The sequence below is a fragment of the Halichoeres trimaculatus genome, unplaced genomic scaffold (assembly GCF_033239565.1).
Source record: "Halichoeres trimaculatus isolate MK-OKI-2021-1 unplaced genomic scaffold, fHalTri1.1 fHalTri1_scaffold_17, whole genome shotgun sequence".
NCBI classification, from domain to species: Eukaryota; Metazoa; Chordata; class Actinopteri; order Labriformes; family Labridae; genus Halichoeres; species Halichoeres trimaculatus.
The window spans coordinates 29,652,024-29,940,381 of record NW_027437195.1 but is presented as its reverse complement, the minus strand read 5'-3'; the positions used below and the strand labels follow the sequence as shown (position 1 = coordinate 29,940,381).

The window sequence follows — 288,358 nt, the reverse complement described above, 5'->3', positions numbered from 1 at the left end:
AGAAGCTGAGGTTCCTGGAGGACCCAGAGGCCTACCTGAGGCGCTCCGTCCTCATCAACAACCTGCTGAGGAAGATCCACCATGAGGAGGAGGAGCTAGAGGCTGAAGAGGAGGAGGAGGAGGAAGAGGAGGATGACATAGAAATGGAAGAAGAGGAAGAGGAGGAGGATGTCGTGGGAGAGCGGGGCCAGAGGCGGCTCCTGTACCCGGACCGGAAGAGGGTGAAGGTGCTGGTGATGGACTGCTGCTCTCCTGCGTTCAGCCTGGAGGAGCTGCAGCATTACCGACTGGTGCCGTGTTACCCGTCAGCTGGGTGCCTGTTCAGCCTGGGTACCTGCCCAGGCCTCCCCCCCAACCACCAGGTACTCCTGTACAACCTGGACGACAACGGGTGACTGTCCTGTCCTCCTGCATGTCCTCACAGCTGCAGAGTGAACATCGGCACTTGTTGCAGGCATGCGGACTCATCGCGTCCCCCTCAGGCTGGGGGACAGGTGTGGTAAGGGTCTGCTTTGCTCGTCGCTCGTATGTCACCACACTTTCACCTTGCTGAGACGCAGCGGTGGATTCAGACTCTTAAAAACCCTGATTTCCATCTGATCCAGGATCCACAGGGTCTCTAAAGTTGATGTCACTTGCAAACTTTGTGCAGCCTCACTGCCGTTTCTGAAAATGTTGAAGAGCGGGTGCAGGCAGGATTTTTTTGCTGTTGATGTTGTGTTTTTAACTCACTGGTTTTCTTTTGCTCACGTGAAGCGCGAGCACATTCAGGGATCTACAGACTGCAGGCTACTTTTGATGCAACTCAGCTTGCGTGGAGAATTGCCGCTGATAAGCTTCTGTTATCTTTTTATGCTACCGTGTGATTTATGAAATATTCTGTGTATTATTCCCTGGACTGTGTGAACTGTCGAGCTAGCTTAAGACCTTACATTCTCTGAGAGAGATCAACTGCCTGTTTGAAGACTGTTTCTGTGTATTTGACGTCCTGTTCTCATTTAACACACTGGTTAGTTCCATTTTGTGTACGTTTGCTGCCCTCTGCTGGGGAAAACATTCACCTTGTGTTAAAATTTGTTTTTACAGGTGAATGAAAACATGTTAAATCCCACATTTCACTTTTACAGGCTGCATTTAAAAAATCTGACACAATACTTTAATGCAATTGTGTGAAGATTTAGGCATTATTTATCAAACCTGTTAACAGCTATGAATCCTCATTTTTGAAAAAATACAACAAAATATGTTTTTAACCATTGATTTAATGTTTGTTTACTCCTACAATTCCACCTCGTAGTGGTTTATGGAAAGGGTGATCCGTCTTTCTTGTTTTCCCTTTTAAACTACTGAATGATATTTTGAATTTTGGTGATTTAAAAAGGGAAAAGATCCTCTTTTCATATTTCTTATTAAATATCTGATTTTCTTTTTTCCACAAAATAATTTATTAATTAGTTTCAGTGCTTTATACTTCAAAGAAATAAGCCTTAAAATATTTTTCTTTCTTTTTTTTTTTTTTAACTGTAACTGGCATTTTGTCACAGGAACAGCTTATTTATAAAACCAAGGGATCTTGTTTTTGTCAGGTTGATTAATGACTCATGCTTTTCTTTCCTGTGTCTCTGACTGTGTTTAGTGTCCACTCTCTGTTCAGGACTTTAGCGGGTTTGAAAATTTGCATCTTGATAACAGTCACTCTAATGTTAAACAACAACAACATGATACTGCAGGCAACTGTTAAAGAGAAGTTTGATATTTTAAAACAAGAATTTATATTTTGATGACGATGTTTAATCCATATTTAAGAAAAAAAAAAACTATTTTGAAAAAGGGCCATTCAACTTTTTTTCAGGTGATTGATTATCAATAAAGTATGTAAGGTGAAACTCTTTCTGTGTTTTGATGCAGTCTCTCTCTCACTCTGTCAGGATCGTGTCACAAAAACTGGCTTCAGAGTAAGCGCGGTCACGTTACGTGGTGACGTTTTGAGACAGTCCTCTGGGCGTGCGCGCCGGAACTACTGCTGCCTTCAAGTTCTTCGTTCTAACTCAAATTTTAGAGACTCATACCATGAGGGCCTCCAATTCTTTTTGTGCTCAATATTGATTTTGAAACAAGAGGTAGTGTAGACAAACAAAAGACATAATAATAATAAATAAATAATAAATGAATAAATAGTTCTGTAGTAACAATAAAAGCATAGCAGTTCAAATACTTTAATGTATCTACTTTTTATACATTTTTTAAAAAAGTTTTCTTAAAACTGAAATTTTTGAAAAATATACAGAAATTACCAACAGTATTATGTATTTTAATTAGTCCCACTGTTATCAAAGGGGTACTAGGTATTGACTAGTATCCCTTTCAAACAAATGAAAGCAAAGATGACGCAAAAGATTATTTTGAATGAAAAAGACATGATGTGTACCAACTTAGAGAAGCAAAGCTGCTATAAAATTGAGGTTGCAGATGATAAAACAACAACCCTCTTCTCGATCCTCAAGCCATTGTGCCATGTAAACAGATTATTAGATGTGGCGTACTGCGTTTTTGAAATATAATTTAATGTAAACATTGAATATGAACACACTGTCATGCAAAATAGAATAAGAAAGAAACCCTCATGACTCTGTAGATGCAAACATCAGATCAGATAAATACTTTGATATTCAAAAATTCAACTTTAGTGTTGAGGACATAACAAGACTTCATTACTTTTGTGGAATTTCTAAGTTTTTCCGTTTTATTAAGCATTAAAAAAAGTGACTTATTCATTTTTCACATTTGCTCCGTGAAGGCAAGATACTTTATAAAAAACATTAAATGTATCAAGCAATTTGATTTATCAACTTATTCAAAAAGATTATTTTTCTTAAAGAATTATCTGGTTGAAAATTCCCATAAAAATCTGCTTTTGATTTATTTTTCATTTTTTAACGTGTAAGTACATAACCAATGAGGAGAGTTGCGGAATTTCCCACAGCACCGGAAGGCACCATAGAAGGCGCGCTCCCCGGTCTGCTCAGCGGATCTGTCAGTTACAGAACGCTCAGGTAGCGGGACACTGAACGCATCTGGACACGGTCGAATTGGACCCGACCCGCTCGGTTTTTCTGGTGTCTTTTAACTGAAAACTGACTTTTAACCGTTTCTCATTGATACTTCTCGAGGTCAGAACTTGTTCGAGTTTAAAAACGGTTCGGGGTCCACTTCTCTGGAGCTCTCTGCCATGATGCCCGGGATGGCTAGCTATCGTTAGCTATTAAAGCTAGCCTTCACCATCCAGTGTTTGGGGCACGAAGCGGAGCCTGTGCGGAGTCTGTGTCCGTCCTGAGGTTGAGTAAATCGGATCAAACATGGAGAAAAGTAACCGTTATGTGGAGCTGTTCCGCTACCTCCAAGACCCACATCTTGTCGCTCGCTTTCAGCAGATTTGTGGGGTTCGTGGGACTTTTTCTAGAACCGTCGGCAACCGGACTCACTCGCACAGTAACGGGACGTGCCACCATCACATCCCCGCGGGGAGTGAGAGTGGAAGCGAGGCGGACATGGGAGCTGGAGAGGGGGAGAAAGTGGAAACGGCAGCAGGGGGTGTTCGGAGGAGGGTAATCCCCGGAGAGGAAAGTGAAAGCGCTCTCCAAAACGGGGCTGCGGTGTGTGCAGCCCCAGCCGGGGGAGAGACGGGAACTGTGGGGGGTAACGGCCCGGACTGTTCACAGGAGAGGGAACCCGAGAAGGGCACCAGAGGCTCGGGTAGCGGCACAGTGAAGCCCCTCCGCAAAAACTCTCTGACCGGCGATGCAGGGCAGGAGTTCCTGATAGAAAACCGGTTCTTGTACTATATGTTCACTTTCGGAACCGAGCTGGGCAACGAGCTCTTCTACATCACCTTCTTCCCCTTCGTTATGTGGAACATGGACGCCTTTGTGAGCAGGAGGCTGATCATGGTGTGGGTCTGGGTCATGTACCTGGGTCAGTGCACTAAGGATGTGATCGGCTGGTCCCGGCCTGCTTCACCTCCTGTGGTCAAAGTGGAGATGTTTTACAACTCAGAGTACAGCATGCCGTCCACACACGCCATGTCGGGCACTGCCATCCCCTTCTCCCTCTTCTTCCTGACCTACGGCCGCTGGGAGGTACAGTATACCCCACCATACCCCACTATATCCCACTATACCCATCCTTAACCCTATGATGCATAAAATGTGGAACTCTGTGTCAAGATTTTTGGAGTGATTTTATTCTTAAGGTATCAAAATAATGTTTTCAATTTCTTTTTTTCAAATACATGATTTGTTCAGAAAGTAACAGACACGTCTACTCCAGTAGACACCGTTCAGTATAAAACAGCAACTTAATGTAAAAAAAAAAAAAAAAAAAAAAAAATTAATAATATTGTTTATTAACATATTCTTTAAAAATTAATTAAAAATAATTTTATTTTATATTATTTTTTGGTAATTCCATAAAAAATGTTATGCACTGCAAAAAAAAAAATCAATATTTTCAGACATTTTTAACCATGCATATTTTAAATTTGATGAGCTTTTTCCCTAACATTCTGAAGAAATCAAGTCTTTAAAAACACTCACATTGCTTTTTTCATGGTTTTTAAGAGTACACAGACAGATACAGTTCCACCACAGAAACCATTGACGTTTTGTAGAAACTTATTTTTTAAAAAGTCCACTGCAGGGACCACAATGCACCAGAGGGTTAATGCTGTTAAAGTGTAAAAATCATCTGAGCGCAGCAGCAGCTGGAGAGAAGTTGTCATGAGCTGCTTCCTCTTTTTTTTGCATGAGAGAAATTGAGAAAGTTCCTCTTGTGATGCATTGCACCATGATACAGGTGACCTTTAACCAAAATTACAGCCAAAAGCAATTTAACGTCTATTTATCACTCAGATAACACCTTATCTGTGTGATGTCCATGTGTTGGATAACTTGAAGAGGAACACAACACACTAGAGCAGTGTTTTGAAGATCTGGGAGACTTGTTTCAGCTCCAGAGTAGGGCTGCAGCTATCGAATATTTTAGTATTCGAGTATTCTACTGAAAATCCCATCGATTAATCGAGTAATCGGATAAAATACATTTTTGTTGAGTTAAAGAGCAGTTATTTTTCAAATGAAAATTTTTCACTTTAAGAAATAGAATTTTCTGATACAGCATGTCAGTAAGAGCACTTGCTTTGGTAGCTCCAAAATCTGTAAACACACTTTGACACATTTTTTGTGCCTTGTACATCTCATCAAATGTTGCGGACCCAAATGGCTCCCGTTTCACAGAATGACCCATTAGTTTCCAAACTCCAGAAAAGAAGCTAGATTTGTTGCTAGTTGCTATTTGTATAAGAGGTAGCTTGAGGGGTCTGAAAACTCTCTTACTATGGCCTCAGCTCTATTTGAAATACCACTCTTTGATCTTTTTTAAATTAAACGATTCCTCGAGGCGGAGCAATTACTCGAGTATTTTCTGTAATCGAGTACCTCAAATCATTCGAGGAATCGTTTCAGCTCTACTCCAGAGTAACTGAAGACTAACGACAGCGTGACCACATGACTCAGAAGTATGAACCAGGCTTTAGACTTGGCTCTGACCCTACACTTTGCCACTGTCGTCCTCCAATTAAGCCTCTGTTACCACCTCTGAAGGACGAACAGAGGCACTCGGCTTCCTGTTCCACCTCTGTGTGCCACGTCTCCAACGTGTCATAGCTGGAGCGTGAGCGCCCCTCTTTAAAACAGATTTGTTTGAATGCTGTTTGTAGTCATTGCAAACCAAGCACCGAGGGACATTCCTCTTCTCTGTGAGCAAACGCAAACACGACGAGCGCCAACTCCTGATACAGGAGCAGCGAGACTTTGCCCCTTTGAAGTCAGGCCTCTGAAGCCGCGTCATTAACAATTAATGTGCGGTTGGCCGAGTGGATTCAGTGACAGCAGCCGTGGCAGCGGTACGGTGTGTGAGCACGTTTGTTTACTGCGTGTAGTGGAGGGAAATCAAGCTCACTGTGGACACAACAAGAGTAAAGAGGACAGCCAGCTGACACTGCAGCGAGCACGGAGGGAGATGTTTTTACTCTAAATACGGCGCTCGAAGCGGTGCATGTGCAGAATGATCTGTCACAAACCAGGGAACAAGTGTTTATCTTGCACATAGATTAAACAGCAAGGTTTCTGTGTTTATGTAAATGGTTTTATGATAAACCCTCAGATAAGGCTCATAAAGATGATACCCATGCACTCATCGACTCCATAGATAGATAACAAGCAGATAGAATGTACATCAGCCATAGTTAAACCATAACGTCACGTATCCCCTGACTGATGTGGGGATAACATGCATGCAGGAATTTGTTTTCACAGCCTCCGTCCTTCACCTCCTGCTATTCACTGTGGAGTAACAACACTCCATTGTGTCCCAGTCTGTAAAAACCAACAAGGAGGTCTGTGTAGTCTTTCTGTGCATCCATCCACGTAGTGAGGGCTGAGATCTACAAACTGCAGGAAGTCTATTTGATTTTCATACGTCTGACAGGCCGGTGGGAGGACGCCTCAGCTGGAGGAGGTTTTTGAATTCATGAGCTTCTTCATTCAGAGGCCTGCAGAGCTGGGTGCTGCTCCTTCAGCTGCTACACCTCTCATAATGCCTGGGTGATGTGTCGCACCCACTGCTTTGATGCTTTGAGTAGATCCAACATTGAATCCCTGCAGTTTGTGTCTGTGCTCTGCAGCTTGAATCACAGCAGAAGAAGGGACTGATTTACAGCACAGCACCTCCCTGCCTGATAAGAGAGCCGACCCCTGTCCTCGGAGTGTTGGACTCAAAGATAACACAGACTTATTGTCTGCAGCTCTCTGTCATATCACTAACAGTCCCTCTGTAATCACCAACCTGAGGTAGAAAGCACGCGGGCAGTGGAAAGTTTTACACACTGAGCTCTGAGTTTCCAGAGAAGCAGTTTATACCTTGGGCGGCACTTTGGACAAACAATCTCCGAGCGCTGTCTTCAATTAGAAAGTGCCGACTTGTTTATTTCTGAAAGTGTTCACACAGTCAGTGAATTTACACCAGGAGGAGGTCAAAGGTGTGCACAGGCGGACACTCCTGAAACTCAAAGTTTACGTTTGGATGAGACTTCAACCAAACATGTAACTAAACTAAGATGCAGACTAACTCATCATTCTTGGAACATTCTGCCTCATGAAGCTAGCACAGAGTGTCCTTAAACGGTTCATTTTTAGGCTTTGATGATTTTCCAGTAAGAGAGAATTATGCACAAGAGACATGAAACTTGCTCAAATTGTGGCATCTGCTCAGCGAATGCTCCTACAAACAGAAACATCATTGTGTTTAGTTTCCAAACTATTTTGGATTCAGTGTCTGAAACATCATAATTTGTTGTTTTGCATAGAGAAACAACAGTGGAGGAGGCTTCCAGAGTGCTGGAGGGGCTTACAGTGACAGTACCACAGCTCAAATAAACAAAATACTCCAGACAGAGACTGGAATACGTTTTTTTTAAAGAGACAGGTCAGAGATAAGTGAAGAATATTTCAGTTTTAAAGCTACTACAGTGCTATAGCTAAATAAAACGCCTCTTTAACTCTGTACGGCTGGAGTGACACCCTTTGTTTCGAGAAGTATTTTGGAAAAAAATACTAAATCTGGAAAGAATATGACTGACATGATTTAAATATTATGAATTTAAAAAAAGTTTTAGCAATTTAATTAGAGCTGGCACAATAGGCTTTTCTAACAATTCTAGTCTTTTATAATTCTTTGGGCTGCTGATTCAATTCAAATTAATTTTTTTGGATATTTAATTTGCTTTTTAACACCAGAACAAGTAAAAAAGTTAAATAATGATGTCTACAGACTGTATCTAAAGCAATATTTTCCCCCAAAATGAACATCTTATGTGTCATTTTTAGGATTTATTCAGCAAATCTGACATCACAACTTTTTTCGACCCAGCTTATAAAGAAAAACTAAAATTAATTAATTTAAATTTGAAAAAAAAAAAAAAAAATTGATTTAAAATCGATTAAAAATTGTAAAAAAAAAAAAAATCCATATATTACAATAAATGCCTCCTTAAAACTTAATCTCTGTTTTCTAGATCATCTGTCATCTGTGCCTGTTTATATCGGGGTAGTAGAGCTTTATTCTTTTCACCACAAAAACTGCTCCCTCTGGTGGCTGGCTGCAGTATAGGTTAAAAAATCTATCTCCCCAGTCATTCCAGATGGGCTGTGGTCAAACTTTAAACAATTAATACACCTGGTAGAAATGTTTCTCACGTCTGATTGTTGTGGTGATTTGAAGATATCATTTGGCTGTCTTGTATCCAAGTCCTCTTTTTTCTGAAAAGTTTTGTTTTTATTAGTCATACAAGGTTAAAAACGAGGCTTTACGTTACGTTAAAGGATGATTGACAGCTGACATTCTTGTGTTTTTTTGGGGATTGTAAAATATGTCGGGAGGTAGAGTCAAGAAGAGTCCGGTTGGGATGTCAGAAGTTTGTCCTGATTTTTTTTAATTGTAAAATTGGATCAATCTAAAGGTTTTACATTTGGTTGAAAATGTCCAAACAACCTGCAGAAACACTCCAGCTCATGACAGTCAGTGAAAGCAGGGCGTGTCCTCCACCGCTTGCTGTAGCTCCCCTTCAGAAAATCTGCTTCAGCTGACTCGTCTTAGCCCAGCTGGAGCGTTCAGGTCTGCATGAAGCAGAGTCAGACGCTCCTCCTCCGCTCGGACAATAACCAGAGACAGATGTTTCACTGAAAGGAAGAGAGGAGCGAAACCAGGGAGGAGAGGAGAGGAGAGGAGAGACAGAAAAGATTAAAGATGATCGATGAGAGGAGACTGGAGGGCAAGAGATGGTGGGAGTAGAGGAGAGAGAAAAGAGATTAACTCAGAAAAACAAGTGAAGAGGAAGGATGAAAGAGGAGGAAAAGGAGTCGAAGGCTGGAGGGGAGATAAGAGGAGAAAGAAGGAGCTGAAACAGAGAGATAAGAGTGAGGAGAGGAAGATGTAAAGGCTCTATGAGAAGCTATAAAAACAGGCCTGATGGTGTGATACCACGTCTCATTCTGCTCTCCAGCCGAGCCAGAACACAGACCACGACAGTAAACAGGCTTTGTGTCAGACTTCCTCCCTGCTGCTGGACGCTGACGTGGGAACCCAGCAAACATGAGGGAGTTGAGCGTTTCCGAGCTCCAGCCCTGATTTCACAGACTAATATTCACTGTACGGCTGCAGTCAAAGGGAGGGAAACCATGTTTGTTTACTCACAGAGCTGGAGAAAAGCAAAGCTGGAGTCCGACTTGGACAGATCCATAGATAAGAAAACACAAAGTGGACAATAACAGATTGTTTTCTGCAGCCAGTTTCTGTTAATCCTTCATCAATTTTCTGCAGCATTTACAGGATTTGGGATTTGCTGCTTGCACCACTTGGCACAGAGTTTTTGCAGACCTTGAAGTTGTAATTAACATCATCTTTGCGGTTATATTTGTGCACAGAGCAAAGACAGACTGAAGTTAGGGAAAAAAATCAGAATCATGATTAATTGAACCTTCTACCTACCTTTGCCCTTTACATGCATCTTAATAGTCCGATTTCTTTAAACTACATGTAAACGCACTGTGAAAAAAATCACTGTTGATACCTATGAATTATACTTTTTAGCATGTCATCACAAAAGTGACTCAAATACAACTTGTAACATTAATTATGGAGCACAGTCATATATGGGCAGAAAGAGAAAATAATAATCAAATAATAGATAATATGAATAATGATATTGACCCTGCTGTTTAGAGCTTTTTAAAGAAAAAGAAAAACTTTCACAGCAGGCAGAACGTGTTTTTTTGATTAAACAGAAAAAACTCAGAGCTGATTTCACGATAAGTGTCAAGTCAAGTTTTTTGCCAGTTTTTTTGTGTTCCGATTTTCCTGAGCTTAAATTTTTCTTTTGGGCTGTGTGGATTTAAAGTGGATGCACATTTTGGAGTAGTCAAGGTCATGGAGCGAGAAAGTGGCAGAGGAGATAGGCATCGGGTTGGGCATCTTTACCTCTCGCGTCTGTTTGGATTTTATGGAGGCTGAAGCCTCTTTGAAAGACGGGTTTCCTGATCCTGCCAGAACCTGATCTCTGGGAGGAAGTCCTGGATCATGCGGTCCTAATGTACGGGAGAGGCAGTCTCAGGCTGCGTTTACACGACGCCAAAAACAGTTAAATCCATAACATTTCATTGGGTTTCGGCCTTGCGTTTAGATGAGACCGCGTTGCGTTTTATCCAAAAAGGGAAACTTTTGAAAACGCTCTCCAGAGTGGACAGTTTTCAAACCACTCCTCCCTCCAGCCTCGTCTCAACACAGAGCAGAGCGTTTTAGGGTGAAACGCTGACGTCACTGCATGTGTACTCGTATTTTCAGGTGACGGTTGCGTTCGCAGCCACAACTTCCAGTTAAGCCATTCCGGTCCAGTTGGTGGCGGTAATGCACCTCAAGGTTGGATTGCCAACCGTCTCACACAATAAAACGACAGAAAAAGAAAGAACAACCACAACGATGATGGCTGATTTCCGAGTAGCATATATACACACATATATCCACATCGCCAACTCAAATCCAAATCGTTTTTACACCGTCCTCATGTAAACGAGGGCGGCTTTTGGAAACGTGAAGGAAGAATCTTTGCGGGAGTCTCCGTGTAAACGTGGCATCAGAGTCGTAGTGATCACTGATGTGCCCCAACGCATCAACTCTGTAGCTCTAAAGCAAGCTGTCGGCAACAACCTGTAACAACAGCATGACAACATGACACCTGATTAATTATGCACGCTGCCACCAACTGGACAGGAGGTCGACTGCAGGTTCTGTATGTGATTAATGAACGGCTGTGTGACAATGAAAGTGATGGACTGGGTCGCTCTCAGGTTTTCTAATCTGTCAAAATGACAGGCAACCTGCAGATTTTTTCGTCATTGTTAAAAAAAATTACGTCAAAGCTGGAGAATAATCGGTTAATGTGACCTCTGGTTGGGACAGCGTCACATGGCTACTTCTTTGTCTTCTTCTTTATTTTCTTTGATTATTTTTTGATTTATCACCCAGCCCCAACCGAAGTAACCTCTTCTTGGGTCTGTTGTTCCATCTTTTCTGTGAAGGGATGCAGATTTGAAACACTTTTTGAGATTTTAAAACTTATGTTCAGTCACTTGTGAACAAAACTTTGGCCAAATCTTCAAAACTTGTGCAACATTTGGGAACTTTTTTGGGACGTTGCCACATCATGGGATAAAAAGCCGCAGAGAGATTTCCCAGACCGGCAAAAGTGACACGTCAGACCAGCGACCTCCCTGCAGACTGAGCAGGTGTTTTCCACCGACTGATCGTGACCTGGCTGTGCTCCTGACTGACGCGTGGACGTGCTTAAAAATCAGTCATGGAGAAAACTTTAAATCTTCATCCCAGAGTGAGACCGTTCTTCGGCATTTGAAGCTGCAAATGTGTGAAGTTGTCGTTTCTTGATCCTAATCTGAGTTTCCATGCCGACCCTGGGAGTTTTGTGGTTTGTGTGTTTGCATGAAAAGCAGATTTTTTGTGTCAGGGTGCACAGAGCAAACCCTGCGCTGAGCCTAACAGTCAATAAGCAGTGTGCACAGAACCACAAGCCACACAAAAAACACACCAAGTCCATAAAACTCTGCACGAGGCGACCGCCGCGGCACCACAGCGGTCGCAGGCGCAAGGCCAGAGCGAGCGCCAAACACGGCCGTGAGACCCGCTGACAGCCTGACACAGACTCTGTCCGGACACGGATTAGGGAGCATGTTCACAGATAGTCGACTCAGCCTTCCTCCTCCTCCTTCTCCTCCTCCTCTCTCAGACATGAAGCCATCTTTCCTTAAACACAGCGTCACTGCAGTCTGCGCCTGACCCAGCTTCAAAGCTAATCCACCAACATAAAGACGCCTGTTTCTCAACCCAGACCTCCCTCTGCTCTGACCTCCTTTCCCTCAGAGTTATAATTGACGCTGTGAAGCAGAGCCCGCCGGCTGCAGGGACACCTGAAGGAGAGTCTCTCAGGAGAGGCTGCCACACTTTTCAACCAGCAGCACTTTGTGAACAGCTGTTCTGCTAAAAACTGACGAGGCAGGAATCAGTGTGAAGCTGGGACGTTTGGGTGCCAGGTCGTAAAGTCTGCAGAAAACCTCCAAACAGCTGCTGTGCATGTTTGAAACACGGGTTTTCTTTCCAGTTTCTTCTGATCCAAGCTCGATAATCTGAGTCACATGAGGGACGCTCAGCTCCAGGAGCGTCCGATAAGAGAGGAGCAGACTCTGGAGTACTTATGAGCTGTTATCATCCCTGGTACATCACAGCGACATACAGTATCATGGAGGCTTGATATAAACTGAACACTGAACTGTAGCGATGGATGCAAACCTCAGCACACACGGGATTATCATTGTAAACTTTGAGTCTGAACAATAAACAGGCAGGATGAGTTATATATGCTCCATGGTGCAGAGACTCATTAACAGGAAGAGCCGGACGTTACATAACGTGAAGCAAAGGGTGACAGAGTGCAGGGGGAAGGAAGCTCAGATCATAAAGAATTATAATAAAGAAAAACAGCTGCTGGGGCAAAAGTGAAGTATGAGAAATAAAAATAAACCAAGCTGCAGCTATAGAGTATTTTAGTATTCCAGTATTCTACTGGAAAACCCAACGATTAATCGGATAAAACTTTTTTTTTCCTTTCTTTCTTTTTCCCAATTTTTTACCCTTTTTTCTATTTTTCCTTTTTTCTTTTATTAAAAAAGGTGACAAAATAAAAAAAATACTGAGAAAGCAATTATTTTTTCAAATGAATTTTTTTTTAAAATAAAGATAAACAAGTGACTTTAGGTATATTTGAAATATATTTAATTATATTTAATTTATAATTTCAATATTGAAATAAGAAAATAATTCTCCAAAATTTGCTTGAAACTAGAATAATGTCTTAACACAAGTAACTTTTCTCTTGTTGCATTGGTAGATTTTTTTCTATTTGTTACGAGCATTTCAGAATGTAATTTTGTCTTTGAATAACTTGAAAAAAATAATAATTCGAAGCTCTTCTTCTGGCTTACAAAACATTTACAAGAATGGCTCCCGCCTGGAAAAAAGAAAAAATCCAAGCCGCAGCTATCGAATATGTTAGTATTTGAGTATTCTACTGGAAATTACATCCATTAATCGGGTAATTGGATAAAAAAAAAAATCTTTTTTCCCCCTTTTTTTTAAAAAGTGACAAAATTGAGAAAAATATTGTTAAGTTAAAGATAAATTATTTTTCAAATGAAATTTATTGAAAAAAGTGATAAGTGCTATTAGGTGATATATTTGAAATATATTTAAATATATTTGGATTAATAGAAAAATAAAAGACTGCTCTGAAATTTGCTTAAAATTAAAAAGTATTAATACAAGAAACTTCTCTCTTGTTTCATTGGCAGATTTTTAGTAACATGTTACAGCAATTCAGACCTCATTTATGTTTTTAAATAACTTGAAATAAAACATTTTCCTGGACTGGTCAGGCTCATATTAAGTATAAAAAGACATTTTTTACTGGAAAATAGGACAATTTTAGGTAAATCTGCAAATTTCTGTAAACTATTTAAGTTCTTTTTTATTATTTGCGAAATTTTAAAATGTTTACAATTTAAAAAAATTAGCAATTTTTTTTTAAATGACTATTTTTTTTTCACTTTTTTTAAATGTGCAAACATTTGCCAAAGTGAAAAAAATGAAATTTTGCAAACAAATTACCAGAATTTCATTTATTTGCAAAAAAAAGTAAAAGACAAAATAATAGTCATTTCAAAAAATTACTAAATTTTTAAAAAATGTTAAAATTTCAAAATTTTTGCCAAAAAAAAAACCTTTAATGGTTTACAGAAATTTGCAGAATTTCCCAAAATTCTGAAATTTGTTTAAAAAATTGCAAAATCTTCAAAATTTTGGATTTATTCTCTAAATTTGAAAAATGTCCAAAAAAGTTGAAATAAAAAAACAGCAAAAATCTCAAAAGAAGTTAAAAGCTGTTTTGCAAGAAGTGATGCATGTCTAGTTTAACTAAATGTTAACACATGATTTTATTTAGTGTCTGTGTTTTTAATCATCAATACCCTCTTTAAAAAAATAAAAATACTTTATTTCAGTAAAAAAAATAAGTTACAAAGAGCCCCATGAGGTTTCAGAGCCGCAGGTTGAAGACCCATGCTCTACATTATTAAAAATATAATCCTGATCTTAAGGCAGCACCTGCAGCCAAATTCTTGCTTGTGTTGTCCGTCGCTTTGGACAAAAGCGTCTGCTAAATGAAACTGTAGAAGTGTAGAATGAAAATGGTAGCATGAAAATTTAACAAACCTTTTTCTGGATTGTGTTATCCGTCATGTGTGCAGCTGCATTAGTATGTTTGTTAAAATCTGCCTCAGTTTCGTCTAAAACCTGCCGTCTCTTCCCTCCACAGTACCCGTTTCCTCTGGGCTTCAGCCTGGCTCTCTGCTGGTGTCTGCTGGTGTGTGTCAGCCGAATCTACATGGGAATGCACTCTGTCCTGGTAAGCACACACACACACACACTGAGACGGTGCCAGGTTTGCCACCTGCAGCACCGATACAGCGCTATTCTGTTATTTTAAACTGGATAGCTGATCCCTGAGAAACAGTATCCGACTAGTCGACACCCCAGCTCCAGAACAAGGATCATCTCAGCTTCTCAGAGTACGACACCGAAACCAAACACACACTGAGGACAACAAGTCATTGAAGTAAAAAATGTAAAATGTGTGACTTCCAGCTGCTTCTGTTTAATTTGTATGATGTGTTGAGCAGGCAGGGTGTGAAACAGGAAACTTCTCCACCCACTGATTTAAAGCAGGAGCTGGAATCTGATCTTGAGCCTCCAAACAATAGTTTTCCTGCGTAAGGAATCCAGAGAAAACAGCTCAAGCTAACAAACATGCGTCTGCTGCTCGTATAACCAGCGATGGCTTTTAAATTTATCTCTGCGTTTGCTTCAGTGTTTATGCTTCGTTTTCCTTTGTTATACTGAAGAATTGAGTTCATATGAAACAGATTTTCTGGATAAAGTGTTACTGAAGGGCCCACAGTGTCTCTGCAGCCCACAGCGTTTTATTTTACAGCTTCTTTCTGTAACACATGGCTAATCAGAAATATGCACAGTGTCCTCGGCGTGCTGAGGCCTGTGTCCTCGTGTTGCTAGGAAAACAAACAGCAGCAACACACCAGAGAACTGCTGAGACGTTATTACCACGGCCTGCAAACACATGCCTCTGCACCTTCAGTTGTCTTACTGAACCAGGGCTGTGCTCTTTGTGTATTCTAACGCCTCTCAGAGGGTGTGTTCAACACTGCTGCAGGAAACTGCTCCTCAACAGTCCTGGTTCAGACTCCTGTTTGAGTCTCTGGGTTTGGGACCCGAGGTTTTGAAACCTTTTTATTCATTTATTTGTTGTAGCAATCCCTGAATCTGGATGTAAATTGATCAGAACCATAAAGGATGCCACAAAAAATGCTCCCCCTGGTGGCTGGCTGCAGTGTTGGTCAAAAAATCTGTCTCCCCAGTCATTTCAGATGGGCTGTGGTCAAACTTTAAAAAATAAAAGCACCTGGTAGAAATGTTTCTCACCTCCATGTGCTGTGGTGATATGAAGATATTATTGGGCTGTGTTGTGTTCCAGTCCTTTTTTCCTCAGAAGTTTCTTTTTCATTAGTTATTAGCAGTACAAAAACAGGTTTTAAGCAAGCGGCAACCTCCGGTCTGGGAATATGAGACAATGCTGAAGTGCCAAAATCTGCTGTTTCTCGAGTGTTCGCTTGAGGCTGGCTCCTGAAGTACAGGAAGTCACAAACACACCAAGCAAAAAAAAGCTGTTTTCAAAGCAGAAATTTACCTATTTACAGCCTGGTTCAAAAAACATCTCCTGTCTGAGTCGCTAATTTTACTACCAGCATCCACTGTAGGGGGGTGAATTTTTTTCTTACCCGGCCGTTCAGAAGATCGTGAACTCGCCCAATCAGAGGCACAGCACAACAATGTGGCCGCTATAGCCGATCTGCTTCATTTTCCGTTTCAGAAACAGACGAGCGGAGCACCCAGTTCTAAAAACGAGGGCCTCAAACATCAAGGTCCAGAGGGATGGCCAATCAGAGGGAAGGGGTTTGTGGAGTGGGGACCTTAAAGAGGCAGCAGCACCAGACGGAGAGTTTAAAGACTGAAACAAAAGCACAATAGTCTCTCCTTAATTTGTATTTATGGTATCAGATTATAAGACTTAAGAAGTTGAATCAACTTTACTTGACAGATTATTTCTGCTCATTTTAACGTTAGATTTTCAACCACAGACGTTTATGTTGACTAGGGATGGGAAAAAAAAATTGTTATACCATATATTGGGATTTTTTGTTTGGCAATATCAAAATCAGGATTCCTTCTAAAAAAATCTCTTTTTTTTTTTTTTTTTAATTCAAACCCTTCATTTCAGTCTTTGTTTATAAACTGGATTGAAAAAAAGTTTCCACTTTTCTCCAGCAGAGGGCGAAATGTTTCTCTCCGACTCATGATGTGCATTTTATAGGAAATTATAGCTCTAATGTTGACTTTTCACATGGTCTGGTGTTGAAAAAGCAAACTAAAAATCCAAGAAAAAAATTAAATCTCGAAGAATCACAATTTTAATCGATTCGGCATTCCAAAAATCGTAAAAGAATCAAATCGTAAAAGAATAGCATATCGACCCGGCCCTAATGTTGACTTCTCTACCTCTGCATCGGTCACGTTAACCATCATTAAGTTAACTTCTCTCCCTGGGAAACTTATCTCACTGTTGATGCAGAGGAGTGTCTGTCACCATGGCAACGGGCTCTGTGGTCACAGCTGTGTCAGAGGGATTGATGGATGATGATGATGATGGTGTTACGCCGCCCTGGCCGACCTCCCAGACAAACTTTAGAAGGTTAAATCCACATCAGAGTCGTTCTCTGAGGGCTTTTCGTGGTCGTCGTGGTTAAAACCTTCGCCACAGGAACTGAATGACCACATCAGCACAGGCACCAGCTCTCCTGATGTAAGGTGCGGCAAACAAAACTCAGCCTCCTTCAGGTGCAACCAACCGTTCCCCTCAGCTCAACACCCCCAGAGCTGCTTCAGATGATTGGTTCATTTGAGCGGGTAATTAGATGTACAACAAACAGTGGGTTAATTACAGACCTGAGTCATCGTGGGGCGCTGGGAAACAACTCCAGACACGCCTCATCTGCCCTGGCACTTCACCAGATCCAAGCCAGTCCCAGCACCACGACTGGAAGAGGTGAAATCAGGCTTTGGAAGTCTCCAGTCTGTGAAATGAGCCTCAGAGGATGTTTGTTATTCTGGTTAATGTTTTAAACATGAGCGAGGAACTCCTCAGAGTCTCCTTCAGCTCATTTTTCGTGTTAAAACGATCTAAAAGTTACGGAAGCGTATTGCATTCACTTGAAGAAAAAAAAACAACTCAGGTTTTTCAGAGTAAATTATTCTTCGGTTTGTTTTTTGTGGAAATTATTTTTGTTTTCTGATTAATACTTTTTATTGGTTTGTTTTTTGTTATAATTATTTCTTTTTTTATGAGTAATTTTTTTTCTGTTTTAGATTACTTTTTTCCTGTTTTCAGAGTAATTTTTTTCCTTAAGTATCGAGCTTCTTAGAAATCCCGTGAGAACCTCCAACCTGCAGATGACTCCTTTGGATAGGTGGTAGCTCCTGTGTCCCGCACGGATCAGAGATCCTGTTCGGCACATATATGCCTTATCCTCAACTTTCTACCAGCTTTCCAATGTAGAAGCAACGCGTTTTTTTAATGCCACATCTTCTTCTATTCCTTAAGTATTACATTGAACAATAAGCTTATAAAAAATACAAGGATAAAGTTGAAAACATAACAAGGGTATCATACCCTGTGTGTGGCTAATACCTTACCTTTATTGACCCGGTACGGACCGGTAGAAAGTTAAGGATAAGGCATATATGTGCCGAACAGGATCTCTGATCTGTGCGGGACACAGGAGCCACCACACATCCACGAGAGTCGTCTGCAGGTTGGAGGTTCTCACGGGATTTCTAAGTCTCAATACTTCAGGAAAGAAATTACTTCTAAAAACAGGAAAAAAGTAATCTGAAAACAGAAAAACATTACTCATAAAAACTGAAATAATAACAAAAAACAAACCAATAAAAAAAAGTATTAATCAGAAAAAAAAATAATTACCACAAAAATTACTCATAAAAACAGAAATAATTATAATAAAAAACAAACCAATAATAAAGTATTAATCAGAAAAAAAAATAATTACCACAAAAAATTACTCATAAAAACAGAAATAATTATAATAAAAAACAAACCAATATTAAATTATAACAAAAAACAAATCAATAAAAAAATATAAATCAGAAAAAAAGAATTAATTACCACAAAAAAAATTACTCATAAAAACGGAAATAATTATAACAAAAAATTACTCATAAAAACAGAAATAATTATAACAAAAAATAAAACCAATGAAAAAATATTAATCAGAAAAAAAAAATTAATTACCACAAAAAACAACCCAAAGAATAAATTACTCTGAAAAACCTGAGTTGTTTTTTTTTCTTTAAGTGAATGCAATACACTTCCGTAAAAAGTTGACCATTTAACTCGTATCGTACTTTTTAACCACACTACCCCATTGTCTGCTGTTATTGCTGCAGAGATTGTTTCTGTCCTCATCAGAGGATGTGGCAGACTCCAAAAATAAATCACCCTTGGACGGCCTCTTTGTCTGTTTACAAACAGCAGGGGGCCGTTGAACCACCTGTTTCCTTCCTATGAGGAACTTTTACTGAGTTTTCCTCCACTCCAAAACCTCCATTTGCTTCCTCTACTCTCCTCTTCTCCTTGCATGTCTAAATATCGTCTGTAACCATGGTAACCATTACATTTCAGTCAGTTTAAGTCGACTTTCCACAAGTTAGGAGTGATGTCACTTTATCTGTCGGATTTGTGTCTGATCCTCCCCGAAACGTCCCCTTAGGTCAGCTGAGAGACTTCATGTTTTGACTCACTGCCTGACAGTTAATCCCCAACATTCAGCCTCTTTCAACGCTCCAGTGAAACTATGTCATACTTCAAAAAAAAGAGGGAAGTGTCCAAAACCAGAGATGTCTTTTTAAGTGGTGAGGAAATATCGCTGAAGAAAAAATCTGTCATTTTTGGGACAGTCAGAAAATCTCAGCTCGGCTCCACGAGGATGGATCTGTCAGTTCTGCTCAGCTTTAACTTTAATTGTTGGCTCGTTTTTCTCTTTTTATTTAAAGGATTTAGTCACTTTGTGTATATCAGCATGTGCATTTCCATTTTGAATATTGTTTTTTGTTTGTTTTAGAAATAAATGGAGATCAGATCTTCTTTTTAACTCTACTTTTCTCTGTACAAGTCAACTTTTTCCCAGATCCAGCTCCACAAGGTAAGGTATTTTTCAACATTTAAGGTAGAGCTACGTTTGAAACGTGACAACAAGCTAACTTTGTCAGTTTGTACCGTAGCTTAGCAGCTGCTATATCTCTCTCTCCTCACAGCCCGGTGCTCTGAGATGTGTCTGTAACGTGTAACCTTAGTGAATCCTGGTTCTGTCCTACCAGAGCTCATCTACCAACTCCAACCTCACCAAGCAGAGCTAACGTAACCTGGCTCTTCATTTTATTGATAGACTCTCAAGTTTGAACAGACCACTGCAGAATAACTGCTGACTGTGGGTTGGAGGCTACATTAGCACAAACAGATTAACCCATTTAGTCTTTGGCTTGTGCCTTAACTTTGTTTAAGCTTTTTGCAAGGGTTATAGCTTTTAGCTTTTTTTATCCTTTAGCTCATTATTTAGCCTTTAGCCTGTGTTTTAACCTGTGTTTAAGCTTTTTGCTCATGTTTTAGCTTTTTGCTTATGTTTTTGCTTTTTGCTCATGTTTTAGCTTTTTAATTTTTTTTAGCCTTTAGCCTGTGATTAAGCCTTTGGCCTTCAGGACATGTTTATGGCTTTTTCTCTTGTTTTAGCTTTGAGCTTGTTTTTTTGGCCTTAACCCGTGTTTTAGCCTTTAGCCTTCAGCTCGCGTTTTAGCATTTTGCTCTGGTTTTAGCTTTGAGCTTCTTTTTTAAGCCATTAGCTCATGTTTTAGCCCTTAACCCTTGTTTTAGCCTTTAACCTGTGTTTAGGCTTTTAGCTCATGTTTTGGCTCAAAGCTTGTTTTTTAGCCTTTAGCTTATGTTTTAGCCCTTAGCTCATGTTTCAGACGTTAACCTGTGTTTTAGCATTTTGCTAATGTTTCAGCTTTTAGCGTGTCTTTAAACCTTTGGCCTTTGGCACATGTTAGTATCCTTAAGTCTCTGTTTAAGCTTTTCGCTCTGGTTTTAGCTATTAACTTGTTTTTCAGCCTTAAGCTCATGTCTTAGCCGTTAACTTGTGTTTCAGCCTTTAGCCTGTGTTTTAGCCTTTAACCATTGTTTTAGCCTTTAACCTGTGTTTAGGCTTTTAGCTCATGTTTTAGCTTTTAGCTTGTTTTATAGCCTTAAGCCTGTGTTTTAGGCTTGACCTGTGTTTTAGTGTTTTGCTCATGTTTTAGCTTTTAGCTTGTTTTTTTTTAGCCTTTAGCTTATGTTTTAGCCCTTAGCTCATGTGTCAGCTTTCAGCTTGTCTTTTAACCTTTGGCCTTTAGCTCATGTGTTTTAGCCTTTAGTCTCTGTTTAAGCTTTTCGCTCTGGTTTTAGCTATTAGCTTGTTTTTTAGCCTTTAGCTTATGTCTTAGCTGTTAACCTGTGTTTAAGCCTTTAGCTTATGTTTTAGCCTTTTGCCTGTTTTGGCCTTAAGCTCATGTTTTTAGCCTTTAGCCTGTGTTTTAGTCCTTTGCTCATGCTTTAGCTTTTAGCCTGTAGCCAGTGTCTTAGCCTTTTGCTTGTTTGTTAGCCTTTAGCTCATGCTCTACCATTTTCCTGCTCTTCTGTCCTTTTTCTGTCTGACAGTTAGGGCTCCAGTGTCCACCATCACTTTACATTATATTTAACAAGTTGTCATAAAACAGATGCTCAATCAGTGATAAACAAATTTTATTTGCAGTGTTTGTGTTGATGTTGTTTATGCATTATTAATTAAAGTAGTTTGACACAGAAGAGTAAAAATCAGAGACAGTCTGGAGTTTGAATTTTCATTTTTTATCACTTCTAACAGCTGATTTCTTGAATTTTTTAGTTCTCATATCAGTTGAAGGAGAGATTTTACTTTAGGTGAGTGTAGCTCAACATACACAACCATTTTCTGTCTTTTTTTAAACAAATTCGTGGATTTGTTCAAGCAGTGATTCCAGGAGTACAACATGCTGTCTGAGCTGAGAGCAGAGGGAAGCTTGTAGGAGTTATCTCCTGGTGCAGACGCTTGTTTCCACCTGATAACAGCCTGCGGTCTGCTCTGCTTCAGTCACACCATGTGGGAACCGTTTCAGGGAGTGGAGCATGAACACATGCTGAGCCATTAGCGGTCTGGTCTGCTGTGCCGGGCCGGGCCGGGCCCGCCGGGTTCTTAATGTGCTCTGGAAATCATCACGCCCAATGAAACGACTTCCTCCTCCTTTGTTCTGCAGGAAGAGCTCCGAGATAAAAAGCTGTTTCTGCTACTGACGACGTTGTTGACAGTCGACAAACCTCTTAGCAGACTGCTCGCTTTGCACTTTTACACGGAGAACAGGCTGGTTTCTGATTGGACGGGATTCAGGTTTAACACGCAGAGTTATACGTTCGATCAGCAGTAACTCATTTATCTCTCAGATGAAGCTTTTACCAACTCAGTTTCCTCCCCCGCGCTCGTCACTCATCGTCTTGGGAACATTCAGGCTCAGTGTGCAGAGCTGCTTGTTTTTGTGTCAGTGGTGGAGAAAATTACAGACAGCTGAAAGCTTTTACACACTCTCTCTGTGATCATGTGTGTGTGTTGCTGAAAGAGAGAGGGCTGATAAGATAAATCACAGCGACTCTCACAGGTTATCTCCCGCTGCTGAGTCCACCGTAGAGGTCTGGACGGTGAAGCGTGTCCTTCCTGCCGACATGACGTCAGCTCTGAGGCTCTGCTGCTTCAGCAGAGTTAATAACTGACTGAGACACACACTCACACTCCGCTAAACGTGTGTTTAAACAGCCGGGTGGATATTTAAACTGTGACACAGTGGGCTGAGAGTTTGGCAGGTGAAGAGAAGCTGGAGAGAATTTACAGTAAGCCTCATCGATTGGAGTGGAGTAAATACTGTCCCAGAGGACGGGCTAATGAGGGGCGATTACACACACATACACACACATCATGAAACCCTGCAGAGACTTAAACACATCTGGGCTCTACACCAACTTTTCCTCTGATAGCACCTTTTTTGGAGGAGGGGTACAGCGTGAGCATATTTGCTGAATAATAATAATGATAATTAATAAATAAATTTAATCGCACTTTTTATCTCTAGAAATCTCAGAGTGCTACAGGAAAAAGTTTTAAAAATTGTCTTAATTTGCATACAGTAGATTCCTATGAAGTAAAGATGGACATTGACAAGTTTTGATATTTCATAAATATTTTACTGTGAATGTTGCGGATGCAACGATACACTCACCTTATGATTCCACACAGTTTCTGATACTTGGTTAACGATGCAATTTTCTCACGTTTTTTTTTAAGAAGAATGAGCTTTCAGAAAAAATATAATAACAAGGATTCTTTTAGTTATTTCTGCAACTGCAAAATGCAAACCATGTGAATGAAAAATATAAATCACACACACATAAATATATATATATATATATATATATATATATATATATATATATATATATATATATATATATATATATATATATATATATATATATTAAATATATATTTAAATGTATAAAAAACTTAAAATATTTATTTTCTTATTTTTTTACAAATTTAAGAGGATTTTCTTTTTAATTTTCTGAGGTAGAAAAAACAAAGTGTGCAAAACAAAGAATGTCCTTTTCTTAGAAATGCATGTGAAATAATATTTTATCTTTAATAACAATAAATAAATAAAAAAAGAGACTTTTTAAACAAATCTCACTTCAAAATAGCTAAAAAATAATAAAAATAATAAAATAGATTTTAAGGAAAAACAGCGCTCTGCTGTTCAAATAGGGCGTCACATTTGTATTGATTTATATCTGTCTCGTGATTAAAGATTGGTTCCTTTCACATTTGAAATGATGAGGAAGTGATCGCCAGTACCTGGCAATTTGTATCGGTACTCGACGGTACCAATTTTTGGTACTTTTATGTGTTTTTGTGGTAAAAATTGTTTGATAATAAAGTCTTACAGTTTCAGTTTAACATATTTGTTTCTCAGTATATATCGTTGCAATGTTGCGTTCATGTCCAGCATGGAAAATCACCTACTTTCCTCTAGGGATGCACCGATACCGATCCTGGTAGTGGGTATCGGTGCATTGGTGCCCCTCAAAGCTGGATCGGTATCGCTGGGAGAGGGGCCGATCCATAGTGCTGATCCAGGCAAACAGCTTCATGCCTTTTTTCACTGGCGCTCTTGGCCACTTGATTTAAAATCTTACCTTTGATTCACTTTTTTTGCTGCATTACCAGTCTACAGGGTATTAAAGTTTACATTTCAATAGAATTTCTGCTCCTTCTGAAGCATTTTTTTTTTTACCAAAATAGAGCTAAACATTTGAATATTCTGTTTGACTAAATATTTACTTCAGGTTTTCCATCCACTCATTTTTTGCCTTTTACCCAAAACATTACCAGTCTTATCCCAGAGTCGGGCATGTAGGTTATTCTTTATCGTATCGAATCTGTATCGGTGTGGACTGATACCCAAAGCCCAGGCATCGGTATCAGAATTGGAACCAGAAAAGTTGAATCGGTATCCCTACAGACCATGCCGTTACATATTGCACTCAGCTTGTTGCAACGCTATTTAATAAATGGCTTGAAATTGAGAATGTTTTGTTTGTTTAATGTTTTACGATGTTGCCGACTGCATCGGTATGGATTGGGTAACGGCACAATTGAATTTTGATAGATCGGATCGGAATGTAAAAAAGTGTATCGGCCCATCTCTACCCTGCACATCATTATAAAGAGCTGTTTCACAGGTTTCTCCTGCACAAAACACCTCTGTACAAATGCACATGTATCAGCAAAAATCTGAGCGATACCACTGTCTACCACAGGGGGCGCCAAAACCAACACAAGGAGAAAATCCTGACAGGAGCTTAGATTCCTGTTTGAGGTTAATGCAGTTCATAAAGAGTCAGGACGAGGGGTGGAGAACAGGATATTTTCTGTTTAACTGTTTTAAATCGTGATTTTTTGTTCAAATTTTATTTTATTTTTTTAAATTAAAGTCCTTTACTTTATTCTTTTTTTATAAGCTAAGTCGGAAAAAGGTTGAGATGCCAGATCCTCTGAATAAATCTTAAAGTCTGACTCACATGGGATTTGCATTTTTTTGGGGAAAACATGGCTCCTGATAAAGTCTGTAGACATCATCATTCAACTTTTTTACTTTGTTTGGAGTCAAAAAGCAAACTAAAAATCAGCAAAAATCAGAAATATTGAAGAATCTTAATTTAGATCAAATCTGCACGCCAGAGATGGTGAAAGAGTTGAACCAGGACCCGGGTCAGGACCTTGCTCCTCTCCTGCTCTGTGGCGTACGGCGCCCTGACTGATGACTGTGATACGGTAAATTCTGCTGCAGGAAGCCGAGCGTCAGTTCTCTGCTCCGGTCAGTAAACAAACGGCCGTGATAACCTTTTGTTTCAGTCCAGAGTTCATTGCCATTCTGAGATTTACTGATTTCCTGTTTCCTGTCAGCACCTCCTCGATCCATCAGCGAGAAAACACGTCAGTAGAAACGTGATCAGCTGACTCAGGTCTTATCAAACGGCTCTGCTGGAGCGTTATCTCAGTTTGATGTGACGTAAATCTCTCTGTTTTTATTTCTCCTCCAGGACGTCATCGCCGGCTTCCTCTACAGCCTCCTCATCCTCCTCGTCTTCCTCCCCGTGCTGGACACGATAGACGGCTTCAACCTGACGTGCCGCTACGCCCCGCTCATCATCATCTCCCTCCACCTGGGCCTGGGCCTCTTCTCCTTCACCCTGGACACCTGGAGCACCTCCAGGGGCGACACCGCCACCGTCCTGGGCGTGGGCGCCGGCGTGGCGCTGGCTTCACACGTCAACCACCTGCTGGGTCTGATGCCCGACCCCACGCCGGACCAGCTGCCCTTCACGCTGCCCGCTCTCAGCGCCGGGCTGGTGGCTGTGGCCGTGACGCGGCTCGTCCTGGGCGTGCTGGTTCTGGTGGCGACTCGCGCGCTGATGAAGGCGGTCACCATCCCGCTGGTGTGCCGGCTGTTCAGGGTGCCGTGCGACGACGTGAGGAAAGCGCGGCAGCACATGGAGGTGGAGCTGCCGTATCGCTACATCGTGTACGGCACCGTCGGCTTCAACGTGCTCTTCCTGGTCCCGCTGCTCTTCAGCTACGTGCAGCTCTCCTGATGCGACGCCGCGTCAGGATCTGGAGGTGGAACTTGGACTCTCATCAGGATCAGGATGGAGGGATCTGGTCCAGGAGCAGCTTCTGTGTCTGTCCCCTGAAGGAGGCGGCGTGTGCTAAACGTAGCCCTGACCGTTTCCTGCTCCACCTGTGGCGAGGATCTCTCTGTTTGCTCTCAGATCGTTTTTAAACCCCGTCAGACGGCTCGTTGTGATCTCAGGACTCACTCCTCCTCCACCAGCTTCACATCCAAGAGCAAAACTGTTTTTATCGATGCCTCGAGGACTGAAAACTCCGCTGATGAAGCTGTGTCTCAGTTTTATCTGCTAATTATCATCATTTCTCCTAAAAATCTCCAAAAAGTTTCACGGTTCTTCGTCTGAAAGCTTCCTGACCCCAGTGTTCGATCTTCCTCTCCTCACTTCTTAAAGCAATAAGATTTTTTATGATTCCTGTGTTTTTAAATCTCTGTCAGAGTCGATAAACGGTGAGAAAGAGTCGTCGTTCAGCCTGTGGAGTGGAAACCTGTGACTTTATAACCTGACCACTGGAAACAGACCAACAGGAGTCTGGAGCTGGATCATTTCTCCCCCTGAAGGGCTCTCTGCTCCCTGTCAGCTCTTCACCGTCTCCACATCTGTTTTTATCTTTTTTATTTCACTGTAAGCTGACTTCCTGTCAGAGATGATCTCGATGGCATGCGCCCACTTCCTGTGAGAGGACAGTCTCATCTCCTCGTGTCGGCGGGGAGGGGAGGAAGGAGATAACGCTGCTCTCTGGAGGGGAGGCGCGTGGCGGGACGGCGACGGTTTTAACAAAGTTTTGTAGCAATATTTTTCAACATTTTAAAAACCACTTCAGCTCAGATCTGAGCAATCGCTCATTTTCTGATATGAGTAGCAGCAGGAGGCGCAAGATGAAGGAGGATTTCTTATAATTTCTACATCAATACAGCAAGACAAGACAAGACAAACACGGCTACAAAAAATTTAATCTAGGAGTGAAAACTCAGCGTCTCATCTTCCTCGATTCAGTCTGGAAATGTTCAGAGTTTTCAGAGCTCGAGTTTTCTTTACATGAACTTTTAAACAGCGCTAAGTAAAACTTTTGACTTTCTTTTCATGACTTTTATCTCTTTTTATCCCTGATCTCAGCTCCTTTCTTCATAAAACATGTTCGTAAATCAGCGCTGCCTCCTCTTCTCAACTCCTCACTTTTTGTCTGTCCTCTCCTCTCGTCTCCTCTCCTCGCCTCCTCTCATCTCATCTCCTCTTGTCTCCTCTCATCTCTTCTTCTCCTCTCCTCTCCTCTCCTCTCCTCTCATCTCCTCTCGTCTCCTCACCTCTTGTCTCCTCTCATCTCCTCTTCTCCTCTCGTCTCCTCTAGTCTCCTCGTCTCGTCTCCTCTTGTCTCCTCTTGTCTTGTCTCCTCTTGTCTCCTCTCGTCTCCTCTCGTCTCGTCTCCTCTTGTCTCCTGTCCTCTCGTCTCGTCTCGTCTCATCTCGTCTCGTCTCGTCTCGTCTCGTCTCGTCTCCTCTTGTCTCGTCTTCTCTTGTCTCCTTTCCTCTCGTCTCGTCTCGTCTCGTCTCGTCTCGTCTTGTCTCGTCTCGTCTTGTCTCGTCTCGTCTCGTCTCCTCTCGTCTCGTCTCCTCTCGTCTCGTCTCCTCTCGTCTCGTCTCCTCTCGTCTCGTCTCCTCTTGTCTCCTCTCATCTCCTCTTGTCTTGTTCCTCCTGTCCTCGTTTCCTGTCCTCTCGTTTCCTGTCCTCTCGTCTCCTCTCGTCTCCTCTTGTCTCCTCTTTTCTCGTCTCGTCTCCCCTCCTCCCCTCTCCTCAACTCCTCACTTTTTGTCTGTCCTCCTCTCCTCTAGTCTCATTGTCTCCTCTCCTCCTCTCTTCTTCTCCTCAACTCGTCACTTTGTGTCTCTCCTCTCCTCTCCTCTCCTCTCCTCTCCTCTCCTCTCCTCTCCTCTCCTTCCTCTTCCTCTTCCTCTTCCTCTCCTCTCCTCTCCTCTCCTCTCCTCTCCTCTCCTCTCCTCTCCTCTCCTCTCCTCTCCTCTCCTCTCCTCTCCTCTCCTCTTCCTCTTCCTCTCCTCTCCTCTCCTCTCCTCTCCTCTCCTCTCCTCTCCTCTCCTCTCCTCTTCCTCTCCCCGTCTCCATCACACATTCCTGCAGCGGTTGCGGGTGAAGTGCCTTGCTCAGCGCTGCCCTCTGCTGGTGACCTTTCACCTTTTTTGGACCAACAAAGTTTAAGACGAGTGTTTTCTGGAGGAGGCTCAGCAGGACGCAGAGTGACGCTGACTTGTATTTTTTTTATGCGGTACTGTTCTCATTTGAATGCACTGTTCCCAGAATGCACTGCACCCAGACGAGAAGAAACTATCAAAACCACTGAACCACTGGTGATGGATCCTCGTCTCCTCTCCTCTCCGCGGCTCCTCTCACTTCCTGTGGCCTTGCGTCTGCACGAGCGTGTTTCTCTGCGTTGTTGTGATGTTTTTTGTCGTGGTCTGGACGTGGTTTCCTCTCTCTGCCACTGAAACAGGAAGTTTGTCCCTCGTGGATTCAGAAACGGTGTTTGATGAAAAGATGAAACCAAACGTCCTGGATCTGATGACAACCCTTTTATTTGAACTTCATGTGTGTGTGTGTGTGTGTATGTGTGTATGTGTGTGTGTGTATTACACTGAAAGGAGAGTTTAGATGGAGATAGGAGCTCAGATTTTTAAAGATTGATGTTTTATTACACTGAACTCCTCTCAGTCTCACTTTTTAGGTAGAATTTGCGTATTTGATCACACGCCCTTTTCTTTTAGACTTTTAATTTTGGGCTTTTTGATTTCTTTACCCAGGGGCAGCACAGAGGAGAGATATGTTTTAAAGAAAACCCCAGAGTTTTATTTTTATCACTTCTTTTTCTGAGTAACCCAAATGTTTTAGTAGCACCTTCGACCCCAGACGTCTTCCTCCCTCACTGAAGGATCAGGGACTTAATGAAACGTGTTATATCCAGTTTGAACCACGTGGAGGTATTTTCTGTAAAAACTGGATCTCAGAGGCTTTTATACTTAATGATCTTTATCTTTGACCAAATGTAAAGTGCAGTTTGTAGCTCGCTCAGCTGCTCCACGTCCCCTCAGTGCCTTCGTCGATCTTCAGGAAAGGACCTGAAGCTCCACGTGAAACCTGTGGTCTGCATTTTGTCCCCTTTGTTTGTTTGTTTGTTGCCTTTTGCACTTTGTTTTGTTGTTTCCTCGCAGAGAGGCGGACTGGAAAGTTGGTTATTTTTGTTTTAAGCTTCTAGCTCCAAACACTGCTGCTTGCTCATTACTGCCTTCACACACGCTCGCAGCATGTGGTCACTGTTTAATTTCCACCTTCCATCGCTCGCTCCAGATTCGCTCGCTGCTTGCATGAGAAAATGAGTAGATGAGTCAGAGTCGAGCATCGGTTCGTGTCTGTGTGTGGTTAAAGTTCCTGTTGGATTAGTTTCAATCTTCATTTCACTCAGCTTCACTTTGAAAATCTGTCGTTCAGGATTTAAACCCTCATGTTCAGAAACGACAGTCAGACCCGTTTGGGTCGTTCAGTCGTCCCCTGATGGGAGCCTCAGACCACGTTCGATGCAGTTTCTCAGTATTTTTGTGTCTTCATGCAGATTGTTTTTGTCTGATTTGATTCAAAATGAGGATTTTTTTCTGTAAGATTGTGTGAAATTAACTGAAATAAAAGTTAAGATGAAATGTTTCAGGTTTTTTTCCAAATATCTGCTGATGTAAAGAAAAAAACAACTTAAAGATTAGAAAAGTAAAAAATAGAGCTAATATATTGAAATATAATATTTCATCTTTCATAAAGAGGGAATTGATTATTAAAAACATTAATGCTAAATAAAACCATGTGTTAACATTTTGTGGAAAAAAATATGCACCACCTCTTGTATTAAGATTTCATATTTTCTTGAGAGTTTTGCAGATTTTTCTGAACTTTAAATTTTTTTTAAATTAATTTTAAATTTTTTTTTGAATTTTTTACAAATTTAGAAAAAAATTATGATTTCTTAAAAATTTTGCCAATTTTTGACATTTTTGCAAATTTCAAAATTGTTTGAATTTCTGCAATTTTTTTTTAAATAAATTAGATTCCATATTTTTGAAAAATTAAGCATTTTTTTTTGTTTGTATTTTTTTTAATTTAGAAAAAAAAATAAGACTTTTTTTTATTTGCATGTTTTTACATTTTTTTCCATGAAAAGTGCAAATTTTAAAAATTTAACAACTTTGAAAAAAATGTCAATTTATGAAATTTACAGTACAGTTTCTTTTTTTTTTAATTGCATTTTTTTTAAATAAAAAAACAAGGCATTACATGTTTAATTTTGTACACACAAAAAAATGTTTAATTTTTATATTTATTTTTTTAATTTTAGAAACTTTTTTTCGTCCCTATTGTGAAGATAAAGTAGATTTTGTGGCTCCTGAATGACTTTTTACCAGGTTGTATCGAATGTACTTGAGACAGACTAATATTTCCGGGCCGATGCTGATTATCAGTAGTCAAGGAAGCTGATCATCGATATCTGGGGTCGATATTCATTTGCTGTGAAAGTTGAAATATTGGCGTCAAAATTTGGGATAATACAAACTTCAACACTTAACTTTGTTTAAACCTTTTAGCATATGTTTATTTAACACCTCCCAGACTCAGCAGCTGTCTTATAAAGTTAAATGAAACCTTTAAAAAAATAGCTCCCTAAAGTTTTCTACAATAAGTCAAGTTTTCCTAAAAATGTCTCTGTGTGCCACCAATCAGATGGTGCTATGGGTGGGACGATGCTAGAGACAGAGCAGCAACTGCAGTCAGAGAGGTGCAGCTGCATTGGAGCCAAGAAAACAGAGTCTGAAATTTAATTTCTTATCGACCGCAGGATTAAAAAAAAGGCCAAAGCCAATCTGCTTCAAAATGATAAATATGGGTGTGTCAATAATCGGCCTGGCTGATAATTGGTCTATCCCCTCTACTTTATTTGCTGTAGGGAACTTCACAGTCACAGCAGCAATACAAGGAAGTATATATTTTACACTTTTAGGGAACATTGGGCCTAGCACTGGTTAGCATCAACATGCTACAGGCTGCTAACAGCTGAAATCTTGTATGGGGACAATGCAACCATGGTTACACACAGGATCTCCAGACACACGCAGTAAAAACACCACTGCAAATGCATCCAGCGGCCGACAAATGAAGCATAAAAAGTAACGACAGACTCCAAGTAACTAAAAAAACAACAAGCTGCCACTCAAGCAGCGCTTAGCAATGAAAATGAGGGTGTTATGCTCTTTTTGGTCTTCAATCTGTCCCTCTGGAGACCCCGTAGTATTTTAACGTGATTTACAGCTCAAAAATCTTTCCTTCTCACGTTGATGCTTTCTCTTTAAGGTCCCTTCTCTCTGATTGGTCAGCCATGTGGAGACCTTGGTGTTTGAGGCCCTCACTCCTGAATAACCTGTCAGTTTTACCTTATAAAGTTCTCTGTAGCATCTTGGGAGAAAGCGGCTCTCCAGTCGGGGTTTGAACCCTCAAACAGCCGTGCTAACCAGCAGATGTGGTTTGTCCTGAATCCAGACGTGGAGAGAATGATCTGGGTAGCTCTCCACGCTGGTTTGAGTTTCCTTTGAGGCCGATGGGAGAACTGACAGACCTCTGGACCATCTGTGACCAAATTGCAGCTGCAGCCAACCAGACGATTATCTCAGACGTCCACAGAAACACTGTGGAAAAACTCAGAGCGTCTTTTTTGGGCCAAACACAACCTGGTGAGCGTCCTCTCACGTGTGACGTTCTTTGTGGTTAATCGTGTTTGAATGAGACCGTGAGAGGTTTTTAAAGTCGTGGTCGTCTCTGTGTTTTCAGTCCGGCCCCTGCAGAGCGGCTCTTCGTGCAGATGCTGATGTGGTGTCACAGAATAAACGGTTTTCCACGTCACTCTGCCAGACACGCTGCAGCTGCAGGCCTTGACATGAAACACATTTCTCTTTGTGCTTTCCTCCTCCTCCTCCTTCTCCTCTTCTCCTCTTCTTCTTCTTCTTCTTCTTCTTCTTGCTTTTTTAGCTTATGTGGCGAGCCAGCAGGAGGGAACACACGTGGGACAGCGGTCAAGCTTCTGTCAATGTTTTATGACCATGAGTCACAACCACCTGCTGCTGAGGTCAAGGCAAACTTTTGTCCACCTGTTTGAGTTTTCAAACTTTAAGGATTAAAACACTCCTGCAATAACTGAATGTAAAATGTAAAAATCTACATCTTACTGGTCCGGTGTCATTTTTACATCAGAATGAACAACACAAAAAAGACTAAAATCTTCAAAATAAGAAGTAAAACACTCGTTTAAAGGTGCAGACTGTCTTTCTTAGCTTCAGATTGAGATGTGCTGCTCCTTTTTTTTCAGATTTCAGTAAAACCTTTTTTCGTGTCAGGATGTTCTCCTGCTCCAGCTGACAGGAACCACGGTCACTTTGTTTAATTTGTTTCTGTCACTGAGCTCTGCCACCTCAGATTTGGGTCAAATGAAAAGCTTCAATCCCAACAGTTTTTAATCCTCCAACAACTGAAAGCTGCTGCTGCCCCCTGCTGGAGGTCTGAGGACTCACAGTTTAAATGTTCTCATAGATTTTGATCCGTTACTCGTTCATTTATTTACTCTCCTGCTGACCTCTGAGAGCCACTCCACACCTCACACTGAAAAAAATGGAATCTGATCAGGTGTTTTTGTCTTATTTTCAGTAGAAAATGTCTTTTCAGATGTAATATAAGCCACATTCACCTGAGCAATTCAGAAAAACGTCTTATTTCAAGTTATTTAAAGACAAAATGAGGCCTGAATTGCTTGTTTAAGGCCCCTGTAACTCATCCACCTTCACGCCTGCTGCGTTGTTCATCACAGTTTCTCAGTTTGACTCGGGTAATGAAGACTCCACCTGGATTCTCCTCTAGTGCTTCAACTTGGACCTAACACCTTAAAAAGACACCATCCTCGTAGAAATGTTGTGTTTGGGGCATGAAGCTCAGTGTGTCTGGTAGATTTAAATCCAAACCAATCCAACTTTATTTGTCAAACATTTTAAAAACACACCCTGTTGATTACAATAAAAAAATAAAAATAAAATAAAATAAAATACATAGCATTTAATATGAGACAAATAACACTACATGTAAAATACAAAAGCAATGAAAAAAATAAATGTGAAAAAAATGAAAAGGCACAAAAAGAATAAATATGTAAATAAATAAATAAATGAATTAATTAGAAAAATTAATTAATTAATTAATTAGAAAAATAAATAAATAAATTGGAAAAATTAATTAATTAATTAATTAATTAGAAAAATAAATAAATAGATAAATTGGAAAAATAAATAAATTAATTAATTAATTTGAAAAATAAATAAATAAATAAATGGTTGAAGATTTGTAAAAAAAAAACCAAAAAAAAAACTTTATTAAGCTTTATTTAATTTTGAGTCTGGGACCTTGAGTCTGCACACTACACATTCATTTATCATCTTTTTGTTTGTAGACAATTCTATTTCTCCTAAACCTCACCACAGGTGCCCCAGTATATATTTCCCCTGCCTTTATTTATTGTTTTTATTGTCTGGTTGATTTTATTGGACTGTTTTCGCATCACTGCTGGATTTATTAGTTGGATTATCTTTATGGTGCAGTGTGTGGGTGAGGGTTTGATGGTACGTGACACCCACTGAAACAAATTTCAATCCACAGCCTCGACATGGCAACAAAGTTGAATCTTGAAACGAGTATGAAGTATATCAATCGATAAACTACTGACATAACCCTGTTCTTGCAGCTCAGAGCAGGATATTGGAGAATATAAACCCTGAAAGCACTTTGACCTAAGACAGTATCTGACCCTTGGACCAAAGGTTCGAGCCAGTGACTATAGGAGTCAGCAAAGAGCTGAAACAAGACAACAAATCATTTAGTACGGCTTTAAAAAGAAAGAGAGGCAACATTCTGTTGTTACGTAAAGAGGACAAACCTAATTTTTATATAAACACGGTGAAATGTGTGAATCTTAAACCAGAGTTTGTTATGAGCAGGTTCCTGAGGTCAGATATAAAGTGGGATTCTCAGGTCTAACAGTTTATGAGCTAAAACCATCAAATAGGAGACAAACTGCCACATGAGGGCGCTGTGAGTTTTCACTCATGGTGGATCTTTCTGTAGAGTGTAGCTAGGCTACTTTAGCATCTCCGGTTTGGCTTTTAATATCAAAATTTAGACTTGTTTGAAGAAACATCCTATTAATAAACGTTAAACTACGATAAAATCACAGACATTCGCTGGAGTAATGAGTTATAAAATGAAGCTTGAACATCTCCGAAATGAGCCGAACGGTTTAACTTTGAAACTACCTACAGTACGGGAGACGATGGAGGCCAAAAAAAAAGGCGACACCGATGTATTAGAGAAACAAGCTACTAGAAATATTAAAGTTAAATTAACTACGTCTCCGTTCTGACAATAAATCGATTTTTAAATCAACTTAACCTTTGAATAAACCGGAACAGTTTTTTTCGAGCCACAGCGGAACGTTCGAATGAAGCAACGTTCCTACTCGGCTGTAAATATTGTGACACAGAGCACTCTACATTCTCCATGCTTGTGTTCTGTTTTAAAAATCTACTCTACAAGTAGCATAGGACGTGAAATTAGCTTCTTTTTTTCGTGATAGTCACATTTTCAGTCAGATGATGACGTCATTAAAGTGTTCGGGGATGTTTTGTCCTGAACGGTCACAGATTTTTCCAGAATAACGGCGGATTTTTCCTTCATGTGTGGACATTTCTGACACTGGGTGAGTTAAAAATAGTATCAAACAATTTTATACACATTCAACATTTGTAACCGTGACTTACATTTTTATTATTATTATTATTTTAAATTTCATTAATTTATTTTTAAAATTAATTTGGCGCCAGTTTGTCTTTTTATATCTGAGATGAAGACATTTTTCTGGACCTGTCAGGTGAATATGGCTCCAGTGATACAGTCCAGTAATGCAATATTTACAAAAATAAGACATTAACACTTCCTTTTATTTCATTTTTCTTTGCAGTTTATAAGTTACTGGTTGCTTGTTAATATATATTTTTTTTATATAAATATAATTTCTCTTTATTGTAGAAAAACGAAAAGATAAATGCACTAAAATAAAATCCTAAAATGATAATCATTTAAAAGTAGACACATTTACAAAGTCACATCATTTACAAGTCAAAACAGAGCAGTCACAGGTTAACAATGTGCGACTTAGGATGTGTGATCATATTTTAAAATACTTTGTGGAGAGTTTGGCGCAGCAGATCTTGGACTCTTGGACTAAACTGATCATAGGCCTGGTTTGATGAGAGTCAGAGGGAATATCGGGATTTAACATCCTAATAAGAGCTTTGTATGCAAACAGATTCATGTGCAAATCATGAGGGGACCATCTATTACAGGAACAGGATGAAATGATAAGTGTTGTAGAGATCACCAGAAAAAAATCTAAGAATTAGAAACTGCATCGACTGATTTTGAGGCTGTAGCTGAAATATGTCTGAACAAAATCTAGCACAGATTAAAAAGTTGCCGAAACCAGAATCACTGTTAAAATTTACAAAGTTTGAGTTATGACTCTAAAAGTATCTCTAAGCACCCCTCGCTGTGTAAAACATTTTACTTCCTCTCAGCTGCAGCTTTAAGTGTGTTTTTATTTTTCCATGTCCAGGTTTGGTTTAACCCCCGCTGAGCTGTCATGGAGGGTTTGGAGGAGAAGCTCAAAGGTCTCTCCATCGCTCGGAGGTCACAGCCAGAGGAGCACACCTACCTCCTGGACGTGGCGCTGCAGCCCGCCGGCCTGCTCGCCGTCTCCTGCTCCAACCGCACCGTCCACCTCCACGACAAAGACACCCTGAGGCTGCTGGGAGAGTACCAGGGCCACAGCAGACCCCTCTGTGGGGTGGTTTTCTCCCATCACTCCTCTGACGTCCTGTACTCTGGCTCTGCTGATGGGACGGTCAGGGGGTGGGACGTCCGCCGCCCGGGGACGGCGGCGGTCCAGGTGTTTCAGAGTGACCCGGCTCACAGTTTCTGCAGCGTTGACCTGAGCTGCAGCGACGGGCTGCTGTGCGCCGGCACCGAGCAGGTGAACGACGAGGACAGCTTCCTGGTCTTCTGGGACGTCAGGAAACCCGGTTCTGGGCTCCTGGGGGTTTATTCTGAGTCGCACAGTGATGACATCACACAGGTTTGCTTCCATCCTCGGGACAAAGACCGCCTGGCGTCGGGCTCCACGGATGGCCTGGTGAATGTTTTCGACCTGAGCCGGGGGGCAGAGGAGGAGGCGCTGCTGGCCACCTGTAACAGCGACTCCTCCGCCGGCTCCGTGTGCTGGTCTGGACCGGACTACACCCAGCTGCTGTGTCTGAGCCACGACGAGGGCCTGCACCTCTGGGACCTGGGTCAGCTGGACACAGAGGAGCCGCTCACCATCTTCAGCTCCCCTGACGCCCGCGGCCTGGCTCTGCTCGCCAGGGGAGGAGGCGTGGATTACCTGGTGGGAGGGCGGTGGCTGGAGGAGGCGCAGAAGCTGCTGGTGGTCGGAGGAGAGAACAGCGGGGACCTCCACCTGATGGAGTGTGACGACGGGGGGCTGCGTCTGCTCAGGAGCCTGAAGGGCGGCCATGCCTCCACCGTGCGCTGCTTCCTGTGGGACGCAGCGGGGGAGGCTCTGGTTACAGGGGGGGAGGATGCTCAGCTCCTGCTGTGGAAACCAGGAGGAGAGGAGCTCACGTCGGGGAAGAAGGAGTCAATGAAGAGCCAATCAGCTCTGAAAGTCAAATCCAGGCCGCACAAAAAACACGGCTACCAGAGAGAGAGGAAGGCAGCGAGAGGTGACGGTGAAGAAACGTCCAAACACTGAAACATGAACACAGACTCCTCCAGGACTCTGAGATCCTCTGGGTTTCCTGACTTTGTCCTTTCTCTCCATTTTTCATGATGCTCTCAGTTCTGCCAAAACTTTCTTGCAGCATGTTTTATCACTTCATGTTTGACGCTATGATGCTCAGAGACTTTCAGTTGGAACATAAATCCCATAAAACCTGATCCACATCCACAAGAATCATTAATATTAAACATGTTTACATTTTTTTGATAAAATAGACCAACTGTCTCAACACACTTCAGGTTGTTTTGACGATTAGTTGGTTACAAGAATCCCTGAATCAGGTCAGGTCCTGATCACTGAAGGATGCAGATCAGACCCTAAATCTGCCATAAAATGCTCTTTTTAGGCTTGAGCTTTTTACTTCAGTAAAAGTGTGAAAATACTGGTTTCAAAACTACTTAAAGTATAAAAGTAAAGTAATACAAGGGGAAAAATACCACTGAGGACAAAAGCTTTGGGCGCGCTACAGGAGCTTAAAGTGCACACTATAAAGTTTTGTTTTCGTTAAAATGTTAATGTTGAAAAATTTGGAGCAGCTGTTGTCGACCTTTACTCAACACAAAGGTTAGATTAATTTAAACTGATCAGGGTTTGCCAAAATGTTTGATTATTTTATTTAGACACTATCACAGCACCCACAGTGTTCCCCCTGTGATTATTTTAGGGAGCGCTCTGCCACCTACTGGCAGCACCAGCGCCCCATCCATCCATTTTCTACCGCTTATCCGGGGTCGGGTCGCGGGGGCAGCAGCCTAAGCAGGGAAGCCTAGACTTCCCTCTCCCTAGCCACTTCGTCCAGCTCTTCTGGGGGGATCCCAGGCCAGCCGAGAGATGTAGTCTCTCCAGCGTGTCCTGGGTCTGCCCCGGGGTCTACTCCCGGTGGGACGTGCCCTGAACACCTCACCAGGGAGGCGTCCGGGAGGCATCCTCATCAGATGTCCGAGCCACCTCATCTGGCTCCTCTCTACGCAGAGGAGCAGCGGCTCTACTCCGAGCTCCTCCCGGATAGCCGAGCTTCTCACCCTATCTCTAAGGGAGAGCCCGGCCACCCTACAGAGGAAGCTCATTTCGGCCGCTTGTACCCGCGATCTTGTTCTTTGGGTCACTACCCAAAGCTCATGACCATAGGTGAGGGTGGGAACGAAGATCGACCGGTAAACAGAGAGCTTTGCCTTCCGGCTCAGCTCCCTCTTCACCACGACAGACCTGTGCAGAGTCTGCATTACTGCAGACGCTGCACCGATCCGCCTGCCGATCTCTCGCTCCATCCTTCCCTCACTCGTGAACAAGACCCCGAGATACTTAAACTCCTCCACTTGGGGCAGGATCTCATCCCCGACCCGGAGAGGGCACTCCACCCTCATGGACTTCACACTCGGCTGCGAACCGCTCCAGAGAGAGTTGAAGGTCCCGGCTTGATGAAGCCAACAGGACCACATCATCTGCAAAAAGCAGTGATCCAATCCTGAGGTCACCAAACCGGACCCCCTCGACACCCTGGCTGCGCCTAGAAATTCAGTCCATAAAAGTTATGAACAGAATCGGTGACAACCCGCGCCCCATGTAAGGCAAGTTAATTCATTTTCCACTTAGAGCCAGACCAAAGCGTGAGTAATTTTAGTTTTCTGTGGATGATTTTCTGAATAATTATTATCTTTTTTTCCATAACAGCCTTACATAACAGTACTTACAAGGTGCTGTTTCCTGTTATGTGCTGGCAGAGCGCGGCACTGGGTCTTCTTCATGCTCAATGAATGAATCTTTTCTTTTTCCAAGCTGAAATGAAAGTGGAGTAACGAGACTATTTTTAAAACGCAGGGAGTAAAAAGTGCAGATATTTGTCTGAAAATGTAAAGAGTAGAAGTAAAAAGTTGGCTAAAAATAACTACTCCAGTAAAGTATAAATACGTAAAATTCCTACTTAGTTACTTGTCACCTCTGGCCAGCACCGACCCATACTTATTGCTCCCTTTGAAAACACGACATCAAGTCTTTTTCTTTTCTTTTAAAGTTCTTTTTATTGAAAAAAAAAATCAATAATGCAATGGCATTTTTTTTTCTCCAACACTTGTCATCCGAAAAAAAAAACCCCAGCAATGAAGTTACAAATGGAAAGGAAGACACACAGTCACCCTCTCATTTACCCTCAACATCAAAAAAGTAGAAGGGGGTAAAACGTTGAAAAATAAGATAAGTAAGTTGATAAATAAAAATTAAAAAAAGGTTTTAAAACGGTCAAAGAGATGCATTTGAGAATAGTGACTACACTAGGGGGGATTAAACTCTTCAGTCAAACTTTTTAAACTTTGAAAGCTCACAGTGAGAAAGCTAACATGAGTGCAGTAGCATCCACACCTGGTATTAAAACCTGATCCTGTTATCTGGGTTTGATCCTGGCTATAGTTGGATCTTAATGTGCAGCTTTAGGAGGAGAAGCCCGTGAACAGGGTTGACAAAGGGATGTAAGGTAACGAGGTGACAGGGAGGAGATCACAGCTTCCTGCGGGTGCAAAGTGGAAACGTGGGATCCATGTTTCACTCTGTGTTTCAGTTCCAGGTTGTTCATCATGTCTCAGTGAGATGTGAGAGTGAAATAAAATCATGTGTAGTAGGTACGCTTAAAGCTGCTAGTGTGCAGACTAAGTCCCTTTAATTTTAGGATCAGCTGTTGATGAGTTTTTATCTGACACATGTAAACAGAGGAAACACTGGGAAACATTTTTTCTACGTAAGGATTAATTTCTTCGACATTCTGAAGGAGTATTTCTCTGATATTTCCCTTGTGAAATAAAGTTTTATTTATCTGTTTTGAGTTTTTTTCCAGTTTAAAATCTGGTGAACAGTTTTTGGTGCACCACATCCTGAAAAGACACAGGAGCCGTCCTGGCACAGCAGGATCTCTCTGAGAGCAGCTATCGCTCTCAAATGGCAAAGAGTGGAATTGCATGATTGGCAGTGAGTGTTTCTGTGATTCTGCACTGATTGAATCTGATTCATATTGTTGTGGAAAGTCTGTTAATACTTAATGTCGACTGATTTAGATTTATTGTATCAAATTTAAAAACTTTTAAAATGAGAGAAAACAGTAAAAACACTGGGTCCTTTGGTTATTACATGCAGGTGTCCTGAGAATTCACTATAGGGGGAAATTTTCTTCAGAGGACAAAACACTTTGAAAAACCTTTGCAGGAAAAATCAGGTACAAGTTGAAGTATCTCAAACTTCCCCAAAACAAAACACACTCATTAAACTTCATGTATTAAAAATGAATGGACCTGGGTCACCAGGATAAATGATATCATTTTGAACTGATATGTCAGAAAAATGCAGACGATAGTTTTGTCCCTCACTGTCAGCTTACGGCATGACTTAAGGTGTCTTTACTGTCTGGTTAATAGAAATATTAATGGGGTATTGCTTATTGTGTTTATTAAGATTTATTTGTTTATTATTATTTTATTTTGTTTTTTTTATTCTATTATTGTTTATGTATATATATACTTTTTCATATGTATATATAATTTTGCAATCTTGTATTACGCTACTCTGCTCTTTATGTCGTTATGAATCTGAGGATCCCCTCGAAAACAAGATAACTTATCTCAAGGGGTTATTCCTCGCAATAAAGAAGTGTTAAATAAGTGTAAATGCAGCTCAACATTAACATCCTCCTGTGCCGTATTTCAGATAAGACACTGGTCCTATCTCATCTTAACCTGCTACAAGTGGAAAACTTGGTAGCATTTAGCAAGTTAGAAGTTAAAGAGGCAACAACAAACTTTCCCTAACTCCTGCTAGATGGACCGACACAGAAAGAGGGGATGGAGCAGGACAAATAACAACACCAACAACAAGTAGTGAGATGGATATTCAAACTTAACGTATTAAATTATATCGTATCTCTGGTTGAAGTTTCTCAAAAGACATCTGATATAATGAGAAATTTTGGAGTGATGCTACATAAATAAAAACTACTCTCCATGAATGGAATAAATAAGGACTTAACTCACTTAAAGTTACAGTTTAAAAAAAAGCTGAAGGGCACATGTTGGCCACCCTTCACCCCCCCTGTTAGAACGCCCATGGCCGTGCTTTAGCATTAGCTCTACGCATGGCAGACCTATATGTTATAGTTATGTAACTCTTTCTAATCCCCGGGTTTGCAGAGATATCCTCTCCTCCTCCACGCTGCGTTTTCTCGGAGCTGGAGCCAGCACACAGACATTAAATTCACGGAGAAGCTGGCTCAGATCGACCGTCACGGTGCGGGTTAAAGTGTTGGAGCGAAGGGCTGGGCCTCGGACAGGTTTAGCCTCATTCCAGCACGCTGTGTGGTGGAGACTCCGCACACACACACACACACACTCTCTCACACACACACTCTCTCACACACACAGTAACACACGAACACACACATACGATCTCTTTCCTTGTCCCTTCTCCTCCACCTAACCAACGGATTCAGAGCCTCATTTCCCTCTTCTGTGATTGACAGTCACAGCCGTCCAATCACATCACAGGATGTTCCTGCCGCCAGCCAATCAGCGTCCTACGTAGATCTTAACACGTCAAGCACGCTGCGGTGCGTCTGTGTTATGTGTGCCATGGTCTCAGCCCAGCAGTGTTGACAATAGGGTGAAAAGAAACAGCCCCGAATCATAAACGAGCTAAGGAAATATCCTAAATCCAGGGGTCTGGGGAAGACAAGCTATTGAATCAGTAACAGGAATGTAATTGCGTTAACTTAATCGTTTTATACAGCCGTATTTTGTTATTAATGGGAGTTTGAGGATTATTCCGTTGGAAGGAAAAGGTACTCGTGGGTTTGGCTGTTTCAGGCCAAATTTTCCTGCTGTTCCGCCGCTGCTCTGGAAGGCTGTTTGCACCGAGCTGGAGGTAGCCTAACAGTTAGCCCGGTATATTTCCAAACATAGGATAACTCTTCGCCGCCGTCTCCGTTGCGAAGCGCAAAGGATCAAGGTAAAGTACTACAATTGGAGGCTCTAACAGCCACTCGGTCGGGCTCGGCTCGGGACTCGGGACGGTGTGTGAATCCCAACCCAGTCCGTCTGTCAGTCTTTGAGCGCTAGCTTACGGTAGCAGCATTAGCACTGCCCGTGTATTTACATCTGGGACGATGGGTGATCGCCCAAGCCCGCCCAGGTAACGTTATTTTATACGTTAAATCAGATTTGATCCACTCACTGCTTTTATAATCAGCTTCTGGTGTTTGATTTTGAATGAAAGCTCGCTGGTGGCGGCTAACGAGCTAAAGCTATATGTTCAACTTGAGCTAACCCGCGATAGCATTAGCACTGACGTTAGCCAGCGACTTAAAATACACTTTTCTGGTTAAAAACTTCACACTATTGGGAAAAATCTGGATTGTGTGCATGTTTGTATCATTTAAATGTTTTATGTATTCAGAAGAAACCTCTAACTTTCTGTGCTTTTGGAAAAAAATCACATCCTTTGTAATCGCTGTCGATGCTAGCTGGCTAACGTTAGTGAGGTTATCGCGCTGTCAAGTTTTGAATGTTCTGCTGCTGCCAGGCCCAACATGGACCAGCTAACGCCAGCTCTCCTCTACCAACTTGATTTTTGACCTTATGCAGTTGATGGTTGCTGCAGCTGATAACAGCCTACATGTACTGCTTAATTGCACTGTCAATGAATATAATCTTTATCATGTTGTTTGGCCTAGATGGTGGTTAATGAGTGACCTGTCCAAGGTAGAGCTGATGGCAGGAAAGCTTATCTGCTGTTACAGTAAATGCAGATGTTGTTAAAGGGTCCTAAAAATCTGGTCTAAGACGAGGTCAGCTTTTTTTTGTCCAGAAAAGACATTTATCAAATTTGTGGTGCCAATCTGATACGAAGTAATCAACTCTTACTCTTATTTTTTTATTATTATTTTTAAACTGAATGTGCTGCTGGTCTTTCATGTGTCTTGCTGTACGTATTTGCAGAGTGGTACAAGTCAGATTGAGAGATAGCATCATCAATAACATTTAATAGGTGGGAACAGTAAATCAGCTCTGGTATCAATAGGCCTGTCACAATAACAAATTTTGCTAGACGATAATGTTCCAAAATATTATTGCCGATAAATGATATTATAGTCAATATTATTTAGTTTTTTCCCCATTTTTTCATGATGTAATTATGATAAATTGGATAATAAAGTGAGTACACCATATCAAAAGCAAGCAAATTTAATTTCTTAAGAGTATTTAACTGTAATTAAAAGGTCAGGATCTTTTAAATAAAATAAATTAAACAAAAAATATAATACATTTAACAAACAAGAAAGAGAAAAAAAATACAATGAAAATGAAATGGACTCTCTTTTAGAAAAAAAATACATGTTAATGAAAATAATTAATACTAATCAAAAACAATAAAACATAGACCCTGTCTCTAAAGAAAAAACGAAACTCCCAAAATAAAAACCAACAATAAAAACTTTAGCCTAAATAAAAGGGAGTTTATACAGTTCCTGAATTGTTTGTAACATGTCCTTTTTCCCAGTCAGTCCGTACTGTCTGTCAAACATTTTTAACATTTCTGGCTTTAACTGTATTGGAGGGCTGCATTTCTTTGGCAATGTATCTGTCTTTGAGCGCCACCATTTGGCGCTTTTATTTCTATTGTCTTTGCAGACCAAAAGCCTCAGTAAGAGCGGATTGTCAAAGAACAAGGCTCCGCTGCACCTCCCCTTCTCCTTCTTCTTCTTCATCGCCACTATTTTCAAACAAATGCGACATATCAGCTGGTTGGTGTTCATGAGCTCACACTTTGTTCATTCTGATAAAAAACTAAATATTCCCACACTGGGACTGTGGCAGGCGGCTTAAGAACAGTATCTTTGGTGCCATCACTCATATTAACGTGTGTTTCCTCCTTACCCCTCAGGACGCTCGCTTCAGCTCTCTCCGTGTGTACGTGCGAGCAGCCCTTCTTCACCCCAAAGATCGCATTTTTGACAGATGCTCACTCCGCTATAAATCCGCTAAATCCGCTTTAGAACCTATGCACCCCGATGTTAGGAAAGATAGACGTAGTGAGCCATCTTCTCATTCAGCCTCTTTGGTCGAAAGAGAGGAAGAAAACAAACATGCATGCACGTGTCAGTTTATTGAGGCTGGCAAACTTACTGAGGATGTTTGTATTTATCGTTCGGTTAATTGATTTATTGATTATCGTGACAGGCCTAGGTATCAAGAACTAGTTTGAACTTCCGTTTGGTGCAAAATGTCTCAAGTTTGTGGGTTGATGAATTCATGTGAATTTCAGTCCCACTTTGTGTTTCCTTACTGCAATCTAAGTCCATTTTGCAGTCTTCAGAAGTTTGACTTATCTGCCAGGACTAATTTTATGTGTCTGCAGTATCAGGTCTGCAGCTCTGGAACCACGTGTTTGAGTCTTGTTATGACATTCAGGTTGAAGTTAACTGAAAGATAGATGCTAAAAGTGTTTTTTTTAGATCCAGTTCCCTAATCTTGGGATTGTAATCCCTGGCTGCACACCAGGACCACCACCGTTGTAATATTATGTCTTTGTGGTGCTGTGTGTCAGCAAAGTTGTGGGAAGAGATTCAACAGGAATATCAGCAAGTAGTTCAATGATGAAGCATGTAGTTCAGCGCAGGGTGAATCTGAAAAAAAGGTCATGTTAGTATTTTTTTGAGAGGCTACAGGTTGTAAGGCAGCTGCACAGTGTTTCCCATACGTGTGTCACATGAAGGAGGACCGTGATGAATGGCTGTGCTGATATTTTTCTCCACCTGTAGTGACTCTGTTTTGACAGGAGCGAGAGGTGAAATCAAGCTGATGTGTGAGGGATGAAAGGAGCAGACTGGAGGCACAGGGCTCACCTGGACGCTGCCCTGTCAGTCATGTAGGAATGACAGCAGCATGCCAGAAGCCAGGTGTGGCTTTATGCATTTAATGTGGTGGTATTTGCAAACCGTGTGTGTGTGTGTGAAAAACATGTTTTGGTTGTGTCAAACGGACTCATCTTCAGGGTTGCTGATCACTCAACATCCAAAGTCTCCTGTGTTTATGAAGACTGGTGTAGTAAACTTCCCCCCTCCTTCTTATCAGCAGTGTGTGTACGTGTGTTTAAAGCTGCTGAGTTCATTTGTTCCTGACTGTGTGAACAGTGCAATTATCCATGAATGAATCACACCAATTAGACGTGCTGTCAGGTTGCAGTGAGAAGTGGAGAAGGCAGACTTTCTGCAGGAGTGAATGGTAGCAGGATCAGAAATAGTGGAAGTGGGATCTTTACTCATTTGACTCCTCTGTTTAGGAGTAACTCTGGGAAATTTGTATGTAAAACAACCTGTCGTCTCTGCTTTGCATAAATAATGTGTTGCTACGACCGGCACGAGACCTGTTTGCCAAAGTTCCTGGAGGGCGTAGAGAGGAATGAGCTCTGACTTTGTGAATACTTGGATGTTGTCAAGTCTTTGATTTTCAGATGCTGCAAATATCAGGAGGAAGTTTTCATTTTCTTTACCAGAGAAGATCTGCTTCTTGTAACATCCACCTTTCTGTGCTTTGCACCTTGGGACTAAGATTTGCTCGGTTTGCACTTTTGTAGCACATGAAATATATTTTTCCTTTACTCCGTCTGTGGCCTGCAGAGCTGAGGAAGCTGATACGATTCAATTAACAAAAAACCTCCAGATTATAAAATCAAATAATGATAAAGTTCCTTTTTAAACATATTTTCCAAAACACTCCCTGGTGCCAGCTTATCAAAATGTCAATATTAACTGCAGTGACTTATTCCTGTAAAGAAGAAAAGCTTTTATATTACAGATTGTTGGTCTAGAGCAGGGGTCTGCATCCTTTACTTTCAAAAGAGCCGTTTTGCCTCAGCTCATCTGGATGAAAGTCATTCAGGAGCCGAAAAAACTACTTTATCTTCACATTAAGACAAAAAAAATGTATAATCAGGTGAATAATTATCTAAACTGGAAATTTAGTGTTTATAAATTTGTACATGTGATTTCTTAGTTTTTATTGATTTATTAATTTAATTTATTTAATTTATTTTTTAACAAATTTGCAAATTTAAGAAAAACAATTTGAAGTGTAATAGATTTGATAAATTTTGCAAAATTTGGAAATTGAGAAAAGATAAAAAAAATTGCAAAATAAAAAATGAATTTAAAAAATATCATAAATTTGCAAAAAAAAAAAAACCTAAATAATGCAATTTCAAAATTTTGCTTGATTTACAAAAATTGTAAAAACTTTTTAAAATTGCAAAAAGGGATTTATATAAAAAATTCAAAAATTTGCAAAATCTTTAAAAAAAAATGTGGAATTCTTTTTCTTAATTTGCAAAAATGTCAAAAATTGAAAAAAAAAAAAAAAAGCTTTGTTTCAAGAGGTGATGCATTTTCGTCCAAATTTTATATTATGATTTTACTTAATGTCTGTGTTGTTATCATTAAAGTATTCAAAGCCCTTTAGTTTAATAATATTTTTTTAAAGCTACAGGGAGCCACTGCAAAGGAGTCAAAGAGCAGTATGAGGCAGGTTGAAGACCCCTGGTCTAGAGAAAGAAAACATTTATAGCTGTTTAATTTATGAATTCAGATCATCATCACAACTTATTTATAAATCTTTACAAGTGACTCTGTCCGTCTCTTCGCTCTGGTTTCCCTTCTCTGTCCCAGATCTTTTGATAACATTCATCAGCAGCTCTTTTTATACAGACGCTCAGATAACACCACTCACGTTTTGTCGACTTTCTTTGGAAATAGTTTTATCACTAAAGGTGATCCAGGAGTGAATGATGCTGTGGATGACGTGGCAGGAGTCACCAACTCCACATAACTCAGTTGTCAGTTATCAAACACAGGAGCAGAGAGTGATGAGGGATTGGATAAGCCAGTGATCAGATAGTAATCTTATTGGGTTAAAAAAAAAAGAGAAAGAAAAGTGGTGGTCAACCATAATTGGGCGGCTGGAAACATGCTTTGGCGGCTTGCCCAGGTATTGTCTACGTGGGAAACCCGGTAATGTCTTTGGCCTTTTCGCTGTTGCACGAACAAAACATGACATTTTAAGAGATTGCTGCAGGTTCCTGAAACATGCAGAGGTATGTAACCGTTTGCTCAAACTTAGCAACCCGACTGATTAAATATATATCATTGAGTTTTTATTTTAAGTCTGTTAAGACAAGTGGTCAAAAACTGGGATGTTAAATGTGTCTTTTCACCAAGCGGTCCAGTTCAGTCCCTTTTGTTGGGGTGACAGACATACTGATCAGATCCCAGAAGGTGGAGCTAGAAACACTGCAGTCTGTTGATTGGTCTAAAGAATCATCACTTCCTGTGTGACAGCTTGATTGTTCTTTGTAGCCACATGCCAATCACAAGGAAGACGAATTGCTGCATGTCGTCCATCGTTGTTCTTTGTTGTCATAAGTGGGATATGCTATGTTGCGCTGCTATAGTGTCATGCTATTACGTGGCTGGTGGTTGGGTACGGTTGGTTGTGGAAATGCAAACTGATCCGACCCGTACCAAACTCTGTGATCCGTACTGGACCACTTTGTGGAAACAGGACGTTAGATTAGTATCAGATTGTAATTAGGGAAAACTTCGAAATCATGCGCGAACCTCCAACCTGCTGTTTTTCGTAGGTATCTCGATACTTCAGGAAAAAAATACTCTGAAAACAGAAAAAAAATTACTCATAAAAACAGAAATAATAATAAGAAAAAACAAACCAATAAAAAAAATATTAATCAGAAAAACAAAATTAATTACCACAAAAAATTACTCATAAGAACAGAAATCATTATAACAAAAAACAAACCAATAAAAAATATTAATCAGAAAAACAAAATTAGTTACCACAAAAAATTACTTAGAAAAACAGAAATAATTATAACAAAAAACAAACCAATAAAATGAATATTAATCAGAAAAACAAAATTAATTACCACAAAAAAATTACTTAGAAAAACAGATATAATTATAACAAAAATAAACCAATAAAAAAATATTGATCAGAAAAACAAAATGAATAACGACAAAAAATTACTTTTAAAAATAGAAGTAATTGTAACAAAAAACAAACCAATAAAAAAATATTAATCAGAAAAACAAAATTAATAACCCCAAAAAATTACTCATAAGAACAGAAATAATTATTACAAAAAACAAACCAATAAAAAATATTAATCAGAAAAACAAAATTAGTTACCACAAAAAATACTTAGAAAAACAGAAATAATTATAACAAAAATAAACCAATAAAAAAATATTAATCAGAAAAACAAAATGAATAACGACAAAAAATTACTTTTAAAAATAGAATTAATTGTAACAAAAAACAAACCAATAAAAAAATATTAATCAGAAAAACAAAATTAATTACCCCAAAAAATTACTCATAAGAACAGAAATAATTATTACAAAAAACAAACCAATAAAAAAGATATTTATCAGAAAAACAAAATTAATTACCACAAAAAATTTCTTTTAAAAACAGAAGTAATTGTAACAAAAAACAAATCAATAAAAAAATATTAATCAGAAAAACAAAATTAATTACCACAAAAAACAAACCGAAGAATAAATTACTCTGAAAAACCTGTGTGTTTTTTTTTTTCTTCAAGTGAATGCAATACTCTTCTGTAGATCCGGCCCGTACCAAACTGTACTGATCCGTACCGGACCACTTCGTGGAAACAAGGCTTTAGATTAGTATCAGACCTAATTCTTTATCTCAGATGAAAGGCAATGGCCAAAACATCACTTGTAGTAAAAAACTATTGTTTAATTTATATTTATTTAGACTTTAATAAACCAACAAGTCCGAGGTTTGGTCATGAGGTTAAAGAAGAACTCAGGAAATAGTCCAAATTCAGAGACTCAGACACAGGATCACAGAGTAAACAATGTCAGGATGGTTGTGTGTGGCTAACACTAGCAGAGCTAGCACCACCTGCAGGGAAACATCCACACACCTGTGCTTGTCACACGTGGATCTGGTTAAAACTTTATTCGTCAGTCTGATCGGACACAGCTACAAGCTGCCGTCTGTCATCTGTGCTGGTGAACATCTGGTTGGCAGGGCGTCGTATATCACACAGTTACAGCCCCAGCTTGTGGCGTGCAGCTCTGACACAACATGTGACATTTGAGGTCTGAGTTATAAAATATTTACAGACTCATAATTCACGTGCAGACTGTTGAGTGTCAGAAAGTTTCAGCATTTTGTTTGCGACTGTACGTTTCAGCAAAAGCATGATTTCTGTGTCTGAAAACTCAGCCTGAGGTGTTTGGGTTTGGAGTTAGCTGTTAGCTGTTAGCTGGACGTCATGTAAAGGAATCAGCTTAAGCTTCAGGAGCCAATAAGGGAAGTTGTTAATCCAAAAGTGTGTTCCTGTTTTGATAGCAAGCTGCATCACACTCTATATTAGTTGAGTTAGTGGAGTGAAGTGTTTACCTGCTCACTAAACCACCTGAGGTTGAGTCTCAGTGAGTAACTCAAAGAAGTCGTCCTCCATTGTCTGACTTTCACGGCTCGGAGCGAGTTTGAATTTTAACTCTGGACCACAGGCGAGATCCTTGAGCTCTCCTCCTGCCAGTCTCTCTTTTATCTCCTCTGTGTGTGTGTGTGTGTGTGTGTGTGTGTGTGTGTGTGTGTGTGTGTGTGTGTGTGTGTGTGTGTGTGTTCCTGTTGGTGCTTGTGTGTGCGTTTTGTTCTCTCACTCCAGCTCTTCTTGCTCTGCCTATTTGTTGACTTCCTGTCGAACAGCAGCTCCCTCCCTCCTCTTCCTCCCTTTCTGTTGCTCTCTGCGATACATCCCCCTCCTCCTCTGTCTGTGTGTGTGTGTGTGTGTGTGTCTCCTTCCTCCTTGTTCTTTAATCCCACCCTCCCCGCGCCTGTTCTGCTGTCATCTGCTCTCTTATGTAAGAGGCATGGGAGGGGAACGGCTTCGGTGCCTGGGTGCCATACGCCCGACCTGCCGCCGTAGTCTCGCTCTGCCCTGCGCGTTGTGCTGGCTCTGGACTGTTTCCTCGCCATTAGCCGGCTAGTCAGAGACGCAGAGATAGACAGCGAGGCACTGATGGTTGTACATGGGGATTCCAGTGCCCCTTTGCACAGGTAAGAGGAGCTCCTGTGACTCTGTGCGTGTGTTTTGTAGAGACTCTTTGCTAATCTTCTCGTAGCGTTCAGCAGGTGGCGAGGAGCATGAAAGCGTTGACGGCTCTCTGAATATTCATGCTTGCCGTAGGTGATGCTTCCTCCTCATCGCTTATTGAGACGTGCAACTTCACAGATGCATCCGAAAACGCAGCTCAGAGAGGCTCTTTGATCCGAGCTGTAATGAGCCGTTTGAGCAGAGACGTATGGCACTGCAGAGCGAAAGGGCGGACAGATACTCCTTATTCCATTAAGAAGCAGTTTCATCTTTATTTTTATGATGACAAATTGCAAATGCAGCAAAGTCTCGCCTGCAGACGGCTAAAAATTGGAAGGAAATTGGTCCTGAAATTCAAAATACTTGTTCTAAGAGGGAACAGCACGTCCTTAATCTCTGAATCGAACATTGAAACAGTTGCTGAGTGGTTTTGTGTCCTTCAGAAAACCAACAAATGTTTGGAGTTCTTTGCTGCACTCTCTATTTTTAGATCCTTGGTTTGCATAACACAAAAACTCCCCATATTCCTCTAACGCAAGGGTCTTCAACCTGTGGCTCTGGAGCCTCATGCGGCTCTGTGACTCCTTCGCAGTGGCTCCTTGTAGCTTTAAAAATATATTAAAATAAAGGGCTTTTAATATTTTAATGATAACGACACAGACATTAAGTAAAATCATAATTTAAAATTTGGACTAAAAATGCATCACCTCTTGAAACAAAGCTTAAATTTTTATGTAATTTTTTTTTTTTTTTGAATTTTTTTTATTTCAATTTTTGACATTTTTGCAAATTAAGAAAAAAAATTCCACATTTTTTCAAAGATTTTGCAAATTTTTGAATTTTTTATATAAATCCCTCTTTTTTTGCAATTTCAGAAAGTTTTTACAATTTTTGGAAATCAAGCAACATTTTCTAATTGCATTATTCAGGGTTTTTTTTTGCAAATCTATGACATTTTATCAATTTATATCAATCATATTTTCAATTCGTTTTTTATTTAGCAAATTTTTTATCTTTTTTGCAATTTCCCAATTTTGCAAAATTAATAAAATCTGTCACACTTCAAATTCCTTTTTTTTTCTTAAATTTGCAAATTTGTTAAAAAATAAAGTAAACAAATTAGATAAATTGTTAAAAAAAAAATGAAAAACTAAGAAATTACTTGTACAAATTTATAAACACAACCTTTGCAGTGGCTCCTTGTAGCTTAAAAATAATAATTATTGAAATAAAGACGTTTATTTTTTTCTCACCTCTTGTAAATAAAGTGTTCCAATTATTTTGAAAAATTTTGAAATTTTGAAAATTTTTTCAGTAACATTTTTTTCATTTTTTTCCTAATAGAAAAAAATGACACATTTTTTAAAGTTAAATTTTTGGAGGGAATTTTGCTTTTTTTTTTTTTTTTTTTTACATTTTTAAAATCCTTTTTTTTATTTTACAAATTTTGAAATATTAAGTTTTTGAAAAATTTTGCAGCTGCAATGAATTTAAGAAATTCTTGAAATTTATTAAATATTTATGATTTTTTCTTTTTCAAAATGTATTTAGAATGAAAAAAATAAGACATCACTTGTTCAAATTCATGAACACAAGCAACTTCTTATTTAGGTAATTATTCGCTAAATTTTTTGCTATGTTTAGAATTTTATACCTTTTTTTGTCTTTGTTGTGATGATAAATTTCATGGCTCCTAAATGTCTTAAATCCCGATGAGGGAAGACAAAATGGCTCTTATGAAAGTAAAGGTTGCAGACCTCTACTCTCACCTGTCCGTGACACCGGGTTTTGGGGGGTGAATGGCAGCTGCAGCTTCTGTCACCCCGCTCTGAGAATTTTGGATTCAGCCGTTCACAGGAAAACACGCTGATGGTCTTAGATGTGTTAAAGAGTGTGTGCACGTCAGAGCTGTTCCTGTGTAAGCCGTCAGCAGCAGATAATCTCAGAGTGAAGGTGATTTTCAGAGGCGCTGACCTGCTTTGTCTGGTCTTTGGGAGGCTCTGCTCTGCGGCTCGTTGGGAACAGGTGCTGGGACGCCAACGCTGAGACGCTGCTTTGTTTCTCGTTTGAATACAGTCAACCAGAGCGAGACATTTACATTTTCTGTCTGTGGATGTTGTTTGCAGCTTGTTCTGTTTTATTTTTACCACATTATATCAGTTTTTAACGCCTCCGGACTCTCAGATTGACGCCGAGTCACCTCCCAGACTGGCGGCTGGAGGTGTTAAGTCGAGCAGCCAATCAAACGTCAGATGCGTGCTCAGCTGGAGGTGTTTTCCCAGCCGGTGGATGATGCTGATGCCCAACAGAAGGCTTTCATGCAGATGGATCGTTAACAGCTGTTTGGTTATGAAAGCGAGGACAAAGAGCGGTGATGACACATGACTCCCTGTCATCTACATGTTACTGGGTTTGTTGTATGTGAATCTGTGGCTGCAGGCTGCAGCATCAAACAGTGCTCCTCTGGGCTTCGGTGGAGTCCGTTTGACTAAGGCTGCGTTCACACTGGTTGTTTGAATTACATTTTTTATTTTTCTTTTTTTACTTATCATTTTTCATGTTATTTTTTGGGCTTTTTTAAATTAGATAGCAGAGAGGATAGCTGATAGAGCAGGAAACGAAGCTAGAGTTGGAGGTGACATGCAGGAAAGAGGCTACAGACTGGATTTGAACCCGAGCTACATGTGCGAAGGCGAACCTCATGGAGCGTGACCTTAACCACTCCCAAATGACATTTTTAAATGAGGTCTGTCCACAGACTGGATGTACACAGTTCACGCTCCTCATCCTTTGGGTTTTTACAAAAAAGAAATGTGGACTGTACAGGAACATGGCGGCAGCAGGACGTCTTCTTAACAGTCTTATGTTAAAAACAGTGTGTGGTGGCAGCTAGCAAATTTGTGAGCATGTTTTAGTGAAAAGGACTTAAAAGCCCAGTTTCCACAAAGTGGTCTGGTACAGATCAGTACAATTTGGTACGGATTGGCTCGGTAAAGCCTGATCCTGTTTGTGTTAGCAAGATGCTGATAGCCACATCAGCTACGTAATAGCATGGCACTGTGTACCCCACAAGTAAATCCAACGAAGAAGAACGTTTTTTTCAGAAAGATTTAAACTAGGGCTGTCATTTTAACGCGTTAATTAGATGAATTAATTACACCGCAAATTAACGGGTTATAAAAATTAACGCAGATTAATCTGGGTCCCAAACCCGCGGGGCGTTCAAAGACGCACTTATTTTCAAATGTCTGGCATTTACAAACCGTTTGTGCTAGGGATGTCCCGATATTACATTTTCACTTCTGATACGATACCGATACTGCAGCATTGAGTATTGGCTGATACTGATTTTAATCCGATATGATATCAGCATTAAACATGCATACTTTTAATTCTTATTGTAGTATGTCAGTCATGTTAGAAAAGGCTCGATTAAGTGATATTATTAAAACAAAGAACAGTAGTCAGCAACAGTAGGTATGAGGAAAAACTGACCCATTTATTATAAACTGACCCATTTATTATTAACCAATAGGTAACAGAAACTGCTTGTATCAGAGATGTTAGATGCATTCAGATACGATACCGATACTTTTTTTATTTTGCTGATATTGGACCGATATCTGATATCAATATCGGACTGGGACACCTCTGGTTTGTCCTACTTGGAAAAAGTGGTTTTCTCGTCAGATTTTCAAATTTCCGACGGTCCTTGAATGTATCACACGTGACGTCAGCAACATGCATTTAAAAAAATAATAAGACAAGATAAAATAATAAAAAGTGGTCTGTACTTAAAATAAAAATAAAATAAAATAAATAAAGGCTCTGGAATAATATTAATAATAATAGTAATAATAATTATTTAACAAAACAAAAAATAAATTCTTAATTTGTTAGAAAAAAAAAATCAGAGCAGGAAAATTCTTCTTTCTTCAAGGTGGAAACCAAAAACGTGCAGGGATTCATTTTTATAACTTATATAAGAAAAGTAATTTCCAAAACCTAATGTTCAAATTTAGTAAATAATACAGTTTATTATTTGCATCCTAACAGTCCACAGTCGCCTCCAAAAAAAGTTGTCCCACATTTGAAAGTAGCCTCTCTTTGACTTAAAAATGTCCGATTCAGAGTGACTTCCGACGTTCACACTGTCAGAAAGGAAGCAGATACGGGTCACAAAATCAGATTCAGGTCATTTTTCACAGCAGTGTGAACACAGCTTTTGTCACCACAGTATATTTGATGAATAATGGTTTAAATTTGATTGTTTACGTGTTTTATTTTGCAGTATCAGAAATAGTTTGAGCTCTAAAGACAGTAGGCCAGAGACTGATTGATTTATCCTTGAATAATGTAAATGCCTAAAATGCCAATCCCTATCACTTCATGCAGCAGTAGATGCTCTTTTTCCTGGTCTGATGACAAACTGTGTTTACAGAGAGTGGGATTTGTCTGATTCAGTGTTTAAAAGCTGAAAGCGCCCGGTGTAGCCTTGGTAGCCTGACGTTACAGCAGCACAGCGTAATAAATGAGTCTGGGGTTGAGGGTCTGCGGTGTTTTTCTGACCTGATGTGTGAAAACAGGAGGATCAGTGAAGGCTCGTCGGTGTAGGGTTGCAGAGATCGGCCTCTGAACAGGTAAAAGACGACAGGAACATCCAGGAAGCAGTTATTCATCACAGTTACCGTCTGGAGTCGAGTTACATCAACAGCTCGACGATCTCCGTCCACAGATGGAAGCCATGCTGCTCCACAACTATTAATCACTTGGCAATCAAAGCACAGTGAACGAAACACGATGACGGACGATCATCTGTGCAGCCTCACGCATCTTTAGATGCTTTCACTGTCAGTTAGTGCAGGCCGTATCCTCAGGCTGCAGGAGGATCTGTGTGTGTGTGTGTGTTTTATTGAAGCCTGCATGTGTTTGGCAGCCTCCTCTCCTCTCCTCTCCTCTGGTCGCTGTAACGTTCGAGGTCTGTTGGACAGACTCTGACGGCCTGTGTGACTTTGACAGAGCATTAGGGAAGGAGCCAGCTCAGAGTACCGCCTGCAGCGCCTCATTCACGTCTTATTACGTAACTATTGATGCTGGAGTCCTCCTTCTTTTCTTCTGCGGCCTGCGTGTCATCCAGCTGAGTTGGTAAATTTATAAATATTTATCTCACACTGTGATCCACCTTTAATGCTCACCACAGAACGCCCTCAAGTGAAGGACATGTGCAGCACGCAGCTAGACGTCAAACACACTTAAAGCTTTTTTCATGATTCTTTTGGAGTACTGATTCAATTTGAATTGCAATTCCTCGATATTTCCCCTTTTTTTTGCAATTTTAGTTTTTTTTTTAATCACCAGACCAAGAGAAGAATTTAAATGATGATGACAAAGTCTACAGACTATATCAGGAGCCATATTCTCCCCAAAAAAGAGATATGGTGTGGTGTGGTACGGTATGGTACGGTACGGTACCATACCATACCGTACTGTGCCGTACTGTACCGTAACCTACCGTACTGTACCGTACCGTACCGTACCGTACTGTACCGAGTCAGATTTTAGGATTTATTCAGAGGATCTGACATCTCAACTTTTTTTCCAAACTAGCTTGTAAACAAAAGCTAAAAAAAAAAAAGGAATTGAAATAAAAATTGATTTTTTAACAACAAAAAAAAAATCACAATTTAAAATTGTAACACAAAAAATCCTGACAATTTTTTTCTCCCACCCCTAAAAATAAGGACGTGTATCATCAAATGCAAATTTAAAGCAATCAAAAATTCAAAGTGTACTAAAAAATTACCCACATTTAAGAACCGTACCGTACCGAGTCAGATTTTAGGATTTATTCAGAGGATCTGACATCTCAACTTTTTTTCCAAACTAGCTTGTAAACAAAAGCTAAAAAAAAAAAAGGAATTGAAATAAAAATTGATTTTTTAACAACAAAAAAAAAATCACAATTTAAAATTGTAACACAAAAAATCCTGACAATTTTTTTCTCCCACCCCTAAAAATAAGGACGTGTATCATCAAATGCAAATTTAAAGCAATCAAAAATTCAAAGTGTACTAAAAAATTACCCACATTTAAGAACCGTACCGTACCGAGTCAGATTTTAGGATTTATTCAGAGGATCTGACATCTCAACTTTTTTTTCCAAACTAGCTTATAAACAAAAGCTAAAAAAAAGACTGGAATTAAAATAAAAATTGTTTTTTTGATATTAAAAAAAATTCACAATTCAATATTGTTACGCAAAAAATCCTGATAATTTTTTTCTCCCACCCCTTAAAATAGGGACGCGTTCACTCAAAATGCAAATTTAAAGGAATCAGAAGTTCATATTGTACAAAAAAAATAACCAAAATTAAGGACAACTCTTGTCGTCATAAATTGCTTCAAAGGAATCAAAAAATGTTTAAATCCTAAAAAATTGACCATAAAATTAAGGGTACATGATTTTATTGTGTGCATCTTTGAGATTTATTTTGCTGGGTTTTTTTTATCTCATAATTTTAAAAGGAAATTTCACAACTTTTTTTTAGGAAATAATCATTTCCTAGTAAAACATGTTTTAAAAGGACAAAAGTTTTTTTTTGGATACACAAAAACACAAAAACCTCTGCTTCACTTTGTCTGGTGTTTTAAAGAGACAGACATGTGTTACAGCAGCTCTTTGTTCATTAAGGAATCAGACGCAGGTTTCCAAATCTGACACCAAAATAAAAACCTCAGACCTTCAGGTGTTCAAAGCTAAACAGCTGATTGTTAAAAACATCTGAAGAATGAGCCTCTAGTTGTGAGCCAGCGTGGACCTTTGATGTTTGGGTGTTTGTGGTCAGTGTTAGCATCAGATTCTTCTTTATGTTTGTCGAGGTGAGTTAAGTTTCTGTAAGAACATGCCGGTTTCTTTCAGAGGTGGAAGGAGCCTCTCAGCTCCTCGCACCGTCTGCCGTCTGAAAAAGAAACCTTTGCTTTATTTTTCCAAATGTTTCCTCCTGGGTGTGGTCCAGAGGAGTTTGCAGAGCAGAGTGTTTCTGCTGTGAGCGCCGAGCAGTTTGTTAGAAGTATTTCAGACGTAATCAGCAGCTAACACACCGCGGTGGACGTTTCCTCTGCTTCCTCTCCCTGAGACGCCTCACCGCCGCAGAACCTGCTCCATTGTTGTGGGCAGACGCTGGTGTTTTCAGCCTGTGTGTGTGTCTGTGTGTGAGAGCAGTGTGTCAGTGCACTGTACCAGGGCTCGGCTGAGGCCCATGCTGGGAAAATGAGGCAGTCTGCCACGGCTGCACAGGTCTGTGTGAGAAAAGAAAAGCTGCAGGAGCACGGACGTATCCAGAGCTGAGGAAACGTCAGAGGGCTTGACGTCTCTGTTTCTTTTTTATTTTTTGACATTTCAGTTTTGCTTCCATGAGCTGACTGCCATGTTGGTCTGCATGCTAATAGCTCAACGTCTGCCTCAGTGATTTAAGCTGAAAGAAACAGATCTTTGTGAACTCGAATGCTTTTGGAGCCCAAACCGTTCACTGCTGATAAATAAGACGGTGTGGATAGGCTTACGGCAAGTAGAGAAGGACATTTGAGCAAGAAGAATGTGTCCTCCAGCTGAGGAAACCTTTGGGTGGGGGTATACTCTTCCCTTTAGCCAGGCTAGCTTAAGTTAGCTATACCTGTTCTAATAGATTATATGATTTTTTTGCACATAAAAAAACATGGTCATGTTGGGACGTTGCAAAATTTCAAATCAGTCAAAACAGAAATTTGATGACTCAGCTGATTTGGGCTAACGCTAGCAGAGCTAGCACCACTAGCCTTCAGTCCTCTTTGCAGATTAATGTCAACATGTCAGGATTTTTACTAGAGATAGACCGATATTTTTTTAAGGGCTGATACTGATATTGATAATTTGTAGTCAAGGAGACCGATAACGTCAAAATTTTGAATATTTCAAACTACAACACTTAACTTTGTTTAAATGCCGCTGTATGTTTATTAAACAGCTCCCAGGCTCAGCAGCATGTCTAATAAAGTTAAATGAAAACTTAAAAAAAACAAATATGAAAAAAAATCGCACATTTTTAAATTGATTTATTATCGGCTGTTGGATTAAAAGAAAAAAAAACGATGCTGATATGTATCAAAATGCCGAATATTGGCCTGATAATTGGTCTATCCCTAGTTTTTATGCATTTCTTCAATAGCTATGTTTCATTTCAATTTCAGCTACAGCCCCAACTAGTGGTGGGAGGCTATACTACAATAATAACAATCTGAAAAATTAATTTAATCATTTAACTATTAGAAGTTTTGCATTAGTGTAATGTTTATGTCTGCTGATGCAATTACAGAGCATCTCATTCTTCCAACACTCCTTGCAAAAATCTGTGTCAGGGGTTTTTTAGAAAAACTTTCTGCAAAGATCTGAAAAGAAAAACCACTCAGAGCCTCTGAAAAAGTTTGAAAATGTTTCTTTTTGTCTTATTTATTCACATTGGACACTTTGGAGCTCCATGAATTCACAGTCTTTTGCTTTTTTGAGTTTTCTGTTGGAATCCTTTTAGAGAAATGAATCTGATGCTTACCTTTATTTATTTTAATCTGATAATGATGTGATTTCGTTCAAACAAATCAAGCATGTCTAAAGTTAAAACCAGCCTTCAGAGCTCCTGAAACTTTGTGTATCCTCCGCTTGATCCCTCTGTCCTCTGTGAACTGGGACTTCTCCAAACCCGTGTCTAATGTGATCGTGTTAACCGCTCTCCCCCCCTCGTGTGTTTCTCCCAGCAGGGCTATGTCCTCGGCAGCCACCACATCTCCATCTGTGGACAAAGTGGACGGATTTTCACGGAAGTCTGTCAGGAAGGCCAAGCAGAAGCGGTCGCAGAGCTCGTCCCAGTTCCGCTCTCAGGGCAAACCCATAGAGCTCACGCCCCTGCCGCTGCTCAAGGGTAAGAGGGGAGAGGGGTGTGTGTGTGTGTTAATGTGTGTGAAGGGGGTTAAACTACCTGATGCTGTCAAATTCAAAATGTAATGTTTTCTGTTATAAAACCTCACCTGCACCATGTGTTAGATACTGATACAGAAAGTCTCTGAAACAAAAGTCTGCAAACAGCCTCTCTCCTCTCGTGGTTATCGCAGAGTTCACTGAGGAGGAAATATTGCACGCATCAGATCAAAGAGCATCTGAAAGAGCAGCCGACAGCCGTGCTGTTGAATGACCTGTTTGCTCCAGCGCTGAGCGCAGGAATGCAAATGATGGAGGGCAGACAGAAGAGAGCTCCATGTACAATCACGTATTTGTCATGTGTTTGAGACATGCCATGAGATACACAGAGCGTGTTTTTAACTGCTGTACCCTCAGACAACCCCAGAGGAGACTTTAAACCCCTTTTATTTTGATTTATGACAGAAGATGGGCTCTTTTAGGGCTCAGTGGTGGACTATGGATGCACGATATACCGGTATCAATATCTGTATCAGCTGATACGTTACTGATATATTGTTTTCTATTATTATGTAAACACCAAAACTACCTTTTGACTGTTTTTGATCCAAAAACAGTCAAAAGATTTTTTTTTTGATCACGTTCCTCTCGGGCGCTCCATCCTTGGATCCTCTCCATGGTCGTTTTTTCTCAAGATTGTGCCGCTCTTTCTCTCTGAACTACCTCAACACATTTTTTTTTTTTTTTTTAACCAATATTGATATCGGTAAATACCGGTCATGACAGCAATATTAATATCGGTAGGGATGGATACCGACTTAGGTACTTATATAGGTACCGACTGAATTCTGTCCAAAGTACCAGGTACTGATTCACATGAAATCAAAAGGTACCATTGTCTAGGTATAAGGTACCTTTCACATTTGAAACGATACGGTACCGATGCCCAGTACCTGGAAATCTGTACCAGTACTCAACAGTACCAATTTTCGGTACTTTTTTGTGTTTATACGGTAAAAAATATCAATTTGTTCAATAATAAAATATATAATTTTTACAATTTAACAAATATATTCTTCTGTATATAACCTTCCAATGCTGTGTTCATGTCCAGCATGGAAAATCGCCTACTCTTCCACTCCCTCAGTCACAAGGATGTGTTTAGGCACCTAAACATGGTACCTTTTGATTTTACATGAATCGATACTCGGTACTTTTGACAGAATTCGGTCGGTGCCTTTAAAAGTACCTAATTTGGTACCCATCCCTATCTAGGTACCTAACTGCATGTGACTGTGAGGGTGTGGAAGAGTAGCCAATTTTCCATGCTGAACATGAACACAGCATTGGAAGGTTATTTAACGAACAATAAATATGTGTAGTTGAAAAAATATGTGTTTTATAACTAAAAAAAGATATTTAGTATCACATAAACACACACAAAAAAATGGAGTACTGGTACCGCGCATTGATACCATATCGTTTTAAATGTGGAAGGTACCCATCCCTAGATATTGGTATTGGCCAAAATGTTCATATCGGTGTTGTGGAGTTAAAATGTGGACTATGGAGAGCTTGTTTGTTGCACAATCCTGACATAGTGTCTGAAAAAAATCTCATATCCACTCGAGCCTGACTGATTAATCAGTCGGCCTGATTAATCGATTAATCGGTCGGGCCGATTAATCAGGCCGATTATGCCTATCACTGATTAATCGACATCGGCCAAGTTCCTTGTTTTAATGTAATAGTGTTCTGTCTCTGTCTTGAATCAAATGGGTATTATAATGATTTGTGATTATATACAGTATATATCCTGTGTATATCAATGAATTTATTATATATATTAGCCGTTATATCGAATATCGGTCGATATATTGGATATCAGCTTTTTTTTTGCCCCCAGTATCGCTATCAGCATCAGCCCCAAAAATTCCATATCGTTTGGGCTCTAGTATCCACCTTAACCTTGACCGTTCAGAGTCTGGATCGTCTCCGGAGCTTTCTCTCTTTATCCTCCAGCATAAAACAGTCAGGAAACGCTGCATTGTTGACAGCTGAGCGTCTAAAGTGAAGCCAGTTTATTCTCCTGCCTTGTTCAGAGTCTGGCTCTGTCTCAGTGGTCTTGTTGTTTCCAAAAACTGTTTGTCTGGTTATTTCGTGTGCGCTTGTGTGTGTGAGAGTGTGTTTGTGTGTGTGCTACGTGCCCAGACAGGTAACTCATCCTGGCCAGAGCTGCTGTCTGTCTCAGTGAAGAGAAAACATGTCTGACCAGAATTCCCTCGATTGTTTCTGGTCAGTGTCTGATCAACACAAACTGAAGAGTTTGACACAGTTTCATGTCCTTTAACGGGGTGTGAGACGTGGTCAGCGTGCTGCGTTTACAAAGAATGGGCTCTTTAAATGAGGAGTTAATGAGCAGGAATTGAATTGTAGTCGTTTATTGAAATGTAGACACCACCTTCCTTTCCACTTGTGTAAATACAGCAGTGGCGGTGGCGTTCCTCGGTGCCGTCAGCAGGAATGCTGCCACACAGAAACCAGACGGACTCATCGTCAGTCCGCCATCCATGAAAAAACCACTTCCTGGTTCTCTTCAGGCCCAGGCCCCACCCTGTTGCTGCAGAGAGGGCGGGGCTTACAGTCAGGACACTAAGCTTTTGTATTGTTTACATGTTGAAATCTTTCTGTGTGGAGGTGTGTGTGTGTGTGTGTGTGTGAGAGCTCTTCTGTAAACATGCAGCCGCACACAGCAGCACACCTGACCTCCACCCTGGCAGACTCAGGGTTGATCCCATTAGCAGACACCATTAGTTAAAGCTCTGTTTGATAACGAGCCGTTCATGTGTGACGTGCCTCAAAGAAAGGCGCCGCGGCTGTTCCTCGACAGCTCAATGACTCACTTCCCTTTTTACAGACGTGAAGTTTTAAAAATACATGTTCTTCTGAAACTTTGCAATTATTTGGCCATGCGCAGAAACTATCCACTTCTAAAAGCAGTAGTAATTTTTACTTTCTGACTCATCCCGTCAGTGTCATTATCAGATTTTAGAGGCTTTTATGTCTTTAGGGGAAAAGGACGGTGGAGGATGAAACTGGGAGGAGAGGGTGGGGGATACAGGGTGAAAAGACTGTGAAACAGATGCCAAACCAACGCTCACATGTCACTTTATTTTTTTTTCCATAAGCAGTAACCCCAGATACTGAGAAAATGAAACATGTAAAGAAATATAACAGTCCCTAATCTGCCCATTCCTGTGAGGAACTTTTAGCTGAATGTTCATCAAACTCAATTCATACTGATGTGTTTTTATGATCTAAAAAAGCAAACCATACAGTTAAAATGAAAAATAATCATTTAGTTTTATAGTTACTTTAAGTTTTTGTATTGTACATAACCACTGGCAGGTAGGGGTGGGCCCAAAAAAAGGTGCAAGGTTGCAGTGAGTACGCTTTTATTATTCCTGCACAGAGTTAATATTTCCACAACAGAAAGTCCCGTTGCTCCTGGAGGTCACAGCCTGAGACTCTGCTCCTGTTTTAGTGTTTATGGTTTGATTATTAGTTTTTAGTCCTTGTTTTATTGTTCTTTAATTGTTTTTAAGAACAATGAAACATTATTTTAGCACCTGAACCTTTGTTGTATGGATTATTTCTTCTTTTTGTTGACTTATTTCTTTCTGCTCCGTCTTTTATCTACAGCACTTTGTTTCAGCTGTGTTTGTTTTTAAAGTGCTTTATAAATGAAGCTGAGTTGAGTGGAGAATGATTGTTTGAAGGCTTAACTTATGAGTAATTAGGTATAATTAAGGCTGTGGTTCATTTGACTGACAGGCAGGTGTGTCTCTGTGGCTCAGCTCCAGCTCGTTGCTGGTTTCTAGAGAAGTCCAGAGTCCGGTAGAGCCAGCATTTGAAGTTTGGCGTCCAACATCTTTCAGCGTCTTTGTTGGCTGAGGTTTGCACAGTCGGTGGTTTCTCTGCCTCCTCACAGGAAGCTCAGGTCTTTGTTTCAAGTGAACCAGCGTCGGTCTCTGAGTCGTTCTGTCTGGACGGACTTTCAGGTCTTGCTCTGCCTCGTGTGGTTGTCTCGTATTTATCTCTGTCAGAAGCCAAACCGGCTCATGGTCTGTCTTTTTTCAGCCCCTCCCCCTCCCTCCTGCTTCACTTTCACACGTTCACTTCACATTCACACAGCTCCACACATTTCTCACCTCCTCAGTACAATCGCAGTCTGCTGCTCCCCTGGAAACGCTCCTGTCACCCGGCGCAGGCGCTTCAGGAGGAGACGGATCGCCCCAAACACAGACCAGTCCTGAATTAGAAACACAGTCGGACGTGTCACCTGGTGATAGATTTCTCTGCTAGGTGTGATTCCCCGGTCTGCAGAAACATGCTGCACATGACGCTGACAGGCCGTGGATCCTGTAAACACGGCTGTGCTGCAGCGTGGCGCTCTGAGGGAGGAGCCTCACACAGGTAGTGTCCTCCCTGCAGAACAGAGTCAGAATCACGTTTTGAAAAGATTAACGTTCGTGTTGGAAAACCGTGATAGGAAAGAAAAATACCCTGATGTAAGTTTCAGGTCACATCGCCCACCCGAGTTCAGCTAAAGAGTGAAGAGGTTTGTGAGGAGACGAGAGCGTCATCATCAGGACAGACGTCTTCCTCCAACCCAGAGTCTCTCCTCTCTTCCGTTTACGCAAAAACAAACAGAGCGACAGGGATTAAGACGCCTCCTCCTCTCGTCTGTTGTGAACCTTAAGCCACAGATAAACACAAGTCTCTGTGTGATGAAGATCCTCGTGTTAAATCAGCGGGCAGTAAAATTGAATTTAGTAAACGAAGTCACTGTTGTGGCCGACACACGTGTGCGGCCTTCAGGTACGACGCCTGGCTCCTGTTGTCTCCTTTCACTTCCGGCCTCCTCCACCTTTAATCTCAGCGTTATGTAACCGTGAGGGAAATGAGCGTTAGGCAGCGCCGTGTTTTATTAACCAGCTGGCGGTCTCTGCGGCCGCCCCAGGGCTCCTCTCATTTGGGAGCGTTTCAGAGCTGTTGGGAGAAAGAGGTCGGGGATAGATTTCGTCGAATCTTAAATTCTCGGATGATTCGTGATATTTTCGGCTGAATCACCACAGAAACAAAAAGACTTCCTGTTTTGTTGAGGATGTTGTTACTTTAAGCTTCACTCCACCAAACACACACTCTGCTCCCTGTCCTTCATTTAAACTTTCTCCTGGGATTCACATTTTCACATTTGTTATTTCCCCGTGTTTGAGGAGGTGTTTCTTTCCCTCCATTTCCATAATCTCTCTGCGTTTACCTCCCGCCTGGAGATCCACATGTACACACGCCGCAGAGGTAGGCGTAAATATCTGGACAGCTGTGCTCAGTACTCAAAGTACTCAAACGCACAAATCACATCTTTTTTTTCTCACCCTCTCCTCTTCCTCCTTCCTCTCCCCGTGGATTACTCACAGTAACAGGTCAGGCTTTGTGAAAAAAAAAAAAAACACCTGTAGGGACTCGGTGAGGTACATTAGATTACATAAACCCTGTGATTGGCCGTGCAGCTCGTTCCTCGACTGTAAGAGGAAGACGAGGAGGGCGCAGTTTCCTCGAGGGGATCCCTGGGAAAGGCAGATGACGCATGCAGGAGGTTTTTTTTTTTTTTTTTACAACAGGGCCAAACAGTTTCTCCTCATTGTCAACAGATAAAGACAAACCTCTGATGTGTTTTGGAAAAATCATTAAACGATCAGAGAAACACCTTCAATTAAGAAACCTGTGACTTTTATTTGAACAAGACTTCCCAAATCCACAAAACTTAGACATCCTGATGAAAAATCAACACAGAGATCATAAATGTGTTGCATCCTTTATATGAACAAGAAACATAACCTTCAGTTAGGGCTGCAGGATGTGGCCTCAAACTATTATTATTATTATGCATAAAATGACACCAGAGTAAAGATTTAAACGATGCATGCATCTTTTTTCCCTCCTCTCCTGATACAGACACGCATGAATACTACTGCTTTTTTAATCCCTCAGCATTTCCACGCAAATGCAGATTTTCTTCACTGTGTTTTTTGTGTTTTTCGGTTGAAATGTTATTGTGTAAACTGGCCTAAGAGTTGTAAACATGTAGTAGTTGTTCATGTGTACAAATGTCTCTGCATTAACCTTCACAGAACATCTGAGGACGTCTGTCTGGTTTTGTTTCATAGATTCATCGATCCTGGTCACATGGGACGATGGGTGCTTTCTATGCTGCAAAAACTGAAATCTTTTCAATTGTTTTTTTCTTATTTAAGTAAAAAATGTCTTATTTAACTCAATATGAGCCATATTCAACTAGTCAGTCCAGAAAATGTCATGTAAACCAGAGCAAACGCTTGTCTTTGCTGAACTCACAGAGACGCAAAGCTCGAGTGTTGAAACATAAACAGGCTGAAAGTTAATCTAGTCAAAAGTCAGGTCAACTTTTTAGTCTTGATCAAGGTTATAATATTTAACTAAAACAAAACTGAAATTTAAAACACATTGCAGTTAACTCAAACTAATAAAAACTAGAAAAGAAAACAGAAACAATAAGTCAACTAAAACTGTAACTCGTGTTCACAAAACTAACTGAAACTAACTAAAATTAAGGACAAAATGTCCTTAGTTATAGTTTTTGACAACATTAAAGCCTTTAGGATTTAAATTAATCAGAGAAAGTTCCCAAACAATTTTACGACAGTTTTCAGCAGTTGTCAGCGCCATACGGCAAAATCATAGTGACGTACTGGGACGTGCTTGTTTACTGCACTGACTGGCTGTGCTCTGTGCCACGACCAAACGTAGTGGAGCAATGAATCGGAGCATCTGTAACAGTTTAATTTCATCTGAGTCTGACTTTATCGTTACAGAGTCCAAGTTTCTAATTATTAAAGCTCATATTATATTGTTTTATATAGTTTATCTTTACATTATTTTTATTTAATTTATGTAAGCATTATTTTTACGTTATTTATGTTTATATTATTTTTATTTAATTTATGTTAACATAATTTTTATATTATCTATGTTTACATTATTTTTATTTAATTTATATTAACATTATTTTATATGATTTATGTTTATATTATTTTTATTTAATTTATATTAACATTATTTTTATATAATTTATGTTTATATTATTTTTATTTAATTTATATTAACATTATTTTTATATAATTTATGTTTATTTTATTTTTATTCAATTTATATTAACATTATTTTTATATAATTTATGTTTATATTATTTTTATTTAATTTATATTAACATTTTTATATAATTTATGTTTATATTATTTTTATTTAATTTATATTAACATTATTTTTATATAATTTATGTTTATATTATTTTTATTTCAGTTTATATTATTTTCTTGTGTTGAAGGCAGCAGCCAACAGTTCAGTATCAGCATTGAATGAACAGTGAGCACTATGTTGGATCCGAAAATAAACAGTTTTACAAACTATTTACTCTGACCTTTTTGAATCCTGAAAAAACTTAACTAAACTAAAACTAAACTAAAACTTAACTGAAACTAAGTCTTGTTACAAAAATAAAAACTAAATAAAAACTAGAATGCCTGCTCTAAAAAATAATTAAAACTAAACTGTAATGGAAAAACAATGTCAAAACTAACTAAAACTAAACTATAATGACAAATCCAAAACTGTTATAACCTTGGTCTTGATTTTTATTTTGTGGCTTAAAAACGTGCGTCTGTAAACAATAGTATACTAACATAATATAAATCTGAAACAAACATGAACATCTGACTGAATAAAGGTTAAATAAAAAGAAAAAAAAACAGAACATCATGGATTTAGAAATTGGAAGGATAACTGAAACATATATATGCATGGATAAATCTCCTGTAGTGCTATCGGTGATGTACAGTACAGCTCCATCGTCTCATTTCCATACGTGTTGCTTCACACTTTGAGCTTCTTGTGGCGTTTCCAAGGAGATCTTCACCCGAGGAGACAGAACAAAGAGCGCAAACAGCGGAGGGAGAGGATGGGAGAGGTGAAGAGGCTGGAGGCAAACATGGAGGAAGGATTAGGAGTGCAGAGGAAGGATGGAGGGAGGAAGAGGAGGAGGGGAAGGGAGGATGGTTCCTGTCAGGCCCAACGTAAACAAACACGACTCCTTCTCTCCTTCTGTTCCCTTTCTCCTCGCTTTACGGGCGGGTTGGCCGCGTTTAAATACATCACATCATGTTGTCATGACGATTTAATGTTAAACTCTTCAGAAATATTGATGCAAGTTTGAGTTGATCTGAGTCTGGACGCCCTGGCTCCATGTGAGCAGATATCTGTGAGTAAAATCAGGATTTCTGCCTGTTTCCTTTGCTGAGCTCTTCTGGAGGTGTTCTCCTCTCTGACGTTCTCCTCTCTGACGTTCTCCTCTCTGACGTTCTCCTCTCTGACGTTCTCCCTCTCGACCTCCTCCCCGTCACGGATGCTGTGGCGAGTTGGGAAAGAATAAAAACAGCCTGTTGGATCACAGATCTGATTTCAGCAGCAGCAGCTGGGGCTATTGTGAGCCGAATCCTCCCGTGACTGAACGTGTTGTTGCTCCTTTCAGCTTGAATCCGGTTCCCCTCACGTCTTGGGCTCTCGTCCACCTCGTACAGGACGACCGGGCGGCAGGTTTTTAAAAAAAGGGAGAGGAGCAGAAATAGAAAGGGGGAGACCGAGACGCACAATGCTGCTGGTCTCCGATCGGCCAATGGAGCCCACCGACACGCTGCCTCGTCTTCCCTCCCCTCCACGTCCTCCCTCCAGGAGAAACCCGATCCACGCGGTGTCTCTTTACATTTTTCCAGCCCCACTCGCTACAAACAAGCCACAGGAGGAGCGTGGGTCAGCTAAACGCCCGTCGTCCACATGTTTGGCTCAAACCTGCTCGCACTGCGACGTTCATGACTGTGGTTTTCTGCTGTTGGCGCCCAACAGGGAGAGGAAAAACGTGAGTGACAGAAATCCTGAATGTGTGTGTGTGAGTGTGTGTGAGAGGAGGTGGTGCTTAGCAGCTAGCACAGTAGCACTGAGAGTTAAAGTTAGCCTCTGCTGTCAGGGGCTGTCGTCTGCTAGCAGGCGGCCTGGCCTGTCATGTGTGTGTGTGTGTGAGTGTGTGTGAGGCAGATGGAAAGGTGGACTTAAAATGGACTGCCGGCGGTAACAGAAGACGCCTGTTTTTACTGGCTGACAGGAGAATGGAAAGTTCACCGGGGGAATGAATATGTTTTATTTTTACTGATCCACGGGGCAGAATGTGCTCGCTTGTGTTCACGCAAGCGTTGACTTTCTACACGGAGGGGGGGGGCGAGTGTGTGGGACCACCACCAAACTTTTGTCAAAGACAAACCAGCGTCTCAGTGAATCTGAAAACTTTTTGTTTCAGAGTGAAGTTTGGGCGCTCTGAGCTTCCTTCACTGCGATGTCAACCTGCTGATAATGTGACTGATCAGTTTCACTTTGGGTCTGAGAGTGACAGAGATACTTCTCGGGAAAAAGAGATCAGAGCGACAGAGCGAGGATAGAAAGAGCTGAAACTGAAAATAAGTTGTTTCAAACAAACACTTCCTCATTTTTGATGAAGCGTGTTTCCTGCCGTCTTCGTGCGTCTTCCCTGGTCTCTGTCGTAGCTGCAGGATACTGACTTTGTGCTCTGGCACTTTGCAAAATTACAACATGAGTCAGTTTTAGTTTCAGTTTTTTTTGCTGTAGCATCCAAACGATCATTAATATCATTTGATTTTATAAGTGCTGTATCAAACTTTCTGATATTCTGTTAACTCAAACCAAGACTGATTTTTCATGATTTTTTAACTCTGATCAGATAGAAAATCAAATGTTTGTGTTTTGACTTCTTCTTCTTTTGTTTAGCTGCTTATATCCAACAGAAATTGAATGTGCAATGACAGAAAACGTAATATAAGAGCCATATCCTTACAGCTTTTGAGTTACACCCTGCAAATATTCACCATTTTTTCTTTTTTTTAACACTTTAAAGCTTCTCTGAGGGATTTTCAAGTTGCTTTGATTTTGATACAAATCTGGAAAATCAACCTTTTTGCTGATTTTGTCTCATCCTGCTTTGTTTAACATCAAAAGTAGAACAAATTTCTTTTGACCCTTTAACTTTAACTTAACACTACATTATATTACATATACTTTGTTATATATTGATATTACAATAATAACTAATTTTTAACCTTTTAGAGTTACATCCAAGAAAAAAAGACAAAAAATCTGACAATAAATCAGACAAAAACAAAAAAAACCAAAATTAAAAACAAAATTAAAAAAACAAAAACAAAAAAAACGCGCAATAAAAAAAGTAAAAAAAGAATAAAGAACTGAATTAAAAAATGGAAAAAGACAAATAAAGAGTAGATAAAGAAAAGACAAAAAAGACAAAATTAAAAAAAATGACCAAAAGACAAAATTTTTAAAAGAATTGACAAAAGTGACTTAAACAACAAAAAAAGACCAAATTAAAAAAAAATTGACAAAAAGTGACTAACACAAAAAGAGGCAAAATTTAAAGAGATGACATAAAAGGACAAAATAAAAAAAAAATGATAAAGAAGTACAAAAAATGACAAATAAAAATGACAAAAAAAATGAACAAAAGGACAAAAAAAACAAAATGAAAAAAAGGAAAGAAAAATAAAAAACAAATCAAAAATGACGAATAAAGAAATGACAAAAAAAATACAAAATGAAAAAACAAAAGAATAAAAAAAAAAAAACTTTTTTTATATTGTAGCACTAAGCTCAAAAACCCCAAAGTTTAGAAAATAATTTCAAGCTGTAGTGATGACCCAATCAGGTTTTACTTAGTTGAACATAATCTGATGGGATGTTTGACTCAAAAGAAATAAAAAAAATAAAAAAATCACTTAACGCTTGAACTGCAAGTTAAAGGTTTCAAGAGTTTCAACTGTTTCTTAGGAATCCTCTGAATGAATTTGGCCGAGGTCACAGCAGATGAAATGACTCTAATGAAATTGTTAATTCCTCTCAGATTTTCTTGTTTTTGTGTGTTCACTGTAAAGAAGCATCAGCGTTAACTTCAGTCTGTTTCATTAAAAGCTAAAAACTCCTCACAGGAGCTTTAATTCTGTTTTAATTGAACTCATTCAGCTCCCAGTTTCAGAAACTGTTCCAGAGAACGGTTTGTTTTGTTTGGTACTCGCTGCTATCAGCACATGCAAGACGTTTCAGTGAGTATTAAGGTTAGAGCCTCCGTCCTAATCCCTAAAATCTGAACGAAACCACCCTTTATCCCCGTCACGTCAGCGAAGATTAACACGCACTGATTGATACACACCTTCTCCTGACAGCACACACACAAACACACACACACACACACATAGGCTGAAAGCTGCAGGAGGAGCCGGCGTTGACTGAGGCGGACAGGTACCCCCCTCTGTGTCGTGGTGTGGAGGAATCTCTGCTATGTGGCTCCTGTGAGCGACGTGGTCGTCTCACCTGGACTCCTGAACGCGGCCTTTGTGTGAGCTGACCCAGATGTTCAGACTCAGAGATGATGCTCTCAAAACACTCGAGGAAAGCTGTGACGTGAATCAGCTCACCTGAAATCTGATTATTTTTCTTTCAATGAACATTTATTGCAAATTTATTGCAGAAATCTGGGAATCTGTTGAGGAAGGCTGTTTCAGGATGCAAACTGCAGAATGTCAGTGAACTGGAGGTCACGGCACATGAGGAAATCTTGTGTTTCTGCAGCAGCGTGACTAGTGTGTTTATTGACAACCTTAAAGCAACACACTGGTTTTTCCAGCAACTTTTGCAAATGTTTCTTCTTCTTTTTCTTGAGTAAACAGCTTCAGCTGCAGCCACAACCAGGCTCCAGGAAAAACAAAGAGAAAACCTTGATTTCTTTAAAAGTTTCTCTCCTGGATACTCAAGATTCCTAGACTGAAGTCATTAAAACTGTCTTTTTTTTGGTTGATGTTTGATAAAACACTTGTAAATATTCCTTGTTGAGCTTTTTGAAATTTTCTTGTTGGATTTAATTTTTGCTAACAGCTGTTCAACTGCAGAAACACCTGCAAAAGTTCCTGTTTAACACCTGCAGGGCTGCACATGTCAGGTGCTGATGGTTATCAGATCTTAAGACAGATAAGATGAGAAATCAGCAAACTTTTGACGTCTATCTCTAAAAAAATAAAGAATGAAGGAAAAAAAAAGTGGTTGGTGAATATGCTCCACCTGCCTCAAATCAACGTGATAATCCTTCTGCACCACCTGAGGGATCTTTAACGTTTTATGAGGGAGGTAAATGTGGTGCAAAGGGCTCGACGTCGATCTCCAACAACCCTATGAGTCAGCGCTCGTTATTTTGGCTTCACTGTTGTAGGACACAGGAGTGTGTCGTGTGTACCGGGCCTTACGTCGACTAGTCTGCTGCAGCTATCTTAGCTTAGCAGTTAGCTAATGTTTCCCAAGAAAACTGATTCAGGATTTTCAGCTTGAAGTTTTCCTGAAGAACTGACTTCATAAAGAAAAGTTCATCACTCTCTCTTAGGAGATTCATATTCAGTACATTCAAAATGATATAAATCACTTATTCACCAAAATAACAAATTAGTACAAGCTTGATGCTAACATGTAGGGGATACTGCATTGATATGCTAACAGTTAGCATACATCAGTATAACTTCAGCTTCAGAATAGAATTTAAACTTTCATCACAGAAACATATCACATCAACTCTGTAAAAAATACTGAGAATTTCAAATGTCAAAAGCTAACAGGCTATGGAAAGGCTCATTCCTGACGGAGAGGTTCCAAACAACTTAAATCATTGCTATAACCACTTTGAGACACTAGATGGCCTACTTGAATTATTACTATATTACAACACAGAACATCAACTTGACATTGTGTGAAAATTTTACCTGTTTCTGTTCAATTATGAAATATCCAGACTCAGGGACCAATTACATTTTATTCACTTACAGTATAAACTCAATTAAATGGTGTTGACACAGAAAACCTGTAAAGCTACTTTTAGCACCATACCACTAACTTTTGATAAGACTAATTACTATTTATTAACCTTTTAGAGTTACATCCAAGGAAAAACAACAAAAAATCTGACAATAAAAGACAGGAAAGCAAAATAAAAATAAAAAATTAATAAAAACAAAAACAAAAATGACACAATAAAGAAAATAAGAAATAGACTAAATAAAAAAATTACAAAGACGAAAAAAGACTGAATTAAAAAATGACAAAAACAAAAAAAAGACAAAAAAGCAAAATAAAAAAAGGACAATTAATAAAAACAAAAACAAAAATGACAGAATTAAAAAATGACAAAAAAGTAAAAAAGGCAAAAAAAGATTAAATTAAAAAAATGATATAAAAGACAAAATTAAAAAATGACAAAACTTAAAAAAATACAAAAAAGCAAAATAAAACAAGACAAAAAAGCAAAATAATAAAAAAGATAATAATAAAAAAACAAACAAAAATGACACAATAAAGAAAGTAAAAAATAGACTTAATAAAAAAATTGACAAAAAGACAAAATAAAAAAATGACAAAAACTAAAAAAAGATACAAAAGCCTTTTTTTTGAATAACAAAAGTACAAAAAAATTTAAACGGTAAAGTTAAAAAAAATAAAAAAAAGTATTAAAGACAATTGAAAAACAACAAAAAGAAAAAATGACAAAAAAATCACAAAAAAGACCCCCAAAAATTTTATTTTCAAGAAAATTCACAACAGGAATTGATAAGGGAATCAATAAAGAATCAGATCGCTAAGCAGAATCGATAACGGCATTGGTATTGACAAAATCTTATCAATTCCCATCCCTATTGCTCACTAAATTGTAAAGGGAAGATGACCTTTAACCCTGATGATTTTTAATAACGAAGGAGGACTCTGTCTCAGCTCGAGCTGCAGGCTCCTGTAAATGATCGGCCTGTCGTAAAGCCATTATCACGCTGCCTGCTGAACATTGCACCGTGTTTGTGTCGTGTCGTTCTCAGTCACTTTGTGGAAACTTTCAAACACATTCTTAGAGATTGATCTTTGAATTACCAAGAGGAATCCTTATTCCTCTGTGCAGGAGAAAAACCAACCAGACATGTTTCACAGGTTGCGTGTGGGAGTCTTTTTTTATACGATGCACGTTATGGAGCACGTGATCAACCTGACAGGCCTCCGTTTGCTCTCTTTAGGCGCTCTCGCTCCTCTCTGTTTGTCTAAGTGAGATACAATCCAGACTCCTCGTACCTGTGACACGTCGTTACCTAAAGAGTGAAAGTGGCTCGGGCTGCGTAGCTCTGCCATCTGCTGCGTTGTTGGCTGCGGTAGCTGGGAGCAAAGTTTGCCCAGGAGGGCTGCATGTGTTAATGATTGACAGCAGCCTGGCGCCTCGCTGAGACGCGTATATGCGACCTGAGAACACGGCGATAGGAGCATGGGTGGATGTATCTGGGTCATGGATGTATATTTATATGTTGTGGTCCTGCCCTGTTACCTGGACTCACAGCTCTCTGTGTAACATGCAGATGCAGCTCGCTGTGTTGTTGTAAGAACAGGTCCTGCAGTGTTTGCACAATTCGACACAATCAGCGCGTGTGTTATCTGAGGCTTTAATCTGCTGCAGAGCGGAGCTCGGAGCACGGGCTGTGCAGTTTGAAGGATGTTTTAATGTTCCACAAAATCCCGAAAGCTTGAGCTGTGCAGCTCGACGCGCACTCTGATCCAGGTCAGCGTGTGTTTGTTTGACTCGGTTGCCATAGTTACAGCTCTTTCCCTCTGACTGATGTGGTCGACTTTCCCCTCTATTCTCCGTTCTGCAGCTTCACATCCTTTAAGAGTCTGTGGATACAGAAGGAAACGTCTCTCCTTTCTGTGATGTTGGACACGGCTCACGTCCACCCGTGTGTCCGTGTGTCCATACATGAGAACATCAACGCCGTGTCATGCTTGCTGAGCGGTTCGCGGTTCGCATATTTACATGGACAGCTGATGAAATGTTGCTGGCTCACGTCTGTCCTCTTGTTTTATTTTTTCCTGAGACCAAACAGAGCAGAGCAGATGTTGTGACAGTCAGTGTTTATCGTCTCCTCTCGCTGTAATCCTTTATGTAATGTTGACCCCGGTGGCTTATAGGCTCGGTGGTGACGACGCTCAGCGCCGGTTGAACCGTTTGCTTCGACAGGAAACATGACTCATGCTTTCTGTTTTGATTGCTTTATGCGTTTTTACATTAAATTAAAAGATGATGAATCATAAACGGTAAAAACGGCTTCGATTTGAGCTGAAAACGTCAGATGAATCGTTCTGTTTCTTTTCTTTCTCATTCTTTTTCTGGTGCCAATTGTAAAATGAGTTTTTTAAAACTGTTGAAATCCCAGTTTACTTGAATGATAACAGTTTTAAGGAGGGAATAGCTTCGTCATAAATAAGAAGACAGTTAGTGAAACGACGTTTTCTTCTGTAATGACTTGTTTGTAAAGAAAATACATATATATAAAAACCACCAAAAAAGATATTATGTATATTTAGTTCATATTTTCATGTATCTAGAGACATATTTGTTGCAAAGCTGCCCTAAAGTACCCTGCTTTAAGATGATGGTGATGTGATGGTTTCGCTTTCTCACACACCTGAGTTTGAGCTAAAGACGTCTCAACACGTCTCGACTTAAAGACATTTACCTGACGATCTTAGAAAACAGATCTTATACTGTTTTATTTCTCAGGTGACGCTCAAAGGCAGCACCTCTGAGTTAATAAGAAGCCAGAGCAGCATAGAAAACAAAGGTCACAAACACACACACACACACACACACACACACACACACACACACACACAGTGCCTGACACGTCTGCCTTATTGTTCTTTAATCTCCGAGCACCTTGACCTCACCTGTTCCACCTCTGTGTTAGTGAAACTGTGTGTGTGTGTTTGTGTGTGTGTGTGTGTGTGTGTATCCCACACACTGACCTTCAGGCCGAGCGGTCACCTGCTGAATCCATCTCTCCCTCCTGTTGTAACCTGAGCTGCCCACGCGGTCACACACAGTCCCTGCATTTAGAGACAAGGGGCTTTCCCCTTACACTGAGTGCGTGCGTGCATGTGTGAGTGTGAGTGTGTGTGTGTGTGTGTGTGGACTGTTCTTAAAGAGTGCGTCCTGCGGTCATCTTACACCTTCCTCGACTTGTGTTTCCATTAAAATCTCTGCAGCGCTGTGTGTACAACACTACGGCCTAAAAATAGTTCCTCTCAGCCACGGAGTACAGTCCATTAATAAACAAATCAAACTTTTCTCTGCAGCAGACCGAGGAGTTGGACTCTCCCAGACAGAGTTTAATCCTAAAAAAGTTACGTCACTGAAACGCACGTTCAGGTTTACAAGTAAATTTGTTAACAGCTCCAGAACAGAACCGGGTCTGGATCTCTTGCTCAGTGCCGACCTGCAGGTGACCCTGGTCAAAGCTCAAACCCCCACGCACGAAGCTCTCCTGGTCGTTCTCCTCGTGTGTGTGTCTTAAAGTGGAGGGATACTGCTTCATTGTCAGACTTGGTCTCAGTTTGTGAGATCTGGATGGGTTTTGTCACTCAGCTCTGCAGCTCTTGCCTGAGGTGCTGCCTTTTACAGAACCACAAATGCCGCGCTTAGATCCTGTCAGTTTCTCTACCATTTCAGTCCAGGATGGATTTCCTTGCAGCAGTAAAGGTCTTTGCACACTGAGTCTGTTTGTTTAGCCCCAGACTGATTCATGTTAAGAGAATACATTTGATCCCATGTTACGCCTAAAGCTGCTGTTATTATTTTTCTCAGAACAGGTTTGATTTTTGTGTGTTTTCACATTCGTCCAGCTCGTTTCCAGGGTTGTTTGACTATCCAGAGACGTCGTGGCTACTTGCAATAAGGGCTGTCCCGATACTGATTTTTTGACCTCCGATCTGATTTTTTTCATGACATTTGCAGATACCGATACTTTTCTTTGATAAATCCCGTATTTGGGTACATTGGGTGATTATGTTGTGAAGAATCATATTTGTTGTATTGCACTTACTTAAAAAATGTTGCAAGACACAATTCTACTATCGCTGCTTTCCAAAGAGAAGTAGTTCCACACAGCGGTAGGGATGGGAACCTTTCACATTTGAAATGATAAGATACCTATGCCTGGTACCTGGTAATCAACAAGGGGTACACCGATCACAATTTTCTGGCCAATCATTGATCACCTATCTTTAAAAGGCCTGACCTGCCGATACTGATTTGAGCCAATGCCAATTTTTATTTTTTACTTTTTACATTTGACAGCATATACCTTCAATGTTCCGATCTTATTCTATTGAAAATCATTGAACAAAACCTGTGAAACAATAAAATCTTTGTTTTAGCTTAAAAAAAACAATTAAGTGTCCTGAGTTTTAGGTCTCAGAGCAAAAAGCAACAATAGCTGGCTGTCAGACCCTCCTGGAGGTTTATAAGATCAGTTTCATATGTAAGGATGGGCCCATCACCAATCACTGATCTCCCAAAATCATGTCTAAATTCAACATATTTATTCTCCAATATTTAACCTTGTAATGCTGTGTTCATGTACAGTAGGGGTGTAAATAACCAGTTTCATGACGATACGATACGATACGATTCTTTGGACAACGATATATTTGCGGATTTCACAAAGTCTGTCATGATACGATACGATTCAGGGGCCTTCGATCGATTTAAGACGATATCATGTCCTCACTGATCACAATCAGCAACATTTCACCTGAGGCAAGAAAGAAATACAAAACAATTTTGAAAGTTGTATTACTGAAATGTGGAATTACCTCCTTTGACATAAAATTCAGAGATTTTTTTATTTCCTCTGTTTCATCCGTCTCATTACCACTTTGTCTCGTCTTCGGTGGCATTCCTTCTTGTTTTGATTTTGTTTCTTTATTATTTTCTTGCTTCTCTACTGCACAGCTCAGACCACAGCTCAGACCACAGCTTGTGGGCGCATGTGTACCCATCCCTCCACAGGGGACATGTTTGCAGCGTGGTTTGATTCACAGCAGCTGTAAAGGGAAACGATAGTGATGCAGGATATATCGGTATCAGTATCGGACGATGTTTACTCATTAGCTGCCGGCATTTTCAGAGCATCTTGAACGATCTTTCAAGACCCAAATGATCTTGTTTTCTCTGACTCTGTAAACACCAAAACTAACTAAGAAGAGTGGACTCTCTTCTTCTATGTCTCCCTTCCTGTTTTTGATCCAAAAAACAGACAAAACAAACTTTTTTTGATCACATTTATCTTGTACGCTCCATCCTTTGACCCTCTCCATTGCGCCGCTCTTTCTCTTTGAACTACCTCGACACATCATCTCAGATTGTTTTTTTTTTTTTTTTTTAGTTTTTTTACCAATATTGATATCGGTAAATATCCGTTATCGGCCATAACAGCAATATTATTATCAGATATCGGTATTGGCCAAAATTTTCACATCAGTGCATCCCTACGTAACAAATCGGTCCTGATCAGGTAACTAAATCCACTGCTATCCTCCAAAAGTAGCCATATCGGGCGCCGATACCGCTCAGTGCATCACATCAGGACATTCCAACTTGCAGGTCACATTTTCCGACAAGTTTTCTGTAGTTTTCAGGCTTTGTTTTGATGATTAAATAAGAATTGTGTGTGTGAGTGTGTGTGAGGAGTGGATGGACCCAACATCATCGTCACTGATCGATGATTTAATTTTTCTCACAATGCAAATTTTTGCAATTGATAGAAAAAACAGGCATCGGATTCAGTTTTCTAGGTGTCTTTGTGTGATGTTGTTTTTGGGATTGGAGCCAAAGGTGCATCTGTAAATCTGCAAAGGCCTCAGGAGTTAAAGGTTTGAAGGGATTGTTGTGTATAAGCGGTCTGCAGCATCATAATAAGGAGCCACTCGCTGCACACACGAGCTGTTAGCGTCACTTTGCATAGAAGACAAAACGACCTCTGTGTGTCGGTGATGCTCTGCAAACATATCTCACATGTGTGCTTTATTCTGAGTTGTTTACAGTGAGCCGCGGTTTCCTCTGTGCAGTTTCAGAGCTGCTCTTCGCTCCTGATTACAGCTCTCTGCCGCAGACGGACCATGTGAGCTCCTTGTCGTCTTTGAACGCTGCCAAGTCATGTTTGGCTCCTGAATCAATCAGCGGATGATGTAATCCCTGCTTGAAAGTACCCACTAAAGAGCCGCGCAGCATGTTAATCATATTAGACAATATTAAAACAAGTTTCTCCACATCTCTGCTTTCCTCAGAGCTCATACATATGTGATCTGCAGGATCCTGACCCCACGTTTGATAGGTTGATGCTGTTATGTAATTAGCCCAACTTAAAGGAGTTCCTGTGGTGAACCATCCGACTGCTCTCTCCCCTTCGTGCTGCGAGTCGTTAAGCTTTTTTCCACCATTAATTAAGCAGCAGCGACTTCTCTCTTCCTCTGCCAAGGGAGCCCAGATGAGAGTCTCTCTGCAAATCTGAGAAGCAGAGCAGAGCGGCGGGCGGGCGGCGGGCGGGCAGGAAGGGGAGAAGCAGGGAGAGGCTGAAGCCAGAGCGGAGCATCAGTGTTTCCACCGCACTCATAAAGCGTCTCAGAATAGTCGTGTTGATATGAAACCAGGGTGCTTCATGGGAAATGTTGGTGCTTTCAGAGAGACTCACATGTCCCGTCTTCACCTCAGGGATTAGGATGTGGCCCGTTATCCAACAAAGATCTGATGGAAGAATATTTACGTGGCTGGAGCTCTGGAGTCAGGGAGCAGGACCGGGTCTACCCGTGTCCGTAGCAGTTGTACGGATATGAATTACTGAAAGTGATATTCCACAGACCACTAAAACATAAGACCACAGTTATTCTGAGTCATCGCCAAATGCTTCCAGTAACTGAATCTGATTTTTATGAAGTCCACAAAACATAAATCAGATATTTCTTCCCCTGGTGTAGAGTCTGCTTTTTTAAACTTGTTGAAAATAGATCTATAGTACGAGCTACTCTGAGATAAAACAAATTGTGTTACTCAATGATGCCAGTCTTTTCTGCTCCTGTAATTAAATCATGTTCCTGAGTCAGGAGCACAAATCACATGAATGACTCTGTTGCTTTATCTTGTCACTCCTATCATTATGATAAAGTGAAACAGAATCAGTGAGAGGCTTTTTTATTAGTTGATAAATGTTAGAGTTACAGTAAAATACCACTTTGCATCTTATAGTAATTGATATAATGAATGTAAACAAATATCTGGTTCGTAATCCAAGCTACACAGCTTAAATTTGTGGAAAAATAAAGCTTTAGACATTTTTTAGGCTAAAAGTATGGTCTGCAGGATTTTCCTTAAAAGAATTGATGTCAACTTTTACATGACTAATCCTCCCCAGTCATCTCTACACGTGTGTCAGTGTCTGTGTCTGCCTCAGCCCCCTCCCCTGCCTGGATGTTAATGATTTGGTCTTATTGGGATGTCTAGAGTAGGTGTGGTTACATCAGCCAATCCCAGTTTTTCCAGTCGAGATGGGTACCTTTCACATTTAGAACGATAGGGTACAGATGCCTGGTAACTGGCAATCGGTATCGATGCCTAACGGTACCAATTTTCAGTACTTTTGTGCGTTTATGTGGGAAAAATATGAATGTTTTCAAAAAGTTTTTAAATTTAACATATTTAGAATGTAAACTTGCAATGCTGTGTTCATGTGCGGTATGGAAAATCGGCTACTCTATCCTGCTCATTCATCTCTATACATGTGTGAATCAGTGTCTTTGTCTGCCTCAACCCCCTCCTCTGACTGGATGTTGATGTTTTGATCTAATTGGGATGTCTCCGGGCAGAGAATAGGTGTGGTTACATCAGCCAATCACAGCGTGCCTAGTTGTAGTGGGTACCTTTCACATTTGGAACGGTACGGTACGGATGCCCGTTACCTGGCAATACAGTTTTCAGTACTTTTGGTGTGTTCATGTGGTAAAAATATTAATTTCCTAAACAATAAAATCTCCAAGCTTTTCAATTTAACACATTTATTTCTCATATTTTAAACTTGCAATGCTGTGTTCAAGTCCAGCTTGGGAAATCAGCTACTCTTCCACTCCCTCACTGTCACAGGATGCGTTTAGGTACCTAAACATGGTACCTTTCGAGTTAACGTGAATCGGTACTTGGTACTTCAGACTAGGGATGGGTACCAAATCAGGTACTTTTAAAGGTACTGACCGAATTCTGTCAAAAGTACCGGGTACCGATTCATGTAAAATCAAAAGGTACCATGTTTAGGTACCTAAACACATCCTTGTGACTGTGAGGAAGTGGGAGAATAGTTGATTTTCCATGATGGACATGAACACAGCATTGCAAGGGTATATTCTGGAGGATATATATGTTAAATTGAAAAATATATAGAATATTGTAAAAGAAATTGATATTTTTTACCACATAACTACAAAAATGTACTGAAAATCGGTACCATTGGGTACCGGTACCGATTGCCAGGTACCGGACGTTGGTACTGTATCGTTTCAAATGTGAAAGGTACCCATCCCTACTACTGACGGAACTCCGTTGGTACCTAAAAAAATACCTAATTCGGTACCCATCCCTAGAGCCCAGTGCGTAATAGACCTTGCCTGTTGATAATAGGGAAGGGCGAGTACAAATACCAGGTATCAGTATCGGGCCGATACCAGCCTTTTTTCAAGGTATCGATACTCATAAAAGCTGCTGATATCAGCAGCTGATACTCAAAACAAGAAAGTCTTACATCCAGTAAATCCTCCTGCCAGTAGTTGGCGCCACATAGCTGCAGTTTGACACCACAGCAAATGTGCATCAGGTCCTGTTCAGACAACATGAATAAACCAGGAGCTAACAGTTAAACTGTTATATTTTGCACATCAGTTTATTTTTAAAAGAATGACTAAAACTCTGACACTTGTTAATTCATTAAAAATAAATCATAAACTCAGGGATTTTTTTGTGTTTTATGTTAAACTTAATGACAGAATAATTGTACTGTCTTTGTCAGAAATTATCTGTCACTATTAATTGAAATTTTACTTGGGTAGGTTTACTTGGGAGTACTCAAGCAGGAATAATCGTACTGGTATTGGTCTGAAAAAAAGTGGTATAATCAAGAGTGGAAGAAGCTAATCAGAGAAGCTACTTTGGCAGACGTAGCACGGAGGAAGAAAACGCAATCAAAGTGAAACAAAACACCAAACAGATAAAGAATTTTACTAAACGAGGGTGAAGCTTGGCTTGACTTCCACTTGCTTTTGGGAACTTGAAAAGAAGCAAATAACGACGCATGCGTCAAATACCCGTGGTTAGCTTGTGCTGACATGCTAAGTCAGGTGTATGGCCCTTGAGTCTCTCCTACTTAACAATGTGATGCTACAGGTGGTTGCTGGGCTGGTGTGTGTGGGTTCCACGTCGTTACTGTCAGAAGCTGTGGGTGTGGGCTGCTGCTGGCACTGAGCCAAGGAGGAGGAGCCCAGTTTGAATGCTGTGCTTACTAACGAGTAATGGAAATTCTTGCAGATGTAGCTATTACAGTTAGCATAGGCTGAGCTCAACTGTCGACTATTAGTCGGCTGAGGTAGGAAGACTACATAGCAGAAACAAACGGTACCAGAAAGAGCTTCACATCTGCACAGAAACTGCACATTGTTGAGTTTTCTGGACAAGATGTAAATCAGTAGTATATCCACTAAAACAAAGTGAATTGTAAATACAGGAGGCCCTTCTATTCTAGATCTTACGGTATCTCAATTATCGGAGTATCCGTAACTGACTGGATATAATTTACTGCTTCCTGGACCAAATATAAACCAGCCTCTTTAACGTTTTCCCACTCTTGGAGCTGCGTACAGACAGCTCCTCTATGAGTCTGAGCCACGACTGGAAACAACAATCCCGCCGCGCTCCAGCTCATCTAGATGGACGGCTCTTTTCTCGTCCAGCTGACACAGTTTCCGGTGAACTCTACCCTTAATTCGCTCGCTGTTGTTGCTGTGATGTCACCATAATAATCCTGAAAAATGATGTTTGGCTTATGCACAGAGAGGCTGACAGCGTTGGATCATTACAGCCCTGATTCCATCCACAGCCCGCAGCAGATGCTGGATTAACGAAGATGACATTTTTACACACTAAAAGGATTGGAGGATGGAAATGGACGGTGGAAGTGAATGCTCTCAGTGATATGGGCACTTTTGGACGTTAAAGAGCTTCATTTCAGGTCTTGGGATGATTTGCTCTGGTCAGTGCATGTATTTGAGTGGCTTTTAAAAGGGGATTTATGTGAATTAAGCACCAGGTTTATGTAATTTGAGAAAATTACCAGCTGTAGGTTTTATAAAGGAGTTATTCTCGTCCATCGCTCATTATAATATTACATAATTCAGCTTCTGCCTGTTACTTCTTGTCTCTTTCTTTGGTTTTGTTCTTGTCACTGTGGATGCACTTTCACAGGAAGGAGCTGGTTGCCTTGAGAACTGTGAGCACTTTTCATGCAGCTGGTGAAATCCATTTTTCTGGTAGCATAAATAACCAGGAGTAAGCGCAGGTCGTTGAAAGCTGAACCCGGTTGGAAATATTTACAGAACTTCAAAAGCTTGTCCAGTTGATGTTATTTCATTTTCTTGGTGTGTCTAGTTTTTTTCTTTCTTCATATTTTTCAGCTTTTTTCCGTCACTCTGATTTTTCTTTCTCTCCTGTCTCTGCTTGCATTAGCCACCCTGACCTTTGCTGTTGCCTTCAGCAAGTTAAAAGCAGATCACAAGTGTCTGAGATCATTTTGCATTTGCAAATGTTTGTCTTGAACTTCTTAAACTTGGCTCTGTTTAAATAAGGAGAATGTAACAGTGTGTAAAACTGTAGAAATGGATCTGTTGTAGCTTTAGGGTGAGGACTCAGACCACGTAAGGAGCATCCAAAGCTCCTCACCAGGAATAGGAATCATGTGCAATAACCCTCCAATCACAGGCAATTAAGCCCCGTTTCCACCGAGCGGTCCATTATGGATCGGTATGGTTTGGTACGGGTCAGATTGGTAAAAGTCAACCCTGTTTGCCTTTCGAGGTAAGCGGGGTGTAAGTTAAATGCTGTTAGCTCTGCTGCCTAATAGTGTGATGGCACAACAGCGCAACATAGCATACACTGCTAATAAATCCAACGAAGAAGAACACGTCACAGTTTCATTGCACTGGGATGCACTGATATGAAAATTTTGGCTTGACGTCCACTCCTTTTTGAGAACTTGGTCGGAAACCCATGATGGATTGATGCGAGCTGGTATGCGTCAAATACCCGTGGTTAGCTTGTGCTGACATGCTAAGTCAGGTGTATGGCCCTTGAGTCTCTCCCACATAGAAACACGATGCTACAGGTGGTTGCTGGGCTAGTGAGTATGTTCATCTAGTCACAGTTAGATTGGAGGCTGTGGGTGTGGGCTGCTGCTGGCACTGAGCCAAGGAGGAGGAGCCCAGATTGAATGCTGTGTTTACTAATGAGTAATGAAAATTCTTGCAGATATAGCTATTACAGTTAGCATAGGCTGAGCTCAGCTGTTGACTATTAGTCGGCTGAATTAGGCAGACTACATCGCACCAAAAAGGGCTACACATCTGCACAGAAACTGCACATTTCCCTCCGGTATATCCTCAAAAACAGAGTGAATCATAAATACAGGAGGCCCCTTTATTAAGATCTTACGGTATTTAAGTTGTCGGAGTAGCCTTAACTGACTGGATACAATTTACTGCGTCCGTCCTGGACGGTGGTATGAACATTTTGGCTGATACCAATATCTGATATTAATATTAGTAGTGGCTGATAACCGAAATATCAATATTGGTAAAAAAGAAGTGGAGATCTTTTGCATTATTTTCTAAAACAATGAATAGAATCATTCTTTAGTATAAAGGCTAGGCCTACATGTTGTGATGAAATGAATTAGACTTAAGGTTTGTAAACTTTTTTAAAATTTTATTTTTATTTTTATAAATTGCAGATTCTGCGATTTGAAAATTTCACTCTATTACATTGCGATGTCGGTTTGAATTCAATTAATTGTTCAGCCCTACTATGAGCTCTGATTCCATGATGGAGAGGAGATGTACCGGACGTGGATCTGGTGAAATTTAGCCGTGTTGTGATGACCTGTTGTGTTTCGACCTGGAGTCTGAGCATCACAGCAGCAGCCGCTCATTGTGTTGAAGTATGAGCCTGGCTGACATGGTGTGTGTGTGTGTGTGTGTGTGTGTGTGTGATGAAGGGTAGTATCTGGGTTATCCCAGGCTACACACACACACACACACGTGCAGTCTTTCAAACACACGTTTGTGCCCACATCATTTCTCTTCCATTCACACTCTCCCGACCTGCTCGGAGCTGGTTAGCCGTGCTCTCTGTGTCTCAGTAAGGGGATTACTGCGTCCTGTGTGATTATCTGTCTATTAATAGCTTCCTTTAAGGCCGTTCACATGCTTCTATAGCCGTGGAGCTGCAGGATCTGGAGGCCCCGGATCCTGCAGCCAGTCATTACTGTAATGAAGCTCTGTGCACCACAGCAGAGACACACACTGAAAACATCCACACAACCTGACTGTCCTGCAGAGACAGTGACGTACATGACTTCCTGTATGAACTTAACGAGCTCGCTGCAAATCAAACCTTTGACTCCTGATAAATGAGCACACACCTTTTTATGTCCACATTTCACAACACATGAGAATGCTGGTTAGGGTGTGTCAGAGGAATGAGATTATTATTCTAAGGTCATATCGGCCTAACCCTAACGCGCGTACACCACAGGAAAGAATGCATTCACGCACATACTTTAGCTTCCTTTCTTTCAGTCTTTGTTGTGCTTTTACTTCAATTTCATCATCGCAACATGAACATTTATCTCATCAAACGGCTTGGACTGCAGTCTGAGTAGTTTCTGAGCTCTGAAGTCGCATATAGTGGCTTTAAATCTGGTTTAGAAATGAAATAGAATATAAAATTCAGGAGTCACAGCAACAAATAAGAAAACAAAAGTAAGAAAGTGAGAAAGTAAGAAACTCTGCCTTCTGGTATTCCCTCTGTTGCTGGGTTAGCACGGCTCGCTCGTCCATCTTATTGGAGATAGATCTTACGTTCCCAATAACGATGGATGGAAGGACAGGTCCATGTCGTCACTTCTTAGCTCACACCTGAGAACCAGCACGTCGTCCTCACCTCCTTCTCCTCAACTTGTGGGAAACATCTGGCCTTGCACCAGTTAGCATTGACATGCTACAGGCTGCTAACAGCTGATTTTACATGTAAACAATGCAGCCATGGTTACATGTAGGATCGCCATTAAAAAAATGAAAAAATGACAAGAAATAGACAAAGGAGAGATTGTTTAATAATATAATCTCAAAGTTTTTTTTATTTAACATTATAGTATCAGTATATAAACGTCCAATGTTGTGTTCATGCCCAGTTTGGAAAATTTGCAACTCCTCCACGCTCTCACAGTCACAAGTATGTGTTTAGGTACCTAAACATGATACCATTTGATTTTATGTGAATCTGTACTCGCTACAACAGACAGAATTTGGTTGGTCCCTAAACAACTTAAAGCCTCGCACTTTAGCAGAAACACTGCCGTGTTAGAAAACAGGCTCCATAAAACCAAAACCCCTTCAAGTCCAGTCAAACTTAAGTTATATAGCACATTTTGGAACATTTAAAAAAAAGTGCTATACAAGCTTAAAAACAACATTGATAGAGCACAATGTATAAAATAAGTAGTAGATAAAAATGATTAAAAACAGCGGATAGGTAAAAAGACAATAAACATCAGAATAAAAAAGCCCACAATAAATACAAGCAAAATAAAAGGTTGGATGTCTCACCTAACCTGTGTTAAAATACAGATAAAACAATTGACACAATAAAATAGAATAGATCTTTATTTGTCATTGCAACAAAGTCCAACGAAATTGCAAAAAGAATAGAAAAAAATAATAAATAAATAAATAAATAATTAAAATAATTGATAATTTAGTTTACTAATTTAATTATTATTATTATTATTGATAAAAATAATAAATAAATAATAATTATATAATAATCAATTTATAATTATTATTATTTAATTGGATAATTTTAAATTTAAAAAATATATTTTATTAAAAAATTAAAATGTAAAAAAAAATATATATTTTTTTTAAATAAAAAATAGTTGCAACAAAGTTTATTCTAACTAAAAAGATACTGATACCTGGACTTTGGGTATCGACTGATATCGATTCTAAAGTATAAAATATTCATTTGTTTTCATGCAGTTTGGTAAAAACAAATCTTCAGAATTCACAGAAACTCTATTCAATGGTAAACTTTTATCCCATGTAGACTGGTGATGCAGCAAAAAACAAAGAAAGTGCATCAGAGGTAACTTTACAAATCAAGTAGCGAAGAGCGCTGTTAAAAACTGGCCCCTTTCCATCGATACCTGACGTCAGGATCGGGATCAGTGCATGCAACCCTAACAATGAGGTGATCTGACACCAAGTTCAACACGTTTTTGAGTGTTGTACATCATCTTTACTACGTTTCATCTGCTAAATGCTGCAGAACTCCACGTACTGCACCTTTAACTCAATCTAGAGTGCATTTTGGAATGGGGAATCAGAAACACTCAGCATTCATGTTTTTATGTGGACTTGATAAATCCAAGTCCAACGTTTGAAACTCTTTGCCCCTCTGGCTGCTGAGTGTTTTCCTCACTGACTCCTGTGTGTGTTTTCTGTGAGTGTGTGTGTGTGTGCAGTGGATTTATCAGAGCTTGTTTGCAGAAAACAGCTCCCCGTTCAGAGCGCTGAGAATGAACCGACCTGACAAAGATGAGCAGAGAAGACTTTTGCTCAAGGACATGAAGACTTTGCGGCAACCTTGATATTCTGGTCAGCTCTGTTTCTGGGTTTCTGGAGCTCGGAGTGATCGTATCACACACACAAACCCACACACATCAAAGAGCGACTTGTTTCATCTCGTTGGCTGGTTAACCTTGAGCTCCCACACGTCTCAGATTATTTAAAAAGAGATCTCCAGGGATTGGACAGCTCTGTTAGAAACAAAAGTTTTGATTAAAGTCAACAGAGTCTGAGACGTGTTGAGCTAATCTGTGGTTTTTTGGTCTCATGAAGTTTGCAGAGCAGAGATTTAAGCCGGCAGAGCCCAGGACTCCAGCCAGTCAATCAGGGGCTGCCTCTTTTTTTTTTTTTTTGGCCTGGCCTGGTTGGATTCAGCCTCAATGAGCCGAGCTAAACGAAGGCCAGCAGGTCGTGAGTAACCAGTGGCATTTGGATCAAAACATGTTTGGAATAATCACTCCAAATGCGCTTGGCGAGGTCTGGCGAGGCCCGATTCCCATGACAGAAAACTGCCCGGATTGGTCCGAGCTTCAGGAAGAGGATTTTAAGAATTTGGCTTTCATCCTGATCGGCTGAATCGAAGATGATTTCATGCACAAAATCTTATTAAGCAGAAAAATATGTGCTCAAAATCACACTTATCAGAAACTCTCCAAAAACCAGGATGAGGTGATGACAGAGGATTTTATTCAATGAAGCAAGCGCTAATTAGCATTAGCTTCTCTGCTTGATTTGAGGCTTACTTCTCACCTGGAGGAGAAGGTCAGAAACTAAACATAGATCATCCACCTGAAGGAGCCACTTTCAGAAAGCAGTTTATGTAAATGTGTTTTTGCAAATAATCTGCAACAGGTTTTTTTTAAGTAATTTGACGACTAAACTCAAAGTTCAGAGAAATCAGAAATTCAGTTAAAAAAAAAAACGTGGTGATTAATTATCTACAAAAATTATCCTTGAGATGTAAAAAAGACAGTTTGTTATTCCTCTAGTGGAAATGCAAAAGACTACACACACACACACTGTCACACACACACATCCAGGGCCACTGGTGTGGTGCTCTGGGAGCAGCTTATCTCTTACATAACCAAGGCCCCGGTCCTGCTGGGACAGGAACATCAGCTCAATCCATCACAGAGAGCGCCGTGCGTCCCCCTGCAGGTCTGAACTCTGCGCGACCCTCGCTGCCGTGTCTGTCAGCGGGGGATCAGCATACAGACACCTGCCGACTCCTTCCTCATTGTGCATGCGTTGGGTTTGTGACAGCTTTTGGAAACGCTCGGTGCTGGATAATGAGGCTGCTGCGCTCACTCCTCCAGAGCTGACAGTGAAGAGCGGAGGCTCCTACACTGAGTGATTTGAGAAGCTGAAGCTCTTTTTATAAAATGTTCTTTGGCTGTCTGCATGCTTTTTACCCAGAACACCCTCTGTTTATACCAGACTCACCTCGTTGCCTCTGGATGTTTCAAAAACTATGTTTCTGTTTTTGCTGGAGTCTGCTGGAAATGTTGAAATATTCCTTTATTCATAGAAAACACTGCAAAGGTTTGACAGGGTCTGCCGTATAAAGTCCTTCACTAACCGGTTAGCTGGAGAGTGGTAGTGGGCTGTAAATCCCTCCAATAATGCTGATTTGCTGAGCACGTGCATTGCTAATTGTGTTTTTAAAATTCCATGATAAAATCTTGTGAATAATTTTCTGAATGATTTTTTTTTAATTTATACATGTGATATCTTCGTATTTTTTTTAATAAATTAAAAAAAAAATCCAAACATTTTGAAATTGCAAAAAATTGCAAAAATGTAACCAAATTTGCAAAAAAAGAAGAAATTTAGAAATGTGCAAAAATTGTGAAAATTTTTAACATTTTGAATAACATTTAAAGATAAATAAATTTGCAAAAGTTAAAAAAAAATTGACTTAAAAAAAATCTTTAAATTTCAAAAATCTTTCAAAAATATACAAAAAATTATCAGAATTTTCAAAATATGCAAAAAATGTGAAATTTCAAAAAATTGCAAATATTTGAAACAAATTTCCAAGAAAAAAACAATTTTAGAAATGTGCAGAAATTGTGAAAACTCTTGAAAATAAAAAATTTTGGAACATTTTTAATAACATATAAAAACTAAATAAATTTGCAAAAGTTAAAAAAAATGAACTTAAAAAAACCTTAGAAATTAAAAAAAAAAAAAAAAATATCAAAAAAATTATCAGAAATTTCAAAATGTGCAAAAATGTAGAAAAAAATCTGCAAAAATTTTAATAATTTGCAAAAATTCAGAACTTTTGAAAGAAAACCTGGCAGTTGATGAATCCATCACACAAAATTAAAATCTTTTTTCTTCCTAATTTGTCTTTTTGTAGATTTAGTTTTCTTAAAACTTGAGGTTAGCCAGAGTTGCATGGAGGAATTTCTGTTAATATTTTGGCTATTTCTTATTTTTATTATTTTTTGATGTCTCAGTAAAACTCCATGCAAACTTGAATTACAACAAAAACAGTGCTTTGCTGCTCTCACAGTTTGAAATATGATCCTTTTTTAAATTATTTTTTATTTCATTAATTTAGGGCAGCCTGTTCAATTAAACTATAATTAGTTACAATAAATTGAGTCACATGGTAAAAATCAGATAAGAACGTCAATAAAACAAATGATATGAAATAAAATGACCCTGAAGCAGATAAGAGCCATAGAAACACAGGGGTTAAGACTCTAATGTTTGCTGACAGGTGATTACAGCTGATGGATGGATGATTGATTAAAGAGCGGATCAGTCAAATCCAGGGCAGAATAATCTGTAAATATTTGTTTTACTGATGTGGGATTATTTTCATGATCAGTTAATCTAAAGATTGTTCTGTTTCTCAGTCACGCAGCAAACAAATCCAAACACTTCCACCTTAAGAGCAAGGAAAGAAGACGTCTGTGTTTCTCCTGTGTGTGGTGTGTTTGTGGTGTTTTCTGACCTCTGTCACTGTCAGGAGAGTCTGCATGGTTCACGTTCATCACTGCACCAACCTAACCAACTAACCGTCCTCGTTTTGTCTCCCGTGTGCAGAAGTGCCAGCGCCGGAGCAGCCGGAGCTGTTCCTGAAGAAGCTGCAGCAGTGCTGTACTGTCTTTGACTTCATGGACACGCTGTCAGACCTCAAGATGAAGGAGTACAAGCGCTCCACGCTCAACGAGCTGGTGGACTACGTGACCGTCAGCCGGGGCTACCTGACAGAGCAGGCCTACCCCGAGGTCGTCAAAATGGTGAGGAGGAGGGGGGACACGTCCATCTGACACTCTGACACTAGAGTAGAGTAAACTGGATTTAAAAATTAGCTCAAACAAAAAGAGGATAAACTTCAGGGTTTGATTGAAAGAGTTTGAGTTTTAGTTTAAGCAGGAAAAGTTCCTCAGACTCTCAAACTGACGCAGTAAAAAAACAAGCACGGCACAGACAGATCAGACTCCAGCGCTCCCTCCTGTCCCATTTCCTCCCTGGCTGTCTCGTGCCCCTGATGTGCACTCAGGCTCACGTGAGGCGCTGATGTAACTCTGAGTATCACAGAGGAAACCTCGGCGCCTGCCAAAGAGGACGGCAGGTTGAGCTCTGCAGCATCAGAGTAACACGAGCCGTAGCTCTGAATCTCAAATAAAAGACGAGCACGGCCGCTCCAGATCCAGACCTGAAGAAGAGTTCAGCTCTTACCCCTGATCCTGAATCAGTTTGGAGAACAGGTGTGAACACATCACTGAGGCCTGCAGTTTAATATGTCCTTTTTGTGCTGCTTCAGGTGTCTCACAACATATTCCGGACCCTTCCGCCCAGTGACAGTAACGAGTTTGACCCTGAGGAAGACGAGCCCACGCTCGAGGCCTCCTGGCCACACTTACAGGTAAGACAACACTGAAACATGTGGTGTGTGCACATTAAGTGGTGAAGACTTTCACCTTTTGTTTTTTTATTAGAGTAATAACAAAAATCTAACAAAGACAGATTTTCAGAGGGGCTCTGTGTGGTTTGTTTTACATGTTTGTTCAGCTCCTTCTGTGGTTGACAGATCTGTAGTTGTAGGATTTATTCAGTCTTTAAACATAACACAATATTTGTCACGAGAAAGACATTTACAGAAACCTTATTTCTTATATTAGGCAGCGACTGAACAGGCAGAAGCAGGATGCTAATCTGGGTCTAGCCTACATGTTTGACAAAATTAAGCCAACAAAAAACAGATATTAGAAAAAAAATCAACAACATTAACATCTTCACATGACCAACACTTTTAATTTTCAAAAATAACTCAGTTTTTAAGGGGTCTGCAACCTTTACTCACAGAAGAGCCATTTTGCCTCTGCTCACGTGAATTAAAGTCATTCAGGAGCCAGAAAAATGACTTAAAAATAAGAACAATTCCTCTTTTATTTTATTCTATACATAGTTGAAATCAAGTGAATAATTTTCTAAATGAAACATTTTGAATTTATACATCTGATGTCTTTCATTTTATTTTTAATTAATTTTGTAAAAATTTGAAAATAACAAAAAAATTTTTTTTAACAAATTTGTAAAAACATTTAAAAACAAAAAATTTGCAAATATTAAAAAAACAAATGTGCGAAAATTGCAACAAAATTTGAAAACAAAAAATATGCAAAAATGAAAAAAAATCAGAAATGTGCAAAAGTTCCAACAAATATGAAAACAAAAAAATTGCAAAAATTTTAACAAATTTGCAAGTTTTAACAAATTTGTAAAAAAAATCAGAAATGTGCAGAAATTGCAACATTTGAAAAATTAAAAATTTGCAAATATTAAAAAAACAAATATGAAAATAAAAAAATTGCAAAAATTTGAAAACAATTTGCAAAAATGTAAAAAAAAAATAGAAATGTGCGAAAATTGCAACAAACAAAAAATATGCAAAAATGAAAAAAAAAATCAGAAATGTGCAAAAGTTGCAACAAATATGAAAACAAAAAAATTGCCAAATTTTTTTAAACCAAATCAATTTGCTAAAGTTAAAAAAAAGTGAGGAATTTGAAAAATTTGCTTAATTTCCAAAAATCTCAAAAATTTGCAAAAATCTCAAAAATTTGCAAAAATTCAAAAAAAAAATGCTGAAATTTTCTTGTTTTAGTGTTTGAGCAATGAGCTCAGAACTCAAACAGAAATATAACCAAGTGTCCTCTTATTTCTCATTATAAAAAGCTGAATCTGAGTCCTGTCCACTGACAAGTCCAGAAAAATGTCTTATTTACTTTTATTAAAAGACAAATGTGACGCCTGAACAGACAAAGCTTCAGACAAATGCCAACAGCTTATTTCAAATAAGAACAACACAGACGTCGTTTGTCTCTTTTTATATCTTGAAATCAGACTTTATTCTGGACTTGTCGGGTGAATGTGGCTCAGATTGTTAAAAAATAAACTAAAAAAATCAGAGTTTTTAAGCATCGAGGGTGTTCATCAAAATCCTCAAACAAGGAAAGATTTATTGAACACTTCTTTAAATATTACCCATCATTCATTTTCACTCTCCTACCAAACTTTTCTGACCCTCCTGTAGATGAGGACTTAGTTTCAGAGTAAAAAGGAGAAATTAAAGGTTTTAGTCTGAACTTGTAGAAGCAGCTTATTATCATTTATCCGTATTGTGCTTCAGGAGTTTGAAGGTGTGTTTATAATTTGACAGTTTTGTTCTGAATCTCACTTTGACGACACGTCAGGCCCATAATCAGTGGATTTCACTCCTGTGTGAGAACAATGAGCCAATCAGACGTGATGCGAGCAGAGGCTCAGATGAACTCGTTCCTAACTCTGATCCTCTAAAGCGTCTCCATACCGCGCTGCCTCTGATGTGTTTCTGCGCTGTTCGCTGTGTGTGGGGCGGGTGGGTTCAGCTTTGGGTCGGTGTCCAGAGCCAGGCTCTCTTGTCTCTCACCTCCCCTCCTCCTTCTCTGTGTGCCTGCTGCCCAGGACTCCTTTAGAAATGAGATGCAAATCTCAAGGAGAAGCTTCCTGGTAAAACCTTTCTTCTTTTTGTTTCGTCTCTTTGACCTTTTTTTACCCCAGACTATTTTTACCCCCCTCCCCTCCCAATCAGAGCCCCTTTACTCCCCCCACACCCCGCCGATCCAGACCTGCTTTAATCCTAGCTCTACCCACGTTACGCTGAACCCCTGTGACCTTTGACCCTGGGGACGGCTCCTGTGAATCTGCTCCAGACCCAGTGTTTGTGGGGTTAGTCTAAGGGCTGAGGAGTCTCTAACTCTTCGTCAGCGGGACGTTTGTTTCTGTAGTTTGTGTTCAGAGATGCTCAGAGTGTTTTTCACCAAGCAGCTGATCCTCCTGCTCCTCACCGAGCGCTGACACCTCCCCTCTGCTTTGTCTCCTCCTCTCTCCAGTTGGTATACGAGTTCTTCATCCGCTTCTTGGAGAGTCAGGAATTCCAGCCCAGCATTGCCAAAAAGTACATAGACCAGAAGTTTGTCCTACAGGTGAGTCGCTGAGCCCGTCTGCAGGTCAAAGGTCATCCTTTGTTTTAGTTTGAGTCTCATTCACCTCATTTCTTTCCTCTTTCTCTGCTCAACAAATACAGGGAAAAACCTCAACCCTGCAACAGAAAGAAAAGATTAATAAATAAAAAAAATATTACCAACATTTATAATAAGAAATTGTTTTTTTTCTTTTTTTTTTTTGTTTGATGTAAATTTGCATTTAACCTTTTAACTTCCCTTTTTTCATCTCTTAAGCTTTCACTTTTTAAATGCAAGGAATATGAAGTTTATTTAATTTGTGAAGTTCCATTTTAAAAAATAAATTAAATCAAACAATTGATAAATAAGAATAAAGAGTAATACCAACATTTATCAAAAGTATTTTGTTTCCTTTGTTTTTTTTTTTGTTGATGTAAATTTGCACTTAACCCTTTAACTTCCACTTTTTTTCTCCCTTTAACTTTCACTTTTTGAATGCAAGGAATATGAAGTCTAATTTGTGAAGTTCCATAAAAAAAATAATACTAATAAAAAAAATGAATGAAAAATTAATTATTAAATAAATATGAATTAAAAATATATAACTAACATTCTTAACAAGAAATATTTTTTTATTTCTGTTTTTTTTTGTTTGATGTAAATTTGCACTAAACCCTTTAACTTTTACTGTTTTATCCCTTAACTTTAATTTTTTGAATGCAAGGGATATTAAGTCTGTTTAATTTGTAGCATTCCATGTAAAAAAAAAAAAAAGAAGATAAATTAATAAAAATAGAAAATATTACCAACAATTATAAAACATATTTTTTTCTTTCTTTCTTTTTTTTGTTTGATCTTAATTTGCACATCACCCTTTAACTTCCACTTGTTTAACCCTTAAACTTTAACTTTTTAAATGCAAGGGATATGAAATCTATTTTATTTGTAAATGTCCAATAAAAAAAATAAAAATAAATTAAATTAAATAAATAATTAAAAATAAAAAAATATTACCAACAATTATAATAAGACTTTTTATTTTCTTTCTGTTTTTTTTTTTTGTTTGATGTAAATTTACACTTAACCTTTTAACTTTTACTGTTTTCATCCCCTAAACTTTCACTTTTTAAATGCAAGGAACATGAAGTTTATTTTCTTTATGTTCCATGTAAAAAAAAATATATTTTTTATATTGTTTTAGTTTTAAGATCAGAAATAAAAAAATCAGAAAAATTATTTCAAGTTTAAGGATTAAGTTGTGGATTGCTTTGTTTGTCGTGTTTCTGCAAAAAAAAAAAAAATAAATAAGAAAATTTGCGAAGCTGAAAGGCACGCTGGCAGACAGTATTTTAGTTTTTTCTGATCACATGTTTATTTTACATATTGTGAGTGAAGGGACAGATACAATAAGACTTTTTCTTTTTTCTGCTCTTTTTCATTCGTTTGAGTTTTTTCTTTCTATATTGTACCTATATTTTAATCTCAGCATTAATGAAATAAAGTCGGACTAACCCAAACTGTCCCCTCGCTGCAGCTCTTGGACTTGTTTGACAGCGAGGACCCTCGGGAGAGAGACTACCTGAAGACAGTCTTGCATAGAATCTACGGCAAATTCCTGGGGCTGAGGGCTTTTATACGAAAACAGATCAATAATATTTTTCTACGGTGAGTTCCTGAAATCTGTTTTCATCCAGCTGAGAGTCAGATCAAGGTCAACAGGAAGGTCAAACTCAGCTCATTAGTCTCTGTTGTTTAGCTTTGCCTCAGTCTCATTTCTGTTTCCTCCTCTCTGTCCGCTCTGCAGTTTTGTTTATGAGACGGAGCACTTCAACGGGGTGGCTGAGTTGCTGGAGATCCTCGGGAGGTATGTGGAGGCCTCAGACACTCAGACACTTAACTTCACACTCCCTCAGACCTGAACTCAACCATCAAATCTGCTTCTCCTCAGTATCCAACACATGAGGAAGTGTTTTCATGTCATTTCACCTCGTAAAATCTCAGAGCTTTAGTTTTCCTGAGGAGTTTTAAGGAAACCCTCGTCCTCCATCAGTTCCACCTCCGCCACTCGTACAGACGCTCCTCTTTCTGTCAGCCGCTCATTGATCTCCCTCTCCCTTTCAAGGAAGCACAAAGACCGTCTTTCATGTCTTCATGTTTAATTAATGTTGATATTTTTTCTCTCTGTGCTTTCTTCACAGTATAATCAATGGTTTCGCCCTGCCACTAAAAGCAGAGCATAAACAGTTTCTGGTCAAAGTGTTGATCCCCCTCCACACTGTCAGGAGTCTGTCCCTCTTCCACGCACAGGTGAGACCTCGGCGTTCGGTTTGGTAATCAGTTCCTGTAGACAAAAAGTGTTGATGGCTCTTTACAAAATGAACTCAGTCACTTCACATCTGCAGGAAATGAAAGTTAATCCTATAAATGTTAAATGTCGAAGTTAATCAGAGATGCTAACAGGCTAACAGGCTACAGAGCGCTGATGTTGATGTTTCTAACCTGACTTCCTCTCTCTGCAGTTGGCGTATTGCATTGTACAGTTCCTAGAGAAAGACCCAACATTAACAGAACCAGTGAGTATCCACTCGTTAATTTCAGCTTTTTACTCATTTATTCAAAGTTTTTCAGTTTTACTCAGACACTGTTCACACAGACAGAGTGGAAACAGCCGCTGACGCCAGGATTGTGTTGATTTTCTGGTGTTAATGAGCAAAACACGTCCAGAGAAACAAAAAGTTAAAGCATCAGGACGTCAAAGATCTGCAGATCGAGCTGTGTTTGATTAAAACTGGGACACATCCCCAGATTATCAACCTTTACCGTCCCACTTTTTGGCTCCTTTTTCTGTCGGGGAGTCAGACAAACTGATCCGTCTCCTGAAGGTGGAGCTTCACAGCAAAAAACTGAAATCTTATCAAGTGTTTTTGTCTTATTTTAAGTAATAATGTCTCATTATACTTGAGATGAGTCAGTTTGAGCTGGTCAGTCAAGAAAAATGTCCGGTTTTAAGTTATTTTAAGACAAAAATGAGGAAGTCAAAAAATCTGCCAATGGAACAAGAAAAATTCGCTCAAAAATGTCCTAATATACGATACTTTTCTCTTGTTCCATTGGCAGATTTTACTTATTACATCAATTCAGACCTCATTTTTTCTTTAAATAACTTGAAATCATACATTTTTCTGGTCTGATTGGGTGAATGTGGCTCAGATTTAGTCTAAAAAGACATTTTCTACTGAAATTAAGACAAAAACACTTTATAAGATTTCAGTTTTTTACAGTGTGAACTCAGTTAAAACTGTAAAGTAGAATTTAAACCAGACAGTTAACAGTATTTGATCTTAATCAGATGTTTGTTGGTAGTTTGTTATCAAATGTTTGTTTCAATTAGAAAAACTGCTCCTTTGTCTTCATTACACTTCTACAACCTAAAATATTTTCAATTGTTTTTCTCTTATTTTAATAAAGATTGTTTTGTTTTTCTTGATATGAGTCAGTTTGAACCATAGACTGTATAAAACATGGACGTAGTCTCGCCAACGTCACCCATCTGTTTCTGAAACAGAAAATGAAGCACATTGGCTATAGCAGCCATATTGGTAGTAGCAAGGGCTTTGTCCATAGCCATAGGGCGCCTGTTGGTCATGTGACCCTGAGCTGTGCCTCTGATTGGGCGAGCTTGTGATCTTAATATCCTCTGAACTGCCGAGTTAGAAAAATATCACCCCCCGCAAAAATTTGCTCGAAACTAGGAAAATGTGTTCATGTAAGAAACTTTCCTCTTATTCCATGAGCAGATTTTTTTTTAACTTCTTACAGCAACTCAGACCTCATTTTGTCTTGAACTTACTGAAAATCAGACATTTTTCTGAATCGGTCAGGTGAATGTGGCTCATATTAAGTCTAAAAAGATATTTTCTACTAAAAATAAGACAAAAAAAACTTGATAAGATTTCACTTTTTTGCAGCGTACAAACACTGCTGGCCATTGATTGGTCGACAGAATCGTCACTTCCTGTGTGAGAGCTAAAATGACCCTGACCCATGTTTAGATCTGCCGTGGACTTAATGAAGAGAACTTTCTTGGCGTCACCAAACCACCCTCCATAATCACGCTTTTAAATCTGCAGAACGGCCGAGCAGCAACTAAAACACGTCCGCTCTGCGTGACAGAAATCTACTTTTGTAGGATCTAAATCCTGTTTCTACCTGAAACACAGCATCAGCGATGAACATTTGTTCTCTTTTGTCTTCACCTGACCGGACTTAAACAGACCTGACCGTGGCGTTGGAGTCTGAGCTCAGCTTTTGTTTTTCTCGATCAGCTCCAGACGTTTCTACTCTGAAAGTTGAATAAAATGTCTGACCAACTGTTGCTGCAACAAATTTCTCTGGAGTCATTTTTCTGAATCACTGAGAAACAGCTCAGCTGATAACTGAGAGCTGTGTTAGTCCTAAACTCTGCAGACAGCGCCTCACTGAGGCCAGAGAGGGAACTACAGCTGAGTGAACTACAGCTGAATGAGCCAGCGGTCAGTCTGAACTCTCTCCTCCTCTTCCTCCTCCTCCTCAGGTCATCAGAGGCTTACTGAAGTACTGGCCAAAAACCTGCAGTCAAAAAGAGGTGAGGAGTGTGTTTGTGCTGGAGCTGTGAGTGTGTGTGTGTGTGTGTGTGTCCCTGTGTGTGTGTGTGTGTCTATGTGTGTGGAGTAACACTGTCCTCCTGTGCTGCCGTGTAGGTGATGTTTCTAGGGGAGCTGGAGGAAATCCTGGACGTCATCGAACCAACGCAGTTCATCAAGATCCAGGAGCCGCTCTTCAAACAGATCTCCAGATGTGTCTCCAGCCCACACTTCCAGGTCTGTGCGCCTCAGCGTCAGGGAGACGTAAAATAAGAAAATAAAGACTAGAAAATAACTATTTAAGGTCAAAGAAGAAAACTCCAGGAGCCTATACCTCGTATCTCGTCTCTCTGCGTCCCCAGGTTGCTGAGCGAGCTCTCTACTACTGGAACAACGAGTACATCATGAGTCTGATCGAGGAGAACTCCAGCGTCATCCTGCCCATCATGTTCGCCAGCCTCTACAGGATCTCCAAAGAGCACTGGAACCCGTGAGTGACCCCGAAACCGCTTCACATAAAGTCTCAGAGCCAGGATTCGGACAGGAAGTGGTTTCTGATTTACATCATGTTTTACATCAAAGCAAACACAGCTCAGGAGTTTTACATCGATTTGAATGATCAGGATTCACATGTAGAGAAACTCTGCTCGGCGTCTGAGGGTTAGAGAGCAGGAACATGTTTCTGTGTCAAGAGTTTAACTGAGGTCATTTTATTTCCAGCCTGAGTCAAAGTTTTGGATTGTTTAGGATAAAATGTGTGACTGGGGCAGTTTAACAAGCTTTCATGATGGCGTCTGCTTCAAGAAGAAACAGAAACTTAAGTGCATGATAATTTAATTTAATCATAAGAATACTGAAAGCTGAAAAGTAGAAAGAAAACTTGTCCACGCTGACGTCTCTGTCTCTCCTCCTCTTCCTCTCAGGGCGATCGTGGCGCTGGTCTACAACGTCCTGAAGGCCTTCATGGAGATGAACAGTACCTTATTCGATGAACTTACAGCCACTTACAAGTCAGACCGCCAGCGGTAAGAAGCTGCTCTCACTCTCACCGTCAAAAAAAGTAATCTGATTACTGATTACTCCTTTAAAAAGTAATTTAGCTACTTTACAGATTATTGGATTTTCAAAGTAACTCAGTTTGATTGCTATTTATTTTATTAGTTACATTCAACAGCTGCTGACAGCACCTGAAGCTATGGAACCCCAAAATATTCATAATTAAATAAATAAAAACATCATTTTAAAATGAAAAAAAAAACATTTTAATAAATAACAGAAAAATATGTGATATGACCATTAAAATGTGAAAAATCGAACCATTATTAATAAAATATGTTTTATTGTTCTTTAATATCCAATTATTATAATAAACAAAAAAAGCTATCGTGGAAAAGAAAATTCTGAAAAAAAAATTGACTTTGCAAAAAATGTTTTTTTTTTTGTTTGTTTTTTTCAAATTTTATTTTATAAAAGCTTGCAAAATAAATTTAAAGTCATTATTTTAAGAAGTATGAAATTGTTAAAATAATCAATATGAAATATTTAACTATAATAATTTAATATTAAAGAATAATAAAAAATATTTCATAAAAATATTGCCTGGTTTTACAATTTAATGGCTATATTTTATATTTGTTATTTATCAAAAATAATTATTTAATTATGAATCTTTTGGGGTTCCATATGCAGCTGCATGATTTGGCAAAAGTCTGCAATTCAATTACATTGATAATAATAATGATAATAATAATAATAATAACGAGTCTACAACATTGGTTGATGTGAAATGTGAACTTAACAATTAATAACGGAAATTTTCAATATATGCCTTTTGAATTTTAAAATATAACTAAGTACAGCACTGTTCAGTTCAATTTTAGGTTGTTTTTTTTTTAAATGCTTTGTTTTAGTCTACTTTGGTTTTAATTAGTTTCATTTTTCATTACAGTTGTAGTCTGTTGATCCTGTATTTGTGATAAAATTAAGCAAAAATTAATAATATTAGAGAGTCTGCTCAAATAATCCTCAGCACCTTGCTCGGGGCACCCCAGTCTAAAAAGTCTGGGCACGCCCCTGCTCATCAGCGTTGCTCTGCTCCTGAATAATGAACTAACGCTTAACAGAGAGTTCACCTTTCCCCCAGGTAAAAGTCAAACAACTTCTCCAACGTTTATGTCTGCAGAGCGCTGATCTCTCTCTGACTGATTCCTAAATGTTTCAGTTAAAGATCTTCAGCAAACTGCAGCACAGAGTGAACAACCAACCTTAACACTGTCGTCTTAAACTGACACAAACTCAAACAGTGACAGTTTCCAGCTAGAAAACACACATTTCTCTTCTTCTTTCATTGTTTACGTCTGTGTACAACTCCGTCACTCCACAAGATGTAAGAAAAAAGGTTTTTTTTAACTAAGGAAAATGAAAATAAACCTAAACCTGACATGCACTAGGCCTGGGCTGATAACAAATTATGCTGGACGATATATTGTCCTACAGTTATTGACGATAAACAATGTTACCGACAATATTATTTTAAGACTATAATGATTATATAACATAATAATGCAAAACACTTTTTCAAATGCAATCATTTTTTATTTCCCATGAGTATTGTTTTAGTATTGTAGTTGGAATATCAGTAACTTTCAAATAACTCAACAGAACAAACAAAAAACAATAAAAACAAAATGCACTCTCTGTCAGAAATGGCACATTTTAAAAAATCTGTTAAAGTGCAGCTTTATTTTGGAAAGAAGCAAAGTTTGTGAAGACGTTTCTCCTCATCCATGAGTCTTCATCGGCCTGTTTCTACTTCCCTCCTAATTTCTGATACGTTAACCTGCGTTAGCGCTGACGAGCTCATGAAGCTCACTAGCCTGCTAGCCTGATGCTAACAGCCCTGACTCCCCTGGAGACGAAGATTCTGGCCGACTGACGAGAGCGTTCACTCGGCGTTTACTCCGTCAGACTCCTCAGTGTCAGAGTCGTCTCCGGGGAGATCCTGTGGTTAACACCTCGTCCTCCATGTTTGTTTTCTCTTCCAGTGAGAAGAAGAAGGAGAAGGAGCGGGAGGAGCTGTGGAGGAAGCTGGAGGACTTGGAGCTGAAGCGGGGCCTTAGGAGCGACGGCATCATCCCAACTTAACGAAGACAGCGCCGCGCTCCCCTCTGCCCCTCCCCTCCCTTTGCTCTCCCCCCTGTGACTCCCCCTCCCCTCCATCCTCCCCCAGCTCCTCCTCCACATCAGCCATGTCTGCTCAGAGCTCTGAGAAAATCCCCGTCAGGCCGTCGTCTGTGGATGGACACGGAGCGCCCGCTGGTTTCTTAATCGTTTCTTTTTTTATGTTTTTTTTTCTCCTGTGTTTGTGCGACTTACTTTACAGTAGATTCATCACGTCTGTTTTCATTATTTCAACAGCACTGTAAATAATTATTTTTCTTTTTTTTTTCCCTTAAACTGATATTATTGCAAACGGAAAAACAAACCAATAATAATAAAAAAAGGAAGAAAAAAATAGAAAATGAGAAAATGACTTGTGTGGGAGGGGAATTCAACAAAAAAAAAAAAACTTTTGGACTGTAGGACATGAAATGAACTCTTGAAAACATAAAAAAACAACAAAAAAAGAGAAGATAGATTGATTTAAACTCTTCATCCCACTCTTCTTCTTCAGTACTGTCCCGTATGTAACTTTGATTTTCCTGGTTCTCCTCTTTGCTCCTCCTCTCGTTGCCTCCATCTTTCCGTTCCCTCCCTCCCTCCCTCCTTCCTCTTTCACGGTGCATCTGTCATTTCTGTCCCCGAGCGGGATGTCCCTCCTCTTCCTCCTCCTCTTCCTGATTCTCAACATCCTCCCAAAAAACAAAAAGATCAAAATCACGTTGAAACAAGAACAGGGGCTGTTTTGGTAAACTCACACACACCGTTTCTTCTGGGAGTGTGTTTACGTGTGTGTTCGTGGGAAATGAGGGGTTAAAGCTCGATTCTCAGAAGCTAAACTTTGTGTTTTAGACGAACTTCCTGTCATCCCAAATTAAAACAAACTTTAAAGCTGCGTCAGAAAAGAGTAGAGCTAAATTACCGTTGACTAAAAAAAAAAAAAAAGTAGAAATTCTAAACATCCATCTTCCCTAAAACTGATAAATAGGTTAGAAAATCACACATTTCCTCTTTGAAATGATATTTTGACCGATTCCTTGTTTCATTGTACCCTCATTTCCTGTGCAGAGCCTCTAGATCTCAGCGTTTCCTGTGTCCTTCACAATAAAAGCCTCCAGTTAAACTGGCCAAACGTGGGATTGAATTCAGGAAATTAGAGAAAATGTAGCTTCAGTGAGAGCGCTATGTGCTCGGTGAAGCTGTTATTGGAAATAAATGAGCGACTGTCAAACAGTTTATGCACTTACTGCTTCCTGTAGAGTGAAAATTCACCGACGACCCTGAAACAAAAAAAACAAAACATGTAAACACACGTAAACACACTCCTCCTCTGCTTCCTTCCTTCCTTCATCCTTTTCTTTGTAACCTCCCCTCCCTCCTCACCTCCTCACCTCCTCCCCCCTCACCTGGTTTCCCTGGTATCAGTCTGGCACTGGTACCCGGCGGCCGTCACGGGGACTTAAAGAAAAACAAAACAACCCTACGTTAAAAAAAGAAAAGTCTTCAGAGGAGCGCCAAATCTCTTCCTCCCTGTTGTGAAAACGACGAGCGCCCCGCCTCACCTCACCTCGCCTCGCCTCACCTCGCCGCCACTTCTCTCCCCCCTCTGCCCACCGGGGGGCGCCGCGTTGACTTCACAGTATTACAACGACAACAGTGACAAAAAGAAAAGACAACCCTGTACATTGTTATTGAATGCAGTACACTGATAATCTTGTATCTTGTAGTAATTTAGCCTATGTTTTTTGCTTAGGAAACTGTGGAGAGGAGTATCCAGTATATAAAGAGGTATTATGGAACAAGACTTCCTGGTATTTATGATAGTGTTCCCCCCTTTTCGTCCTTTCTTTTCTTTCTGTCTCACTCCTCCCTCTTCTCTTGGTTTTTATCTCATTTTGGATATTTTGATGAAGTTTCTTTTGACCATTGGATATATTTTTTTTAGTTGGGGAGGGAAGGAGGGAGGGGGGTGAGGGTGAGGGCAGGTAGGCAGGGAGTCATGGGTCAAAGGAGGGAGGGAGGGAGGGAGGGAAGGGAGGAGGAGGAGGAGGGAGTGAAGAGGAAGGCACGGAGCAGAGCGGCGTGTGGCGGTGATCCTCCCCCCTTCCTCCTCCCCGCCCGGCTGGATTAATGTGTGCTTTAGAGCGGCCCAGATGTAATATGATTTAAAAACTGAAAAAAAAAAGATAAAAAAGGGTTGGAGAAATACAAATGTTTAATTATTTTAAAAAATAAAGAGATATTAAATTAAACCTGTTTTGTGATAAAGCCCAGACGCTGGATTGCTTCATTTACAGGGTTCACAGGACGAGCATGTGTGTGTGAGTGTGTGTGTGTGAGACATGAAGTTATCACCTGATCACGATACATCATCCGCCTTTATCACACCCTGACACAAACACTGATTCAAAGACGAGTTACAGATTTCATTTCCAGCTCTGTGTCTGATTAATTAACACTCATTAAACGTTTTCAGTAAAGACATCTGCAGACACGGTGAGCAGGTGTCCTCATCTCATAGATAACTGTGATCTTTGGTGTAAATCTTAAGACAAAAGACAAAAATTAGACAACTTTACCTGAAACTTCCCCTTTATTTGTAAAACCAGGGGGTCCCCGCATCCTTGAAAAGTCTTAAAAATGTCATATTTATGTTTCTAAAATTAAGGCTTTAAACTCTCTTTAACTCATAAAAAATGTCACAAGCTGGCCTTAAAAAAAAAATTACCAAGAGGTCTTTAATTCGGGGGTCAGGACTAGATTTTTTTTTTTTATATATATATATATATTTTCATTTGAATATTTTTAATATATTTTTTTTAATTTTTTATAGTTGTATTTTTTATTTATTTTTTATAAATGTTTTTTTATAGATGTAATTTTTTTAAAATATTTTTTATTGATGTTATATTTTCCTTTTTTTATAGGTGTTATATTTTTTTATTTAATTTGTAAAGATGTTATATTTTTTATTTATTTTCATAGGTTATTTTTTTTCGTAGGTGTGAAATTTTTTTTATTTATTTTTATAGATGTTATTTATTTTTTTAGATGTTATTTTTTATTCATTTTTTATGTTATATTTTTATTTATTTATAATAGATGTTATATTTTTTTTACTTATTTATTTTAGATGTTATATTTTTTTATTTATTTATTATAGATGTTATATTTTTTTATTTATTTATCATAGATGTTATATTTTTTTATTTATTTATCATAGGTGTTATATTTTTTTATTTATTTATTATAGATGTTATATTGTTTTTATTTATTTTTATAGATGTTGTATTTTTTATTTATCAAAATAGAGGTAAGCTCCCATCTGTCAGACCAGAACTTTAGCTTGAAAAAACGAAAAAAAAAAGCATGTCACATTGACGTCCAAAAAACCCCAAAAAAACCCACCTCCATTGTTTTCTTACTTTAGGAATAAAGTTTGTAGTCTTTTATCTTCTTTTGCCTTTTATCCCTGTGATATAAATCTGATGCTTGCCAGCCAGTCTGGGACTTGGGGTAAGTGGACGGTCATTGAGGGTTGGCTGGATGGTGTCAGTTTCGATTGCGAAACAGCAGGATCCCCTAAAAATCGCCAATATTTACAGCCTTAAATTTAATTCAAGTTGTCATTAATAAGTCTTGAAAAGTCTTAAATCTGACTTACTGAAACCTGCAGATAACCCTGAAAACACTTTAAAATACAACAATGTTAGCCAAAGTGCTGTATACGCTCCTGAGCTATAAATAACTGACAGTGGAGAAAAACATTAATGAACAATAAAACAGTAAAAGCCCCAAAATGAGTTAAAAGCCTGGCAGGAGAAATGTCTTTTTAGACTTAATATGAGCCACATTCACCAGACCAGTCCAGGAAAATGTCTGATTTCAAGTTATTTAAAAACAAAATTAGGTCTGAATTGCTGTAACAAGTTAAAAAAAAAAATCTGCTGATGGAGTAAAAAAAAAGTTCTTCGTATGAAGAAATTATTCTTGTTTCAAGTTTTAAAAAAATTAACCTTGAAAACATTTTTTAAGCTGTCAATGAATAGGAAACAGTAAAACAACCACCTCTAAAGGTGGATGTTTCCTATTTTTGTTATTGAGCAGTACCTCATTCGGCCACCAGGAGTCAGCAGAGGCCTGCAGTTCAGAGAGGTTTGTCCTGCAGTCTGTGTTAAACTGTCCACATGTTTTAATCCACACTGATTGCAAACTCATCACTTTTTTTCTAACGAGTATGAAACTTTATTTACAACAATTTTTGACTGTTTCCTCTCAGTTTTTCTTCCTTCTTCTTGAACTTTTAAAACTTTTTCAAACATCACTTGTCTTTACTCACAGAGCTGCACCTTTGCAACTTTTCCTCCCACGTCTAAAGCTTCTTTTTTCATATTCGTATCCAATTATTTTCTGAACAGCTTTCCCTTTTTTTTTTCTTTTTTTTTTAGATATTTGAAACTTTCTATTCTCACAAATTTGCAGCTTTTATTTCTTCACATTTCTCCCCAACAGATTTTCATATTTGCATCTTTTTTTTTTTTCCACCAATTCGTTATCTCCCATTCAGGATGTTTTTCTGATTCTTTTTCTGTTTTCATATTTCATAATAGCTTCTACCAGGCTTAATTAAAATCAGAAATCAAAACTTCAGAGCTACAAACCGAAAGGAAATGCCTCAGAATGAGACTGTAGGTCCCTGCTGTTCATAAGGGCTGTTTTCTGAGTTTGGGCTCGGTGTAATTCCTGGAAAGGTCTCGGTGCCTTGTTGTTGCACATCTGGCTCTGAGCGCTTCCTGGGAAAGGCCGCGACACACTGAGAGCTCTGTCATCATTAATGAGCCATCAGTGCTGATAACACACACACACACACACACACACACACACACACACACACACTGAAGGAGTTGTTTTATTTCACTGAGGGTATCTTTTCTTTCAGTGACTCATCTCCCCTCCTCACCCACTCCACACTTTTATTTTGGCGGTCACCTACTTCCTCCTGCTCTGTTCCTCTTCTCCTCTTTCTCTCTCTCTGCCAAACCATCGCAGACAGCTTCATCCTCCTCCTCCTCCTCCTCCTCTTCCTCCTCTTCCTGAGTCTCTTTTCTGTTTCCTCTCCTCAGTCTCAGTTTCTTTGTTTTTTCTCTGCAGTGTTTGTTTCCTCATCCCTCCATCTCCTCCTCTCCTTTTACTCTTATCTCCTCAGTTTCTCCTTTTTTTTGTTTCTTCCTTTTCTCACATTTCCTCTCCTTCCTTGTCCTTCTCCTCTTCCCTCTTTTTTTTTTTTTTTTACCTCTCCTCTGTTAAAAGTTATACTTTCCTAGCTCCTCTCTTCTTTTGCTTCCTTCATCTTACTCGTGTCTCTCCTCTCTTCACTCCATACTTTTCTTTTTGTCATCATCCATCCTTCTTTTTTTTACTCTCCTTTCTTCTCTAGCTTTGTTTCCTTGTTTCTTCCTTTTGCGTGTAACCTTGATTCTGCCTTACTTTCTTTCCTTGTTTCCTCTGACCTTCCCTTCTAGTTCTTTTGTCTCCTTTCCTTCCCTTACCCATCTTTACCTCTCTTTCCTTTCCTTTCCTTTCCTTCTCTCTTCTCTCTTACCTTTCTTCTTTTCCTCTCCTCTCCTCTCCTCTCCTCTTTTCACCTTCCTTCCTTCCTTCCTACCCTTCATTTCTATCTTCTTTTCTGCTCTCCTTCCATTTTTTCCTTTCCTTGTCTCTCTCCATCCCTACCTTCTTTCCTTTCATTCCTTTCTTCCTCCTTCCTGCCTTCTTTTCTATCTTTTCCTCTCCTTTCTTATCTTTTCATCCTTCCTTGTTTCCTTTCATCCTTTCCTCATTCTTTATTCTCCTCCCATCTTTCCTTTTCTCCTTCCTTGATTTCCTCTTATCTCCTTTCCTTCACGGTGTCTCCCACCTCCTTTACTTTCTTTTCTCCCCTCTTCCTTTTTGCTTTAACTCTTTTCTCCCCTCCCCACAGCTCCTTTCCTTTCCTTTCCTTTCCTTTCCTTTCCTTTCCTTTCCTTTCCTTTCCTTTCCTTTCCTTTCCTTTCCTTTCATCTCCTTGCTTCACTACTCTCTTGTTCTTTTTCTTCTTCTTTCCTTCCATCCTTCCTTTCCCTCTGCCCCCGTCTTTATTTTCTTTCTTCCCAAACTATAACCCCCCTCCAGCTGTGATCCCTGAGCAGTGATGAAGATGATGAAGGTGATGAAGATGATGAAGGTGATGAAGATGATGAAGGTGATGAAGGTGATGAAGGTCTGTGTCTGAATGAGCGTACGTATTGATGTAATCCTCTTAATCTCAGGTCACCTGGAGCTTATCTCTGTCATTTTCTGGTTCTGGTCTAAAATCTGGAGCCGATCCTTCGATCAGCAGCAGCCTGTGACGTGGAGACGCATCGCCAGGAGGGATTTTCCCACAATGCATTGAGGATATAATCACACAGACATGTACAAAGAGTGCTTCTGTGCTGCTGATGAGTGTGTGAAGGGTCCCGTTGGTGTGTGTTGTCGTGTGTGAACAACCTGATTGACTGTAACGCTGTGTAACGCTGTAACCCGTCCCCTGCTCCTCTGCTCCTCTGCTCCTCTGCTCCTCTGCTCCTCTGCTCCTCTGCTCCTCTGCTCCTGTGGTCAGAGCTGCTGCTGGGTGTTTCAGGACGTACGCAGCCTCCCACTCCATCGCCATAAATAATGCTGCTGCAGGAGCTGTGAGCCCACACACACACACACACACACACACACACACACACACACACCACTCTGGACACACACACAAACCTGTGTGTGTGTGTGTGGCACTCCATGGCGTCTTTTCTGTCGACACACACTAACATGAAACGTCTCCTCTGCAGAGCGACACACTGATCAGACGTTTGAAAACCTCCTCCGTGGCCTCGGTGAAATAAAAACAAACTGTTGGTCAAACTGAATAAAACTGTTTCAGTCGATAACACAGAAACAGTTTTTCAGAAAACTGTTTGATGTTGGACTAACGTCACTGATTTAAGTCACATGCTCAGTGATTTGATTCTTTAAAATCTTGGACTTGTTTTAATCCAACTCTAAATGTCAACAAGCGAACATGAAATGAGTAAATGTCTTTAGAAAAGTTGTTTTTGTTGTAACCGTGAGTGAGGAGGAAACGCAGTGGATGAGAGATCCTGCTCCACTTTGGTTTGATGTGCAGGGGGCTCAGGCTGTCAATGCTCCACATGGCACAGACAGTAAGTCTGTGCTCCACACTCACTGTTACAAAACTTAGTCACAACAAAGATTTAAATTAATCAGTGCAGACAAAACAAACAAACAAGAAAAAGTTATTTCAGCAGAACCTAAGTTGTTTAACATAAAAAAAGATGTAAGGAAAGTTTTGCATATGTAAAATAATTAAGTTGTATTTTCTTATTATATATAAGTCAGTGTAGCTTAATTTTTTTGAGGCAACAAGTTCTTAAAGTTTATTTTTAAAGAAAGGTCAACATTGAGGCTACACTCATGTTTTGTTCAATCTATGCTTCCTGACCAAAGTCATCATAGAGCAACGCCTCTTTAACTTTTTAAAAACACATGATATCCCCTTTTTAACTGCTTAAATACATAAAGTAACCCTCTTTCATTTTTTAAAAGGACACAGTACCCTCTCTTTAGCTGTTTGAAAACACAAAGTAACCCCTCTTTAACTTTTGGAATTCACACAGTTATCCCTCTTCAACTTTCTAAAAGCACACAGTACCCCCTCTTTAACTGTTTTAATACACAAAGTCACTTCTCTTTAATTGTTAAAATACACATGATATTCCCCGATTAACTTTTTGAATACACATAATATCCCCTTTTTAAATTTTGGAATTCACACAGTTACCCCTCTTTAACTGTTTAAATACACAAAATAAGTCCTCTTTAACTGTTGGAATTCACACAGTTACCCCTCTTTAACTTTTTTAGATACACAAAGTAACTCCTCTTTAACTGTTGGAATTCACAAAGAAGCCCCTCATAAACTGTTGGAATTCAAACAGTACCCCCTCTTTAACTGTTTAATTACACAAAGGAACCCCTCTTTAAACGTTGGAATTCACACAGTAACCCCTCTTTAAAAGGTTGGAATTCACACAGTAACCCCTCTTTCTTCTTTAACTATTTAAATACACAAAGTAACTCCTCTTAAACTGTTGGAATTCAAACAGCACCCCCTCTTTAACTATTTAATTACACAAAGTAACCCCTCTTTAAATGTTGGAATTCAAACAGTACCCCTCTTTAACCGTTTAAATACACAGAGTAACCCCTCTTTAATTGTTGGAATTCCCACAGTACCCCTCTTTAACTTTTAGAATTCACACAGCACTCCCTCTTTAACTGTTTAAATACACAAAGTAACCCCTCTTTAACTTTTTGAATACACATGATATCCCCTTTTAAACTGTTTAAATTCACAAAGTAGCCCCTCCTCAACTTTTTGAAAGCACAAAGTAACCCCTCTTTAATTGTTTGAATACACCCAATACCTCCTCTTTAACTGTTTTCATACACAAAGTCACTTCTCTTCAACTATTGAAATTCACACAGTACCCCTCTTTAACTTTTTAAAGCAAAGGCAACCCTTCTTTAACAGTGTGAATCTTCTTTGAAAGGTCACATGATGAAACCTCTTTAATAAAAGTCACTTTAAAACATTTCCACTCACTGTTTCTGTAACATGTTATAAAAATACTCTGCTCTGAATCCCCGTGGTGTAAAAATGATTAAATAAAGTGAAAATCTGCAGCATGTTTCAGAATCAGGCCTCTCAGTTTCAGCACCGCGGACAGCTCCCACAGACTGCAGGGAGCGTTTATATCCAGAGCGTGGAGGCTTCATTTCATTTCATTAATTTTTCACACTGTTGGGATTTTGTCATAATGGACGGTTGGAGCAATGTCACAGCTTTTTTTTCTTCATTTCTGCTTTTTTTTATTTTAATAATCGGCCTCATTCACTTTAACTTATGTTTTTTTTTCCTGCTCTGGGTTAATGTTGGATCAGAAATCCTAGAATACCACTGGGTGATTAAAATAGCTCGACTCAGACTCTCTTAGGGTGATCTTTATTTCATGTCGCCCTCCTTTCCTCGGCTCTTAAACACACACACACACGCGCGCGCGTCATGAGAGAGGCCAGCTCCAGCACGCCTCATGTTTGTATCCGTGTTTGTATCAGAGCCTGATTTAAACGTCCTCCTACATATTTCATCAGTGTGAGATTAGATCTGTGAGGCGAGCACAGATGTTTGAAGCTCCCACTCATTTACAAACAGCTCGTCTGGGCCTATTTTCATCACAAACATTAACCAACAGCGTGTTTTTACCACCGCCGAGCTGCTCTCTGGTTTCATATTGAGAGAATTAACTCTGACTTTAAGCGTGATTATCATAAACGCCGTCTTTTGTCAGGATTACAGCCACCTCGGGCGTCTTTCTGGATCAATGAATCAGGTTAAACCGTGACAGTCGGCGTGTTTGCACACACATCCTCACACTCGTACAGTTTAATCAGGATTGATGCTTCATCACTTCCTCTGCTCTTGTTTTCGTATGTTTCTGTGGAGTTAATTAATCCCAGTAACAGTAACAGACGCTCCACCAGAGCAGAGCATGCTGGGAAAGTGGGATGCAGGCCAGGAGAGGTCAGAAATCCACAGAGGACTCCAAACATCCGTTTTGGCTGTTTGGAGGCAGCGCTGCTAAATATTTAAGTGGAGTTAACGCGGCGTGCTGAGAAACAGACTGTCAGAGCCTGTCCCACCCTCGCAGGGCTACGCCGGATCCAGATCCCTGACCGAGGAGGCCGAGGAGGCTGAGGAGGAGTTTTTAAAAGCCTGATTTCACTTTTCTCCTCCACCGTTTGAAGCAGCAACACCAAAACCTCCTGACCCATAAATCCAGGGGTTTGTTCACGCACGGATACACACACACACACAGGAACAGGTGCAGAGTGTGAGTGTAGCTGTGTGTGTGCAGGTTGTGTTTTTGGATAATTGTTATTCTGTTGCTGACTGATTGTTTTGTTTTTGAACATGGAGAACTTTCATACTCCTAATCCCAACCCTGACTCTAATCCACAAAACATTAGACAGCTGATGGACAGGGGCGTATCTAGTCTTTCTAGGGCCCAGGGCAAACCCAGTCATTGGGCCCCCGGTGTCCTTTATTAAGTCTTATAGTGAAATTTGTGGGTCTTTGTCTTTCCTCCCAGCCCACAAAATGTGATATTTAATGACCAAACCTGTTCTTAGTAGAGCTTGTGAATGTAAAATCCTGACCTAAAACGAGCTGTTTAGATTTTGGGGGTTTGCCGATGTCTGCGATTCCCTTTTTTGACCAATCAGGAGAAAGTCTGACCTGATTGGTCCACCGGAGTAGATACCCCCAAACCTCCTCCCCTCTCCTCTCCCGGGAGGAGAGTGCCGAAGATGAAGAGCCATCACTGCTCTGTTTTTGGCTGTAAACAGCCACATAGTTCCATGCTCAAGCTTCCCATCTCAGAAGAAGACAGACTAAGTGTCTAGAGTTCATTTATCAGGAAATGTTCCAGCTACACTGAGTAAAACTGAGCATGTGTGTGCTAGTCACTTCATGGCCGACTGCTTTTCCAACTTTGGACAGTCCAACAGAGGGCTAGCCAATAGACTGGTCCTGAATCCAGGCGCATTACCAACCATCCTCCAACAAACCTGGGACCCTGGAAATGTGAGTATTTTAAATGCTGTGTGCTGTGGAGCAGATGGAAGAGCTTTTCCTCAGTGTCCCCCCTGTCTCTGTGTTAGCTTCAGGATGCTAACTTTAGCTGCAGTTAGCCTGTTGTTCTAGCCTGTAATGTTACATAAAATAAAACAGAAAAAAATCTATTGACAGAGATGATAGTTACAGCAATTATATTTATTATTATATTACAGTTGATATATTTTTGTGTGACCCTCTTGGGGATAGGTACCGACCAAACTTTCACTATTTTCCATGCTGGACATGAACACAGCACTGATGCCCCCGTAGTAGCTTTATCAATTATTTTTTCCTCACTGGCATTTTAGAAAACTTTTATTTCAGCCTTTATGTTTTAGGTGCTGTCTCTTTAAGGCTCCCTCTTCCTTCTGATTGGCCAGTTCATCTGGAGGCCTTTCAGGGGCAGACCTTGGTGTTTGAGGCCCCTTCCATTCCATTGTTACTGTATACTCCTGATTGAATCTGATAAAGATGAATACCCCCTCTTTAAAGCATTTTATATGTCTTCAAAGGAATCATTAAAATAGAGCACTGACGTATTAAAGAGGGGGTATTTTGCTTTCTTTCTTTTAATTTTTTTTTGCCTTTATTTAGTCCCTCTGGTGCCCCATGGCATCTTTCCATAATTAAAAACTGAAAAAATATATATATTTTTTCTCTTTCTGGCCTTTAAGAAAACCCTTTTTTTTCAGTTTTGATTTTTTTTTTTTAAGCTACTGTCTCTTTAAGGCTCCCCGCTTGACAAACTCCCTGCCCTCAGATTGCCCAGCCTGCTGGAGGCTTGTAAGGGGAACTGCTTTAGGCAAACCTTGGTGTTTAAGGCCCATCCTCTCCAATCACATGAACATGATACCCCCTCTTTAAAATTTCTTCAAAGTAATCATGAAAAGTTTGGCTGCTGTCCCTTTAAGACTCCCAACTACTAAAACCCACTTCACTCTGATTGGCCAGCCCTCTGGAGGGATGTTGAGGGCGGAGCTTGGTGCTTGAGGCCCCTCCTTCCAAAGTCATGATCAAATCAAGCTGAAATCACGCTGAAAACAAACGTATCGTTATCTTGTTTTATGTTTGTGACGTCTGAAGCTCTAACTCATCATTTCATCCTCTCACTTCACTCAGTCATTTCCTGATGGACGTCATTTGTTTCCTCATCCAGGACAGATAAACCCAGACTCCAGACTCCGTCCTCACCTTGCTGTGCTGCACCTTTCCTACCATCCATTTAAACAACACAAGCCGCTCGGTTGACATGGAAACCAAGCCGTTAATAGCCCGATGTGGGCGACAAGGTGACTCACTCCGCTTTTTCCTGAAAACTTCTCCTCGTGATCGCAGATTTGTTTTGTGTGTTTGTGTTGTTTGTAACCAGCCGTCGAACTCAAGCCGGTCATTTGCTGCTGCTGCCCGGTAATTTGTTTCAGAGCTCTGCGCTCGGAGCTGTAATTCTTCAGAAACACACCTGTGAAAGTCATCATCATTTCAGCGGTGACACAGTTACCCTCTGACACCCGGGGAGGAGAGACTGTGCCTTTAAAAAAAAAAAAAAAAGTTTGTGCCTTCAGTGTCGTGAGTTTGTGACGGAGGGAGGAGGGGACCGGTGGTGACTCACCCCAAAGTCTGAGCTGCACCTCTCTGGAGGACGAGCGTGGGTCTGTGATACAACTTCACCCTCTTCAGAGCGCAGAGAGGTCAACAATCATCAACAAAAACTTCATCAGAAGACTTCTGAGCCTGTGGCTTTTTATGACTGTCATCAAACACGTTACAGGAGACTCATCAATGAAGCTTAGGAAGGTTTAAAGAGGGGGTATTCTGCTTTTCCCTCCTTTAAATTAAGATATAAAGTAAGAGCACAGAAATGCAGAAATGATGAGGTCATCACATAGGGATCGCTGTATTGGTTAATGGCCAATCTGAGGGCAGGGGGTTTGGGGAGTGGGGAGTCTTAAAGAGACAGTAGCTAAAAAAAATCAAGGCTAAAAAAGGGTTTTCTAAAACACCAGGAAGAGAAAAATATGAATGTTTTTGAGCTTTAAATCATGAAAAGACACTATGGGGGCACCAAAGGGACAAATTAGAGGTAAAAAACAAACAAACAAACAAACAAACAAAAACAGACAGAAATACTCCCTCTTTAATAATAAAATGATCTTTTTTAGCTTTTGCAAGCTTTATCAGATTTTATTGACATCTGGGGGTTTGTCAAGTGGGGAGTCTTAAAGAGACGGTAGCTAAAAAAAAAAAAAAAAGAAATCAAGACTGAAAAAAGGGGTTTTCTTAAAGGCCAGAAAGATAAAAAATATAAATGTTTTTTAGTTTTTAATTATGGAAAGATGCTACGGGGGCACCAAAGGGTCAAAATAAAGGCAAAAAAAATAAAAGAAAAAAAGCACAATACCCCCTCTTTAAACCCTTGAAGACATGTTAAGTATTTTTAAAAGGGAATTTCCATCTTTCTCAGAGTTATCAGGAATATAAAGTTACAGTGGAATGGAAGGGGCCTCAAACACCAAGGTCTACCCATAGCTCCGCCCCTTAAAGGCCTCCAGATGAACCGGCCAATCAGAAGGAAGAGGGATCCTTAAAGAGACACTTTTATGATATCTTCTTGACATCTCTATGAGAGTCCAGAGGAAAGGCCTCAAACACCATGGTCTGCCTACAGCCAATCAGAGAGCAGGGGGGTTTGTGGAGTGGGGAAGGCTTAAAGAGACAGTAGCTTAAAAAAAAAGGCTGACAAAAATGGTTTTCTAAAACACCTAAAAGAGAAAAATATAAATGTTTTGAGCTTTAAATTATGTAAAGACACTATAGGGACACCAAAGGGACAAAATAAAGACAAAAAAAAAAAAAACACATTATACCCCCTCTTTAATTAAAAAAGTGCTCTTCTACGGTTCTGGCTGGCATGAGATCTTCACAAGATCTGCGTGAGATTGGAGAGGATGGGCCTCAAACACTGAGGTCTGCTTATAGCTCCGCCCCTAACAAGCCTCCAGAGGTCTGGCCAATCAGAGAGCAGGGGGTTTTGTAGAGCGGGAAGCCTTAAAGAGACAGTAGCTTAAAAAAGGGCTTACTAAAACACCAAGGAGAGAAAAGTAAGAAATCATGTAAAGACACTACGGGGGCACCAGAAGGACAAAATAAAGACTTAAAGGAGCACAATACTGTAAATGTATTAAAAAGTTTTTGTTGCTCATGGTTCCGCGTTCATCAACAACAACAGTTGATCCTTGCTGAAGCATTTTGCAACAAAACTGTCTCGTGAGTCTCAGCCCGGCCACCCAGGACAGCACCAGGGTCCCCACAGGGATCTGATGGCTGTAATCACTCTAATTACTCTGCATCACTAAGCACCAATTACACCCAATCAGCATTCAGCAGGCGGCCGGCGCTGCTCATCTGGAACAGACGTTGGTGGCGACCAGCTCGCTCTGAGGTTGGTGGCGAGCCTGATGATGATATCGGCTCATCGTCAGCATAAAAACAACCAGATGTTAGGATCCGGTCACGCTGGCATCAGAGCGTTTCTAATAAAACCAGACAGTAGAGAAGAGGAGTGGGACGATGCCTCGTTTGTGGAGGGAGAGCAGGAGGAGACACAGGGTCAAGGTCTCAAACCCCTCAGAGTGGATCGATGCGGGACTTTCACATCTGGAGCGAGACGTGGCTGCATCCTCTCTTATCGATCAAGGATTTAATTAGTCCAGCTTCCACAGCGCTGCCTGTCTGACTCCGTCTTAAAGAAGACGAAGGGTTGAATATCAGAGTATCGTCACGTAACGAAACACCCACGCCTCTGCCTCAGCTGGACCCCAAACCTTGAACCCCAGATGAGATCTTAGTCATACAGCTGAGAGCTCCATCAGAGGAAAAATAAAAACATTTAGTGGTGAAGTGAGTTTTTAAAGTCCGATTGTGGAGCAGGAAGGGGGGCAGGAGGTCTTGGTGTAGCAGAGCCAAGAGACTGAGTGGAAAATGTGTTTCATCCTTTGCAGACATGTCTGGGTTGTGTTGCCAGTCTGCAGCGTCAGGGGATCAGCTCAAGGTTCAAATTGCTGCGTTGGTCAATAAAAAGGAAGCAGGGCTCTTATTATTGGACGACAGGCTGCTTTTCAGGGGCTCGTTCACTCCCTCAGGGTAAACATGTAAAGCCTGTTACTGGGTCTGAACAGGAAGATGAGTGTAGTCTGAGCGACGTCACCCTTTGGTTTCTGTAAATACATCAAGAAAAAATACCCTCAACCGATCCAAAAAGATGTGCATCAACTGAAAAAATTAAATATGTCAGTCAAAAGTTTTAAATTTACAAAATTAAAAGGTCTAAAACTGGAATCTGAGATGTCAAATGTTACTGAAAGGAGTCAAACTTGTGGCGTCCAGACAATCAGGACACATGTTTTTTCTAAAAAAAAAAGGGGGATATTTTGCTTTTTTTGTTTTATTTTTTATTCTTTCTTTTTGGTGCGGTCATAGAATCTGTACATGTTTTATCCCAAAGATACCTCAAAGATTTCTTTAAGATATTTCTTAGATATCTCAAAAATACCCCTGAAATATCCCAAACTATTGCAAAGGTTTCCCAAAGATAACCCCAAGTTACCTTTAAAATATCTCAAAGATATCTCAGATATCCTAAACTAACTCTAAGGTATCCCAAGTCATCTCGAAGATATCTCAAAGATGTCCTAACAATTCCCTGAAGATATCTTAAAGACATTCAAAAGATATCCCTAAGTAATCCTAAAGATATCTCAAAGATGTCCTAACGATATCCAAAAGCTATCTCTAAAATATCCCTTAGTTACTTCAAAGATATCTTTGAGATATCTCAAAGATGTCCTAAAAACATCCCAAAGCTTTCTCTAAGACATTCTAGCGATATCGCTAAGTTATTTTAAAGCTAGCTTAGAGAAATCCCCAATAAACCTTTTGAGATATCTCTAATATATTTTTGAGATATCTCAAAGATATCCCAAGATAGCCCCAAGCTATTGCAAAGGTATCCCCAAAATATCCCCAAGTGGTCCCTGATATTCCATAAGTTATCTTTAAAATATCTGAAATATATCTCAGATATCCTAAAAAAAAAACAAACCCTAAGATATCTCTAAAATATCCTCAAGATATGTCAAGGTATATTTAAGATATCCCTAAGTAATTTTAAAGCTATCTCAACGATATCCTGAAGGTATCTGAAAGATATCCCCAAGCTATCTCAAAGGCATCCTAAAGTAACAACAAACAATATCTGGAAAATATCTCAATGACATTCTAAAGATATCCCTAAGTTATCCTAAAGATATCTCAAAGATATCCCCAAGATACCTCTAAGGTATCTCTAAGGTATTTCTAATATATCTTGAAGATAACCCTAAGATTTCCCCAAGTTATCGCAAAAATATCTCAAAGATATCGTAGAGATATCCTAAAGATATCCCAAAGTTATTTCTAAGATATTCCCAAGCCAAGATATCCTGAAGCTATCTCTAAGCTATCCTGAAGATATTTCTAAGTTATCCCTAAGCTATCCTCAAGATATCATGCTAGCTCTGAGTGCTTCGGTCAGTTTGAAAACCTGATTTCTCTGTGAAAAAATCTCTTAAGCTCAACAAAGTGAAAAAAGTCTGATGCTCACATAACTTTTTTTTTTAGTTTGGGCTAATTTACAACTTTCTTCCAGTCACCTCTGATGACTGAGAGCTGTGGTCTCCTCTGTTTATTGTGTCGTCCTCAGCAGCAGTTCAGTCGTCAGTTAGCCTCAGTTCATCTGTTCATGCAGTGACACAGAGAGGCCGTCTGACCTGAGCCGTCACCTCCGTTTGATACCCATGATGCAACAGGGCCAATTAAGGGGGTCCCACTGGAGCGTTTGAACCACGCATTTCACTGACAAAACAGACAGACAGACACACACACACACACACACACACACACACACACACACACACACACACACACACACACACACACTGAATGAAGCCAGGTTTTCTCATCAGGTGTCCTGACGGCGTCTGCTGGGAATCAGCGTCTGCTGGGAACCAGCAGGTGTCAACAGGTGCAGAGACGAGATGAGAGGTTTGTAAATCAGATTCTGAGTTAAACACCTGAGGAAGAGCAGCAGCAGCACCTCTCTGTGTTTCCAGACGTCCTTCTTCCTCCTCATCCTCTGGTTTTGTCCTTGTATTTGTTCACTCCTCCGCTCTGTTCCTCCTCCTTTCTTCCTTCACTGCAGATCCAGCCGCTCCCTCCCGCTGAGCTGAAACCCTCTTCCTGTCGCTTCAGTTAAGCATCACCATGCAAGTTTTACCCAGCACACAGTCTGATGGTTTTTCACCCCCACTGAGAGCAAATTCACGGCTTTGAGGAGCAGTGTCAGGGCGCTAAATCAGAGCTCTGGAGTTAAGCTAAGATTTAAAACGAGCTTCGAAGAAGAAAAAGCAGCAATCACTGCTCCTTTGTCCTGGACTTATCTCCACACAAACCATTTTTCTGCGTCACACCATCCTTCATCCTGAGTGATGCTAATGTCATGTATCTCCCTGTGCTGCCCCTGAAGCTCTTAACGACTCATTTCAGCGACTCCTTGCTCGCTACAGCTCAGGTCTTGGTCTCTCCAGGGCCCCATTAACCCTTCATACCAGCTAATGAGCAATCCTGAGGGACTCCTGCAGATTCACTGTTACTGCTTCATGGTGCGTCAACACGTTCGCTCAGTGCACCTGAATGAGAGATGAAAAAGCTTGGCATTCTGGGTAATATCACTGACTGTTTTTTTAAGTCTGTAATCCTTCTGTGAGTGTGCAAGTGTCAGAGGAGATGATTCAAAGCACACAGGAAAAAGGCGTTTTTGTTTTTTTTATCCAAAGAATATGCTGCTTACCACAAGGGGGCACCAGTGTTAACAGGAACAGAAAGTTCCCTATACTTGCTTTAATTTATTTTAGATAACTCTTCGAAAAAGGAGTTATTTATCAATCAATCTTTAAGCTTAAACAGCAGTGTTAAATGTTAAATGTGGTTTTCATTATGTTTTCCTGGAGTTTGGAAAGCCTCGCCTCTGATTGGTTGGATAAGGAACATGTGATCATGTGTAACAAGGAAGTGTTGATTTCTTCCACCATTCCCAAAGTGGGAAGAGGGAAATTATGCTCCTCCGTCTGGCTTGTTCTTTTTTAAGATAGTAATCTTTATCAAACAACAAATTTCTAATTTAAATTTTCCCCTTTTTCTTTTTCTTTCTTTTTCGTATTTTCTTTTTTCTTTACTTTTTTTTTTGATGGTTTCTGTAAACTAGTTTTCTTTTGATGACTTTATCCTCTCTCTAAAGGCATTATTCAGAACCTGCACAACCCAAATGTTGATTACAAACATTACATTGCTGTAAAACAAGCAATTGAACCACCGTTCATTTATTTTATTTATCTAAAATAAAAATAAACAAATAAATAAAATATTTTTTATAAAAATCAAACTTTTCATTTATAATCACTAAGAGTTTAAAATTTACTAGATAAAAAGACAAGACATTTAATTTAAAGAAAAAAAAACTAAAAAAAAAAACTAAAAACAAAACAAAAAAGAAACAAAATGAAATACAAAAGCACAAAAACTCGAAATCGAACAAAACCTAAAAAAAAGAGATAATTAACAAAAAATAAATAAAAGTGTGGCCTATGTATTTATCACTAAAAAAAATGTTGTTGGTTTTTTTTGGTCTGTTTTTTTTTTTTTTTTTTTTTTTTTTTGTTTGAAATCAAAATAATGTTCACATTTCACCCTATATCTGCTTCATCCATCTAATAATCAGCACGTCGTGCAGCAGGTAATCATTTTGAGGACCGAGCCCCCAGCAGCAGACACGCATGCGTCCTGGCGCTCCAGTCGGGCTGCGGGATGCAGCTCCTCCGCCGTGGCTCAGTGCGCCCCGAGCAGCCAGAGCGCACGGTTACAATGAGCTTCTCCATCGGGCCGACTGAGAGCCAGCGTCGGAACCGAGCACAGAGCAGCAGACACACCGACACAGACCCGGACCGACACCAGCTCCGCCCGCCCGCACCAGGATGCCCGGGGGAAAGAGAGGGCTTGTGGCACCGCAGAACACTTTCCTGGAGAACATCGTCCGGCGTTCAAGCGGTGAGTCCGCGCGCCGGAGACGGGGAGGGTGGTTTCTGGGTCCAGGAGGCGGCTCGGACCCGGACTCTGCTGGATTTACAGTCTTTTTGAAATCAGTGCGACCTCGGAGGTTTGGTGAAGGAATCCCAGAATCCCACTTTGAGCTTCTTTACTGAGCAGTGATGGATTTCCTCCTGTCCTCTGTGGCTGGTTTTGAAGTAGCGCTAAACTGATCCAAGTTCTGAATAACGGAGACTTTGATCTGAGAAACAGGAAATAACATCTTTTTTTCTACAATAAAAAATAATCTTCTTCCATTCATTCTTGTCTCAGAAAGCTCACAGGGAGTTTACGCACCGCTTTACCCCCAAACCTTTTAATCCACGTCTGACTTTTGGCGACTCAGATCTCTTGAAATGACGAGAAATGTAGAAAAACACATTTTAATTGAAGTTTAAAACTTTATTTTAAGAATCAAACCTCCATTTTTTGTTGATAAACGCTGACAGCTGCTCAGCTGATAAAGATGGAGCTCTCTGATCATTATCTGAATAAAAAGCCTCTTTCTAAAGCTTTTATTTTTAATGAAGCATGATGATGAGGAGGAGTCTTTGATGTGTCAGGGAATTTTCTGGAGCAACATTAGATTTAAAGACTTAAAGGGACAGGCTGTGGAGTAATTAAGTGAGGTAAATAATAATTAATGGCTCACTTGTTTATCATCCTGGAGTGTTTCTGCGTGGCTCACATGCCTTATTGCTGTGTCGTCCAACAGGGTCAATCTGCGTCGTAAACTGCGCCAGACTTGGCACAGGCCTGAGAGAGGCGCTCTTAACTCTGATGAGATTGATTGCTTTGTGTTGTCTTCCCAGAAAACTCGGCGGAGTAATTGGCTGGAATGAAAGTCATGCAGGGTTGTGGGTGTGTGAGCAGGACGGATGGATGATGGATGGATGATGGATGGATGATGGATGGAAGGATGGATGGATGGGTTGGTTTGTGCTCAGGGATAAGGTCAAGAAAAGAGAAAAGATGCTTCTAGAAATGTGTGTGTGTGTGTGTGTCATGGTGGTGTTTGTGCCTCTGGGACAGGCTGAGCAGACCTCTCAGGGCGTTTCAGCGCTAATTGGAGAGCCACTGGATGGAGATGGAGGGTTTTTCTCTTTTCCCTGAGAAGTCACGCAAGAAATTAACGTGTGAATCTCACCACAGAGAGGTAGAGGTGAGACGTTTGGATGTCTGCTGCTGGGTATAAGTTTGGGGAAATCTCAGGATGAGGGCTTCAGGGTTGGATTTGAACATACAGATAAAAACAAAGACAGAAAACACAAGTTTTAATACAGCCTCCAGACTTCATAAGACAGAAATGAATCCTCGGTGCAGGGGGATTAAGCTGCGTGGCGCGGCGCTGAAAGGTTTCTGATTACATTTCATCTTAAGACTCACAGATTTAATGTAGTTTGAGAAGTTATACCAAAGCAATTCCTCCAGAAAATGCAAATATGTGACAACAACAGAGATTTAGCATCGACTTAAGACACAAATCTTATATTAAAGTGATCATACTGATGGATATTCTACATCATATACAGCGTAAGCCATGTTTATATCAACAGGAAGTGAGAGGGTGTGTTATTTCACAGATGTTATTTTACAAGCAGGGCCGGACTAATCTTTTTAAGGGACCAGAAAGTGAGCCCTGGGCCCCTTTTGGCCCCCCTTAGTAATTTCAAGCAGCTTTTCCTTCTAACTTAGCATTGGTGATGCACATGTCCCAAAATCTTCTCCAGGATGGTTTTGAGTTTTCTGTTAGGAATTAAAATTAAACCTCTCTAATGTAACATATATCAATTTTCCTGAATCAGAGCTGAAGAGTCTTATCTGAGGCTCTTAAAAAGACTTTGAACCCCTCATTGGTCAGAAATCAGTTTGCGAGGCTCCTTCTTCTTCCTCTTCTTCTTCAGTCCGTGTGTGGCCTGAATGCCCAAACCTGGGTCCTGCTAAGTAATTGGTCGTGATGAAAGAGGAGAGCACAGAAGGTCGAGATGACTCTGAAGATTTTTTGTGTTGCATTAAGTCGTAGTCAGCGCTTTAATCCAAAGGGCACTCAGGAGGCTGCAGAAGACCGCTTTGAGGCTGGGAATAAGAAAGTGATGAATTTAAGTAACATTTCAGTCCCTTGTTGTGCTGAAAAGCTGCTCTGGTGCTTGTTTGGGAAGAGATGGAGGGAGCAGATGAAGAGGATTTTGTTCAGTTGTATTTCTGTTTGATCAGTAGGAGCAGAGTTATCGTTGTTTGGTGTAACTTCAGATCAGAAGTAGGTGCTTATAAACGACTTTTCCCCATTGTGTAGAACAAATTACTAATCTAATCTAGGAGCTACATAATTTATGATCATAATTTCAAGCCCACAATAACAAAAAAACTAAAGCTGCCTCCACTGACAAGGTTTCATCCCTTTATAATGTGTGTGTGTTACACATTCCATTTTCCCGCCTTTAGTGAGTCACATGACCAGCTGCACGGAATTCTCAATCATTGTGACATCATCACCAACTGCTTCCCTCACAGGAGTGGAATGAACTGAAGTTTTCAAACGTCTCCTCATAGATGCCACATTTTTGACCAAATCTGTGTTAAAAAAACAACAAAAAAAGACATTTTTGTCGTAAATTTTATCGGGAAACCATTCATATCATTTTTAAAGCTGTACCACTTTTACTTTTTTGATAGAGGCCCAAATCCCGCAGCTTGTGTAGTGCTGGATCCTCCTCTCCCATTCATTCTAATAGAGGGGAGCTGAGAGGCCTTTTTGAGGGTTTACAACTTTGAGGGCTCGTCATTCAAAAACTGTTTGACAAACGACAAATTCCTGCATAAGTTTTGTAAAGCAGGGTCCACTCTGTCATCTGAGCGAATTTCAAGCTGATACCATTTATGGCCTTGGAGTAGATAACTTTTGTTTAAGGCCCCGAAATTTGGCCCTAGTTTATATTGAAAGGCTAATTGGTGGCTTCCTGCTTGGGATGGGTCAAGAGCAAGCGGCAACCTCTGGTCTTAGAATATGAGACAATGAGGAAGTGCAAAAATCTGCTGTTTCTGGAGTGTTCGCTTGAGGCTGGCTCCAGTCACATACACACCAAGCCAAAAAAAGCTGTTTTCAAAGCAGAAATTAACCTATTTACAGCCTGGTTCAAAAAACGTCTCCTGTCTGAGTCGCTAATCTCACTACTGGCCCCCATTGTACAGGGGTGAATTTTTTCTAACTCAGCCATTCAGGGGATATTAAGATCACAAGCTCCCCCAATAAGAGGCACAGCTGAAGATCATGTGATCGACAGGCGCCCTATGGCTGTACGGGAAGCCCTTGGCAGTACCAGTATGGCCGTTATAGCCGATCTGCTTCATTTTCCGTTTCAGAAACAGATGGGTGACGTCGGCGAGACTACGTCTATGTTTTATACAGTCTATGGTATTTTTGTATTGTAATGACTCCTCCAAAACACACTGGGGCAGTGTGATCTGTATGACTGTCATTATGACAGCATTTTTGAGTGGTTTTGTTACACTGAAGGTGATGGATGTTGCTGTTTATCACACAGCAACTCTGACAAAGAAGTATTGAGATTGTAAACTTGCTTAATGCTGAAAAGTGCTGGACTAAGATGAGCTCATATTTCATGTCTTGATGTTGGGTCTCGGCCTAGACCTGTTCAGGTTTTTCTCGCGATAACGTCTGTTATGATTTGGCGCTATATAAATAAAAATTGACTGATTGAGAGAAGATGGAGCTATGGAAATGAAAAATTCAGGAAACATGATCCCACCAAACGACCCAGCCACAGGGCTTTTGCACCAAATAAAGGTAGAACAACAAGTGTAATTATTAAGAATGATCAATGGTTAACTTCCTGTTAGTGGTAGACTTCTCAGAGCCATTTTTAAAACTGTGAAAGTGGAAGTAAATGAGTCTAAAGACCTGTGAACACATGATGAAGAAAATCCAGGTGGAAATCTGAATTTTATGTAACAAAAAAATAAAAAGAAAGAAAAAAATGGTCTAAATAGTCAACACACCTAACCCCCAAAATGAACATAATTAACATTTAACGTTTCCTGACATTTCCTTGTGTGTGCTTGTTGGATTATTTTGAAGCTTGAGATTCAAACTTTTAGTTTTATGACGAATCAGATATCCTCCAGTCTGCACCGTCCACTGCTGATATAACACTAGTTTCCCCTGACTTCAGCAGGAACGTTTTTATTACAGTGACTGTTTTTATTTCATCAGTTGGCAGGGCGCTGGAATCAATGAACTAACTGTTGGAGAGTTTAATCCTCGTCTTTAGAAGCTGGATTCATGTGTCTGTTTTAGTGTGTGTTTCTGTATTTAAAGCTGTTTTAGGTCGTTTTGTGGGAGAAAGACGACATGCTTGTATTGTTTTTGGGCAGGCGTAAGACATTTAATGAGATTTTTGGCACTTTTATGATTTTAAATTTTATATTTACATTCACATCCTGCTTTTTATGCATAGAAATGAAGTTGCAGGGCTTATAAAGAGATTCTGCAAAGATGAAAATTGTGACTATGCAGATCAGAATCCAGACAGGGTGAGCAGGACCTCGTCTCATGTTTCCAACATGGATTTCCATTTCCATTACCGACCCTTCTCTACACTTTCAACCAGAATCAATGATGTGGTTCCAGCTTTAAGGATTCTTTGTTGGTGTTTTTAGCTCCTATAGGAATCGCTCTCTAAAGAATCTAAAAATAGCTGACGGAAAAAGAAGCTTCCTCATGTCTCTGGGTTGTTTTCTTTGCTCCTCGTGTTTGGGATTTCAAGGACGCCTCCGTCTGAGACTTGAGTTGCTGACGTCTTTTGGGGTTTCATTGTACCGCAGCTGACTGTCAGTTTGTGACTGTCAGAGTCCTCCAGTGAACCCAGAGGAGACCAGCTCGGGTCCGTTTCTCTGACTCTGCAGTGACTCTAGTTAATAAGCTCTCAGGTTGAATTCAGACGATTTCATGGCGCCCTTATTTGACGTGTTAGCTTTCTGCTAACTGTAGTTCTTGGTCCTGGTGGTTTTGGTTTGGTTCAGGTCATGTCAGGGTCTTTTTGTCAGTGTTTCTGTGTTTTGGATTGATCTTTTCTCTGTCTTGTGTTTCCCTCCTGGTTGATTGCTCCTCATGTGTTTCACCTGTGTCTGGTTTCACACCTGAGTTTCTGGAGCTCCTCGTTAGTTCAGTGTGTTTGCTGTCTCCTGTCATGTTCCTGGGTCTCCTCCTGTGAGTTTTTGAGAGTTTTTTGGTTTGTTGTTTGAAAAATCCTTTTGAGTTAAATGTGTGACTGGATCCTCCATCCTCCTTGTGTTCCCAGTAGTTTTAAGACTCCCTACTGCCACGGTGGTGTCTTTTCACGTTTGACAACTCAAAAATATCCACGTTTTCCTCTTTCACTTTAATTTCAGCCTTTATGTTAAAACTTCTTCCTCCCACCAGGGCTTGTTTGGTGTTAATGCTCAGTTGGTTGTGATCACGTCAGTACGTCACTGCGTATGTAGCCGCCCCTGGTGGTGTCAGCTGTGGAAGCTTTGGGGGGTCATTTCTTGCCATTTCCTGTTGTGGTTGTGACATTGTTGTTCCTGACTGTCAGCTACATGGGTGCGTCTCAAAGCTCTAAAGTTTCATCCTTCCTTCCTCCACTTGTGTCGTTCAGGAGATTGGTTTTTAGAGCTCTCCCCGGAGCGTCACATGAAGCGACGTATTCAGTGATGACGGCATCAGCTGATCACCTCTGGATCATCTGTCAGTCAGCTCTAACAGCTGTTTGTGTGTCTGGGCATGTGCGCTGTAATAACACGTAACCTTGAAGAAAACCTGCTCTCTGTTTATTCTGTGTGCTGTTTAGAAGCTCATGGATCACTTTTCCAGTAAAATGCATGATTGCGAGATTATTTATGAATTATTTAACCTTTATCTAGAGCCCATCTGATCGTGAACTCTGAAGCTTATTGATATAACCCAGTTTATTGTGTCTCAGGAAGATTTATTAGTTTTCTGTATTTATCCTCTGTTATATTGATTTGATGATGGTTGTATTCAGTGTTTTCTGCTTTAAACTCACAGCGAACACTTTATTACCAGATTTATGATCAGTTCCTGAACGATCCTCTGTGCCTGCCCTCAGCTCGTCTTTTCTCTCATTAAACTCCGTTGTGTTTGTGAAGTTTCATGTAGAGAAGTCTGAGCCGCTGCAGCGTCCAATCAGAGAGTGATATTCCATATGGGGGTGTGTCTGTCAGTGAAAAGACTTCCTCAAAGCCGGCTCTCGTGTCTGCTCGATCATAGCTCCTCCGATCAATCTCCTCCATCCTCTCTCCTCTCTCCTCTGAGCGCAGTTATTCCTTTATTTTTGATGTGTTGTGACCCGGAAATTGTTGACTTGTTTCTCAGGGAGGCCAGTCTTTAACCGCCTCCTAAGTGTGACACGCTTCCCCACTTTAAAAATTGTGCCATCGTGCACATCGTGCGCCATCCTTGACAAAAACGTGAACTAATAATAACTGTAAAACATTAGCTATCATACTGCTTGATTCACCCACTGATGAAATCACCCGGAAGGGACTGACTGAGCTTCCTGAGAAAAAAAAAAAAGTCCACAACTCCCGGGTCACAACACATTGAAAATTATACAAACCAAAAACGAATAGGTTTGGATGCTTTGGGGGCTTATTTCCTGTGGTGGTTGTGACATTGTTGTTCCTGACTGTTTGCTTCACGGAGTGAGTGTGCTTTCCTTTTTAGGAATGGCTGTTTTTCACCACTTATTGTTAGTCACTGTAGCCCCGCCCCCGGCTCCTGATGTCGTTGGTGTTTGGCTCCGGCCCCAGCAGAGTTGGTGTTTGCTAAGCACAAGTTTTGAAGCCCTGGAGCCAGAGCTATGTCTGTGGAAACACAAAGAGCTAAGTCAGGAACTAGCATTAGCACCAGCTCTGTCAAAAAGCAGTATTAAAAGCTCCCCCCTTTCCTCTGATTGGTCAGCTCATCTGGACTGGAGCTATGAGCAGACCTTGGTGTTTGAGGCCCTTTCCTCCAACATGTCATGACCCACTTAGAAGATCATCCAGTATTGTTACTTTATATTCCTGTTTGAATCTGAGAAAGATGAATACCCTCTCTTTAAATTTTTTTAAAGAGGGGTACTTCTAATAACAACAGTTTTGATTCTTTCGTCTGATTGGTCAGCCCTCTTTTGCTGAGTGTAGTCCTGACTTAAAGAGACACTCTGCTTATGTAACTTTTGATGTTCAGACCAAACTCAGACTCTGATCATTAGCGTCTCCTTCAGACTCTCAGAAACATCACAGCCTCCTTCATATTCAGATTATCTTTGAGTTTTTTCAGCTCTTTGATTGGACGGCTTGAAAGAGAGAAGGAGGTATGACATGCACCTGATGCCGTTGGGACCAGGAATCAGTCGTTGGGCGTGTACATGGGGCGCCTGGCAGTCACCTCGTCAGGATTACGATTCAGCTCAAAAGTCTTAATTCCTCAAAGATGTTTTTCTTTGATCAGGGAGGTCGGGATGGATTCAAACTGACTGTTGAAGTGAGTTTCAGTCTGTAAATCCAAAGGGCACACAGCAGGCTGCAGCTTTTAAAGGAGAGGCTCGACTTTGCTTTTAAGTCTGTTACACTCAGAAACTCGCCACTTGTACTTTCAGGAGGTTACTGGCCGCTGTGATCTCCTCTCTCTGGGTGCAAAAGTTAGTTTTTTGTGTTTTTCTCTTAAAGAGGGGTGTAGGAGTGGTTTCCCAAAGCAGTCAGTGCTCCACTCTGAGTCATCGTCGCTCAAGTCCACTGAAGGAGCAAACCTGAGCTGACCCCGGAGCAGGCAGACCTGTCTTTGTGATCTCCTCCAGAGGCTGAGCGGCTTTGCAGCCTTTTATCAGTGTTTCATAATTGATGACTGTCCTGTCCTTCTGTCCCGTCTGTCTTTCAGAGACCAGCTTCCTCCTGGGAAACGCCCAGATCGTCGAGTGGCCTGTAGTTTACAGCAATGACGGATTCTGCAAACTGTCTGGCTTCCACAGGGCTGAGGTCATGCAGAAGAGCAGCACATGCAGGTAAACCTCCACAGGTGGTTTAAAGGCTCGGATTAACACATCGTCTACACCAGGGGTCTGCAACCTTTACTTTCAAAAGAGCCATTTTTCCTTAGCTCACCTGGATTAAAATAATTCAGAAGCCACAAAGTAAACTTTATTTCCACATTGTAGACAAAAATAAATATAAAAATCTAAAAATAGCAAAAATTTAGTGAAAAATCATCTAAATAAAACTTTTTTTGTTTCTAAAATTGTATGTTTTTTATATATTTTTTTAATTTTTATTTTTCAACAAATATGACAGAAAAAAACAGATAACATGTAATTTCAAATATCATAATATTGCAAACTTTATAAAATATTAATAAGTTGCAAAATTTCTTAAAATGATGAAATTTTTAAAATTTGCAAAATTAAAAAAAGGAAGTTTACAAATGTGCAAATATTTGCAAAAATAAAAAAAAATGAAATTTTGCAAAAAAAAAAAAAAATTGCCAGAACTTAATAAATTTGCAAAAAAAAAATTAAAAAATATTTGTTTCAAAAATTTGCTAAATTTTGAAAAATTGTGAAATTTTCACATTTTGCAAAAAAAAAATAAAAAAAAAATAAAAAAGGAATTAAATAAATTGCTAAAAATTGAAGTATTTCCCAAAATTCTGAAATTTACACAAAATTCAAAAAATTTTCAAACCTGAAAAAAATATTTGGACATTTTTTCTAAATTTGAAAAATGCACATAAAAATTGAACCAAAAAATGCAAAAAGTTTTAAAAAATGCAAAAAGTTATAAAATGAAAATGGAAAAAATTCTCAAAAGCATTGGAATGCCTTTTTTGCAAGAGGTGATGCACATTTTTTTCTCTAAAATTCCTTGTGTATTTTTTTAAAAGACATAACATTAAACACAGATTCATAACACAACACAGTGCCCTTTAACAAAAAGATTAAAAACACATAGCAGCCTTCAACATTATTGTACTACAACATCATCTTATCATCCACAGTCTTTGATATATGACATAAAAGACCGCCAGACACTCTCACAGGTCTGCACAGGTGATGCATATTTTATTTAACATAATGTTAACACATGGTTTTATTCAGGGTCAGTGTCTTTAATCATCACTACTCACTGTAAGAAAAATAAAAACTTCTTTCATTTAATAATATGTTTTTTCAAAGCTACAAGGAGCCACTGCAGAGGAGTCAAAGGGCCTCATGAGGCTCCAGAGCCACAGGTTGGAGACCCTTGGTCTACACACTCAGCCTCTATAACCAGGCTGTGTAAATGTATCAGTAAAAAACACTTTACTAAAGTAGAACTCATAAAAACCAGTATTTTCTTTACAGCAGCAGCTTCTTTACGAGCTGAAACCACACCACAGAACCCATGAGTCATTATTTTTAAAACTAAAACCGTGTCCTCTTCAGAGTGCTCCATTTATCCTGCAGGAATCATTGAAAATGTCCTTTTTTATTCATCTTCATCCATTATTTAAACACAGTGAGAGACACTGAAGATGAAGAAGTGACAAGTTTCTGTGCCTTCCTGCCTCTGTTCTGTCACAAAGTATAATAATTACTGTCGAAATGCTGAAGCTTACGTTGAAATCAAACCTTAACATCAGCATGCCATGGCTTTTTATACTGTTTCCTGTTAACACAACTCCTCCTTTGTTTAAGAATCCAAGACAACACAAATCCATCGCTTAGCAGAGAGGGTGGCAGAAAATAGAATAAGCGTCTGGCATTTTGACTTTCACCAAAAAAAGAGAGAAGGAGAAAGGAGGAGAGACGCTGGACTGAACAGTGAGACTCTGAAATGAATCCAATTTAGAGCTGCCGGGGCTCTGTGAGGTCCAGCTCCAGGACAGAGTCCTCCTCACCTGTCAGTCAAGACCTTTTTAAAGATACGACTCCAAAGGACGGCTCCTCTCCTCAGGCGACCCCCCCTACACACACACACACACACACACACCCACTGTGGGGAGTGGATAAAACCTCCTCGGACTCAGAGCTGTGCCGGAATAGTCAAAGAGGGACGGAGAATTACGTCTGACTCCCTCCTGCTGCTGGGGGCCGAGGCGGACGCTGAGGCAGACAATCCACTCAGATGTGACTCGGAGAGGAGACAAGAGCCCGCTGAGAGCTGAAACTTACAGGCTGCTGCCAAAGTGATGGAGGAGGGGGGCTTGTTAGCTGGGCTCGCTGCCACTGAGAGGAGTAATTTCTGCTCTTTGACTGCAGTACAGGCTCCGGCTCTGTCAGACTGATGCAGGGGTACCCACAGTTTACTCATGAGACCAGGATTACAACAGGTCCTGAACTGAAACAGGAATTTACAATCTATAAACTAGTGGAGTCTGAAAGAAAGAAAATAGCAGCTCTGTAAATCTGTGCTCAGTTTGGTGAAACATTTAGTGGCTAAAGAAGCTGTATTTTACCGTTTTAAGCCACTAGTCTGTCCCTCTGGGGCCCCGTAGTATCTTTACATGATTTGCATCTCAAATGAATCCCCCCTTTTCTCTCACTGCTGTTTAAAAAAACCTTATTTCACCAGAAACAAGAGCAAAAGGCTAAAACACAAGCTAAAAGTTAAACAAGGGTTAAAGGCTGAAACATATCCTCAAAGATAAAACAGAAGCTAAAGGCTAAAACATGGGCTAAATGCTAAAGCAAGGGCTAAAGGCTAAAACACAGGCTAAAGGCTAAAACTGAAGCTAGAGGCTAAATCATGGGCTAAAGGCTAAAACAGAAGTTAAAGTCTAAACTATGGGCTTAATGATAAAACTTAGGCTAGATGCTAAATCATGAGCTATAGGTTTAAATATGGACTCATAAAGCTTAGACAAGAGCTAAATGCTAAAACAGAACCCAAATGCTAAAACAGAAGCTAAAGGCCAAAACATGGGCTAAAGGCTTAATCATGGACTATAAACACAAACAAGAGCTAGAAGCTTAAACATTTGCTAAAAGCTTAAACACAGGCTAAAGACTAAAACATGGGCTAGACGCCAAATCAAGAGCTAAAGGCTAAAACACAGGCTAAAGGCTAAAACAGAAGCTAAAGACTCAAACACAAGCTAAAGGCTAAAAAAGAAGCTAAAGGTTAAATCACAGGCTAAGGCTAAGACAGAAGCTAAAGTCCAAAATATGGGCTAGATGCTTAAGCAAGAGATAAAGGCCAAAATATGGACTCATAAAGCTAAAATAAGAGCTAAATGCTTAAACCGAACCCAAATGCTAAAACAGAAGCTAAAGGCCCAAACGTGGGCTAAAGGCTTAAACAAGAGCTCAAAGCTAAAACATGGACTAAGAACACAAACAAGAGCTCGAAGCTTTAACATGTGCTTAAAGCTAAAACAAGAGCTAACGGCTAAAATATAGCTAAAGACTAAAACATGGGCTAAAAGCTAAAACAAGAGTTTTAGGCTTAAACAAGTGTTAAAGGCTAAAATATAGCTATAGGCTTAAGCATTGGCTACAACAAGAGCTAAAGGCTAAAACATGAGCTAAGGGTTATATACAGGGCAAAAGTTAAACCAAGAACTTAAGGCTAAAATACGGGCTAAAAGCTAAAACAGGGGTGTCCAAACTGACAAAGTTAGCTTGAAATGTTTCAAAGTGTAGCTCTGCCTAGCTGTTGATAAATACCTTACCTCATGGAGTTGGTGAAAGTGGGTTTTTTAAACTGTTTTGCTATTTTTAATTCCTTGTCCTGGGGCTAAGGTGCTCTCTGCTCTCTCCTGACCACTGAGCTGTTTTTTTTTTCTCACACTAACAGGAGAAAGTGAATTTAAGATGAGCCCCTCTAACTTTGTAATGTGCTCCCCTGATCTTCATCCAAATTACTGTCTATGCAAAACAGAATCCAAAGTCCAAATTTAATCAGGAAGGCTTGAATTATCATTTTAATTTCACATTCCTCTGAGGCTGCTGCTCTCCGTGGTCGTCTCATTCTTCAGCTGAACTGTGTCCACTTCCTCAGCGCATTAGCATGTTAGCCCCAGGTTAGCTCAAGCACTGCACCTTTTCTTAGCCCTGTTAGAGCTATCTCTGTTTTTTCTTCTTCTGCAAACAAACTTATGATTGTGTCTCAGAGAAAGGCACCAAAAAAAAACCATTTATCATTTTCTTGTTCTCTGCGCTGTCAGTCAAACAGTGCTGCTGGGTTTTCAGGCTGTAGCTGTTGGATGAGTTTGGACGGAGACCAAGAAGAAGATATTTCACCAAATTAGCCAAAAGACTTTCACTTAAAAAAAAAAAAAACACATTTCCTAACTCTTTAAACCTCCTGAGATTCTTTTTCTGAGCATATGTTCACGTCTGAGCTATAGACATAAAACTTTAAGAGTACATGTTGTACAGGCTCAGTATGGAAGCACTTAATGGTCAGAGATGATCACATTCTTCATCCATTTTTAAAACACATGTTCCTGCTGCAACAACATGACTCAGGCTGGTTCAGTTTGCAGGAAATATTTTTATTATTCACTGTTTTTAAAACTTTCCCTTCCATGAAACTGAATCTTTGTTTTCTCTGAACTCATCCCGGCTCTTTGTGCGCAGAGACTTTGCTTCCTTTGTGGCAGAAAACAATCACTCAGACTCATTAAAAAGCTGAGATTAAAACGTCCGCAGCCTTCAGGAGTGATAATTACAGCCATGCCAGGAAACGCAGGCCGAGCCAATCCCGTAACCATCGTCAGTCCTTCACCGTGAGGTGAATTTATGCTGCGTCACTTTTTCTTTTAAAGCCAAACATAAAACTAAAGACATGTTGAGTTGAGGTTACACTTTGTAAACACCGTTAGCATTTGTGATGTGCTGTAACAGAGGAGCTAAATGTTAAGGGTCAGCGTGGATGCTTGAGTTTTGTGTGTTTCTTTTCTAGTTTTATGTACGGAGAGCTGACGGACAAGAAGACCATCGACAAAGTCAGGCAGACGTTCGACAACTATGAGTCCAACTGCTTCGAAATCCTGCTCTACAGAAAGAACCGTAAGTGATCTCATTTTCTCTGGTTGAACTTTTTACAGGTTTGTGTTTGAGTAAAATGATTATTAGTGTTTTAATTCACAGATTATTGACGACATTTCTCTCATAAAAATATTTGCATTCAGAGCGTTTATTCACAGAAAATGAAAAAAATGTGTTTTTAGAGCTCTACTACTGTAGAGAAACAGGTTGAGATTCATTTTCAATTATGGTGTTAGCTCTGTTAGCCATGTCTGTGAATAGCATGATGCTACTCTGCCTTCTGGTATTCCCTCTGAGGCTGGGTTAGCATGGCTAGCTTGAACCAGCACGTTGTTCTCACCTCCTTCTCCTCACCTTGTGGGAAACATCCGGCCTTGCACCAGTTAGCACTGACATGCTACAGGCTGCTAATGTACATGTAAACAATGCAGCCATGGTTACATGTAGGATCTCCAGACAAACACAGGAGAAAAAGCAGCTAAAATATCACTGAAGACAAAACCAGTTTGGTGTCCACGACCAACAAATGAGCCAAACAAAGTAATGATCCACTCCAAATACAAAGATGAAGAAAAAGAGATGAAAAAATTACAAGAAACGGACAAAGAGGACAGAGCTAGCAACTCTGGAAGAGCTGATAGACTCTCCTCCAAAACTGCAGTAGCTCAGCTTTGTTTGATTTGCTCTGACTGTGTTCGGCTCTTCTTTTCTTTTCATTGATGAAGGACTTGTTTCTAGCTTTACAGGACTTCAGCCCTTGGAGCCTTACAGTAAAACTTTAAAGTCAGCAATGAGTAATTTATGAGTCTATGAGCTCTGTTTTAATGTTTGATGAAACAAAGTTCATATATTTCAATTTCTGCTTCTTTAAAATCAACCTTGTTGAAATCTGTCATTTTTATTATTCATGTTCCAGGGTACGGGTGATTAAGACCTTAATGTGCCGGGTAACATGAATAAACATAGATCAGCCAGGAGCAGCATTATGGCCCACCCTAAACCTTTCGTAAAATTTGTATTTATATATATTTAGATTGTTAATTTTGTCACTTCATGTTGTTTTTGTTAGCGTCAGATGCTCTGTTTTTGTAAAATTAACCATGTTTTTTAGCCTGTTGGGGAAATAAAGAGTTATTAAACATTTAACTTTATGAGGACAGGATTATTTTGATAAAGACTAAAGAAATCTAACCATTTTATTGAACCGTGGTTAACGTCCCTGCTCTTACAGTTTATAATAAACTGTAGCGGTGCAGCCTCCTGGTGCGTTAGAGCGCCACTCTTTGGTCGGTGCCATGGAGACAGATTGCAGATAGATCTGTCTGATGCAGAAAAGGGTTTAGAAAGCAACCAAATCCATCATTTTTGTTAGATGAATAAATAAATGAATGATCTACAAACTTTTGTAAGTTAAGGCCCAGCCCAAATGTGCCTGGCCCACCCAGAGCTGACATCCTGGCTCCGCCCCTGGGGTCAGAAAAAGCCTTATCAGAGAAATGCTTACACCTGATACCTGACTACTCATGAAGTGAAATAAAAAGGAGAAATGATATGAACAGAACAACCTGCTCAGAAAGAGCAGTGAAAGCGCGAGCTGTAAATTTTGGATCTGTAGCATCGGAGAGAAGAGCATAACAGACAAAGAGTGCAGACGAAAATAGTTCCAAGTGTTCCTGTCTTCAAGAGTGATCACCCACAAGAGCACGATGGGAGGCGTAGGAGCACGAGGCAGAGAGGAGGAACGGTAAAATATGAAAAGATCAATTCTGAAATGGCTTCAAACCTGCTGACACGTCAGGAGAGCCGGGCTGAGCGTAAACCAGATCTACGACGACGACCAGCAACCTGTAACCACGGGAGGGATGGCTGTGAGGGTGTGAATATTCAGACACACTCAGGATGAAGAGACAGTGTGTTCCCTGAGTGTTCCCTTCACATTAAACTCACATTAAAACATAAAAAACTGAAGAAAGAGGATCAGAGTGTGTGTTTTTTTTATCAGGAACTTCAGGAATCGAAACCAAAATAGCTCTGATCTCTGTCTCTGCAGGAAGTCCAGTCTGGTTCTACATGCAAGTGGCTCCCATCAGGAACGAGAACGACAAAGTGGTCCTGTTCCTCTGCACGTTCAAGGACATCACCCTCTTCAAGCAGCCCATCGAGGACGAGAGCACCAAAGGTGAGCAGACAGGTAGAGACATCCGTCTGTACACGGTGGGGTTAAGAGGAGGGAGACGAGGAGGATGAGTGACCTAAACTCAGATTATTTTTATGGCATGTTTTCAGTATAACTCCATAAATCAAACTCCTCTTCATTCATATATTTCACATTTGATCCAATTAAACACGCAGCTTAAAGTGTTTCAGAAGAGACCAGAAACAATAGGCAACAGCAACATGTGAAGAGTCTTATACACTAAAATTGATAATGGCATCAGTGTAAAAATAGCAATAAGAGATTAAGTTAATGAAAGAAAATCAGTTCAGTAAAATGATACAAATTAAAAAATGAAAAATTAAAATGAGGTTTTAATATAAAGTGTTTAAGAACAAAATTCAACAAAAAGAAATAGAATAAAACTACTTAGAATGGGTAAAATAACATTAAATAATTTAACAAGAAAGAAAAATGTAGGTCTGAGAAATTGGCATAAAATTAATTATTTAGTATGAAATCAAAATTCAGAACAATAAAGATTACAATTATAAAAAAAAAGATTAATTTAAAAAAAAATTAATATGTAAAATAATTAAAGTAACATTTTATGAAAAATAAAAACTAAAAAAAAATCAAATTGTAAAAATAATTAAAATAACATTTTAAAAAATAAATAAAAACTGAAAATAATAATGAAAAAAAAAATAATAATAATTAAAATGTAGAAATAACTACAATAACATTTTATAAATAAATAAAAACTAAAAATAATTAAAACAGACATTTAAAAAAATAAAAATGTAGAAATAATTAAAATAACAAAATACTTTTATTTAAATTACTTAAAAAATAAATAATAAAATAACAAAAAAATGTAATAAAAATGAAACTCAAAAAGAATAAATAATAAAATAATTTTAAAAAAATTAAGTTGAGTTCAAAACACTTTAAATAAACAAGAATAAAACATGAAGTAAAATAAGTACAAAATATGAAATTTGATGTAATCAAGATATGCTGTTATAAAAGTAGAGTTTGGGGAAAGTGAAGGAAACGAGAGGATGGTTTAAAAAAAAATCACTGCAGGACTTTAGTGATGGAGCTGGAACATGAACTGATATAAAACCTGTATTTTTGGAGGAATAAGGACGTGTAGATCCTTTAAAACCAACAAAACTTTAAAATCAGCTCTTAAAGACGTCCTCACCACTTCCCTTACATTCTCTCCTCCTCCTATTTCTTCTTTCCCTCTCTTCAGACTGTCCTCTCCTTTTTTTTCTCTCCTCCTGATGTTTTCATCTTCTACCTTATCTCTGTTCTCCTTCCTGACTCTCTTGTCCTCTCCTCCCACTCTGCCCTTCTTTTCAGACCTCTCTCATCCTTTTTCCTCCCTATAAATGTTCCCTCTCCTCCTCCTCTCTGTCTCAGCCTCAGCTCCTCCTGGATGAACGGCAGAGTCAGGTTGATGCTGTAACATCTCAGGTTGTGTTTGAGGACCTCACTGATGTGAAGCGGTGTCGTCCCGTCACTCTGACTGATGTGTAGTGTCAGCGTCCCGCCCCGGGCGTGGTTGTTGGCGCCTCTTGCCCGCCTGTTTGCCCTTTGACAAGAATCCCTCGTCCCCGCTCCTGATTTATAATCTGTACAGACATGTCAACATGTGTGTACACATGTCCAGACCCTCCTCCTCCTCCTCCTCCTCCTCTGCTGCAGCGACCTGCTCTGAGTTGTTGTGTGATTTGTTCCATCATTCATTATGTTCGCTCAGTGACGCGTGAATAACACGGGTTGAACACGCCGTTAGATCTTGAGTGGAACTAATTCAGTCACATCAGCGTGTTCAGCTCCTCCAGTTTGAGTCTGTGGTCGAGTTCTGGGAGAAACGATCAGAAAAGTCTGGACGTTTCTCAGACTGAGAGACTCCCAAAGACAGGAGACCAAGCTCCGTCAAACAAGTCAGAGAACTCCACATCTATGGTGGCCTGTGGGTGTCAAAACAGTCTGCAAAGGCCAAAAGATAAGGGCAAAAGCTACATCAGGAATGCAAAACCTTCGACATGAAAACAAAACTTACATCAGGAATGCAAAAGCAACAGCACAAAGGAAAAAGCTATAACAAGAAGGCAAAAACTACAAAATTAATGCAAAAGCACAAGAAGAATGCAAGCGCAAGAACATGAATGCAAAGGCTTCAACACAAATGCAAAAGCTACATTAGTATGCAAAAGCTTCAACACGAGGGAAAAAGCTACAATACTAATGCAAAAGCTACAAATTGAATGCAAAGCTACAGCATAGATGCAAAAGCTGAACAAGAAAGCAAAAGCAACAACTAGAATACAAGAACAAAAACATAAATGCAAAAGCCACAACATGAATGCAAAAAAAAGGATTTTATTTAAAAATGAGTGAAAAAGCTACAACAGGAATGCAAAGACTTAAACAATGCAAAAGCTGAACAAAAATGCAAGAGCAAAATCAGAAATGCAAAAGTAACATCATTATGCAAAAGCTTCATCATGAATGCAAAAGCTACAAAATAAATGCAAAAGCTACAACAGGAATACAAAGACTTAAACAATGCAAAAGCTGAACAAAATGCAAAAGTAATGACTAGAATGCGAGAGCAAAAACAGAAATGCAAAAGTAACATCATTATGCAAAAGCTTCATCATGAATGCAAAAGCTACAACATAAATTCAAAAGCAACAAAATAAATGCAAAAGCTACAACAGGAATGCAAAGACTTAAACAATGCAAAAGCTGAACAAAATGCAAAAATGCAAAAGCAACGACTAGAATGCGAGAGCAAAAACAGAAATGCAAAAGCCACAACATGAATGCGAAAATAAAAAAGATTTTGTTTAAAAATGAGTGAAAAAGCTACAACAGGAATGCAAAGACTTAAACAATGCAAAAGCTGAACAAAAATGCAAGAGCAAAATCAGAAATGCAAAAGTAACATCATTTTGCAAAAGCTTCATCATGATTGCAAAAGCTACAAAATAAATGCAAAAGCTACAACAGGAATACAAAGACTTAAACAATGCAAAAGCTGAACAAAATGCAAAAATGCAAAAGCTACAACAGGAATACAAAGACTTATTGCAAAAGCTGAACAAAAATGCAAAAGCAATGACTAAAATGCGAGAGCAAAAAACAGAAATGCAAAAGTTACATCATTATGCAAAAGCTTCATCATGAATGCAAAAGCTACAACATAAATTCAAAAGCTACAAAATAAATGCAAAAGCAACAACATGGATGCAAAAGCAACAACATAAAGGAAAAGCCATGTCAATGTGCAAAAGCTACAACACAAAGGAAAAAGTTAAAACATGAAAGCAAAAGCCACAACACGAATGCAAAAGCTACAAAATAAATGAAAAAGCCACAACATGAATGCAAAAGCTACAACACAAAGGAAAAAGTTAAAACATGAAAGCAAAAGCCACAACACGAATGCAAAAGCTACAAAATAAATGAAAAAGCCACAACATGAATGCAAAAGTTACAACACAAATGAAAAAATTTACAAAATTTGTGCAAAGCTACAAAATAAATGCAAAAGCTACAACACAAAGGAAAAAGCTACAACATGAATTACCTGCAGCTATGATACAGCTTGGTAGGGATGTTGTGACATCTTACATTTAACTTTATGGATAAATAACGTTGGTTTCACAGCTATGTTTATCATAGCTGAAGGTAAAAAAGAAAATAATTAACTTCCTGTCACAACTGTCCTCTAAAATTCTGTCTTGACTGTACCTTCGTTGTGTTGTTGCTTTTGCAAATCAGCTGACACCTACCAGCCACCGTACAAATCGGACAGCCTCCTATTTTTGCTGGATGCTGGAGCAGTGACGCATCAATCAGCGAAGAGCTGCCTGAGCAGGACAGGAAGTAGAGCATGGAAACCACCTAAAACCACCCAGTGACTTTCAAAATAAAACAACCTGTTTTAGTAACAGAGTAACTCAACCTGCTGCAGATATCGGTGTATTTCCGTCCAGAACAGACGGTTTCAGCCCCCCCTCAGCCCTCTGTGTCATACTATCAGCTGCTGTTTGACCGTCTCTTCATTAGAGATGCTGATTGAGATGGAGAAAGACTCGCTGCTGCTGCTGCAGGCGTCTGCAGCTGATTTTTCTCATGCAGCCAACCAAAACCTGCTCTCAGCTCCGTCTCAGGCTGCTCCTCGGGCTCATCACGCCACGGCACGTCAGCGTCAGCCGGGCTGAGGAGAGATCCCAGGCTGCTAAAAACGTCCGTGCTGAGCTGAAAATAACAACATAGATGCTAAATGTATTATCTGCACCCTGTGACTCTGTGTTCATGTGTCTGCTTCTTAAAAATAGCCTCTCAAATTAACTCCAAATGCTCCACGTTCAGAGATGGTGCAGACATATTCACATGTGCCTTCATTGAAAAAGGCACAAAAGAAGATTGTCTTTATATCTTTTTACTCCGTTCATGGCGTCTGGTTGTTTAGTTTTGGTGTCAGTGGGAACAACAAAAGAGGAGCAAACACAGGTCAGTGGAAAAAAACGAGGACAGGTTATTGTTTGCAGAGTTTCACAGTTTATTTTTTCAGCTCCTGTTAAAGCTGCACAGATGTCAGGTAACCTGGGCCTCAGGCCACACATCATTACAGGTAGACAGCCAATCAGAGGGGGAGGAGAGGAGAGCTGAGGCAGGAGCAGCTGCTGCAGGCCAACAGTCAGCAACTTAGCCCCAAACACCAGGCAGTGAACTCAGCGTTTAGCCTCTGCCCCGTTTGCTTTTACCTGGATCAGAGGGAGTGTGAGACCGCTGGAGACCCAAACTATTAGAGCTGGTCTCCATTTCTCTGACTGGACGTTGTTAAGATCCTTTTTTTTTTTTTTTGATGAATATTTCAGCGCCCAGGAAGTGAAGTGGCTTCTTACCAGCCGCCAAGTGTCCCTTCTGGGGTCAGTACTTACAAGCCAATCCCCACGACTCAATCCGGTCTGGGCACTTGTTTTTTTTCGCTAAGCAACACAAGCATGGACCTGTTTCACTACAAGACCAAACCACTAACAACCAACTCTGACAGCCACATGTTTGAAACTTTGCTATAACAGTTTCAAGAGCCCTAGAACATCTAATCTCTGTTCATTTACAAAACAAACACACGCCTTGGCAAGAGTTACATCTTCAACACAGGTGGCGCTGCAGAACAACTTAAACCTCAAGCCCTTTAAGAACAGAGTGTTTCGATCAGATTCAAGAATTGCTACTAAGTGAATGAGAAAAATAAAAAAAAAGGGAAAAAAATAAAACTGATTAAAATGTATAAAATTTTTTTAAATGAATTAACAAGAAAAATAAATGTAAAAGAATTTAAGAACTAAAATAAAAGATAAATTGTTTTTTACAAAATTAAACTTTGGAATAATAAAATTAATATATTAAAATATATAAAATAAATATTATATATATATATATATATATATATATATATATATATATATATATATATATATATATATATATATATATATATATATATATATATATATGTATTATATATATATATATATATGTATAATATATATAGTGTGTGTGTGTAAAATTTTATTAGAATTACCTAAAAAAAATAAACAATAAAATAATAAAAATATCATTAGAAATTAAATACAAATAAAAAAAACAAAACTCTAAAAGAATCAAATTGGAAAATTAAAAAACAAATATAAAATTGACATCAAAACGCTTAAATAATGAAACAAGAAATAAAAACCTAGAGTTTAAAAATAAAAACAAAAAATTCCTTTTTTTTTTTTTTTTTACAAAAATTACACTTTGGAACAGTAAAAATTAATACAATATTTTAAATCAAATTAAATTAAAAAAAAAATGAGAAAATTATTTTCAATAAAGTTACCCCTAAAAGGATAAATAATAAAATAACAAAAATAAAAATCATTTAAAATAAAACAAAAAAAGAATCAAAATGAACAATTAAAAAACTCAAAGATTAAATTGACATCAAAACACTTATACCTAATAAACAAGGATTGAAAAGAAATCAAATACATAGATGCATAAATATAAAATAAGAGACTAGGTAAATAAATCCCTAAAAAGTGCTATAAACAATAAAATAATTAAGATTTTATACATACTTTTGTGTTACATTCAGGATTTTGACTGGATTTCTGCAAACACATTAATGGAAGCAAACAGTGCTCCCCAGATTTTATATGCAAACCAACAATCCATCTGTCTTATCTGGTTTCACATCTGCTGCCAATCAAAACCTAATATGCAAATCCTAGCACTGGCGCCTCGCTGGTCTCTAAAGGGTTAAGACGTGCTCCTTATCTCCTTGGGAAGAAAAAATGCTGATTATTGTTTGCATGTTTCCATATTTGCGTGCTGAGTTTACTACGTCTCTGAAGGTTTCCAGTTAATGAAAACAAACATCTGTCCACGTGTGATAACCTCAGAGGCCACAGGAGCCGTCTCAGCCAGAACCCACGGTCCGTTACGTTGGAGAAACATGTTGTCCCCGTCTCTGCAGCTGAAGGGAAAATCAATCTGTTTCTGTAAAACTCTGAGTATTTCACATCGCCTCCTGCGTGGACCTCAGGATCAAAATCTCATTTCAGAATTCACTCCTCTCTCCTCGTGCGTGCACGGTTCTGCTGTACTGTTATTTTTAGCCCCAGCCTTTCACTTCTTCTTTTTCTGTCCTCTTCCATTGTGCACCGGTCTGATAAATCAAGCCGTGTTGTGTTCCTCAGGCGGACCGTTGGCGGAGCATTACGACTAACCGTGAAAAAGACCCCTTATTTACTCGTCCTACTTCTGTCCCCGCGCTCTCTGTGTGCTTCTTTTGTCCTTGTGTGTCAGCATCTACACCCTGATGAAAGTGGGTTTAGGTCTGAAAAGAGAACATTGGCTTTCTTTTCCTCTTCAGTGGGTCTCTATTAGTGAAGACATTAAAGCAGGGACTGCTCTATAATGCATACATACCATACAGAGTTATGCAACCACAGCTTCTAAACAAACTCTGGATAAAAACACTTCAGTGAAAGGTTAGTTTACACGCCGAGGGCGCCAGAGTCTGTTCACTTTGACAAGTAGAAGAAGAAACGTCCTCTGTAGGTTTCTTTGCTTTCAGTTCTTCCCAAACCAGCTCCAAAGGGTCTACAGTGGGGAAAATATGTATAGAACGCGTCAACTTTTTTCTCATCTCATTTATTTTCAAAGCTGCAATTCAAACAAAATTTCTCCCAGACATTGGTATTAACTCAAATAATCCACACATGAAAAAAAATCACAACGTTCAGGTCCATAAATAATGATTATGGTGAATTAAGTACGATAATACTTAGTGGAGAAGCCTTTATTTGCAATGACAGCTTCCAGAAGCTTCTTTTATGTTTGAACTTTGGATGGTTGTCCTGCTGGAAGGTCCAGCCACGTCTCATCTTCATCATCCTGGTGGATGGCAGCAGATTCAGATCAAGAATTTCCCCATACATGGCTCCATTCATTGCTCCGTCAGTTATATGAAGTTTGCCAACACCATGAGATGAGAAACAACCCCATGCCATGATGCTTCCACCTCCAAACTTCACTGTTGGTGTAGTGTTTTTTGGCTGATGTGCAGAGCCATTTCTCCTCCAAACATGGTCTGTAGTATGACAGCCCAAAAGTTCAGTTTTGGTCTCATCTGACCAGACAACATTCTCCCAGAATTCTACAGGCTTGTCAAGACGCTGTTTAGCAAACTTTAAACCAGCTTCAACATGCCTTTTCTTGAGGAATGGAGTCTTGCGGGCTGAGCGTCCATAGAGGCCATGGTGGTGGAGTGCATTGCCTATTGTTTTCTCTGTAACAATTATACCTGCTGCCTCCAAGTCTTTCTGGAGCACTTTCAGGGTGGTCCTTGGCTGGTTGAGTCCTCTTCTGACTATCTTTCTGACTCCCTGGTCAGAAATCTTCAAGGAGCTCCTGTGCGTGGCCTGTTGATGGTAAGGTGGTGCTTCTTCCACTTGTGAATAATGGCCCCAACGGTGCTGACTGGAATATTCAGGTGCTTTGATATAAGTCTGTAACCAGTTCCATTCTGATGCTGAGCAACAATCAGGTTGTGAATGTCTTCAGAGAGCTCTTTGCCTTTACCCATCATGAGGTGTGTGCTATTTAACTGCTTGGTGAGAAAAACACCTTTTTTATAGGACCATCAATTTGCTCTAGCCCAGCTGATGTTGGTTTGCACTAATTGGAAGTTCAAGTAATAATTACTGACAGATTTCAGGTGGTATGGTGCATTTCCTGTCCAAAGTATTCAGCCTTTCCATGGTGTGTTCAATACTTTTTTCCTGTGTTATCGTACTTAATTCACCATAATCATTATTTATGGACCTGAACGTTGTGTTTTGAGTTAATACCAATGTCTGGGAGAAATTTCTTTTGACTTGCAGCTTTGGAAATAAGTTGACGCGTTCAATACTTATTTTCTCCACTGTATAGAACTTTTCAGTCCGAACTCATGCTCATTTTTTCTGTTTTGCTTCATTCAGCAACAAACTCAAAAACGACCTTGTGAAGTTGTCACGAAGATCCACTTTAAAGAGAAATAAGTGATAATTATGAAACACGCTGCACTTGAATGCAACAGTTACACCATAACAGAGGCTCAACTGGAGGTCAACAGTCTGACGCTTTTAGAGAGAAGCAGGAGAAAATCTGCTGCTATAGGAGGAGATTTAAGCTGAGAGCCCCGGGGGAGGGGGGGTAATTTAACATATCAGCATGAAGGAAATCACTTAAAAGAAACCGCTGCACAGTGAAGAACTTAAAGAAAGTCACATCATCTCTGAGAAGTCCGTTCCCCTGAGGGGGAGTCGGCCGGTGGCGCTCAGAATGAGAATAAAGTGGATTATCTGTAGATCCATCCCATAAGGTCTCAGTATATTGTTGCGTTTGGCTCCAGTGCACTGAGGATGAATGGCTGAATTTGCCTCCAGTTGAAGAGAGAATGAAAAGAGGGTTATTCAGGCCGCTGGAGGCCTCAGAGTTAAAAGCTGTTTCAGAGTCTGCTTTTATTCATAATGGTCTCTTCAAAGGGCCGGGTTGATCACGACGTGGCTGCGCTACACGTGGTGGGTCTCTGCGGCGCCGCCCTCTGCCCTTTCAGACATTTGATTTTATTTTTAGAGCGGTACAGTACGGCCGCCCGTCATCTGGAACGGTGTTTGCTTTTATCGAGCAGCGGTGTGGTCAACACCACGCAGAGAAAACGGTCACTGCTGGATGGAACCAGTTCATTTTGCTGGCTTCTGATCTGAAGATTCAACCAACTATAGTCAGTTTTCTTACAACCCAATATCAACAAACTTTGACCTTGTTTTTGATTCTCAGAAACTATCATTCGTACACTAACTACCAACTCATTTTCTCAACATGTTTTGAAAGAAAACTCAAACTGCTTCATCAAAAGTTTCCTTTCCTCCAAGTATGTCCACAAACAATAACAAGGCCAATATTTCACAACAGACACAGGTATCAACGTCCCTGTGAGGGGTTTTAAACACAGTTTATTCCTAAATGCTGCCCTTCAGCTTCCAGAGCGGGTCGGACAGGACCAGATTGATTTACGGCACGTCTACGTCTCTATGACAACACCACGCCGACTGATGAAGTTAAGAAGAGAGAAGAGAGATCTGTGTTTTTCTCTGCTGAAAACGATTTCTGTGATTAATTTTGTAGTGATGAAGAAAAAGGACAGAAGAGAAAACAAACAGGAGACAAATAGAGCACGAGCCAAAGGCTAAACATGAGCTAAAAGGTAAAATACAAACAAAAGCCTTAAAACAAAAGCAAGATGCTAAAACATGGGGTAAAGGCTAAAACACAGGCTAAAGGCTAAAACACGGGCTAAAGGATAAACATAATTGGAAGGCCAGAGCAGAGGCTAAATCATGAGCTACAGGATAAAACACAAGCTTAAGGCTTTAAAACAGGCTAAAAGCTACAACTCAGGCTAAAAGCTTTAAAGGGGACCAAACACATACAAAAAATGTGGTAAAGGATAAAACACAGGCTAAAGGCTAAAACATGAGCCAAAGGATAAAAACAATTGTACGACTTAAACACAGGCTTAAAGCTATAAATCAGGCTAAAAGCTAAAACATAAGCTAATGGATAAAACACAAGCTAAGGGCTAAAAAACACACTAAAGGCTACTACTCAGGCCAAAAGCTACAACACTACCAAACTCTAAAACATGAGCTAAAAGCCAAAACATGAACCAAGGCTAAAACGGATGCTTAAGGCTAAAATATGGGCTTAAGGATCAAACACAGGCTAAAGGTTTCTACAAAGGCTAAAATCACAAAAAAAACAACAACACTAAAACATGACCCAAAGGATAAACCACAAGCTAAAAGCTAAAACACTGGCTTAAGGGTATAAAACAGGCTAAAACTTAAAACACGATCTAAATGCTAAAACAGAGGGAAAAGCTTAAACATAAGCTAAAGGATAAAACACAGGCAAAAGGCTTTAATATGGGCTAAAGGCTATAACACAAGCTCAAGGCAAAAACACAAGCTAGCTCTGCTTGGTTGATGAGCTCTGGTAGGACATAATCAGGATCCACTAGCTTTACATGTTATGAACATGTCTCAGAGCACCAGGCGGTCATTAGCGCTAAATATAGCCGAGGTTATGACCAAATACAACACGTAGGACTCAACATGGAGAGTAATCAGAGGAAATTTGAATTATTATTAAAAGAAACAGATTACATGTCCACAGTAAAACTACGGTACATGATCAAACTATAAACACCCAAAGTTTTGCTTTCTCTTTAGGGGAGCTGTTGTGCTGTCCTTTTTTATACAGTCAATCAAAAGTGAGCTAATCTTCCTGGATTACAGGATACTGGAGCTTTAAAATCCTTCGTTTTCAGTAGCACAGCTGCAGTGAGCCATGCTCCACCTTAATGTGATGTATGTATTCTCAGCGCAGTAACATATACAGTAGCTTCACCTGTGAGCCCTCGTATTGACCTGTCAAACATATGCTGAGTTTTTCATGCTGCCTGGGTTTGTGATTCCCTGAGGAGAAACTCTGTTTCATCTCCTGGCTTCACACAGAGGTCAGAGCACATCAGATAGCTTCAGAGCAGAAACCCTGCAGCAGCTGGAGATCCAGTCCTGTTCAAGGACACTTTCTGCAGGGCCAGAGCTGGCCGTAAACCCCAGGGCTGGTGCTTCGCTCACATCGTGTCAGGTTTACCCTAAATATGAGCCACCAACTGGGAAAAACACAGTGCCTGGCAGCCCTCTGGTGACAGGCGCAATTGGAAGCTGAGGGAATATTTTGTAACTTGCGTCTGTCCCTGTTGGAGTCGTGAACTGGTGAAGAGTTTCAGCAACAGCAGCTGGGCGATCCTCGTACACTCAGAGGCAGTTTATTTGTGATGAATGTGATGTAATCTGTGTTTAATGTCTGCTCCCTGCAGGATGGACCAAGTTTGCTCGGCTAACACGGGCGCTCACTAACAACCGCAACACGCTGCAGCAGCTGGCGCCCATCGGCAAACATGAAGTCAGCCACAAACAGTCCAGACTGGCAGAGGTGAGAACACACACAAGTACACAAACTGTTTACAACTAATGCAGGGTGAATGAAACAGCAGGTAACCAATCAGAATCAATCACATCTGCTTCTTTTTAAGAGCCTGCTTTGCTCTCATCAGGGGAATAAACCACAGGACGACTTCCTTCTGTTGAATCGGCTTCTCTGTTTGAGCGTTTAGTTCATTACTGATTTATTTAATCAGAGACATCTGCTAGATTTACATGGACTTTCAGCCAAACAGTTTAGCTTATTTTCCTTTTTACTCTGTGTGTGTATGTGGTCTCCTGATTACTCTATGATAGAAGTGCTGCAGAAGCTAATGTAAGCATAACATTAGTTAAGCCAGTAGCATTTTTACTTTACCTAGTGAAGTCTGATTTCAAATCAAGCTAAGCCACGATAAATCCAAGTTTTTTTTAAATGTATTTATTATTATTATTATCATATCTTTATTTATTTATAATTACTGTGATGATGATTATATTTTTATTTGTTAATTTATTTATTTTATTTATTGTTTATTTTTATTTATTTATTTTATTTATTATTTATTATTTATTTTTATTTATTTATTTAATATTTTTATTTATTTATTTTATGCTTTCTTTATTATTTTTATTTATTTATTTATTTATTATTTTTATTTATTTTCATTTTTACAAGACTTTGTCTGTTTATGCTATGCCAGTGGCTAGCCAACAGAAGCTAACTGAGTGTACAGTCTAAAACAAGCCATTCCTAAGGTGATACAGCATTAGCTTTCTATGTTTAAATTTAAGTGGAAGCTAACCTTGTGGCAACCTAACATGCACTTTCTGGGTTTAAGCTTTAGCATGAGCTAGGCTAGTTACAGTTAAACCCTCAAGTTAAAGCCAAAACATAAGCTAAGGAAGTGGAAGTCCAACATTAGCTTTCTAGATTTAAGCTATAACATGCTAAGCTAGTGGCAATCCAGCATGAACTTCTCGGGTTACATTATATGATATGAGCTGAGCTAGTATCAATCCAATCTTAGCTTAATAGGCTAAAGTAGAAGAAGCTTTGTTAGAATGAGCTACAAGAGCAGAAGCTAAGCTAATAGCAATCTACCATGACATTTTAAGGTAAACAATACAACAGAAGCTAAGCTAATGATATTCTAAAATTCAATTCAGTTCAACTGTGGCTAACCAAGTTAAAGCAGAAACATTAGCGAAGGTAGTGGCAGTCCAACATAAGCTTTTAGATTTAAAGCCATAACATGATAAGCTAGTGACAACCCAGCATGAACTTCTCAGGTTAAATTATAAGACATAAGCTAAGCTAGTATCAATCCACCCTAAGCTCACCGGGTTTTAACCAAGAAGTTTTAGGGTATACAATAAAACAAAAGCTGAGCTAATGACATTCTAAAATGAATTTTCTGGGTTTAACCTCTAGCATGAGCCAAGCTAGTGACAGTCCCACATTGACTTAACAGAGTCAAGCTATAAAATAAGCCATGCTAGTGGCAATCAAACCTTAGCTTTCTGGTTTATTGGATAACACACGGTTAGCAAGCGGCAATCCAACATAAACTATGTTAAAGCTAAAGTAGAAGCTAATTTTGTGGCAATGTAATGTGTACTTTCTGGATTTATGCTTCAGCATGAGCTAGGCTAGTGACAATTCAACTGTGGCTAACCAAGTTAAAGCCAAAACATAGGCTAAGGTAGTAGCAGTCAAGCATTAGTTTTCTAGAGTTAAACATGATAAGCCTGTGGGAATCCAGCATGAACTTCTCAGGCTATATTAAACAACACAGGCGAAGCTAGTATCAATCCAACCCAAGCTCATCAGATTTCAGCTAAAGTAGAAGAAGCTTTATTAGAATAAGCTATTAGAGCAAAAGCCAAGACATCTTAAGGTATACACTTCAACAGAAGCTAAGCTAATAGCATTCTTAAAAAACTTTCTAGATTTAACCTCCACCATGGACTAAGCTAATGGGTCCCACGTTGGCTTAGCAAGGTCTAGCTATAAAGTAAGCCATGCTAGTGGCAATCCAACCTTAGCTTTCTAGTTAAATATATAACATAAGCTAAACAAGAAGCAATCCAACACAATCTTTTTTATGTTTTAGCTAGAAGCTAAGCTAGTGGCAATACAACATTTGTTTACCATGTTTAAGATGTAACTTAAGCTAAGTCAGTAGTGACCATACATGAATTTTCTCGTTTAAAGCTAAGTAGAGCTATGCTAAAATTCATATTGAGCTGCTACTAGCATAGTTTCTACTTGAGCCTTAATCTAGAAAATTTATGATGGGTTGCTACTAGCTTAGCATATGTTATAGCTCAAACTATGCAAGCCAAAGTTGGACTGTCACTAGCTTAACTTAAAGCTTAAACCTAGAAAGTTCATATTTGCTTGCATCTAGCATTAGCAAACAAGGTATGATGCATAACTCAAAAACTCCAACAAGAAACCTGAATTATGACTAAATCAATCAACTCCAGGCAACGCCAACTTTCCTCACAGGAGCTTTAAGGACAAGATAACTAAGTAACCTGAAATGCAGCTTTGGCTCCAAGCTCAGAGGACATGAAACACAACGTAAGCTAATCTAGCAGCAATCCCATATCGGTTAACAAGGTACAAACATGACACGGGCTGTGATAGCAATAATCCAGCATCAAATAAAAGGACCCAATCATTAGCAGGTCGAAGCTAACATGCCCTTTTGTTCCCGCGGCTCGTTATCTGAAGGTCTAATAGTCCGTATAATTTCCCAACGGGCTGACGGCCTGTTATCCCGAAAACAAAAACCTATTATTTCAAAACCCCAGTAGGTTAAAAATGAATGAAATCAAATGACGCCTCAGAGTTCCTCCTCCCTGAAGGCCGAGCTGTTCGCTCTGAGCCCGGTCCCTGTCCGTGGTGCTGAATCAGCCGGGGCTGACTCCATGCTACACCACGCTGCAAGGCTTTTTTCTTTCACATGCACACACATTATCCCACTTTTTTTTAGGTGCATTTTACCTAAATCCTTCTCTTTACAATCAGATATTCTAACTTTGGTTCCTGTTTTGCAATAAGTCATGAGATTTGATGTATTTAAATTAATGCTGGTTGTCGCTCCTCCCTGGGTTTGTCGTCATCTTGTATCACATCACATTTAATAAAAAAAAACATTGAAAAAGAAAAGTTTTAGAGCATCAATTCTTCCAAAAAACTTCAAGTGTGAACTCAAACTTAGAAACAGAGGAAGCATCGAGTTATCTGTGAATTGGAGGTTATTGCTTCTGCAAACCTGCTGCTCAAATAAAGTGTCTTATAAATCATTAAATCCTGCGTTGAAGCCCTCAAACTGCACACATTCCCATGCATTATAGACACATATTGTACTTTGTCACACACCGCCCACCACGCCCTCCTCCCCTCGCTGTGCACGCTCTTTCTGACTCCCCTGGAGCTGCAGCTGCTTCACTCAGCGAGCGGTGCCTCTATCCCTGCGAGCGCAGCGCTCCCGTGGACTGCGGGTGTCATTAATATTTCATATTAGGTGGGGAGGAAAAGTAGGGTGCTGTGGGCACTCCCAGTGATTGTGACTGCTGCTGCAAGAAATTTAGAGAAAGTGTTTCGGGGAGGGGAGAAGATGGCTCAATGACACCTCCTGCCATCGCTCCATCACCTGTTTTATTCATGAAGCTCGGAGCGAGGTGTATCATCTTCAATCTGGATTTTCTTTGAGTTTCAGCTCCGCTCTGTGGGTTTTTAACTAAAGTGATACTTTCAGGGTGATTTAAAGGAAGAGAGGAGGGGGAGGAGCCGCTATGAAAGGAGCACAGAGAGGCGGCTGAATGGGAGGAAAGTGGAAGTAATGAATTAAGTAAAGAAGAGATGAAGAATTTATAAGAGAGGATGGAGGAGAAAGGGTGCGCCCCTGGGAAATTTCAAATAGCTATCAGGAAATCTGGTGAAAGATGCATCATGGGAAATGTAGGGTGTGGTCCTTTTCTGCTGAACTCAACCTCTGTTGACCTGAGAGCTGAAGCTACGGCAACTTCAGGAAAGGAAAAAGACAGACGTTGAAAGTAAAGACGAACAGAGAGATGTAGGAACATGTGATGATGAGTTCAGGAAACGTAGGAAAGGAAAAACACACGATCAATCTGGAGCTGACGCCGTTTCCCAGCCTGGGTTGCATAATGTTTGGAGCACTCTCACTACATATCACAGGTGATCCATCTGCTCTGCTGTCTGAAAGGCACAGCTGGCGTCTTCTGTCGAGGACGCTGTCGAGTGTCACACAAGCTGATGTGAGAGGGTTTTTTATCCTCCCATGATGCCACTGGGCTGCTAATTGGCGGTCTTGTTTTAGAGAGGCGGTGCTGCTGCTGTTGACCGGGCTCTGTTTGACTGGCAGCTCTGATGAGAAGGGTTAGATCAGATACGGCTCGGTGTGATGGAGCCTGCTGTTTGTTTTCTGAGTTGCTCAACATCCACCGAGTCCAGCTGTGAGGACAAATGAGGCTAACCAAGGCTAGCTATGCTGAGCACCTGTTAATCATGCAGCAGAAGTGCGATAAGTTGTTACAGTTGTAGGTAAATGCTCCAAGGCTAGTAGAGCTAATATAAGTGCTTTGCTTGCAACTTTTTTGTGAAATTTTACCATTTCCTTATTTGTGTTAACACTAAGCTAACAAACCAATAAATCAATATAGCTGCTACATTACTTCTAGAAAAAAAAAAAAAAAAAAAAAAAAATATATATATATATATATATATATATATATATATATATATATATATATATATATATATATATATATATATATATATATATTGTTATCTAAAGTGAAAGTTAAGTAAATTTGATACAGAGCTATTACGCTTCCACCATCTACTGGTGGAAGTATTAAAATGCATTCAAACAAAAAGGCAAAATGGAAAAGTTGGATCCAATTTAGCATCTCTGGGAATGAAATGAGAAGTGAAAGGAGTGCAAACAAATCAAAACAAAATAAAAGAAAATCCCAACAAACAGCAAACAAACATACAACCCCCCCCCCAAAAAAAAAACAAAAAAAAACAAAAAAAAAAACAATCATGCAATTCCTTAGATGTCCTTTAGGGGGTGGATCAACTAAAAAAAGGGATTTCCTTTAAAATTTAAAAAAAAAAAAAAAGATTCTGAATTTCCTGTGATAATGATATCAAAAGTCCCCCCTACTTCAAATAACAAGAAAAAAATGCAGTTCATCAAATTTCCACTAGGGGCTGGATTTGAAAGGAAAGAAATCCCAAGTAATCTCTGTTAAAACCAGTAATTAGAAATGAAGAGTGAATGATGGAGTGCAAACAAAACAAAATGATAGAATGGGAAACCCCAACAAACAGCAAACAAACAAACAAAACAAACAAAAAAAGAAAAAAAAAAGAAGGAAATATCACGCAATTCCATAGATGTCAACTAGGAGGTGAGTCGTTAAAAAAGGAGTTTCCTTTAAACTGAAAAAATATATATAATTTTTTATTTTTAATTTCTTATGATGCTGGTATCAGAAGTCCCTCCCACTTTGAATTCCAAGAAGAAAAAAAAACAAAAAACAAAAAACATGCAGTTCATCAAATCTCCACTAGGGGAAGGATTCAAAAGGGAAAGAATCCCGAGTAACCTTCATATTAAAACCAGGAATTTTACAGCAGAAATTAATGTTTACATCCTGGTTGAATTTGATCCTGGTTGGTTATGTCGCTGGAAACAAAAGCCCCACTCCTTTTTGAATTTAATTGAATTGGACAAAACAGACAAACAAAAAAATCAAATGTAAAAACAACCCCCCTTTTAATAGTTATAATAATAATAATAATAATAATAATAATAATAATAATAATAATAATAATAATAATAATAATAATCAATAAATAGATTTAATATATATAAATAAAAAACAGTATAAAAAAAGAAAGAAAAAACCAAAACAAAAAAACAAATGCACAAAAAGTGCAATTCTGCATGTTTACAATTGGGGCTGAATCCATGAGTTAGTCTTGAGTAAACTAGATCTCGAAATTGTGAATGCTCCAGCAGTAAAATCTTTTTACACCCTGTTTGAAAAACTGTGTTTGATCTTGATTGGCTATCTGTTATCAGGAGCCCCGCCCCTTCTTGAATTTCATTGGCTGGTGATTGAAACATGTCTTCTGGTGAGAGTACAATGACAAAAACTAGATGATGAAGTTCACAGATTGCTGTTAAAACAATGAGCTGCATTGGTTTTGTGCAGAAATAAGGGAATGCAGGCTCAAAATGCAGTCAGTGGACACAGGCCCTAACGCAGCAGCATCATGTTAGTATTATCACATATTGTTTCCCTCTAACAGACTGAAGCAGTAGTCATAAAATCTGTCACATCAGCAGTAATCTGGATTATATTTGGATGATATTTTTCTGTGTAACGGTCTGAGCGTCTGTGATGAGAACCATTCATGAGGACGTATAGTCGTGTGTTATGAATCTGTAGCTGCAGACTGTATTACAGCTCATCTCTGCAGCAGCTGGATACAAACAGAGTAATGTGCCTTTCAGTGTAAATGGAGTTGAATGGCTGATGTGTGATCTGCGCAGAGGAAATCAAACAGCTGTGCGTTGGGTTTAATGTCGTCTGAGCTCCGCAGAGGAGGCCGAGCTCGGCGGGGGAGTGCATCACCGCCCCCAAAACAGATAATGGCTGTTTTCTGTTCACTTTTCAGTCATATCTCTCTCTGCCTCTCGTCTGATTTCCCTAAACTTTTTCTTCATTTCTGCCTCACTTTCTTTTTCTTATTTCAGACCAGAAGTATTCATTATGCAGTTTTGTCACAGAGAGATAAATGGAGCATGAAAGAGATGATACACGGAGAGAAACATCCAAGGTTTTGATTCACTTTTCTTCACTATCTCCCCACACACCCCTCTACACACACATACAAAACATCAGGGGGTAATTATGACTCCTCTGAAAAGTTTCTTTCTTACTTCTTAATCCTTTTTATCTTTTTCACAAATTCAGTCACATCCTTCCCTCCATCTTTTCAGTCGTACTTCATGAACTCGCTGCAGTTTGAGGTGAAACCGACTCGCCGTCAACACAGGAAGGTCTTTGTTAAGTCGACTAATCAATTATTGCTCATTAGTCAGCTTTAGTGTGACTAGTTGGTTGAATAAATTATTGATGTTTTATAACTCTGGGCTGAAAATGTGTCAAAAAGTTGGGTCAAAGCCTTAGCTCAACAAAAACATCATTAGCCAGGGCTATGGCCTTCTTATTTGTATGTAAACAAGCGCAGACGATGGAGGACGACATGGTGTAGCAGACCACAGTCTGGTGTTTTCTGATCAGGGAATGAAGGTGAAGTCGATGTGTGTGTGTCTGGTTAGACTGGGATGTAAACAACTGATCAGAGCCATGAGGAACCAGCACAAGCATGTGGACGCTAACCTGATGGGAGATGTTAGCTCTGCTAATGTTAGCCACACTCCACACCAATTACCAGCCAGCTGACGAGGCTCTAAAGCTGTGTTTTCACCAAAGGGTCCATGTCCTTCTCCAACAGCTTTAGATCCTCATTAAATCCTGATCTGATGAGCAGATTATGACACATATATCAAAGTAAACCAGGAGGACTTCTCCAGGACTTCCTCTGTGTCTGATCAGCTGCTGTAACCTGGATCTCCTCTGACACGTTCACCTGAAGGTCTCCAGTTTACAGGGTCACTCTTTAAACTGGAACACCAGGAGCTGACAGAGACGCATTCACACCATCAGGCTCAGAGAAGACCATTGGTTAGGAGGAGCTAAACCAAACCAAAATCCGGATCAGTACAGTTTGGTACGGGTTGGATTAGTAGATCCTAATCCTTTTTGCGTTTCCACCATAGCCTGTATATAGAGTGGACAATGTGGCTCTGCCATTTATCATTGTACGGCTTTGAAGCCAAAATTTCCCGTCACAGGTGCAGACATTGGTGCAGAGTGGAGCTGGGTGACAAAAATATTAAATTTTTTTTTTCTTTCCAGAGTCTAATCACTTCCTGACTCTACCACCGGACATATTTTACAATCCCCGAAAAAAATACTCAAGACAGTCAGCTGTCAATCATTGTTAAACGTTGCATAAAACCTCGTTTTTAACCTCTTTTAACAAATGAAAACAAAACTTTTTAGAAATAAGAGGACTTAAATACAAGACAGCCAAATGATATCTTCAAATCACCACAACAATCAGACGTGAGAAACAATTCTACCAGGTGTATTAATTTTTGAAAGTTTGACCACAGCCCATCTGAAATTGCTGGAAAGACAGATTTTTTAACCTTTACTGCGGCCAGCCACCAGGGGGAGCAGTTTTTGTGGTGACCTCACTTTGAGCTGAGCAAGCAGACGTCCATTTTTTTTTTTTTACAGTCTATGGTTTCCACAGCCAACCGTGCACTTCTTAGTAGGCGTTGTGTGAGCTTGATGTCGATGTGTGTGTCAGCTACTTAATAGTGTGATGGAATAGCAGTGTACCCTGCTCATAAATCCAACGAAGAAGAAAAACATGACAGTTTTGTTTCAACAGCAATTTCATGCTGTTGGTGACGCTATTTTTCAAACAAAAAGAACATTTTCGACCGGAGATTGTAGTTTATTTTCACTGGCTGTTGCTAGGTATGGGTACCTTTCACATTTGAAACAATATGGTACTGATACCCAGTACCTGGCAATTGATATCGGTACTCCACGGTACCACTTTTCCATACTTTTGTGTTTTTATGTGGCAATAAATGTGAATTTGTCTAATAATAAAATATCAAAGTTTTTCATTTCAACTTATTCATTTCTTAGTCTATAAACTTGCAATGCTGTGTTCATGTCCAGCATGGAAAATCGCCTACTCTTCCACTCCCTCACAGTCACTTAGATGCATTTAGGTACCTAAACATTGTACCGTACCGTACCGTACTGTACTACACATGGAATTATGAGTCGGTACCCATCCCTAGCTGTCGCACAGGAAGTGACCATTCTTTCCTCCAATCAATGGACTGCAGTCTTATAGCTCCACCTTCTGGGGTCGGTACATTGGGGAACCTGTCCCAGGATTAGCCAAAGGAGCTGCCACAAAATGTGTGACATACCAAGATGAACTGAATTGAACCACTTGGTGGAAACGAGGCTCAAGTCCAGGGGTGGCCAACCAGTCAGACACCAAGAGCCACAAAAATGGCCATGGTACCACTGAGAGCCACATCACACCTGTGGTCTTACAAACACACTTCCTCTCACGCATAAAGGAAATGACATAAAATGAAAATCAAAACATTTGCAATTTTCAAAGTAAGATTTACTGTGTTTGTTAGTGTCTTTAAATTTCGTACTAGAGAAGAGAAACTGAAACTTAAGTATCAACCTGTACACCCAAAAATTGATCAATGCTGAACCCAACATTAGCATCAGCATATCAATATTTTAGATTGATCGTCACACCGCTACTTGTAGCTTTATATAGATTTTAATGAATGGATCGATCGCATACTCAAAGGCAAAGAGCCACATGTGTCGGAATTATGGTCTTTTTATTATTTGGACTCAACAGAAACAAGCATCTGCGAGCATCTGCGAGCATCAGCCTGCAGCTTCTTTCCCACATACCACTCTATCCTTTCAAAATAAAAGCATTAAAGACCAAAATTATAGCTTAAAACCAACAACAAAAGCAACAACAACAATAAAAAAAACCCAACAAACAGAAAAACAACAAAAATCCAAAAGCTTTAAAAGTAAAGTTATTTTGATGGTGCACTGAAACTGGCTGCTTGGCACATAAGCTAACAGCACGCTTCTATTTGACTGTGGACGTTCAGATTTACATATTGACTTGTCAGCCTGTTAAAATTGAATTTCTGTGATGGATTGAAAGCGGTGAAATCACAGTTTTGCAGACGATAGTGTAGAAAAGGCATTACTGGAGGTGGACTGAAATAAATAAAAGAGCAGATGATCATAAACAGAGGAGAGTAAATGAGATTCAGAAGTTGGCAGGGTGAAGCGCGGCTCCTCAGAGCGCTGTGTAAGAATTAATCTGAATGATGGGTCTGACTTGGCAGCTGAGATCAGGCAGGTCTGCGGTCTCTGAGAGCCCAGGATCCTCTCTGAGACCGTAAATAAAGGAGCTCCAGTCGTCTCTGCGTGTCTCAGGTCGTGTTGTTGTGCTCAAAGATCACTTTAGCTCACGTAATGAAGAGTAAACTGCTCCTGCTGTGTCTCCAGGTTCTGCAGCTGAACTCCGACATCCTCCCGCAGTACAAGCAGGAGGCGCCCAAGACCCCGCCCCACATCATCCTTCACTACTGCACCTTCAAGACCACATGGGACTGGGTCATCCTCATCCTCACCTTCTACACTGCCATCATGGTGCCGTACAACGTCTCCTTCAAGACCAAGCAGAACAACATCGTGTGGCTGGTGCTGGACAGCGTGGTGGACGTCATCTTCCTGGTGGACATCGTCCTCAACTTCCACACCACCTTCGTGGGGCCGGGAGGGGAGGTCATCTCCGACCCCAAGCTCATCCGCATGAACTACCTGAAGACCTGGTTCGTCATAGACCTGCTGTCCTGCCTGCCCTATGACATCATCAATGCCTTCGAGAACGTGGATGAGGTAGGTTTGGGGTTTTGGATGTTGTTTTCAGCTTAAGTCATGGCTGCCCGTTGGTTTGTGAAGAAGGATTATGGATGTAGGGATGCTGACTTAAAAGAGCATCACGGGCCTCAAACACCAAGGTTGCCTCCAGAGAGCTGACCAATCAGAATTGAGGGGGTTTGTGGAGCTGAACAGAAATATCTCCCTGAGAGAAGTGAACACATCTGTTGTACAAACACTTTTGTCCGTCCTGCTCTGACTGACTCAGTTGTTCCCTGACCTGCTGTTTTCTGGTGAGCCTGGCTGGTAATCAGCTTAGGTAGGAGACCAAATCCAGCATTGATCAAGAAGAGAGGGAGCCAATTACTCAGCTTCACTGAGAAGATTATAGAAACTCACGACCAACTCGTGTGTAATACCACCAACTCTGGAAATATTTCAGAAACATCAACCCAACAGAAATCCTCCAGGTTCCACAGTTTGTGAATGAGTCAAAGGCAGATAATGGGTCGTACTGCTGCAGAGTTTAGCTGCAGGTTACATGGAGGGACCTGGGTTACTGTTGGTGGTCTCAGGTGGGGATGAATCATGGCGTCATTATGTGAACTGCTCCATGCTGTTTCCTGATTGTCCAGCTCCCAGTGACTGACCTTAGCTGATCCCAGTGGAGGTCTGTGACCTAATTACCTCCAGTGTTAACATGTCAAAGATCATATATCAGGAGAAGGAGATGGTAAACCTTATCGAGAGGTCATGTCTAGGCGTCCCTTGCTTGGGCTTTATCTTACTTAGTTTTAAAAGCTGAGAATCAGATTCTATTACCTTAATGTTTGAATAAGAGATTGAAATAAGCAGATGTGTGTCGTCTCTCTTGCTATTCTAGAAGAAAACAAGAGACTTTCTTTGCATTCATAGGCCAGTGGACACAGGCACTAGTTTTTCCAGCAATATTAACCAAACATTGTGTTTGTGGTTGATAGAAAGAACTTAGATAGAAAAAAGCCACCAATGGGACAAAAAAAATCTGATAATGCCTGAAAAAGTTACTATGAATACGACCTTTAGTCTACTACACTGTAAAAAATGAAATTTCAAAATAGACCATTAACCAACAGAGACAAAAATAGACAAAACATTTATGCCTAAAACACACTTAGTTGTAAAAAAAAAAAGAGTTTGAGATTAAAATGGTTAAAAGAGCAGGTTAGGAAGGAAAGATTATTGATGTAAGAAAAACTTTACTTTCAAAGGAATATTTTGTAGAAGATAACAAAGAGACTTTTTTGCATTGGTAGTCCAGTGGGCACAGACCCCTATCAAGCAAAATGAACCATACGCTGTGATTGTGGTTGATAGAAATAACTGAGATTGGAAAGAAACTTAAGGGCCTGTGTCCACTACCAACAAGAAATGTTGTAATTGGGCCGAAGACGTGGAAGTGATGAATGCCAATTGGCTTAACCGATGTTGCTCACAAAAAAAATCTGATATTGGGCAAAAAATGTTTCTATGAATATGATTATATCAGTCTGCTACACTGTAAAAAATGAGATTTAAAATTATTTCAAACCAACTGAGCCAAAAATAAAGAAAAAACATTGATGTCAGCGACATCCTGACTTACACAGTACATCAAAAACCATGTTACCCAGTTTAGAAATGAATATTCTAAATATACTTTGAGATATGCATGACAAAGAACTCATTTCATCAGTATACTGCAAAGAACTGACATTTAATCAAGTGTTTTTGTTTTAATTATGAGTAGAAAATGTATTTTTAGACTTAATATGTGCCACATTCACCTGACCAGTCCAGAAAAATGTCTGATTTCAAGTTATTTAAAGACAAAAATGAGGTCTGAATTGCTTGAAACCAATGAAAAGAAATCTGCAGATGGAACTTATATTATGACATTTTTCTAGTTTTAAGCAAATTTTGAGCAATTTTTTCTTGCTTTTGTGTTTGCACCATGTGGTGACAAATTGGTTTGATTCTCTAACTAGTTAAAAATGGCAGAAATGTCATGTGAAACCAACAGAAATGCTAACTACACATGTAAACAAACATCTAACACGCTGTTTGAGCAAATTTAAAGAATATTTTTCATGCCAAGCACTCAATGTCTCTGTCCCTGGTAGAGACAGGCCCTTATTGTTTGCCTTTCTTTTAGTGTCAGGCTGACTTTGCATTTCTGGAAGGCATCATCATCAATTTTGTCGTCACCATGTTGTGAATGATGTCGTCGGCCTTTTGCAGAGTCGCTCTGAAAGCCCATGAAGCTCCGAGTGGCTGTTTGTCTTCCCCGAGCTGTGCGACACAACAGCAGGCTCTATTTTTAGTAAATAAGCTCATAAAGCGTCTTGATTAATTATTAATCGTGTTCTGCTTTTTATTCACGCTGAGGTATTGAAAGGCAGCCTGCTTGTGAAGTACAGAGGGACATAAATCTGCAGCTTTCCTCTGGTCACTCTGGGCTTTGTTCATTACTGAAACTCCAAGCAGGTCTAAATACGTCCACATGACCTTATCAACACACCTGGATTGTGATATTTTATCGTTGCTGAGGCGATCGTGCAGAAGAAGAAGGTGATATCTGAGGATGTGCTTTAATCTGACGAGTGTTCAAAGAGCGCATCGATCCGGAGCGGCTCTGGGATCTAACGAGTTTGAGAAAAGAACTGTTGTTGAATTTATTCATCTCTGGGAGTTTTAAGATCACGACCCAGCGGTTGGGTTCCCAGGAGGTCCTCTGTGAGGGATCAGAGCAGCTCTCAAGGATTTTCACGCCCATTTACACCCGTCAGACATCCAGGAGTTATATCAATATGGCCTGAGGTCCATTAAAGGTGATTTTCCACCTGATTTCCTGCTGAATTAATTAGCGCTCAGCCTGACTGGAGGAGCCGTTTGCTGAATGCAGAATAAAGGAGAGAACAAACGCGCGGCTCTGATGCTGCACTTGGCGTCTCTCTGCTTTTATATTTGAACATTTAATCTTTTTAAGAGAGGGTGGGCGGTTTCTGTTTATTACAAAGCAGACGAGTGTGTGTGAGTGTGTGTGTGTGTGTACATGCTTGTGAACACATGGCGTCGAGCTGTGTGTGTGCACAGACATCCATTATTATTATTATTATTATTATGTGCTCATGTCAGGGTGCCAAGTGGGGGCTTTTTCACATGAGTTTTTCAGCGCCAGTAATAATTATATTTAAGCTGCCAGCAGCTCAATTTTCACCATCTATTAATTTTTACATGCCAGAATTTAATTTCACACCTCCCCCAGACAGATACTCGCGTCCTGAGCAACACAATGCACAAAACATCCAATAAACTTAACACAATTTTTATACTATATTTGCTTTTTAATCTGTTGAGCTCCACAAATCCAACAACTTTGAAGTCGTCGTCTTCTCTGTTCTGCAGCGTTTTATGGATGATGTTATGAGTTAAAAACAAACACTCCCCACGGCTCGATTGTGATGTTAATTAAGGTAAATTACAGCTTGAACAGTTTCCAACAGGCTGTGAAAGTTTTTCAGGGGTAATGGCCCTCCTGGGACACCGTACTCATTTTAGGAAAACATCAGTGAGGGAAGAAAAAGTCTGTTCGGAGGATGAAGCTGAGACCAAACTGAAGCGTTTAAAGTGTTTAGACCGACTCTCAGGTGAGTCTATAACCGTCAGTGTTAACCCCAGGGGCGTCACTAGAATTTAGGGACAGGGGGGGCTTCAGCCCTAGAAGATGCAAATAAACAAACGTGTAACAAAAGAAACACAACAGAGTTAATAACTGCTCAACATAGAGGCTAATGCTATGACTTTCACAGACAACATAATAATAGTTTTATATTTTGAAGTCAGTTTGATAAAACTTTGGCACATAAGGAACTAGAAAATATGTAGAATAAAATTTAAGGTTCTTTTATTAGACTAAAAATCTCTTAAAGGTCTTGCTCCTTTATATTTATCAGATTTGCTTTTATCATTTGAGCCAAGTAGGGCTCTCAGGTCATCAGGTAGTCCACTTTAATGGTACCTGAAGTTAGAACTAAAACATATGGGGAAGCCTCTTTCTATTATTATGTCCCCCATCTGTGGAACAGCCAACCTAAAGACCTGAGGGTAGCTCCAACTGTTCATATTTTTAAAAATAAACTCAAGACCTACCTTTTTAGTCTGGCTTTCAGCTGATTGTATTTAGTATAATTTATTGTTATTATTTTATTTATTTAAATCCTCTTAACCTGTTTTATTTCTCCTTTTTAGACCAGATCTATCACTTCTAATTTTATGACCTGCTCTGCTTTAGCTGTTATTACTACCCACCGAGTTAGGCTATCTTATTTTTACCATATTACTAATTCAAATTTTATTTTATTTATTTTCAGTGTCCTACAGAAAAATTACTCCATCTTTAGACTCACCTTTCCAGTGGAGGTCTCTCCCCTCTCATTCCCTGTGCTCCTCTGCCCTGACTCCTACAGATCAATAGGAATGGTGGAGTGATTATTGTTAATGTATTATTATTGTTATATTCATCACAATAATATGATAAAAATAATAATCATAAACTACTGTTAGCAGGGGGCTGGAGTCAATTGTTAACTACCATCAGTGATAAATACTTACTTTTTGGAAAAACTCCCTGATATCCATTCTACATTGATGGCTTAAATAAAGACTTCTTGTGTCTTCCTTTACTCCTGAGTCCATGACAAGAAGATAGCCTCCGTCCTTTTGACTGTCCGTCCAGGAACAAGGAAGAAGAGACGGATAAAGCCTGCCCACCGCTCCTAGCTTAGCTCAAACGCTGGGAGTCAATATGAAAGTTTGGCCTGTTTCTGCCTCATCAGATAAACTCTTCAGCCCTCCAAACGGTCTTGAGTGCCCTTTGTGAGTCGTTTTTACCTCATTGTTAAGCTAGCTTCTACTATCAAAGTATTATCTCCTTCCACTACCAAAAAGAGGCTTTGTTTCGTAACTTTCGTTGTCCTAGTACCGCGATGGTTTTCGCGAGAGATGGGACGTTCTCGAACGCGTCGACTCTTTTGACCAGCGCTTTTCAGTGGACAAAAATAACCGGTTCTGTGTCAGCCCTTTGTTTGCAACCATTGCTAAAGACAAATTGCCTGCACATTTCAGAACGAACAGCTCACTCATAACTGTAAATGGGTTCTCACTGTTCATTTGAAAAAAGTATTCAAAAGACTCTACTCGTTTGCGATTTACATCTTCTGCGAAATCCACAGCGGGTGTAACTGTGCGTTCACACCAAAAGAGGCAAAAAGGCAAAAGCGGCAAAATATTTTAGCTGCCTTGGCCGCTCGTCACATGACTGACGTCAGAGTAAAATCGCGTTTGTCATTTAAAGGAGCTGCACAGCGACTTCTTCACAGCAGCAGCTGCTTCCTGTTGTTCAACTTCAGTTTGAAGCATGAAGATAATAAATCACCATCTGATCAGTGACGAGAGGATTGGCAGGAAGCAGTTTACAGGAGATAATATTGATTTATCCACCACATCAAACTTTACAGTTTGGAAATATACTAAAATTCTGTGGTGTGTGTGTGTGTGTGTGTGTGTGTGTGTGTGTGTGTGTGTGTGTGTGTGTGTGTGTGTGTGTGTGTGTGTGTGTGTGTGTGAGTGAGTGTAAGGTGATCTATAATCCTAAAGAAAAATACCCAGGAGCCGGACTCAATGTTAATCATTTAATAAATAAATTATCCCCCTGAGCAGCCCGTGCGTATTCCCCGTTCCAAAATAAATCACAACCAAAAAAAAACAATAATCTCAATGTTCATAAAACCAAAATCATGAAAAAGTTCCAACTAATGAAAAAATACAAGCTGTCCTTCTTCACTCTATTTTAAACGCTCCTTTAATCCTGTTTTTTCTGGTCCTCTTAAATCCGTAACACAAAACGACGTTGATCCACAAGAAACCAAAGATAAATCCTCAAGGAAGAAAAAAGGTTGCTCAAAACAGGAAGTGAAAACCAGGTCACCGGCGTCCGTTCAGATCCTGGAGCACGGTCCAGTACAAAGCCATCCACGGAAGGATCCAGAAGGATCCAGAAGAGACTGTTTGGTAATAAAGTAACCTGCCCCCCCCCCGGCGTAAACCTCAGATCGTTGCTGAACAAAGTTCGTCTGGAGCCCTAGTGTCATCTCATTCAGATGAAGCAAGAAATGCTAGCATGCTAGGCTAGGCTACGTTTTTGCCACAGACTACACTTCACTTTACTATTTTCTGCTGTTACTGCACATTTTTTTAACTCTTCGGAACAATCGACCACCTCTGCGTCACAAATGTTTTTGTTGTTGGTCGCTATAGCTAAAAAGGTGGATGTTAAAAAGAACAGGATGAGCCCCTGAACACAGTTTATGAGCTTTTCTGTTTCCAAGACTGAACTAGGAACCAAAGTTAGATGTGTTGTTCTTTAGGGCCCGCTCGGTCGAAGGACATCTCTACTCTGATTGGATGCCACCGTTTGCTGTTGAACTGTGTCACAGCTAATTAGCATAAAGTTGACTGAGGCTCAACTTCTCATCTGGTGACGCTTTTGACGCTTTAGCCGCTCACTTTTGCCTCTTTTGGTGTGGACGCACAGTAATTATGTTGAATAAATTACCTCAAATTATTTAGGGGGGCTTAATGATATTTAAGGGGGGCTTCAACCCCTCAAATTAGGCCTAATGACGCCACTGGTTAACACCCCTCCACCTGGTTTTAGTTCAAGTGCTCTGGTCCCCGGCAACTCTCCGCTGTCAGCTGATTGATTCGATTCAGTCCCTCTGGTTTGAGATCTCCATCTCTGTCTTTAAAAACAGCGAGCAGCCTGAAAGAAAATCGATGGCACGTAAATTTCCAGGACTCCGCTAAATAGACGTTTTGGTTCCTGCTCTCCCGTATTAGCAGACGAGGAGTGGATGGGTGCTGACTGAGGACAGTGTGTGGGCGGCTTTAGGTGCAGCCTGAAAGAAAACAGCAGAGATTATTATAGACGTATGCTGACTTGAATTCCCCCGTTACCGCCTGCCTGCGATGGCTGAAGCAGGCAGGGAGTATTTTTAGTCTTAATGCAGGTTTGAAGCGTCTGCCAAGCCGGTGACACGCTGGCTCTGCCAACTCACGGACTCTAACACACATCCATATTCATGTCCTGACAGGAACTTACAAGTCATTACGCTCAGCGACGGATAAGTCGAACCACGGTCAGGTTTCTTCTTTAAGTTTTCTGTGAAGTTATTTTCTACCTCTCCACCACACAGGTAGATCATCTCAGTGTTAGCTGCACTTGAAAAAGCCCATTAACGTCTCTAAATACTCATTACCAAACGTTCAGCTCCCTGTGAAACGTGACCTGGCCTGTAGTCTTTCTGCTTTGATCAAACCGTCATTGTTGGTGTGTAAGTGAAGAAACATTTGACCTTCTGTTCATTAAAAGAAAAGAAAAAGATCAAACACATCAAAGCCACAACGCTACTCCTTTTGAAGACTTTCCTAATTGAAGAAATTAATTACAAAAGCAAAATTTTCTTTACATGATTATAACCGTCAAAGCATCAAAACAAACACAAAACTATTTGAAAAAGAGAAGCTGGACTAAAAGACTCAAACTCTTTCCCCTGTAACACCACACTATGTAAAAATGCCAATGCATTTTAATCAACCCTCCATTTGTAATAAGTGATGCAATATGTAACAATTTATTGAATAATGTCTCAAAGTTTATCACATATTCAAGAATGTAATTACAAACTGCAGTGTTTAAACATAAAGCGAAAATTAATACATTATCACATAATGCGGCATTACACCCCCTAACTCTAAACCCTAAAAACTAAATGAACCTTAAACGTCCCATCACCTGCTCCTTTCCTGCAGTTTAATCTGGATCATTGATGTCTTCATGAAATGGTAGTAACATGTTTTGGTCCAAAAAGCCAATAAATCAAGCCCAGCAGCATTGTTTCCAGGCTCTCATAGCCCCTCTGTTCAGAACGCTCTGATTTAGTGGGCGTGGCCTTCATATGTAAATGAGCCACCGCTGATACCACCCCGCTCTTCCACGTCACTCAGAGCGGCGCCACGAGCTCCGAGTGCACAATGTTTAGAAAACAGAGAAGCTCGTTTACCGTAACATTACAGGCTAAAACAACAGGCTAACTGCAGCTAAAGTTAGCATCCTGAAGCTAACACAGAGACAGGGGGGACACTGAGGAAAAGCTCTTCCATCTGCTCCACAGCACACAGCATTTAAAATACTCACATTTCCAGGGTCCCAGGTTTGTTGGAGGATGGTTGGTAATGCGCCTGGATTCCGGACCAGTCTATTGGCTAGCCCTCTGTTGGACTGTCCAAAGTTGGAAAAGCAGTCGGCCATGAAGTGACTAGCACACACATGCACAGTTTTACTGAGTGTAGCTGGAACATTTCCTGATAAATGAACTCTAGACACTTAGTCTGTCTTCTTCTGAGATGGGAAGCATGGAACTATGTGGCTGTTTACAGCCAAAAACAGAGCAGTGATGGCTCTTCAACTTCAGCATTCTCCTCCAGGAGGATTGGGGGTATCTGCTCCAATGGACCAATCAGGTCAGACTTGCTCCTGATTGGTCGAAAAAGGGAATCGCTGACGTCAGCAAATCCCCTAAAATCCAAACAGCTGGTTTTAGGTCAGGATTTCACATTAACAAGCTCTACTAAGAACAGGTTTGGTCATTAAATATCACATTTTGTGGGCTGGGAGGAAAGACAAAGACCCACACATTTCACTAAAAGACTTAATAAAGTGATTTTTGCATCATATGGGACCTTTAATAGTTTCACTCAGATTGTGTGTCTTTTCACAAGATTGAGTTTATCCATAGAAGTGGTTGTTGTATATTTTGATAAGTTACAGCTCCATTTACAACAGTTCTTGGGTTTTTATTTGGTGAGAGATGAAGAAAAGATCCATTTAAATTATCCTGGGAGAAACTGTGTCACTGGAGTGCAAAATAAAAAAGTTAGTAGTGGTGAAACACAAAGTACAAAATGTTAGTGAGTAAAAAACAAGACACATGGCGAGGTGTATTAAGTAATCCAAAGTGTTGAGTGGGGATTGTCCAAGTGGGAGTGGGTGGTACTGAGGCAGTCTGGGTAAATGTCAGCCATGATTGTTGGTTTGGTTGTTGTTGACTTCATAGACTGGTATTTAGAAGTTTCTGGGTTAGAGAAGGTGAGGCAGTGATTTAATGCTCAGTACGAGCAGGTGATGGAAAATCAGATGTAGGAGCTTGTCTCTGCTGCTTTCTGTTGACTTATCGGACAAACAGTGTTTTCAGTATTTCTAGAGCAGGCGCACCCACTCAGTCCCAGGTCAGGAGCAGCGTCAGCAGAACGGCCGCGGCTAAAAAACAGCAAACAGTGATGTAACTGTGCATTTGTGTTGAACGCAGGGAGGAGGGGCATATGTAGGTGTCAGTCACTGTGGGTACCGGTGCCACCTGCTGTCCCAGAGCAGCCAGGCGAGCCGCTGGGAGCTCACAGCGAGTGTCTGCAGGCGCTGTGGCAGCTCAGAAAGGTCTAATCCAGGATGACCTTTCTGCATGGCGTGCGTGTTTCCAGCAGAGCAGCCGCAAGGAAGCAGTGTGGCGTGAAGTCAGGGGAGGAGGAGGAAGGAAACAACGGGAGAGGAGAAAGTGTCTGCAGATGTACAGTGGGGAAAATAAGTATTAAACGCATCAACTTTTATTTCCAAACATGCAATTCAAACCAAATTTCTACCCGACATTAGTTTTAACTCAAATAATCCACAGTCAGGTGATTGACTAGGCCATTCTAACAGATTGATTTTCTTTTTCTGAAACCATTTGAGAGTCAACTTTGCCGTGTGCTTTGGATGGTTGTCCTGCTGGAAGGTCCAGCCACGTCTCATCTTCATCATCCTGGTGGATGGCAGCAGATTCAGATCAAGAATTTCCCCATACATGGCTCCATTCATTGCTCCGTCAGTTATATGAAGTTTGCCAACACCATGAGATGAGAAACAACCCCATGCCATGATGCTTCCACCTCCAAACTTCACTGTTGGTGTAGTGTTTTTTGGCTGATGTGCCATTTCTCCTCCAAACATGGTCTGTAGTATGACAGCCCAAAAGTTCAGTTTTGGTCTCATCTGACCAGACAACATTCTCCCAGTATTCTACAGGCTTGTCAAGATGCTGTTTAGCAAACTCTAAACCAGCTTCAACATGCCTTTTCTTGAGGAATGGAGTCTTGTGGGCTGAGCGTCCATAGAGGCCATGGCGGTGGAGTGCGTTGCCTTTTGTTTTCTCTGTAACAATTGTACCTGCTGCCTCCAAGTCTTTCTGGAGCACTTTCAGGGTGGTCCTTGGCTGGTTGAGTACTCTTCTGACAATCTTTCTGACTCCCTGGTCAGAAATCTTCAAGGAGCTCCTGTGCGTGGCCTGTTGATGGTAAGGTGGTGCTTCTTCCACTTGTGAATAATGGCCCCAACGGTGCTGACTGGAATATTCAGGTGCTTTGATATAAGTCTGTAACCAGCTCCATTCTGATGCTGAGCAACAATCAGGTTGTGAATGTCTTCAGAGAGCTCTTTGCCTTTACCCATCATGAGGTGTGTGCTATTTAACTGCTTGGTGAAAAAACACCTTTTTTATAGGACCATCAATTTGCTCTAGCCCAGCTGATGTTGGTTTGCATTAATTGGAAGTTCAAGTAATAATTACTGACAGATTTCAGGTGGTATGGTGCATTTCCTGTCCAAAGTATACAGCCTTTCCATGGTGTGTTCAATACTTTTTTCCTGTGTTATCGTACTTAATTCACCATAATCATTATTTATGGACCTGAACGTTGTGATTTCTTTTCATGTGTGGATTATTTGAGTTAATACCAATGTCTGGGAGAAATTTTGTCGCTGATGCATGGATTAAAGTATGAAATGACGGGATGATGGGATTGAGGAAACAATAGATTAACAATATGTCAATTTGCTACCTCTGATATTTGGTTCAGCTTTCTTAATCTAGTAATCCCTGAGATGAATCAAAGTTTGTGTTTGTAGACTCTATCAATCCATCCTCGTGCTGCAGACTCTGGATTAAAATCGTGCCCTTTACTTTCACTCCTCCTGCTCCGGGCTCCTGCTCCTGCTGCTGTTGAGTGACATTTTAACTGAACTGAAGCGTGGCACTCCTTTGCTAAAAGCTGAGGCATTTTAAATGATTTAACGCCTCCTGGATTGAGTGCTGAAAACACGTTAAGCTCCCAGCGCTGCCAGGAACATGCAACAGTGCTTCCTCTGCTCTGGAAATAATGAGAGAAAGAAGCGGCGCCGTGAAAGGAGCTTCCCGGTGGACGTGTAATCTCCGTCTGTACGCCGTCTCACTCCGCCGGCCTCTGTTTGGATAAACAGGTGCTTATGAGTCCTGATTTTACATGCTTTACGTGCTCTTGACTCGTGCTCTTTTCATCTGTGCCACTCTGTCCTGAGGTGGCTTCTTCTGGAGGGATTTACATACGAGCTGGGAGCTGGTCTCAGGGGAGGCCTTTGAAGCTGTGGCTGGTGAGAGGTGGAGAGGAGGCCGAGTCCAGGCAGAGGAGCAGGGAGACAAAAGTTCAGGACAAGTCAAGATGTAAGAAAACAAGTGTTACTCAACAGCAACAGCAGATTGTGGAAAAGAAGGAATCTCAAAAGAATACTCAGAGTTTTTAGATTTTCAGATCCGCTACCGAGGTGTGATATTTTCGCTAACTTAAAACTTGTTTATTTTAAAGGTCCCATACTCTGCTCCTTTCCTGCAGTTTAATATGGATCATTGATGTCTTCATGAAATGGTAGTAACATGTTTTGGTCCAAAAAGCCAATAAATCAAGCACAGCAGCATTGTTTCCAGGCTCTCATAGCCCCTCTGTTCAGAACGCTCTGATTTAGTGGGCGTGGCCTTCATATGTAAATGAGCCACCGCTGATACCGCCCCGCTCTTCCACGTCACTGAGAGCGGCGCCACGAGCTCCGAGTGCACAATGTTTAGAAAACAGAGAAGCTGGTTTACCGTAACATTACAGGCTAAAACAACAGGCTAACTGCAGATAAAGTTAGCATCCTGAAGCTAACACAGAGACAGGGGGGACACTGAGGAAAAGCTCTTCCATCTGCTCCACAGCACACAGCATTTAAAATACTCACATTTCCAGGGTCCCAGGTTTGTTGGAGGATGGTTGGTAATGCACCTGGATTCAGGACCAGTCTATTGGCTAGCCCTCTGTTGGACTGTCCAAAGTTGGAAAAGCAGTCGGCCATGAAGTGACTAGCACACACATGCACAGTTTTACTGAGTGTAGCTGGAACATTTCCTGATAAATGAACTCTAGACACTTAGTCTGTCTTCTTCTTAGATGGGAAGCTTGTGCAGGGAACTATGTGGCTGTTTACAGCCATAAACAGAGCAGTGATGGCTCTTCAACTTCAGCATTCTCCTCCAGGAGGATTGGGGGTATCTGCTCCGATGGACCAATCAGGTCAGACTTGCTCCTGATTGGTCAAAAAAGGGAATCTCTGACATCAGCAAATCCCCAAAATCCAAACAACTCGTTTTAGGTCAGGATTTTACATTCACAAGCTCTACTAAGAACAGGTTTGGTCATTAAATATCACATTTTGTGGGCTGGGAGGAAAGACAAAGACCCACACATTTCACTAAGAGACTTAATTGGTGTGAAAAGGGCTTCAGAAACTAGACTCTACTCGATCTCAGCTAAGCCGCTAAGCCACCACCCCTAGACGCTAACTGGCTGTTGTAGTCAGAGCGACTGTTTCTTTATTTCCAAACAAACCATATTTTTACAAACTCATGATAAACTGATGTCAGATTAGGGCAACAAACTCACAGGAAACAGACTTCACTACGACTCATAGCATCACAAGTAACGAGACAGTTAAACCATGAAAAGCTAATGTTGAGCTTATATTCAGGTATTCAGAAGCTATATCATGTAGCTTCTGAATACTGTAACGTTAGCTTATATGTCCAATCACTCATGAATGATCTGTCACAGTCAACTGAAATTTTATGATTCAGAATGACTTGTGGTTTTATTATTATTAAAGTTGGTGACGGCTTCTTTCTTAATTTAAAGTTTGCTTCCTGATCCTCATTTCCTCCAGTGATAACTATCAGGAGTGCTGCTGAGAAAAAACCTGGCTGTGGTCATATTGCAGCAACAGAAACTAATCAATATCAGTGAAGGTTGAATCCAGCCTGAACCAGAGAGTGAAGATTTCTCTCAACCTGTGGCAGAAAAGAAACTCTCAGGTCTGTTACCGGGGGTCAGAGGAGGTCAGAACAGGAAATAGCGCCGTGTGGAGCTGGGTTTCAGCTGAAGACGGAGTAATGGAGGCTGTGAGTGAACGTCAGGACGGAGGTGAAAGCCGAGCTGAGGCTGAGGAGCTTGAAGGAAGCTGCAGAGCGAGCACCACGCCTCGGCCTCAGCAGTCTCCTGTTTTATTACATAACAGCAGAGCCTACATCATTAGATAACCCTGCAGGCGTTCATCGACTCCTTCTCCCTCCCCGCGCTCCTGAGAGAGCCAGATATTCTTTAAATGTTTGTAAATATTGAGCTCCGGACTCGGTGGTGTTAGACCTCTGCTGCTCTGAGCGCTCGGCTTTCTTAATTGTGTTAAAACGGATTGTGGAGAGCGTGCCGACGCCTCGGGGTGCTGCGGCGGCTCCTGTGGAGGAAAACAATCACTTTTATATAGTTTGAGCTTCTTTCTCAGCTCTTTGAGGAGGTTTGTGGTTAAGAGGAGGATTATAAAACCCAGGGAAGCTGGATGATGTGTGACGGAGACGATCCACCTTTAACTTAACCCTGATATTACGTTAAGGGTCAATTTCTGTTTTCATGTTGACCAAAGTACCACTTATCCTTTCTTTTTCTTCATGAAATGTTGTGACTTTTCCTCATGTAGGGTCATGAACTTGTGTGTAAAATCTGGACACTTTAGTGTGTAGTGAAATGTCTGTGCAGTCTGTTTACAAAAATGATGTTGTGGGTCATTTTGACTCGGACCCTTTAATATTGGTAAGTTAACCGTTCAGATCCAAATAAAGATGTTTCTGTGATGTGCTTTGTTTTGATGGCCAAGTTATTAGGGTCCTCGCCCAAAGGAAAACAATACTGCGATTGCCAAAAAATCCGATATGATACCAAACTTGACCCCCAACATCCCATTATTTGCTCTCTAGCGCCACCTAGGCACACTTAAACAGCCCTAGCGGCCAGTAGGAATGTTGTAGAGAGATGAAACAAACGTCAAAATGTTCGTCTGATTGAGACGCAGAAAAAAGGAAGGGGCACCACAGCCCTATCTCACACAGGAAGCCGGCAATTTGCCTTTCAAAATAAGATTACGTCACATTTTTAACCTTTCTGCAAAAATGATCTTCTCTGAAACCATAAGTGGTATCAGCTTGAAAATTGCTGAGATGACAGATTAGACCCTGCTTTACAAAACTTATTATGGAAGTTGTTATTTTGGACCCTGTTTTCTTTCGGTGAGCCCTTAAAGTCGGTGAACCCCACAAAAGCCCTCCCTCCATTAGAATCAATAGGTTTGGAGCCTCCACCTCGTGCAGGCTCCCGCATTTGGGCTTCTAGACAAAAAAGGAAAAGTTGTACAGCTTTAAAAATGACATGAATGGATTCCTGACAAAATTTCCTACAAAAATGTCATATTTTCACACAGATTAGATCAACATTCTGGCCTATATGATGAGTTGTTTCTAAACATTTCACTCACAAGGGGACAGTAAAACCATTAGGATCCCAAACCGCAGGAGGGTTCAAAAACACTTATTTTCAAATGTCTGGCATTTACAAACCATATGTTTCATTCAAAAGCTGTAAAAAGTGGCGGTATCGTCAGATTCTAAAATTTCCGACGGTCCCCGAATGTATCACACGTGACGTCAGCAACATTCCGAAAAACGGCGGGAAAGAACGATGATTTTTGTGAGACTGCCTTAAACATTATGTTTATTCACTCGTCCTCTTTGAAAATTTGCAGAAAATCAACCCTTGACTATAGCTCAATTCTGTAAAAAACAAATAATTCTACACTCTTTGCTGCTTTAAATAAGCCATGAATCATTGACATATGTCCTGTATTTCAATTTAAAGAATTCTTTGAAAATTGCCTTCTATCTTCCTGGTGTCATGTTTCAGCTTGGGGCTGCTCTGCACCAATGAGCAACAGTTTGTTTGTTTAGAGCTTGTAAAAATGAAAACACTTCACTCACCTTTGATCCAAGACTTCAATAAAGTGTTTTGTTCATAGTTATTTTCATTGTTTTAAAGGAAATATTAAGAAAATTTCAATGTCTTGCTTGGGAAGACTAGTTTTTGTTTACAAACCTGAGGACATAAAGACATCAGCACTTCTTCAGAAACCAAATCTCTTTCTCTTCTTCTCTCTTCACTTCTATACACCCCCTCCCTCTGTCCTTCACCCCTCATTTCCCCCTCCTCTGTCCTCCCCTCAGGGCATCAGCAGTCTGTTCAGCTCCCTGAAGGTGGTCCGCCTGCTGCGTCTGGGCCGAGTCGCCCGGAAACTGGACCACTACCTGGAGTACGGAGCAGCTGTTCTGGTCCTGCTGGTCTGCGTGTTCGGACTGGTGGCTCACTGGCTCGCCTGCATCTGGTAAACTCTCACTTTCTGGAAACTTCTGCGCGGTTTGGAGGCTCCTGCTGGCTGCTGTGAATGAAGTTGTTTTCCTAACTGGTCCTAATTGGTTCTGTGGGCTAAATGCTGCCCTCCCCATCTGTGCGTTACGGAGCATCTGCTGCTCCTGCTTCACATTTTTATCCACTCTCACAACATCAAGTGATTTACTGATTAATACATACCCACCAGCAAATCATTCCAGCTGCCTGAGCACAGAAATAATCATCTTTTGCTTCATTTTTTATCCTAAATACTCACTGACATAAAAAGAAACCCTCCTCCTGGTTTCTTGGTTTCCTGTTTTGAGTCTACGGTCAGTTTAACTTCTCATATATCACCAAACAGAGGAGCTAATTTCATCCCACAAAGCTGCATTAAGAATTCACATTAAGATAAACCTGTTGAATTAATTACCCTAATAACTAAACAAGCTGTGACAGAGCGAAGTGGAACCCTAATGTTGTTTATGCTCCTCAGACCGCTCCTGCATGAATGATTAATGCTTTAATAACCAGATTTAAAGTGGGCTCCAGCAGCCCGTCACATATTTTTAATGCAAAACTCCAACTTTATGTTGTGCATTAATGATAAAAGGATTAAGAAATCTTAAACCTGCTAATGGGGGAAAAACAGATGACTGATCATTTGTTTTGCAAATTAATTTTTTTGTGGCAACTTAATTGCTGCCTGGATTGTCTTCTGGGTTCATTTACATGTCACACCCAGTGGTCGGGGTCTGCTTTCAAACTAAAGCCTGTGTTGGACATTTCTGACAGGAGCTTGAAATGAAATGACTCATTTCTGAGCTGTTTAGTTGAAGCTGCTGTCTCTTTAAGATGAACCCCCTTCTCTTTGATTAGCTAGACTTTTTGAGGCTTGTCTGGAGGCAGAGCTATAGGCAGACCTTGGTGTTTGAGGCCCACCTCTTCTTATTTAATGACCTTATCATTTCAACAAGTATCTTAAGAACATCTCATAAATATCTCTTAAAGATCTTGTTTTGACTTCCTGTGACAACTTCATAAGGATCTTGTATGACTCCTAAGGATCTAGTTCTTGTTTGTTCTTGGGACAATCTCCCAAAGATCTCATGATGATCATGTAGCGACTTGGTGATAAGTCATTTCAAGATGTTCTTGGAAAGATTTTGTGAAGATCTTGTGATGATCTTGTTATGACTCTTAAAGATGTCATGACAATCTTGTGAAGTTCTTTGGACAATCTTGTTATGACTCCCAAGGATGTCATGGCTATCTCTTGACAATCTTGTGATGATCTTGTAAAGATCTCGTGGCAACTACTGAAGATAATATGATGGTTTTGTGACGACTTGAGAATATTTCGTTGAGATTTTGCAACGTTCTTGTGAAGATCTTGTGAAGATCTCTTGATGGTCTTGTGAAGGTCTCATGATGATCTAGTAACGATCTTGCAACAGTATCCTGAGTAACTCATGGTAATCTTTAGATGACTTAAGAATATCTTGTGAAGATCTTGTAAAAGTCTCATGACGATCTTGTGACAATCTCATGATGATCTAGTGACGATCATGCAACAATCTACTGAAGATCTCAGTTATCTTTTGATGACTTGGGAATATCTTGTGTAGATCTCTGTCTATAAAAATCTTAAGATGATCGTGTGACGATCTTGTGAAGATCTCGTCAAGTTCTCGTAATGATTTTTTAAAGATCTTGTCAAGATCTTGTGACGACTTTGTGACAATCTCAACTGATCTTGTGATGATCTTGGGAGGATCTTATGGCAGTCTACTGAAGATAACATGGTTATCTTGTGATGACTTGAGAATATCTTGTGAAGATTTTGTGACGTTCTTGTGAAGATTTCATCAAGATGTCAGGACGATCTTGTGACAATCTTACGATGATATAGTGACAATCTTGCAACGATATTCTGAGGATCTCATGGTAATCTTTAGATGACTTGAGAATAACTTGTGAAGATTTTGTCAAGATCTCATAAAGGTCTCATAAAGATCTTGTGAAGATCTTGCAAATATCTTGTGACAATCTTGTGACCACCTTTTTAAGATCTTATGATCTACTGATGATCTTGCAAAGATCTTGTGGCAATCTACTGAACATCTCATGGTAAACCTTTGATGACTTGAGAATATCTTGTGAAAATCTCCCAGGGATCTTGTGACGATCTTGTGAAGATCTCTTGACAACCTCCTATGGTGATCTTGTGATGACTTGAGGATATCTTATGAAGATTTTGTGAAGATCTTGTGATGAGCCCATATTGTTTTTTTTTTTTTGTTTTGTTTTTAGAAACAGTGTTTTGATCAGTTTACAGACAGATTCATGGATTTCTACAACGTATAAATTTGTGAATTTTTTAAACTCTGCACACACTCATTCTGAACATCCAGCTATTTTTCTTCATAACCATTTTGAAAACAAAATGGAAAAAGCAGAAATTCCCCTCAGGTCTAAAATTCAGGTTTTGTCTCCTGCAGGTACAGCATTGGGGACTACGAGGTCATCGACGAGGCGACCAACACCATCAAGATGGACAGCTGGCTCTATCAGCTCGCCATCAGCATCGGATCACCGTACCGCTACAACGCCAGCGGCTCGGGCCAATGGGAGGGCGGCCCTGGAAAGGACTCTCTGTACATCACCTCTCTGTATTTCACCATGACCAGCCTGACCACCATCGGCTTTGGAAATATCGCTCCGACCACGGACGGGGAGAAGATCTTCTCTGTGGCCATGATGATGGTGGGATGTAAGTACCAGGTTTTCAGCTTCTGTCGGATCCTTCGTACCTGTTTGTTGTTGATGCAGTTTGGAGAGTGAAATAATCCAGAGCTCATTTTTATTCATGTCACTCTGCTGCTTTGGATGAGGTACACAGGAACGAGAAACCCACTGTGGGAGCTGCTCTCAGGAAATTCAGCCGGTGGAGTTTTTATGATGCCTCGATGTTTGATGCAGAGCTTTGTGCTGTGTGGAAGTTTCTCTGCGCGCTGCTTTTTAATGTATGGAGGATCTGGATGCTGCGCGTTTGATCCTGAACCGGGGTCCGTGCTGGATCAGCTCAGAGAGATTTGGGGCAGGAAGCAGAGGTTTGATACAACTAATTTTTTTGGTATTGTTCATTTTGGTTTGTAAAGTATCTCAGTGGAAGAAATGAAAGAAGCGTTGTTGTTAATTTAGTTTTACAGCATTCAGAGGCGGCACACGGCGCGGCACACGGAGCAGCACAGCAGGGGGCTCCACACCCGTGATGAAAGCTGCAGATAACTGAGCAAAATAACAGACGAGAGCGTGCGACAGACATGGTTAATTGCAAACTGAGCCCCTGCGGTTAATCTGAGGAATCATCTGAGTAAATGAGGGAGCAATAAGAAATCTGTGGTTAACCGTGAGGAGGTGAAATAACCTGGCGTTGGTATCTTACCGTGTAACAGGTGTAAATTTACTCAAACTAACATCCTAATGTGAGGAATTTACTGAACAGATATTTGTTTCTAAAGACGTATGATTAATTAAAAATGTGGTCAGATAAAGCCACAGCTCTAAAAATTAATCTGTCTTGATTGAACCGTACATGAGGGGGTGATGATTGCTTTGTGGTTAAACCAACAGACCACCTGGACTTTTTTAGGTTCTCCTCAAGAGAGTCAGAAATCATGTCTGAAAAGCTTGTCTTTTCTTCTTTAAGTCACGTTTGAATTTTTTCTCTTGCTCAAATAGTTGAAGAGTTACGGTAATGAGAATAGCTTGTGTCAGTAATTGCCTGTGGTTAGTTGCTGCTGCACATGGATTTCTATGCACAACCATAGGGAAGGGTACCATTCACATCTGAAACAATCCAGTACCAATGTCTGGTGCCTGGCAAATGGTATCGGTACTCAACGGCACCAATTTTTGGTACTTTTTTTGTGTTTATGTGGTGAAAATATCAATTTGTTTAAGAATAACATCTTATTTTTTTCACTCTAACATAATTATTCTTCAGTATATAACCTTGAAATGCTGTGTTCATGTTCAGCATGGGAAATCTCCTAATCTTCCACTCCCTCACAGTCACAAGGACGTGTTTAGGTACCTAAACATGGTACCTTTCGATTTTTTGTGTATTGGTACCCGGTACTTTTGACCAAATTCAGTCAGTACCTATTTAAGTACCTGATTCAGTACCCATCCCTTCACTGCCATAATACCCAGGATATCACCATAAAGCCTGTTTTTCCTTCTTTAAGAAACTGTTTAGATTTTTTTGGGCCTGCCCAAATAGTAGAGTATTTACGGTAATTTAAAGAGTACTTAAAGAGCACCTAGTCATGTGTTCAGTTTCAGTTCTAGGTCACAGCCTCTTTCCTGTGTGCAATTCCCAAATCTTTCTCCTGCTCTATCCAAGTAAAAGATAATATTTCCCTTCTGCCTGTTGACAATGTGGCAAAAACGTGTCCATCTTACCCTGGACTGAACCATTGAAGGTGAGACAGCCCACTGCGCAAAGTGATGTCTTCAGCGTCTACTGAACAGTACCTTTGTATAAGAGCTACAGAAAAAAAACCTTTTTCCATGCTCGGACTTGAACCAGCCTCTCTCTGGTTTCAAAGCCAAGTCCCTATGAACTGAGCTACTGTTGCTACAGCTGATACCACTGTAGGACTTTTAATCAGTTCTATTGTTTTTATCCTGCGTCTAGTCCCTGTGTCTAACTGTAGTCCAGTTTCTGAAGGTGTCAGGCTGTTCCTGAGCATTTTCCTTCAACTTCATTTGATTTTATCGGCAGCAGGTGGTAACTGTAAAAACAGACGAAGGCGTTAGACATTTCCTCTTCAGAGCTGCTGCTGAGACGAATGAAGCTACAGGAAAACACATCAGGAAATGGAAACAAAACTCAAAACTTATGTTTAAAGTTAGATGTCCAAAAATGCCGTACAAAGGACATCCTTTTAAACTTTGTTTTGGTAGAGGGGGACGTCATAAATAAACATTCAGTAGATGACAGAAAGAGACGTTGTCTGGAGGAACAGTTTGCACCTTTAGGAGACCAAAGTTGGGCGTCCTTTCAACGTCTCTGCTTAGTGGGCTCACTTGTTTACTTGACGCCCCAAAAAACAGCTTTCAATCATCAAACAGCAGATTGATGTCCAAGTGGGGTCTGGTGAAGTGTTCTTTCAGTTCATCAAGAAACCATATGAGTCTGGCTGCAGAAAGACCAGAAGTCACGTACACACCCAGCCATAAAAACTCCATGTTTTCTACAGCCTACGCGTCAGATGTCCAAATAGTGGACCTGATTTGAAAATTGTGTAGATGCCCAGAACTGGTCTTGGACCTTCGCGGAATATAGACAGGATCTGCACGCCATCGGACCTCTGTTTGTTGGGAATACTGTCATTGTCCAGGTCCCTCTAATTTACATAACAGCCTGTTCATGTGGCGTCTGTAACACCTTTGTTAAGTTAACCACAGTTAAATCAATCAGTGGTGTTCATGTCTCTCCTGTCGGCTCTGCTCAGGCTGCTCGTGGTTAAATTTGTCTCTGATTGGTCACATCCTCTCTGGTTTTATGAAAACTTGCTTCCTGCAGCTTCTCTTTGTCTCCTCTCTCCAGCGTCTGCAGCATTTTGTTGGAGTTAGCTTTTTGTGTTAGTGCACTCCTCAACTCCTCTCACTACACCGTGATCACACACCCACGCCGGCACATACTGCTGCTGCAGACCGACCACGTAAAAACAATCGGTTTTCTTACTGTGGACTTTACTGAACACAGCAGACAGAAGCTTTTTCTCTCTGAGTGACCTGATAAACTCATAGGGTCTCATATACAGCTGGCTCTGCTGCTCCACTCTGATATTAAGTGTTGAATGTGTCGGATAGTTGGAGTTTATGTTTAAAGAGGGGGTATTGTGCCACTTTCAGTTTTTATTTTGTCCTTCTGGTGCCCCCGTAGTATCTTTACATGATTTACTGATAAAAAGACTTCATATTTTTCTCTCACAGGCGTTTCAGAAAACACTTGTTTCTGTCCCACTTTTTGGTTCCCTTCTGTTGAGGTGCGAAGGTGGCTCTATGTTTAAATCTCTCGCCAACTTTGTAAAGATGATTGTCTTTTTGTGTGGAAAATGAGAAACTCGCTTCACTCTGATTGACCAGTTACATACAGGCCTCTTTAAGAAGGGAGCTATGGGTGGACCTCGGTGTTTGAGGTCCAGAGATCCTTACGCCATTGCCTCATCATTTCAGTAAGTCTGGAAAATGCATAGGAAAAGTCTGACAAATATCTGGAGGAGATTTGGTGAAGATTTGGAAAATATTTGGGGAACATCTGGCAAATACCTTAGAAAGATTTGGTAAATATCTTGGGAAGATCTGGCAATATCTGGGGGGATCTGAAAAATACCATGGGAATGTCTGAGAAAGATCTGGAAAATATCTGGTAAATATCAGGTAGAGATCTGGCAAATATCTGACAAGAATGTGGCAAATATCTTGGGAAGGATCTAGTAAAAATCTGTGGAAGTTATCTGGCAGGGATCTGAACAATATATCTGGCAAGGATCTAGCAAATATCTGGGGAAGATCTGGCAAATATCTGGGGAAGATCTGGCAAATATCTTGGGTAGATCTGGCAAATATCTGGGGTAGATCTGGGGTAGATCTGGCAAATATCTTGGGAAGGCCTGGAAAATATCTTGGGAAGATCTGGCAAATATCTGGGGAAGATCTGGCAAATATCTGGGGAAGATCTGGCAAATATCTTGGGTAGAGCTGGCAAATATCTTGGGTAGATCTGGCAAATATCTTGGGTAGTTCTAACAAATATCTTGGGTAAATCTGGGGTAGATCTGGCAAATATCTTGGGAAGGCCTGGAAAATATCTTGGGTATATCTGGGGAAGATCTGGTAAAAATCTGGGGGAGATCTGGTAAAAATCTGGGGACGATCCGGCAAAAATCTTGGGAAAATCTGGTTAATATCTGGTAAAAATCTGGTTAATATGTGGGTAACATCTGGTAAAAATCTGGTTAATATCTGGGTTAAATCTGGGGAAGCTCTGGCAAGTATCCCAGAAAGATCTGGCAAATATTTGGGAAGATCTGGCAAATATCTACATCTATTTGCAAGAGACCTGCCAAGTATCTTGCAATTACCTGGGGATGATTTTGCAAATATTTGGCAAACACCTGAGGAAGATCTGAAAAACATCTTAGAAAGATCTAGCAAATGTCTTGTGGTGATCTTGCAAATATAATAGAATTATTTGGTGCGAATTTTCAGAACTGTGTGTTTAGATCTGTTCACACTCGGACCCCTAGACCGTGGATCTGTAGAGATATGAAAATATGTCGAGCAGTGTGACTTTGTACCATGATTAAAGCACGGGAAAGCAGAAGTCACTCTTTTTAAAACTCTTGAAAGATTTTTGTGTAATTTAAAGAGTTGATTGATTTTGATGTCAGATCATGATTCAGTTTTAACTGTGTTTGTGCAGCTTTCAGCCTTGTAGCCATGCCTCAAGCATCTTAAGCGTCGTGTTCGTTGATGTTTGTTTTTCTATAACAGAGGTATTTATCATGTCTCTGTCGACCTGAGGAGCTCATGTACTGATGTCTGTATCCTGCAGGAAAAAGTTGCTTTCAGAGCATCAATTATTCACGTTTAGGCAGAGCCAACAAATCTGAGGGTCCAGATTTGACTTTGAGGATTTCTCTGACCACTGGAGGAGAAACGGACCGAGCCGTTTGCTCTCGGTTCAGGAGGTGTTTGGTTTTCCCCGCTGGCTGCTCGGCCTCTCGGTCGGCTGCTGTCTGACCTGCTGACAGATTATTTGTCGCTCCTGTTTGTTCCTCGAAGCCTCCTGCCTCGGGGCCAAAGCAGCTGTGCATTATTCAGCACGTTTCGTTCGCTCCAACAGTCGTGAGCAGCGCTGGCTTCGTCTCATCATGCAAATCATTTTCAGGCGTGTGAAGCTGCTGATCTGGGACGGCTTTGGATCGGCTGTTTTCTGCTCGGTGAACTCGACAGCGTGCGGTGTTGATTGAGGGACGGGGGGAACCGTTTCTAGAAAGCTCAGATATTCACAGATACGATATTCATCAGGTTTGGGTAGAAAACAAGCTTGTTTTTTTGTTTTATATGATTACCAACTTTTCTGTTGTTGGACTGAGCTGATCTTGTAAAAATAAACCCATCGTATTTTCTGTTACGGCTCAGAAATCTGCAGGAACATGACACAAGAACCCAGAGTCCAGAAACTGAGGGCCGGTTGCCAGGTTTTATTTTTAGTCGTGTTCGAGTGTTTTCACATTTTCCCTTAAAGTGCTTGGCAGGACACCACAGCGTTCCTCATGTTGCAGCGTCTTCAATCCAGTTTTTAATTTGCCAGACGTCCAGAGGATCCTGTCCCTGTGAAGTCTGAGACTCAGCCGCCATAAAAAGGAGGAAGGAGGAAGGAAAAGGAGGGATGGAAACAGCCAGATCTCATTTTGGAGCAGTGGTGTTTTTCTGCTTTGTCCCGCTCCGATCTCTCCTGCCCTGGAGTTGGGTTTCGGAGCCGAGCCAGAGCCTCCCTGGGCTCTCCTCCATATTGTCTGTTCCTGGCGGTCGCTCAGCAAACGGCCTCGGCGTGGCGGTAAACAATGCAGCGACGTGACACGCCCCTCGGTGTCACTTCTGTCTGGCTGTGACTGATAGTCGTCTTGGCGTGGACGGGCGTGGACGGGCTGTGTGGGCAGATTTCTGATCTCGGCGTCTGAGAAACACCAACGATGGTTTTTACGGTGGAGTTGCTGCAGACTGAGAAATGATGTGGTGCCACTTTCTAACAAGACTCCCTTTAAAAATTAATCCATTTAAAACACTACAGCTGAGTTAATGGCTGATAAATCATTTAGTGGAGCTCTCCGGCTCAGCTATGAGCCATCATTACAAATTATAGGGTGCCAGGTTGGAGAAAAATAAGTTTGGCTGATGTTTGTCTTCCTGCAGCATGAATCTTTCTTCTCAGTGTGGCGCTGTAATTCACCAGGAGGGCCGTCTGCGCCATAAATAACCTGAGTCATTAATAAAGACATGTTCTCACTTTATAATCAGCTTTAGTTTCCTGTCAGAGTGCTGCACTTCTTCCTCTTTCCCCGTAAACATGAGCCCGGAGTTATTTAAAGTGAGGGACTCAAAAATGGGAAACTGCTTCGGTACGTCCACAAAAACTGTTAATCAAGTCTCCTTGATTTAAAAAAGGGCATCCATTGTTCAAAGCCTCATAAGATTCGTGAAATAAATAAATACAGTTTTTGGAAGTTATTCCTTATATATATATATATATATATATATATATATATATATATATATATATATATATATATATATATAAACAAAACAAAAAAAAATAGCAAAGATGGGAATATATAAATATATATATATATGTGTATATATATATATATATATATTCCCATCTTTGCTAATTTTTTTATTTATTTATTTTTTTTACAAAATATTGAAATTGAATAGAAAAAAAAACATGACTTGTTTGACTTAAGGTGATGGATTGTTTATCAACAGCTACACATGAAACTCAGACACATAAAAAAAAACAATTACAAAGGATATTTTATTTCATAAAATAAATGCCACCTTCAGTTTGTATGCTAAAGAAACAATCAATCAATCAATCAATGTTTATTTACAGAGCCCTTTACAGAACCCAAAAGTCCCCCAAAGTGCTTTACAGTAGTGTCAAAGAATAAATGAGAACACTTTAGATAAAAGCCACATAAAACAATATATTAGGAACGATACATAAAAAAGGAAAGATACATAAAAATGCAAGGGAAGGTGTGCATAAGGGTGCATAAAAGCCATTTGGAGGAGATAAAACAAGTTTAAAACTAATAAGAGCACGATACCTAAAAGCCTTAGTCAGGGTTAAAAGCCATTTTTAAAAACTGAGTTTGAGTTTAGATTTAAAAAGACCAAAGTCTGTGGTGGTGAGGATGTCTGAGGCACATTCAGAGGCACTTGGTGGTCACTCTCGTTTTTTTTATCTAACTAACTACAGAAAAGTATTAATAGAAAAGAATAGAACTTTATTGTCATTGTAACAAGTCCAACAAAATTAAAGTCACAGCAGCAATCAAGAAAACAAAAGTAAGAAAGTGTACAGAAAGTGTAAAAAGCTTATCTTATTGGAATAGATCTTACGTTCCCAATAGCGATGGATGGAAGGACAGGTCCATGTCGTCACTTCTTAGCTCACACCTGAGAACCAGCACGTCGTCCTCACCTCCTTCTCCTCACCTTGTAGGGAAATATTCGGCCTTGCACCAGTTAGCATTGACATGCTACAGGCTGCTAACAGCTGAGTTCACATGTAAACAATGCAGCCATGGTTACATGTAGGATCTCCAGACAAACACAGGAGAAAAAACAGTAAAAATATCACTGAAGACAAAACCAGTTTGGTGTCCACAACCAACAAATGATCCACTCCAAATACAGAGATTACGAAAAAGAGACAAAAAAAATTGAAATAAACGGACAAAGAAGAGAGAGCTGCTGCAACAGGCAGCTATTTGGGCAGCGCCTAGCAACGGAAATGAGTTTAGTTTAGTTTTCAAGTTGTTTTCATGGTTTTTAAGTCTTTATTTAAAGAAGAGCTGACAGTGGATGGAGCAGGAAACAGGATGAAAACCTTTATACGAGGGACGTGTGAACAAGAAACTCTTGAAAAGACTCTGATAACTGTAAGTTAAGCTTATCTGTAAGTGTTTCAGGTTGCGTTGCGTTGTGGGTAATGTAGTCTTAATCAGGAGAATGAATCAAAGCCGTCTTTCATGCCGGTTTCTGAGTACTCTGTGAGAAAAGGTCGAGTTTCTTTGTGACTAACCATCGTCAGATAAAGTGAGTCACTGAAGATGATTCATGAGAGGTCGTCGATGGAGGATTTTCACTTTTCTAGAAGCTCCAGAGGTTATCAGGAGAAAGTAATGAAACACCAGCTCCCGTCCTGTCCTCAGTTTGACATTTTGAGAACCGAAGCAGTTTCTCCATCCTTCATTGTCCCTGGTTGGTGTTAGAAAAGCTTTCTGCAGCTTATGAAGGAGGCAGAGGTGGAATAAACCCTCACCTGCTCTGAGTAACGCTCAGGCCATTGTTCAGGCTGTCATGAGGCAGAATGGTGTCAGGATCTGTCAGCCTCAGCAGATCAGGCTGATTGATTGATCGGGGCCTGTGGACAATACGTTCACCTCGCCTCTATCAATCAAAACAGCATGCTGCACGTCAGAGGGGAACAGCAAACCGCGCTAATTCATCGAGTTTCTGCAGAGACGATGTTTGACTGAGAAAACCAGCTCACCGTCAGGACGACTGAGAAACCTGCTCACCGTCAGGACGACTGAGAAACCTGCTCACCGTCAGGACGGAGGTTTTACAGAAGGTTGGACAGAGAGCGAAGTCCACGTCTGGGTCATGAGCCGGTCGAGCTCGTCTCTGACCCCCGTCCTCCCGTTCAGAGTTAATCTCCCGTGATGAATCCTCCCTGCTGGACACACAGATGCTTCGTCCTGAGGGAAAATGGCAGACGGCCTCGTCCTGGAGGCTCTGATCGGCTCCATGCTTGGTTTTGGTGAAGCTCTGACACGCCAAGTTCGGAGGCGTTGAGTTAAAAGTGGATGTGGTTATTAGCTGAAGCGTTTGATGCGAGGACAGCTACGGCCGGCAGGATGCAGGGTCTACTTCCTGAGTCGTGTGTAACACTGAGTCGTGGGAGGAGGAGAAACTAAAGATATTGGTTGTCCTTTAGGCTCTTCTCTCTCGGATGTCGTGGCGAGGATCGGCCCATTTCTTCACAGACAGCTTGTAGGATCCTGGAGCTCAGCTCAGGTGAATCCTTTTCAGGTCTTGACTTCTTCGTCCCATAATCCTCCAGATCTTCTAAAGCGATGGCGCGTTCAGAGAGACATGTTGCTTGTTCAGCTCAAAAATCCTGCCACGTTCAAAGACAGAAAAACTTTTTGTCTTTGCCATCGAGAGGGGTCGGGCTGCAGACCTCTTCCCTCAGCTGACTCTTGCAGGCTCCAGGCTCTGTTGATCCCCTCCACCATCAGTAGGAAGTGACAACAGGATATGAATCAATAAAAAAATACACAATACACAATTAAAAAAAAAAAAAAAAAACTCACACTACTCTTTAACTCCTTTAGAGTAGCTCCGTGTAGCTTTAAAAATATATGTATTTTTTAAAAAATATTTTAATATATTTTTTCTTTTCTTAAAGAGAGTTTTAATGATTAAAGAAATGAAAAAAAAAAATATGTTAACGTTTTGTTGAACTTAATATTCATCACATCTGTCTATGAAATTTTAATTTTTTTGTTCCGATTTTTGCTTTTTTTTTACTTTTGAAAACTTTTTAATTCCTTTTTTTTTTTTCATTTTTCTGTTAAAAAAAATATCAATTTTTAAAATTTTTTTTTTTGCAAATTTCCATTTTTTATTTTCTAAAAATTTTTTGCAAATAAATTTTAATTCTGTTTTGGGAGAAACTTTGCAAAATTGATAATCTAATTTTTTTTTTGAAGATGAAGCATATATATATATATATATATATATATATATATATATATATATATATATATATATATATATATATATATATATAAACTTTTTTTTTTTTGCAAATTTATTTAATTGTTAGAATTCTTGAAATTTCCACAAATTTTTTTGAATTTTTGCTCATTTATTGAATTTCAGAGTTTAATTTTTTTTCTTTTTTTTTTGGAAAATCATGATTTTATGAAAATTTTCTTGTTTTCATTTAATTTAAATTAATAACTTATCAAAACTTAAAATGAAGACATCACCTGTACAATTTTATAAACACAAAAAAACTTCTGGTTTAGATTATTTTCACTTCATTTTACTTTGTTTAGAATTCTATACACTTGTCTGTCTTCATGGCTCTGGTCGTTTCGTTGAATTGTCGTCGTCAAGATAAATACAAACTAATTTTGACACAGTTTGTTTTATTTTGAAAGTCTCTGGGTGTTTTCAGGTAGTTTCCAGTCACAACTTCCTGTCCCGGTAGATCTTTCTCACTCTGAATTTATGTGTCACAGCGCCGCGTCTGGAAAAAAAAAAAGGATGACTGTGTATTACCTGTGACATGACGGACAGCTGTTATATTACATGTCACATCCAACCATTCAGATGAAAGGGGCTTTCCTTTTTGCTGAAAATGCTGAAGAGTTTGGATTACAAAAACTCCAACATGCCTGCAACTTTTTACAAACTCTGACTTTAATTTAGCAGAAAACGAGTGAAAAACTCACATATGTAAAATTGCAAGAGTCACATACATGTGTAGAAAAAATAATTGAAAGTATTTGTTTAAAGTCAGTCAGTTGTTTTCACTCAGGCAGAAAAAGGAAGACTTTCGTCCCTGAAACAACTGATGATTTCTTTAATATTTCACTACGTCACCACGAGACCACTGAGGCTTCGTGTTGCTGAGTCACAGTTTGAAAACGCTGTGTCGTTTTCAGTAACACGCTTCTCATCAGGGGTAGAAAGAACAAATGGAAACCCTGAGATGGAAGATTCCCCTGATTCGGGGGAAATTGTGTCTTTTGCATAATGAACAAACAAAGCAAAGCTCCTCGCCGTCGCTGAGGTCTGTGACGCACCAAACGGGACCAGCAGGCGGTCTCCAATCAGAGGCTGAAATGAAGCGACACAGATGGAGTCAGAGTCACTGTTACAGCCAAATAAAAAGCAAAAGCTCATTCTGCAGGTATCTGTGTCACAGGAGAGTGTGTCAGTGTGTGTGTCAGTGTGTGTCTGTCTGCTGCGTTTTAATTGGCCGCTGCGTTACATGACGCCAGACTCGTGTTTGCTCGAGATGTTTTTATCTTTGCTTGTCAATGCGAGAGGCTCAGTGTTCACCCTGAATACAAATCACACAGTTTGAAACTCGACTCAGCTTCTGTTTGAATAATCAGCATCAGTGAGGAGCTGGGAGGACGTTTGGCTAATTGGGGACACCTTGGAGCAGCTCGGCCAAATTAGGAGACGAGGTGTTGGAGCAGCATACGAAACCAAAACAGACGTCAGACGCGGTCGTTAAGAGACACAGTGGTAACTCGGATTTTAAGACAACTTTAAACAGCAACCAGAAATTTAGAGACACTATTCTACTAAAGCAGGGGTCTGCAGATTCTATACATTGTAAAAATCTGGTGAATAATTTTCTAAATTAGTTTTTTGTGTTAAAAGAAATTTTGCATGTGATGTCTTAATTTTTTTTTATTCTTGATAAATTTGCAAACATTTAAAAAAATAATATTTTGCTATATCCTGAATTTGAAAAAATTGCAAAAAAAAAAAAATCCAAAAATTTGCTAAAAAAATAAAAAAAAACCTTCTTTTGCCATAATTTCATAATTTTGCAAAAAATAGAAAAAAAATAAAATTGTAGTTTCAAGTATTTGCTAAATTTTCGAAAAAAATAAAATAAAATCACCAAATGAAATTTAAATTATCTTCAAAATATGCGGAAATTGGAAAAAAAAAATCTTAAATTTTACAATTTTTACAAATTTTATCTTTTCCAAATTTGGAAAAAAAAGTTCTCAAAAAATTGCAAAAATCTCAAAAAATTGGAATGATGTGGTGCATATTAAGTTCAACAAAATTTTATCACAAGATTTTTAGTGTCAGTGTTTAATCATCAATACCCTTTGTTTGAAAAATTAAAATTCTTTATTCCAATGATATTGCAACGGAGTCAAAGGGCTGCATTAGGCTCCAGAGCCACAGGTTGAAGACCCTTGCACTTTTGTTGCAAGGCCAAGACAATCAACACCACGCTATCTTAGACAACCATCTTTTTTTTAATCAATATTATTTTTGCACCAACAAACGATTTGGGATTGATAATTTAATCTTTTGATTTATGATTTATTACTCAACATAAGTGTTTGATGTGGCTCATTCACACTGGATGCACAAAATCTGTAAATTTAATCCAATTGCTGCTCATTTCCAAAGGTGGTGCAATTCATCCAGCTTGCCTCTAGGGGCAGCGTCACATTTTACAGCTTGCACAATGCAGGAAGTCAGGAAATTTACCAGTAGAAATTGGTGCTTCTATTAAGTTTTTGTAGTAACACTTTCAGTTTAAATGTATAATATCAGTTTTAAGCTACCACGTCCGTCACCAGGGGGCGCCACACATGCAACAACCTGTAAATTACTCTGTGTAATTTAAGGTGCCATTTACGCAACAACATTTTAACATGCGAAAAATATAGTTTGCATGCCAGGCCTGTAGTTGGGGATATAACTGTCAGCCCTCTGCTAAAGTAGAGGAGGTGCGTTTCAGAAAAAATCCACTCTGGGGACTGTTTTCAAAAGTTTCTGTTTCAGATTGCAGGCAACACTTTTTCTGCGCAAAAGAAAACAGCCACTTCATTAGTGTGACTTTCAGTTAACTTGTGGAGCGGCTGCAGCTCACTGCTAAGAGTTATACGCTAATTTAGCAGGAAATGGGGGAAAACAGGTGTCTCTGCCCCACAGAGGGCGCCAAACTTGAGATAAACTTAAAGTCACTTACAGGAGCTTCAAGACTTAATGTTTAGATGTATATCCTCCTTTGCATCTTGCTCTCCGTCCTCTGTCCTCTGTCCTTTGTCCAGTTCGTCCGTCTGTCTCCCTCCATAATCGACCCGAGCGAGCCAAAGCACTGTTTGTTCACCAACATCTCAGTGACTCTTTCCAATTAGAGGCCAACTCCCTCTCTGTCCTCTCCCTGTCCGTCTCTCCCAGCTGTCCTCCCACATGTCTCACACCCCGTTTGTCTCAGGACACCCAGGATTAATGGCCCACTTTAACTGTTGCTGCAACCAGCAGCAAAGAAATCTTCCTGAAGCGGCCGACAGCTCCGTGTTAGAGGCGTGCAGTCACGCAGGAAGAGCTGACAGAGCATGCTCAAACAATCAGACTCCTGCAGAAGCGTGTTTACAGTCAGCACGTGAAAGGAGTTCACACAGTAACAGATGGTAACTTTACAGTTTTATGGTATATGATTACATCACACCTTCAGAAAGTTGTAGAGGAATATTTTCACAGGTTTTGCGATCCCACCCTCGGCACACGTGATCACACTCAGCAGGAGATTTAAAACACCTTTACAAATGATCAGAGATATTTACAGTTACTGCGCTCCCTCATACAAACAGCCTCCATCTGCGCTAAAACACATACATTAATATCATAAAGGCTCATAACAGGGTCTCCCTCTCCGGCTGTCTGGAGCTCTCAGGAAAGTTTGCCAAGCTGAACATTTTGTTTCTCATAAAACACAAGAAAACATTAGTTAGTGCAGCGTTTCTGTCTTTCAGATTTTAACAACACTGTAACAAATAGCTATTAATTTACGAGGATGTTTTAACGACAAAATGCTGTTGTGTTTAAATACGGCACTGTGGAAAATACTGGCGACCGTGCTCCCAGTATTTACAGCAAAGTTATTTTTTTTTGAGACAGCTTTTTGTAACCATGAGTGAGGAGAAAACAGAGGATAAAACACCCTGCTGTGCACAGAGATGATACACAACAGGGAGCACTGGCTATCTGTGCTCCACATGGCACAGACCAGGCGTCTGCAACCTTTACTTTCACAAGAGCCATTTTTCCTCAGCTTAGCTGGATAAAAGCCATTCAGGAGCCACAAAATCTACTTTATCTGCACAAAAGAGATTCAAAAAATTCATAAAATACTAAACATAGTAAAAATCTAGTGAACAATTATCAAACAAAAAGTGTTTTGTGTTTATCAAATTGTAAATGTGATGTCTTAGTTTTTTTCTAAATAAAAATGTGAATTAAAAAAAGGAAATATCAAAAATTAGAAAAAATAATTAAATTAATAGCAAAATTGTCAAAAAATGCAATTAAAAAAATGAAATAGGAAAAATATACCAAAAAAATCTAAATGAAAACAATCCCAAATTTTGCATTATTATGCAAAATTAAAAAATTATGCAACTAAATAATTTACAAAAAATTTGCAGAAATTTATTAAAAAAAAAAAAAAAAATATATATATATATATATATATATATATATATATATATATATATATATATATATATATATATATATATATATATATAATGTGCAAATATTTCAAAATATTTGAAAGAAAAAATATTGCAAAATTTTTATATAATTGTACAATTTCAAAAAATGCAAAAAAACAAAACCTTTTTTAAAGAAAAAAAAATGCAACTTGAAATAAAATTGCAGCAGTTTATCAAAAATGGAAATTTTGTAAACATGTCAAAAATTTGGATTTATTTCCTAAATTTGAAATTAAGTTTAAAAAAAGAAAAAAAAAAACTCTTTTTTTTTTTTTTTTTAAATAAAAGCTTTATCGAAATAGGTGATGCACATTTAGTTTTAAAAAAATGTCAACTTATGATTTGATTTAGTGCCCTCCTTGCAACATCTCATTGTACAACTGGGTCTTACATCCACATTTATTTACTGTAATCCACTATACAGTATTACACTGTAAAATAATCAAAATACATGCACAGTATTCCTGCCAGTATTTTACCAATATATTCCAGTGAAATGTTTTACAGTTTAAAACAAGGTTTCTTTCCTTGAAGCACATCAAACTAGTTGTCTTAAACTTGGGGAGTTGACCCTTAATGCCTGTTTTCACTCTGTGGGTGGCGCCACCTATCAGTGAAGCCAGAGCAACCCTGACTGCAAAATTGCCTTCTTGGTCTCAACTTATGGTTTAAAAAGGTAAACAGTTAGAAGTATCCGTCTCTTTAAGGCTCTACTCTTCTCTTCTCTGATTGGCCAGCATTCTGGAGCTTTGTCAGGAGCAGAGCTATGGGCTGACCTTAGTGTTTGAGGCCCGCTCCTCCTACATGAAAGTTAGGAGACCCAGATCTCGGGCTATTTCGAGAAGGTTTTGTAGATGTTTGAAATCTGCACATGCTCAGTCTGAACATCTAGCATTCTTACTTTAAATCCATGTTACAAAACAGAAAAGCGACATACCTCCTCTTTAACGATGAACTGCTAAGGAAAACGATCTGTTAAAGTGAACAATGAGTTTCGATCTGCTGTGTGACAAACTGACAATCAGCTCATCAATGTGGGGTCATTTGTAAACCGCTGAGTCAGCGTTTATCAGACGAGATGAGTCATCACGGGGAGGAAATCAAAGTTCTTCACATTTTCTATCCAAAACAACAGATCTGTGAGTTTTAACAGAGACGTTCAACACAAAGCCGAACTAGCTCGATGGAAATCACGCTGTCAGAATAAAAACCTCGTGTCTCAAAGATTTTCAGAAGTGGTGCGATCTTCTTTGACAGCCTGGTGTTTGTGGATTATTGGTTGTTTCCGGAGATAAAGACACCAAGAAGATCGTCTTTATCTGAGACTTTAAATCACAGACTACATTTCTGTTCAACAATGAGGACGTGTCAGAGTTCCTCCACAGTTTGTTCAAAGAAGAAGAAGAAAATAGCAGATTGTAGCGTCAGGACTCAGAGGAACTTTGTAGCGCTGTCACTCTGAAAAGGGTTGTTTCAGACCTTTTTTTTTTTAATAAATCAGTTTTTCTGAGTCCCACACTCCTCCCACTCCAGCTGACACTGACATTTAGTGCGATCTTGTTCTTGACACGAACACCGGCAGGCTGAAAAGGTTAGCGGAAGCAGAGCTGCGGCTCAGTGAGTAAAATCTACGACATTTCAGGAGCGACATGAGGAAAACTTCCACTCCTCAGAGAGATTTATCTTGAGCGTGTTTGTAAAGATGTTTCCTCACAGACGTGTGAAAGAGAGGAGCTCATCAACCTCTGCTGCTTCAGATATCTGTTTTAATAACACAGGAGAGACGCGTGTTGTAGCTCTGGATCACAGAGGTGAAGCCGGTTAAGACCACACAGCGATGGGAAAGAGCCGCGCTCTGATCTGTTGCTGCACAACAAGCAGCTCTAAAGCTCTGCAAAGCCTTAAAGTGTCATCTGAAAGAGACGTCATGTTAACAAGTTCTTTAGTCTGCCGCTGAGATTCTCTGTTATTTCCTAACAAAGCTGCAGAGAAAGCCACTGTACAGCAGCTCCGCTCCCCTGATCCTTCTTCCTCCAATATAAATTAATCCACCTCAATATTTTTCAGCCTTAAAGAGTGTAGAAACTTTTCTCTGAGGACACAAATTTATTCAAATTTATTCGCCTTTTGGACGAAAATGTGTTCTAGTTTTAGTCACATTTCAGTCATTTCTATATGCGATGGTTTTAGTTCAGTTTTAACAAAAAAAAGAAAGTATTAGTCTTTTAACAAATGTATTTTCAACAATAAGTTTTGGAAATTGGAATCAAAGTTGACAGAATGTTATAAGTGTTGTTATTCATAAAAACAGGACTTCATCGCTGTTGGGGAGAAACCTTCAATCTTCATATTTCTACTTTTTTGTCAGAGTATTTTTAGAATTACAAACAGTTTTGGTTAATAGTTTGATAATATACCATATTTTTACATTTAGCTTAAAGATGCTATGATAAGGATCTGTTTTAGTTGGACTGCAGTGCCACCTTCTGGCCCGGAGTCTAACACATACTAAAAAGTACATACTAGTAAAGACATGACTTTGAACCAGGCGTGTTTGTTTTGAAACAAATTTTCTTTCTTCAAGTCAACTTTTTCTCGTATCCAGCTCCTTGAGGTAAGGTATTTATCAACAGTTAGGTAGAGCTACACTTTGAAACCTGACAACAAGCTAACTTTGTCAGTTTGTACCGTAGTTTAGCAGCTGCTATATTTCTCTCTCCTCACAGCCCGGTGCTCTGAGACGTGTCTGTAACGTGTAACGTTAGTGAATCCTGGTTCTGTCCTACCAGAGCTCATCTACCAACTCCAACCTCACCAAGCAGAGCTAACGTAACCTGGCTCTTCATTTTATTGACAGACTCTCCAGTTTCAACCAGTTTGGTTGGAGGCAACATTAGCACAAACACATTAACCTGGGCTTTAGCCTTAAGCTTTTTTTTAGCCTCTAGCTTGTGCTTAGGACTTGTATTTTAAACTATAGCTCATGTTTTTCAGCCTTTAGCTCGTGTGTAAGACTTAAGCTTGTTTTATAGCCTTTTGCTTGTGTTTCAGACTTTAGCTTGTTTTTTTTAGCATTAGCTTGTTTTTTAGCTTATATTTTAGCCTTTAGCTTGTGTTGTAGCCTTTAGCCTGTTTTTTAGCCTTTTGCTTGTGTGTTAGACTTTAGCTTGTTTTTTAGCCTTTAGCTCGTGTTAAGCCTTTAGCTTGTTTTTTAGCCATTTGCTCAAGTTTTAGCCTTTTGCTCATGTGTTAGACTTTAGCTTGTTTTTTAGCCTTTTGCTCGTGTGTTAGACTTTAGCTTGTTTTTTAGTTTTTAGCTTGTGTTTTAGACTTAAGCTTGTTTTTATAGCATTAAGCTCGTGTTGAGACTTTAGCTTGTTTTTTAGCCTTCAGCCTGTTTTCTAGACTTAAGCTTGTTTTTTAGCTTTTAGCTCGTGTTTTAGACCTTAGCTTGTGTTAGCCTTTAGCTTGTGTTTTAGACCTACAACTTATCCATAGGCTAATGTGACAACTAGCTATGTGTCAATTCCCTTTTCAAGATCACTTTCAGACTCCTCTTAGCCCCTTTAAAAAGTGTTTCTATTAATCTTAATTTATTGGTTCACGTATTTTTTACTCTTTATATTGAGTCCATAGGCAAGACAAGTTTATCTACGTAGCCAATTTAGCAGCAAGATAATTTACACACAATGAAAGGTCAGCAAAACACATTAAAAGGAAAAAAACAAAAAGCAGAAAATACAATAAACCTAATAAAATGGCAAAAAAAGTCAAAATATTTCTGAAAATATTCATTAAACACACAAAGTAAAAACTGGATTTAATGGATCAGCAGTTAATGTTGCTCATTTACAGTCAAACTTTGTGACCTGGGGTTTGATAAAGAAGATTAATTTAGTAACAGCCTAAGATGTTGCTGGTGTTTCAGAGTAAAGTGTGACCCTGTTAACTGGTGACTCTTAGCTGTTAACCACTGACACGTTCAGCTGAGAGTCACCAGTTAGCACGGTCACTCTTTGCTCCAAAACACCTGTAGCTCTGATATGGTGCAGTATCATATCTGACAGCTGACCACGGAAAAAAACAGACATTTTTATTCTGCTCACAGCTTTGATTTAGAGTTTAAAGAGTGTGAAACGACGAGGTGAGACTGTGATATGAAATAAGGCTCATTTACAGGCTGCAGGGAGCTGTGAGCGATGTAAACACCTGGATAAAGGAAGTTTCTGATTCAGCTCAGGGAGCGAGGGCAGGTAAGAGATTAAAGGCTTGAAACGGAGAAACAGAGAGACGTCCACTTTGGCGCTCTTGTCCTTGGTGGAGTGTTTATCCAACTTTAAACCCGCCTGGAGCCGGAGCTGCTTCCACACAATCCCAAGACGAGGGGATGGATGAAAATGATGAGGAGAGGAAGAGGAGCTGGATGGGGATAAGAAAGGAGGACACACTGGACTGATGAGGCAGGAAAGGAAAGAAGGGAAGGAGCTAGGAAACAGTGTCGTGCTCCCCTTTGGCTCCTCAGCAGAGATGCTCTGATTGGTTTGGAAAGCGCCGGAGAAAGAGAGAAACAAACCCACTCAGAAACAATCAGATGGAGGCGCGGAGAGGAGGCGCGGAGAGGAGGCGCGGGGAGGAGGCAGAGGGAGGCGAGGGGCTGTGTATTGTCCGGGCTGATCCTGGGGGAGAGTGTCCTGTGTGTGTTCTCTCTGTGACAGCGAGGCGATTAGCACACTAATCCATAAAGAGCCATCTTGCTCTTTCTGGTTTTGTCACTTCTTCATCCCCGTCTTTTCTCTCCTTCCCTCATTATCCTCTCCCCCTCTTCTCCTCCGACGCTCTGTCCCTCCTGTCCAAGGCCTCTCCTCATTAGATCTCCTCTTTCTCTCCTTTTTCTTTCTCCTTCCCTCTGACTCATCAGGTTTAGTACGTGGGCACCAAGTCTGCCTCTGAAACCAGATCCAGCTCGTAGTTCTTTGTGTTTGGTTTCACTTAACGAGGCCTGAATTATCCATGAAGGCAGGTTAATGCTGGGAGGACGTCAAACTGGATCTGGACCGTACTTTGGGAAATCCTCATCGTGGTGTCTGCATAAATTGCCGTTCCACAGCAGAGAGAGCCAGGGGTGTCAGAGGCACTGGGATGGCACCAGTACCACTGGATGTTACTGGAGGTAATTGGGCCCAATTTATGTGGCTGGTGCAGCTTCTGCATGGCGGCTCGTTCTCTTTCCAAAGGTTTGTAGGGTGAAGGTGTGAGGCCTTGTAGAGGTCTGCTCTGGTCGTTGCATGTCCAGCTTTTTGTTTTCCCAGAAAGAAATGAAATAAAATCATCCAGCTTCTCTTGGTCGTTATGTTCATCTTGTCTGAGATTTACAAACTGAAACATCCGTCCTGTTTTCATATCGAGTTTTAGCCGAGTTCAGTTAGGGGAGGGCCGCCCTGAAATCCTGAACCATGTACAGTACAATCAACTATTTGGGTTGTGTTTCAACAAACTGCTTGAAGTTTCATTGTGTTTTAATGAGGAAGATTTTTTTGTTTGCCTGGTACTGTAATTTTCCATCATGTTAGATTGTTTGGTTACCACAACCCTCCAGTGCATAAGTCTTGTATAGGAGCCTATTTGCCTCATCTCACCTGGATTAAAGTCATAAGAAGCCACAAAATCTACTTAATTTTCACAATACAGATAAAAAAAAGTTATAAAATTCTAAACATAGTAAAAATCTTGTGAATAAATATCTAAACATTAAGTTTTTTGTGTTTATAAAGTTGCATGTGATGTCATATTTTCTATTTTTAAAAAACGTGCAAACTTTTTTTTTAAAGTAGTATATTAAAGATCACAAAATCGAAAAATCATTGAAACTTAAATAAGTTGCAAATTCTTTAAAAAATTAGAAATTTCAAATATTTGCTAAATTTTTCATAAAAATGAAATGTAAAAACTTCAAAAATTTGCAAAAACTCCCCCAAAATATACATTTCAAAATTGGCCAAAATTACATATTTTTGCTAAAAAAATAAATAAAAAAGTGATGGTATACATTTGCAAAATTTTTCATAAAATAAAATGTAAAAACTGCATAAAAAATGCAAAAACTCCAATATAACAGTAAATTTCAAACTTGGCCAAAATTTTATATGTTTGCAAAAAAAAAAAAGTTATTTTAGAATTTGCAAAATTAAAAAAAAAAAAGTTGTAAAAATCAAAAGAAATTTGCCAATTTTCACAAAAAAGAATTTTAATTAAATAAAAAAATATTATTAAATAAATTATAAAATTAAAAATTGTACAAATTTCAAATTTTACTTAAAAACTAAATTTTGAATATTTGGCAAAAAGTAGCAGAAATAAAAAAAATGCCAAAAAAAAAAAAAAAAAAAAAAAAAAAAAAGAAATCACAAAGTCTTTAAAGAATTTGGATTGTTTTTCCTCAATTTAAAAAAAATGTTAAAATACTAGAATTAAAAAGAATTTGCTAAAACCTGGAAAAAATTCAAGAGCTTTATTGCAAGATGTGATGCCTGCAAAATGTTAATGCATGATTTTATCAAGTTTCAACATCTTTTATCATTAATACCCTCTGTAAGAAATTAGAAAAACTTTATTTCAATAAAAAAAATTTAATCTACAAGGAGCCACTGCAAAGGAGTCAAAGGGCCACATGAGGCTCCAGAGCCACAGGTTGAAGACCCTTGCTTCTGTTCCTGGTCCAGAAGAGCGATCCTTATGTGATGAACTCACTTTTGTGGAGTTGTCTCACAGATCTTGTGAGGATCTTGTGCTATTTTCAAATAATTGTAACTATAATTATTATAAGAACAATTATTATAAGTCACAATGGCCGGATGTTGCACGTTTTGAGTGTGTTTCTGATTATTTCAAAGTTCTTCAACCAAAGTAAGATGATTTAAACCTGGAGTTTTCATTCATACTTTCTACGTTGCGTCTGCATGTTAATAAAACTTTCTATAAAACTTGATGAAACTTGCTTTGGTAAATCCAGTTGGAAAAGTTTGGTCTTCTTTCAAACTCTGAGTTTTGTTGCGGGGACACCTGGCCCGTCTGAACCCAGTCTTTTCTGAAAACTCAAAACTTGGTATCAAAGATTTCCTGAGCACCTTTTCAGCATCCAAACTTTCTTCGTCCTCCCACAGTCTGCGCCGTGTACTCCTGGGAGTTCCCTCTTCAGTGTTGGGTTGTTGGACCACCTGAGGCTCCCCTGGGTCTGAACGCTGGTGGAGGATTTCTGCGTTAGCTGAAGAGTTTCATCACTTTCTCCTCGGTGTGTGGAGAGTCTCAGTGACCGTCTGTTCCTGCTCTGACTTTTTAAACTTTGTGACCCGTCTGAACCCTGATACTGTCAGCACCTGACCGGGCTGACTCCTCCTTTCTGAGCGACCGAGCGTTCGTCTCCGTGTCCTCTGGAGGTTGCATTACCACTCACAGTCCCTGAGTCTTCCTCTCTTCACCCACATCGCCGTCCTCCTCTCAGCAGCTCTGGAAACAGAATGCTAAACATGGAGGAGGGAACACACTGGGCACCTTGGCACAATGAATAATAAATGTAACAGGAGGAGTGTAATATTTTTGTTTTCCTTGCAGCGCCTTTGAGAGATGCTGCTTGCTAAACACGGAGCCTGTCATCAAGATGCTGCAAGCCAAACAAAATACAAACATCCACATTTCTCCTCCACTTATTTACTTAAATAATACGCCTCTCCTTCTGGGGACATGCTAATCCAGCTGTGGAGGAGGAGTAGCATTCAGCATATCATCCTAAATCACAGGAAGCTGATCCAACGGGGGTAACGCTGATCTTATTCCCAATAAATGTCAGCAGGCTGGATCTGTGTGGACGGAGGTGGCTTATTTTGTGTCTGTGAATGTTTAAATCCAGATAATCAGACTCGCTGAGGATAGTTTTTAGATTTGTTGGCTGTGTGCTGAGCTTTTACCATTTTCGTTCCCTCTGGCAGTTTGTGTACAACTCCAGACTGAACATGTCGATGGAGGTCAGTGAAGCCTGTGCTTGTTTTTAAAGCTGCTGTAAATAATCAGATACAAGCAGCTGAACAACAAACTCCTTCAGCTGCAGACGAGAGGACACGACTCTGGATTTCAGGACTAACGCATGAGTTACAACTCCCACTTTGGGGGTTAGAGGTGATCGAACCGTGTCCTACTTTCCCACAGCACTGCAATTTAATTTATGTGAAAAGTGTCTTCTTGTACTTGATATGAGCCACATTCAACGGGTCGGTCCAGAAAAATGTCTTGTTTTAAAGGGATAGTTCAGTTTTTTTGAAGTGGGGTTGTATGAGCTCTATGTGACCACTAAGGACATTAGATACAGTAGAAAGTTGTCTCCTCTCCCTCAGTAAGACACAGACTGTAATCGATGGTGATGAGGAAATAGGCGCTAACAGGGAGAGACCGTACCAAATTCAAAGGCTATTTTCTCTGCCTACAAGAACTAAAATCAAAAAGTAATACCACAGTTTAAGAGTACGATACATAAGATAGTTTTTAAGTGCATTAAGTTTCAGAAATATAAACATTTATCTGGACCTAACTAACTGGTCATGTGTCCTTCAGCGCAGCGCTAGTGCGCTCCGTCCCCCCTCCTCCTTTCAGCTGTGGGGAATGTAAACAAGCTATGCTTCGGACGCCGGTTGTAGCCTCGTGTAAGTTTGATCAAGTATCGTAATTCTTTTGTTTGTACTCTAAGGATTGTGAGGCAGCGTAGGAAATTCAAAATGAGTGACTATGACAGCACGATGAAGTTTCATTCACTTTGGAGCCAAAAGGATACCTGTATGAACCGGAGTACACAGATGAGGAGCTGCTACAGATGGAGACTGAAAGGAATACAGAGGAGACATCCGCGGACACCCGCAATCTGGACCCGGATAAGCAGTGGAAGATGAGATGATGATGATGACATGACACTCCCATACTCATCACTGTCACAAAAAGAAAATAATAGGAAGTACTTTATTCATCCCTGAGAGAAAATTCAGGAACAGTCACAGCAGCAATCAAGAAAACAAACGTCAGAAAGTGTATAGAAAGTGTAAAAAGCTCCATAAGAAAATAGATGATGACAGCTTGTCCATCATTGTCCAGTCAGCCAGCCTCCACCTCCACAGGGTCCAGGACTGAGCTTCTTCAGCAGTCTGTTCAGTCTCTGTCTCCTGGATCCTGTCTGCTCACAGCAGGTGAAGCTCTTCACATGTGGCCTTGGTGTCTGGTGTTAGCTCTGTTAGCCATGTCTGTGAATAGCATGATGCTACTCTGCCCTCTGGTATTCCCTCTGTTGCTGGGGTAGCACAGCTAGCTCGTCCATCTTATTGGAGATAGATCTTACGTTCCCAATAACGATGGATGGAAGGACAGGACCATGTCGTCACTTCTTCACCTGAGAACCAGCACGTTGTTCTCACCTCCTTCTCCTCACCTTGTGGGGAAACATCCGGCCTAGCACCAGTTAGCATTGACATGCTACAGGCTGCTAACAGCTGATTCCGCATGTATACAATGCAGCCATGGTTACATGTAGGATCTCTAGACAAACACAGGAGAAAAAGTAGTAGCAATATCACTGAAGACACAAAAAGTTTGGTGTCCACGACAGAAAAATGAACCATACAAAGTAGTGATCCACTCCAAATGCAAAAATGATGAACCGCAGTTCAGTATTTTCATAACTCAGCAATTTTCAACTTTTATAAATTAGCTAAAACGACAGGAAAAAGTGCTATTAATTGAGCTACATTTCGCTTTTTGGACTGTGGTGTGTTTGTGGTTTCTGGTGCTTCTGCAGCCAGCCTCTAGTGGACATTCGAGGAACTGCAGATTTTGACACATCTGCATTGGCTCCATATTTAAACCGGTTTGGCAAAGCGCTAATGACTTGATTATATCATGAAATGTATTTTTTCTTTCTTGCATTTTTCACCTTTCTCTGCAAAAACATTCCTGACAGCCTGGCTGCAGAGCACACTCAGCTCCATCCACAGAGTTATTAAAATGTTTCATAAGTCCAGCAGTCGCAGAAATCTCCTCAGTAAAGAATCATGTGCTGCTTCAACAGAAGTAATAACAAACTCCCCGAGATGTGAGTCGCACGGATTTCACTCAACAGCAGCAATATACTCTCGCAGCATGCGCTCTTGCACTTTCTGCAGTTGCCATGTCAACAAGTTAAGTGAGGCAGGTCGGGGGAAAGAGGACTGAGATTCTCCTCCTTTCTGCAGAGAAATGTTGGAGAAATGGAGTTTCTGACAGCCTCCACTCTGCCTGAAGAGGCCGAGCAGACGTCTGTCCACCCTGGAAGATGAAATCTGAGATCTGCTCTGGATCAGGGTTTGATCTGTGGTCAGTGAGTGTGTGCTGGTTTCCTGCTGTGGTCAGGGAGGAGTGTCAGGTGGAAGGAGGAAGCTGTTGGGGATGTTTGCATTAATGGTCAGGTCGGTCCGTCTCTAGGGAGCAGCAGGGTTTTATATGTTCTCCACAGCGCCGTGGAAGGACATCCACCAGAAATGAGGCGTGAAGGGGATGGCGCTTTCTCAGCTAGTGTTCAAGTCTTTTCAAAAAGACTTCCTGACCCACTTCTCTCACCATACTGACCTGAAACAGACTCTGTCCTCTTAATGAATATCTTAAGGAATATCAGTGCATTTCGACTCGTGAATGGTGACGTAGAAGCTGTGATGGAGAGCAGAGCAGAAACACACACAGCAAGAGGCAGAGGTTTGAAGATGCTTTACTCTTTTTGAGTGATATCATTATAAAACATTGAAAAAATAACTTTTTTTATTTGCTTTTATTTGCTTTTAATTATTTTTAGTATACTTCCTTTTGTATGTCTGTTTTCGTCATTTTATTTTTATCTACCTGTGCACTTTGTTTACAGCTAGGGATGGGTACCGAATTAGATTCTTTTACAGTTACTGTCAAATTTCTGTCAAAAGTTTTGAGTACCAATTCACATAGAAATCAAGCAGTACTGTGTTTTGGTCCCTAAACGCATCCTTGTGACTGTGAGTGCATGAAAGAGTAGCCGTTTTTCCATGCTGGACATGAACACAGCATTGCAAGGTTATATATTGAAGAATAAATATTTGAAATTGAAAAAAAATGTATATTTTATTATTTAAAAAAATGATATTTTTTACCACACAAACACGAAAAAGTACCTAAAAACTGGTACCTTTGAGTACTGGTACCTATTTTCAGGAACCGTATCATATCAAATGTGAGAGGTACCCATTTCTATTTACAGCTGTGGTGGTTTTTAAAAGTGCTTTATAAATAGAGTCAGTATGGTATAAATGGCCCGCCCCTGACAGAGCAAACAGCCAATCAGAGTGGAGGGTTTTTTCGCTGCCTCCAGGCCCCCCCTCTGAGCATCAGGATGTCCAACATGCAGCTCCTCTTCGCTGACCACGTCTCCACTTCAGGGTTTATCTGAAACGTTAGTCTGAACTTCTGAGGCGCTGCTTTGGCTTCCAGCGACTCTGGATTAGCTTCAGATTCACACTCAGCGGCCCGTAGCTCCAGGTCCTCAGAGCCCGGCCTCGTGGCTCTGCCCTGAACGACTCTGCAGACTCAGGGTGACGGGGCTCTGAGCGTGGAGAAATGTTATTTTCATCACCACTATCTGGATTTTCTGTGTGTGGAAGTCTGGATTAGTGCTCAGTGTTTCTGCATGTGGATTAGTGAATCTGCATCTGTGTGCGTGCAGACTGAGCACGCTCAGTCAGTGTGAATACCTGTTTAAATGCACTTTCATGGCACAGACTGAAAAGCGTACCCAGCATGCTGCGCTGCCTTTCAGAAAAAGCTCTAAAAACACACCAACGATGAATTGCACAACATTACACCCAGCCATAAATAATTAATATCAGCTTCATCTGTTTAATGTGAGCTGTGTAAATCACCCGCGGCTTCGGCACTGAAGTGATTCACTCGTCATTTTCATAATTATCACCAGTTGTAATCGTCCTCGCGGTGAATCTCTGCCTCGCTCGTTGGTGTATGAACCCAATCTCCCCGATGGTTCCCGCAGTGAAAAGCCTCTGAAGAAGGCAATCACTCCTATTTTTATTATAATTTTTAATTTCTGCTTTTGTAATCGAAGCTGGGGCCAGAAGTGTGGAGCCCGCAGTCAGACGGGGGACGGGGAGCGTGGGGATAATTGAATCAAGCAGGTGCCAGGCGTGATAGATCGGTCCTTCTGCGGTGTAATTGCTGACGGAGGAGAAAATGAGGCCACGCTGTGATTATCACGAGTCTCGGAGCACGTGAGCCTCAGCTCTGGCTCCGCACCTGTCTCACCTGCTGGGCCCAGTCAGTGGAGTTAAAAGCCACTTCACAGAGGAGCGAGTGAATAATGCCCTCAGATGTTACAGCCACCGTCTCCTCGGCTGCTAACCGGTGTCAGAGCGACCTCTGATCCTCCCTGAGCTGCCGAAGGCGACTGGCTGAGCAGAAGTCAGATGAAACCAGGAGCTGGAAGGTCAATCAATGCGTGCTGCAGGTGTCATCTGATGCTAACGCCCTGTACCGGGCAGACTGGGGCCTCCTGACGAACCATCAAGGTCTTATCTCTGCAGAAGGTCTCAGACTCTCTGCTGGAGTTTGCGTTTTACGTCATTTCTATGTTTCCAGCGTACATGCTACATTTGGACCCTTTATGTCTCATTATTGGGTGTCAAAACACTGAATATTCCAGTTGTATGTCCAGAAAGGAGTATTTCACCCAGGAGTTAGTTTTCTGGACTTTCTGCTCGTTCAGCATGTTGATATATCGTCACAGTTTGAGCCTCTGAATGAATTTAGAAAGCTAAGCTGTGCCCACCACCTCCATTACTTCCTGAAACTGGGGAAATACATTCACACCCACTTCACAGCCTGATTACTCTGTGCTCCCCAAGTCTTTATCAGGCTGTTACGCAACCGTTCAGGCCTCCTTCCTTTACCGCTGATGCTCACGCTTTGCACTGCAAAAAAACTGAAATCTTTTCAAGTGTTTTTGTCTTTTTTTTTTTTCAGAAGAAAATGTCTTCTTAGACTTAATATGACTTGACCAGTCCGGAAAAAAATGTCTTGTTAAAAATATTTGAAAACAAAATGAGGTCTGAATTGCTGTAAAAAAAAAAAAACCAAAAAATAAAATAAATAAATAAATAAATAAAATCTGCCAATGGACCAAGAGAAAAGCTAAGTGTACAAAAAAATTATTCTAGTTTTAAGCAAATTTCTAGCAATTTTTTCTTGTTTCATTGGCATATACTTTAATTCTTGTGAGACAATTTTCACTTAAAATAAGACAATACACTTGATGAGATTTTTTTTTTTTTTTGCAGTGTGAAAATCATCCACAACATGTCAATATGTTTGCATCCTCTCCTACTTTTCTGACCAAAGCAAAATCCTCTGGTGTGAAGTTAAAACCAGTGCTGAGGAGCAAAAACACTTGCAGTTCCTTGAGCGTCCACTTGAGGCTGAATTAAAATCCAAGGATTCCTCCTGAAACCAGATTATTATAATTACTATGATTAGTAATGATAGTATTGATAATTTAATATAGTAAAATATAATATAATTCAATAATAATAATAATAATAATTATTATTATTATTATTATTATTATTATATTATTATTATTATTATTATTATTATTATTATTATTATTATTATTATTATTATTATTATTATTATTTTAAAAATGATAATAATGATAATTTTAATAAAATAATAATAATGATAATAATATATTAATAATAATAATTAAAGTTAAAAATATTTATTTAACTTTATTTTTATTATTTTTTGAAGTGTCTTGTACCGGTTAGTATCGTTTCGGTCTGCCATACTTGGCTCAGTCGTACTTGAAAAAAATTATTAATGTCGCTAACGCAGTGCTTTCGACCCCTTAATGAGGAACAAAGCTATTGGCTGTTGGATATAATGTCATTATCTAATTTGCATACATGTTTATTTGCATGTTATTGTCATAGGCACTGTAGGAGAGAGGAATAACATTGTAGGGAAGACAGGAAGTAAGTTTAAAAAAACTGTGAATATATGTAAAACTACAAATTAACCTTCTCCTAAGCCCTCCCTCGTTACCCGGGCTTGAGACTGAAAAAAATAGCCCAACAGAGACTTTCAAGTTAGACTTGTCAAACTCCAGAAAAAGGCCTTAAAAGGTCTGAAAACTTGCTGAATATAGCCACAAAGTTGCCAATCCTGTGGTCACGCTAAATGCTAACAACCCAAAATTTCTCGAACATTAACACACAAAAGTTTTTCATTGACTTGATTCACTCCAATAACTCACTTCCTCTGCAAGTGCCAAAACAAAACAACAAATATTTTTATGAGAAGAGGGTTCCCTTCAAACCAGCCTGTTGTCATAAATCAGGGTTAACCTTTATGCGTTTTTCCGGTCGATTTTCTTTGTCTTTTTACATTGCTCTCTTTAACTTAACAGTTTTAAATTAAAACAATGACAACTTTGAATAACTATGTACAAAACACTTTATTTAAGTCTTGGATCAAAGAAAATTGAAGTATTTTCATTTTTACAAGCTCTAAACACACAAACTGTTGCTGATTGGTGCAGAGCAGCCCCAAGCTAAAACATGATACCAGGAAGATGGAAGGCAACTTTCAAAGAATTCTTTAAATTTAAATACAGGACAAATATCCATCATTTGGAGCTTGTTAAAAGCAGCAAAGAGTGTATAATTATTTGTTTTTTACAGAATTGAGCTAGAGCAAACGGTTGATTTTCTGCAGATTTTCAAAGAGGAAGTGTGAATAAAGAAGATGTTGATGGCAGTCTTACCAAATCATTGTTCTTTCCCACCGTTTTTCGGAATGTTGCTGATGTCACGTGTGATACATTCAGGGACCCTCGGAAACTTGAGAATCTGACGATAACACACGTTTTTGCAGCTTTATTTCTTCTTTATGTTGACTTTTGACATAATTCACATCACCCACGATCAAACTGTTGGTTTCATTCCTTGAGATAAGTTTGTGTTCACACTCTCTTATTGTCTTTTTCATGAGAATTTTATTTATTAACCTGTCAATGGCAGCGTTTGTAATCTCCACACATTAAATTTTGATTGGCCATTTCCCGCTCAGCCTGTTCCTCATTCCTCTGGTCCATATCTGGAGTCAACCTCCTGACCTGCCTGTGATAGCATCTATTTCCTCCCGTATCGTCTGATATCCACAGTCAACATCATTACAGCGTTTAGCTCAGAGGTGAAGCTGTCCCCAGCTCTAACACGCAGCCCAGCTGCTCGTGGTTCAGTGTAAGCGGTCCTCTGTGACTTCATTACTCTCAGCCGGTGGTCCACAGGGAGCCCTGCTCGGCCCCTGACGGCCTTGTTACCTTCAGCGCTGAGACCTCGGAGGTGGCTTATTTGTGCTGTGTTTTAATTCAGCCCCATTAGTGAAACTGCAACACCTCGTCGTGTTGACTTCAAAACATCAGAGGGAAACCGTCTAAGCTAACGTTGTGAAATGAGGGATTGACACTCAGCGGCAGAATAATAAAAAGATAATTCTGTTTCTCTAAATTTCAGGCAGAAACAAAGGTTACCGCTGTTTCTCATTATCCCTGCTTTGTCTTCACAATCTGTTCATGTTTACCTTCAGAAAAGCCTTTCACTATCATCCCTCCGCAGAGCAGGAAACCGTGGAGAAGGAAGCTAGATTATTATAATATTAGAGAGAATCACCTGCACACACGCTGTTTTCCTTTACCTTCATTCTAATTAGTCTGTTTATTACCCCATTACCAAACCATAACGAGAAAACCTCCAAAGAAGAGAGAGGGAAAAAGCTCTTTGTTGGGTTTTGCTCAGAAAACTCAGGACAGCAGTTATTTACAAGCTGCTTTTGATTAAAATGCTGAGAACATGAAAAGACGTTTTTCTGAACAACAAAGAATTGGTTTGGCTCACTTTGAGCTGCTCCTGGTGATCTATCTGCCTGTTCTCGCTGCAGGCAGGGCATGCTGGCTGTGTGCAGTTGTTTTGGATGTCTGGCACAGAAGTTAACACAGGATTTACCAAAAACACCAAACCTACATTTTTTAAAGGCGGGAAGAGGAAAAATATGTCCTTCAGTGGATGGTGGGGTTGGGCGTGGCCTCTCGATCCCCGCTACGTCATCACCTCTAGACACTCGCTGGCTGTCATAGGCAGAGAGACTGTTTATCCACTTCCAAACCATCACGGTCCTTGCCTTGGTTCCTCTTCGTACACTTTAGCAGACTCTCCACAAACAAAGGGGGAGGTAGAGTGTACAGCCCCACCATGGGGTAGGCTTTTGCTCAGACAGGCTTCCTATCATGACCCTTCTTCCTTTGTCCTCTTTTGAAAACACTGCAGACTCATTTCCTTGTAAAATTTAAGAGTTTAAGGTTAAGGTAGGGTATTCAGCCGTATCTGACAGGGTGCGCCCTAACTCGAACAGGCTTCCTGCCTTGGCTGTTTCTTTCAACCTTGTTTTTATCTCTCTCAAGACTCTTCAACCTTTTCTTTCTTATAAAAATTGAAAAGTAGGTGGAGGTAGAGCATACAGACTGACTTGGCAAAAGCGTCTTGGCTTGGCTCTGCCTTTCCTGCCTCCTTCTTCCACCTCTCTATGAAGTCTTATCTCTTCTTTTCCCTTATAGAAATGGAAATGTAGGTGGAGGTAGAGTCTGGGAGGTAGAGTGTACAGCCTGACAGGTAGGATTAATGCTCTGGCTCAAACTAAGCTTCCACTCTGGCTTCTTCTTTTCCCTTTCAAACAGCGTTGCGATTTTTTAAAATCCTTTTTTGATTACAAAAGTATAGGAGTGTTGGAGGTAGAGCATGCAGTCTAACTTTTTGAGGCAAACTGGAGTGCAAAACTGGCTTCTTGCCCGACCTTTGCTCTGCTGTGCTCAAATAGAGAACCTCTGTAAGTTAGTTCCTCTCATAAAAATTGAGTAGTAGTGGGGAGGTAGGGCATACAGACTGACTGGCAAAAGCTTCTTGGCTTGGCTCTGCTTTCCCTGCCTCCTGGTTTCACCTCTCTATGAAGTCTTTTCTCTTCTTTTCCCTTATAGAAATGGAAATGAAGGTGGAGGTAGAGCATACAGTGTCATCATGTGTGATGTGCTCAAGCTGGATGAAACTTCTTTTCCTTCCTTTGTCTTTTTGTCTGTATGTTTACACGCTCTTTCATAATTTTTTGTTGGAGGTAGAGCATACAGTTGTACTTGGTGGGGGTGCCCTTGTGTAGCTTTCTTCCAACAACTCTAATCTGCTGTCTCTCTTGATGAAAATGGAGGAGTCTGGGAGGAAGAGAGTACAGCCTGACAGGTAGGGTAATGCTCTGGCTCAAAATATATTACAACTCTGGCCTTTTTTTTCTCCTTTTGAAACTGCTCTGAAGAAGTTTCTTTCCTTTTTGTGATTACAAAAGCATAGGAGTATGGGAGGTAGAGCATGCAGTCTAACTTTTTGGGGTAAACTGGAGTACAAAACTGGCTTCTTGCCCAAGCCTTTCCTCTGGTTTGCTTGTGTAGAGGACTTATCTTAGTTCCTCTCATGAAAATGGAGTAGTAGGTGGAGGTAGAGCATACAGACTGACTTGGCAAAAGCTTCTTGGCTTAGCTCTGCCTTCCCTGCCTCTGTCTTCCATCTCTCTATAAAGTTCTATCTCTTCTTTTCCCTTATAGAAATGGAAATGTAGTTGGAGGTAGAGCATACAATGTCAACTGGTGTGGTGTGCTCAAAATGATTTACGCTTCTTGCCCTTCCCTTGTCTTTTTGTCGGCATGTTTACACTCACTTTCATTATTTTTGTTGGAGGTAGAGCATTCAGCTGTACTTGGCAGGGGTGCCTTTGCGTAGCTTTCTTCTCACAACTCCTCTCTGCTTGCTCTTCCCCCAGCTTCATCACTCTAATCTGCTGTTTTTCTTGCTGAAAATGAAGGGGTCTGGGAGGTAGTGTGTACTGCCTTACAGGTAGGGTAATGCTCTGGCTCAGACTAGGTTTCGATTCTGGCTTCTTCTTCTTCTTCTTCTACCTTTAAAACAGCTCTGAGAATTTACTTTCCTTTTTTGATTACAAAAGCATAGGAGTATGGGAGGTAGAGCATGCAGTCTAACTTTTTGGGGTAAACTGGAGTGAAAAAATGACTTCTTGCCCCGGCCTTTCCTCTGGTTTGCTTGTGTAGAGGACTTCTCTTAGTTAGTTCCTCTTAGGAAAATGGAGTCGTAGATGGAGGTAGGGCATGCAGCCTAACCAGCTCTAACTGAGACAGGCTTCTCCTTGCATGCAGATGTGATTCATGCCTGACAGACATCATGTCAGAGTGTTTTTAGGAACCAGCTGTTGAGCCGAGGTGTTGTCACCCTACCTTGATGAAACAGGTAGGGCAGGTGACATCAGAATTGCTGTTAACTGGCTCTCACACAAACAGAGTCAGTGTTTGGATCCTAGCGGCCTCTGAGGGCTATTTTGGGCTCTGTGACTTATTAGCGAAGAACAAAACACCGGCGTGAGGGAGCAAACGAGGTGAGGAGGACTCCTCCTTTTCATTAGTGAACAAGTATCCTGTTTATCCTAAATGAACTCATCAAACGTCGTCCAGAGTGGTGCTGATCACTTGAAGGAGATAGTTGCTGCATCATTAGAGGAGCATAAATCAACAGACTGTGCTACGACTGACTCTGAGGTCAGTCTGCTCTTAACAGCGCTAACGTTTGATGTTGTGGAGTTTGTCGGACACTGCTGTAGAAAAAAGGAAACGCTAATAATGAAGCTCTAACATCCAAGAATCATCACGGTAAAAAGACTTGAGATTTCCTCGTCTCATGTTGTGACTCGACATTTGGACACCTAATGAGGACCAAAGCTATTATTCAGTAAAGTCACCCTGTCACGCTCTCAGCCGTCCTTAACTTATTATTTTAATCAAGATTTATGAGCGTGATTAAAGGAGCGAGGGTGGCCATTCATCTCTGGGCTCTAAGTGTTTGTCACCAGCGGGTGTTCTCTGACTCACTGATGTCTCTGTACATGTCTTTAATTCTCACAGTCGTTTCTCTTCTTTGCATCATTATTTAGTTTTACTCTGCGCAGCGTTTGTCACGAGTAAAGTTATGTTCAGTGTGAGGTGGAAACAGATCTGGCACATGCTTTTTCTCCTCCTTTTCCCTGTCATTCTATTGTTTTTATTCTCATCCTTTCATAACAAACAGACAAAGTTGGAGCTTGGTGACGCCTACAGGACAGGCTACTCCAACGGTCTTCAACCTGCAGCTCTTTGACTCCTTTGCAGTGGCTCCTTGTAGCTTTAAAAAATATTACTGAAATAAAGAATTGTAATTTTTCTTACAGAGAGTATTGATAATAAAAAGACTCTGACACTAAATAAAATCCTGGGTTAACATTTAGTTGAACTAAATCTTCATCCCATCTGTCAATAAAGCCTGCCACCGCTCTGCTTCACCTCCTACAACATCAACAGCCCACCAACTTTCCATGCACCTGTGGCTAACCTCAAGTTTAACAGCCCTGGGAAGATAACTACATCTACAAAAAGACTCATCTGGAAGAAAATACAGATTTTAATTCTGTGTGGATGGATTCATTTAACTGACAACGTGCTGGATTAATATACGTGATTGATTTGTGGATAGAAATGAGCAAATAGCTCAAGATGATGAGTTAAGCTAAATAATTAATATATTTTATCATATTCAAGAATTGAATTTTCTTTTTTTTTCTTAATTTAAAAGAATTGTTTTATTTTTTTGTATGTTTTGGAAAAAAATTTAAGTTTCAGTTTTTAATTTGTCTTGCAAATTACTTGGATATAAGATGTTTTCTTTTTTTTTGTTAATTTTTTCCTTTTTTTTTTTTTTTTTTTTTTTTTTTTACATTTTTTAGCAAATTTTCAAATTTGCTAATTTTTGCCATGAGTTAAATTTCATTTTTTTTCCAAAAATTTCTAAGAAATGATTTTTTGTTATTATTATTCTATTTTGTAAGTTTTGGAAAATTGTTTAAGTTTCAATCTTAACTTTTCTTGCAAATTGTTTGAAGGTCAGATCTTTTTTTTTTTTTTTTTTTTTTTTGTATTTTAAGCAAATTGTTTAAAGTTCAATTTTGAATGGGTCTAACCAATTGTTCGAATATCAGATTTTTATTTTATTTTATTTTATTTATTTTTTTAACATTTTTGTTAATTCTTTTAATTCCTTTTTTTTTCTTTACATTTTTTGCAATTTTTTTCTATGGTAAAGTTTCAGAATTTTTTATTGTAAATTCTTGCAAAATTTGTTTGATTGACAAACTTTTTAAATCAAATTTTTCTTTTTAAAAAGGTTTATACATTTTTGAAATTTCAGCTAATTTCATAAAATTCTTCTTTTTTATTGTTGCAAATAAATGAAATTTATTTATTTTTTGCAACTTTAGCCAAAGCTGTAAAAATAAAAAATAGTACATAACATGTTTAATTTTCTGAATTAAAACAACTTTTTGTTTAGATAATTATTTACCTATTTAGATAATTTTTATTGAGATACATTTTTACTAGATTTTTTTGTCACACATACCTGGAAACCCTGGCTAGCTTGAAAGATGGAGCAGTCCACATTTACAGTCAGAGGCTGGGGAAAGATGTAAATTGTGTCTCTGTACCATGGTGAAGGGGCGTCACGTTTTCTTTGTTGTTAAATTCCTGCTTCAGGTCAAACATTTCATCCTTTCTTCCTCCTCTGTCAGAAATAACAGCGAGGTATCTTCACAGATCTTCGTCACACATCAGAGCCCCAGACCTGCCGCGCGGCCCACTCACTCTTAAACTCATTATCACTCCTGCATGCCAATAAGTCCTCCATTAAGTTGACCTAATGAGAGGTAAACGCAGAGCAAACAGTGATAAAAGAAGCTTATTTACTGAGTGAGACTCACAATTACAGAGAAATAACCTCCCACCACTTGGACGCTTCTTCCCGTTTTTTCAGTCGATATTAATTTGTAGACAATCAGACATAATGTTTAACTCACCCAGAGAGCTCTTGATGCACAATTACTGCTTGTCAAAATAGATTTATACAACAGGCTTTTGTTTCAGGGGCTTTGGCCTCGGCTGACTGGCTCTCCGTGTTTGGCTGGGGGATGCAGCGTCCCGTCGCTGTGTAATGTGTTGTGAAGCAGCCTGGACGCTGACTTGGCTCGCTGAGCAGCAAATGGACCGGGCTCGATGGCTCGCGATGGAGACCGCTCCTCGGCTTTGTTTTCAGTGTGTGCTGCTATTCCTGCCTGTCTGCGTCACGGTGGAGCTGGTTTTTGGGCACAAAGGTGTGCTGGAAAAGCTTTCACGTGTGTGGTTCTGGTTTCTGAAAGAGGGGGACATAAAAACAAGGCTGGAATCACAGACAGGAGCAGACGGTCGGTGTAAGAGCAGTGGATTTCATCATGAATGAAAAGCAGAGCAGACACAGGCTTTACTGACAGATATCTGACCTGAAGAAGAAAAAGAAAAACTTATATGCTGATCGAAGTACAACACAACCCAGAACCAAACAGTCTTTGCTCGGATGTTAAAATTAAAATCTGTTCCAGTGGATGGACTTTACCTTTACAGCAGACAGAGCACAAACATGACCCCTCTCTGCTGTTTCCCTGTTTTTCCACCAGTTTTTCTCTGACCGGTGCGAAATCTGTCGATCATATTCTGGTGCAAACCAAACACCTGCACTCAGAGTCCAAACCAAACCTGGAGCAGCAGGAAATCACGTCTGCTCATGTCCTGAAAACAGCAGCAGGAGAAGTTCCTTTACACGATGAATCAAATCTGCTGAAAACAATTTCTGTGATTAATTTTGTAGTGATGGTGGACACTGGAGCCTAACTGTCGGACAGAAAAGTAGAAGAAAGATAAACAGGAGAGAGATAGAGCATGAGCTAAAGGCTAAAACAAGAACTACGGTCTAAAGAACAGGCTAAAGGCTAAAACTTGGCTTAAAAAAACACAAGCTAAAGTCCAAAACAGTAGCTCAAGGCTAAATATGAGCTAAATGTTGGAACACTGGCTGCAGGGATAAAATATGATAAAACTGGCAAAAGGTTAAAACTTATGCTACAGGCTAAAACACAGGCTAGAGGCTAACATTTCATTTATCTAGAGGGATAGTCCCTTGATATGAACCATCTCATTTTCAAGGGGTAACACACAAGCTAAAGACTGGAACACAAGCTAAAGGCTTAAAATCAAGCTAAAGGCTTAACACAGGCTAAAGGCTAAAACAGTCGCTAAAGGCTAAACTTGAGCTAAAGGCCAAAACTTATGCTAAAGGGTAAAAAAATGTGACAATAGGCTAAAACCATGCTTAAAGTTAAAATACATGCTAAGTGCTGAAGTATGAGCTGATTGCTAAAACACTAGCTAAAAACTAAAAAAACTAGCTAAAGGGTAAAACTTGAGCTGCAAGCTAAAAAAAATGGGATAAAGGCTAAAAAAGAGTACAAGGTTTGAACACAAGCTACAGGCTAACACTTATGCTAAAGGCTAAAACAGTGGCTAAAGGCTTGAACTTGAGTTAAATGCTAAAACGTGTGCTAATAGCTAAAAGAGTGACTATCGGCTTAAACCTTCATAAAGGCTGAAAAACAGACTGAGTGCTTAAACGTGAGCTCATAGCTAAAACAGTAGCTAAAAGCTTGAATACTAGCTAAAGGGTAAAACTTAGGCAACACGCTAAAACATGGGTCTAAAGGCTAAAACAGTGGCTTAAGGCAAAAAAAAGGCATAGGGCTAACACATGAGCTAAAGGCAAACCTTCATGCTAAAGGCTAAAACAGTGGCTGAAGGCTAAAACACGAGCTAAAAGCTAACACCCATGTTAATGTGTTTGTGCTAATGTAGCCTCCAACCCACAGTCAGCAGTTATTCTGCAGTGGTCTGTTCAAACTTGAGAGTCTATCAATAAAATGAAGAGTGAGGTTACGTTAGCTCTGCTTGGTGAGGTTGGAGTTGGTAGATGAAATATAGCCGGCTGCTAAACTACGCTACAAACTGACAAAGTTAGCTTGTTGTCAGGTTTCAAAGTGTAGCTCTACCTAACTGCAGTCCACTTCAGACAGATGGTGCTCATAGTCTCTTTAAGAAGTTGTTTGACTTTGACCTGGGGAAAAGTTTAAAATCTCCCCGACAAAAACACACAACTGGACATTTTCCTAGCAGAGAAATAAAAGTGAAACCATTTTAATCTCTGATAAAGTTTGTCCTTTGTTTCAGCCCATCACCAGATTTTGACATGGCTTTGTAAATGTGTCATTTTTACCCCACAAAAGAATAATTTCATCAGGCTCTGCCTCACTGTGACACTTCCCCACAGGACGGAGTAAATCCAAAACACAGGGGAGGTGAATCAAGGTGAAATACCTTTTATCAGAGTCCTTATCTCACCTCACGAGACTAGCTAAAAGGGATCAAAGACGTTTTGAGGTCTGAACAGATGCCAGGTTGTTTATTGCCTCATTCTGAAAGCAATGCTTTCGTTATTTGGTGACGCCAGGATTATCATAAGACCTTCGAAACGCTCCAACAGATGCTGGAAAACATCGAATACTTTGTAGACGAGCATTATCACTCAGACAAAGTGAGATGTTTAGTCAAATATGTTATGAAGTAGGAGATTTCACTCTGTAAAAGACGGGAATCATGGGGAAAAAAAGTTCCCGGTGCCACAGGATGCGATCAGTGCCGCCCCAGAAGCCCAAACTGCAACCAAATGATCGTTGAGACATCTTTTCCTCTCAGTGTCACAGTCCATTTGGATCCCTGCAGAGACTCTCACCTCGCCGGCTCTGACAGCGTCTGGTCTTTCCCCCCCGGGCTGCTCCGTCAGTTAATAAGGAAATAAAGCTCTCCGTTTGATCCCTGACTAAAACTCCCCAAACAGCCCGTCTCTCTGTCTCCGTCTCTCTGTCTCCGTCTCTCTGCGGCCACCAGGAGGGAAACAGAAACAGATCTAAATAAAACGAGCCTCCGGGGACACGCGTCAGATCTGAAATATAGCGTTGGAGTGACAGCTTTAAACTGGAGCCTGGGAACTTTGACTGAACTGTCTGGACTCATCGGCCTCTCTGAGGATGAAGAGTAATGGTTTTTACTTTAACTACCAAACGGGCCGGAGTAAAAGCAGATACACCTCAGCCAGAATCTTCTTAGTGTTTGCAGAAATGATCGGTTTAGCTTTATATTAATGTGAACATGAGCTCAGCTGTGTTTTCTACCTGAGATGATTCGTATCCACAGCTGTAGCGGAGGCGTATTAAAGAGCAGCGTTCCCTCAAACTCATCACAGACGTGCTTCTTTTCTCACTGTGTCAGTTATTTTTAGCAAAAGTCCTGAACAGGTTTCAAACTTTGATCCATCAGTCTGTAGCTCCGTTTCCTGTCTTCAGTCCGTCAGCAGGGTCTGATGGTCCAGCCTCTGGTTTTTCTCCCGTCTTCTTTCTGCAGTCTGACCAGTCAAAGCTGCAGCTCAAAGTCTCCTCTTCACAGTAACTGAAACCAGTGGCGGCTGCTGGTCGGTCAAAGGAGGGGAAGCTCATTTTTTTTGTGGCCTACATCATAAATTTGTTTATTCATTGAAACGTTAATTCTACCCTCCGTTCCTTTTCAAGAAAATGATCTGTGACCCTGTCAAACAAACCAGGTGTTTTTTTCCAGAGATTTTACCTGTGTTCTCTCAACCCTCATCGCTTTAGAGAAAGGTAAACTCACTGGGGATCAATAAAGCCTCCGGATCAACTGAGAAGATGCTCTGGTGGAGGGTTATCCTTCAAGATCTCTGACTGGCTCATTTCACTGTCAATCAAAAAGGGATTCAGCCTCAGACAGATCATCCAATCATCATGCAGAAGCCCAGCGTCCAGGCCAGCCCACTGCCTCATAGACCCCCAGAGACGCTGAGCGTCCGATGGGCGGGACAAAGCCCAGCGTTTATCCAATGACCGTCCAGTTTCCACAGTGGAACAACCCACTCTACGCTTCCCCGCTGAAGTCAGAAGACGCTCAGCGTCCGACTGTGTTAAAGCGCTGAGACGCTGCGGGGATGAATGAGAAGGAGGTGGAGCCAGTTACCTGTGATAGGAGCTGATTCTGAACTAAAGATGAAGGAATTCTAGCTCAGATTTTATCAATGAAATGTTCACACAGCAGAACATATCAACACTTTTTAGGGACATTTTAGGGGAAGCTGAGCTTCCCTTGCAGTCTTAGAGCAATCGCCACTGATTTCACACCAACGTTGCTTGGTCCGGACTTTTCTGTGCGGTCCCAACAAGACAGGTGTGAAACCTCCCCTGGACCCCAAAAAAGATGGTCTTGGTTGGACCAAATTGGACCATGGTCTGGTTCATGCCCAGTGTAAAAAGATTACTTTAAAAAGTTGTGACCTTTGTACCAGTGACAGAAATTACAACATGACTATCGGAAAAAGAAAAATCATCAACCAAACAAAATGATCCAGGAAGCACACAAGAGAAGAGGAGACAAAACTCTTGATTGATATTTAGTTGGGCGATTGGGCAAAAAAAGTTGTGTTTCTAGGGTTAAAAGGGACAAGTTCCCCTTCTTTGTGGACCTTCTTTTGAGGGTGGGAATGACGGTTTCATTCATTGCTGACAACATTTAAGACCTGTGTTGTTCAACATATTGACGCCAGACACCTGCGGGCCAAACGACCAATCACTGTAAACTACACAAACACACAAAGCACGCAGTTGATGACGATATCACGTAGATTCGTCACATACACTGCAAAAACTGAAATCTTATCAAGTGTTTTTATCTTGTTTTAAGTAAAAAATGTCTTATTCTTGATATGAGCCACATTAACCTGATCAGTCCAGAAAAATGTCTTGTTTCAAGTTGTTTTAAGATGAAAATGAGGTCTGAATTGCTTTTAACAAGTGAAAAAAAAATCTCAATCTTGTCTTTGAATGAGTTGAAATCAGACATTTTTCTGGACTGGTCAGGTGAATGTGGCTCATATTAAGTCTGAAAAGACATTTTCTGCTCAAAATAAGACAAAAACACTCTAAGAGTTCAGTTTCAGACCTTTGTCCCAACCATGGTCCGGACTATCAGGTGAGAAAACACCCCTAAGAAACTGGTCTTCTGGTTCTGGTTTGACCTCTTCCTGTCAGAGTCAGGAAGTGTCTTTGGATGCTGAAGGAAACTCTCCTCTCTGAGCTCGCCTTGACTTTCTTCGGCTTCATTTCTCTGGAGCAAAATCCTCTTTCTGGAAATGTCCTGGTGCTCTCTCTTTTTTGCATGAATTGTCTTTACCGGCTTGTTTTCAGAGTGTTACACGACTTTCAGCAGAGCGATACTGTAGGGTCTGGTCCCATGGTGTGTTCAGATCCACTGTTATACACTCAGAGATGGATGGAGGGAGGGAACCAAACGCCAACTTTCAAGGCTCTATCAGTCTCCATCTCCTTACTTTTGTACCATATCAAGTTGTTTATTAGACTTTAACTTCTTGAAAATTTGAAAAATTGGGCTGTTCTGAAACTTTAGAGCGGTCTGTTTGTCTTGGCAACTTTTGTCTTTTTGGACTTGGTGAACCAACATTGTATTATTGATTCATGGGATCATAAATTTGATGCTTTATCCTTTTCTTTGGCTCTGTTGAACAGAGGTTGATGAACACAGGAGACCATAGAAACAAGTTGCATGGATCGGCTCTTTGTCTAATCTAACTTACTAAGGTTGACAGCTGACAGTTCCAGCTCTTGGTACCCAGGTCTACCAGTGCAGGTGTTTTTGCTCTAAAGATGCTGGTGTGCATTTGGTGTGAACAAAAAATATAAGCTCCCAGTGCAAAACCAGTGTGAACGGACACAGTTTCAGTCCCTATCTCTCATCTGATGCTGCTCTTTTAGACAGCATGAGAAAGAAACTGGATTGGACGGTTAAATTAAAGCTTTCCCAAACTTTCCTTGTTAGAGGACTGAAGCTCACACTCACAGGTGTCTTCATGTGGTTTCTTCCAGCAGAGTTCAAAGTTTCTCCTGAATAAATGAAGCAAACCAGAGGCTGATTAGCCAAAAGAGTCTGAGTTAACCGCTTCAAATCCGTGCAAACACGGAAGGCTCGTTTCAGCACAAAAACTTCTGGAGGTCAAACCTCGGTCCGTCTTTGTTCTGTGGTGACAGTTTCTGACCGCTGAGCCACCGGATCACCCAATTAGGAGTGTTGTGTTTGAGCAGCTTCTGTGGGGTCGCCGGAGTCCTTCGTCTTCAGCTGACAAGGCCTCGGAAAGGTCTGGAAGGTGGCCGAGTTTCAGGGAACTGAACTGGAGCAGTGTTTATCTGAAGGCCATTTTTTCTTGTCTCTTTGTTTTGTTCTTTCTTTTCTTTCACTCTTTTAGGACAAAAACACAAAAGCATCTGATGTGTGTGGCTTCCTGTTTCACTTTTATTTCACTTTCATACTTTTCCAGCTCCTAACCGTTCGGTTCATCCACCCTTCCTTCTTGCAGCTCATGTGTTGTCATGAGATACCTCCACCCACCGACTGATCCTGGTTTCTCTCTGAGTCTTTGAACTTCTTACATCTTCTCCTTCTTTTGTCCTTTCATTGGCTGGGAGGAGAAGACAAAGGGGTAAAAAAACAGGGAGAACTATTTTGAGTGAGGTCTCTATGGAAACTGAGGAGTAACAGCAGCAGGGTACAGTGGAGGCTGACAGTTTACCTCAGCAGCATCCACGACGACGACGACGACACCGCTGTGGCTTCAAACTAGAAAGCAGCGAATCACGACAACACTCGGGAGTTTAGAGTTCAGAAGGTGGAGAATCACTCCTGCTTTTCCTCTTAAACAATCGTTCTCACAGCCACAACAAAAAACAAAAAAAGAGATTTGAAATCTGGGACGAGAAATCTGAAAGAAAGAAAGAAATCCCAACATGACGTGATATCATCCAGCTCAATTTCCTGGTGAGGGTTTCTAAATGAGCAAAAGCACACCTTAAAGAGGAGGTGTTGTGCTTTTTTTAGTCTTTATTCTGTCCCTCTGGTGCCCCCGTAGAATCTCTACGTGACTTACAGCTCTTTGACTCCTCTGCAGTGACTCCTTGTAGCTTTAAAATGTAATTGAAATAAAGAATTTTTACTTTTCTTACAGAGGGTATTGATGATACTAAATAAAATCCTGCGTTAACATTTAGTTGAACATAGCCTGCCACTGCTACTGTACCACCAACTTTCCATGCACCTGTGGCTAACCTCAAGTTTTACAGCCCTGGGAAGATAACTACATCTACAAAAAGACTAATCTGGAAGAAAATACTGATTTTAATTCTGTGTGGATGGATCCATTCAACTGCCATTGCGCAAGCTTGATATAATTGCTTGATATCTAGCAAGTACTCAATACTTTATCAAATTCAGCTTTTCTTAAATGTTAAGTTTTGGCAAGAAAATTAAATATCTTGAAAAAGAAAAAAAAATAGAGCCAAAGTTGTTTAAAATCTCGCAATTTGGGGAATTTTTTTTTTTTTTTTGGTGAAATTTGCAAACTTAAAAAAAATTCTAAGGTTTTAAAAATTCAATAAGTTTTTTGAAAGTTATTTTTTTATTTCATTATTATTATTATTATTATTATTATTATTATTATTATTATTATTATTATTATTATTATTATTATTATTATTATTTAAATTTCAAAGGTATTGTAAATTTCATTTTTTTTAAATGTTGCAAGATTTTAAAAATTTTAATTCTTGTGAAATTTTGTTTTTGTTTCAATTCTTTCCAATTTTTGAAATGTCCAAATTTTTTGAAAGATGTGTAAAAAAAACATTTCAACATTTTTGCAAATTTATTGAAATAAGAAACAAAGACACACATGTACAATTTCATTAACTCAAAATTTTTGAATTTTTTGCAAATTTTTGAAATTTCAATTCTTGTAAAATTTTGTTTTTTGAAATTTATTTTTTGAAAATTGTGCAATTTTTTAATTTTTATTTTTTTATAATTGTTTTTTAGAAATAAGAAACAAAGACACACATGTACTATTTTATTAACTCAAATTTTTTTATTAACTTCTCAATTCAATAATTACTTGATATAAATTAACTTTGTTTAGAACTGTTTACACTTTTTTGTCTTTGTTGTGAAGATAAAGTAGATTTTGTTGCTCCTGAATGACTTTAATCCAGGTGAGCTGTGGAAAAACATCTTCTACGAAAGTAAAGGTTGCAGACCCCTTGCTTTGGTGTTTAAGAAAACTCTCATTTTAGCTGCTGTCTCTTTAAGGCTCCCTACTCCACAAACCCCCTTCCCTCTGATTTGCCAGCCCTCTGGAGGCTTGTTTGGGTGGAGCTATGGGCAGACCTTGGTGTTTGAGGCCAGTTAGGAGATCTTTTCAGCGATGACCTTGTAGTTGAAGCAAGATCTTGTGCCATTTTTAATGCAGTGTCTTAAATTAGAGACAGATTCAAAGATTTCTACAGTATGGAAAAAGCAGGATACCCCCTCTTTAAGACTTTCTTCTCAGGTGGGTTTTTGTAGCTAACCATTCCATCCCTCTCTTTTGTCTTTCTCTAGCCTTACTCTACGCCACCATCTTTGGAAACGTGACCACCATCTTCCAGCAGATGTACGCCAACACCAACCGCTACCACGAGATGCTCAACAACGTCAGAGACTTCCTGAAGCTCTACCAGGTCCCCAAGGGACTGAGCGAGAGGGTCATGGACTACATCGTTTCCACGTGGTCCATGTCCAAAGGCATCGACACGGAGAAGGTGAGACTGCAGTTTTTTGTCTTGGCACTGATGACACAAACAGACAGAAGCAGAGTCTGGATGGAGACGGTTTTAGATGCAGGAGCTATAAATACAACCCTGAAGATTAGGAGCTCACTAAAGACGACAGCTGAGTAAGAAAACACAAACAGGTTGGGAGAATAACGGAGACGAAAACAAACACAGCGCTGACGAGATGCCTCGGAGCCAGTCACCAGTCACAAAGTGTTACAACCTCATTCACTGAACACATGCTGAGCGCTGAACTTTCCACCTGCTGCCCCCACAGAGATCAGAGCTCTCATGGACTGAGGTTCAGACGCACTGCATTCGGGTTTAGAGATGCCCTGTTTGATGGATGGCTCTGTTTACAGTGAGTTAACTTCAGGGCTCTCAATCAGTGTTACCAACTGTAGTGAGCTTTCAGACCCCTCACCACAAATCTGGTGACTTTTTCTGGAGTTTGGAGACTCAGACGTGGAAGCACATATCCACCTTACTCTTCTCAGTGAGCGGTAGGCTGCCATGGGCCCCTCCTCTGGTCCAAACCACTCACAGGCAGCCGAGTCCTCCTCGTAGACTTGCTCTGGATGCAGCTGTCCCTCCCTGCTGCAGCCAGAGCAGACGACTGCATGTAGGTGAATCCAAGTGTCTCTTTCAGGTCACTTTTGACAGTCCCAAGTTGGAATACAGGTTGATATTTTACATTAAAAATAAAACAAGAGTGGACAGAAAAAAAAGTTCATCTGTAGTTCTAAACATATTTGCTAAAACATCAACAGCCCAAAATTTTTCAATGCACCAGTTGCTAACCTCAAGTTCTATGCCCCTGGTGAGATAACACAAAAATGGGTTCACTGATTTATCTAAAAATGTAATTAAATTAAAAGATAATTAGATACTATTGAAATTTTTGCAAATTTAAAAAAAATATCATTTTCAAGTATTATTGACTATTATTAAATATCAAACTTTTACTCAATTTTTGCAAAATTTTGACATTTAAAACTATCTGAATTGAATTTTACAATATTATTTAATTCCAAAAATTTTGACATTTTTGCTTTTTATTTAATTTCGGTTTTTACATTTTTTGGCAAATCTTTGGAATTTAAAAATTTCGGAAATTTTTAATTTCATAATTGATTGCAGTTTTTGATTTTTTTTTTTTAAATACTTATTTATTTTTTTTAATTTCCAAGCTCTTTGAATGCTCTTTTATTTCAATGTCTTCATGAAATTGTTGCACATATTAGAAATATAAAATTTCTATGTAATATGGAATTTTTTAATTTCATATAGTTACTCAATTTTGCAAATGTTTGACTTTTCAATTCTTTCTGAATTTTTCAACTTTTTAAAATTTCAAAAACTGACATTTTTGCAATTTTTTTTTTCATTTCAAAATTGTGATTTTTGATTTTTTTTTAGTTCTTACATCCTTTTTTTAATATTTAATCTTTTGTCATTTTGTTCAGTTTCAATAACTTTTTTGCAACTTTTTGAGATTTCAAAAACTTTTGAAATTTATCCAAATTTATGAATTTTTTTTTTCTTTTTTTTTTTTACATTTTCAGATAATTTTGCAATTTCAAATAATTAATGATTAAATATAACAACTAAGTTATTAGATGTACAATTTCATACATTCAACAACTTCATAGTTCAGTTAAGTGTTCACCAGATGTTACTGTTTGAAATTGTATACATCTATAGTCTTTATTCTGAAGATTAAGTTGTAGAACACACAAAAACTGATTTTGGAGATGATCATATTAAAAAACTGAGAGCAAATTTGTTTGAATACATACTCTGTGACTCTATTAATAGTAATTTCAGATCAAAATGGCTGACTTCCTGTTTGGTTTTGGAAGTTGGTGCAAAAAGACTTTTTGGAGATCTTGGCCTGATACATATGCCAACTCATTTTCAGAAGAGCATGTCTTCACTGTGACTAAGAAATAGAGCGAAATGAAACAGGTTTTCTGATGTCAGAGCGAACACTTTAACCTGATTCCTGTGCAGCTGGGTCACAGCAGCATCTGAGCTTCAGGCTAAAACGACTGAATCTGCTCAACAGTCTGAACTTTTGGATAAGTTTTCATTATTAATGAACATTTTGACAGCTTAGGAATAAATTTCACTCACAGTTTTTCATTCCTGGATTCAAACCTTCCTGTGGGTTTGACATGAAGAGAGCGGCCTCTTAGTTTTTGCTGAAATGACTGACTAACCAGGCTCTCAGGTCAGATCATTTATTCTAATATCTGACTCCTCCAAACCTCCACAGAGTGATTTTTCACTCTGCTGTTGTCAGGACTTCCATTTACACTGTAGTGAGCTGAATTAATTAAACTGTCAGGATAATTACTGCAGCCCTGATCTGAGACCTGCCCTCACACACACTCCTCTCAGCCTACATGTTCCTCTTGCTTTGAGTTTGAAGCAGAGTGTGTGTCCTCTGGACTCGTCAGTATTGGAAATTAATCGCTTGCACACGTAAAGGTGTGAGGATAGTGTAAACTTGCAGAATGCACAGGTGATAAAGCTGCACAGGTTTCATGCAAGATTTTATTTATTGTGAGGCCATGTCAGCTTTTGTCTGCAAGTATTTAAATTGTAAATCTCTGCACAAAACTGTGCAAAAAAAAAAAAAAAAAACAGTTTTCGTCTCCATGCATTGCAGTTTCAAATCCACTGAGATGAGTTATCGTCTCTGATCTGCACCCCGGCTCCTCATACACCAACTTCAGCAGCTGTTTATTAAGTTATGCAGTTAGTGCGGCGTGAGTAGGCTTCAGATCGGGGCTGACGCTGCAGGAAGATGAAGGTTATGAAGACAAACGCTCGTTTCGGGGAAGATTTCTGCTCGTTTTCAGGTGTTTGCACAGATGTAACTCCTTTATTTGCTTTTTTTCCCATATTGCTTCATCAGGAAGGGAAAACAGTGATTTCTCAGCTCTCTAGAAACAGACGACCTGCTCTGATAGCTTTAAGAATTCACTTCCTCTTTCAGTGCAGATGTCGGATTAATGTGCTGAACTGAAAACCCCCAGAAACTTGACCTTAGATGACTGAAGAAGGTGAAGGAGGTTTAACGTGATCATTTTAGTTAATTTTACGCTCCAACGAATGAGCGCGGTGTGTAACTGGTGAGGCCACGGGGTTAATTAATAATTCTATATCATCTCCTCATCATTTTGCACTCATTGAGCGCTTGTTGCCGTACCCATTTGTCCATTTTTCAGCATTTTCCACTCATACTTCTTTTCCTCTTCTGTTTTTAAACCACACGGCTAAAGCTCCAGCCAATTAGTGGATGTTTTCTGTTACTTTGGGAGCCATTATACGCTTACACAGTCTGCTGTTTATGCCAACGCACGCCCCAAAAACAGACTCTGAACAGCATCCCTGAGCTACGACCGTCCTCCTCTGTGAATGGAGTGAAAATATTCAGAGGCTGTCCTTTGATATTTTGATGTAGCAGACAGTTTGAGATGATTTATTATTTCGTCCGTATTTAACAAAGCAGAACTGTGTCGCAGGAGGAGATAATAATGTGTTTCACCAAAATGTTTCATGTAATTAGGCTGGATTTCACTATTTGTGTAATGAGCTGGACAAAGAGGCGTAATTTGCGGTTTCAGAGGATTTCTGGAGGGAGTTAATGAGAGCGACAACAGAATGAGCTTTGAATGTCTGCAGGAACGCACGAACCGTAACCTGCAGGAAAACAAGAGGGAAAATGTACGAGGAGACCAGTTTAACTCAGCTTTAATGTAGAATAAATGTTGTAAATAAGAGCTTAAAAAAAGAGCATTTTTAACGAGTGTAAGCTCTGGGAGAGCTCATTTTAAAGTAAGTAGCTTGATGCTAATAGTGGTAAGTACAATTAAAGCTGGAAGCCTGCTCAGTCACATGACCAGCTGCACGGAACTCCTAGTCAGTGTGACATCATCACCAACTGCTGCTCTCTCAGAAGAGAAACTGACTGACGTTATAGAAACATCTCCTCATAGATGCCACAATTTTGACCACATCTCTCTAAGAATAAATACTTCTTAAGTTAATTTTGTCAGGAATTTATCCATATCATTTTTAAAGCTGTGTGACTTTTAATTTTCTGCCAAGAGCCCCAAATGCCACAGCTTGCGTGGAGCTGGATCCTCCTCTCCCATTTATTCTAATAGGGAGAGCTGAAAGGGCTTCTTTGGGGTTCACCAACTTTGCGGGCTCGTCATTCGAAAACCGTTTGAGAGACAACATATTCCCGCATAGCTTTTGTAAAGCAAAGTCCACTCTGCCATCTGAGCGAATTTCAAGCTGATACCATTCATGGCCTCGGAGGAGATTATTTTTGAAAAAGGGCCAAAACTGTGGCCAAATTTTATTTTGAAAGGCAAATTGCAAGCTTCCTGTTTGAGATAGGTCAGGGGTGTTAATGTATGATTTGGGTGTCTGAAAGAGACAAACATTTTGATGTTGGTTTGATCTCTGTATGACATTCCTACTGCCATTGAGAGCTGTTTTAGTTTGCTTAGGTGGCGCTAGAGAGCAAATATTGGCATGTTGGGGGTCAATGTTGGTAATACATCAGATTTTTTTGCTGAATCTGAGGTGTGTGCCTATTTTGGTTTGTTTTTTAGGAACTTTTAGGGGGTCAAATTAGAGCAAAAAAAAAAAAACATGATTGTAGATGAGGCCAGAGTCTTACACCAATCATATTTGGGCAATTCAAACCAGGGAGGACCTTGCAGTACTGGTTTTGACCACTAGGTAAGGCTGCTATATTGATATAGGGACCATCTACAGGAAACATTAAGATTAACAGATTTGAAGCATGTTTGAAGGTGTTATAGGAGTTAAAAGTGCTTGTGTCCAATAGGTGGCGCTATTCCCATCACCTAAGTCCATGTGTAGATGAGTTCAGAGTAGGATTAAGAGCATGTGTGTAAAATTTGGTGAAGATTAGGCAATGTTTTTGAAAGGTAGAGTTTGACCCAGCGGTACAGACCCATTGCTGACCCCATTGCTGACTTCCTGTTTGGTTTTGGAAGTTGGTGCTAGATCATATTTTGAAAGTCTTGGCCTGATATATATACCTCCCAATTTTCATGGCAGAATGTTGATTCAGTCTGATCAATGCAAAAACCTGAGGCTGGCAGAGCACACCTTTTTTCTCTTTGCTGTGCATACATGAAAAGCCACGGCAGGGAGAGCATCAGCAAAGACTCAAGAAGCAGGAAAAGTCAGGGATGTGTAGATGTGATCAGCTGATGTTAGACTTCCTGGTCTGAAGGTTTGAGTCTCATCAGCACTACTACATCTCATACGACAGCTCTCCTTCCAGGCCACCCTGATGCTGACCTTTGACCTCTGTGCTCCAGCTGGAACGACTGAAACAAAGACTCTGTGGGCGAATAAAAGATTGAAAATCTAAAAACAGCCTCGCACAGAGACTGAGTAAAATATGCATTCATCAGCATCCAGCTCTGAAAGTTTGAACCTTCATGTTGCTGCCAACAGACCTCCACTGAATCCTGACGGTGAATGTTTCATTTGTGCGAAGAACAAAGAAGAGAAGCAGAGGATGAATAAATGATCTCCTCTCGTGGAGATAACAGGTTTTTGTCTGTGTGGAGCTGAAGGTTTGAGTATCGCTTTCTGTCTGTGATTTTCAGGTCCTGTCCATTTGTCCCAAAGACATGAGGGCTGACATCTGTGTCCACCTCAACAGGAAGGTAGGTATCCACAGGACGATATTCACCTAGATTTAAAGTCTGATTTTCTCCTGATTTAGTTTCTTTACTTGATTCAGTCGAGGTCGGTTCAGGTAAAACTCCAGGCGTCACTTCACACGACTTCTTTTGGTCCCAAATTGCTGAGCTGGCTCTGAATGCAGGACAACAGTGTCGCGTAACAACCGGCGCCAATGACAAATACTCCCCGTCACTAAAATTAGTCTCATCGTCCAAAGCGTCCGACTCTTATTGTGCTTCAAATACCTCCGTGGCTGAAAGGGAATAGATTGCACAACACTTAACCCAGAGCATTTAAAGCAGAGTCTTTTCAAAGTGATAACACCAGAGAATGAAGAGCGGGCTCTGAAGCACCTGGAGGCGAGGAAAAAATTCACCAAAAATAAGATCAGAGTTTGAAGAAGCAGATGAGTGAGCCCAGATCTTCAACCTTGGTGATTTTAGTTGGTTTTAGTTTATTTTGTAAGGAGACACTTTTTCCAAAAAACTGCACACTTCACAGAAAGAAAAAAGACCAAGATCAGAAACTTAAAAAACTAAAGGCACACAGTGGAGATGCATTTCTGAACCATGAAATCTGCAGATTTTAAAAAGCAAAAAAGAAAATAAAAGCTCCAAAAATGCAAATGAGTTTCATTAAATAAAACTGTCACAACAATGAAAGTCCCACCTTTAACACAGGTGTTTCATTGTTTTCTCTCCCCAGTTAAACGTCTCTGATCTTTGCTTTCTGGTTAGAAATGAAAAATAAAAACTTCTTCCAGGAAAACTGAACCACAAAAAAACCTTCTCCTTTTGATTTGATGCTTAAAAACTCGGTTTCTTCTCAAATACCATGCCGGCAGTTTCACTAAGTGAAAGGATGAAAGGATTCATGAGTTTTTTTTAACTTCATACACTTCAGTGAAACGTCTGAGATTTGGCTCATTTAACAGAGTCCTCGCTGCGCTGCTCGGCTTCCCAGAGGTCCTGAGGAAAAAAGGGAGAGTTGTTACAGGGATGATTGGGAGGTTTAAAGTTTTTAAGAATGGTTAAAGAGGGGGGTATTCTGCTTTCTTATATTGTAAATACAAAGTACCAATCCTGGATGTTCAGACTGAGCATGTACAGATTTTCAAACCTCTACATGTTCATGTTGTAATCAAAAAATCAAATTGATAAATATTACTTGAGTGTGTCTTTCTAAAAAGAAATACCAACATGAAAGTAAAATTAACTTGGAAGATTTTTAAGTAAATATCACGCTGTTTTTCTTTTTCAGTGTAGATTTGAATGAGGTTTGTCAGGTTTAGTAAAAGTAGTAAAAATTACTCTTAGTTTAAAGTAGTAATTTAAAGGATAATTATGAGATAAAAGTAATATTTTCAGGCCCCAAAAAATGTTTTATGAAGTGCACGAGATCTTAACAAGATCTTAACGAGGTCTTCATGAGACTAGCTAAAGTGACGATGTCATCACATAAGGATCTCCTCACTTTTTTTTTTTTAAATAATTTTATTTTCATTTTTCAAACATCAAAAAAATACATGATTGACAACAAAGATACACAATTATAATAAGAACAATAAAAACAAGAAAACAAAACAGACTAAAAAACAAACAAAAACTTGGACATAAACAAGAGACAAAACAATTACACAAAAAATAAATAACTACACAACACAAAATTTGACAAACCCACAACGAAAAATAAACAAGCTCAACCTCCTGAATTCAAGTCCTTTATCATAACATTAATCTCTATAATCCAGCGAAATAAATATACTCATGTAAAACAGTTCCTGTCCCTTATTTTAAACCATGCTATTTATTCATCCTGCTGAGTAAGATAAAAATTTCATTAGCACATGTAATTCATACCCAGACCACTAGAAAAGCTAGAATACTGTATTAATCAATCAATCATCTCCTCACTTTTTTATGACACATTGGAGGGGTGCGCTCTCAAACACTAAAGTCTCCGCCCCAACCAGGCATTTGTGGTGCGTTCAATTTATACTCAGAAGTCAGGATTTACAAGTTTCGACTGAAAAATTCCAACCGGAAGGCCCCCCGAGGTCAGAGTTTCCTACTCGGATACATTTTTTTTTTTTTTTTGTTGTATGTTTTTTTCTCTCTCTTTTTTTAATTTTATTTTTATTTTTAGTTGCTGTTGCTGCTTTTTTTTCCTTTTTTTCCCCATTATTTTCTTCTTCTATATTTATTTATTTACTGTCACACAGTTGGGGACACATTTTTTGACACAATACCACATACAAAAAATGTAAAATATTGTCATCCTTACATTTAATTTAAAACATTTGTATTAAATTTTAAAACATGATGACAATAAAAAGTACTTAAAAAAAAAATTCCTATGGGGAAGTCAGGGGACCCACAACACCCTGAGTTTATAATCAAAGACAGCTGTCCTGGGTGAAAACAGTAATTAAGCTCCTGTAATATTCCATTCCATATTCCTATTCAATGTTAATATACAGAAATCAGGGGTGGGAGAAAAAAATGAAGTACAATATATTGGGATGTTATGTTCGATAATATCAAAATCGGAATTCTTTGTCAAAAAAAAAAAAACTTCTTTTTTTTTTTTAACCTTTGTTTATAATCTGGATTGGAAAAAAAGCTTCCACTTTTCTCCAGCAGAGGGCAAATTTGTTTCTCTCTGACTCGTGTGATGTGCATTTTATGTGAAAATACAGCTCCTGATATAGTCTGTAGACTTTATCATCATTTAATTTTTGGTATGGTCTGGTGTTAAAGCAAACTAAAAATCGCAAAGATCGTAAATATAAAAGAATCGCCAATCCAAAAATCGCAATAGAATCAAATCCTAATAACAACATATCGTCCCAGCCTTAATAGAAAAATTGCTGTTATAGCAAGTTTTTCCGACTTGGAGACTGAAAAGTTCTTTACTCGGAGATGATGTCATTCCCACTTCCCAGTTCCGATGTGAATGGAACGCACCATCAGGGGGCTGGCCAATCAGAGGGGCAGGGCCTCCTCTTAAAGAGACAGCAGCAAAAATTGAGTGTTTCATTTGGAGGCTGAATTAAGGGTTTTCCAAAACACCAGGGAGAGAAAAACTGGGAATTTTATGAGCTTTACATATTGCGCAGATACTCCAGGGGCACCAGAGGGAGAGATGGAATACGAAAAAATCCTTCAATACCCCTCTTTAAAGCTGCCAAATAACGTAACCAACTCTCCGCTCTCTGCCAGGTGTTCAACGAGCATCCTGCCTTCAGGTTAGCGAGTGACGGCTGTCTGCGCTCGCTGGCCGTGGAGTTTCAGACGACGCACTGCGCTCCAGGAGACCTGATCTTCCACGCCGGAGAGAGCGTGGACACCCTGTGTTTCGTGGTGTCGGGGTCACTGGAGGTCATTCAGGACGATGAGGTCATCGCCATCTTAGGTACGTGGAGAAATTATCTCGGCAGAAAATAAGAAGCCAAGGGAAAAAATGACCCAGGTTTCAGGTCATTTGGAGGATTTGCTGAGAGAGAATATTTTCTACATTTCACTGTTTTCTCTCAAAATTTCTCCTCCCTCTCACTGAAATGATATTTTATCTGCACCCGAAGCGAAGAGGCCGCTTTAGAGGTAAAAATCAACACTTGGCTCAACTCTTGCACACTTGGATTGTGCATCTTGTAAACCCTGACAGCGAGCTCTGGTGTGGGTGGGAAGATTCGTAAGAAAAGAGGAAAAAGATCAGAAGAAAAGCGGCTGGTTTAAAGGTTGCTCCACAAACCTACAAATATTCAACGCTCACATCCACTCATCTTGGAAAAACAAAGATTTAAGAACATGTTGGCGTCTCAGGGAGTTCATGAGGACCTGACAACAGATTTATTAGCAGGATTTAAGTAGGTCAGGCTGAAACAAAAGAGAACAAACAACTTCAAACGCCACCCATCGGGTTTGGAGCTTTGACAGAAAATCCACAGGCTGGCGGAAACTTCTGTTGCATTTTCACAAAAGGAGATAACCTGGTTTATTTTCCCGCTGCTCTGCTTTCAGCTGATTGTGACGCATCACGGTCATTTTACCACTTCTGAAGCTTTCATTGTGACAGCAGGTCAGAAAACTTCCTCGAGGCGCGGAGTGACGAGAAAATCACCCAAAGTGTTGACAGAGGAAGTGAATGGATGAGCATGGTGAAAAGCTGAGTCACCTCGCTGGTTTACATTAAGAGACAGCAGTCAGCTGACGTCGCTCCCAAACGACTCCAGCACACACACTCTTATCTGCTGCCGTACATATGGCTCTGCAATATTTATGAAGAGGGGAAGAAAGAAAGACCCGGAAAGGAAGAATAACAGAGAGAGTGCCAGAGAAACGGCTTTTATTGAGACAAGCACAGATAGCATTGATGCTGAGGATGGGCGCTCGTAACCATCAGCCGCCCCAGACGAGCGTTTACCGACGAGGGGAGATTATTACCATGAAGAGTGAGGGCAGGGCGCACGGCGAGAGCATCTTAGACACACTAACACACTCCACTGACAGGAGAAGGAAGTTAGCTTGTTGTTGTGAGATGCATAAGTGAAGTGTGGGGATAAAGAAATGCTGTTCAGGCAGAGAGGAGAGGCCTGCTTTTTAAAGGGACATTCTGGGAAAAACAACATTTTGAGTGGGTATTAGCTAGCTGGACATAAGCTAGCTGGATATTCCCTCCTGTGTCTATTTTCACTGCTATCATCTATCACCACAGTGTTTTTTGTTATTTTGTCCTTAAAGAGTCAGAGACCACATCTGGAAGGTTCATCTTCTCTTCTTTCGGGAACCGTTTAAATTTTTTCTCTTGCCCTAATAGCTGAAGAGTTACGGTAATGAAACCAGCTTACATCAGTGAATGCCTGTGATTGGAATGTTGTTGTGCTCTGATTCCTTTAACCAAGGGTCTTCAACCTGTGGCTCTGGAGCCTCATGTGGCTCTTTGACTTCTTTACAGTGGCTCCATGTAGCTTTGAAAATTTTTTACTAAAATGAAGAAATTATTGTTTTTCTGACAAATGGTATTGACGATTAAAAAGACATTATCACTCAAACAACTAATGTGTTGACATTATGTTGAACTTAATATGCTTCACCTCTTGCAATAAAGCTTTCAAATTTTTAGGATTTTTTTTTTGATATTCTTTTTCCAAATATTTTTTTAATATTAGAACACATCCCAATTTTTGAAGATTTTGCAGAGTTTTGACAGTATTGCAAATTTCTGCAATTTTTTGAATTTCTTTCAAAAAAAATTTAAAAATTTGCAGCTCATTCAAATGTAATTAATTTAACAAATTAATTTATTCAAGGCTTTTTTAAAAATACATTTGCAAATCTATTAAAGATTAAGAAGCAAAAATCACATGTATAATTAAAAAAAAATTTTTTTCGCAAATTTGTAAAATTTCAAATTTTTTTAAAAAACGTGCAACTCATAAAATGGTATAAATTTGACAAATTAATTTATTTAAGTTTTTTTTTTGATACATTTGCCTATCTATTTAAAATAAAAAAGCAAAAAATCACATGTAAAAAGTTTAATTTTTTCGCAAATTTGTAAAATTCCAAATTTTTGAAAAAAATTGGAACTCATAAAAATTTTATAAATTTGACAAATTTATGCAATCGGTCATATTACATTTGTTTTAATATATTTTCAAATTTATTAAAAATAAAAAAAGCAAGAAATCCCATGTCATCACATTTTAATTGATCGAAGAGTTACGATACTTTAAAGAGACCTTCTGAAATGTGTGCCAGTACTTGGATGGGTTTTACAGAGTTTTAAGATTAAAATCAGTACCAAAAATGGGTCTTAAATGAAAAAAAAATTATTGCTTGAAAGCTAAATTCTGTAAGAAATAAATTTATATCTAAGGTCCCAGTCTGAGGGGAACAACTTGCTTTACAGTGCAAACAAGTTGCAACCACACGCTGTGCAAAGTATGGATGTCATCTCTATGATGTCACTCATCTGTTTCTGTAACAGCATTTTTAAGCAGTATTGGAAATGAGGAGAGCTTTGAGCTTCCTCAGTAAAGCTTGGCTCAAGCTTGACGCGCCTGCCAACGTGGATTTGTGCAAACAAATGGCATCATTTTAGCAGCCTCAAAAAAAAAGAAAAAAAGAAATGCAGTTCCTGAGGTGTCCACTTGGGCCCCAAAAGTTAGAGGATCCACTTTAACAGAACAGTGTGACGCGTTTTTAGTGGCGTCTGATTTTCAGACTCTAAATGGTGATGCTTTCCAGTACAGGAACAGTGGTTTGGGCAGCTGTTAATGCAAACTTTTGTGAGCACAAAGGTTTCCATGGCGATGTACATGAGCGACCTACTAAAGAAAGTGACATCACAGCCTAAACTGTAACTTTCAGAATAAATCTGGCAGAATTTGAGTCAGTCTGTGTTTTAGGGTGTTTCAGATTTGATGTTTTCCAAAAACAAATTTAACCAGTTATTGTGTATGGGCTGAAAACTGTTGGCTTTTGTTAGAGACTGTTGGTGCTGAACAATAGGAGAAAAGCAGCTGGTAAGGATAAAGTGAAAAAATGAGGCTTTGATGAAGTGATTTTGGTAAAAAGGAAGATAAAAGAGATAATAATGCAGAGATAAAGAGGAACAGAGAGAGGATGTGCACTGTAAACATGACAGAGTGAGTCCTCTGACTGTCTCAGCCTGTCTCTGCAGCCTCTCTGCTCGTGTTGCTTCCTCATCCTCTCGACGTGATTATGAAGCGGAGTCAGAGGTTCATAAAAAGCACATTAGCAGTTTGATAAATGTCTCCATCAGGCTGAAGACATCCGTCAATAATTCATCAGCTGCTTGTTTCAGGAGCTGCTGCTGCCAAAGAAAAGGACGAGGTCAAAGAATCTCATCCCAGCATGCTGATTGGTTTAAAGAGGCTGAGGAGGAGCCGATTTAATTAGACTGCAGCGCCACCTATTGGTCCGGAGTCTCACGTGTAACGTTAGTGAATCCTGGTTCTGTCCTACCAGAGCTCATCTACCAACTCCAACCTCACCAAGCAGAGCTAACGTAACCTGGCTCTTCATTTTATTGATAGACTCTCAAGTTTGAACAGACCACTGCAGAATAACTGCTGACTGTGGGTTGGAGACAACATTAGCACAAACAGGTTAGCATGTGTTTAGCCTTTAGCCCACATCTTAGCCTTTGACCTTGTTTTAGCCCTCAGCTCTGTGCAATAGCCTTTAGCCCATGTTTAACTTTTTAGCTTGTGTTTTTAGTCTAAAGCCTGTTTTTTAACCTTTCACTTGTGTTTTAGCCCTTAGCTTGTGTATTGCATTTAGCTCGTGTCCTAAAGCCATTGCAAAAGCCTTTGGTCAATATTTTAGCCTTTAGCTCATATTTTTGCCTCTGCATTAGCTTTGTTTAAGTTTGAAGCTGGTGTTTTAAGCCATTAGCCTGTTTTTGAGCCATTAGCTTTTGTTTTTTGGCCTTCAGCTCCTGTGTTAGCCTTTAGCTTGTGTCCTTAAGCCTAGCCTTAAGCCTCTGCATAAGCCTTATTTAAGTTTTTAGCTTGTGTTTTTGGCCTTCAGCTCATGATTCAGCCTTTAGCTTGTGTTTTAGACTTAAACTTGTGTTTTAGCCTGTGTCCTGTGTTTTAGCCTTTAGCTTGTGTTGAGCCTTTAGCTTGTGTTTTAGCCTTTAGCTTATGTTTGTGTTTTAGCATTTAGCCTGTGTTTCAGCCTTTAGCTTGTGTTGGGCCTTTGACTTGTGTTTTTGGACTTCAGCTCACGTTTTAGTATGTAGCCTGTATATTAAACCTTTAGCTTGTGTTTAGCCTTTGGCTTGTGTTTTTGTCCTTCAGCTCCTGTGTTAGCCTTTTGCCTGTGTTTTTGCCTTTAGCTTGTGTTTTTAGCCTGCAGCTCATGTTTTAGCCTTTGGCCTGTATTTCAACCTTTAGCTAGTGTTTTTGGCCTTCAGCTTCTGATTTAGCCTTTAGCCTGTGTTTTAGCCCTTAGCTTGTGTTCTTGCCTTTAGCTCCTGTGTTAGCCTTTAGCCTGTGTTTTAGCCTTTAGCTTGTGTTTAGCCTCTAGCTTGTGTTCTAGCCTTTAGCTCGTAATTTAGACTTTGGCTTGTGCCTTCCCCTGTTTCTCTTTCTTCTGCTCTTCTGTTCTTTTTCTGTCCGACAGTTTGGCTCCAGTGTCCACCATCACTACAAAATTAATCACAGAAATTGTTTTCAGCAGTCGTTTTTCATTTTCTCGACCCCAAAAAGTTTCATGTATGAATATTGTTGCTGATAATCTCATTTTAAAGTGTGGATTAGGATCAGGTATAAATGAAGAAGGGAGGCTTTTTAAGATCTCTGAGAAACTCAGCACAGTCACTTTGCTATCTTTCCTCTTGATTGTTTTTATTTCCTGTTTAGAGCTAGCTAACATGCTACCAATTATAATCATCTTGTGTTTGCTAACTCCATGATGCTAATTGGCGAGCGTACAGGTTGTCATACTCTCCCTGTAATGTTTACAGCCACAGCCTGTGTTTGAGCAGCAGAACAAAGCTGGTGTTGGACGAAGGGAGATACAGAGAAAGGTGGAGGAGGGACAGGGTGGATGTAAGGAGGAGCGAGATAAGAGGGGATTTTTTTTTCCTGAATGCATTCACGGGATGAAAAGAAGACTTCTTATTAAACACGGCTCCAGTCCTGAGAGTTTCTCTCTTCCGTGTGACAGCCGCTCCGTTTGCAGCCAACTCCTGTTTTATCTCTGGTGTTGGGATGTGAGGGAGCTCTGGCAGCAGCAGGTTTGGAAACAGAGCAGGGAGGAGGAAGACGGAGGAGTGATGGGTACAGAAAGAGACGTCGTTTATCACGTCGCCGTATTTTACATACGACGCTGTAAGAGTGGATCTAACGGGGGAGTCGTCAAACGCTGAAAGGGTGCAGGTTTCACAACTTATCCCTCTTTGTTCAGCAACAAGAAAAGATGCTTCTCCAGGAGTGTTCAGTAACATTCAGCACTAATATTTCTTCCTTTGCATCAAACAAAGATTTATGAAACTGTCTGGGAATTCTAGTTAAGTCATATCGTGTTCACTGCTGTGCTAGCATTGCCAGTGTTGTGTTGCTAATGCTAGTGTTGTTCTAAGAGATAAGGTTTTTTTTCAGTTTTGAGATTATTGGAGAACTGATCCATACATCCATATTTGAAAATGTTAAAAGAGAGGGTGCCGTTACCTTTTCCAGTAACAGGTAATGTAAATAATTACTGTTTCAAACGTTATAACGCTGCTACCTTTACCAAAAGTGAAATGTGGTGCGTTACTCTTTATCTGAGCTGATGCCAAAGTCAACTACCTGTGAGCGTCTGTGTAACCTCAGTCAGAGAGGATCTCATGCAGCGTTTTTGGATCAAACCATCTCCAAGGAGAGGGGGGTTGCTTTTCCAGGTTTAAATGTAAGGCACAAGTAGCCAACATGAAAAATATCACAGATGGCAGGAGCAGACCTAAAAAATAAGGGGTTAATCTGGAGAAATTACAAGTCAGGAGTGGATAGCTGACGACTTCCTTCATGTTCCTCTGGGGTTTGATGATGGTAAATTCTGATTTAACCACCATCAAACTTCTAATTCTGTTACTCAGACAATCGGTGACTAAGACTAATGTATTCAGTTAGCCTTGTTAGCCCTGTTAGCAGAATGTGTGTGTCACATTTCCCTACTAGCTAAAGCCCCCCTATAGCTCAAAGGTGGAATTACATTATTTTTACATTATTATCATTATTGCTTGTAAACAAATTTTTAATTTAAAATATTTATTTTTATTTGTTTTATATATATATATATATATATATATATATATATATATATATATATATATATATATATTATTATTATTATTATTATGGCCTCTTTTTAAAACCATTCATGTCTGTTATCCCCATCTTACACCTACTTAAATTAACTATTGTTTCTATTCAGACCCTTCTTTTTATATATTTAAGATTTTCAATAATCTGCACTCACAGCATTTCAGTGAAGGTAACTTTAGCCCAATGAGTTTATTTCTTTCATCACAGAAATTTATATTAAAGGATAAGTTCGGTTTATACAGCTTGAACTGAGTGTAAACTAGGATAGTCAACAAATTGAGCAGACATCAGTAACAATCCCTCTTTATCTTAAGTAAGGATCAAAGTTAGATTTTACAGTGTTGTTCTGTTTAAATGCTGTGGCACATGTAAACACCAGACTGAAATAGATCACGTCACATGGAAACAGCTGACCAGAAATCTTCGATCAGAAAAAAATTTAATCAGAACCAGGCTAAGAGGAGTTAAAACATTGGAAAAGATGTTTTTGGATGGACAGTATTTAGGGAGAGCTACAGAGACGGAGTTTTGAGCATCAAACACGAGTTAAATGAGCCAGAGAAGAAGAAGCTGAGGAGGAGGAAGGAGGGATCAGTAGAAGAAGAAGAAGAAGAAGAAGAAGAAGAAGAAGAAGAAGAAGAAGAAGAAGCCTTGGTCATGGTTTTAAAGCCTCTGATTTCCCCAGGCTGCTCCCTGAGGCTGTAACACACTCTGCTCTCATTAGTGTCCGATGGCATCAGGTGGTCACACAAAGCTACACACACACACACACACACACACACACACACACACACACACACACACACACACACACTCAGGCAGCAGAAGTACATATACAGATGATGGTGTGTGTTTCTTCATTACTGCTCTTTAATGTCTCCATGTACAGGCTGTGAAAATGAGTTTCCTCTCAGGGCCCAATAAAAGATCTAAATACACACACACACACACACACACACACGCCCACAGCATCTTAATACACAACATCTGACAAGCAAAGCACACACACGTAAACACAAAAAGCACAATACTTCTCCCTCAGTAACAAGGCAATACTGTGGCAGCTCCAGTCAACACTCATAAGTAATAACCTCCTCATTTCCCATCATGCACCAGGCGCTCAGTCCCTAACCAAACTCACTCACGGGCTGCTTTGAAGTGAGAACGAGCAGATAATGAAGACGTCAGTGAATTCGTTCTGACTTGATGAAAAAGATGCAGATTGTGGAAGCGTCAGAATGTTCAGTACTCAGTTAGCGCTGTTAGCCCTGTTAGCCCTGTTAGCTCAGTTAGCAGAGTTCTTCCTCCAGTCTGGACTCTAAAAGCAAACTTTTCAAACTTGAATCAAAGAATTAATAAAAAGTTGAATTCAAACCTTAAGTGTTAATCTCAGATTTGGAAAAAGCAGTTGGCGAAAAAATACTTTCACTAACTTTCAAGATCTCCTAAAATCAGGCAGATGGTGAGATTGGGTTTCAAGAAAAGAACACTGACTGAGTCCATGATGTTGAATTCCCAAGTTTAACTCTCCAGCAGGGCTTAGCTGTGAGCTTGATATGTGTTGTCAGTTAAACTCTTCAGTCCTGCTTCAAAAATAAATTAAACCCCATTAAAACCCATATTGAAGGGACTGTAAAGACTTTTAACTCTACTTTTCTTTGTTCAAGTCAACTTTTTCCCAGATCTAGCTCTAGGAGGTAAGGTATTTATCAACAGTTAGGTAGAGCTACACTTTGAAACGTGACAACAAGCTAACTTTGTCTCTCCTCACAGCCCGGTGCTCTGAGACGTGTCTGTAACGTGTAACGTTAGCGAATCCTGGTTCTGTCCTACCAGAGCTCATCTACCAACTCCAACCTCACCAAGCAGAGCTAACGTAACCTGGCTCTTCATTTTATTGATAGACTCTCAAGTTTGAACAGACCACTGCAGAATAACTGCTGCCTGTGGGTTGGAATAGACATTAGCACAAACACATTAACGTGGGTTTTAGCATTTGGCCTGTGTTTTAGCCTTGAGAATGTGTCTTTTTAGCCCTTGGCCTGTGATTAAACCTGAAGGTTGTGTTTTAGCCATAAGTTTGTATTTTTAGCCTTTAACCAGTGTTTTAGCCTTTAGCTTGTATTTTCGGCTTAATTCTGTGTTTTAGCCTTCAGCATGTGTCTTAACTCTAGTTGGTTTTAAAGCCGTTGGCTCATGTTTTAGCCTTTAGTTTTTACCATAGTTTTTTGGCCTGAAATTTAGCCATTTGCTTTTGTTTTAGCCTTTAGCTTGTTTTGTCCTTAAGTCTGTGTTGGAGCCTTTAGCTTGTGTTTTAGCCTATAGAATGTGTTTTTTTTTTTGGCCTTTAGCCTGTGTAAGATTAAGGTTGTGTTTTTGCCATAAGCCTGTTTTTTAACCTTTAGCTTGTGTTTTAGCCTTTAGCTTGTGTCTTTGCCCTTTAGTTGGTGTTAAAGCCTTTGGCACATGTTTTAGCCTTTAGCTTTTAACATAGTTTTTGGCCTGTAATTAAGCCATTAGCTTGTGTTTGAGCCCTTAGCTTGTGTTTTAGCCTTTAGCTGGTGCTCAATCTCTCTCCTGTTCATCTTTCATCTGCTCTTCTGTCCTTTTTCTGTCTGACAGTTAGGCTCCAGTGTCCACCATCACCATAACTGCTAACTATGGTTGGAATCAACGTTAGCACAAACAGTTTAACCCATGTTTTAGCCTTTAGCTCGTGAATAAGCTTTAAGCTCATGTTTTAACCTTTATCCCATGTTTACGCCTTTAGCCAGTGTTTCAGCCTCTAGCTCATGTTTTAGCCTTTGGCCCGTGTTTTAACCTTTAGCATGTGTTTAACCTTAAGTCTATGTTAAAGCCTCTTGCCCGTTTTTTGGCCTTGATCTCAAGTTTGAACTTTTAGCCAGTGCTTTAGTCTTAGCTTGTACCAAATTTTTGGATTGCGTTTTTGGATTGGTTTTAGCCTTTAGCTCTTAATTTAGCCTTTTGCATGTGTGTTATTTTTATGCCTTACCAATAACCCAAATTGGTGCTGCCCATGTTTAAGCATTTAGCCAGCCTTTTAGCCTTTAGCTCATGTTTTACCCCTTTAGCTCATGTTTTAGCCCTTAGCTTAAGTTTTAACTTTTAGCCTGTGTTTTAGGCTTTAGCCTGTGATTTAGCCTTTTGCCTGTGTTTCAGCCTTTACCTTATGTTTTTACCCCAGGAAAATCTTTAATAGGTGCTTATTACCTCAGTCTAAAGTGTGGATTAGGATCAGGCAGATATCTAGAAGGGAGACCTTTTCAGGATTACTTAGAAACTCCTCGCTGTCTCTTTAAAGAAGCCAACTCTACAGCAGACATTACATTTATGAATGAAAAGTTTATAAACTTTTACAAAATACAGTTTTAGAATCTAACGGTCTTTTCTTATTTTGTTCAAACTATGAAAAAACTTTTTTTTTTTGTGACAACTCTGTTTTGGTAAAGAGTGATCAGGTTGCATTTTCTTGCCAAGACATTTAAATCTCACCTCAGCCTCAACTTTTTGCCTGTGACTCTGTTGTTTAAAGTGATGTAAAGTCAACATTTCTGATACAGTTACTGTACTAGATTAGCTCCTGAGTACTTCTTTGTAAACCAATGACGTGCAAAAGAAAGGCTTTAGCTACATCAAACTGTCTGATATGTCACGAGGTAACAGCCTGGTGCATTTAAGACCGATTGTTTCTGATGCTCAGTTTGATACGCCTGTGTCGCTATCTTGAGTAAAAATCCTGAACGCAGCTTTTTTTTTATCATTTGTCTCTCCCCATTCTTGGCCTGAATGTTCACAGCAAATGGACAAAAAAAGCTAATTTGCTTTGAGATCCATGATCCCGTTCTCTGTCCTGGGCTTTATTGATCCACTTTAATCATTTTTGTGGCTTTTTGTTTTTCAAGCACTTACAGAATAGAGATACAAAACACAACAGCCAAATTAAAGAGCTAAACTCACACTTTGAAGGTTTAATCTCTGTCCTCTTTTGCTCTTCTTAGAGTTCATGAGCAGAATGAATTGTTCTTGTAAGTAATTTGTTTCCCTAATGTTTGTCACATGGACATTTTGGCCTGTTTCTATCAGAGCTTTGATAAACTGTTGGTCTTTTGGCCTACGGAAGGAAATCTGGATTAACAGATGACCGTGCTCTCTCAGCCTCTTATTTATTCCTTTATTATCTTTTGGTTGTTCCTCTGCCCAAATGATGAGCTGATTGGTTTGTGGATCCATTATTCATGCTCAGTTATGAGGAGAGGACTCTCAGTCTGGCCTTCTATCCACACAGAAACGAGCTCTGATGGAGCGATTGAGCAAGCGATGAGTTGCTTTTTTCGTTCGATGTAACAACTGACACGTGTCACCTAAGATAGAAATACCTTGTTTTCCTTTATTTCACACCAGGTGTAACTTAGCACAAGAACAAGCTCTACATTTTAATTTAGGCCCTGGAGCTGACCTTGTCTTGTTGTCTTGAAGTTCCTCCCAATGTGGTATGACACCAAACCATAGTAAAACAATACTTCATCCAACACAACATGACACTAAACCACTAAACTATACCAACAGGGTATATTTTAAACCTGACAACAAGCTAACGTTGTCAGTTTGTAGCGTAGTTTTTAGCAGCTGCTATATTTCTCTCTCCTCACAGCCCGGTGCTCTGAGACGTGTCTGTAACATGTAACGTTAGTGAATCCTGGTTCTGTCCTACCAGAGCTCATCTACCAACTCCAACCTCACCAAGCAGAGCTAACGTAACCTGGCTCTTCATTTTATTGATAGACTCTCAAGTTTGAACAGACCACTGCAGAATAACTGCTGACTGTGGGTTGGAGACAACATTAGCACAATGAGATTAACTCATGATTTAGCCTTTCGCATAGGTTTTAGCCTTCAGAATGTGTTTTTTTTTAGCCTTTAGCCTGCGATTTAACCTTAAGGTCGTATTTTAGCCATAAGCCTGTTTTTTGGCCCTGAGCCCGTATTTTAGCCTTTAGCTTGTATTTTTGGCCTAAAGCTTTGGTTTTAGCCTTTAGAATATGTTTTTTTGTAGCCCTTAGCGTGTGATTAAACTTGAAAGTTGTGTTTTAGCCATGAGCCTGTTTTTTTTTTTGGCCTCTAGCCTGTGTTTTAGCCTTTAGCTTGTGTCTTTGGTCTCTAGTTGGTGTTAAAGCCTTTGGCCCATGTTTTTGCCTTTAGATTTTACAATAGTTTTTGGCCTGTAGTTTAGCCATTAGCTTGTGTTTGAGCCTTAAGTTTATGTTTTAGCCTTTAGCTCGTGCTCTATCTCTCTCCTGTTTATCTTTCTTCTGCTCTTCTGTTCTTTTTCTGTTTGATAGTTAGGCTCCAGTGTCCACCATCACCATCACTGCTGACTGTGGGTTGGAATCAACATTAGCACAACCTGGGTTTTAGCCTTTAGCTCATGTTTTAGCTTTTAGCCTGTCTTTGAGCCTTTAGCTCATGTTTTAGCCTCTAGCGTGCGTTTTAACCTTTACCCTGTGTTTTGGCTTTTAGCCTGTGTTTTAACCTTTAGCTCGTGTTTTAGCCCTTAGCTCATATTTTAGCCTTTAGCTTGTGATTTGCCCTTTTGCATCTGTTTTAACCTTTAATCTGTGTTAAAGCTTTTAGTCTGTGTTTTAGCCTTTAGCTTGTGATTTGGTTTGTGTTTCTGTCTTTGGCCTGTGTTTTTGCCTTAGGAATGACCCATATTAGTGTTGATAATCTCATTTTAAAGTGTGGATTTGGATCAGGCAGATATCAAGAAAAGAGACTTTTTCAGGATCACTCAGAAACTCCTCCCAGCTCTTTTAAGTTGTGTCACATCATGTTGCATTGCATCGTGTAATGTTTTGTCACATTTCTTCAAGTTCCATTTTGCTAAGATTGATGCCATTACATTACAATACAATAAGTTTTGTCACATTAAGTTGTGTCAGCTCATGGTTCATCATGTAGCATTACATTACTTAAAGTTTTTATTGGGTGGTATTACATTCCATACCATTACATTTAGTTATGCCATGTCACATCACGTTATGCCAAGTCAAGTTGTTGTATTTTGTCACATGAACTTATATCATGTTACAAGAGCCAGGCTTATCGTCAGAAGGCCCGTTAGTCGGAAAATTATTTTATCAAATCACTTCTTGACTCTACCTCCTGACATATTTTACAATCCCTGAAAAAATACACAAGAACGTCAGCTGTCAATCATCATTAAACATGACGCAAAACCTCATTTTTAACCTCTTATAACTAATGAAAATGAAACTTTTCAGAAAAAAGAGGACCTGAATACAAGACAGCCAAATGATATCTTCAAATCACCACAACAATCAGACATGAGAAACATTTCTACCAGGTGGATTTATTTTTATAAGTTTGCCACAGCCCATCTGGAATGACTGGGGAGATGGATTTTTTGACCTATAGTCTATATGCCAAGTTTGTTCCTTTAGGTTACATTTTTTTTGCTTTGTTCAATTGATACAAAATGATGTAAAAAGAGTCTATTGAATCGAGGATTGTGGAACCACAAATTATGGCATCATGGTTTTGGTTGATATTTCGTGTATTTTTCTGTTTTTGTCTCTGAATTACTTCTACAAAGATCTCAAACGTCTCTATCTGACGTCTCTTCTGTTTTCATGCTGAGATGAGTCTAACAAAAGAAGGAGAGCAGTCTCTCTTGTTAGACTTGTTGCTCTTTTTCCATCACTGTTGTATATTTTGTTGCGCAGGAAGCCCTGGCTCTCGTATCGGCTACCACTTTTTAAAGCTCTGTGCTGCAGATATTTGCATATTTATGGTCCAAATATCTGTTTCCAGCAGAATAATTCATGAATCCCAGCTCATGCAAACAGTGTGCGTGTGCTGTGAAGATGCAGCATAATAATTCATCAGTTATCTTAATTAAAAGCCTCATTAGAGAAAGTGCTTGTGATTAATAACGTGCTGCTCATGTTGGGACTTTCAGCGGATAAAGTTGCTCATGTTGAGAACAGAAGGAGCTCAATTAAACTTTTTTTCCTCAGTGAACGTAACGAGTACGTCTCGTTAATCATTCATCAGTGTGACGTGTTGCAGATTTATCCTCGGCAGGGACAACATTTGTTCAGCGTCAAGTTGCGCCGTTATTTAAAAAGCTGCTTTAAATGTTAACAGTACTTCTGATAATAAGCAGGATTAATGCAGCTCTCAGTGGATATCCGAGTCACAGCAGCGCTCAGCTCTCCCCACCCACTCAGTGTTCCCAGATAATGGTCTGACAGGAGTAAGAGCAGCATCAGCTGAAAGCAGCCGCCTGAAATGCGTCTTACCGGACCGACGCCTGGCGAGCTGCAGTGCCAGATAAAGCAGTGCGAGGGTGCACGGCCGCCCACAGGCAATTGCTTTTTCTGCTGATGGGGGATACAAGCTGCAGCAGCATCCAGCATCATCACCTCATTTGTCAGGATGTTGATCCTGGTGTACACACAAACAAAACGTCTATCCCAGTTTCTGTAAAACCGCGTGACTCATCACTATTGGCTGGAAGGAGGATTCTCTGAAACAGAGGGCGAAGAAGAAATCCAACACTTTTCTCCCTAAGTAATAACAGAGGAGGATTGAGCCCCCTTTAACTAATGTGACTGTTCTCCTTTATGACATCCTGGATAAGTAGGTTGGACTTAAAGTAGGTGATAAAGTCTCCCACAGTGGGCCAGTAAAAAATCAATGGAGCTTATTGATGACCTCCTTTCTGTAAATAACTTCAAACTGAGCTGGTTTCAAAGGTCAACGAGGTCCGTCAGCCCCCCACCATCAGAACGAGGTTAGACATTTAGTTATTAAGGAATAAATAAGATGACACACAGCTGTGATTGACTTGGTTTAATGACTCCCAAACATGGGATTCTTTGTGGAGCACACAGAAGAAGAGCTGCTACAGATGGTGACTGAAAGGAATACAGAGGAAACATCCACGGATGTTAATAAATGTTTATATTTCCAAAGACTTAATGCACTTCAAAATTATTCAATGTAGCGTACTCTTAAACTGTGGTATTACTTTTTGATTTTAGTTCTTGTAGACAGAGAAAATAGCCTTTGAATTTGGTACAGTCTCTCCCTGTTAGCGTCTATTTCCTCGTCACCATCGATTAAAGTTTGTGTCTTACTGAAGGAGAGGAGACAACTTTCTACTGTATCTAATGTCCTTAGTGGTCACATAGAGCTCTTACAACCCCACTTCAAAAAAACTGAACTATCCCTTTAATTTAACAAAAGTGCTGAGCCCAAAATGTATTAAAACCCAAAATGTGATTACTTACCCCGAATGAAACGAAGCCCTGATGAGAAAATATTAAAACTTTTTGCCCAAAATGTAACGAATGGTTACATTTTTGGTCAATTATTACATTTTTTTGAATGTCATTTGGGGTAGTTGTTACAAACTGAGCTCTGACAAACTGACATGCCTTGTAATAACTTATATTTTTTCTTCATAACAGACCAACAATGGTCAACAGGAACGTTTTAGTTCTGGGGAATGTTTCAGCTAGAACCTAAAGTTCCTGGACCCTCTGGTCCAGACGTCCACCTTGGCCTCAGCAGCGTCACTAAACCCACCCATAGGGTGACAGCGCCCACCTTCCTGTACCCACCTGTTCCTGACAGCATCATTTTTAACCCCGCGGTGGAGTCACACACAGCCATCAACACCTCCACGACCTCTCAGTGCGTGTGACCGTGTCCACATGTTGACGCCTAATTGGCGAGGAGCTGCAGATCTCCTGGGAGCTCATTCAGACGAGTGTATCTGCCCGGGTTGGGACTGAGATGAACCCTCGGTGTGCAGAGGAGGAAAGTTGACATGGATCCACTCACTCATTGGCTGGCTGACTTGCTGTTGGCGTGCTGTGGCGGTCTGTTGGAGGCGTCGTGCGTCTGTTCCTCGGGCTGTTTTGACAGCTCGTGGACAGTGTGGACTGCTTTTAGTCACCTCTTATGCAGGTCAGCTGTCAGGAAAGCGCTGAGCTGATGGTTGTGGCAGGTCTGACACAGATTTGAGTCCTGATTAACTGCAGTAACTACAGGAGGAGTAGGTCTGCTCAGGGCGGGTGGAGACCTGAGGCTGGAGCCTGGTGGACTCTGACCAAACACCAGAAACCAGTTGGTCTGAAACACTCAGCAGCTTCCAAAGACTCATGAAACATTTGCTGCTGCCTCTCATTATGAGTCTTTGTCCTCTTCTCGTTATCATCACTCAACAAATGTTGCGTTGCCCAGGAGACGCCGAAAACTGTCAACATGCGTTCATCTGCTCTGGAGATTAGCATGGATTAGCATGAGGAATTTATGCTGGCTCTTGATGAGTCAAGTGTCCAGGTGGCTGCAGACGGTTTGAGACCGGTGAAAGAAAGCAGATCATGATGGACGGTCAAAGCTTGGAGCTGTGGAAACTTCAGAGAGGAGACGAAACTCATGGACGGGATTAATTCATGGTCCAAGTCCAGGATCAGGTCTTTGATTTTTAATTATAAAACACTCCTTAAAAACCCATGACTGTATCTTTGTATTTCTGCCACATAAAAAATCAACATGTCAACTTCATCTCTACTATCCTTAATAATATTTTATTTTATCCACAACACTAGATCTCCAACAGGAAACAAGACAACTGCACATGCTAGCAAAGGGCCACTGTCGAGAGTTCGTTTTTGATGTGCGGCCAAAAAAAAAAACAAACAGAAATGAAAAAAAGTATTTTCTTTTTCAGAATCTGACTTTCAGGTCTGCATTAGGTTAGAAGAACGGTCAAAATTTTGACTTTAATCTCAGGATTTAGACAGAAAAAATAAAAATTTCAGCTTTTAACCCTAAGATCTGACACTTTAAGGCAAAGTTATTATTCTGTTTTTTTATAACTAAGAAATTTGATTTGAAATCCAAAATTAAGAGAAAAAAAATCTAAAATTAAGAGAAAATATTTTTGAATTATGAGAAAAAAATCTCAAATTAAGAGAAAAAAAAATCTCAAATTAAGAGAAAAAAATCCAACATTAATAGGGAAAATAATCAAAATTAAGAGAAAAAAAAAACTAAAATTAAGAGGAAAAAAAATCCAAAATCATGAGAAAAAAATTAAGAGAAAAAAATCCAAAATTAAGAGAAAATATTTTTGAATTATGAGAAAAAAACTAAAATTAAGAGGAAAAAAAATCCAAAATCAAGAGAAAAAAATCCAAAATTACGAGGACAAATCATCCAAAATCAAGAGAAAAAAATTAAGAGAAAAAAATCCAAAATTAAGAGGACAAATAATCCAAAATCAAGAGAAAAAAATTAAGAGAAAAAAATCCAAAATTATGAGGAAAAAAAATCTCAAATTAAGAGAAAAAAATCCAATATTAAGAGGGAAAATGATCAAAATTAAGAGAAAAAAAAAACTAAAATTAAGAGGAAAAAAAATCCAAAATTGAGAGGAAAAAATCTAAAATAAAATAAAAAAAAAGCCAAAATTCCTCCTTCACCAGCTGTCACTGTATTAGACCTCCATGTCTTGATTTTTTTAGAAGAAACAATCCCTCAAACAAGAACATTTCTCTTTCAAGGAAAATCATCTAAAGAAAAAAGAAACATTTTCTTTTTAAAGAAAAGGCAAGATCAGGATGCTGTGACATGTTACTTAATTAACTGTACTAATTCACGAAAGTGACCCACTTAACCCAGCTACTCATCATTAACCAGTGATGTAATCATGTTCAATCATGTTATGCAGTCTCTCCACAGACAACACGTCTTTTATCTGATATCTGAACACTCGGACGCTGCTCAGATCATGAAAGACAGCAGAAGACAAACACAGCAGTAAAAGCCAGACTGTCACTGAGTCTTCTCTATCTTATTTCACTTTTTGAATTGGAGGTGGTTCGTTGACCCTGCAGATGTGTAATGACAGCTCTTTACTGAGTGATCAAACAGGTGACTGAGCACAGACAGTGAGATCTCCATCTCCTGGACTTCACGCAGCGTTAAAGCAGAGTCTGAGTGATACAGTTTGGAGCAGACTGTGAGATTACTCGACCATTAAGCTCCTGATTGTGGTCACACGCAGCCGCCAGCTGACTCCCTTAAAGCTGAAAACCACTCTCACGCTGTTTTTGATTGGCAGAAAAAAAAAGCTGAACGGCTTTTTAAATGTCAGCTGGTTTTTGTGATGAAAGTTCAGGAGAAAAAGGTTTTTGCTGCTCTCCTGATCTTTCGTTCTCACAGCGGTTGTTCGTTTTGATTGACAGCTCCTAAAAAAACCCGCCTCACCTCCAGCGGCTAAACTCGATGAACTGATCAGGTAGTGGATTACTGGATCCATTTAATGCAGCTGACTTCTCTTTGACACTGCACACCCAGCCTTTATGTCTTCGCCTTGTTACGATCTTTCCACCTGCATTTCACCTGATCTGAACCCAGAGCAGCAGCTCAACCCGTTACTTTCTGTTACTTTCTGTTTCCCATCATCATCTGAAGGTGTGCAGGCGAAAATCTGCAGCTCTGGTTGCTAGGGACTTGGCCAGGTGATACTGTTGCTAAGGAAAGGAAGAGAGGAGTGTTTGGTGTATGCAGGGATGCAGATGGTTATTTTTACACGGGTAACTTTATGTCTTTACCTGCAGTCAGTGCCTCCCTCACAGGGCTTCATCCGTGTTTCCTCCTCCGTCCCCTTTAAAAAACAAAAGATGAATGAATTATTAAAACTCCTCTCTCCACTCCATCAAGTTTTAATCCTCCTCCTGTTTGTGGTGTCCCTCAGGTAAAGGTGACGTCTTCGGAGACGTCTTCTGGAAGGAAACCACCCTGGCTCACGCCACGGCTAACGTCAGAGCGCTCACGTACTGCGACCTCCACGTCATCAAGAGAGAAGCCTTGCTCAAAGTGTTGGAGTTTTACACCGCCTTCGCCAACTCCTTCTCACGTAACCTCATCCTCACCTGCAACCTGCGCAAAAGGGTAAGTTCCTCCCTCTGTGGACCAGAGTCAGGATACACCAATGAGCACACAGGAAGTCAGAGTGGCACAGGTCACATCATTTGTCCTTTTACATCTCTGATTTAGCTGGAATGATCATTTTTATGCTAAAACCTCATACGTGGTTTGTTTTTTTCCCAAATCATTTATACTTCTGTCACGTTCTATCAGACAGAGGCGAGGCTAGCTAGCTAATATGCTACATTTGTTGGTAAGCCGGCTCCGTTAGTTGCTTAATTTAACATCTCATTCTTTAAAGCATTTGTTGTTTCTTTTTAACTGTTTTATAAAAAAAAGTCAGGACTGTCTTTTATCTGTATGTTTGTGTTACTATAGAAACTTAAGGAAATTTTTCCCAAAAATTTGAAATGTTTTTGCAAATTTTTGAAATTTCATTTTTTTATTTTGGCAATTTTCTTTTGAGAGTTCAACCTTTTTTGAAAATTTTTGATTTTTTTTTTTTTTTTGTACCTAAAATAAACTCAAACTTAAAATGTATTTTTCTAAATATCTGAAATCAAAGTTTTTTTTAATGTTGCAAATTTTCAAAAATTTCGTTTTTATTTTTTTTTCCATTGTTTTAAATTCTTAAATATATGAAATATTAATTTTTTGCTCATTCTTTACATTTCAACCTGTTTGCTATATTTTTAAATTTAATTTTTTTTTTCCACCTTTTTGCAAGTTTGTTAATTTTAGAAATTTCTTTATTTTCAATTTCAGCAATTTTTTTAACTTAGTAACATTTTTTATTTTTTTGCAATTTATTGAAATTTTTGATACTGTTGCAAATTTTGGAAAATTCCTTTATTTTCTTTTTTTTTTTTTTTTTTCTTTTTTTACATTTTTTGCCATTATACAAATTCTTACATATTTTTAATTTTTGCATATTTTCTTATAATTTCAAAATTTTCGGTATGTTTTAAACATCGCAATTTTGGAATTTTTCTTTTTTTTTTTATTGAAATTTCATCATTTTGGGAATTTTTTATTTATTTATTTTTTTGAAGTTCTGCAAACTCGTTAAAAATGATTAACTAAGACCTCACACCCACAACTACATAAATTCAAAAGACTTCTGGTTTAGATTATCATTTCCTAGATTTTATATTTGTATCAATCTTTATACACTTTATAGTGTATATATATATATGATGTATATGATGTATAGCTCCTCTGCTGTTTGACGGAGTATTTGTTGAGCTGAGTATAGACCAATTTACAGTGATGTCATTAAAATGTGCGGGCTCACTCTGTCAGATGAAGCAGTGTTTAGATCCATTCAGACGACTTATCATTCTTTAAACACTAAATTAAAGCTGTAAGCAGCACAAAAATGTCTTGTTGTTCTGTGGTCAGCTGTCAGAAACAGTAATGTACCATAGAGTCGACTTCTCATAGAGCTTCCGGTGTTATGGAGCAGAGAGTGACCATACTAACTGGTGACCCAAACATGAGAACCATTACCTAACACGCCTTCAGAGGCAGGCCTTTAAGAGTCTGTTGTTGTTTACTTTTCCTTAAGTTGTTTTTCATACTTCATATTTCTTTAGCTCAATAGGTGTTTTTCTCAGCGTGCCTCAAACACCATAAATTATACATACCCCGCCGGTAGCCTCATTATTTCCTGTGCCCTTTAGCCGCTCCTCACTGACGTCCTCGCAGGAAGTCTCTCTGCTCTGAGCAGCACTTTTCTCTGCCTGTCTTTGTTTGTGTTGTAGGTTCATAGTTTATGGATTATTATTTATTAATGAACATATTCATATGTTTTATCTATGGGCCCTTTGGCTGAGTCTGTTCAGGAACACACACACACTCCAGCTGTACCTGGAGAGTGAGCGTGATCAGCTGGGCATTGATTGGCCTCTGGCTCCATCCTGAGCTATAATAGATGCTTATGAAATAAAACACATAGAAACATACATTATTGATCGCTGTTGTCCAAAGTAAATTATCCAAATGCAGGCAGCAGATCCTGTCCGTGTTTAAAGGACGCGCTGATGGCGGCGTATCGACCCGGCGCTGTGGTTTCACAGCTGTCAGGTGTACGAGCTTTAGTGAGACTGAATCTACAGATTTCTGATCTGTCCAAGATTTTATCGCCTTAAACTGGATTTTATGTTCAAGCTTAGACATAATTTTTGTGTTTTTCTTCCATAAAAAAAAATCTAAATCATTGCTTGGAGTACTGACTTTAAAACTGTGAAATACACCACCTCTGTCAGGTAACACTCTGTCTGACACCTGTTCAGAATGCTCAACTTGTGACATCACAAGTTGAGGAACGGGCCAAGTTGGGCCAGAAGTTGCTCGCTATAAAAGTCAAAGATGCTCAAAGTCAAAGTCACTAAAAGTTGATGTCAGAGTTGCTGTCAGAGTTGCTGGATTAAAGTCTAAGTTGAAGTTGCTCAAAGTCCAAGTCGGAGTTGCTCTCTAGAAGGTGAAGTTGCTGTCACACAAAGTCACTCTGAGTCGCTGGAAGTTGCTCAAAGTCCAAATTGAAGTGGCTCTAAGTCAAGTTGAGGTCAAGTTGCTCAAAGTCCAACACAAAGTCTCTTTAAGTTCAACTAGAAGTCAATCAAAAGCAAAATCGAAGTTGCTCTGTTAAAGTTAAAATGCCTATAGTCAAAGCTGTTTGGAGTTGAAGTCTAAGTTGTTCACTCAAAGCCAAAGTTGCTCACTAGAAGATAAAGTCTCTGTCACACAAAGTCACTCTGAATCACTGAAAATTGCTTGAAGTTGATCAAAGAGTCACTCAAAGTTAAAATCAAAGTTGCTCTTTCAAAGTCGAAATGCCCATAGTCAAAGTTGTTCAAAGTTGAAGTCTAATTTGCTCAAAGTCCAACTTGAAGTTGCCCACTCAGAGTCAAAATTGCTCACTAGACGTTAAAGGCAGCTGTTGCATGAAGTTGCTCAGAGTCGCCTGAAGCCCAAGTTGAAGTTGCTCTAAGTCAAGTTGTGGTCATGTTAGTCAAAGTCAAAGTTGTGGTCAAGTTGCTCATAGTCCAAGGCAAAGTCTTTCTAAGTCCTAGTTGAAGCAATCAAAGTCGAAATCAAAGTTGCTTTTTCAATGTTGTTTAAATGTTTTTCAATGTTTCAAAGTCAAAATGCCCACAGTCGAAGTTGTTTAAAGTTGAAGTCTAAGTTGCTCACTCAAAGCTAGAAGTTGAAGTCGCTGTCACACCAAGTCACTCTAAGTTGCTTGAAGTTGCTCAAAGCCACTCAGAGTTGTTTAAAGTAGCTCAGAGCTGCCCAAAAATTGCCCCAAGAACAAGTTGAAATAGCCCTGGGTCAAGTTGTGGTCAAGTTGCTTAAAGTCCAAGACAAGCCTCTGGAAATCCAAGTTGAAGTCACTCATAGTCCAAATTTCTTAAAGTGAAAGGCTGATTTGCTCAAAGCCCAAGTTGAAGTTGCTTTAAGTCAAGTTGTGGTCAAGTTGATCAAAGTTAAGTTGTGGTCAAGTTGCTCAAAGTCCAAGGCAAAGTCTCTCTAATTACAAGTTGAAGTCGCTCAAAGTCAAAATCAAAGTTGCTCTTTCAAAATCAAAGTTGCTTGTTGTCCAAGTTGTTCAAAGTTGCTCAAAGTCCAAGTTGAAGTTCCTCACTCAGAGTCAAAGTTGCTCACAGGAAGTTGAAGTAGCTGACGCTCTAAGTCACTTGAAGCCCTGATTGAAGTTGCTTGACTGTGGTCTGGTTGCTCTAAGTCCCAGACAAAGACACTCAAAGTTGAAGTTGCTCAAAGTTCAAGTCGTTTAAAGTCTATCCACTGGAAGTCAAAGTTGCTCGCTCAAAGTTGGCGTCATGTTTTCTATATCCAGAAGTCACGCTCTCTAGAAGTCGCTAAGTGACCTCATCACCTGATTTGCCTAACGCTGAACGCCTGTGGTTGTTATGGCCTGTGTCAGTTTAGTCTGGATGAATATTTCTGTTGATCGTGTTTTTTTTCAGATCAGTTTTTAAAATGCTCTGTGGGGAAACGACGCTCCACCACACTCGCTAAAGGAAAATAAATGGACGTAAACGTGGAGAAATAAACCCTGAGAGTCTCTCAGTCCCTCTTCGCTGTTTGATGCAGTTTTATAATTGACGACTTAAGAGCGTCTCCTTCCTGAATTAGAGGAATTATTAATGTTTGCACTAAGATAATGAGAAAGTTTAAAAAACACTTTGTCAGAATTTAACTTTAAATTATATTGAATTTAAAAGCATGACTCTAATTCCTGCAGGAGATTCAGAGAAACTCAAACACTGGATTTTCAGCTCAGCCGAGTCTCCGTTAATTATTCATTTCATATTGGAAGTTAATTTTTCCTCTGTTTAGAATTTCAGAACAGCCTGTGGACGTACTTTTAGCACATCCTGCTGACCCGCTCTGCACAGCGCCGTAATTAGCCCCACATAACACAACGTAGTTCCTTCCAGAAACTTCCCAATTAGTTCTCAGTAACAGGTCTGCTGCTTCAGGAGGGAGAGGATGAGAGCCTCAGTTAAAGAAGCTGCTTTTTAAGAAATGTTTTCTTCTTCTGTTTACAAACCAGCACAGGACGCAGGAGGAAGAACTTTCTTTACTTTGCACATTTCCTCGACTGACTGCTGTAACTCCCACAGAGGAAGCATTAATTTTGGAAAGGAACTCGTCTTTATTAAAGGACAAGATTCTCATTTTCATGTGTCCCCAACGTGTGATTCAGGCTCATTACAGCAACAATTTACCTACAATCAGCTGATGAAGCTTTAAATGAGTTAAAAAGTTAAACCACACTTCATTTAGTAAACCTGTAGATCAAGGGTCTTCAACCTGCGGCTCTGGAGCCTCATGTGGCCCTTTGACTCCTTTGCAGTGGCTCCTTGTAGCTTTAAAAAAAAAATGGAAATAAAGAATTTTATTTTTCTTGCAGTGGGTATTGATGGTTAAACACATTGACACACACAAAAAAAAAAATCAAAACATTTTGTTAAAACTACATGCATTACATCTGTCCATAAAGCTTTCAAAAAACAAAAAATGTTTTTGCAATTTTTTTACTTTCATTTTTGATATTTTTTCTAAGAAAGAAGAAAAGGTTTTTGCATTTTTAAAATTTTACTAATTTCAAGATTTTTTAAATTTCTGCATTTTTTTTGTAAATTCTTTAAAATCTTTTATATTAATTTTGCAAATTTTTGATTTTTATTTTTTAATTTTTGCATTTTTTATCACAAATTTTTATTATAATTTTTTGGCAGATTCAAGTAATTTCAGAATTTTTGAAATTCAAAAAATTTGGTTAAACCTGCAATTTTTTAACTTTCATTTTATGATGTTTTTTCAAATAAAAAAAAAAACGATTTTGGATTTTTTTGGTCTTTGCTAATTTCAAGATGTCTTGACCTTCTGCAAATTATGTAAATTATAATTATTAATTATTATTTATTATAATAATTAATTCCCTTATATTTAATTAAAATATTTTTAAGTACTTTTAAATTAAGTATTTTTTTTATTTTGTATTTCTTTTTTTCACAACAATTTTATATTATTTTTTTTTTCCAGTTTTGATAAATTTAGCAATTTTTGAAATTTTACAATTTGGTTTTTTTTTAAAGTTTTGACAGTTACATCACCATTTTTTCAACCTTTTTCTTTAAGATTCTTGTAATTATATTGAGAATAAAATAACAGACATCACAGTTTTCTAAAAACAGCAAACTTCTTGTTTAGATAATATTTTTATTAGGTTTTCATTATTTATAGAGTTTTATACACTGGTTTTGTCTTTCTTGTGAAGATAAAGTAGATTTTGTGGCTCCTGGATGACTTTAATCCAGGTGAGCTGAGGGAAACTGGCTCCTTTGAGAGTGAAGGTTGCAGACCCCTGATCTAGAAACTCAGTCTCTCTGTCTTAAGAGCGCAGCTCCTTCTGCTCCTCAGAGTTTTCCTGATCCACAAACTCTCTTTAAAACAAGCGTGGAACGAGTGAGACACATCTTCTCCTGTTCCCTTCTTCAAACTGAATAAATTATGCCAATGGACTCTTTTTGTTTTGCTGCGCGCAGCAGGAATCTGACCCGCTGTTACCTTCATGTAAACACAGAACAGAGACAGTGATGCAGTCAGGACTCCTCTTCGTCCTCCTCCTCCTCTCTGTTAGCTCCTTTCTTCTCGGGAAGCGTGACAGCTGCTTCACCGCTCCTCCACGATGAAGATAAACAAGTTGTAGAGCGCGCTGCGACGCGGCCTCTGGGAGCGTGAGGAGAGCAGAGCGTGTGTCAGGCCTGAACTGGCTCTGTCACTCAGGAGGGAGCGGCTGCAGAGCGATCTGCCTCCTCAGCACTTTCCTTTCTCCGTCTTCAGATCCAGCTCCTCCTCTCTCCTCATGAGCCTTTATCTCATCGTCCTGCTCCGACTCTCATCGTTACCCATCATCCTCTTCTGTGGCAGTGTTTGTGTTTGAAAGAGAGCGTCGTCTCTCTTCATGACAGACGGTGCTTATTACGATGAACGTTTCACAGACTTTATCAACCAGTGATCACACTCATCTCCAAGAGGTAACTCAAGTTTCTCATCATCATCCAGGTTATCAGAAATTAAAACAGAATGGAATAAACATTTCTGATGAAGGGATCTCTGCAGCATGTTCTTATCAGAAAAATTAATTAACTTCTGCAGTCAAACCAAACCTTTATGACATTAATGTTAATGGAGATTTTTTTGTGCTGTAGGAACTGCAGTTTGTAGCAGTAAAGCTTTGGCTTTGTTTCTTTTACACCACTGATTGGCTTCAACCCTGTTCCTACCAATATGGCTTTATTTTGTGGCCCTGTTTAAAATCATGCACTAACATTTTGTTGAACTAAATATGCATCACCTCCTTGCAATAAAACTCTGAGTTCCTTTTCATGGACTTTTGCAATATTTTTTAAAAATGTTTTGGCAGTTTTTGAATAACAGTTTTTGACTTTTTTTTAATTTAGAGAGAAATTCCAAATTATTTTAGAGCTTTTGAAAATTTTTGAAATTACTACAACTTTCAATTTTTTTTTTAATAATTCAAATTCCATTTTAAAAAAAAATTAAGTTTTTAAAATTCTTACAATTTTCTGAAAATTTAGCAACTGCTAAAAATAACAATTTAATTTCCTTGCAATTTATAAAATTTTGGCAAATTTTTGAAAATTTCAAATTTGGGGAATTATTTGGCAAATCTGGGGATTTTTTTGTATTTTTGAATTTAATTTTTTGAATTACATTTTTTTGATTTGGAAAAAAATTGTAAATGTTTTGAAGAGTCTGAAAATTTTTGAAATTTAGGCAAATTTAAAAACTTTTGAATTTCTGTTAATATTTGCAAATTATTTAAATTCCATTTTTTTAAACAAATTTGCCAAGTTTTTGATTTAACATTTTTTGAAAATTCCGAAATGTCTGGGGGTTCAAGTTTATTTCTTGCAATTCATACAATTTTGGCAAACGTTTAACAATTTCAAAATTTTGGGAATTTTTTATACATTTTTTTAAAAATTTATTTATTCATTGTCTTTTTTTAATTGAACTTTTATTAATTTAGAAAAAAAATGCATTTTTTTTTTTAAGATTTTGAAAAGTTTTAAAATTTAGGCAAATTTAAAAACTTTTGAATTTCTGTTCATATCTGCAAATTATTCTGATTCCATTTTTTTTTTTCAATTTAAAAGTTTATAATATTACATTTTTTGAGAAATACAAAATTTCTGAGGGTACAATTTTATTTCTTTGCAAATTTATGAAATAACAGCAAAATTTTAACATTTCAAAATCTTTGGATTTTTATCAAATCTTTGCACTTTTTAAAATTTCATTCTTTTGAAAAATGCTGCAAGTTTTTGAAATTTCAAAATTAGAGAGCCTGTTTTAGGATGGGGTGAGAAATGACTGTTTTGGCTTCACTTTTCTACAGTGGGTGGAGATGAAGTCGAGCTGCGTTGACATAAACACACAGTCGCCACATTAATAGACAGTTAACAGACTCAGTCGACCACAGTTATCTTACTTTGAGCAGAGAACATTTGGCCTGAAGGCAGAACAGGAGCTGTACCTGAGGTTTCCTGGAAGTTATGAGACTCCTCACAAATATTAAGATCCTCCTTTATTGTTCTCTAAGCTTCATTAACAGCACCCATTGTGTTGCTTTGCAGTTTCTGGACCGGACCTCAAAGGGCAAACATTTCTCAAAGTGACACACACACAGACACACACACACACTCCTAAAAGTGTGAAAGTACAGCCTGAAGCAGCAGTAAAATATGTACGTGTATTGTATTCATTAAACCAGCTCAGCTTTTCTCAACGTTTGAGCTCAAAGAGAAAAATCACCAAAGCTGCTTCAGGCCTTTGAACTGTGTGCATGCTAATGACACTGTTCTTCTCTGCCTCCCTTTCAAAATAAAAGTCCCCTCAGGGCTGGAGAGATCAAGATGCGAAACGAGCGAGCCCAAATATTTATGTCTTTGTTTAGAGATGCAGAGTCCTTCTGCTCTGTTTGTGCTTTAAATCATAGCTGCAATTTAAAGCCGGAGCAGGTCGACACGGTTGTTTATGTCAATAACATCAGTCCAGACCAGACTCTGAGCCGGCAGCTCGATGCCGCTGATTGATCGCAGACGGGTCTGCAGTTTAGCTCTCAAGGGGAGCGTCGGCATTCAGAGAGGCAGAGGAGGAAGCCCTGATGATAAATATCTGAGCTTATTTACAGACCCTCCCTCTCACAGACATTTCAAGTGTTGCACCAAAACCGTGTGCCTTACAGTTGAAGCTTGAAGCAGAGGAAGATCTCTCTGTTCGTGAGTTCACAGAGAGTATACGTCTGAATCTCACGTTTGCATGCGTCGCTTGTCTCAGTGCGGAGGTAAATGCAGAGAATGACGAGATGCAGCAGCTCGGCTGGAGCCGTGGTGGGACGCAGCGTGGTTCACAGTCAGAAAACACCAAATCTCCACTCACAGGAGCTCTTCTTACGTAAATCTGTCCCCGAGGCGCTTAAACACCTCTTTACCTGTGTTAAAAATACCTCCTGAGAAACTGCAGAGCTGCTGTTTTTCTCTCATTGCTTCAGGGTTTCAGCAGGGCTTCAGTCCCAGTGTTCGCTGATCCTTCTCCAGGACGAATGACCCTTAATCAGATTCAGAGAGTTTCAGGTCCAGGGTGAAAAGTTTTATTTGATGCATGGAGGTACAGAGAGTTTACACGTAGCAGAACATGAATAATCTTAATCCTAACGATGACTCCTCCAGGAAATGAAACGTGAGCCTCCTTGTCAGCCTGATTCAGATCAAGCTTTGAGTTTTTTTCTTGTAAACTTCAAAAAATATTCTTGGAAGAGCTGGTGGAGACCAAAACCAGAGGTTGAACGAGGACTTCAACTTTTACAAGAATTAACTCGCTCAATCGTCTCTTCTGGGCCTCTATACATGTTTGTCAGTGTCTGTGTCAGCCTCAACCCCTCCTCTGACTGCATGCTGATGGTTTGGTTGTGTTGGAAGTTTCTTGGTGGAGAGTAAGTGTGGTTACTTCGACCAATCACAGCACTTCAAGTGTGCAAGTGACTTTGCATATTGGTTAGCCAGTGGAAGAAGCTACCAGCTACAAAAGTGGATGTATCACAACACAAAGTGAAACGAAAAACTAGATAGATAAATATACAATATTTTGCTGAACCAAAAATGCATCACCTCTTGCATTTAATCTTTAATTTTTTTTTTTTTTTAGATTTTTGCAATTTTTTATTTTTATTTATTTATTTTTTGCAATTTTTTTGCAATCTTTGGTATTTTTTGTTTCATTTCTTTCTTTCTTTTTCTTTTCTTTTTTTTTTTACATTTTTTTTTTTTTTTTTTACATTTTTTTAGGTTTGGGAAAAAACTAAAACTTGTTAAAGATTTAGCAAATTTTGGAAATTATTTGAATTTCTGCCAATTTTGCAAATAATCTAAATTCCATTAAAAAAAAAAAAAAAAAAAAGAGCTGGTGGAGACCAAAACCAGAGTTAAAAAGAGAAAGATATTCCCTCAGAAGTTGGTGGAGGTTATAAAAACAGAGACAAAAGTTTAGATATAATCATTGCTTGGGTGAGGTATTTATTTTAAAAGCCGGTGGAGGCCAAAACAGAGCCAAAAGACAGGCTAATTCGTTAATACCCTGAGCGCTGGTGGAGGCCAAAACAGGATGTTCATCTGTCTTCTTCTTCTTCTTCTTCTTCTTCTTCTTCTTCTTCTTCGTCTTCTTCACTCTTTGGTTGTAACCTTCGATCTAACGGTCAGATTTTTTTGTGTGTTTCCTCGAACTCGCTTCGTCTTTGGTCAAAGAGCTTTTAGTGTTTTTGCTCCTTCATCTTGTGCTGAGCTGAAACTGGACCATCATGTTAGCTTGGATTATTTTAAAACCAGGATCAAGAATCATCTAATGATCCTGAGCACGTGTTTTAAAGATGAACGCTGATGTATCGTTGATTTATTGTTGTCTATTGTCTCTGTCTTCACCATCTGTGTCAAACTTTTTTCTGCTGCTGTCTTGGCCAGGAAGAGATCTTGTATCTCAATGGGATTATTAAAGAAAATAAGGTTAAAAAAAGGTAAAACATATCAATCCACCGTCCTATCCTCGCTGATTAAAGGGGTAAAAAAGCCTCCAGAATAACTTAAAAAAAAGAGCTGGTGGAGACCAAAAACAGAGCTGAAAAACGAGCTGCTATTGGTCAAAGATTTATCAGACGGATTCATTTATCAAATACAAACCGCTCAGATTCAAGAAGCTCTCTGAGGTTTTGTATTAAAATTTGAATCTCAGGAGTTTTTCTCTGAGTTAAAGTGGGAAAAAGTGAGTTGGATGTAAATATACTGGAATAATGCAAACGAATATGTTGAGTGGTATTTCTGTATTGAGAAAATTAACAAAACTTGAAAAAAAAACATACGATCCCTGACGTAACGAAGTGACATGTCTGCGGCTGGTCTCAGGGTGCTCGGTGGTCTTTCTCCTGCAGAGTCTGACAAACCCAAATAAACAAATGAGGAGGCGGGGTAGCTGTGATGGGACCAGGAGGGGCCGTGAAGGCGTCTGCTGGGAGGCTTCTCTGGGAGGCCTCGCTGGCTGCTCTCTGTTTTTAGGACAGCTTGAGCGCTGGGAGGGACAGACTTCAGGGCTAAACCCTGCAGACCAGGACGCTTTTACCAGCCCGCTGCTGGATTATTCATGTGTCAGACAATAAAAGGCAAAGTGTGTGTGTGAGTGTGTGTGAGTGTAACACTTCGTTTTATGCACTGAAGCAGATTTACTGAGCAGGAGCTAGAGTGTGTGTGAGTGTGTGTGAGTGTGTCGTCTAAGCATCGCACAATTTATAGTCACCACTGAGCGTCTAGTTCATAAAAATATGAAGACATAAAGAGAGTTACTCAGTGTATTTACACACTTTCAAGCTTTGCTGCCTCTCCCAGTGTTTCCTCATCGATCTGCAGAACAACAACTTTTCTTTCAATGACATTTTCATAAAAGTAATGTCGTCTCTTAACGGATCTAGATCTTCATTAAAAGTAGGACTTGGAGTGGTCGGTTTTCCGCAGTTTTACGTGCTCCTTCAGATCTCCACTAAGGGGGGATATGGGAAATATGTCCAGATGTTTTTGTGGCAGGATCAGGATCTGGATTTTGTTTTTAAGTCTAGACGTCAGCTGTAAGAGTTGTTGAGTTTCTGCAGGATGTGCAGAGCTGTAGCTTCAGCCGTGTATGCAGAATCCAAATGTAGTTCAGTGAAATGTTACTACACTGCAAAAAACTGAAATTTTATCAAGTGTTTTTGTCTTATTCAAGTTAAAAATGTCTTATTACACTGGATATGAGCCACATTCAGCTGGTCAGACCAGGAAAGTCTCTTGTTTCAAGTTATTCTATAGTCATAAAAAATATAGTAAAAAAAAAATCCTGTTTTTATAAAATCATCTTCAGGGACGTAAATCAGCCTTTACAAATCGGTTCTTTTCAGGTAATTTCAGCAGCTGCCAGGTTGTTTCTTGGCTAACCACGTAGCCAGCTTAAATCCACTTTAGATGCTTTCCTCAAATGTCTTCACAAAGAGAATAAACTCATTTAAAAAAAAAAAACATCTTTACTTCTTAAAGACACAAGTTTCTCCCAAAGTTTGAAAACCAAGAGAAAAAACAACTGAATAAAGTTTAAAAGGTGAGGCATGTTTCTTCATCGAGATGACGATTAAGGTTTTCAGGAATTCATTTACTTTTCAGACTCCTGTTTTTACGAAATAGTGTCTCATAAAACCAGGAAAATCAAAAATAATCATTTTCTGTTTTTAAGAAAATCAAAAGTTCATAAAAAATCCTGTTTCTATGAGATACTAACTCTTAAAAACTGAAGGATTTTTTTTTTATTTTCAGGTAAATGCAATGAGCCACCGTAGAATTGCTGTAACAAGTAAAAAAAAAACACATATCTGCCAATAGAACAAGAAAAGTTTGCTCTAAAATTTGCTTGAAACTAGAATAATGTCTCAATATAAGAAACTTTTCTCTTTTTCCATTTGCAGATTTATTTTTACTTGTTACAGTGATTCAGACCTCATTTTTGTTTTTTAAATAACGTGAAATGAAGCATTTTTCTGGACTGGTCGGGTGAATGTTTCACTCAGATTGGCCCTCATTTATCAAACTTGTGTACGCCTGAAAAATGTGCGTACGATCCTTTCCACGCAGAGATCGGCATTTATCAATCTGAACATGTGCGTCGTGTACGCTCAAATCCCACGACAGGTCTGACAGAAAAACTGATGTTCTTCGATTATTATCCTTGAATTAGATTTGACAGCAAGAATGTTTCTAACATTTCACTCTTCTTCCGCCAATTCGTAAGATACATCGCTATGAAAGAGTAGCGTGAGCTGTCAGCTGATTTCTCCCCATAAAAAATGTTTCCTTTATCGCTTTACTTCAATTATAAAAAAAAAAGAGAGAGAGATGCTGTTAACAGTTTTTAATGCACTCTCATCTTCATGATAAAGTCTCTGCAGAGAACATGCAGACGACGCTGGATCAAACTTTTAGCCTGGATTTTTTTAAGGAAGCTGTTTGATTACAGGATTCACTGTGAAGAAGATTATTTTACTCCTCATAATATTATCATATAAACATGAACAGTGTGTGAAAAAGTGAGTATTTCATAACAAAAGACGTTCATTAACATGAGATCACAACCTATGTGCTCGTCTCGTGGTACCAATAATCATCTGTTTCAAACACATCTTTAAAAGACAACTTTCCACGTTTCTGGACCTGAATGGAAACACAGGGGTTGAAAAGTCTTAAAAGGCATTGAATTCATAATTCTAAAAATAAGGCCTGAATTGGCATTAAAAAGTCTTAAATCCAAATTTCAAAAGTCTGAAAAATTTGAACACATTGGTAATATTTATGTTAGTTTGAAGTAAAAAAATATTAAGTAACATTTATCAATTTTTCTAAATAATTTCCTGATTTACTCTCGTGGCAACATCGTGTAATCACAATAGCAGAACTAACAAAACGGTGATGTGTTTGCACCAGGAACTTTTAAAGCAGACGCATGTCTTGGTTCTACCCAAGGTGCCTGGAGAGAGAAAAAATGAGGAAAAATTGGCAAAAAAAATCCAAAAGTAGCTTAGGAAAATTGATTATGGCAGCAAAATTAAGAATTAAATTTGAAATTTAATTTAAAAAAATGTAAAAATTCCAAAAATGGTTGTGACAGTGGATGGGGGCAAAAAAGGCATAAAGTTCTAAAAAATGGGGTTAAAAAAAGGTAAAAAGTGATGTTTTATGTAAAATAAACATTGGGTTAAAATTGCCTCTAACCCAGGTAATTCATGAGGTGTTTTTGTTTGTTAGTTTTGTTTGTTTCAATTGTGGTTCATTGTCGACTTGTTTTTAAATGTGATTTCCAACATCATTAAAAAAAGTCTTAAAAAGTCTTAAACTGAACTTGCCTTGAGCTGTAGGAACCCTGCAACAATTAATAATGTTGTGGCTTCTTTAACAGTCAGACATCATGGAGTAATTAATCAAGGTATAAACGAAGGCTGTGTAAATCAAATGTTTAAAACTCTGCTGTATTTTACTTTGTCACATCCACGCAGTGATTTCCTGGCTGCCTCTAACGCCACTTTTTCCGCTGCCAAACATCACAGCGTCATTTTTTTTCTACCGCTGTTGCTATGGCGTTGTTAATCTCCAGCACAGAGAAGTCTCCTTTTTTCGTAAGGCGTCCCACCTTGTCGTAAACTCCCTGGGTTCGGCCGGCTGAACCTTGACTACGCTGTGATTGGCTCTGGTTAGCACGTTTCATAAATCACACATGAACGTTTCCGTCAGCTGATTTTTACACCCATATCTGAGCCAATCCCCACGCAAGAGTGATAAATGAGGGCCACTTAGTCTAAAAAAAAACATTTTTTACTGAAAATAAGACAAAAACACTTAAAAAGATCTGGTTTGTGATCTTGACAGGAAATGTAAAGTAGAAGCTGAAGGACGTCCGGTGTTTCTGTGCCGTTGCGTGCACTTCCCCACCCTCACTCCACCCTGCAGTCGAGGAGGATGTTGTAATCGCCGTGTTGTCAGAAGCTCTTCTTAACACGCCGCTGGTCAGCGCCTCGCTCAGAGCACGACTTCCCAAAAGCTCCTCGGCGCTCGGCTCCTTCATGGCAGAACAAAAGCTGATGTGATAATTAATTGATCGCTGGGAGGAGGTTGTTTCTGCGGGGAGGAAGCTCTTCGCTCGCGCTCGGATGGAGCAGGTTTCAGATGTTTGTCAGAGGGATCTGTTTCAGCTGCATCGATTTGTTTTAATTGTTTTTTCCTGGATCGATGTGAGCGGAGGATCAGTTTTCTCTGTGGGCTTCAGGTTCTTTCTCAGTCTGTTAACAAACAGTCAATCTGGCTTTATCCACTCTTTATTTATTTACTGTGTTAGCAACGTTCCAGATTTAGTTCATCAACTTTCGTTTCTATATTTGTATCTGTATCATCACCCTGAAGCTAACACCTTCTGGAACATTCTGTGTTAATCCAGCACCTCGGGGGTCTCTGGTCCGCGCTGTGGTCCCGTCTAAAGTAGGCTGCAGCTTTGTTTGGCTCCTGGGTTAGCTCCAACTTTCCAGAGACTAAAAATAGAAAGCAGAGTGTAACCCCGGGGCTAGCTGGCGCATCGTGAAAGAAGGCTAAACAAAAGCCGCGGGCTACGTGTTAGCTTACAAAACAGGGTGTCCACAGGCGATGGAAACAATTAGCACACTTCTCACACAATCACTGTAAATGTTTGGTTTCTCCACAGCCTGATTAAAGCCTGTTAGCATCCTCTATCTCCTGGTTATCTGTGGGAGTGAGTCACATGCTAACGTATCATGCTAATACACACGCCTGCTGCTGTAAGTTAGCAGTACAGATCATACAGATTAATGCTGTTCCTGTATTTCTAATATAAACACAGACTTAAGCAGGAATCCTGTCAGTTTAAATTCACTGAGAGCTCAACTAGCCGCATAAAAGTGATGCTATGTCGTAGCTTTTGAGTTTCTGTGATTGTTTCTTACTGATGTCATAGAAATCTGTATATGTCCTAGCAGTTTGGCTGAGTGTGCAAGTGTGTTGTTCTCTGTGCTCTAGCATTAACATAGCTTCTAATTAGCCTGATAAACGCTCACTTAGAGTATTTAGCACAGTATTTGTGGCATGTTAGCATGCTAATGTGTGTCAGTTTGATATGTAGAAACGAGAAAGTGCATAATACAAAACATCTTCTAGTGTTAGCTCCATTAGCCTTGCCTCGGTGAATAGCATGATGCTAATCTGCTGGTATTCCCCCTGATACTGGGTTAGCGAGGGCTAACCACAAAGGTAATGCAAGTGGGCAACTGTGTTAAATGTTAAAACTCAGTTACGTTCAAATGGATATCGTTGGAATTTTTGTCATTATCAGACGGACTACTTTGCAGCAGGACGACGTTGCAATATTCCGTTTATTTCCTTATGTTCAGTCTTCAATTAAAAAAAAAAAAGTGCTCTAATGGCCTCCAGATTTATAAGGTCTGAGCTGGGCTGCAAAAACTTTAAGACTTAAAGTGAGCCCTGATTTAGAAAAGGTAGATAACCACTGCCATAGTCTGTATAATTTATGGACATTAGCCTCTGTGACATCACCCATCTGTTTCTAATGCAGAGTTCTGAAACCTATCTTTGCATGTACCATATTGAGAAGGCTTTACTCAGCCTAGCTTTGTCTAAATAAGGATGATGATTTAGGAGGCGGGACTTTAGCCTCTTTACTGTCAGCTACAGGGTGTCCACCCATCAGTCTAGTCAGTCATGTCCTTATATGTAAAACTCTTGCGTTGAAAATCTTCAAAAAGAACAAATTATGAAAAAATCTTCCTCTGTTCAGTGTGTGCTGATGTAGAAATGGTCTATTCAGACTAAAATTACGTTTTGAACCAGGCTGTTAATTTAAGTACCAGCTGTGCTTTTTTTAAGTGGGTGTTGATGTGGTTTCTGGTGCTTCTGCAGCCAGCCTCAAGTGGACACTTGAAGAACTGCACTTCTGCTTGGTTTCATGTTTTGAGTAGTGTTTTGAAGTAGAAATCTGGACTTTTTGGTGACATCGGACAAATACTTCACTAAAGATATCAGTGTTTAATCTCCAAGATGCATGATTCTTGTTGTAGAGCAATGGTCTTCAACCTGTGGCTCTGGAGCCTCATGCGGCCCTTTGACTCCTTTGCAGTGGCTCCTTGTAGCTTTGAAAAATATTATTGAAATAAAGAATTTTTCCTACAGAGGGTATTGCTAATAGAGGACACTGACACTAAATAAAACCATGGTTTAACATTATATTAAACTTAGTATGCAACACCTCTTTGGATAAAGCTTTTATTAAAATTTTTTTTTGCATCTTTAATGTCATTTTTTGCATTTTTATTTTCATTTTTTTCCCTTTTTTAATTAATAAAAAACATGATTTTTTTTTTAAGATTTAACCTTTTTATTTTTGCAAATTTGATCTTTTTTTATTCCTGCAAATTTTTTCAAATCATTTAAAATCCTTTTTTGTAAAAAAAATAATATAAATAAAAAACAAAATAACAATTTCCCATTCTTTTCTAAATTAAAAAAAGCCTATTTTTTACATTTGATTTTTTGGAGGGTTATTTTGCAAATTATTTGCTCATTTTTAAAATATATATTTTTTAATCTATTTTTTTATTTTGAAATTTTAAGTTTTCTGAAAAATTTTGCAGCTGAATAAAATTTAATAAATTTTGCAAATTCATGAAATTTATAAAACAATTTTTGAAAATATTTACAAATGTATTAGAAACACAAAACTAAGACATAACTTGTACAATTTTATGAACACAAGCAACTTCTCATTTAGGTAATTATTCGCTACATTTTTTGCTATGTTTAGAATTTTACACCTTTCTTTTGGCTTTGTTGTGATGATAAATTTTGTAGCTCCTGAATGACTTCAATCCAGGTGACCTGAGGCTCTTATGAAAGTAAAGGTTGTAGAGACACAGTGTAAATAGAGATCACTGCTGTGTTGGTGTGTAGACTTAAACCTGTGATGTATTCTCCTTTCTCACTTAACATTTAATGCAATTGTTTGTGAATCCTGATCATGGGGCCTCTACAAATCCATCTCGTGCGTCCTGTAGTCTCAGCTCTCAGCGTGGCGTCTTTCTGAAGAGGCTGGATTTTTAATAATGAATTATCCTGAAAATGTGCTCACAGGGGCGTGTCCCCCCGCGCTGAAAGGAACTGCTGTGTGTGCATTCAGGCTTACACTGTGTGTTAGTGGGTGAACATTTGAAATATGGGTGAGGCGTGGGGTTTCAAAGGTGGAAACAAAAATAGGTTGTGTGAAGACGTCTTTAAAAACCGAGGCTGAAACTTTTTTTCGTCTTACATCAGCACTTTCCTTAATGTTCTGGAGCACCGTGTGATTCTACATTAATGAATTAAAAATGCCTGCAGCGTCTAGTTTTAATATTTCTTCAAGCACAAATTATTCCCATAAATATATAACAATAAAGGAGTCAGTGGACTGAGCTGTTGAGTCGGATCCAAAAGGGAAATCTGGGTGCAGCCTGCGTCTCCGCTCTGCAGGATGTGCGTTCACGCTCCTGGTCGTGTCCAAATGAATGTGAGCTTTCGAGCATGTCAGAGTCTTATATGTTACCCATAGGGGAGCGTGTTAGAGCCGCTGCGTGCTCACATACGTGTATACATTAACCTGGAGTGTGTGTTTGTGTGTGTTTGTGTGTGTTTGTGCGTGCCGTGGCTGCAGGGAGTCAGCGGGAGCTTTAGGGACGAGGTGCAGCGGGGTGGAGAACAAGTCATCCATGCACAGTCTCATTTCCGCCGTCCTCTCCCTCCTGTCTGGTAAATAATGAATCGCTGAACTTAAGAGGGGAAAGTAACCCATTTTTCCTCCCGTGTTTGTCTCTGCGGAAGAGTGGAAGCTGCATTAAAGAAAGACCAGGAGGATTTTTGTGGAGGATGAAAAAAAAAGTGGTGCGCCAAAAGCTGTGGATGCACATACTCGCCGGTCGTTATGATGCAGATATGATGGGATTCCTGTTGGCTTCAAGTGCCAGAACAATTAGCTGATCGAGGAAACCGATGGATCCAGTAAAACATGAATAAATGAGCCGACTGCAGCTTCTCCAATACGCTGATTGCTCGATTAGATTCATTAAAGTAGATTGAAAAGTGATTGCTGTGTTGTTGTTGGTTTGATGGAAAGAGCACTTTTAGAGATGAAGTGTTTGATGCATCATAACTCATCACTTCAGTGTAATATCAAGATTCCTGAAGTCTAGTATCAGGATTTATTAAAAAAAAAAAAAGTTAGGTTTGTTAACAATTGACTGTGATGACGCTGTTAGCGACAATAACAAGCCTCATCTAAATGCAGATCACCTGTTTTGGTAACAGAAATAGCTCAGGAACCATTTGTAAACACAGTTTTTTTGTTACCTGGACGTCTTTGTGAGTTGTGCTCCTGACAAAAGATGAGAAAAGAGAAATGGAGGAAAGCTGAACAAGTTATTTACATATTTATTGCTAGGAGCCTGAATTTCCACACAAATGATGCAGCTAACTCCCTCTTACCGGTGCTGTACTTTCTGTTAGAGGCCTTAAAGCTATAATGATGTACAACCTGTATGTAAACAAGCTGAGGTGCCATACGTCTTCTTCTAGTACAGTGGTGTTTAAAGGTCCCATATTCTGCTCCTTTCCTGCAGTTTAATCTGGATCATTGATGTCTTCATGAAATGGTAGCAACATGTTTTGGTCCAAAAAGCCAATAAATCAAGCACAGCAGCATTGTTTCCAGGCTCTCATAGCCCCTCTGTTCAGAACGCTCTGATTTAGTGGGCGTGGCCTTCATATGTAAATGAGCCACCGCTGATACCGCCCCGCTCTTCAGCGTCACTGAGAGCGGCGCCACGAGCTCCGAGTGCACAATGTTTAGAAAACAGAGAAGCTGGTTTACCGTAACATTACAGGCTAAAACAACAGGCTAACTGCAGCTAAAGTTAGCATCCTGAAGCTAACACAGAGACAGGGGGGACACTGAGGAAAAGCTCTTCCATCTGCTCCACAGCACACAGCATTTAAAATACTCACATTTCCAGGGTCCCAGGTTTGTTGGAGGATGGTTGGTAATGCGCCTGGATTCAGGACCAGTCTATTGGCTAGCCCTCTGTTGGACTGTCCAAAGTTGGAAAAGCAGTCGGCCATGAAGTGACGAGCACACACATGCACAGTTGTACTGAGTGTAGCTGGAACATTTCCTGACAAATGAACTCTAGACACTTAGTCTGTCTTCTTCTGAGATGGGAAGCTTGAGCATGGAACTATGTGGCTGATTACAGCCAAAAACAGAGCAGTGATGGCTCTTCAACTTCAGCATTCTCCTCGTTTTGGGTCAGGATTTAACAGTTCACAAGCTCTACTAAGAACAGGTTTGGTCATTAAATATCACATTTTGTGGGCTGGGAGGAAAGACAAAGACCCAGAAATTTCACTTAAAGACTTAATAAAGTGATTTTGGCACAATATGGGACCTTTAATGCTATAGTTAAAGCTATATATATATTACAGTTACATAATTTGATTTTATGGCTGAAATCTTTCCTCATTTGACCAAAATTTTTAAAGTTTTCATGTTTTATTTTTCCGATGAATTCAGCAGGATTATTGTCTAAAAGGAAGGATGAGATTTAATTCTTCACTTATTTTCCTGTTGCAGATTTTTCATGGCGCTCCTGTGAGGGGCTTTTGGTTTGCAGTGATTTTGGCGCCCCCAGTGGACAGAGCAGTGTACTGCTTTCATGTAACAGACAAATAAAATCACATATTGAGAATTTTTGCTTTGAGAATTCAAATAACAGAGGTAACTATCTGCAGTTAACATCTGTGTGTTTCGTAAGAAGCTGAGATGATCAGCGTTAGCAATAGCTCTGAGTGTGTGTTCTCTTTGTGTGTGTGTGTGTGTGTGTTCTCTTAAAGTCATTAGAAACCTCACAGCGGCTCAGAGCTGCTCTAACTCACTCTCTGCTCTGAAATGTGTGGATGTTTCCTCCTCCAGCAGCCTTGTTTCCTGCCCAGCAGTCTCCCTCTGTTTCTATTTTTAGCAGCTCAGTGATTCCAGCTCCTTCCACGTCTGCCAGCTCAGAGCAGCAGCGTTCCCCTCGCCACCGCCACCGCTCCCTGCCGCCCCCCGCCGCTCCCCGTCACTCTGTCGCTCAGTCTTATTGTTATTTCATTTTCTCATTCATGTCGGATCGCAGTCGATAGTCAGATCCAGATCCAGTTCAGATCCTCTGATTCAGTCCAGCTATTGTTGTGTGAGCCAGCGCAGGGTCTATCCATCACTCTGACTGCTGCAGCTCCGTGTGTGTGTGAGTGTGTGTGAGTGTGTGTGAGTGTGTGTGAGTGTGTGTGAGTGTGTGTGAGTGTGTGTGTGTGAACCGCAACTCAACAAAAGGAATTTAATCAAGTGCAGGATTGAAGGAGCTCACACACACACCCACACACACACACACATGCTGCGTACTTGTTCATACACACACATGCACACGCACACACTGATTGCTGAGCCTCTCACACCTCTGCTGTCTCTGAGGTAATCTTTTCTCCACACACACACACACACACACACACACACACACACACACACACACACACACACACACACACACACACACACACACACACACACTCACACACACAGAGGTCTAATTGATCACTCATGAGCTCTAACAGTGAACACTGGAACACCAACACATCCACCTTCGTCTGTTTGAACTTTAACTTCAGATCGATGTGATATGAGTTCATGAAAACCTCAAAGTCTGCTCTGAGACCAGGTTCTGGTTCTGACTGGGTCAAGGATGAGGGCCACATTGCTATTTGCTAAAAGATCGATGGTTTTAGAATAAAGTTGTGTCATTATGGGAAAAAAAGTTTGGGGAAAAATACCATTGTGATAGAAATTCTTTAAGGTTTTGCAAATTTACAATAAAAAAGTCACAAAACAACAAAATCAGTTGACAATTCAGAAGAAAGGTTTGTTAATCATTAAATAAAACAACACTGAGGGGATGTTAGAACAATGTCCTGAACTAAAATTTAAGATGAAAGTTAAGTTTTAGTCAAACCAATTCTCAGCTTTGTTCTTCTATGTTTACAAGTTGATTTTGTAGATTTACTCTTATATAGTTTAACTTGACACTTAAGATCTTGAGAATTCACAAGTTAATTTAAAAAAATGTATAACTTTGGTAAAAAAAAAAATCTATCACTTTAATCTTGTATGTTTAGAGTTTTATTCAAGTTTTGAATTAACAAATTTAAACAGAAAGTTTATTATTTGGATTTTTCATGTTCTTGAAATATTTCTAGCAAATCAACAAATTATTTAATGTAGGTTCATGACTTTTTTCTTACAATTTAACTAACAATCTAACAATTTATGACTTTATTTTTTGAACTTCAGAGTCGAGGTTGTCTCACATTGAAAAATAAAAAAAACTAATCATGTAAATTCAGAGCTTTATTCTTGCAAATTTAAAAATTCATTTTTAAGTGTACAACTTTTCGGAAATTTAAATTTTTGATCCTGTTTATTTAAACAAAAATAATAATTGAAAAAAAGGTTTAACTAAATTTAATTGTGATTTCTTTTTTTTTTTATTAAGAATTTTAAATTATAAATTAATAAGATTTTTTTGGTAAATCCACATGTATTATGTTTCAATTAAATAATTTCAACTTTTATTTATTTATTTATTCATTTATTTAAATATTTATTGTATTATTATTATTATTATTATTATTATTATTGTTGTTGTTGTTGTTGTTTTTATTTATTTATTGATTCATCTTTTTATTTATTTATTCTAACCTGGCCTGAGTCCTCTTTTGTAGTGGGTTTGTGGATTTATTTTTCTTTTTATTTGTTTATTTATTTATTTTTTCCTTTGGATATTGAAAAAGTGGATGGAGCCACAGGGTCTTAGAAATGAAGCTTTCACACATGAGTCCTACTCTTTGGTCCTATTTGTTGGCCAGCAGGGGGCGACTCAGTGAGATGTTGAAAGTCAACAAAAGGACTTTGTGATGTTGATGCGTCCCTCTCGATTTTGTCCTTCCAGCAGTTTAGTAAATCAGGAATCATATAAACTGAGAGTTAGCTCTGTCTCTAATCAGTTCATTTTGGAGCCACCCTCTGCTGGCTGTTAGAGGTAATGCAGGTCAGTCACTTTTTTTGTGCTGGAAGTATTTAACCCACTTTAGTCTGAAGAAGAGTTTGAAGCGAGAGATGTTGTGTTCAGCTCCTTTCTCTTAGAGGAACAGTGATAATTTACGAGGTCACCAGAAGCTCCTGTCGTGTAAACGTCAACAGACTCAGCTCATCTGAGGCATCTGAGCTCGACTGACGCTGACTTTTCTCTGGGAGACTCCCTGTGGTCTCCTGTGCCTGTCTGAGTCTGTTAACACGCTGGTCTTCTGTGGACTTTGTGGATCAGAGTCCTGATAACTGACCCCCCTCGCTGCCTCCAGCCTCCCCCTCGTCCTGAAAGCCTGTTTATCGATCTGTGAATTACATAATGGTATAACTCCTCCAGCTGTGTCTCATTCAGGTTCTTTTCCTGTTGCCTGTTACCGGAGCTGGTGAACGACTTCCTGCCGCTGCAAACCTTTTTAATTTTATTTTATCATCGTGGAGCTGCAGCTAATGTGGGATAAAAGCAAAAATCTGCCTCCGCCGCAGTTAGCTGGTGTTTTATTAGACTAAGTAGTGTGTGTAATTTACAGGGTTTGACAGACTGCTGTTGGCGGCCGCTGATGGGAGGCTTCGTGTCGGAGTGTGCTGAGCTGGCGTTGGCTTCATGCAGGCCTGCTGCTTTAAATTACAGAAATACTTTTTACGTCAGGGCCTGAGGAGCGCGGCAGGAAGCTTTACTTCACCTCAATCACAACGACTCAAAGAGCAAAGAGCAGCGGGTGTTGATGTATGGATTAAATCAATGTAAAGCTTCCTGTTTGATCAGAACGTGAAGACTGTTTGATGAAGTTAATGCGTCACGTTTAACCGCAGCCATCTCTCATTTTCTGCGTCTCGTGTTAAAAATAGGATCAGCTCCTTAACGCGGGGTCATGCCGGAGCCTCAGACTCAATAACACATCTGATGTGATGCTAAAGCGAGTATGAAAAGGGAAAATTAAAAGTAAATTCTGAATCAATCAAAAGTCGAAGTCCATTTAAAAGTTCTCTCTCATCGATTTTCTGTATTTGGAGGCGTGTAATAACTCATAACTGTGAGAGACAGTTATTCACTTTTCTGTTTCAGTTTCCAGCTCCCAATCTCCAGCCCAACGACCTTAAGTGACCTCATCTCCTCAGCTATTTTTTCATGAACCTGAGTGTGATTGGGTCATTCCTCTCAGCTGATTCGTTTTATCAGGGTGGCACATAACTGGAACAACTTCGGTCTCACTTTCATGGCGCTCGTGTCTTAAAGAGGAAACCTTTGATTTACAGAAACAGTCGCTCAAGGTGGTGTTGGTGACGAGATAAGTGAGGTATAATCTGAAGCATTGATCAGGTTAAACATATGTCCGTCGGAGGAGCAGGGTTCACCCTGAACAGGTCTCCAGCCAATCACAGGGCAGACATGTAGAGACAGATAACCATTCGCGAAACAACCGGCTGAGCAGGTTTTTGTACTGTGGGAGGAGAGACGCAACACAGCATGAGAAGAAAACACAAACTTCACACAGAAAAGTTCCTGATAAGCCAGGATTTTACACCAGGAACCTTTTTACTGTAAAATAAGATTGATGAGATGAGATGACATGACATGACGTGAGAAGATAAGAGCAGATGAGATTTGATAAGAAGGGCTAAAATAAGAGAAGATGAGATTGGTTGAAATGAGAGAATGGGAAAATGAGAACATACCAATTAAAATGAGAAAATATGAGAGCAGATGAGATTGGATGAAATGAGAAAATATGAAAGCAGATGAGATTGGATGAAATAAGAAATATGAGAGCAGATGAGATTGGAAGAAATGAGGAAATATGAGAGCAGATGAGATTGGATGAAATGAGAAAATATGAGAGTAGATGAGATTGGATGAAATTAGAAAATATGAGAGCAGATGAGATTGGATGAAATGAGAAATATGAGAGCAGATGAGATTGGAAGAAATGAGGAAATATGAGATGAGATGAGATTGGATGAAATGAGAAAATATGAGAGCAGATGAGATTGGATAAAATGATAAAATATAAGAGCAGATGAGGTTGGATGAAATGATAAAATATGAGAGCAGATGAGATTGGATAAAATGATAAAATATAAGAGCAGATGAGGTTGGATGAAATGATAAAATATGAGAGCAGATGAGATTGGATAAAATGAGAAATATGAGACCAGATGAGATTAGATGAAATGAGAAAATATGATAAGATGAGATTACAGAACAGAGGGTGAGAGATGATACGATTGGATGTGATTGGATAGAATAAGAAAAATGATATTTGATGTGATTAGATAAAATAAGATAAGGTAAAATGACAAAAGATTAATAGAGATTGGATTAGATGATAGAAGATGAGAGTAGATGGAGTGCAAGAAGATGACCTGAAAATACGAGATGAGATAAAAGATAATACATTTAGATTAGATAAGTGGACAGAAGATGAGATGGGACTGAATAGGCGTAGCTGAGATTGGATGAGATTAAATAAAATGAGAAAAGGTGAGATTTGATGTGAATAGATGGAATGATATGAGGGATTTTGAGATTGTAGTACACCAGATGAGATAAGGTGGAAAGTTGATTAGATGAGTTCAGAGAAGATGAGATGTGAGAAAAGAGGATGAGATTAGATAGAATGAGAAAAATTAGATTTAATGTGATTAGATCAAATGAGATGAGGCAAGATGAGAAAAGATCAGATTTGATGAGGGTAGATTAGACAAAATAAGAGGAGAAAAGATAATACTAGATTGGATGAGATGAGATGAAATGAGATTAGAGAAGATGAGATGAGGTCAGACGAAATGAGATTAGATGAGAGTGGGATAAATGAGATAAGATATGATAAGACAAAAGTTTCATGAGAAAATGAGATTAGAATTGATAAAATGAGAGAGGATGAGAAAGATTGGACGAGATGAGATCACAAGATGAAAATTTACATTTTTCCCTGCGCACAACTTCCTGTCCTGCTCGATCTGCTTTTTGAATGGACGCACGCACAGCTCCGATATGTCAGACCCAGTTCAGAGACACATCTGGTGTATTTTGGCTGAAACGGTTTAAAGCTGAGAAAATAAAGAATCTACCACAGTAAAAATAAAAACTCTGGCGCAGGTTTCCAGAGTCAGAAACAATCCGTCCACAGAGTGAGACTCAGACTCTGCAGATGTTGGTGAAGGGATCGATTGAACACAGTCGGGGTGTGAAGCCCACTCCCTCTGCCGTGTTTTCTATAAAACTGAATTTGTTAAGAAACTTTTCCAACATCAACTTTTTTACACTTCAGCAAACTCACCTGAGTTTGTAACCTGCCTAAAACCTCAGCTCTGCTTCCCGTGGAGTTCTGAGTCTCGCCCCCTCCAGCTGCCTGCCTGTCTCAGCTCCTCTCCGCTCTGATGGTCTGTGCTGCGTTTGCCGGTTTATCTGAATGTGACCCGTTACACAAACAAGTCACGCTCCTCTTTAATGGGCTCCTCTGTCATTCCTGCACGCCGCCATGACGCTTCCCTCGCCGCACCGACACACAGCTGCTTCCTGCCGGACGATTACGATGATGAATGAGAGCGGGGGAGCGCGGTGTGAGCGCCGGCAGCTCTGCATAAACATCACAGCATCATGGGTGAGAAAGGGAGAGTGATTTCCTCCTGCGTGGTACAGTGAGAGAGATGGAGAGTGACTTCACAGGAGGAGATCAAAATAAAAACAGGCAGGGACCATGATGCTTTGCAGGAAATTTGCTTTTCAGCCAAACATCTGTTTTGGTTTCACTGATAAAGAAGCAGAAAGGATCCTCTGTTGCTGGTCATGTGTTGTCTTTCTTTTGGCCCAATGCACTCAAAGATTATCATGAGATTTAATGACACTGTCCAGTTTACAAAGCATGTGGAAAGGGTTAAATGCAGCAGGAAAAACAGCAGCTAGAGTCAAATACTGTCAAGGTTGGATCCATATAAAGGGAAAACAAAAAAACGGCTGATGTTTATGCTGTTATGACTTCAAATGTAGCTTAGTGCAGTGGCGTACACAAACTTTTTGAAGGCCAGGGGCAAAAGTCAAACAAAAAGGCACACACAGCGCATTCTCGCCACTTAAGAGGGCACAAAATTTAACTTTAGACATGGTTAACATGTTAAAACCAGCCACGAGGGCAGTGAAGTGTGTTGTGTCAATGATGGAGGCACTTTGGCACGCTTTTTGAAACCCAAGCAGACAACTTACCGTGCGTTTTGGCTCCCAAGAAGCCACCTTAGCATACAAATTCTTCCAACTGGGCACTTAAGAAAATTTTGGCTCCAGAAAAGGCTCTTCAGCATGTGTCATGGCTCCCAAGTAGGCACTTAAGCTCGCAATTTCCTACAAATGGGCACTAAGGAACATTTGGCTCCTCAATAGGCACTTAAGCATGCATTTGGGCTCCCAATTTGGCAATTAAGCACATTTTGGCTCCCAAGCAAACACTTTAGTGTGTTTTGACCCCCAAGGCGCAATTAGGTGTATGCATTTTGGCTCCAACGTGGGCACTTAAGTGCATTTCATCTCCCAAGCAGGCTTTGTAGTGTATGTTTTGGCCCCCAAGAAGGCACTTAAGTGTGCAATTTTTCAAAGCAGACTCATAAGAAGATTTTGGCTCCCAAGTGGGTGCTAACGCACATTTTGAATCCCAAATGGACCAGAAATGTGGGTTCTGGCTCAGAAGAGAGTTTTTTTAAGTGCAATTTTGTTCCCAAAAGAGCTTTTAACGGCATTTTGTCTCCCAACCAAGTACTATGGTAAGTATTTTGGCCCCCAAGTGGCAAATACGTTTGTGCATTGTGGCTCTGAAGTGGGCACTTTAGTGTATTTTTTTGCTCCCAAGAGAGTTTTTTTTAGAGCATTCTGTTCAAGAAACCTTTTAAGTGCATTTTGGCTCCCAAACAGGCACTTTAGCACGTTTTACATCCCAGGTCAGCAATACAGTGTTTGTTTTGGTCCCCAAGAGAGCTTTTTCAGGGCATTTTATTTCTAAAAAAGCTTTTCAACACATTTTATCTCCCAAGCAGGCTCTTAAGTGTGCAGTTCTTTCATGTGGGCACTCCAGAACATTTTGGCTCCCAAACATGCACTGTAGTGTGTGGCCTGTCTTCCCAGGCACTTAAGTGTGCATTTTGGCTCCCAAGTGGTACTTAAGCATGTGCCTTAACTCCTAGGAAAGCACTTGAGTGTGCAATTTCTTTAAAGAAGGCTCTGTAGAAAATTTTGGCTCCCAAGCAGGCACTTTAGCATGTGTCTTTGCTTCCAAGCAGCACTTTAGAGTGCATTTTGACTCCCAAGTGGCACATGCGCACATTTTTAATCCCAAATGGGTACTACAGTGTTTGTTCTGGCTCCAAAGAGAGTTTCCTAAGTCCATTTTGTTCCAAAAAGCTTTCAAGCGCATTTTGTCTCCCAAGCAGGCGTTTTAGTGTGGTTCTTTTCTCCCAGGCAGGCTTTTTTAGAGCATTTTGTTCCCAAAAGAGCTTTTAAGTGCATTTTGACTCCCAAGAAGGTCATTTAGCATGTGTCTTGGCTCCCAGGCAGGCAACTTAAAGTGCATTTTGGCTCCCAATTGGCACCTGAGAGCACTTTGTCTCCCAAGCGGACACTTCAGCGCGTGTTTTGGCTACAACGTGGTCATCTTAGTTTGCCTTTTTTTAACCATCACCCCATGAAGGGGCTGAGCCCCCCCATTCCACCCCACCCTTGTTCACACCAGTGTCTTAGTGTCACCATGGTTTCGTTTTTTTGTCTGTTTTCTTGTTTTATGATTAATTCAGGAGTTCTTGGATGACAGTATTTTGTCTGACTTCCTGTGTTTACAGCATTTATACACTCGAAGTAAAACAAGCATTTCAGACTTGTGTGAATTTGACGAATAAATCAAAAACCACGCTGCTCATAAGCCCCACAGAACATCCTCTCCACGCTCACCTATTCATCACACTGTCTGTCTGTACTCAGGCTGATATTACACAATATTTCCTTTTCCTCTCTCTCTCAGATTTACAGTTTTTATTCCTGGCCCCGGGTCAGAGTCGGGCTGAAATGAAGACATTACTCAGCTCAAAGCGTCCTCTCCTTCTGTCTGTGAAACCCTGAATAAACCCGACACTCTGCTCCAGCTCGCGTCCTGAATATTTAAACCTGACACACACCGGGCCGGCTGGTTAGCGTCGTACGGGGTTTGTTCTGTGTCTGGTTTGAAGGTTGATCCTGGAGCTGAAACAGTTTGAAGCATCTTTACAGAGAGAGCTTTGAAGTGGGAGTTAAAAATAGATTTCTGGTGTGGTGCTGCAGACACAGCTGCGTGAAGCTGACAGAGGAGAAATCCCACTTTTTCACATGATTCTTTTCTGACAATAACACTTAACGTCACGTTGGGCTGTCAGTTTGTGCAGATGCATGCTCCTGATGTCAGCTGATGTAATTTGCTGTTTTTTTTGCAAATTGTCAGAGATGAGAAAACTCTGGTAAAACACCTCGATCTTCACAGTTTCTCCAACATTTTCACACACGGGCTCAAGAGGAAATCATCTCTGCTTCCAAATCACACCTCCTCACACTGTAATTAGAGAAACCACAGGAACCAGGAATAACTTAAGACCCTGGACCCTTTACTCCAAGAGGACAACTGATTTGGAGTCCGACCAGGCCAAGGGTCTTCAACCTGTGGCTCTGGAGCCTCATGAGGCTCTTTGACTCCATTGCAGTGGCTTGTTGGGGCTTTAAAAAAATAACATTGAAATAATAAAAAAAATCTTGCCAGGGTATTGATGATTAAAGACATTGTCATTTCATTTCATTCTTTTATTTATTTATTTCTTTGTTGCTGTTTTTTTAAATAAAAAATTATTATAAATAATATATAAATACATAAAAGATTTTTTTTGCTTTTTTTTTTATTTTTGCATATAATTTCAATTCCATTGTATTCATTTTGCTCCTTTTTTAAAACTTTTTTTAAAAAAACCTGAGCATTATACTTAAATAACAATTTTTTAAAAATTTTCTGAAAATTTAAGAATTTTTTTCTTATTATTTAAAATCTTTTTAAAATTTTCTGCAATTTAAGAGTTTTTTAAATTTAAAATCTTTTAATTTTTTTCCAAATTATTGCATATTTCAATATTGAAATTATCATTTCAATTTTTTTTTTTTGCAACTTGGTGAAATTTTTTAAAAGTTTGCAAATTTATGAAATTTATAATACATATTTGTATTTATCTTCAATATTTGCCTTTTTTGGAAGTGAAACTTCAAAACATCAAATGTTTTTGCATTTTTTTTATTTCATTTTTTACAATGCTCAGAGTAGCAAAGCAACTTTTTTTTTTTTTTGCAAATTCATGATGTTTTTTTAAATATTAAAAATAAAAAAGTAAGACATCATATAAACAATTTTTAAAACAAAAATCTTCTTGTTGAGATAATTATTCACTTGATTTTTACTATGTTGAAAATTTCCGATTAGATTTTGTGTCTTCTGAATGATTTTAATCCAGGTGAGCTGAGGGAAAATGGCTCCTAGTAAAGGTTGCAGACCCCTGGACCTGATAGTTAATTCCTCTCTGTCATCTGTCCCTGGTAACAGTTGACATGTTGTATGATTGTTGTTCTGATCGTACAGAAGATGTTTCCTCCTGTCTCTGGGATATTTCTGTTTAGCGTCTGCCGTTCCTCTCCACACCCTGCTTGTTATTTTCCCTTTACATTAGCATATGCATCCATAAATCTGCATACGGCGCTCTCAGGAGACGCCCCGTGTTCCTGTGAGAGATTGGGGTGAAATATGAAAGGACCACACAGGCTGAGTGAGCATCAGCTCTGAGATAACCAGCTCAGAGTGGGGTTCAACTGCAGGGCTGTCCATAGGTGATGGCTTTAATGATGAACAACGTGCACACACGGCTGCATGTCTGCAGACACACTCCACTGAATTTACACCACACAAACAGAGAGCAGACATGAGGTTCTGCATTTCTGCTGCAGGATTTATGATTTTATTACAAACTTAGAGAGGAAGAAGGTGTTAGAGCTGGCAGGAGGCATCTGTCACCTAGATGCTGATTTTAAAACCATGCAGATGTTTGAGTCTGTTTAATGTGAGTTACTGTGAAACATGGACTGTTTCTACTCCACATGTCTGACGTTTAGTTTTACTACAGCGGACAGCTCCTGTGCTGAAAGGTGAAGCCAATGCAGTTCTTTGAATGACCACTAGGGGCAGAGCTCTAAAAGTGTGTAGTCTGCTTTCTCATACTTGAAACATGGATTCACCGTATAAATGCTGGAGGGTCAGACTAAAAGTGTGCAGCTTTCCAGATTTCTGAGTTTTTGGTTTTTAATAAATTTTCAAATATTTAAGAAAATTAAAATTCAAATAATTTTTTATAAATCAGAAAATTGAGAAATCTGAGAAATGTGGATATTTTTAAATATTAAAAAGTTGCAAAAAAAAATGGCATCACTTGTAAAATATTCCAAAAAGTTTTGAAATTTAAAAAAAAATTAAATTTTTGGAACTACAATTGTTTGCAAAAATTTGAAAAAGTTGTAAATTTTCTAAAAATGTGAAACTTAAGGAGTTTTTTTTCTCTATTATTTTTTTAATTGTTTTTATTTATTGATCTATAAATGTAAAATATTATCATTTTTATTATTATTCATTTTTAATTTGTTTATTTTCTAATATTTGTATTATGTTTTGTATTTATTTAAAAAAATAAGAAAATTTACAAAAAAAAAAAACAAAAATTTGCAATCTCTTTTTTTTGTTTTTGCAAAAATAGTTAATTAATTTTGAAAATTTGCAAAAAAAAATGTCATCACTTTTAAAACATTTCAGAAAGTTTTGAAATTTTGAAAATTTTAACATTTTTGGAACTACAAATGTTTGCAAAAATTTGAAAAAGTTGTGAATTTTCAAAAAGTTTGAAACTTAAGGAATTTTTGTTTTATTTTTTATTATCTGTATTAATTTTTATTTATTTATTGAAAAAATATTTTTATTATCACTATTTATTATTTCAATTTATGTATTTCTTAAAAAATATTTATTTAATATAATGTACTTATTAAAAAAACTTTTAAAAAAAATCACAAAAATGAAGAAAAATGATTCAAAAATTTGCAATTTTTTTTATTTTGATTTTTTTCAAAAAAATAATTAATTTTGAAATTTTGAAAATGTTTGAAATAATACTTAAATTTGATACATACATATTAAAAATTTTGCTCAACTCTGTAATTTCTTCCAGATTAGTCTTTTTGTAGATGTAGTTATCTTCCCAGGGCTGTAAAACTTGAGGTTAGCCACAGGTGCATGGAAAGTTGGTGGATGTTGATGTTGTAGGAGGTGAAGTAGAGCGGTGGCAGGCTTTATTGACAGATGGGATGAAGATTTAGTTCAACTAAATGTTAACACAGGATTTTATTTAGTGTCAGTGTCTTTAATCATCAATACCCTCTGTAAGAAAAATAACAATTCTGAGGCCTCAAGTTACGACTACAGGAGCTTCACATAACGTATTCAGTGACTTATAAAACAACCTTATCTCAGAGCATTATCAGGTGAAAGGCCAAAGAGCTTTAATGTTACCAAAGTGCTGTAATAGATCATTATTTCAGTCTGCAGGTGACCTTAATGTCAGTGTTAACACTCTTTAGATAATCTCTGTAGTCGCTGGTTCTTCTCTGTTAACGTCTCTTCAGTCAAGGAGCCATTTATCCACCTCCACATCTCTCACGGCGTTTCTCTGTGTCCACGCTGTGAATGGAGCTCTTTTTACCAGCGCTGGCTGCCGCGGAGACAGAAGGACGGAATAATTGGGTCAGCAGAAACGAGGGATGAGTCAGGCCTCTGGTCCCGGTCGCAGCGTACGGAGATGTAACATGTTACTGCACTGACCGACATTTTCTGTGGCGCTTTGGAAAAACCCCTGAGCGAGCGGCAGCTGAAGTCTTCTCACTGATGGTTTACAGATAACCACAGGGGGTCGTACGGGGCTTATGACATGTCTCTTTAGTTGAGGACATTGATTCCACTTTGTACTGATCAGGTCAAGAGACTGGAGTGTCCTGACCCCGACCCTAACCCAAGGGTCTTCAACCTGTGGCTCTTTGATTCCTCTGCAGTGGCTCCTTGTAGCTTTAAAAAATACTTTATTGAAGTTGAGAATTGTTATCTGTCTTACAGAGGGTATTGATGATTAAAGACACTGAGCGGGGTCCCCTCACCAAATCTATGGAGACAAAGCAGTGTATAAAATTCTAAAATAAAATAAATAATTGAATGTGATAACAAACAGTGATTATAATTAGTGCTGTCAGGCGATTAAAAAATTAATCTAATTAATTACAGGATTTGTAATTAATTAATCTAATTAATCGCATTTTAATCTCATATCTGCTTAAGGTCCCAAAATAAAGAATTTGAATTCCAGGACATTAAAATTACATTAAAAGACACTAAAAAACATTTAAAAATAAGGTGGGAATATATACAACACATTTTAGGTACCCTGATGCATAAGGAACACATGAAAAAAAGTTTCATGGTTCTATCTTTACAAAATCTACACAGACCTGCACCTAAGATGAGCTGATTTGATTTTTAGGACGTTTTTTGCTTCTGTCACATTTTTACTGGATGTTGACTCAATTTTCACTGCAATATAAACTTCTATACTTCTATGAGGTCAGGAGAACCAGGGCTAAAGGCTAAAAACTGTGAGGAACTATGTACAAAACACTTAATTCAAGTCTTGGATCAAAGTAAAGTGAAGTATTTTCAGTTTTACATGCTCTGAACACACAAACTGTTGCTGATTGGTGCAGAGCAGCCCCAAGCTGAAACATGACACCAGGAAGATGGAGGCAAATTTTCAAAGAATTCTTTAGATTTAAATACAGGACAAATATCGATCAATCAGAGCTTATTTAATGCAGTAAAGAGTGTAGAATTACCTGTTTTTTACAGAATTGAGCAAACCGTTGGTTTTCTGCAGATTTTCAAAAAGGACGAGTGAATAAACGTGATGTGGACGGCAGTCACAAAAAACGTCCCGCTTCCTTCCCCCCGGTTTAAAGCATGTTGCTGATGTCACGTGTGATACATTCAGGGACCGTCGGAAATTTGAAAATCTGACGAGAACACCACTTTTTCCAAGTAGGACACACGGTGCCAGACATTTAAAAATAAGTGGGTCTTTGAACGCCTCGCAGGTTTGGGATCCAGATTAATCTGCGTTAATTTTATAACGCGTTAATTTGCGGTGTAATTAATTAACCTAATTAACGCGTTAAAATGACAGCCCTTATTATAATTCTCAACTCCCTCTACTTGTTGTCTCCTCCAGTTTTGTCTTTTGAAACTTGGCGTTGAACCTCCACACCAACAGCTGTAGGGCGCCCGCCTGTTGATCAGCTGAGCTGTGCTTCTGATTGGTCAGACTTGACACCTTATTATCTTCTAAACTGCTGAGTTAGGAAAAAAACTCTGAGCCACTAGAAGAACTAGCTATGGAGATTTCCGGAGGAAACAGTTTGGACACAAAAAGGTGTTTTCGTCAAAGTGTCGTCACTGACATCCTGTTGTTTAAGACGCAGCATCCTGTGTCTGAGTCACAGCCCTGTCACACGTCAGCTGAACACTAAAAACTCCTGTTTTCAGACGTTCCTGTCCATTCAGCTGCTAACAATAGGTCTGAAAACAGCTCGTCATTTCGCTGATGCAGGAAGAAAACATGAGGCAGAAGTCTTCTTCCATATTCACACAAAACACAGCTCAAAACACAGCTCCAAAACTGCTCCGTCCTCGAGGGCCATTAGGTTTGAAGAGGCTCTCCATGCGCAGATTACCGTCCATTAAATCCAGCAGCCTCTCTCCAAACTTTTCATCAACTTTTATCCAAACAGTCTGAACTCCAGGTCCACTCACTGGAGATGCTTTCCTCATGAGTATTTACTGCCAGGACCCTCCTTTATAAAACTTTCAGCATTAATTATCTGTTTTTCTGTGAACTTTGAGTTTTTGTTGTTAGAAGTGACTCTCTGCAGACTGTTGGCAGACGGAGCTGGGAGGGATCATCTCAGCGTATAGAAGCACGATGCTGAGGGTTTTTATCTGCACGTCAAACCAAGGACGCTCACCCCCTCAAAATCTGTCTGACATCATCATTTATGCTGTGTATTATAGGTTTTCTGAGAAAACAGTTGTGCCAGATTTCATAATTCTTGACTCTAAAAACTTTGAATAAGTTAAGGCAGGGGTCTGCAACCTTTACTTTATATGAGCCATTGTTTCTCAGCTCCCTGGATTAAAGTCATTCAGGAGACACAAAATCTACTTTATCTTCACAATAAAAACATTTTTTTTTTTTTAAATGTAAACAGTGTAAAAAATAAACAAATAATTATCTAAATGAAAAGTTTTATGTGTTGATGTGCATGTCATGTCTTAGTTTTTTTTTTTATTATTTAAAAAAAATTGAAAAATTTCATATCATAAAAAAATGTAATTTTAAAAACTGCAAATTGCAAAAAAAAAAATGGAAGTTTTATAATATGGCAAAAATTTGCAGGAATTCAATAAATTTTGAAATTTGCAAAAAAAGTCATAAAAAAATCTGAATTTTTATTCTAAGTTTGAAATGATATAAAAAGAAAAAGAAATCCAAAACATTTGCAAACATTCAAATAAGCAAAAGTAAAAAAAAAAAAGAAAATTCAAATTCAAATACTTCTCAAATATTGAACAATTTTGAAACATTTGGGAAAAAAAGGGAAAAAAATAAATTTAATTAATCTCAATTGTTTTTTCAATTTTAAAATATTTCTTAACAGGTACATGCAATGTCTCTTAGTTTTTTTGTATTTTTAATTTAAAAAGAATGCAAAAATTTTATAAAATAGCAAATAATAAAAAATAATTGTTATTTCCAAAGTATCATTTTTGTTAAAAAACAAAAAACAAAAACAATTGAAATTTGCAAAATAATTTTTGGTCTAAATTTAAAACAAATATTAAAAAAATGAAATTCAAAAGATTATCAAACATTTTAAAAACTAAATGTTTTACAAAAAATGAAATTCGAAAACTACGCAAATGTTCAACGATTTTGAAATATTAAAAAATATTTAAAAATTGAAATGTAATACATTTTGCAGTAAGAGGCACAGAGGAGACAATTGAGCAGGATTACTCCTGTAGAAGTTGACTTTTTCTTATGATTCAGCAACTTTCAGCTATTTTTTAATCAACACATCAGACTTCCTGTAAGGATGTCTGCTTCAAATGGCACAAGAGTGAACGTTAAACGATAAAGACGTTTGATTTTCAGCCGTCTCCTGAACATGACATCCACTCAGAGCTCTTTATCGGTGTTTTTGATAGCTGCACGGTTTCGTTTGACATTTCTGAAGTTTTTGGATCTCTGAGTGTGAACACGAAGGGACAGCAGAAGATGAAGTTAACGCAAAGTGAGAGGTGAACCTCTTCATGTTTGATCCCGTCACGTCTCCGTCAGCGGCTCAGTGGAGACAGACTCTGCTCCGGTTTATTCACAAAGACAGTCGAGTTATTGTTCCCAATAACGTAACAAAACCAGCACGGCTGAGTTTTCAATTACTCCAACCACGCTCTGTCCTGTTTGATTTAATTAGCGGTGTTAATGATCCAGGCTGTGCCTTCAGGTGGCCGTGGAGACTCAGAGTGATTGACAGGGCGTCTCCGTCTCCGTCTCCTCCTGTGCTCTTCTGGCTGAGAGCACCGTTTGCTCGGCTCGACTCTGAGCAGGAAGTGGAGCTGGATGATTGAAAGGCGTCCAGGAGCTAGCAACGCTTGGTGTGGTGGATTATGGGTGCAGAAAGGTGGGCGCCTCCCTCCTCAGCGCAAACATTGACTCAGCTCGCCGTCTAATGGGAGGATTTTCATTTTAAGCAGGAATAACATCCAAATCTGCAGTTGGGTGGCTGGCTGCTTGCCTCGCAGGGGTGTCTGTCATTCCCGATGTAATTAGTGTGTAAGATGAGCCAGGAGAGACAGGCGCCAATATGGCTGAATAATACAGGGGGAGGTGTAGGAGCAGCGATGGATAATTTAACACGGATATCCAGAAGTACCTGAGCAGCACGGAGCGGATGACAGAAGAATCCGCCGACAGTTGGAGAGATTTCCATAGTAATAAATTTGAGTCTTTTCCTGACAGTTGGGGATAAAAGCTGTTATCTGCGATGATTAATGTGCAAGCTCAGCAGGGAAATGCCCCGAGTGGATTTGTATTCATAGTATTCATATGAAATGACGGTGATCTGATAAGCAGCGTGTTGTTATTTCTCTCTGTTTCCCCTGCAGATCATTTTCCGCAAGATCAGTGAGGTGAAGAAGGAGGAGGAGGAGCGGCAGCGGGCCAAGAACGAGGTGCAGCTCACCATCCCGCAGGACCACCCGGTCAGGAAGCTCTTCCAGAAGTTCAAGCAGCAGAAGGAGCTCCGCAACCAGGGCGCGGCCGCCGCCTCGCAGGTGGACCTGGAGAAGAACCAGCTGCAGGTGGAGCAGCAGCTGCACCACCAGCACCTGCACCCCCACAGCCTGGCGCTGGGCCACTCCAGCCTGCAGCACTCGCTGCCGCTCAGCCTGCAGCGGCCACACTGCTCCCTGCAGAACGGGGCGCCGCCCAGCAGCAGCGTGCTCACCGTGTCTCAGGTCACGCCCATGCAGTGCTCGCTGGCGTACAGCCACCCGGGGGAGCCGCCCGCCAAGCAGAACAACTGCGACATCATGGAGCTGCAGCCCAGTGCGGCCGGGGCCGGCGGCGACGAGCAGACTGTCAGGCTCAAAGTCAGCACCAGCCCGGCGCTGGCCAAGCCCGCCATTAAAGCCACGGGCTGGATGCGCCTGAAAAACAACATGGCTCCAGTGGAGGCCAGGAAGGAGGGGCTGAACAACAACGTGAAGGCCGTCTCCGTGGAGATGCTCTCTCAGGAGGGTAAAGGTCAGGAAACAGGAGGGGGCGGGGACGCCGAGGAAGGCGGGGTGTCCAGTAACAACCCGCTGCGTAAGACGGACTCGTGTGACAGCGGCATCACCAAGAGCGAGCTGAGGATCGACCGCGCAGGGGAGGCCAGGACCCCCGCCGCCGTCTCCCCGCTCCTCCACAGCCCCCTCCCCATCGGAGCGGGGTCCCCTCACCCTTTCTGCCCCATCCCGGAGCAGGCCCTGCAGGCAGCGCTGCACGAAACCCGGCTGGAGCTCCGGGGGGACATTCAGAGTCTGGGGGGCCGCCTTGGCGCCCTGGAGAGTCAGGTAGCGGAAATCATCAAACTGCTGTCGGAGAAGAAGCGGCCGAGCACGCTGGTGCCGCCGGCCTCCACCACGCCCAAAACCAAAATCCAACGTCAGGACATCTTCACCGTCTCCAGGCCCGTGTCCCCGGACTCAGAGAAGGACGACGGGCTCTGAAGGGAGCTGAACCAGTGGTGTGGACCTCACATGGCGCTTTGTCTCCACTGATGAAGACCTGCTCTTCTGGCGCCCTCTGGATCCTCTGGCACCACTGGTGACGCTGACAAACATCCTCCAACATTTGCACACAGACGTTTCTCTCCGGACGCTGTGGGAGTCCAGACTCCGCAGCAGCCTGGAGCCGGTTTTCTGATTGTACATACCTCTCTATGCATGTCCAGCTGGATTCTGGCCTGCCAAAGAAACGACCTAACTTACTTATTGCCTGTATATTATGCAGTTGACTGCATGCAAATGGAGTTTAAAGACGTTTTATTGAGCTACACTGTACATAGGAATATTTTTCATTGATAATTTATTATGTGGACATTCAGGGTTTGCATACTGGTAGCACTATAAACACTGAACTAAGGGTTTACTGGCAGAGGAGTCGTGCATGGATCCTGTGTGAATAGACAGAACGGTTCGTTTCTCTTTTTGCCTGTGAGACCACGTAGAAGGATTTATATCTGTTGTTTTTGCTTCTTATGACCATTTCTATTTTTGATTACGGAAAACGTCCTCAGTTCGTTGTCCAGTAAACCCTTAAATGGTTGTTTTGTTAGATGCCTCCTCGTGTCTATGCATCGCTGCTACGATTCCCTGAATACGTCTTTGGAAAGACGACGTTCGAACGAGGGTGTTTTGTAAATGGAAAGCTGTTTGAGCATAAAATTGATATCAGTGATATCAACCATAGTTCAGCTCCACATGTACTCAATTTTAGTTGATTAGACTGTTTGTATGCTAAAAGGGGATGGGAAAAAACAATTGAGGTTTCCCATTAACTTTTGAAAACATAACAACCAATCAGGGAGCTGTATTTGTTTATAATCCCTCCTACTTCATTTGCATTAGGTCTACTAGCCCTACTAGTGACTCTTTTGGCTAGGTGACTACAGACAATCTACTACTAGTAAAGGTTTTTGAAAGGTGAGAAGAGTGAAGTTGTCTACTAGTAGACAATTTTGAGTAACTAATTGGGCTTTTCACTTTAACGTGTTAATTAGATTAATTACGCTGCAAATTAATGCATTAAAAAAATAAGCGCTTGATTAACTCATTGATTGGCTCATTGGACCAGGAACCCCTTGAGAGGTGACTCAGGGGAAACCAACCTGAGGAAGGTGTGGTGCTTAACGAGGAACTTCCACAATCGCTTCAAGGTGTTACTAGTAAGGCTGTCACTTTAACTTGTTAGTTAGATTAATTAATTACGCCGCAAATTAATGCGTTATAAACATCGACTGTCTAAAACTTGGATGTAGTCTCACCGACGTCACCCGTCTGTTTCTGAAACAGAAAATGAAGCAGATCGGCTATAGCGGCCATATTGGTAGTGGCAAGGGCTTCGCCTACAGCCATAGGGCGCCTGTTGGTCACATAACCTCAGCTGTGCCTCTTATTGGGGGAGCTCACAATCTTAATATCCTCCGATTGGCCAAGTTAGAAAAAAATTCACCCCCCGCACAGTGTGTGCCAGTAGTAAAATCAGCGTCTCAGACAGGAGACGTTTTTTGAACCAAGATGTAAATAGATTAATTTCTGCTTTGAAAATGGCTTTTTTTGGGCTTGGGGCTTGGTGTGTATGTGACTTCCTGTACTTCCAGAGCCAGCCTCAAGTGGACACTGGAGAAACAGCAGATTTTAGCACTTCTGCATTATGTCATATTCTTAGACCGGAGGTTGCTGCTTGGTTATAAAAATTAACGCAAGATTAACTCATTTGCTGCCTCTGACTATGTAAACACCAAAACTACCTAAGAAGAGCGGACTCTCTTCTTTTACGTCTCTCTTCCTGTTTTTGATCAAAAAAACAGACAAACGTACTTTTTATGATTGTTTTGTCTCAGGCGCTCCATCCTTTAACCCTCTCCATGATCTCCATCGTCATTTCTCTCGATGGCGCCGCTCTTTCTCTCCGATCTACCGTGACACATCCTCAGTTGGAGCGTCTCACATCTTCTCCTCATATCCATGCTGAGCTCTCGTCCAAAGAGAGCATCGCTCTCACCCCCAGTAGTTTACGAGCAGGATCTTGATTGACAAGCTCCACCAGACCCCACCTCCCCCCACTGAAAAACATAATTTACTTCTATAGACGCAGTAAACGGTTGCCATCAAATTGACGTCTTTGGACGTCAATGGCAGTGAACATAGACATTTTAATATTGG

General features: G+C 39.7%; 4 protein-coding genes across 5 annotated transcripts; all 4 read left to right on the top strand.

Annotated features, from left to right (window-relative positions):
- The first annotated feature begins 3,035 nt into the window (after positions 1-3,035).
- On the top strand, positions 3,036-26,641 carry sgpp1b (sphingosine-1-phosphate phosphatase 1b). Its single transcript, XM_074692886.1, has 3 exons — positions 3,036-4,136; positions 14,549-14,638; positions 25,136-26,641. The coding sequence occupies exons 1-3, from the start codon at positions 3,357-3,359 to the stop codon at positions 25,685-25,687; spliced, it is 1,422 nt and encodes a 473-aa protein (XP_074548987.1). The 5' UTR covers positions 3,036-3,356; the 3' UTR covers positions 25,688-26,641.
- Positions 26,642-34,168: 7,527 nt separating this feature from the next.
- wdr89 (WD repeat domain 89) lies at positions 34,169-40,035 on the top strand. Its single transcript, XM_074691289.1, has 2 exons — positions 34,169-34,559; positions 35,475-40,035. Exon 2 carries the CDS (start codon positions 35,502-35,504, stop codon positions 36,666-36,668), a length of 1,167 nt encoding a protein of 388 aa, XP_074547390.1. The 5' UTR covers positions 34,169-34,559; positions 35,475-35,501; the 3' UTR covers positions 36,669-40,035.
- Positions 40,036-49,674: 9,639 nt separating this feature from the next.
- Positions 49,675-103,332, top strand: ppp2r5eb (protein phosphatase 2, regulatory subunit B', epsilon isoform b). Its single transcript, XM_074691853.1, has 14 exons — positions 49,675-49,837; positions 58,662-58,825; positions 89,893-90,089; positions 90,617-90,718; positions 93,228-93,320; positions 94,834-94,964; positions 95,104-95,163; positions 95,498-95,606; positions 95,819-95,872; positions 97,873-97,923; positions 98,039-98,158; positions 98,284-98,411; positions 98,845-98,946; positions 100,966-103,332. The coding sequence occupies exons 1-14, from the start codon at positions 49,800-49,802 to the stop codon at positions 101,063-101,065; spliced, it is 1,449 nt and encodes a 482-aa protein (XP_074547954.1). The 5' UTR covers positions 49,675-49,799; the 3' UTR covers positions 101,066-103,332.
- A 16,449-nt stretch (positions 103,333-119,781) lies between these two features.
- On the top strand, positions 119,782-286,842 carry kcnh5b (potassium voltage-gated channel, subfamily H (eag-related), member 5b). Of its 2 annotated transcripts, none has more exons than XM_074692016.1 (13): positions 119,782-119,982; positions 127,964-128,087; positions 132,967-133,073; positions 135,103-135,231; positions 146,720-146,835; positions 157,098-157,490; positions 173,033-173,190; positions 175,697-175,968; positions 219,999-220,198; positions 225,880-225,939; positions 229,180-229,372; positions 247,615-247,811; positions 285,035-286,842. In XM_074692016.1, exons 1-13 carry the CDS (start codon positions 119,910-119,912, stop codon positions 286,139-286,141), a joined length of 3,129 nt encoding a protein of 1,042 aa, XP_074548117.1. In that variant the 5' UTR covers positions 119,782-119,909; the 3' UTR covers positions 286,142-286,842. The 2 variants fall into 2 exon arrangements, with proteins under 2 accessions (XP_074548117.1, XP_074548118.1); XM_074692017.1 differs by lacking the exon at positions 119,782-119,982 and adding an exon at positions 125,190-125,248.
- The last annotated feature ends 1,516 nt before the right edge of the window (positions 286,843-288,358 follow it).

What these genes read in the sequence shown, in the direction of transcription:
- ppp2r5eb (XM_074691853.1), top strand. Translation starts at nt 49,800, where the DNA reads ATGGTTGTACATGGGGATTCCAGTGCCCCTTTGCACAG. An exon ending in ACCCAACATTAACAGAACCA is followed by an intron (nt 95,873 to 97,872) that starts GTGAGTATCCAC and finishes CCTCCTCCTCAG; the next exon opens with GTCATCAGAGGCTTACTGAA. An exon ending in AAACCTGCAGTCAAAAAGAG is followed by an intron (nt 97,924 to 98,038) that starts GTGAGGAGTGTG and finishes GCTGCCGTGTAG; the next exon opens with GTGATGTTTCTAGGGGAGCT.
- kcnh5b (XM_074692016.1), top strand. Translation starts at nt 119,910, where the DNA reads ATGCCCGGGGGAAAGAGAGGGCTTGTGGCACCGCAGAACACTTTCCTG. An exon ending in CCTGCTCTACAGAAAGAACC is followed by an intron (nt 133,074 to 135,102) that starts GTAAGTGATCTC and finishes CTGTCTCTGCAG; the next exon opens with GAAGTCCAGTCTGGTTCTAC. An exon ending in CCTTCGAGAACGTGGATGAG is followed by an intron (nt 157,491 to 173,032) that starts GTAGGTTTGGGG and finishes TCCTCCCCTCAG; the next exon opens with GGCATCAGCAGTCTGTTCAG.
- sgpp1b (XM_074692886.1), top strand. Translation starts at nt 3,357, where the DNA reads ATGGAGAAAAGTAACCGTTATGTGGAGCTGTTCCGCTACCTCCAAGAC. An exon ending in TGACCTACGGCCGCTGGGAG is followed by an intron (nt 4,137 to 14,548) that starts GTACAGTATACC and finishes TTCCCTCCACAG; the next exon opens with TACCCGTTTCCTCTGGGCTT. An exon ending in TGGGAATGCACTCTGTCCTG is followed by an intron (nt 14,639 to 25,135) that starts GTAAGCACACAC and finishes TTTCTCCTCCAG; the next exon opens with GACGTCATCGCCGGCTTCCT.
- wdr89 (XM_074691289.1), top strand. Translation starts at nt 35,502, where the DNA reads ATGGAGGGTTTGGAGGAGAAGCTCAAAGGTCTCTCCATCGCTCGGAGG.